The sequence below is a fragment of the Rhea pennata genome, chromosome Z (genome assembly GCF_028389875.1).
Source record: "Rhea pennata isolate bPtePen1 chromosome Z, bPtePen1.pri, whole genome shotgun sequence".
Taxonomy (NCBI): Eukaryota; Metazoa; Chordata; class Aves; order Rheiformes; family Rheidae; genus Rhea; species Rhea pennata.
Genome location: NC_084702.1, coordinates 11,285,234 through 11,571,103, shown reverse-complemented (window position 1 = coordinate 11,571,103; position 285,870 = coordinate 11,285,234). Strand labels below are relative to the sequence as shown.

Here is a 285,870-nt window from a genome sequence, read left to right as displayed (position 1 = left end):
TCTCTGTTCAACATAGTGCTGAAGAAAGCAGGTCATCACCGTTAGAGGTCTCATGTGTCTGCTGCAGGACTGCTTATTGTAAAAATGGAGGTCAGATGTTACTGAGGCATCTTGGTGGTTCTTACCCAAGAGTGGTAAAACATGTTCATGAATGCAACAGGTGGGAAACAGTACCCTAAACTCTTCCTGTAGAGCCCAGTGCTGTTACCAGCAGTGCCTATGAGGCTGTGATGCTTCATTTTCATTCTTTTGGATCCAGTTACCCTTGAAGGCTGACATCCAGCTGAGCTGTATCTGTAAGAATGCATCCTAGATGGTTTCCTCTGCTGGGTCCAGTGGCATATGTTTCAACATACCATTTTTTTACAGTATGTGATTATCCTGAGTCTTAGAATTTTCTGCTCCGTTTTTGTATGCAGGACCATCTGTTGAATGTCAAAAGCCTCACTTTAGTTGCTACTGCTGTAAGGTATGAAGACATATTAGTGTGTGTGGGGTTATATCCTCCAGGAGGGCACAGGTCCAATCCCACTGGCTTGGAGGAGTGACATAGGCATCTTACTAGGTGCAAGCAATATTGAGGTGTAAGCTTAACCTTAATAGCTCTGCTCTCATCATGCCAAGATGCTCCCACAGCAGTGAAATAAAAAATATAGCATAGCTGTGCACTGGCACAATTTTCATCTTTGACGTTAGTATAGAAGTTCAGTGGTTTAATACTAAGATGATGGGGTGCAAGCATTTCACAGCTAAGTGTAAAATGAGGCCAAAATCTACCAAATTACTGGAAGATATTTAGAAGGTGGGGGGGTTTTCTGTCCTTCAAACAACAGACTGACCCCCAAATAACCTCTCTCAAGTACATCCAGTTTAGTACTTTAAATTGCATGTATCAACAAGAAGTGCCCTGTAATTCTTAGCAGGGTATCCTGTGAACCTGTCTAGACTTCTTGGTCGTGGAGTGCATGGGCAAAGGGACATGAGACAATGCTCACAAAATCCCTCCTGGCTTACAAGTGGATTGTATTGGAATCTCTATTTTGTCCTGTGTTTTAACTATGACATCTTAATACTTTGTCATTGTTGTTTCCAGTTTCAGCTGCTGATCGAAGTCGCTTGGCCTCTTTTTATCTTCTTCATCCTGATCTCTGTAAGACTTTCATATCCGCCCTATGAACAGCATGAATGTAAGTATCGAACGTAGCAGCTGCACCCTGCATGGTTTATCATGGTTAAAGGGTTAATATTGCAACTGGCAAGAAACAAATAGCAGGACTAATGGTTCCATACCTCTGTTAGAAATCTTCAGGGAAGTTTTAGTGGTTCTTTTCCTTCCACCTTGGGGACTGCAGCATGTTCTGAGAGGTTCATATTGCTCCAGCACTGTACACTGCTGTTTCTGTTGCATTCAGTTTATATGTCTGTAATATATTTATAATGTGTATAAAGCATGTATTTTATATGCAGTGTATTATACATTATTATTATTACATTTATAATCACTTAGCCAAGAATTTGCTGTGGAAGTGTGGCAAGTCTGCAGAACCAGTCTGCAGAACCCACAACAGAACCTAAGCCTTGTTTCTCATTCTTTATCTGCATGTGACTTAGCAGAAAAAGAAAGTGGTATTCAGATCAGTAAGGAAGGAATCTCATTTCCAGACAGTAGTAATGTGGGTTAATGTACTGCACACACTAGAGAATACAAAAGCAATTCAATTCTTTTTAACTGTAGACTGTGTCAGCCCTTGCATTCAGTTGATTCAGCAGTCATACATTGGTGAGGAAAAACAGTTTACTTTTCTCTTTAGATCATAAATGGACACATTTCTGTTTTTCTTTCAAAGAGTTATTCCTTACACTGCAAAGGGCTATCTTTAGGCCTCTACATTGCTTGCCATTTGCTTTGGGAAGCATGGCTTGTTTATTAGCAATACCTAGTGTCTTACGGTGATTGGTGGCAACCTCGTACTGCAATTAGCTGACTCTGGAAGAGCTCTTTGTTTATCTTTCCTTTACCTGATTATTGCAAGGTAAGGGTTAAGGGTCAGCACAACATGATTCTGGAGGGCACTCTGAGGCATTTCATTCTTAAAATGGGTAAAGAATTAGCTCTACAGCACTGACCCTGCAATTCTTTGTAGTGTCTGGGGCACTCTACGTTGCTCTCTAGGCCTTCAAGCTGGCAGGAGTCTTTGCAGAGCTTGAGTGTTACACTTGCAGTTTCTCACTAAACTTTGCTACAGATACTGCTAGTCCCAGTTGGTGCTTAACTTTCTATAGTACTTGGCAGGCAATGGAAGTTTCCCTAAGTTAAATCTGATACTTTGCTGCAAGACATTTGAATTGTCTTTTCTGATTCAGCCTTACAGCGGTGTTAGGATAAAAACCTGCAATATGAACATGAAACTGGAGAGAAGCAAATGGAGCATTAAGCCATCTGCTCAGCTGGCATAAATATATGTAGAGCCTCAACAGTAATTTTCCCCAGCTGTGGGAGTGCTCCTATAAACTGAAACCCAGCAAGAGCTGCCTTGTCTTAGAGCTGTTTAGACAAGTCATGCTAGCCATCAGCTTCCTCATAAATCCTTTTCTCTGCTACTCTGGTGTCATAAGCAGGATTTTAGTTGGGTCTTCTTTCACCTGCAGCTCTTTATCCTTTTCATTTATGTTTGCTAGTGTTTTGTCCATCTTTTCCCTGTGTCAGCACCAAAAAATGTGGAGTAGCATATGGTAACGTTTTAATTTGTTTTTTATGGTCAGTTCTTTTCCCTTTATCTAATAGCTTCTGAGAGCAGGTAATTAAATTCTTTTGTTTAAATCTAGATTATTTTATCAAGTATTTACTCTTTGGCTACAGATATAGACCAATGACATTTTATATATGTGTGTGTGTATACACATACACATACATACACATATAATGTGTGTGTGTGTGTATATATATATATATATGTATATATAAAATCTGAATTTGTGAGTGGGGATGATGGAAAGAAACCTTGAATTTATGGTGAACTGTGTAGCAATCCTATGGATGCCTTTAGGGAAACAGGATTGTTACCTGTCATAGCAGTGCTGTATGCTGTTATGAAATGACTCACAGGTGGTGTCTGACTATAGGAATAAATGAGCAGCATGAAAGCATGTGAGTAGTTTATAACCTCCAGAAAGCTTCAATACTTTATTGGTATAATTTTTAAAATACTCTGATACAAGTTTGAGTTGCATCTTTCTGTTTGAGGAAAAGAACCACCTAAACAAGAATTGGGCTATTTCTTGGGCTCAGACTTTCCACTCAGGATTTTCATTTGTAACAGCCTGGCCTAGTTTGAACCTTTTTCTGAAAACACTGGGGGAAAATCTTGCTGACTCCTAAGTGATAGTTACTTGGCTTTTGCCATACTCAGCCAGAGAATATGTCTTGGAGCTGCTGAGCAAGATTGCGGCCTTGTATATTGTAGGGCTTGACTTTTTGCCATTGTGGTGACCTTTAAGGTATAAAAGTGCACTTTGTTTTCAAAAAAAGAACAATCCAGCAAAAAGTTACTTTAAATTCTACTGAAGAGCTAGATGTTTGCAGGAGTGTTGCTGAAAAGGGTGTGCCTTACTGTGTTTTCTATGTGACTCAGCTGTCTTAGATGGATGATTCCTGCTTTCTTCTATGAAAAACTACCACTAAGCATTTCACTGTATATAGAATGTTGCCATGAATTCTATTGTGTGCTCTTCCTCTTTTCATATTGTCTTTAATTGTTGTTTCTTTGATTTCTTATTCATATAAAATAGAAGGTACAGTGGAGGGAGAGAGAGAGAGAGATGATGCTTTCTCTCTGAGAAATTTCAGGAGAGGAATCTACATGTCATAGATAGGATTTACTCTCTTCCTCCACCCCACCTCCCCCCAAAAAAGTAAATGTGAAACAAAAACCCAGTGAGGTCCATTAAAAAAAAAAAAAAGAAAAAAAAAAAGGAAAAGAGGAAAAAGAAAACATACACACAAAGTCACCCTAGGAACAAGCAGTCCCCTGGGTACTAGAAAGAGTGAGTCCTCGTTTCCTGCATCTTTTTCCTGGATAGAGTTCTTGACTTTTGCCCAGGAGGACTAATAAGCTCTCTATCCTCTCCTCACCCACTTATTTTAACAAGCATTGTGGGAAATCAACCATTTGCAAACTCTCTTCCTATGCTGAATTTGGTGCCTGTTATTACCATGGAGGTAGCCTCATAAATCATTGAGTAGTTGCTTTATGTAAACTTTATTGAAGAGAAGTTGGTTTTTGGTTTTTTTGGTTTTTTTTTCCTCCTAAAGTAGAGGTGAAAAGCTAATTCATGCACAGAAAGCAGTCATAGCTTATCTTTAAGTTACAGGGTGATATGAAGGAAGTCATTCTGCCCTTCTCTTTGGAGGGCAGGGAATTCAAAAATATCTTAGAGGAGTGCTGGTACAAAGCTGTCATGAATAGTTGATGTTACTGTGTTAGCACTTCAGCAAATTTTGGAAGACAGAGTACAAACTCTGAGGTGAAACTTAAGTAGATCTTAAATAGCAAGGCTGGGATTTCAGTAAAAGGACTTGAAATTGGCAGATGGGAGCCTAAATGTTTTAGGAACTCCTGAAAGCTTTAGGATTGTTTGTAAATGAAATTGTTATGGGAGAGCAATGACATCCCTACTTCAAGTAGCCCCGGGTAGGCACCCCACGATCGTTGTCCCTTTTGCTGGTGGCTATATTGCATACAATGGAGTTGAGAGAACTTTGAAAACAGAAAGAATTGAATGGAAATACTATATGTCTTCAGAACCCAGACTGTGACTTATATCTTGTTCCTCTGTCTTCCATGTTTTGTTCTTATGTTTCTGTTTCAGGTCACTTCCCAAACAAAGCCATGCCTTCAGCGGGAACATTGCCTTGGATACAGGGGATCATCTGCAATGCCAACAACCCCTGCTTCCGCTACCCAACTCCTGGGGAGTCTCCTGGTGTTGTTGGAAACTTCAATGCCTCCATGTGAGTCTGCCTGCTGTTTCTTCATCACTGCTCTTAGAGAAACAGATGGGAAAGGGGTATTTAGAAGTCACTGCTTAGTAGTTAAACCCCACATTACTGAGGGTTTTGCAGTTTCTGTTTATGGCTTTCCAAAGTCCCAAGTTCTGCTACCAAATTCAGAGGGGCTCGCAAGGAGGAGGTGGTCAGCAACCAATCTTCTGTTGAGCAGATGTTTGAGCAAACCATGTGAGGCATTCTTGAGTTCAAGCAGGTGAAGCTCTTGGTGAGTGAAGAGCTTTGCCTGGTTGAGGGCCATCCATCCCTTACTGAGAGTTTAGCATTTGGCCCACAAAAAGGAGAAGCTTCAGCAGTGTTCCCCAGGGAAAAATTGAAGCCCTGTTTCCCTAATAAGGCTCTGAGATGTACAATACATAGTGAGAGACTGTCTAAGAGCTAGCTCTGGGGGATTTTCTGTGACATTCCTGTGATTTATCACTGGCTGATATGTTGCAGGAAGCTCCATTTATGACCATTTTCCATATACCCTGCTTTGCTCACTGCATTCATGCAGTCTGGCACTGTTAGGCTTAAAGCAAAATGAAATGTCTGCAACTTGGAAAGGCATTTTGAAGGGGCAAGGACATATTTAAATCACTGTACTTCTAAGAGGAAGCTGTTTACAAGCAGCAGGAGGCAGTCTCCACCCCAGTCTTAAGTAACTACTTTCAAATACTTGGAAATTCGCAGTGCAACTTTGACCTTGCATTAGAAGTCATCTTTTATTAGGCTCCTTAGATTGCCCCATGGTGGTGGTCACTGAACAAAAGACCAACTGTTCTGAAGAGGGCAGTGGCATCCCTGAAGGATGTTTGGAATTGGGATGTAAAACTATCAGTGGATGCTGGCTTACAGGGCTGATAACTGCTTTTTCTTTTTGTTGTTTTTTTTTTCCCCCTTCCCACAGTGTTTCCCGCCTGTTCTCAGATGCCAAGAGGTTACTGTTGTACAGCCAGCAGGACACAAGCATAAAAGATGTCCAGAAGATCCTGGGCAAACTGCGGAAGTTGGGGAAGTCTGGCTCAGGTAAAGGAATAGCAAAAAGTGCCTTGCACATTTGGCAAGTTTCCTGCTCTGGTTAATTGCACGTGTGCATGTAATTTTCCAAAGTGTATGACAATGGGAAAGTGCACGGCTATCGTCAGCTGCTTATCAACACTCTTCCAGTCCTGCAGAAATCATTTAAGCCTCTGCAAGGTTCGAGCTTTATGCTCTTTTTATATTTTGGGTGTAAGAGAAAGGGGAGGGTCTGTAATGCCAAGAATAGCAGCTATTTTGGACATGAAATTACAGTCCTCAGTCTGCTGCCATGAGTTACAATACTGACTTTCTCAAAGGAGTCTAAGTAGAGTGTGTAAGTGGAAAATACTAATTACTCTGCTAACATGTCAGAGAAATAAATGATCTACCCAGTGTGGCTAGAATTCACTTCCCGCTACGGCTCAAGCTCCAAGAGGATGTATGCTCAAAGACTGCGGATGCGGAAGAGCTGATGTTAGCCTGAAGTGTACAAATGCAAAGCTGATTATTATCTGACGATGAAGTCTTCATTTCCTTTCTTGGTTTTCAGTTTCCCCTCTAACTGTTTCATTTAGGATACTTTATTTCTCTCTTGTTGTCCAGCAGGAGTTTGAATGGCAGGTTTGAAAAGAAATGTTCTGTGTCTTTAGGGCTTGCACAGCCCTTTTTGCTGCAATAACTGACAATCCTTCCATTTTTCTGGCTCATGTGGGGAAGGTTAATGTGCCTTCCTGCCCTGCGCTGTTGATGTGATTTGTGTGATATCACACAGGAAACTTGCAGCAGAGTTGAGCCTTCAAACAGCTGTACTCAGTTATATGTTCTCTTGTTATTGCAAAGTCTGCCTCTAAGGTTTTTGGGGTACTCTTCTCTGAAAGATTATTGCTCTTGGCAGCTGTGCTGGTGCTGCCTTGTTTCTGTTGGAAGTGATAAGAAGCTAATGGTTTAAAAAGTAATACTTGCAGAGCAGAGAGCAGAGCCGTCAGATGTCTTCACCTACTGCCTTTATCCACTCTATGTGAGTGGAGCCCTGGAGAATGGGTGATATTCTAGCACTTTGTGGAAGTTCCATCTTTATCAGAAAACCCCTAATTTTACAGCTGTGGTGCTTCCAGCTCTCCATCTAATCATTACTCAGGTAGGCTCCAGTAAAGAAGATATTTGACCTGAAGTGATGTGAATTTCACATGTCTGATGTGGACTGTGCACCCTTAAAGGCAGAGACAGTATCTTTACTGCCTTCCCAATGCTGCCTAGTGCATCAGAGGTCATTCTGAAACAATATGTATTATTACTGACAGGTTGGCAGGTGTATGATGGATACACGTGTACAGAAGAACTGTGCAGAGGGTTTTTCTTGGATATATAACCCTGCTTTCTCCCCTTCAGGGCTATGCAGACTCGAGATGTGATTGGATCTGCAGGTATTAGTGCTGTCTCGTGCCTATTCTCAGCATTAGATGCCACTTTTTGTTATATAAAAGGACGTTCTTCCTTGCTGGTTGGGCTCAACATCGTTTTCACTGTGACTATATATAGACACACCCCTCTCTTTACTCTGAGAACTGCTAAGTGGTACTGTCATTGTTTTGCCTAAGTCTGCAGTAGTTTTAAGGGGGAGAGAAAATGTTGAGTCCTTTGCACAGAGACAGATGATGGAAATGCCCAAAATGAGCCAAGCCTTGACCTTACTGCTCAAGGAGAGTTTTAAGGCACTTTAAATGAGGCTCTTCAAACTCTTGTCCTAACGGGGTGGTTTTGTTGGGGGCAAATCCTCTGTGTGTGAACATTGGGTTCTCTTATTACCAAGTGCAACATTTCATGCCCTGCTGTCTGCAAAATGGCTGCTTTTGTAAGGTTGACTAATGTCATTTATGCAACTAATCGGTCCCCATCTCCATGTCCCTACTACCAAAGATGGGGCTGTTTTCTCATGGTTCTAATATATTTTTTTTCAAGTGACTGGTGACAACTCTCACAGGATTTCTCCAGCCTGTCTTGAGGCCTCTTGAAGGAGTTGGACTTGGAGGAGAAGGAAAGTGGTTAAATGCTTCTCTGCATTTTCCTTAAGACTATTCAAGTTATGTATTCTCAAATTGTGCACATCATCTGAAAAATCTTGATTTTTCAGTCCTTGTATTCTTCTATGGAGGCATAGAAGAAACTTTCTTCCTGTAGATGCAGAACTGGTCCTTGCCATAAATAGGAAAGTAGTACCTGCAAACTAACTGTAAGAGAGAGTGTTTCATATTGACATGTACAGTGAACATCAGACCCGGACATTTACAGGAGTTCATGTCAAAGTCGTAAACTGAAGCTCTCATTGCTGGGAAGGTTTGAGGGGGAGGGGTGATTCCAAGAAGATTTTTGCATAGGGAGTATTGTACTAACCAAAAGTCAGCTGGCTCATGTTTCTCTATAGCATAAAGACTAGCAGACTGATTGCAAAAATAAGCCTCAGACAAACACATCAAAGATCATATTTATATAATAAAGCGTTTTTAATGTGTAGTAGGAAGAAATCAAGTCTCTGTCTCCAGAATGACAGTCTGCCCATTGTTGGTGTGATTTGCAGGGAACAAAGCTTGCTTGTCCTTCTCATGTTATGCTCATTTACAGAGTATCTAACTTGGGTGTCCCTTCTGTCCACTTCTTGGCTGCCTGATTCATTCTCTGACAGCATGTGTGAAACTGCATCCTCTAATCTTACAACTATTGCTAGGATAAAGAGGAAGATGAGAGATCTAGTGAGCTGTCCTGTGTTACAAAAATCTGGGGTTTTTGTAGTGGTAAACCAGTCCTGCTTTGACTACATTGTATTATTGTCAGATAAGCTGTTCCTTTAAAAAAAGAAAATATTTGGGTAACATTGAGTGGAAGAGGAAACAGAAGCCTCAGGAAATTGGTGACTTGTCTCTAGTGCCCCCTCCACAGTACTCTGGGGGCACCTTGCCCAGGGAGGCAGGCTCTTGCACCCATGGCCTCATGACAGTAGCCTTTGCTTTCATTCCCTATCAGCCCTTCTCTGGCAGGGCTGCTTGCATGCTTTAGGCTTAGCCAGCCACCAGAGCAATGTGCAGTGCATCCCTGTGAAGCTATCAATTTCCAACAAGACTATCCATGCTAGCCAAAAAGATGGAGAATCCGAAGGTGGCACTCAGGATGACTTCACATCCAACTCCTGCAATGTGCTGGAGTTATCCAGAAGATCCCCTGTGTCTGCTGCCTTGGATGCTTTGCTTATTTAGAACAGCTGTAGTTGCATTTTCAGCAGCAGCTGTTGAACTTGCCTTAAGGAAGGGATGCACACACAGGGAAGCAAACTGAGGCTGGGATGTGATTGCTGTGTAAGATGAGCCACTAGGTTCTTGTTGGGAAAGCTTGTGTGGAGGGTGCAAATGGCACTCAACTTGTCTGCTAACTTGGTCAAAAGCTATGTTCTTTCTCAAGTAAATCTAGCTATCACAGCTGCAGGGAGTCTAGCCACTACCTTCTGGGAATCCCAGAGGGACCTTTGGAGATAAAAATTCTTCCTTACCAGGAGCTCTTAGCAGTCCTGGTGAATGCCTATGCTCTCGAGCACTAATTGGCACCCAGATTTTTTTCGTCAGAAACACAGCAGCTGTATTTATCTTTAGCAATACTTGCTTCCCTATGGAAGGAGGGGATCCATAAATCAGCCCTTCAGGTGTTGTAGACAGCGAGGTGGAGAAATGCCTGGATCTGCTCCTCATGGGACTGTTTCCCCCAGTGACTCTAGTATCCACGCAAGCAGTAGGGATAAATGTCAGATACAAGCACACATCCAAACCTGAAAGGATATCCGGAGCAAATGCATGCCCACTGGTCTACAGGAAAAAGGCTCCTTTGCCTGCCTTTGTACAAGGATTTCCCATGCTTAGCTGCAGGGCTGACTACCTGACAAAGTAATAACTGGGGAATTTTGTAAAGCCTTTGCTATTCCAGGTCTGGCCTGCACCTGAAGCTCTGTGGTGCAGGCAGACCCAGCTTTGAAGCTCATGCTTCCCCTGTGGCAGCTATAGTATAGATTGCCTGCCCCTCCTGCCCCCCTCCAAATGCTTATTTTACAGGACATGCATGTCTGTGCTTGACTCCAGGCATTTGTGTCAGTTTACAAAGCATTTGCCAAAGTCATTCAACTTCAGACTTTTTAACTAATGCCTGAGGTGGGACTTTTAGCATTATCTGCTCTGAAACTGTGTTTCTGTCTTCATTTCTCCCCTGGCAGAGGATACAGCCAACACAGGTGACTGTTATTTTTTCTTTCCTGTCCTGCCCACAGACCTTGTTGTCCATAATGTCTGATACCACTTCTGGTGCCAGAACACTGAAAACTAACTCTTCTTCTAACTTCCAAAAACTTCTTGCTCTGTGAGGACAGGAATACAGAGCTGATAGTCTTACGCAGTCCCAACCAAATTTTAGTGGTATTAAATATAGTGACATGCTTGTGTACTGGAAGAAAAACACATGCTGAAGTATGAGGAAGGGAGACTTGCTTAAAATGGCCAGGCACCTTACAGGTGCCTGCAAGTCAAGTGTCATTAAAGACTCCAGCTTGGACCCTGAGATTTTGTGCATGCTGTTGTGCACATTCATTACAATAAGCTTGTATGAGCTGCTTGACAAGGTAGGAAGTAATTGCTCATAACTGGGCTGGTACTCCAGGAGTCAGAGAAGTTGTTCTTCTTCCCTGCTGCTCCCAACTCCAAAGAGCTCCCCAGCTGGGAGAGGGAGGGCATGATCAGTAGGGGAGAGCCCACTTTTGTTTCATGTAGCACTTTTTTGCCTTATTTTCTTTTACCCAGGACAAAGCACTAATTGGTAGTGAGAGGGAGCTGAGCCCAGGCAGCTGTCGTGATGTGTGAGAGCTGTTGTTTACAGCCACATTCATCAAGCCCTGAGTGGGGAAACATACGTGCATGCACACACACACATATACCCTAACACAACCAATTTCGCAGGTAGATGCTTCTTTCTGTCACTTGTTACATCTCTGTCCACAGATGTCACCAATGTCTTCAACACTATCACGATAATGCTGAGAACAGCAAGTTAAAGACCTTGGTGATAGCACTTCCAAGAGCATGACATGGATGCTGGGATTGCCACCTACTCTGGGTTTGGCTGACTGCTTGCAGACACTGCTTTGCACCCAGCCTCAGCAACATTTTAGTAAAGGATAAAGTGTTAACAAGCAATGAGTTTTCATTCTGTTTTGGTGGGTGGAGATACAGCTTGCTGTTGATTCTGAGGCATGTTTTCTTTATACCTCCTCCTCCCAAATGTTTTGCTCTGCATTACCATGGGATAATAAAAATCGGTAGGTAAAATTAAAGCCACCTTTTGTGATTGTTGGTAACAGTTGTGCAGATAAGCTAGTCTGGCTGGTGTTTACTTCATATCTCTTTATTTTTCAGTGATCCCAAAGGGCATGTTTCTATTTTCCTTGAAACCAACCCAGCTAAACAAAAAAGGAGTAGTGAAATAGGCAAAGGGAAACAAACATCACCCCCAAAATTGCATCAGATCCCTGGCTATTATTCTACATACATGCCCTTCCTTTCCCATTTGTTTGCTAGATTAGTATTGCTGGTATAAGAGGAACATCAGCTGAGTTGCATCCTCTGTCGATGTTAGGCCTGGATATTCGTAGGTGCTGCAGAGACAGGAGTTTGCACTCTAACCAGCCAAAACAAGCACTGCTACCTTACTTCAACTGATTAAAAAAAAAAAAAAAGAAAAAAAAAAGGAAAAAAAGGAGGGCTGTACAACAGCCCTGGAAGAGGCTGTCTGGTGGTATGTGTTCTGCTTGTGATTACCAATGCAGTGCAGGAAGCAGGATGTTGTACATCATCTGCTGGGTGATACAAGGGTGACAGCTAACTCCCTCCTTGCGCCTCCTTTCCCCCTTGTACTAGTGACCCCACCCTGTCCAACTAAATACTTGAAGTAGCTCTTAAACCTGCTTGCATCACCCAGTTAGGCTGGAGACAGAGGAGTTGTGTTCCCAGGTGGCCTTCCCCTCCACCCCAAATATGGGCAGACACCAGCCGCTGCAAGGTGGCATTCCTGTCATTGCACAGCAGCCTGCAAATACCTGGCTGGCTTCCCTGGTATCAAGCTTCAGAGTGATACCCAAGTTCCTCATCTTTCCTTTAGTCCAGGGAAAACACCACTGAAAGCATTGCCATGTGGTATTGGTAGAGGGATCTTGGCTCTTAAGGACAAGTATAGGAGGCCAGCTGCTGAGAGTGCTTTACATTTAATGTGTCTTTGATATGCATTATCATTGCATTAGCCTTTAAGACAACAGCCCAGGAGGCCCCTGGCAATTATCAGCCTACTGCAGACTCCTGGATGTTTGAAGGACCCTTGAGGAAAGCCCAGGACCATGTGGGAGCGTGGGTAATCTGTACCTTGGATAGCCATCAGGATGAAGGAAATGGAAATTCCCAATCTGAGTACCAATGATGGGTACTCAGGCTGCAGAAGGCATTTTGCCCTGAGGCGTGCCACATTGCTCAAGCATTTTGGAGAACTCGGGTGCTCATGGCAGGCTTTCCCAAACTTTCCTCAGTAGATTTTTCTGGAAATCACTGGGGCTCTGAGCAGGGCCAGATCAGGATGTCCTAACATATTTCAGCTTTAAGCGAATGGGAGTTGTGCAGGCAACCGCAGATCTGCTAGGAAAACCCACAATATGCTTGGATGGGCAGTTTTTTTAAGCCCCTTATCACAGGCGGTGGACAAAGTCTCTGCGAATTCACTGGGAGTCCATTATGTTTTCTTTCCTAAATTGAAACAGGCAGGCTGGCAGTAGAGAAGTGCGAAGGCTGAGAAGACTTTCTGTGGCAATATTGGTCAAGTTTTGTGTGTTACGTAGTTAGCTATGCAGCTTTTTATCAGTGAGGTGGTATGGTATTTGTTGAATTATGCATTTGCACAATTATCACTTTCGCTGGAATTTGCTTGTGCTTTCCTTCTTCATATTTTGAATCAAAAGATGAGATTAATGAAACTGCGCAAATAGAAATTTAGACACAAAGGTCTGATCCAGTGTTAAATCTCTTAGGAGGACAGTCATGAACTTTCAGAGCTTTTCTTTTTCTGTAACAGCATCGCTGTTACATAACCCTGTCCAGAGGTCGGGGTGGGTAAGCAGACACGACGCAACGTGCATTGCTCTCTTGTGACCCTGGTGGAACTGGGCTCTGCTGCCAGTTCTCAGTCTGAACCTCCCTTCTGCTGAGATGCTTTTGGATGCAGGGATGTAGGAGGGAGAGGCTGAAATACCTTCAAAAGTGGAATTCAAAAACCTATTCAGTGTTGTATTAAATCTGGCATTGCTGTACTGTGTGCAGTGTCCTAAGTGACAGGAGTTTGAGCAAAGCATTCTGAGAATCCCATTACAGAAAATTAAAGTTAACTCTGCTAAAAAGATGTGAGGTGTATCACGAGTGTGCCAGCACTGATGGTAGCTGGATGCAGGGAAACCCAATACTGTCCATATTTACAGTCTGCAACACTGTTATTCTAGCAGGTACCAAATCTCTGCCTTAAAGGTACTGTTTTTATCTGGCCATTAATTTCTGTAGATACAGACATAATGATAAGAAAACGAGAATTTCTGCTCATTATGCTTGCTGCAGTGCGAGTAATATCAGCATGTACTTCAGGATCAGGACTCCACTGGAAAGTTCCGGGTGTTTTTCTTTAATCTCTTAAAATTCTTTAGCCTGTTCTGTCAATACTGACTTTTATCCTAAACTATCAAATAAAACTGTGATTGTTAAATAAACAGTTATGCCTTTCATGCTCTCCCATTATCTCCTTCTTCATATGCAGCTTGCTAATACTGGCATTGTGTTGCCAAAACCATATGCCTAATGTTAAATTCAATTTGCATTATTTTCTCCCTGATTTTCATCCTAACACAATTTCCAGATTTGTTCTCAGTGGCTTCTAATCTCGGAATCTCAATAAATTGCCTTATGCTTTGAAGATTGCATTTATTTTATTTAAAACAAGCAGGCTGAGATTGGATGAAATATGAGTTTAGACTTTTCATATTGGGCTTGGTGCTAATAATCTCCTGCAAAATCTATACTGTTGTGATCTGGTGAAAAGTGCATCTGTTCTCAGGGGATTTCCATTATCTGGGGCTGTGCTCTTGTGAAGGTGGTTCTTGTGAAATTGACAACAGTTGGGAAAAAAAACCTTGTCCACTTCTGTATTTTACTTGGAGCACCTAATTTAGATCTAAACTCCCATATCTCTAAAGTTAATACTCAGCTTTGGACCATTCTCTGTCAATAATACATTTCATTTTCAATCATATTTATTAGCTAATTTTTTCAGCATCCCTGGTAACTAAATCAATATCTACTAAGGAACTCAAGTCCTTTCCTGAAATACAGTAGGATGCAACATAGTTTTCAATGCAGTCAGGGTGCAGTAAAGCATGATGGCTTTGAAATATTGGTGGTGTTCAATCAAAGTTAATTTCTAGCTGGGCAAGAACACAGAGCACTGCTTAACCAATATCTTTTGGACGTCTGTGGAAGCTCATTTTTTGTAGCCTTTTTAGTAAGAGACACATGCTGCTCTGTTAAATATTTCTGATAATAAAATAAATGAACATTAATGTTGTAATCCTAGTTAGAATCAAATAACAGTAATTATATTCTGCTTCCTGTTGCTAAATTTTGTCTTCAACAAGCTGCAACATTTTTCATTTGCTGTCCTAATATGTTTCTTCTGCTGTGTGTTACCAAGTAGTGGTTGCATCTTGTTTCAGAGAGAGATATACATTTTTTGGTTCAGATTGCATGTTGGTATAGCTCTGAGAAGTCAGTGGAACATAGTCCATCTGTTAGCTGAAGGTCTTGCCTTGGCTTTTTTTTAATGGATTTTTTTATGCTCACCTGGCAGCTGTGAGGGACGCATGAAGGAGACAGGCTGATCTGTGACACAGACCCTCTGCAAAGCACCCAAGGTTCCAGAGTGATCCCTCCCCCCTTCTATTTAATTCTAATTTTGAGGATGGTGCAATAAAAGACCATTTCCTGCCTTGTTTCAGGACCGTAATATTCTTCTAAAGGCACCTGTTTAGAAACAAGTACTATTTGTAAAAAAGCTCTCAGAACCATTTCCTGTTGACACTGGAGGAAGGTTTCAGTGAGTCCAGTCAGCCAGAATTTATGAAGATGACCTTCTGCATCTCTGGAGGTCCTTTATTAACAGTTTTCCATCTACTTGAGCAAGCACAGCTGAAACGCAGTTCGGCCTCATCCGAGAGTGACTGGACCCCTGTTGGAAGAATGTTGTTGACCCAGTGTTGTAAGTCTGAATGCTTGTTCTGACTTGTGCCAATCAACTGCTTAGGAAAGCAACCAGCTATGTCCAACATGATCATACTTGAGAATGATAAAAAGGAAAGCATTTTGTCATATGAATCAAGATGAGGACAAGAAAACACAGTATCTCAGCAACCTTCCTCTTAGTAAAGCCATGGCTGTGACAGCACAGTCAAGAGCCATCAGTTACCCCTGCTCATCGGTGCTATTACCCTACTCGGTTTACATCCTCACCCACTGCCCAGAGGATGGAGAAAACTGTAACTGCCACAGAACAGGAATCAGGGCAATGAAGCAGTTTTTCATGGCCACAACTGTTTTTCACAGGTGGGTCCATTTCCTTCTTTTTCATGTTAGCTCCTAGAGCTGCATGAGGGGAGTCCAAAGAAGGATTTCACCAGGAGTCCATGTAAGACATGCAGCAGACTCTTCCAGCAGTGTACACATGTGATTTTCTTCATTTTAAGTGCACTACTTTGGGACTCCAAAGTACTGAGGACCATGCTCCTACAGCTAGAAAAGGCTTTACTCTTTCCTGTGTATAGCAGTAATGTTTCTGTCCTCTATGTAGAACAGACTGTAGAAGCAGAAAGAGACTGTAGATGTTGCTGCAAGTACTCCAAGGAGCATTTCAGCCAGAACATTGTGTCAAGACTAAAGAGAGGCAAAGGCTTGTATATCGCCAGACTCTAGGATGGGCTTCTCTGATTGCAAGGTAGAGTCTGTTGGGAGCATCCTGGCGTGAACATCAGCATTGTGTAGCACTTCGGACACAAGAGACATGATCTCTAGCCCAGCCATTGCTGCTGGTCTATTAGGTGAATGTAGTCAATACACAGCCGCTTATCATCTGGTCTCCCAAAACTTTAGCTATTTTTAAGTGTTGTTGCTCAACAGTCTGTTGATTTTGACATGCAAAGGGGCTGAATGGATGCAATGCTCTCCCTAAACTGTTCAGAGACATCTTCTCTTGGTTCAGGGCTGACCCTTGCATTTCCTTTGCACTTGAAGCTCAAAAACAAAACTGAAGAACATTAAGGGTAACTTTCCAATGTCCAACTAAATGGAAACATTGAGAAAAATCATGGAAGTTTGAAGATTCACTGTGGTCTTCTGCTGACTGTGGACTTGGTGTCATGTTAAGCTTCAGAAGCAATCAGATGTGAGTCGAGTTCCCCCAGTCCGTCAGAAGAGAGATGCATTATGTTGTAGATTTTCACTTGAACCAGCAGTCTCCTAGATGCTTGCTCACGTTTCCAGCTCATCAAAACCCTTCTCCTATTAGTAATGGTCATTTGACTAAAATGTCTGATACTACTTTTTCCCGTGACTTGAATTTCCACTGAATTTAAGGTCGCTTGCCCAATTTCAAGGAAGTCTGGATTAAGCCCTCCTTGGTCACAACTTTCAACTTCTGCTTAGCTCTGTGCTTCTTAATAGCATAGTGTCATCCCTTGTATTCCCATGCCAGTATTTGCTGTTGGAATAGAGATATGTTTCTGAATGTGACCACATCCTTTGTTTTCCAGTCTGTGTTATTTGTTTTTTAGTTATTTTACTACATCTCAGAGTTGATGTCTTGGAACATGTAAAATCTGTGATTATCTAGGGCATAATGATGTAAATCCTTATTTTCAGCAACCAACCTTTACCTCTAAAAGTAATTCTCCAGTACTACCAATGATGTATTTTTTAGGCTGGATTGAACTGTTGATTCAGCCTTCACAGCCTATAGTGGCCTGCTATAAACCTGTCCTACAAACCACCCAGATGCCTGGAAATCGTTTTGATTGTAGTATTGAAGTACCATATCTGGTCAGATCTGAGATTTGTCATCTTAGTGACTGACAAGATTAAGAGCTTTGCAGTTTGTCCTTATTTTTAAAAAATTAGGAGAATTTTCAATTAATTATAGCTATGATGTGATTTGGAGCTCTGCTTGTGCAGGGATTTGTTGTCTTAATACAGTGGAGATATTTATATAAAGAATTTTCTTTTAAGTGTGCTTCATCGGTTACAATGTTCTGGAAACCCAAATACATTATTTTTTAATTTTTGTATTGGCAAGCTGTGTTTCACAGCAGTCTGTGCTGATAGCAGAATTTGGCCTGCAGCAGAGGAAAAGGCAAGAATACCTTTTCTGCAGCACTGCAGAGGAGCTGGAGAGGTGGTTGCGTGGGTCCCTTTATAGACTGAAGCTCAGTGGGCTGCGCCTCTGTTTGCAGAACTACTAGTGGCTACTGTGTGGTTTTCACTTCCCTCTGTCTCGTGTCTTTGCCTGCCTTTTAGGGCAGAGGCTTTCAGTTTGTGTGTGTGAAGACACATACAGGAGAGCCCTGATAATATTTGGGACTTCAGGTACTGCGCACACGGAAGTGTGAGCCTTGTTTTTGCAGCTGACTTTCTGTTCAAGTTGGGTCTGGGATCTCAACTGATCAAAAATTGCTCTACTCCCTTGAAGTCAGCAGACCACCCCTTGTAAAGGCTGGCTGTGTGCAGGGCTCTCATGTGTGCGCTGCTCCAGAGGTCTGCCTTGCTTTTTTGCTAGCACAATTGTGCTGTCTGTTATTCTTGAAGCTCCTCTTGCAAAAAATGTTGATTTGGGGAGGAAAGAAGGTGATCCCAGGATCTGCAAGCCGTAGCTGCAGAACCACCTACTATTGCTTCTCTTAAGATGTGCCATAGTACTTCTGCCCAGTGCCAACCTTTGTTGGGCCATGGCAAGCAAAGTGGCCTTATGACTGTGCTTAAAGGAATGATGTTTCAGGAATTCCTGAAAAATCATTTCCATTCATGTTTTCCACCTCCTTAGAAGTTGTTCATTTGTTCACTGTTCCTCCTGCTTTTCCTTTTTACATGCTGCTGCTGTTCTACCATAGTATACAGCTGTTTAAAGTCCCTTTGAAGTGCCAGAGATAAAGATGCTTGTTTGGTGCTGGAGCATTTGGCCTTTTGACTCCCACTTGTCCTTTGAGAGCAAGTTGTTATGACAGCCAGAAGAGGATGGCTGACTGAGTGACCCCTGGCAAGGCTTGAACTGCAAAATCCTAGGCATCTCTCACCTATAAAGCATCCGAGAGGTTTGCTTCCCATGGTGCTCTGCCTTCTCACTGAGGTTTAGCTGACTCCTTTACAGGTGCCTTGTGGCAGAAGGGCTAAGAAGCATAATCCAAGCATTTCTTGTGCCAAGACGCATGTTGCAGCACAATATGTTATTGATGCCTTACAACAAATGTCCCTTTACCTCCCTTTCTTCTCTTCCATCCACAAGTAGTGATTTGCTTAGAAAAACTTCAGAATGCTGACAGGTACCTTCTCTTCATGTTCTGTGCCAGTCACAGTAGTTTTTGATAGTGTGAGGACAGGATAAATTTGTGTAGAATCTGAGAATCCCAGTGACTAAAATTGGTGTCACTGCTCAAAAAGCTGCCCCTACCATGAGGGAGGATTCTCCAAGGTGCCTGTCTGCTGCAGCTGTATTAGCACCTCCAAGAATCTTAGTTACCTCTTAAAATTCCCACCACAACCATCAAGAAGAACAAGAGAGGTGCACTTTGCACAGTGATGGGGGTCTCCCACACAATTTTCCCTCTTTCTCTCAGGAGATGTCCTAGCTACTGAATGTATGGAAGCAGAGAAGACAGGAGGCTGCCTTCTCCTTACCCACATTTCCAGGAAAATTTGAAATGGCAAATAAGTGAAGGTTATAGGGGATGCTTAGTAGGGTCTCATCTAAATATCTCCATGGACAACACAATTACGTGTCTGATTACCAGAGAGCAGACAGACCTACAACCTACCATAAAAACAGATCGAGCTACAGCTGCAGAAAGAGCAGCCCTTTGAGGGCAAATTAGCCGTATGTTTTCACATGAGCAGACCTTGCACAGCAGGCCTGCTGAGCTGCTTGATTTATTGTCAACAAATCAGAGTAAGGCTGTGTAACATGTTTGGAGGACAATTTTAGCTCCTGTCGGTATCAGCAGGCAAACAGTCAGCACTGAGAGCTATTCCCACCACACAGGAGGAAGAATGCTGTGTAGAAAAAAAGAATATTAAAGCAAAATGATTGTTTTAAAAAGAAAATCATATGTCACTGTCTCATGCTTTCTGGATGTGTTGCCAAGTTAGTTAGGGAAGTTAGTCAAGAGACTATAATGAAGGCAGATAAAAATTTGCCACTCTGGCAAGCCTAGCTCTGGCTGATTGGAAGGGTTTGCTTTTCACAACCTGGGTCATTGGTTACTAACAAACTCAAGATTAGGAGATTGCTGTTTCTTCTGGATGAGCAACAATTGCTTAGAGTCCTTCAGCCCTCAGTTCTACTGTTGTTATTTATTTGAAAGCTCATTTTTATGAGCACAGAAACCTTTTGACTGTAAATCACAAGGAAGGACAATGGCTATGAAAATCAACTGATGTTACAGCTGGCTTGTAAGTGTGCATCTGCCATGAATTTTTGAGAAATACTTCCCAGACACTTCTGTACTGAAAAATTAATAGGGAATTCCAGTGTAAGAGTTCATTCTGCAACAACATTTGAGTTGTCTGCTGTGGTCCTTTGTGTGAGCATTTGCTAAACTTTAGGAAGATCTCTAATCAGAGTTCTCTTCAGGGTCACAGGCACTACCTGTATATTGCGACTGCTGGAGCTGAAACCAGCTCTGCATCCTCCAATAGCCCCTTAGTGCACTTGTCTCTTGCAACAGGCCTTGCTTCTGGGAGTGCTGGCTCAACAAGCTTTTCCTTGGGTGAAGTTTCCTTGGATGAAAGCACCTTCCTCTGTAATGGGGAAGCCTTGCAACCTTGTCCACTGCCCATGCCCAGACATCGTGGATCCGTGTTGAATGGCCTTGGCAGCAGGGTGTACAACTGAGTTGCCATGGGGGGATGTGAAATATTGCTCTCACTTCAGAGCTCCTTGAAGGTGCCCCATGTCTACCTCGTTTTCTGTAGAAGTGGAGTTTTGCCTGAATACGCACCATGAGACTGAAACCTTTGTGCCTTGCAGCTGTTTCTCAGTCCCACTGTAGGAAGAGGAGCATGGATTAGCTGCTCACATGCCACTCTCTTCCTTATATTGCTCGTGCTGTGCTGGGAATGCACTTCCCTCTCTCAAGTATCTCCTTCAGACACTTATAGAAACCTGTTGACTTGAAGTAATGAACCTGAAGCTTCTTGTGTCCCATCCTGTCCCACTACTTCATCTCACAGTGATACTTAAATGCTGCTCATTGGGCAACCCCATCATTTTCATATTAAGGGTCTCTCTGTGACAAGAAATTAAAGGCCATAATTTAACTCCATAATTTAACTGTTGTCTTGGTTCTTGACTGTGTGGAATGCAGACTTAGCCAAAGACTAGTAAATCCACCAAACACAATGGACATCCAGAAAATCACGTAACTGGTTTCTGCTTTGAGTGTTCCATCAATAGGAGCTTGAAGTCCCTGAAGCATGCTTAGTCTATAGTCATGCTTATAGACTAGACGCATTGCCCCATTTTCCCATTAGCTTCTAAATTAACTTATGATGTGAATCCTTCTGCCTTCATTTTATTTCCTGTAGGGACTTAGGCCATATGAAGCTGGAAAGTAAATGGTAGAGAGGCCTGCTAGAATTTTTTCAGTCACCCTAAATTAGTTTTAAACTAGCTGAAAAATCTGGTTTGTTGTAGATTATGGGCACAAACTTTGCAAACTAAAGTCACACCTGGAAAGCTTGATAATCTCTAGTGGATTAAGATATGTTGAAATAAAACTTGCATGCCTTTTATTTTTAGAAGGCAGTGTTCAGAATATGCAAAGCATAGCTACACTTTTCATGAGGCTTATTGTTTTGTTTTTAATGACTCTGCATCATTAAATTCTGAAGGGAGGTATGAGCCCTTTGTGCTTCCAAGTGAACCAAAATAATAAAAAAAAAAAAAAAAAAAAAAAAAGAGAAATGTCTTCAGAGGAGAGCAGTCCTATTCTGTAACGTATCTGCCAGGGTTTTTTTATCCCATCTGTCTATGAAGCTTCTCGGTATTGCTGGAAATAATTTCTTACTGTGGGACCAGTGGTGGTCATACTACTAGCAAGAGCAACAAATTAAAACTGGTTCGGGGGGGGGGTGTTCTTCTGCTCTTTCATGCATTTAGCTACCTTTAGACCTTGTGAGAGGAGCTGGGGATGTGCTTCCAGAAAATGAGAGCATAAACTTCTGTGTGACTGTGGAGTCTGTATAGGCTGCAGAGACTTTATTCATCCTACAAGCAGTGCTTCACTTCTGTTCTGCATGGAAAGGAGGCTCAATTTTATTTACGTTGCTTTTCATTACCCCAGATAGCAGTATCTTGCTATTATTTATAGTAAATATTTATTATTCTGCACTGCAGTTCAACCAGCAAATGTATCAGTTGTAAAGGTTCTGTTTTTCATTGCTAATTCATATAGATCTCTTCATCCTCTTGAGTAGATCTTTCTGCTATTGTCACAACAGTGGATTCTCAGGCTAGAAATGATCAGCCTAGCTCTGTGCTCAGGGATGAAGGTGCAGGAAAAGGTTGGGCTGCCAGGAGACTGGAAATCTTAAGCAGATGACATATGTTGGTCATGAAGGAATTGCTCTGCAGTCTGAAAATCCTGCGTTTCTGTTCTCCGTGCCCAGAATTACGCCCCAAATACAGGTTTGAGCTGAGCGGAAGGAGAAGATGGGGATCTCTTTCGTGAAGTCAGTATCTGTGAAACGTTGCCACATGCGATTGTCTTGGCTTGTGATTTCAGAAAGGAAGGGTGGTTTTGTGGTTAAGGCATAAGACTGCCAGCTCCGGGAGCTCTTGGCTGTGCTATGGACTTCCCTGTGTGGTGGCAGGGAGGTCCTTGGCTTCTCTCTGCTCTAGTTCCCCATGCGCAAAATGGACTTCTCTGTTGTTTCATGTGGATAGGGATGGTCTCCTGCTTTGTCGCCACACAGGTCCCAGCATAGCTGTAGGCAGTGCTAACGTGGACCTAAGCATTATGGGGGCTATTTACATGGTATGTAAGCTAAGCACATGTTCGAATTCTCTGCTGTTCTGCTACTGCTACTTTTGGGACTTGGGACTCCTATTGTGACGAGTCACATCAGACTTGAGTGTTATGGCTCAGCCTGGCCTCAAATTCATACCTGCTTTGGTGCTTAGGGCTCATCTTAGCTTCTGGGACCTGAGGTTTCAACCAGGAGGCCTTAGGCTGTAGTGCTGGTGATGAGGGACCCTGTAAGCCTGTGGTTCTCCTGCTTTTCTCTTGGAAATGAAGGACAGAAGGGGCTGCCCTTCCACATCAGCAGAAGGGTGTGCTGAGGAGGAATTTCTCCCTTGGATGAGATGTGCAATCAAGATACTGCAGCAGCAGTTACCCTGTGTCAGCTAAATTGCTGTGACTGACTGTATGAATGCTGATGGTCAGCCTCAAGTGTGAGAGAAAATGGGCGAGTTAAATCCTCAAGTTTGAGCTGACACATTTTTACCTCACGTTTTTTAAGTAACTTGATAGTGTGTCTGAACTTTTATGGCAGCAAAATACTGCAGTAGTTAGCCTCTGGTTCTAAAATGTATTCTTCTACTCCAAATGTTTGCATTATTAGGTAAGTTTGGCATTAGCTTTCAAAAGGCTTGTCTGTTTCTTTTGTTTTCTATTTTTGTAGCAGTTCTTTCAACTAATTTCCTTAGGCCCTAGTGGGCAGTAATCTTAAAGAGAAGAATGGCTGTTTTCAAGAGGAAACCTCTGTTAACTCTCATCTTTCTCAAGTATTTAGGGCAGGAATTTAGACTGAATGCAGTTTGCGGTGCCTTTTCCGCAGTTTCACATGCAAGTCATTATGTATTCCTCCGTGATTTAGGAGTGTCGTATGAGGAATTTTGAGCTTGGAGACGCCGGGCCACAAATGCTAGAAACAGGGCCAGGTGAAGGGAGAAAACACACACACAGTAAGAAAGGCAAGCGTTCGGTCTAGGGTAGTGCGGCAGGACCATGACGCTCATCTTGCAGAGCTTTCGTGTGTGGTCTCAGGCAGACGAGGGTCAGGCTCAGCAAGCACAGGTCCACACCAAGTCACCTGGAAGCTAAGCATTGTCCCAGGATGAGTTTCGGTAACTTCACGTTTTGTTCCAAATCATAATGAAAACCCTTTCCGATGCTTGCAGAAGTTCTCTTGGAAGGCAGTTTTGATGTTCAGCAAACTCCAGTGCTGACCAAATATGAAAATACTAGGTGTGATGAAGAGGGAGGGGAGTAACCTTCAGTTAACACCTGACTTGTTAATTACAGTTTTGGAAGAAGGCAGGTTCTTTGTTACTCCCATTGTGATTACAGACGGGTCAGCAGGAATCCAGATGTACTTGAAGTTGTTTTCCTGTAATTACCTATAGAATATATTCCCGTCCAAGAAAATCCTGCTTTCACATGGCAGGGGAAAAAAAAAAAAAAAAAAAAAAAAAAAAAAAAAAAAAACACTCAAGAAACTCAAACAACAATGAGGAAACAAAGGAAAGTAGGAGACTTATTGCACAGTTAGATGGGTTTTTTTTGATAAGGTATGTGGCCCTTTAAGAGGAGTTTGAAAAAATGCTCTAAACAGACTCAGGCTACATGAAAAAGTTTGCAAACATCTGATCTTTGCATGCCAGTGTGCCTTCAGCCAGCTACCCCTTTGTCCATCTGAGTTTCCTAACCGTGGATGATCTCACTGAAAAATAAACAAGCTGCAGAAGTGTTTAGGGAGTTCAGCGCGGTTAGGAAACAGCCACGGAGCCAGGGTGGGGGGGAGTTTTGCTCCAGTTGCCACCAAGCTGGGTGCACTAGCCTGTGCTGGGGGTGAAAGGCTGATTTATGTCGTTGGAGGAGCTGGCTCTGTTCTTGCTATTTTTTTTTTAAACTGAGCTAGGAGAGGGGAGCCCCGGTTGATTTTTGTCGGCACGGCACGTTCGAGCCTTTCCACAGCCTGGTCCGTGTGTACGAGTGCACGGCTCAGCTGTCGCGCCGGGGAGAGCCGAGGGAGAGACTCCTCATCCTGAAGTAACCTCGGCGCTGCCTCAGCCCGGGGTGGTGATGACTTTCCAGGCAGAACAAAAACGCGAAGGGGAATTGGTAACTGGATATGTGGACTAGAGAGCAACGACCGTCAGTAACCCCGGCACGCTTCGCGCCGCGGCGCCCGGCCCTGCTCGCGGCTGCCGCCGATGGAGAGCCAGCGCCGTGCCCGGCCGGGGGACTCGGCGGCGCCGCGGAGCCTTCGCCCCGCTCCGTCCAGCGGCCCCAGCGTGGCTGCTCTGCCCGTCCTCGCTCGTTTGGGCATAATAAAGGTGGAACCGGTCTCGTAGAAACAGACCGGCGAAAACCCTTTAAAACGAAGGAACAGCGCGAGAGCCAGCTGCTTCACTTCTAGGCGTCTGACTTCAGTTCTATACGTGGATGATGATTTCCAGATGATTCCCCTCTGCGAGACAGAGACAACTCTTATTTTAAAGCCAACAGCTGAAATGCTAATGTCTGCAGAAGGTGAAGCTTTAAGGAAAGAAAATGGAATAACCAAGTATTTGCAAAACTGTATTTTTTGCCAGTGTAGGCAAAGTCGCTCTCTAGGTCTGGTAACTGTGTGTCTGCACATATCAGACTTCGAAATATTTCTTGGTGAAGTACTACTAGCAGCAATTATTTACATAATTAAACACACAATCTAGTAAATCTCTCTCAGCAGTCCATGCACCCGTTCAGTCCTGCTTTCACTAACAACACAGGGATTAAGTGAAGCCTGATTTTTGTGCAAGGCTGATGCTGGAGCAGGTTTCTCCCATCGAAGGGGAGCAGCTTGGTCTGCTTTGCCTTTTCTGTGTCTGGCAGCAGATGGTATGTGCAAGATGATCGTAAGTAAAGGTGTTCAAGGGAAGCTGTTCTTAAAGACTCTGTTTGGAGCTTAAGACATCATGGTTTGACCACATCTCTGAAAGCTGCTGTGTGTCAGAGCATTTTGCCTGCAGCTTCTCTTTCTCCTTTGTGCTATGGTTTGTGTAATTCCCTTTCCTCTATTTGTCAGCTCTTGCCTTTCCTGTTCAAAGCTCTCAGATTAGTTTCCTTTGGTTTTGCCCTGATCAAAATGCTACTTGTTTTGTCACCTTGCAGACTTCAAACTCCGGGATTTCCTGGTGGACAATGAGACGTTCTCAGACTTCCTCCATCATAATGTGTCCGTGCCACCGTTCACAGTAGATGAGCTGCTGAATGCTCAGGTCAACCTCCAGCAGGTAAAGATCACCTTTGGCTCTTAATGTAATAGTTAGTTTCTTGTTTGTTTTACCGTAGTGCCAAGATCTTCAGTATAGGACCCTTCTGTGCTGGGTGTTTTACAAACACAGAGTGAAATGTAATAGCTGCTTCTCACCCTTGCCCTCAGATTTACTGCCTGCCTTAGCTGTAAGCTAAAGAAGCACTCTGAGACCCATATGCGAATGTTTTGATTTGCATAAAAAATAGCCTAGTACTCTGCAAGCTAAAGAGAACTTCTTCTTTCCTATGTTTTTTTTCCCCTCAAGTAAAACATTAATTTGTCTGCCAGTGCTGTTTGAATTGTTCTACATCAATTACAAGAAAAATGTTTCTGTTGTTAGGTGACTCAGTGTGGGCTCAAGGACACGGTGTCTGTCCCGGGTGCATGGGACTGTGTGCATGGCTGCGGGCACGCTGCGTGTGACGCTGGGTGCTGTGGACGTCTGGGTGGGGGAAAGAGGCATGCTTTGGGGTTTACGGCTGGCTCTTCAAGACAGACGGTGAGCTTGAATATCATGTAGTACAGGGTCCTGATCTCAAACGAAACCCATAGGTGCTGGGCTGTGTGTCGTTGGCAGTATCTGGGCATCATTCCTGCTGGGCTAGGTGAATTTGTCCTCTTCTGCCAGCACTCTTTCTACTGCTGAGGTCAGGACTGGTGGCTTCAGGCTTCAGAGGAGGACCTATGCTCCTCTCAGTCCGGTGTGACTGTGCAAAAGGAGAAAGAAATCCCTTCCACTTCCAGCTCCAGATGAAGTCTTTTGCTTTGAAGCATAGTGATTAATGCTCTTTCAAACTTTGTCTCCATGCAGTTACAGATACTGGTCCCCTTCACACAAGTTTTCTCCTTCTTCAGTGAATTTTATGAACCGTATATCTCAATGTCATTTGGTAATTACTCTTACTAGTTAAGGATATGTTATTGCTTCAATAAAATAAGGAAAAAATCTTGCCTTTTTTAAGGCAAAAGTTTTATGTGTCTTGAAACAAATTCTCCTGAAATTCATGCTAGAATAACACAGCGCCCTGTTACAGATTGGTCTACAGGGATAACCAGAAGGCTATAACAACAACTTACTCATTTTCCCTAAGTGATGGAAAAGCAGAAAGATTTCTGTATAGGCAAAGGAGTTAGCCCAGATCTTTTGTGGTGTGACTACTGTGTTAAGTCAGCTGTGCTAGCAATAGGAGAGCGAGCAGAAAGTGAGGAAAGTCTAACTTTTATCTATGTGACATATCTCAGTAAAGAGGTAACCAGTCAGCTACATTTTGCTTGGAGGATTTCAACTTTGTCCTTGTTAGTAAAATAGCCTTGGGCAGATCCTGCCAGTACACTGCTGTAGACTGGGAGTGACGTTGTGTAGTCTTGTGGCAGTCTGTGCTATGGGATGGCAAAAATTAACCTATGCAACGTGGCAGCAGAGGAGAGCAGCAGGCCACCAGATCTTGCTTTAAGCTCTCTCCTAGTATAGCTCATATCTGAAAGGCAAAGCGATCTCTTCCTGCAGGGTGACCAAGTCAAGCCTGTTTGGTCAAGCCTTGGCTGCTGCCCTTGTGAAGGCACCACCGGACAGCTATAGTGTGGTTTGGACTGAGGGACAGGTCCTGTCCCAGCGACAAGCAGGAGGGAAGCGGTGCTTTCCTGGGTGAGGGCTGTGGTGCTAATCAGTAACCTGTTGTGGAGGACACCAAGGGGTAGATGATCACAGCCAGGGCATGTGCTGCTGCGAACAAGTCTCCTCGCTTGTGTGCAGCAGGGCTAGTCCCACGGTGAGAAAGATGTGGCCAGAGGTCAAAACAACTGTGTCTGCTTTCTCAGACACTTCCAGGAATGCCTCAGAAACGAGCCTGACATTTTAACAATCCTTACGGGAGTTAATATGTCATTTATAGTGCGTTCTCGTATTGAAAACACCATGGCTTCAGGTAACTTGGATTTGTTGCAGAGACCTGACTTGGTGTGACTGGGTGGTTTAATTTTGGTGAGGGTCTCAGGGCCTTTGTTTCAGGGTCATGTATAGAATTCCTGCATTTGGAAAAGTGATTTCTGTCTGAAAGAGTTTAAAATCTGAGTGGCCACAAGGGATGGTGGAAGCAGTGCTCATTCTCATTTTTTGAATGTGGACCTGAAGCACTTTGAGACATACTTTTTGTATATGTCCATGCAAAAAAGGTATTTCAGACTGGATCCAGGTCTCCTCAATGTTACTACAGTGCTGCCAGCCACAAGAATATCCCCTTTTCAGTATTTCTATGGTGGTAGTAATATCACTGCTGGCAGAACTTTTCTATAAGGCCAGCCTTTTTGATGCAAGAACTGTTACATTTATTCAGATGAGAGTGCAGCCCAGCATTGCCTTATTTTTGGCATATGGATGCAGACTAATGTTAAAGGTTTGTTGAAATGTTGCATTATAAATCTCTTCCCTCTCATATCATCTGCTTCTTTTCTGAGCACATCCCTCCATTTTTTTTTCTCTCTTCAGATTGTTGATGCTTTTTTGGTTTTGAAAGACAAGAAAATTTTCTCAGTCTGACTTACCAGCCTGATTCAGGAAATTTTAATTCTTTTGGGGTGCAAACTGATCTTCTTTTTGATGGAGGTTGAATAATATAAGTTGGGTATTGCAGGATGACGGAAAGTAGAAATGAAGCACTCTGTCTCTGTCTGGCATCAACAAACAATCCCCTGTCCCCAAATCCCAGATTTTCCCTCTGTGTATCACCAGTGTGAAGTGTTTGCCATGGTTTGTTTAGCAGACCCAAATCCACTACTGACCCTATTGAAGAAATTTTGCTATCAGGTAGGCAAGGAACTTGTGATGATTCAAAGCAATTTTATGCATTTTCTTCACAAGTAACGTGGTAAACTGTGGGTGAGTAAGCCTTATCCACAAGCAAACCATCACCTTCTGTAAAATATGGCTGTAGAAGAAGACTCTAAGATCTGGTCTCTTGTTTGTTGAAGTCGGTAAATTAATTCTTTCTTTTGCTGGTACATTATCTACCACAAAACACTGCAAAATGATTCTGTCGTCTTTTCCTGAAGAGCAACATCAGAGCTAAGGGAGACTATCATGATTTAAAATAGCGTCAAATATGTGCCTGGCAGATAATATTTCTCAGGAGTTTGGGACATAGGTCTTTTGCTCTTACATAAATTTGCTAGACTTGAATCTGATCGCAAGCCTTACTTTGTCTCCATGGCTCAATTCCCAGAAGATTGAAGATTGGGCAACACATGTACCCTTGGTTTGAGGAAATGGCTGCTGCGGAAGGCAGGGTTACTGCTTCTCAGGGCATGTGTATGGAGGAGTGGTGAGGGACCTGCCTCCCCAAGGACTCTTCCCCGCTGGTACTCAGCAGGGAAACATGCTTTTCTTGGAATTGAGAGTTGCACATGGGTTAGGAACATGCAATTTGTAGAGAAAAATGCCCTTTTACCTGTATCTTGAAAGGTTATGAACGGCTGGTTCTGTCTAGGTGATAACTGACTTTGTGCTGTGAATGTTTTATCAAGGGAGATTCATATGCTTTTCCAGGTCATTGTGTCAGGCTACCGAATGCGACTGCGAGATCTCTGCAATGCCTCAACATTGGCTGAATTTCTTACAATCCAAAACCAGACAGTGGCCACGGACTTTGAAACTTTAATTTGCACCTTACCAAAGGAAAAACTCCATGCAGCAGAACAAGCCTTCCATGCTAACTTGAACCCTTTGAAACCTCTTCAGGTGAGTGCACAAGTCACAGCTGTGGGATGCTAACATTGAGAACTTGGCATTTCTTTGGGGTTTCAGTCTAGGGATTCATCCCTCTGTTTTCAGAGTGAATTGTTTATTAGCAGTAAGAAAGAAGAAAGATGGCCTTGATCACTGAAGCCTGAACAACTTGGCTTCTTCCTGTCATCCTTTCTGCTGCAGTGTGTTGCATGCAGAGTAGCCTGTAAGTGCATGTGGTCTGCAATTTAATTTGTCAAGAGGTAAATATTTATGCTGCGTGGTAACAAATGGACTATTGATTGTCCCTGTGTTTTGGTCACATGTTGTATCTCAGCTGGAATGAGCCCAGAAGTTAGACAGACACATGCTGCATGCTAGAAGCATCACCATCTGCCCATTGAGTGTGAAAGCTTGTAGCCAGCAGCTGGCTGTAGTATTTGCATAGGTTTAATACATAAAGAGAAGAGTCAAACTTTCAGGCCCTGTTTGAAAGATTGCCCAACTGAACAGACTTTGGAGTAAGAGGTAAATAACTGATCTTCATGCAAATACACTGTTTAGGAGGTGCTTTGGAGACTGGCGCAGACTTAGCTGTTTATCTAGGAAACCCCAGCTGATGCTTTCAAAAGAGCCGGATCAATTACAAAACTTGTGAGGAAGTTAGTACTGGAAGTATCAGTAGATACTCAGTAGAGAGAAGATGGGACCACAGATTCCACTTTGTTATCCAGTAAAACAAATGCTCTATTGCTGTGGAAGAAATAAACGCTTCTGCTGTGTGAGTTTCCAAATTTGATGTGCTTTTCAGGACAGAAGGTCATGTACCACTTGTTTGGCATGTCCACAGTCAAAGAGGGTGATTATCAAATACTGGAATCTTGCTACTTTTCAGCTGAGTAGATAGTGGTCAGTTGCTTCTCTCTGTAGCTCATTTTCTGTTTTCTGCATGTCCTCCTTCTGGATGTTTTTTCTTTCCTGCTGGGAAAGCAAGCTAGTCATAAGCATGAAGAGATGAGGTAGCAGCACTAAAATCATCCTCAAAACAAAAGGAGCCATTCTGAAAATGAATAGCCCTAAGCTGCTCCTTGTGTTTGGTTAAACATATTTGCACGCATTTACTTTGAATGATTGGGAGATGCTGGAATTTTGTAGCGAGTGTGGCGGAAGTGGCCAGCTAGTACAACTGAGCACTGGTCTGCTGGGCCCTGCAGGAAGTCAATACTGTTTTTCTCATTTACGAAAGGCTCTACTGTTTAGCTGACAGAATGAGTGTATCTACATCTGTGTTCTTACATCTGTTTTGTTTACTGTTGAAAGAAGGCAGTCCTAAGCCATTCTGATTGTGTCACTTGGCAACAGCAAAGTAGATTAAGACATTATGTGCAATTTTAGAGACTTCTGAGAAGCTGGCTCATGATCTTGGCTTCAGAGAAAAAAGCTCTTGAGTCCTAAAGAGTGCACTTGTAAACCTGTTGGGTATCGTACATCATCTTGCCATAGTCCACAGTTTTCTTCAGAAAAATGTAAAAGGATACCCTCTCATTAAGGCTTCTGTAGTGCCTCAGTGAGTGAACTAAAACCCACTGGCTTTGATGTGGCTGTGCAAAATGAATAAATTAACCCTAGGCTCATGACCAACAATCTTGAAACTTAGTGGCTCTAAGGGCTAAAAAGTGCCTTGACCTGCAGTAACATCTTTGGACAAAGAGGGAACATTCTGTTCTTGAACAAAGAAGGCTTTTGACTAACAGCTTATCGTTAAAGGCACTGTGGGTCAAACCTTGGACATGCACAGTGAAGCTGGCATGCACTTTATCTACTACAGAGCTTGTAAACCAATGCCAACAAGTTGATAGGACCAGAGATTTATTTTTAAATTTTTACTTAATCCCCTTGGTGAACTCCACAGCATGGCATGTCAGTAAGTAAAAAATGTGGCGTAAATCAAATAGAGGTGAGCAACAAAAATTTGGAAGCAGATTTTGAAGTTGTGTAAGCAGATCTGGGCTCCACTGACAGTAGTAATTTTTGGAGAGGCAGAGAAAAAATATTGATATGATTCAATGAATGCAATTAGGATAATTGGCAGCATGCAAGAATTGTGTAAATTTAGCACTTATACTGGTGTATTCTGGCACTTTTCTGATGTAGTCAAATGGCTGTAGCTTGGTGAGCACTGCAGGATACATCCAGAAGCCTCAGCCCAGCATCCAGCCACTTAGTCCAGCCCCTGTGCACTCCTTTTTGTTGTTCGCTCTGCAAGGCCATGTGTGAATTGCATCAGGGAGCTGATCTGGATTAAAACTGACTGACCTGATTGTGTGGTTGCACAAACATTTCTGCTGAAAAAAAGCAGAGAATGGTGCAAGACTGAGAACACAGTGGTCAGGGTGTGTGAGTATGTGCGTGTGAGCTGAGACCCCTACCTTTCATGTCAACAGCTGCTTACACTATGCTTAAATTGTTTGTGCCTTTGCAGCCTGAGGAAAACAAGAAGTGTTTTAGGCAGCTAGCAACAAAATGGTGATTGTTAGCAAATTACGGACACAGCACAGCTTTATAAAGACAGTAATCAAGGGTGTGCAGTAAAGTGTATTGTCTGTGAACATCACAGTACTGTTAAGGGAGGTGAAAAACAGCAAAGAATAAACACTTGTTTTTGCACACCTACTCATTTGTTCTATCAAGAAGAGCTCAAGGATTGTCCAAACAGAAATAGTACAGTAAAGACAGAAGGCCTTCTAATTAAAATATTAGAATAGCATTTCTAGCTATGCCCCAATCTATTGTATGATTCTTTCATTTAACATATCAGTTCGTGCTCTGTAGAGTGAGAGAACAGATAGAGCCATGATCACAGAGGCATGGTGAGGAGATTTGAGTGTGCTTCCTTATTCTTTCTCATACAAGAGCCAATTTAGGGAGGGCCATTCGTGTGGAAACCCAGAGGAGTGTCTGGGAGTGATCACAGGGAGGCGAGGCAGAGGATCAGAGTTCGTTTTTAACAAGCATTCGCACCACTAGAAGCAGCTAACATTTTCAGAAGTCAGACTCTTCTTTCCAGGACACACGTCTTAATCTTCATCCATCTTCTAGAGCCTTTTTTGGCCAACAATAAGGACTGTCCTGTGTGGTGCAGGACACACAGTGCAAGTCACCTGAGGGCACAGTTGTCCCTCATGAGGTTTACCTTGCACCAGGGGCATTTGGTGAGATTAAGGTGGACCAAGAGGAGCTGGTTTGAGAGAAAGAGAGAAACAAAACCTTCTAACCCCAAATACACTAATTTCCTTTTCAGCTTTCTCTCAGTGCCAGGAGAGCTATTGTCCCATGGAAGAACCATGCAGTTTGGGGAAGGTTACAGGCACTCCTGGTTAGTGAGAACAATGACAGTAAGTCAGAGATGTCCCACTGGGCTGGTACTGTCATGGGTGGGGACTGTTATACATCATAAAATTACATGGCTGTGGGACCCCCTTTCTGCAGATCTCCCTAGCTTTGAAACCAAGTAGACAGGGGTGACTTACAGAGATAACTTAAACTGGTCATGTGGGATTGCATCTCTACAGTGCTGCATAACAATGCTTTCCATTGTCCCTTCCAGTGGTGTGGGTCTGTAATAAGCCATAAATGGATTGTGATTTGTGTACTGTAGTGGTCCTTGAAGGAGTGTGGGTGAACATGTGAAAATCTAATTGTTTTTTTCCTTTCATTATATGGGTGGCATTTTGTCATATGGTTATCATGAACTAAGTATTGACTAATAAATGCATTCCAGTTGACAAATGGCTTTAGAAGAGGTCTTTTAATGTAAGTACAAGCTGCAATTGAACTTGTGGCTTTCTTTGCTCTTTTGAGTGTTTCAGGTCAAGCACAATGGTATTTACAGCCATACTTTGGGATTTATGCTCTTAGGAAAGAAAAGGAAAAATTTAAAGCACATAATTTTTCTGCTAAGTGAAACAATAGTTCTGCTAAGTGTGAAGTTTCTACTAAGATCTGTTTAAAGTTTTAGCTATTACAAAAAAAACTTGAGAAGGGCTTTTTTGGCAGAAGCAATTAGCTGTTATATTGCAGATAGTAGCTGAATTTTGTCATGACCTCCCACCATCTCAAACACAGATGCATCTTACTGCATGTTAAAATTGTAAGTTAGTTGTCCTTTTGAGGGGAGCTCCTAGGTGGAGCTACTCAGGGTTTATCTTGACTGCGCAGTTGACTCTGGTTAGCTCAAGTATTGGTCTCTATTTTGAGCCTTGTAACATGCACACACAAGCACACAGAGTACACATGGTAGAACACATCACTCAAAAGAGTGTTACGAAGTTGGTTGCCCTGAAAGATGAGCATAAGTGAGGGCATGACTTAATTAGCCACTAAGACTATGATTGGACAGGGCAGCTCTGTTCAAATACTACTAGAAATTTAATGCCTTTCCACTATCTGCCTGGAAAGGACAGGCTATGTTTTCCAGTATTTCACTGGGAAAAAAATAATTGATCTCCTCACTCCAGTGCAGACACCTACCACATATGCTCTCACAATGGGATCAATCTTACTTGACGTAAACTGAATCTAGAGGGATCTTTTTAATGTAATAAATGCTGGTGTCTTTGCAAAGAGTTATTTTCCAGGGAAATCCATGACATACTTTTCCATATGGAGACTAGCCTCTTGTAACTTTCAATTTCTCCATGTATCAGGAGATGTGACTTGTAATCAGCTCTCTGAGTGGATTTTTAGGGTACAAAGGATGGTGTTAACTACAGAAAAAATCTCTCTGTAGCTGGTTTCTGTGTGCTCTGGTAAGAAATGAACATGGGAGGTCTGTGAATTTGTAAGGGAAGAAGGATCTAACAGAGGGAGATGCTGGGTTCTGCACCCACCTCTGGGCAGGTCTGCAGACTCCTTGAGACTTTTAAGATTTCCTTCTGGGTCAGACCAAAGACCCATTCAGCTCAGTGCCCCTTGGGTGCCACTCTAGCAGTGGCCTATAATGGACAAAGAATGCAGGAATGGGGCAAGTATATAGCATTACTTCCTCAAAACACTGTCCTAGTCTCCAGTAGCTTGCAGCTCACAAACTTCCCCAAATACTACTGGGATCTTGGTGTTTAATAGATCTTGACAGAATTTTTTTCCTTTCATGAATTTGTCTAATCCTTTTTTCAAACCTACGTTAACATTTGGTACCTACATGTTGTAGATGAATTCTACATTTTGACAACTGAGTTGTGTGTGAAGTAACTTCTTTAGTTTATTTTAAACCATTTTTTTTCATTGGAAGCTCTCTACTTCTTGTATTATGAAGCATAGCGAACCATCATCCCTTATTCACATTCTCCATACCCTTTGTAATTCTACAGACCTCTGTCGTATCCCCTCTCAATCATTACAGATCCCACTGGAATAACCATGGTCTATTGTTCTCCCTTCCAAAGTCATTTGTATCTTAAATTGTACTTGTAGCCTGTTTCTGTGCTTGTGTTCCTTCTAAGATGGAGAATCCAAAATTGTACATTGTACTTCAGAGAGGGGAGTGCACTGTGGATTTATAGTGATTTTGATTTGTCTTACCATTATAAAGCTAAGATCTCTTTTGAGTGGCAGTAGTTAGTTCAGAACCATCAGAGGGTATGTAAAGGTAGAAGAACTGTCTTCTCCCTATGTACATTACTTTGCAGCACTGAATTTTGTGTGGCACTTTACCATCCAATGTGTCAGCCTGAGGTCCTTCACTAATCCTTTGCAACTGGCTTTTGACTTTGACTACTCTCAGCCAAGTAGTATCATCAGAAAACTTTGTTTTCTCATCCTCACTCTGTCTCTGAATCATTTTGAGTATGTTGAGCTGCACAGATCCCTGTGGATCTTGAAGGAAATGGAGTTGAGAAAGCATGTCCATTTCATGAATATATCTAGGACATTTTACCCCATCTTGTTGCTAAAGTGTCTCAAGAAGGACTTAGCCTATGAGGAATTTGATTTGCAGTTTTTTAGCCCAAATGGTGAGTTTTGACTGAGACCCTCCATGACTTCACAGCTGGCTTTGGAGCAGGCACTAACTGAGCACACAGAAAAGTTAACTGAGTACAAACAGCCCAGCAGATCAGTTGAGCAGCGCCCACTTAGATCAGCTGACACTCTGACCAGCTGTAACCTCCCTCCAGCAAATCAGCTAGAGCATGTCAAAGCCTCCAGACATTCAAGCAGGTTCCAGAAAATGCCCTAGAAAAGATAGGAAAATGAGATGCTTCAATCCAAAAGATGTATGTTAAAAATAAGGAATTTGACCATTCCTCTGTGTGGCGCACTACTGTGACTTTAACGGCTTTCAAATGTTGTAACATGTAATTACTAATGTGAAATCTTAGAAAATGATTTTGATTCCTCTGAAAGAGGGATGGTGTCTAAATTATTAGGTTAAAGAGTCTAGTGCTTCTCTTTCATGAAGTGTTTCCAGTACAAGATAATGCTTTGTTACATCACAGAAATAAGAATAGGAGAAAAACAAACAAACAGAAAAACCCACAAAAACCATATGCAGCAGTTACATGGAGACTAACTGGAAACAAAAAATTGCCCTCAATGCAGCTGTCTGGGCAGGGAACTGCTAAAGCAAGTACAGCTCCTTGAGGGCTGTGCTTTCTGAAGGCTGTCACTCTTTCCTGCATGTGTGGTGTGTGCATCTGCTGTTTTGCAGAATCTGCCAATTTAAAAATATGTGCTTGGTTTGTTTGAAAACATCAAGGTCTCATGGAAGACTTAGGTGATGAGGAAGGAAATGAGATGTACTGTGGAGCAGGAGACGCAGTGTTTCTAGACTGACATCTATGGAGTCTTGCTGAAAGCTTGTGTCTACCATGCGGTCCTTTTCTCCCTTAAATTGTTTGGCTTCTGCTGCCTAGGGCTGGATTGCGGGATTTCAGGTCTGCCCACATGTTGCTCTATAGGCTGTCCTTGTTTTGGGACCTGGAATGAAAACTATTTTTTGCACTGAAAGTAGAAGTGCATGTGTTTTTGTGCTTTTATTAGGATAGTTCTGGTTACTACAGTATCAGTGTACCTAACCTGTGAGGAGGGAAAGAAGTATGTCTATGACACTGTGGGGCAATGAAGCCTGATGTCATTGAAGCTCAAGACTGCATAGAAAGCCAACTCTTGGGCTCCCTCATTGAGGACTCTGTCTTGTGGACAAGGTGGACAGCCATTCCTACAAGGACTTTACAAGAACATTTCCAAGAGTTTCATTTCCTGGTTTGTGCCTTGCAGTGACTCCCAATTTCCTTTTCTCTTCTTTTACAGAGACGGATCTCTTTCAATTCCTCCTTGTGGGATCTCTCAGAAACCATGGAGGCTCTGACACAGAGCTTTGGGAAGCTCGTTAAAGAGGTAAGCTGCTGCTTCTTCCCAGAAGAACACATTGCACTATTGCTGTCTGAGCCTTTTGTCGAGTACAAGGAGTACAAGTCTATCTGGTGCAACTCGAAGTCAAGTCCAGGGCTGTTCTTGAAACCTCCCCCTCTCCTACAACCATTCTCCCTGTATCAGTAGAGACAGCACCAACTTTGCAGGCTCTTGGTGCCTGGAGTGCTGAATTCCCTGAACTCCCTGGAGGAGTTTTTGAGATGGGTGGCTAGAGACTGGGTCCTTATGGGTGGAGCGAGAATTCAGAAGCTTTTTCTCTGTTGGGTTCCCTTCCTCAGCAGTGGCACAACAGTTGCCTTTGTGATGTATCTGCTGATGAGCAGTGCCCTGCAGACTGCACGTGGAGCTTTGCTTCTTTTGTAATTTTCACACTTAGTTCCTAGCTGTGGCAGTGGGGCTATGTGGTTGTAGCTATTGGTCTCTAAGTATGGTGAGGACTTGCATGTGGAAGAGGTGTTGTAAGTTAGTAGCTACAGGCTATTACTTGCTCTCTGTCTTTGTATTATCAGCTTTCTGGGGCAGAAATTGTTCTTGAGTCTTTGGGTGGTGCCCTGTGCAATGGCATCGTAACACTGTTGAGAAAGCCTCTGGCAGAACATAAATAGCAATTTATATGAGCAACGTGACATTATAAAGCCTGTCAATATCTGTTTCTGCAGGTGAAACGGTGAATTAAAAAAATAAGCTCCACATGACTAGCATGAGTCAGATCTACCTTTTTTTTTTTTTCATTTGAGCCAGAAACTTACCTTCCTTGTTTCTTGGCTGGCTCTGACTTTGAAGTGCTGCTACTAGGCAAAAACATTCTCTTCTTCTAGCAGGAATCGCAACCCTCTAAACTAAACAATACCTCCTCCTCCTCCTCCCCTGCGCTCGTCTTCCGTCTGCGTGCCAGAGCGAGCGCCGGGAGCCGTGAACGGCAGTAACCCCGGCGAGCAGGCAGCGCGGAGGGTCACTTCAGGTTAGCGCACGCTCCACTCCCACGGCCGGGCGGCTGCTGGGAGCCAGCGCCGTGCCAGCCAGCAATTCCTGGCACCCGTCCCTCGCCGCCCGTCCCGCAACCCGCCGCCGCGTCCCGCTCACGGGGACGTTGAGATGATTTTGAGATCGGCTTTGGCTGAGATGGTGGCAGAGCTCTTGCTGCTAGCAGCGATGCTGCCCTTCGGAGTTTGGTTACAGCTGTTTCCCCTTACGTCACTTAGGCTTGCTTTTTCTTCTTCTTCTTCTTTCTTTCTTTTTTTTTTTATCTGGGATAAAAATAATTGAAACCATGTGATGTTCAGTTTGCTGATGTGGCTGAAAACGTCCCTGAGTAACGTGCCTTTTGCTTGGCAACTGTTTTGAGTAGGAGTACCTTTTCTTCTGCCCTATTACTGTGCAAACAAAGGCAGCTTTTTCCTCTGCATACAGTGTGAGCCACTCCAGATGGCTTGACCGAAAGTTACTTCTTATTGTCTGGCAGGCTGGTTTGTGTGTGAAAAGGAGGGATTCGCTCCCTTGTTTCGCCGGGTAGCAGCTGGAAGGGGAGGAGAGAGCTATTGTTTGTGCCACGTCTAGAAGCCCTTCTAGCGAGGAATTTTAATTAGAGAAGGTCTGAACAAAATATTTGTCTCTTGAGTACGGAGATTGATCAGATCTGTGTCCTTGAGCTCTTCAAATCAGGCTTGGAGGGTAAATTAAACTCTGAGAATGAGAGCAGCTATTAAGAAACCCTCAGACTCAGGTCTGGCTGCTGAGAGAAGAAATAGTCTTGTAACCCTGCGAAGTGCGAGAGCCGTCCGGAGCAGCTCTGCACATATGTTGCTTGTAAATTTGCTGTTGTCAAAGGTGCTGCAAAGCTGATTGCTCAAACTGTGTTTTAAAATCATATGTAAACAATGGATTTATGCTAATACAAGCCTTCTGCAAGATAGTTAACACTTTTTACTTGCAAATTAGCTGCCCTTTCTATTGGTATAACTTTGCCATTTTAGGGAGTTTATGGTGCTTCAGGTAACACAGCTGATTGTGCTAAGGAGACTGCCTTTGATTTGGACACTGATAAACAGTTACTCTTCAAACACAACATTGGTATTTAGTTTCAATCATCAAGCCCAAAATTCGAATGAGCTGTGTTGTAAACAAGGAAAGCTATTGCCATACTTTTTTTCACTTCATGTCCCATGATGTCAGTGTCCCATTAGCCACACTGAACATGTGGAACCAGGTTGAGTGGCACCATGTCGCAGACAAAGGCAGCAGTGAGTAGTCAGGAAATGAAAATATGCTTAAAGCAGTAACTCTGGACACGTATGTCCTCAATCCCCAGGTTTTAGCTGTTCTAACAACTGTCTTTGATCATATCAATGTGTCATGTGTTTTTAGGCAGCTAAAAATAGAGCCTCTTTGTCTATGTGACACAGAGTAGCTCTCGTTTAGCATCGTTGGAATTTTTGTCCAGATGTTGGCACGTCTAAATCATGCACAGTCCTGCAAATAAACACAAAGGGTCAGGCTTGTCCCTAGTTTAAGGCCAGTGACTCCGGGTGCGCTTATCTTGGGTGAATTTGGATTGAAACGTTCGAGGACACTGTCACTTTCTAGGTTGTCACTGGCTGCCTTTGCCAACTATCCTAGACTTTGATTACTTGCATTTTATTTAAACAAGGTGACAAAACCAAGAGTAAAACTAGCATCTGGGCTTTGACTGACTCTGCGTCATTGTCTCTGAAAACAGGGCAGCTGAAGTTGCGTGGCAGCTGAAGCTGTTTCTGAGATACTTCCAAAGAGCAGTTACAATTGGGCATTTCACCAACTGGCTTACCCTTACTAGTGCATCTTGATGTACTGGGAAGCATGGCAAGATCATCCCAGTTCATGTTGCTTGACATTTCAGAGATCAGTAGCAGTCAAGAAATCAAACGCTAGAAAACATTAAGAAAGAAACAGAGAACTAAATGGAAGGTATTACTGTGACACTATACAAATCAATGGTTTTCCCTCCTGTTTGATACGGATTACAGATCTGGTCCCTTTGACTCCAAAGTAAAACTTGGATTAAGTTTGGAGAAGGACAGTGAGAACATCCAGAAGTCTGGAATAACTCCCACGTAGGGAGCAGCTGAGCAGACTGGGACTTGTCAGCTTGTAAAGCAGATGAGTTCGAGATATGAGAGAGGTTTATAGATACATGAGTGGGCCAGAGAAGAGAGATAGAGACTGACTGTTCACTTTCTCTTCCAAAGCAAAAACTATGACACCAGACGAAGCTAGCTGTAGTCAGGTTTAGGAGGAGTTAGAGGAGAGGTTCTTTACAGTGATGTGGTGGAATCTAAGTATTTACAGTTCTAAACGCTAGAAGTTTACTATGTAAGAAATTTCTTGAGGGTTAGTAAATAGACAAAAGTTCTCTGAGCTGAAAATGCTTGCAAGCTTGATGATTACTTGGCGGAAGTATCCTAATTTTTTTCTCTTGCCTTATTTTTCCTAGCATCCACTCACTGTCCCCATCAGAGAGAGATTACGGAGCTAAACAGACTTCTGTTCTCATCCAGTATAGGCACTCCGATGTTCTTATGTCTCCAACTAGGGAGTCCAAGAATAATGGTTGAAGGCAGCATAAACCAATGCCCACTGAAATTTATTGTTTTCCCCATGTAGGGAGCTGTGCCCTGTCTGAGTAGAGATATTGGTGAAATGTCTTAGGCTGGCCACCTGGTGCTTTTGTCCATGACGTACTGCAGGTCAATGGTTATGTCAGATGATGAGTGTGGAGGGAGGCACATGTCATCCCAATCAGGCTCCAATGTTGCATCTTTTTGCCTACTATGGAGTAAAAACGTTCAAGCTGTGATCAGACCCTGAGCTGCAGCTGGGCTTATTTTCAAGTTTTTTTTTTTTTTTTTTTTGAGAGTACTGTTGACACTGGGACAGGGACAGTGATACTGGTCTGGAAGGTCGATTTTTCTGCCTGGTGTACGTCAGTGGAGGTTTGCTGACCCCTGCAGAGTTGTGCTGGCTTGCAGCACCGATGCAATGAGACCTGCAGCTCTGCAAGGCTGCCCCTCTAAAAGCTGCAAAGCTGCATCTGATTAGCTTCACTCATTCTTTATTATTTCCTTACTCTCATCTGCCTGCTCCACCTCGGATGAAGGGGAGTCTGCAGGCTGGAATGTGAACTGTTGTGCAATGAGGACAGGAAGTGGCTTCCTTCCATGTGAGAGGGAATGGAGAGGAGGCAGGGAGAGCAAGAACCATCTAGGATGTTGAAAGTGAAAAGTCAGAATAAAGAGCTTGAGATGAGGTTGGTCTTTATGCATTCGCAACAGATGCATTCTTCTACAGTTCCCCCTGTTGTGGGGGAAACGTGCTCTACCTAGCCTCTTCAGTTAGTGTTGCATCGAGTGGGATCCTTAGCTATTCAACAATAGATGTGCAATGCAAAGGAGAATAGTAAAATGCTTTTCCTTCACCAACCTTGTTCCTCTCCCTGTCTTCATTGTGATCTGCCTCTCCAGTTGCAGAGCATGAGGAGCTGGAGAGACATGAGGCAAGAGGTGATGTTCCTGACCAATGTGAATGCCTCCAACTCCTCTACGCAGATTTACCAGGCTGTTTCACGCATTGTATGTGGCCATCCTGAAGGTGGAGGGCTCAAAATCAAATCCCTCAACTGGTATGAGGACAATAATTACAAAGCACTGTTTGGAGGGAACAGCACTGAAGATGACGTTACTAATTTCTATGATAACTCCACAAGTAAGTGTAACCTTGCCATGGCCTCAGGTCCTATCTACTTCATGGCTGTTTTCTCTAATGTTTCCCAAATCTTCCCTGATGAAAGCAAGTGGTCCTGAAAGGCAGCATGCCTTGTGCTGTTTCAGGAGGGTACATGCATGTTGTCTCAACAACCAAAGGCTGCCTCCTGCATGTGCCTTTGAGGCCAGCAGAGGCATTAACATGCAAGGAGCTCTCAAGCACCTTGTGTAGAGTCTGCTGCTATGCTTGTGCTGTGCACTGAGTTGTGTGAGTTGTGCAGAACTAGCAATGTGGCTCCTGACGGTAGAGACTGGGCAGCTGCTCCTGGTTTGCAGAGCAGACTGCTGACATAAGGTATATTTTGAAAAGGGTTTCTTGAGGAGCTTTGCAGTAGAGGATTTTTTTTTTAGTAATAAGTTCTGTGCTTTCAGCTGTGACTAGTCTTAAAGCACACACAAGTGGGGCATTTGCCTTCAGCAGTTGTTGCAGTGCTGTTCAGCTGTTCACCTCTGCCCTTCCCTCCTCAGCACCCTACTGCAATGAGCTGATGAAGAACCTGGAATCCAGCCCTCTCTCCAGAATTATTTGGAGAGCTCTGAAACCTTTGCTGATGGGGAAGGTCTTGTACACTCCAGACACACCAGCTATAAGGAAGGTCATGTCTGAGGTAACTCTAGTTGTCCCTGCTTTATGTAGAATGTGAGATGTACTACTCCATGGTATGTGCTCTGGCTGTAGTGCTCAGCTGCTGTGTATTGGGCCTAAATGCAAGCCTAGAAAGGACTGCATAGAAAGCATGGAACCTCCCTACTCTGCCACCTCCCATACACTCGTTGCTGAAGGAGGAAAGGCCAGGCTGAACTCCTTTTATAGACCTCACTGAAAGCTTTCCTGGTTAGTGGTTTTCAATTACCCGCACTCTTTGCACCTCTGATACGGAACTGGGAAGGACTTTAATAAGCCTTCAGGTGTCCTTCCTCTCCTCCACTGCAGGCTGGTCAGCTGATCCTCAGTCATTTCTGATTGTGGTTCTCTTAATGCACTCTCTCTCAGCTGGCCTAGGAGAGTCTTCTAGCGCATTGGAAAGCGCTGCTGCTGTGAGCCCTTCACTGCCAAGCCAGACTCATTTTCTACCCAGCTGTTAGGAAGTAGCCTTGAAACACCAGGCTCTGAGCAGACCTTGGTCAGCCACAGGCCCCTGCTCCCTACTGTATTTTTCCTTTTATGTGCATATTATTTTCCTGCTCCCTTCCTTGCAGAAGCTGAGGTGCTATTCAAATACAAGCAACACTCGCTACTTCACTGTACAGGTCAATGCACCCGCTTGACCAATGATGGATCTGTGCCAGCTTTTGGGAATAACCTTCCACTCCTCTCTACTAACAGGTGAACAGGACATTCCAGGAGCTGGGTGTGTTTCGTGACCTCGGGGGAATGTGGGAGGAGATAAGCCCCAAGATTTGGACGTTCATGGAAAGTAGCCAGGAAATGGATCTGATTCGGGTCAGTATGTTGTCCTTGCCATCACCATCCCCTTCTACAATGAGTGACAAAATATTTATTTTAGGGAGTACTTCAGTGGTGAGCTGAGTAGATAAAAAGTATGAATGTGAGCCATTTTTGAGACCAGTTCTGACCTTATGTTCTTGCATGATGCTGGGCATTCCCTCAGTCATGTAACATCCTGCCGCAAACCAGAGCAGAACATGTTTACCTGCTGTTTTTCATCTGCCTCAGCTGGAAAATGAGCTGTTTCTTCCACGCTGCTGCCCTGATATAGTATATATATCTGGCTTTTAGCATTTTTGTAAAACAGAGAGCAGGCTGGTGACATGTTCAACCGCCTGTACCGTGCCCTGCTCTCTTGAGCAGCTGCTGTTGTGAAGGCAGTGAAGTCAGCCATCAGATGTCGAAATCAGATCCTGGAAGGTGCCAAGTGCCCTCAGGTCAATTGAGTACACCAGGAATTGAATGGATGTCATGTTAGAGCTGAACCTAGACACCTGGCAGTAATTGGGCACAAGCTGTAAACTCATTTGGAATTGCACGGTACACTAATGTTAGTAATACTTAAGTACTCTCAGGAGGAAGAGCATATGTCACTCTGTGGCCAATCCCTTCATAACGTGCTGTGCACAGTAGACCGTGAAGAAGGGGCAGGTAGTCTGGTTCTGATCGGACGTGCTTCCTGCCAGCCTGTAGGTTCCCTGGAGCACTGAGCCAGATGTTAGACCTGTATTACTAGGGCATTATCTGTGGATTAAAAAGGCAAGTGGCTTAGCTTGCTGTTCCTTCCTGCAGGTGTAACTGTGATGGGTGGGTCTCTGCACCTCTGTACTGTGATTTTTTTGGAATGTGAAGTAAAACTGAATTAGTAAAACCAAGAGTCAGGGAGGCAGTTTGGAGTAGCTTTTACTGCCATCTCTGCAAGGCAGCTGAGTGACTGTTTTAACATGTCTGTTGTACAGAGGAGATCTCCTCAGATCTGTTCAGCCTTGAGGTTTGTTCCCTCTTTCCTCCACTGTAGTGACACACGGAATAGTTTGTGGCTTGTCATGGTGGACTTCCTCATGAACACAGCAGGTTAGAGAGGACAGACATCTTCATTACCGCTCCTGAGTCTGTGGCTTGGTGGAAATTACTTGTGTGGACACAGGCATTAGGGAGACAAGAATCAGGCCCAGCAATTGTAAATTGAACCATTAGTGGCAGAGAGCTCTGGCAGAAAGTTGAGATTTGGATACTGGTTTGCAATCATGTGTCCTGTTAAAAGTGAATTTTACTGCATTTTTAAACAAGCCCTAGGTTTTCCTGGGCTTGCATTTTATGCTTGTTGTTAACCCTACTGGCTCTGGTAGGCACTGCTGGATCTTCCCAGTGATCCAGGCTCTTCATCTGTGTTGGTGCAGTAGCACAAGTCCCTTTGTCACCCACTGCAGTCCACACAAGCAGTAATTCATTACAAATGCCTGGGCAGCTCCCAGGCTACATCCTGCTCCACATGGGGATGGAGCACAGGTCACCCATATACAAATAAGCTAAAACATACAGCTGCTGCTTGGCGCTGCTGTCATGGGGAAGGTCAGTCCTTTGCTCTTGGTAAGGCACTGAGGTTGCTATGCTATCATGTCCCAGATTACCATCTCTGAGCTTTCTGGGTTGTAGTATCTGTTTGACACATTGCTTCCCACTGAAGGAGATGAAAATGCTTTTCTCATTCATCTCAGACATTTCCACCTTGATGTTAGTGCACATACTAACTTTGAGGAGGATGAGAAATGTCCCTCCAGGCTAATAATGTCTCTGCTGAATGCGATGAGGCTGAGTCCCTTCCCTGCCCATGTGGTGCCTTTTCCACAAGGGAGGACAGGGTGAGCTGACCTTGGGGGACCAAAGGTGAAGATAGCACAGCGCAACTGATCCCCTTTCATCCTGATTTCCCTTTCGTGTGCTCTTCTTTGTCAGCTTGGCCTGTTTTGCTCTGTTTTCCCAGTTTGTGATATTATTTTTGTAACCTTGTGACCCTTTGCTTTCTGGTTCATTGGAAACAGCTGCACATGGGGAAGATCCTCACCTCTGTCCAGTGTTTCATTCTTCATTCTAGCAGAGATTCCACTTCCTGATTTTATTGGTTAGGATTTCTATTGTCTCCTCTCTCCTGCTGACTTTTTTCTCTCCCCTCTTTTGGTTTAGCAGTATCCCTTACAGTTAATGCTGCCTTCCTCCCCTTAACCCTTTTGTCATCTGCCATGCAGGCCTGGGGTCTGCTGTACTGCCAGGTGCTCCTATGTGGACCACAGCTGTGTTGCACATATATGTAGTGGGGAAACAACCCTTCATTGGAAAGTTAGCAGTTAAAGCAGGTGAAAAAGGCACTGTCCCAGATGATAAAACGGAGGCAAGACATCACAACTTGCCATGGTTGTATCTGAATGTTACAGTAGAAACAGGTAACAGAAAGCCGCCCCAGCCCTTAGTGTTGGTATTGGTATTTAGCACCATGGGAGTTCAGTCTCCAGCTGTGCCTGAGCCCCCCTCCGTCTCAGCTAGAACCAGAGATTTGTTTGGAGGAAGTCTGTCCCTGGATTGGGGAAGGGATAAGCTTGCTCAGTTCTGCAGCTGCCTGCCTGCTGAGGAGTTCTGCGCAGGGTCGGGAGTTGCTTACTGTGTTTTCTCAAGGCTGTGCGTAGCTCTCTGCTGCCCTCTCCTTGGGAGAGAGGCAGCAGGACACAAAGGCAGCAAGCCAGCCTGCAAAGCACCCGGAGAAGGGAGGAACATTGTTTGTAAGGCACCAGTAAATTGAGGCACCAGGAGCTGTCAAGACTCCAGCATGCTGTTCTCAGTATGAGAGGCCTGTCCTTTGGGAAAATTCAACCCAAGCAGATGGAGTAGGTTGATGGTGCAAGAGACAGCGGTATAGGGAGACAGAGTGATTCGCTCAGCCATCAGTAGTCGGTGGCAGAAATGAGATGTTCTGACTCCTAGGCCAAGATCTGGCTTTTGGAGGCTGACGGCTCTTGGTGCCAGTGTATGGCCTGTGCTGGAAGTTAGTGTTTACAGAGAACACCTGCTTGATCTCACTCAAAATGGGGCATCCTGCAGTTAACTTGCAGGCGGGTGGTTGTGACTTCTGAGGAGAGTCCTGATTTAATGTTCTTACACCTTTTTAAGAAGGCATTTTCCCCAAGTGTTACTGATTTTCATGATGATGGGGGAGATATAACATGAATTCTCAGTAGAACTATCTCCTTTTGGAAAAATACTTGCAGACGCTGTTGAAAGGCAAAGATCTCTTGGACTTGCGGTTGCCTGCTTCAAACTGGACTGTGGAAGACATTGCCCGCTTCCTGTCAAAGCACCCAGAAGAGTTTGAGACAGCAAATGGCTCAGTGTACACCTGGGTGGATGCCTTTAATGAGACAGACAGGGCTGTTCAGACCATCTCCCGTTTCATGGAGGTGAGGCCATGCTGGCATGGGCGAGGAGCTGGGGTGGGACAGCAGCTTGGGCTCCACACATGCAGTGGGGTGGCTCCAAGGAAGGAAAGGTTTATATTCTTCATTTTTTGCTCAGTAAATGGCCAGGCTTTAGTAGGGTTGAGTGCTGAGTGTTTTAGAAAATACGATTCATTTAGGTGTCTAAATATAGATGTGGGAACCTAACTTTAGGCCTTGCTCTTGAAGCTCTCACTTTGGCTAGTGCATGTGGTTTCCCACCCAATTGTTAACGGATCACTGAAAGCAGCTACTCACTTCAGCAGCTCACATTTCTGTGTCGCATTTTAGCTGGGGCTGCAGGTGAAGCTAGAAGCTGCTTTAAGTTGAGGAAGATGTAGCAAATAGTGAAATTTACTCTGTTACTCAGCCATCTCAGCAGATGAGTGCACAGGGACAGGCCTCAGCCTGTCAGGGGCTTGGTCCAAAGTCCTTGGGAGTCTCTCCACAGACTTTTAGATCTTTTGGATCAAACCTTTTGTAGTGATAACAGAGAAAATAAGCCTCCATCTATGGAAATTGATGCTCAGAGGGGATCCTGTAGGTACCACTGTGATGCCACCTAATCTCTTGTCTGGAAAATACGGTTGCTGGGGTCTTTCTCAGTGCTATCTCTTTGACCATCAAACAGGAAAGACTGACAGGTCTAGCAATTTGTTGGTCTACCATGAGCCCTTGCAAAATAATCCAGCATTGAAGCTTTTTCTTGAACACAGTATTAGCATTGCAGAGTTCTTTTTTCTCCCCCACCCCAAACTTAAACAAAGCACATTCTGGTTTGGTAACCTGAGCCCATAAACACACATCCTGTCTGTAGTGTAACCAGAACTCCCTGGGCCTCCAAATCTGTCCCTGTTTAGTGTGTCAACCTGGACAAACTAGAGCCTGTGGCAACAGAAGTTCGGCTTATAAATAAGTCCTTGGAGCTGCTGGATGAAAGGAGGTTCTGGGCTGGCATTGTCTTCACTGAAATAGCTCCTAACAGCATAGAGCTCCCTCATCATGTCAAATACAAGATACGCATGGACATTGACAATGTGGAAAGGACCAACAAGATCAAAGATGGGTAAGTGCTGATTGGCTGCTATAGGAGCAGTCTCTCATGGGTGCTGAGCTGGCTAAGGATTTCTAATTGAAGGGTCTCATTCTGTCGGCTCAGGTACTGGGATCCTGGTCCCCGGGCTGACCCCTTTGAGGACATGCGCTATGTTTGGGGTGGCTTTGCCTACCTGCAGGACGTGGTGGAACAGGCCATCATCAGAGTGCAGACAGGCACAGAGAAGACGATGGGAGTTTATGTGCAGCAGATGCCCTATCCGTGTTACGTGGATGACATGTACGTATGCAGGCTTTGTTGAAAGCTTGCAGGAGTGTGGTGGCTTTGGAGGCATGGGCTTTTCTTGCTACTCAGAGGTGGATGAGCATGTCCCTACAATCAGTGTGGGAGCAGATCTCTTTAGCCTCCCTAATCCCTCAAATTAGTGCTTCATTGCACTAATTGCACATCGCACTGAAGTTTTAGTGATACTTGTGGAACCATTCCCCAGAAAGTTCTGTGCAGCACTTAGGTACAGGGTGGAAGGATAACAACAGCAATGTGTTCCTGATGTGTTCCTCTATTTCCAGACCTGATACAGTCAAGGGTAGCACACTGGGGAAAAAACAGAGAAAGAGTGGAAAGAAGACAGTTGAGAGTGGTCGCCAGATAAGACAGCTCTTTGCACCTGCTCTTTTACTGAGCTGGAATTGCAGCTCCAACTCCTGCTCTGGGCCGATAGTGTGCTCTAGACCCACCAGTGTTGCCTCATGGTGAGGCACTGATCCTGTGTCATGCTCTGCACAAAGTTGCTTTCTGCAGTGAAGCCTTAGCCATCTCCTTCCTCTGCTAGAACTTGTGTTAAATCTGTAGGTGCATTGAAGTTTCTCACTTGCTGTTGTCCTGGCCCCTTTTCTTCCCACTGTTAGATTTCTGCGTGTCATGAGCCGCTCCATGCCCCTCTTCATGGTTCTGGCCTGGATCTACTCAGTGGCAGTGATAATCAAGGGTATCGTGTACGAGAAGGAAGCCCGACTGAAGGAGACAATGAGGATTATGGGCCTAGACAATGGCATCCTGTGGCTAAGCTGGTTCATTAGCAGCCTCATCCCTCTCCTGATGAGCGCAGGCCTCCTGGTTCTGATCCTCAAGGTGAGGTCACTGTAGTGGTCCCTCTCTTGCCCTCCAATCCTTGGCAGCAGCATCTAGAGCCTTACTAGCTTGCAGCCCACTAACCACAGATCTGTCTTGATGCTGTGGAGGAGGTGGTGGGTGTGGATTGGCCAGCAATCTTTTGGGAATAGGTTTTTGGGACTAGGGCTGAATTATTGAAAATGACAGGAGAGGCTGTAACAGATCCTCTTCAGAATATGCCTTTGTTCCTGCCCCACTCTGGGAAGGCTGCTGTACTGTGCCAGTTGTAGCAACCCCAGTCTCTGAGTTGCAGCTCTGCAAACTGCCTATATTGAAGAGTCCTTTCAAAGCCTGATACACATCTTGTTCTCCTGGCAGATGGGGAATCTGCTGCCTTACAGCGACCCCAGCGTGGTGTTTGTTTTCCTCTCCATCTTCGCTGTTGTGACCATACTCCAGTGCTTCCTCATCAGCACTGTATTCTCCAGGGCCAACCTGGCAGCTGCCTGTGGGGGCATTGTCTACTTCACGCTGTACCTACCCTACGTGCTGTGTGTTGCCTGGCAGGACTACATCAGTTTCTCACTCAAGATCTTTGCGGTAAGTCTTGAAGAGTCTGTCCTGGGCACTGGTACTCTGCCACTATGGCATTCAGCAGCTCTGTAGTCCAACAGTGGTATCTGAGGGGGAAGATAAGAGCCTGTATAAGAGCCTACCAAGGCAGGACTTAGTGAAGAAGCTGATAGGTTCTACCAGCTCAGTAGGTTCTATCTGGGAGGGTTTTGTTGGCTTCAGTAGGAGAAGTATTTCAGCCACATTAGGCTCCCTGAATCCCTGTATATCATGATGATGCTGAACTGCTAAACATGCAGGGCATTGTGAAGAAGGTGGTTTTGGTATGGTCAACAGAGATGAGCAGAGGCTGCAGTCAGTGATGGGATTTTAGAAGCAGAGTGCTGCAGTTGCATCTTGCCCTTCTGAAGTTTATAGTAGTTACGTTTCTTGGTTTCTGAGGTAGCACAGTTTGCTATCCTTTTCTTGGAAGGAACAGGCTGGGTTCTTTCCTTTCTATAATATTTCTTATCTGTCTGGAGAGGGTTGTTGTTGATGAGGTCTTCCTTCACATAAAAAATGCAAGGAGCAAGAGAAGGAATAGGGAAGCAAACTGAATTCTGAGTGTTAGTCCAGCAGATACTTCAGACTCTCCCTTGCTTGCAAAACATAGAAGTAAAACTCAGTTGATCACTCCCTCTCTGTAAACTTAGTCACACTTTTGAGACCTTTGACTTTTCCTGTGAGGCTCTGGGCCATTTCCCATAGCCCAGGGAAGTTGATAGTTCAATACCTGTGGAAAACTTAATGCATGTTTATGCTTCCCATTTGCAGAGCCTGCTGTCTCCAGTAGCCTTTGGCTTCGGTTGTGAGTACTTTGCACTGTTTGAGGAGCAGGGAGTAGGTGTTCAGTGGGACAACTTCTTTGAGAGTCCATTGGAAGAAGATGGCTTTAGCATCACCACATCAGCTATCATGATGTTGTTTGACACCTTCCTATATGGAGTCATGACCTGGTACATTGAGTCTGTTTTCCCAGGTGAGATTTGCTTCTGGGTGAGCACTATGACATCTTATTTTTACGTGGATTCTCTGTTTTTACTCATTTTCAGGATGTTATATTGGGCCCATTTTTAGACAGGATTGCAGAAAGGTCACGGAGGAAAATCCTAGACCAGCAACACTATAGGCTGTTGCTGCTAATTGCTGTGACTGTTTCCCAGCCCAAGGACTGTGCCCCATTGTAGTGATGGCTAGGCTAGCTCAGCTAGAAGCTTTACTCCGTTTCAGCTGGTCCCTTCTCTGAACTGCTATTTCTGCAGACAGGGCTGAAGAAGAGGACTTGAGAGCATCAGCAGCAGACAGGGGTGCTTAGCATACCTGCTAGCACATGTCCCATAACACTAAAGTGAAATTTGAGAAAAGATTGCACTTATGTGAAGCACTGACTGTGTCTTCATTGGGGCAGATCTCCTTAGTCTTGCTTAACATAGATGCCTGCTAGGGGTGGAATATTTCCCTACCTGTCCTAAAAGTTGACCTGAGAAAAGGGACCACAGTAACTGAGCTCATGCAGTGCTCTTCCCTATTTAGGCCAGTATGGGATTCCCAGACCCTGGTACTTTCCTTTCACAAAGTCCTATTGGTTTGGTGAGGAACCACAGGACATGCAACATCCTCATCCTGACCAGAAGGAGTCTTCAGAAGGTAAGTGCTGGACATACGGAGCCTTTTTGCAGTGAAGTGGTGGGGGTTTCTGTTTGAAAGCAGAGTCCAAGGGCCAGCAGGACCAGCATGAGTAAGGTCAAGTTGGTCGAACTGGTCATTCCTTTGTCATTATCACGTTTTTGACACATTGACCAGGTGGGTGTAAAAAGATAAACCCGGGAAGCACCTGGCCAGTGTGAGTGCAGGAAGGAAGGGTAGGTGGGTACTCCAGCCTTGTGGTGTTCAGGAGTCCTCCTGTTTTTGCTGGCCTTGGTGGCACCAATGCAATGCAAATGTCCAAACAAGGCCGATAAAGTGGAAAGAGCTAAAGGGCAATATGGGAGGTTCCTGTCCCAAAGGAAGAAATGTGGAAAGTTCTTCATGTAGCTCATTACTCCGTGAATCGTAATAGACTGGGGGAATGTGTATCACAACTGTGGTACAATTAAATGGCACTGGAAAACCTATCTTCTACTCCCTTTTTCTCTGTTTTACTTGCAGTGTACAAGGAGGAGGAGCCCATGCATCTGAGCCTTGGGGTTTCCATCCAGAAGCTGGTCAAGGTTTATCGTGATGGCAAGAAAGTTGCTGTAGATGGTCTCACACTGAACTTCTACGAAGGGCAAATCACTTCCTTTCTGGGACATAATGGAGCAGGGAAAACCACTACCATGTAAGAGCAGTGTAATGCTTTAAGGTGATGGGAGAAGTGGCTCCCAATCCTACTGTCCTCATCAGTATGGTACAGCTAGCTGTCCAGATGCAATGCGCAGAGCTAGGGTGCTCTGTTGATTTCAGTGGAGGTCTGCTGAGTTTATCCACCTGTGCAGCTGTCTCAGAAGGTACACAGATACAGGGGCATGAAATGCTCTGAACTGGAGGTACTGCAGGTTCATATTGAGGTTGTGCCAGAATACATCTGCTGGCAGCATTTTTCAGTAATCCCATCTGTGATTCTGCTTTATCAGCATAAGGAAATGAATAGGGTCTGAAAGCATGGGAAGCTTTTAAGGAAAGGAAAAGATACTTCCTTTGAGTAGGGTCATGTGGGTGTGCTTTGATCACGGTGTTAAAGCCATGGGAGCTGGATTTTATCCATTAGTGAGATGTTTCTCAGGCTGGTTTCTTGATGTGGGAGTTCTCAGGGCTTCCGCCCACTCATCATTCATTCCTGCTGATGTGTGCAACAACCAGTTTCTAGGAGTGGAACCTGCTTATCTGTTGTCTTTGTTGTTCAGGTCCATCTTGACTGGCTTGTTTCCTCCAACTTCGGGCACAGCCTTCATCCTGGGCAAAGATATCCGCTCTGAGCTCAGCACCATCAGGCAGAATCTGGGTGTCTGTCCACAGCACAATGTGCTATTCGACTTGTAAGTAGCATCCATGAGATGCAGGGCTGGTGATACACAGCAGACAGTTCAGTTAGGAGACACTAGTGTACTTTCAATTAAGACGGTGCTCTTTTTAGCTGTGTGTATGGTCTGAGGCAGCGGGATGGTGTCAGATGGTACAGGGACATTCGGTTTATAAATGGAGTCAAATGTACCTGTGAGTTATCAACAAGATCTTATACTTTCATCTTTCTCCTTTCTTTGAGGAAATATGTTCCACTCAGCTTAGCTAGGCCAAATGTTTTCACCTGCCTAGTGCTTTGGGACACTTTGTGTACCTTGTCAAGAACCTTTCAAGGAGCACCATTTATGTTGGTGCTGGACACCCACACTGAATCAGGCCCAACCTGAACATACATAATCCCTAGTTACCTCCTGAAACCTCAGTCTTGAAAGATGTTTTCCCAGACAAACAAACATGCCTGCCTTAATTCAAGGGATGAATCCCAGCATGGTTATCTCAGCCATACTCTGAGTCTGCCTTGTTCCATAGGCTGACTGTGGAGGAGCACATCTGGTTCTATGCTCGTCTCAAAGGACTGCCAGAAAAGAAGGTGAAAGAGGAAATGGAGCAGATGGCAATGGATGTTGGTTTGCCTCACAAACTCAAAGCTAGGACAAGCAAACTCTCTGGTAGGTTCAGCAGCTTTTATGTTTCATTTTATGTTTCTTTTATCTCTTCTTGGCAGAGTTTGGCGTCAGTATTGAAAACTCTGAAATAGCTCATCACTGCTGCCTCTAACTTGCTTTCAGTAGAGAGGAATCTCTTCAGTACCTATTCCTGCAGCTCTGGCTGTAGATACCTGTGCTCTAGATCCTCAGAAATGGTTAGATCCCTGAGCTGGGGACTTGTTGCTGCTGGTTTTAAGATGCAATGTGATCCACCTTTGGAAGAGTTTGCGTGACAGGGTTTACTACAGTACAAGAAGAAGTGGACTCCACTGGGGGAAAACTTCCAGCTGATTTATCCCCTACTCTGCAGGTTATGAGACCCTGTGGGGCCTGAAACACCAGCAGCACTTGATCTTATCAGTGTGCAATTCTGCTTTCTTTGGGAGCGATCGGTTTTTACCTTGCTGCATCAAGTGCTGCTCCCCTGCTCACTGTGTAGGTCTGAACACCTCTGTCTTGTTGTGTCTCTCAGGTGGCATGCAGAGGAAGCTCTCAGTTGCCTTAGCCTTTGTTGGTGGCTCCAAGGTTGTCATTCTGGATGAACCCACGGCTGGGGTGGACCCTTACTCTCGCAGAGGGATATGGGAATTGCTGCTGAAGTATCGACAAGGTAGGCATTCTTTTTCCTTGCTTCCAGTGAGTGTGGTACTGAAAACAAAAGGAAATCAGTCTGTGATTTATGACTGCTTGGGGAGCTAGCACGTTCTCAAGATAGCCATGTGTCTTTGCAAATCTGTTGTTGCCTAGGTTGAGGATAGCAGCAAAGATCATGAGGGACACGTGCTCTGATCACTCACTGACTCGCCCTCTCTTACTGTGTTCATGTCAGAGTGCTCGTGAACAAGCCAGGTTCCTCACTGGGCTGTGAGAGTATCTAAGATCAGAAATCCCTCCTCAGTGTGTTGCAGAGTCCCTCTTGCTCTGTGCAGCCGTGTTTGCTGATGTGAGACCAACTTGCTTTAGCTAAGCATGAGAAGAGCATGTGGAGAGTGGGGAGAATCCCGACTGTGACATCCCTGTGAACCTTTTCCATCCCCAGTACAAGAGAAACGTAGAGCTACTGCAGAGAGTCCAGCGTAGGGCTACAAAGATGATCAGAGGGCTGGAGCACCTGCCCTATGAGGAACGGCTGTGAGAGCTGGGCCTGTTCAGCCTGGGGAAGAGAAGACTGAGGGGGGATCTTACCAGTGTGTACAAGCACCTGAAGGGAGGGTGTCAAGGGGACGGGGACAAACTCTTTTCAGTTGTCCCATGTGACAGGACAGGAGGCAATGGGCACAAACTGAAGCACAGGAAGTTCCGCCTGAACATGAGGGGGAATTTCTTCCCTGTGAGAGTGACAGGGCACTGGCACAGGTTGCCCAGAGAGGTTGTGGAGTCTCCTTCTCTGGAGATCTTCAAGGCCCGCCTGGATGCAACCCTGTCTAACATGCTCTAGGTGACCCTGCTTGAGCAGGGGGGTTGGACTAGATGATCTCCAGAGGTCCCTTCCAACCTCACTGATTCTATGATTCTATGATACTGTCAACCTCATTCAAAAGAGCCTAGACTTGTGGGATAAATCTCCCACCCACCTTTATGGCAAGAGCTAGAAGACTGTGGCCTTTCCAAGCTTAGAGGCATGGGTACAGTTAACTTACTGGCAGTGTCTTCCTTTGCCTGTTTCCAGGACGGACAATCATTCTCTCCACACACCACATGGATGAAGCAGACATTTTGGGGGACCGGATTGCTATCATTTCTCATGGCAAGCTGTGCTGTGTTGGCTCTTCTCTGTTCTTGAAGAACCAGCTGGGAACAGGCTATTATTTGACCCTGGTGAAGAAGGACGTGGATTCCTCCCTGAGCTCCTGTCGAAACAGCAGCAGCACAGTATCTTATCTGAAAAAGGTACTATCCACTTCCACTCATATTTGTCCTTCTCATTTGAAATCTTAGGCTTATAGGAAGCAGCAGGGTATAATGTGTTGAAAAGAAATCACTTATTCTGTAACTACATGTGATCTGAGGTAGTGCATATAAAAGCAAATCACTGTTTTTAAACTATTGCATGCGAAGAACACTTCCATTGTAGTTTCTCTTAATGTCATTGCTTCCAAGGTTGATTGGAAAGATAGGGAATAGAGTAAATACACCTTTTGTGAAATTTATTTCTATTACCATGACCTCTTACTTGTATTTAAACTCTTTGCAGTGGTATGTCATCTTTACATTTTAAGTCCTCTATGGAGTATCCAGCATACTGCACCATTTGATGAGTTCCAAAGAGAGTATAGCATCAGTTCCCTTTTTAATCAAACAGCAGAAACAATGATTGTCTTCTTTTTTGTGACCAGGATGATAGTGTCTCCCAGAGCAGCTCTGATGCTGGCCTTGGCAGTGACCACGAAAGTGACACCTTAACAATAGGTGAGGCCTGGAAAAAGAATCTGTGAGATTCAGTCTCAGTGCTAACATTTCTCTTTCTTTGATCTTGGACTATTGCCTTAAACTTGTTGTGCCCGTTTAGTTACAATCTTGGATAGACTGTGAAATTCATAGAGCTGATATTTTTAAATCCACAGATAGTAATACATTTTTCTTAGGAGCCATTTTGGGCTCATATTGACCTGAAATTTGATAGCTATCAAAGATAATGTGCTTGCTAAGCCTGTTGACAATATGTAAAGTTTTCTGTGAGCTTTAAATCCATGATGTGCAGGCCTCCTAATTTAGGAGAATTTGGTTCTCCTAAATTCTGCAAACAAAAAGAATAGCTAAATTCAGGTCCAAGCTTCTCCTAGATATGGAAGAGAAACCAGTTTTTCCATGGAGATGTGCTAATTTCCAGAGATTCCTATTTTCCATTCTTTCCTTCCATCAAAATTTTTCAGACCCTGAGCTCTCTATGTGATTCACAGAGTAAGAAGGTGAGTATCATCTCTTCCTTTGATTCTTCTAGATGTCTCTGCAATCTCAAATCTAATTACAAAGCATGTTCCTGAGGCTAAGCTGGTGGAGGACATTGGCCATGAGTTAACCTATGTCTTGCCATACAAAGCTGCTAAAGAGGGAGCTTTTGTGGAGCTGTTCCATGAAATTGATGACCGTCTCTCAGATCTTGGCATTTCCAGCTATGGCATTTCTGAAACCACTCTGGAGGAGGTGAGTGAGCTGAAGCTTCTATTTTAACTTAGACTAGGTAAAATAAATGATTGCAAAAACAAGAGCAAGACAGTCTTACTTTTTATTCTTGTTAGCATCTGCCTATTTATCTTGGGATAGGCAGCTCAGTGTTGTTCTCCAAATGATTCTCATTGGCTCTCTGTCTGCGTGCTCAAAGAGAAACATTAAAACTTGAGAGGTAGTGTAGGAAGGCACAGTATCTCTCTAGTCAACTGGACTTCAGTGAGGTGCCATATGATGAAAGGCTGCAAAGTGGCTCCTGATGACTGTGTGCAAGTCTGATGACTGTGTAACTTTGAGGTATTTGTTAGGGATGCTTCATACTGCATTTTACTGAAAAGGTCCAGTTCAATACTGAAGACCTGCTTTTTGTAGGAACCCTTAAGCCACATCAACTCATCAGGGACACTTTTAGGATTGTTTTGTGTAACTTTATTACACCTTGTAAGTGCCCTTTCATTTATCACCCAAGTGTCAAGCACTTCATCCCAGATTATCTGAAATGACATTGCATTTCTTGACAGTATGAAGAAAGTTCAGCTAATTACTGCTGTCCCTTGTTTAGAAGGCCCTGTGTATAGCCTTCCAGTGGCTGCATAGCCCTTGCTGCTGTTATCTGCAGTTTGAAAATCTGATCTTTCTGATTTAGGAGACACAGGGGACAAGCTTCACAAAGATTCATACTCCAACATGGGTGGGCACATCAGTGCTGGCTAGAAGGACTGTAGACTTTCCTTCCTGTAGAAGGACTTGCCTTTGACTAGAAGGAAAGTAGAGATCCATGAATTTAGTAGCAAGGCTCTCCAAAGCATGGGAAGTAGCTTTTGTTTGAGATTTACTGAGAATTGACATTGGAAAGAGGGAAAGACCTGATATGTACTTACCAACTGTACTATTAAAGGTAGCAGAGAAGCCACAAAATCCACACCTCCATCACCCAGGGACAAATCCCATGTTCTCTGTTCTCATGCTGCATCTGTTGGTCTTGGGCTCTGTCATGGCATTGCCCGAAGCAGTCCCTATAGTACTGGTCCACCTCTGATTTTCACTGACACTTACTGCCTTTCAGATCTTCCTCAAAGTGGCTGATGATAGTGGGGTGGATGCAGAAACCTCAGGTGAGTATAGTTGTCCTCTACAGCATTGAAGGGGACTTCAGGGGGGCAGTTGTCTCCTACATGGCATTTGTGTTGTTAAAGCACGTAGCTGACAAGGCTTAGTTATTTAGGATTAAAATCTCAGTCCAGAACATAACTCCTTGGAGAAGAAAGAAGTATATCCAATGAGGAGTGTTCCTGTTTTCTGTCAGTAGCTTTGAGCAGGTTGGTGACCTCTGTGTATAGTAGTATGACTAGCTGTACAGTGACGCATGCCCAAATGTGGTAAATCCTGTTCAAGGTTGAACTGGAGCACTCCTGTGGTAGCATTTTTAAGGACTCAAAATATTTGTTATTAGTGTACCTAAAACTATGCTGGTATTACTGTTATCTTCCACTGACTCAGTGGTAACATGTTTACTTTATAAGAGGGGAGAGTTTCTAGTTTCTGAGTGTATCATGACACTACTGTGCGCTCTGACAAAAGGAAGAGCTCTTTGACAGGGTTAGTCCAGAGTCCGGACCCACCAGCTTTTTCTCTTTGCTCTGAGAGTGGCTCATTGCCCTGAGTGCGCAGGCCAACATTTCCGGATAAACTAATACTAGCAATTTGTGCTTGGTTTCACATGTATCGTAAGCAAGCATTTTCTTACTGAGAGCAGCCTGCCTGCATGGCTAAATAGAAAAAATAGAGTATGTCTAGTGTTGTCCAGGAAGAAGCTTCTAGGAGAACAGCAAAAAAATGGTGCACAAGACGCATGATCTGTTGCTAAATGGCAGTGATGGTTTTAATTTTTCTTGCACTGGAATCACTCCAGCCTAGCTCCTCAGTTTGCAAATGGGGTCATACAGAACGGAAATTATATTGCTTTGCTCTGGGACTAAGTGGAGCCTGAAAAGGTTCATTATCATGATTAACTGAAACAGTTGATCTAACCATAACTGCATTATCGTCTTCAGATGGCACCCTGCCAGCCAGAAGGAACAGGCGTGTGTTTGGAGACAGACAGAGCTGCCTTCGTCCATTTACAGAGGATGATGCATTTGACCCTAATGATTCGGATGTAGATCCAGGTATTGCTGTGACTCAAACCTACTTTTCTCTTATGGACACTCTTTCACATTATAAATAGTGCTGATCATGAGGCTGAGACTGCCGAAGGAGTGGCAGCGTTTTTGCATTTAGAAATCGTGGGCAGTGTGGTATCTGCAGCCTACACATCCCAAGGCTTGGAGAGAGAATGGTAAAATACATGTGAGAGAGTCTCTGTTGCCCTCTCCCTTCGCTGTCGTCTTCTCAGACAAGTGAGAGTAGCTGCTCCCACCATTGCCCCATGTCTCCAGCAAACAAGTGGCCAGGAAACATCTTGCGAGTGTGTGAGGGTCATTTTTTCCTCATTGCCAGCAGAGTCCAGAGAGACTGACCTTCTTAGCGGGATGGATGGGAAGGGCTCCTACCAGATGAAGGGTTGGAAGCTCACCCAACAGCAGTTCGTGGCTCTCCTGTGGAAGAGGTTGCTCATCGCCAAGCGAAGCCGGAAGGGCTTCTTTGCTCAGGTGAGAGCATCGGGCATGTGCAGGGTCCCGTGGCCAGAATGTCTTTGGGCCTTGTGTTAAGTTGAGGGTTGAAGGTGGCCAGGAAACCTCAAGACAACCCAAGGCCTTAAAACTGATCTTCATCACCCATGTCAGCAAAAGGAGGCCTGTGCAAGTTTTTTATCTTTGTTTTTGTTGTTGAGACAGTGAGAGAGAGCGAGAAAGGAATTAGAAAGGAAAAAGAGAGAGAAAGGAATTAGATGATAGCCATATTGTTAGAACACTCGTGGGAAGGATGTAATTAAAGTTTGAATCCAAACTCTGCCTTTGAGAGCAGCAATTGGACCTGAATCCTCTATATCCCCCCAAAGTGCCCTGATTGCATGCCAGGATAAGTCTGTCTCGGTGTCTAGAGATGCCTTGATAAATAGTAAAAGCCTTTCCTGGGAAACTGTGATAAAAGTCTTGACCCATTAAATGGCTCACCTGAAACTGCTGATACTCCTGGAAATACTCACTGTAAAGAAAGTTTGCTCTCCCTTTGCAATTTCAGATTGTGCTGCCAGCTGTGTTCGTGTGTATTGCTCTCATGTTCAGCCTGATTGTTCCTCCCTTTGGGAAGTATCCCAGCTTGGAATTACAGCCCTGGATGTATGATGAGCAATATACTTTTATCAGGTACATTTCTTGTAGCCAAGATATGGTGCTAAATGCTACAATTCTTTTCTTTTCTACTAACCTTTAGTATGATCTTTACCAGATCATTTAAATTTGTTTTTGTGCCTAGGTCCAAAGCACAATTGAACAGAATCCTTTTGTTGCCTTTTTAGACCTTTAAACGCCAGCTATAACCACTAGCAATACCCATTTCTGAATGGTGGTAGGACTCTGGTAATACTTTGCACAAAGATAAATGACGTCTAGGAGTGTGTTTGTGTGCACAGCCCAACTGTTTGGCAGAGGAAAATCTCCAGTTATTTCCCTTTCTGGAACTTTTTCTCCACGCTCTGAGCCTTGCTCTCCTGCTGTTTTTGCTGTGTGTCCATTACCCAATGACCTGATGGTATTTCTCTGCTGCACCTGTAGCAATGATGCTCCAGATGATGCAGGCACTCAGAAGCTTTTGAATGCACTTCTCAATAAGCCTGGCTTTGGGACACGCTGTATGCAAGGACATACCATCCCGTAAGTAGAACTGCAGCCTGGGAAGGACCAATCCTGGCTTCTGATGACCCTGTAGACTTAGCTTCAGGGGATGCTACTCATGCATGATCAGGGCAGGCTTTAAGCCAAAAGGATTGCAAATTAATTTATTTTTTTCTGCTTGGGAGCTTCTAGAAAGCCAGCATGCCAGTACCCAGCATGTTGAGAGAGCAGGGTCTGAGAACAAGCCTTGAATAAGAGAGGTGGAGAGGAGGCAGAAGTCTCTTGCTCGAGTTACTGGTGTAGTCCAGAACATGGAAAAAGTCGTGTTAGTCAGTGGTGTTCTCTGTAGCTGTTTGTGCTCCACAATCCTCTGTTTCTACCTGTGCTAGAAACCCTGGTCACCAGCCGCCACAAACCCCAGCAGACAGGGTAGAGAACCCATGGGAGTGGGTATTGTTTCTTCACTCTGCCACTGGCTTGCTGCACGATTTTAGGCAAAGATAGGGAAGGGGGTGAGGGTGGGAGCCCCCAGCTCTGTCACTGGCCTGTGGAGGGGAAGTAAGCTGTGTCCTGCTGAGTGAGCACAGGAGCTAGGTCCCTCCACCCATGGGCACTGGTAGGAAGCTGCAGATTATCGACTTGTTAATGCTGCCTGAGGGAAATGCAGTATCATGGTACTGCAGAGGTGTCATCCAAGAAATGGCTGCCTGCTGTGGGTTTCTCCCAGGTCTGGACACTGTGTTTTCTGGGCCTGGCTGAAATGAAGCACTTGACATGCCCTGGGAGCAATGAGAGAAAGGGGGCATTCAGCATTACCTGGTGTTGTCCAAACTCGCTCTCTCTTACCCCAGTAGGAGCTTCTGTTAGAAGCTGTAGGACCCAGTTTGTTTTTCTTGAGCTGTTTGTTTCCATTGGCTCAGGTTCCTTTGAAAGTCAACTGCATATCACAGCTTCCACTCCTCTCAGGGAACATGGTTTCTGTTATTAAATGGCATATAAGCAAAGGCTGTCATAGTTGTTTTAAAAATACACATTTGCCTTTGGTCTTGACTCTGTCCTGACACAGAGACACTCCTTGCACTGCTGGGCAGAAGGAATGGACCATGGCTTCGGTCCCAGACTCCGTCCTGGACATCTTCCTGAAGGGCAACTGGAGCATGGAGAACCCCTCCCCATCATGCGAGTGCAGCAATGAGAAGATCAAGAAGATGTTGCCTGTTTGTCCCCTTGGTGCAGGCGGGCTGCCTCCCCCACAGGTAGGAGAGAGTTCAGATGGTCCTGCAGGGAGGAACATTCCTGCAGAGCAAAGAGGCTGGCCATGATTGTGTGTGTAGCACTGAGCACAGTTCATCTGACTCAGCGTCCACATTTTCTGACTGATGTTTTTCTCTGTTTCTCTGGTGACATCAGCGAGAGCAAGACACTGCTGACATCCTCCAGAATCTGACAGGCCGCAATATATCGGACTATCTAGTGAAGACCTATGCACAGATCATTGGGAAAAGGTACCTGTTGAACATACCCTTCCCTCGCCACGATAAGCAGCTTGCCATCAATGGGATGTTGCACTGCTCAGGCAAAAAAAACCCTTGGGCAACCCAAACTTTTCAGCAATGGTTCGAACTCCCTTGGCTCCTAGGACTATGCTGATCCACAGCTCAGGTGTGTTTCTGCCTAAAGCAGTGGCAGCTCTCAGGGGATGTCTTGGAGCTTGTAGGCAGAGTGAGGGGAAAGTTTGGAAGGAAAGTCCAGGGATTATGTCAGAGAAGAGTGGTGGGATATATGCCTGGTGTGAGGTGCTATTGCATTTTTTTTTCCCTGGGAATGTTTCTGCAGTGTTGGTGGGTCTGCCTGTCCACTTGCTTGATGTATAATATATCTTCTTTCTTTTCTGTCTCCACAGCTTAAAAAATAAGATCTGGGTGAATGAGTTCAGGTGAGTTACTACTTTTTCTTCAGCCTGTCTGTATCTGCTAGCTTTTGAGCATATAGCAGTTCTGCATTCAGGTCAAGCACCACCCAGCCCCACACACCAGCACAGTTGGTTGTAAATAATTTCTTTTGATGAGAACTGAAGCCTGTACAGAAATCTCAAAATCATGATGAATTTCTCACAAAGTCTGGAGAAAATAAGCACTAGAATAATTGATGGCTCCCAGTTGTTGAGTGTTTGGTAGCAGTTCTGAGAATAAACTGGGACAAATCCAGAGCCCGTGACTGCAAAGTCTGCCTGCCTTGCAGAGTGAGTAGAGCAGGCTTGCAGGACCAGCTTGCAAATACTCTGTGATGGGAGGTGCTTTTCACTAAGCAAGGGCAAAAAACGGGGGGATTTCCTGCTGTTCCCACACAGGGAACACTAGACAGCCACATTCGTCAAATGCAATCTGTGCTGTTGCAGGCACCACACTAAGTAATCTCTTGCCTAAACTGGGTGTTTAACACCAGAAATAACGAGTAGAAGAAGCAGAGCTAAGAGGCAGTGTGGGAAAGCCAAAACTAGCCATTTTTGTAAGAGTGGGGCCACTTGCCTTGGATATAGTGCAGGAAGATGAGAGATTTGAGAAGGGAGGAGAAGTGGCCTTTTCTGGAGGCCAGAGTGTATTCATATCTGTGCTTCAACCTCTACATCTACTGTCAGGTATGGTGGCTTTTCGCTGGGAGCCAGCAGTTCCCTCATGCTTCCTCCAAGCCATGAAGTCACTGATGCCATTAAACAAGTGAAGAAAATCTTGGAGCTAGCACAGGTAAGCAGCTGTCCCTCATAAACCCAGATTACACTATGGTGACAAAGTCCTATTACTTGAGAAATGACTGGAAACTCTAAAATGAGAGGAGTGTGTATGTTACCAGTCCAGTGGCTTCTCTTCAGCCTCTTTGAGCTGGGGTTCCCAAGCTGGTGTTTGGGATTAGCAGAAGCGTTGGGGACCTGCTCAGCTGAGATTTGCACAGCCTACATTGGTGATGTGGATCTTGCCTGACGCCAGTTGCAAGTGAATGGAGATTATGACAGGGAAGCATGCTATCTCAGGAAACTCAGGAAAAGTCTGGAAATCTCAGGAAACGATCTGTTGCCAGCTGCACTGAAACCTCAGTTCAGCCTTTCTGTGCTGAATTTATCTAGGCTCAGAAGAGAATTTGGGCCACTTTCTCCTGAATGTGCCTCCAGGCTGTAATGTCTCTGGAGGTTGCCCTCCTTGACAATAGCTACTGGGGAAAAAAAAGAGCAAACCTCTCTTACCATTGGGACTGCAGAGTGAATGGGGACAGAGAGAAGCTGCAGCTTCTTAGCCATGTTGTCCCCTCTGGCTTGGAGAATCTAGACTGCAGAATGGAAAGAAACCTTTGTCAGAGCCAAGTAAAACATTATGTTATCCCAGACTCCAGGACCTGCAGCAAAAGTTCTCTCAGAGAGGAAGTAACCATCTCTTTCGGTGCTGTTTGCAGGGAAGTTCTGGAGATCGGTTTCTCAGCAATTTGGCAAGTTTCATGAAAGGCCTGGATGCAAAGAACAACGTAAAGGTAAATCACTTTACCCCCACTGCTGTACCTGCTATTTGATGCTGTGGTAGCCTGGAGTTATTTTTTGTTAGCAGTGTTCAAGCAGTTTGCCTTGGCCAACTGTGCAGGTCAGAGCTGTTTGCATTTAAGTTATTTGCTTGCTAGAAGAGCAAATGCAACTTGTTTTCTTACGTGAAGTCCCCCAGATCCATTTCTCCTCTGGAGTCCAGCTGTAAGTCCCAGCAGCCAAAAGGATTTCTGTGCTGGATTAGTGCATCAGAGGCAGGGAGCATCGTCTTTCTTCTAGCAATGACTTCGGTCATTGGTCAGACTGTATGTCCTGACCCTGAGCAAACTGTAGCTAAAAGGAAGTGGAATAAAATGATATATCTTCATTTGAGGAAGCGATGCTCTGAAGGGCTTAAGAACCTGTTGGGTAGCAGTTGTGTCTAGTGCCTTCCTGATGCTGATATGATGGTTTGCAGGTGTGGTTCAACAACAAGGGCTGGCATGCCATTGCCTCCTTCCTGAATGTGATAAACAATGCCATCCTCCGGGCGAACCTGCAGCAGGGCAAGAACCCCAGTGCTTATGGGATCACTGCCTTCAACCACCCCCTCAACCTCACCAAGCAGCAGCTCTCTGAAGTGGCCCTGTAAGTCCTGTTGCGAGCATGAGTGGGTTGGGATTCAACAGGTGACACAGGGAAAGTCATAGTCCCATTACAGATGCATTGGTGGACAATCAGCAGCGCGTGTTATTTAGGCTCTACCATACTGACTTATTTGTTGTGGTTTGAGCAGGCTGTAGCACATATTGTTGAGCTTTTGCTGTTGAACAGCGCTACTGTTAAACTCTAATACTTAGGCATTCCCATCATTGTGAACTGTAGTTTATCCCTGATTTCTCAAGGGGGCTGACAGACCCAAGCACAGAGACAACACTGGTTTAGCCAGGGCTTAGAAGTCACTGTTCCTGGTAGTTTGTGCAAACACGATCGGCTTTGTCAAACAGCATACTGCATTGCTTTACCACCTCTGTGTTCTCTGGGCTTCAGTAATTTTCCTCCAGGGAGCTAGAGATGCTTGTAGCGAGGCTCTTCCTCATGATCACAGAGCTAAAAGGAACCTGTGTTTGCTGTATGAATGTGGCTTCCTATTTCTTACTATTGTGCAAGCTTTCTGCTATCTCTGAGCCCCTCTAAGCTCTCTGTGATTTTTAAGAACCAGCATAAACCCCTGATGTTCTCCTTGAGGAATTTCAACTGTGTAACCCCTCCTTTCTCTCTCAGCCATAGGTTCTCAAAGGCTGCAGGAACCTGGACTCATCAGGGTTCCTGCTCTCTTGTTCCAGGATGTTAACACTTGACTAAAAGCTGTTGATGGGTCCTGTTCAGTTTTGTCCACTGTCCTACCCTAGGAGGCATGCAGTAATGCACAGGGCTTACTCTCTACCAGTGAGGCATTGACTAATCCACTACTGTCACAACCTAGCCAAGGGCTCATAAACAACAGGTACATCTTTCAGATCTAGCAGAGAATTGGAAGATGAGTGGCAGAGATATCTTTAAACTTAAAAAGTACATACATTAAGTGGTAAATAAAGTAACAGAAGGTGGTAAAAGGAAAGGCAGAAAGTGGAGTGTCATGCTTAAGTCATCAGCTGAAGATCTCCACGTTGTGGTGAAGTCTTTGAAATGCCGAAAGGCTGTGCAAGTTCCTGTTGTTATGCTGCTAGAGAACAATTCTGCGATTAACATGCCCTGGTGCTGTCATCCTTTACCCTGAAAAATAAGGGTAGCAGAAGGAGAGCCAATTTCTGCACTTCCCTGTATGAGCTGTCCTGCCTTATCTCAAGGGAGACAGCAGCAGCATACAAGCACTTGCTTCTGTTCTCTTTTGTGCAGGATGACCACGTCTGTGGATGTCCTTGTCTCCATCTGTGTGATCTTTGCCATGTCCTTTGTTCCTGCCAGCTTTGTGGTCTTCCTCATCCAGGAACGTGTCAGCAAGGCCAAACACCTGCAGTTCATCAGCGGTGTGAGACCAGTGATCTACTGGCTGGCCAACTTTGTCTGGGATATGGTAAGGGCTGGACTGCACCATATGATTAGGAGATATGATTACTGAGCTGAGGGCTAGATGAGAGGCTGTTTCATGAAAGGCATGGTATCTTCCTCTGAGAACAGTTATGTCTGAGAAGGAATGTGGTTCCCTTTGGGATGGTCCATCTCCTGATGGAGCATTTCTTTCTTTATGAAACTAGTCAGCTTTGGCATAAACCAGGGCAGCTACTACAGCTGTATCCAATGTTCTGTGGGCTTTTAGGCATGCATGCTATTTATAGGGTACTGGAAAGCAAACATTTTCTCCTTCAGTGTAAATATCATAGTGAGGAATGCATGATGTGACAGTACAGTTGGTGGAGGCTAGTGAAGGAACTGGTATGTGAATCTGAGAACTAGTTATGCTGCTGAACTGCTAGGAGACCTTGAGCAAGGCTTTTCGCCTCTGCGTCTGTCAGTTTTGCCTGAAAACACTTGTCTTTTCATTTCCAGTAAGGCTGTCAGGACAGGGACTATCCTCTGCTCCATTTGCAGATGTCCATTGCACTAAGGTGCAAAGTGCAGTTGGAGCTAATGGACACTACATAAATGTGGAGAATAACAACTGTGCTTAACGCCTTCTGCATGTACTTTTTTAAGTCAGTGGTTCACTTGAATGGGATAATAAACATAGGTCAGAGGATGTGGGGTGGCTGTAAGCTCCATCCCCAGCATTTATTATGTAACTTTAAATACCAGCCTTCTCAAATATTTTTCTGTAGTCACTTGTTCTGCTGTATACAAAGCAGGGTTGTGCAATTTGTGGTGACCAAAACCTCTGTGAATCTACTGACTACCTCTAGAGGAACGAAAAAATGCATGTATAGTAGTACACTGTATGACACTGCTAAGATAGTCTCCCATTGAAAGCAGTTCTGAAAACACTGAAGAATGTTGAAAACCACTGGTTCAGGGAAGAAAGATACTTTTGATTTCATCTTCTGGAAACAAATGTGAAGCCATTGTCTTTCACCTTACAGTGCAACTACATTGTTCCAGCAACGCTAGTTATCATCATATTCATCTGCTTCCAGCAGAAGTCCTATGTGTCTTCTTCCAACCTACCTGTGCTGGCCCTTCTTTTGCTTCTGTATGGGTAAGGGACTTCTCACAAGCCTAACTGGGGAGGCACTTAGACTTGGAAAATACTTGTCTGATGTTGCAGTTTTTCCTTTTGGCAGGTGGTCCATCACCCCTCTCATGTACCCAGCCTCCTTCGTGTTCAAAATCCCCAGCACAGCATATGTTGTACTGACCAGCGTGAATCTCTTCATTGGCATCAACGGTAGCGTGGCTACCTTTGTCCTGGAGCTCTTCACTAATAATGTATGTTTCACCATAAGCTTTTCACTGCCTGTGTCATCAATACCTGATTCCATGTTGGTGACACGTTGCCCTTAGCAGCCAGTTCCCCAGCAAAGCTAGTCTCCAGCTTGTATGCACAAATTAATGTAGGGGATTAAACTAAGTTCTGGTGGAAATGGGTTAAAGTCCATTTCAGCAATATTCACTGAATGGTTGAGGTTGGAGGCTCCTCTGGAGATTTTCTAGTCCACCCTTACTGCTCAAAATGGAGTCAACTAAAGATGTTTGGCCAGAATCTTGTTCAGTCATGTTTTGAATATCTCTGAAGACAGAGACTCCACAGCCTACTCTCTGGGCAGCCTGTTTCAGTGTTCAATCACCCCTGGAGTAAAAAAGGTTTTTTTTCCTCCATGTTCTCTTTCATTCGTATATTTAAATGGGTTTTCCTGTATATTCTTCATGAGAGACAGTCTCTGTCTACTACAGGCCATTTCAAGAATTAGATTTAGCTGCCATCAGTCATGCCTTCAGAGGTAGATACCTCTCCATTGACTGTGCTGAGAACTTACGCACCTCACATTTTTTCCAAGACCAGATGTCTAATGAGGATGGTGCAAATTCCTCTCATCTCTGTATGCAACATGCTTATCACACCTCATTTGATACATATTGCTGGGGAGTGCTCTATATGGAGAAGAGGTGAAGGACCCTGTGGGACTAACCTATCTGTTGAACCACAGTGTGGAGGGTGAGGAGGCAGTACCTGGCAATGATCCCTTCTGTGCCAAGGCTTGTCTTAGCTCAGTAAAAACATGAGCATGCTTGAAGATGAGTGACATACAAAAATAGAAACCCTTCTTCAGGCTGCTCTTGATCAAACCTGTGGGCTGGGTAGTTAACAAAGCCAACATGTGTTTGCTTGGAAATGAGAGACAAAAACTGGAAGAAAACAAAGGAGGAGGGCAGGGCATCACATATTGACTTGACATTAGCTAGGGAAGGGACTACCCACAGCCACTGAGATGGCCAGTCTGTGCAAGCACAGCCTTCTTCCTTCTCCTTAACCTGTGGCTCTTCTGCACATGTTCTTCATTTGCAGAGTGTGCCTTTTAGACTGTGAACATTTGGAGGGATCTCTCTTTCGGTACAGTTTGTTTGTATTAACAGTATCTTGAGCAGAGCAAGAACAGCACTGACTGTTCACAGGAGCCCTTGTACTGGCTCTTGGGGCAGCATTTGTAATCCTTGAGTTTTTGCTGGGTTCAGTGTTGCTGTGGTCATTCACAGCCCAGGTCACACTCAACAAATGCTGGCTGCTCCCAGCTGAGATGGCTCATTGGTGCTTGGTTTTGTCTTAACAGAAGCTGAACAACATCAATGACATCCTGAAGTCTGTCTTCCTCATCTTCCCCCACTTCTGCCTGGGGCGGGGACTTATTGACATGGTGAAAAACCAGGCTATGGCTGATGCTCTGGAGAGATTTGGTAAGTGAACTTGTGTAGGACAGACACAACGGCCTGAACAGAACACAGAAAGGTCGAGTCTGCCCCATATGAGCACCACTTGCTCCTCTGAATTACCAGTAATTGAAGGTGCTCAGTTTGCAGCACAGAGATTTGATCAAAGCTAGCATGTCTTCACAGCTGTCCTATTCAAGTTGTTATGAGGCTTGGAAAGGTTCTGGCTGTTAGACCCCCAAAATTTTGAGTAATTAGGGGTATTAATTAAAAATATATAAGGTAGATTGCACGGATGAGATTATTAGGCTGAGCAGAAGTATGTGAGATTCTGGAGAGCTGGATTTTTTTCTGGGCTTTATGGCCAGTGCCAGGCATGAGTTTGGCAGACTGCAAACTCTCTTCGCCTGTGTCACTTATTCCTAAGAGCATGTGTCCAGTCTTGGCTTTGCTATAGTAAGAAGATACACACCTACCCATAACCGGGCCCATGTGTGGCCCACTATATTCCTCCCATGCACCACTCTGCAGTTGCCTGAGTGCTCAGTATGGTGATCTCTGCAGGAAGGAGTGCAAGCCTATTGTTCTGGGAAAGTGACTGTGCTCTGTGTCTCATCTTGACAGGAGAAAATCGTTTTGTGTCCCCTCTGTCATGGGACCTCGTGGGGAGAAACCTCTTTGCTATGGCGGTGGAGGGCGTAGTCTTCTTTGTCATCACTGTGCTCATCCAGTACAGGTTCTTCATCAAACCCAGGTGGGTTGTTCTGCTCCAGTTTACTATGGTAGACATGTTTTCCTTGGCGTCCGCCATGAACTATGAAGGCTCCATCTTCTTCTGTTAATGCTTCATCATGTTGCCCTCTGCAGGCCTGTCTATGCCAAGCTGCCTCCTGTGAATGATGAAGATGAGGATGTAACCAGAGAGAGACAGAGGATAATTAGTGGAGGAGGACAGAGTGACATCTTGGAAATCAAGGAGCTGACCAAGGTTACAGCAATTTGTCTCCAAGCCTTTCTGGCACAGACCCATGCAGTCTGGCCTGGGCACCATTCACAGGAGTTTAGTGGGATCAAAACTGGAGCATGTTTGGATTGTTTAATAGGTATGGTTCTGCAGTTTTCTTTTCCACTGATGTTCTCATTTTTTTTGTTTTGTTTTCTGGTTTCAGATTTACAGAATGAAGCGAAAGCCAGCTGTTGATAGGATCTGTGTTGGAATCCCCCCTGGAGAGGTAAGATTATTTGTCAGACTCCTTGCCTTGCTATTACAGTAGTATTGAAGAGCAACAAAAAGGATGGAGTAGAATGAGATCAGAGACAAATGATCAGCTTACAGTGAAGAGAATGGACTGGTAGTTTAAGCAGTTTCTCTGTCAGTCCCTCTCTTAATTTAAAGATGATAATGAATTTCTCAGTGTCTAGGACCAGAGGCTAAATAATAGCACCCTCCAGCATTTGGCACAGATGCACTGTGGTGGCACTACAACAGTACCTGGGCTCACAACAGTGGCAGTGTGTTCCATTTAGCTCAGTTGGGAGAGCGCAGTTCATTCCATCTCCCAGTCTAAAGATTTGTGCTTGAAATGAGAGACTGGAAGTTTGTTCTGAAAATGAAGAAGAACCTTTGAAAGCCGTGGGAATTCAGTCTTCTCTTGATTCCCTCCAACTGTCCTGGGGGTTGAGCTTGTTCCCTCCTCTTACACATCCGTCAGTGATGAAAACTCTGCAGACAAATCCTTTTCTCAGACACACTGTGTTCTTCTATATCCCCAGTGCTTTGGGCTCCTGGGAGTAAATGGTGCTGGCAAGTCATCCACTTTCAAGATGCTAACTGGTGATACAGATGTGACAGGAGGAGAAGCTTTCCTCAAAGGAAACAGGTGAAAAACTATGCATCTTTCCTGTGCTGTATGTCAGGTAAAATCCTTGGCTGTTTTCTCCTCCAGGTTTCACAGCCTTTGTTCCACTTTTAGCAGGAATAAACTGCCACACATTTGCCTTTTTGAACTCTAGGCATTTGCTTCAGCCCCTTACAGAGCTTGGTAAAATACAGTTGCTTTTGAAAATAGATTTAATCCGACAGTCACTTTTGAATACCTGCACCCATCATGTTTAAAAGTCATATTTTAAGACAATTAATTTGGCCCATACAGACTTTTAGAATCCCAAATTTTTTTAGTCCAAGGATTCTAAAACTACCAATTCAGCTTCTTCCTTTCATTACCTAAAATGGCAGGGTGCACTTTATAAAATCCTAACAAAGGTAGTTTTTCTCTTGCAGTATCTTGTCCAACATCCAAGAAGTCCACCAGAACATGGGCTACTGTCCACAGTTTGATGCTGTTAATGAATTGCTAACAGGGCGAGAACACCTGGAGTTCTTTGCGCTCTTGAGAGGAGTTCCAGAGAAAGAAGTCTGCAAGGTAAAGGAGATGGAGAGCATAGACTGCCCCCATGACCCTTAATTCCCACTAACAGGCACCCTCCCTGGGCATACACACAGTGCAGTGATAGTCTAGGCAGCTGATGAAGGTATCAGCTGGTGAAATACGACCCCCTTTTCTTCCAGGGCAAACTAAAGTTGTGTCCTTGATTTTTTTTTTTTTTTTTTCCAGTGATGCCTAGCAAAGTGTAGCAGATGGAAGGGCAGATATTTTAAGCCATGCATTCCCGCACCGGATGCACTTTCTCATCAAACAGTTTTTTTCCTGTGGAAGTTTAAGGGTTGGGGAGCTGCAGTTAATACTAAGCCTCATTTACTGCCAAGAGCTAATTCCCTGAAGTAACCGGGAAAAACATAAACCTCACAGTGGCTGTCGTATCTTTCCGAGTGATCCCACTGTATCATTAAAGTACTGCTATTTCAACATCCAGCATGGGGTTACACTGAAGAGTCTTTAGGCCGTTAGTAATGATCACTGCTGGTGTCATATAGTTCGTGCATGGTGCTTCACTGAGCTAACAGCAGTTTTCACCATCTCTATCCTGGGCACAGCAGAACATGAACTGCTGTAGAAAGGAAAGTGACATCTGCAGCCCCTGCTGTAGAAGGTGCCTATGGGATGCCCAGGTAGTGAGAACCCCTCTACAAGATTAGTGATGAGTGTAAGGTACAAGCTCCATGATGGTCATGGGCACCTTGCTCTGCACTATGTTCACCTTGCTCTGCACTATGTTCCTGCAAGCTCTGTGTGAAAAGGACCCCGGTGCCAAGTGTGATTCAGGTAGTAATTGAATCACCTCTCTTAGGTGTGTTTTAGGGTCTACGGTAACAGTGCCTGCCAGTTGGCAGGCTTACTAATACTGCCCAGTGATGACAGGTCCTCCTCGCCTACATGCAGGGCTCAGGAGCATGGTGCAGTTGCTAGGTGTTGGCAGGGACTGTGTGCCCTCTGCTAGACCACTGCAACTGGAAAGCTAGCTGAAGCCAGCTGTAGTTACGCAGGTGCTGCAAAGAGCACTACACTAGTAGTTACTGTGGTCAACTGATGTGCAGCAACTCATCAAGCTGCAGCCATCAGGGCACCCAGAGGCAGGATTTTGTGTATCCTGGTCTAAAGGTGAACAAGGTATTTCAAAACCCAGATCCATGCCAAATTAGCACCTTGGATGAGTGGTCATTCCCCAAAATCTGGTAAGGCCAAAGCACGTAAGGAAAACTGCACTACAGAGATGCTGCAGTGCTCGGTTGCAGGAGGGTGGTATGCTATCTCTTGCAGGTTGGTGAATGGGCAATTCGGAAACTGGGCCTTGTGAAATACGGAGAAAAATATGCAGGGAACTACAGCGGGGGGAACAGACGCAAGCTCTCCACAGCAATTGCCCTCATTGGGGGACCACCTGTGGTATTCCTGGTGAGTTTGCAAGACCTGCATATTATCATTTTCCAGTGAAAAGCAGAAATCAGGTTTGAGTGAAGACTGGATACTTGATCGCCAGCTAACATTTAAATACTTGATTAGTCACTTAAATATGAGCAATGAATATATGCAGTGAAAGACTTTCTGTTGGGAAATGTAGGGTCAAACTATAGCATGCCTCCAGGCTTCTATTCCTGCAGATTTGCTGGGGAAGTGAGGGGGCTCAAACATATTGACAAACTACCAAACATTATAGCATCTTCAGCATGTGAGTTCCACTGTTAGGATTTCCGTGTACTTACAAAAAGGTACAGCTTTCCAGAATTTTCAGGTTTTATGATACAAGCAAATCTTACTGCCCATGAGAACCAGCCTACTGTTTCTAATAATTCTGTGAAAGTGGAAGTAGAGGTTTTATGATTCTTTGGAAAAACATAAGGATTACTAAAGTTCATAGTATAGGAAAAGTAGTCTAATGATCTATTTAAACTTGAGCTAATTGAATTTAACTTGTTTTAGAACTGGATATTTCAACATGATATAATTGCAGAATAAACAGTTCTTCTCAGTTCTGGAAAATCAAGAAGAGAAGTACTCAAACTTGTTTCTTATGTTCAAGTTCTCCAGTATGCATAATGAGAATGGCCAGGTCATTTCAGAGATGAGGGTATTTATCAGTAGAGTGTAACAGTGTAATCTGATTCTTTTCATGCCCATTTTGCAGGATGAGCCAACAACAGGGATGGATCCCAAAGCACGCCGTTTCCTATGGAACTGTGCTCTGAGCATCATCAAGGAGGGGAGATCAGTGGTGCTCACATCTCACAGGCATGTAGCAACCCGGTTGTGTCATACCCCTGCTGTTCCATCTGCTGGGGCTGCATGCTGAATTTAGTTCAGCTGCTCTGCTGCTTCGTGCTACCTGTGGTGCTAATGAGGTTACTTCTGCTTACAGCATGGAAGAATGCGAAGCTCTGTGCACACGGATGGCGATAATGGTCAATGGGCGTTTCAGGTGCTTGGGCAGTGTGCAGCACCTAAAGAACAGGTATCAGTTTTCTTTCCACTTATACCACAGAGTTGTCTGCGTTTTGGGGGAGACACAAACAAATCACCCTTATTTTAACATACAGCATTCCTACTGCTTTGGGGGTACAGAGAAAACTGCAAAATTTTAAGTTGCACATCTTTTTCAAAGCCATTTACCTAAACTGTGCTGGCCCTCTTGTTTGTAGATTTGGAGATGGTTATACCATAGTGGTGCGAATTGCAGGGGCAAACCCAGACCTGAAGCCAGTTGAGGAATTCTTTGGGCTTGCCTTCCCTGGAAGTGTCCTGAAGGAAAAGCATCGGAATATGCTTCAGTACCAGCTTCCTTCTTCACCATCTTCCTTGGCCAGAATATTTAGCATCCTCTCCCAGAACAAAAAGAGACTCCACATAGAAGACTACTCCGTTTCTCAGACGACACTTGACCAAGTAAGTTTCCAGTAGTCTGTGTGCTTGCTTCCATTAGAATAGGAATAAATCCACTAACTTACTGGCCCTATCTTGTAAAAGTATTTCAGCAAACCACATTACAGTTAAACAAAGTGATGGATTTAGGTATGAGGAGGTAAGCCAAAATCTTTGAAGACTTGTACGCTGCAACATCTTTGGGAATTCTTTGTGTAATCTGGGCTATATTTTAAAAAAATGTCTTTATTCACCCAGAATGGCTATTTTATATAGAACTGCATAGCTGTTCAAGCCTACCCTTTATCCCTGTGTTGATCATTTTGTCTGCCAGTGAAGACAATACAAATTTGTCAGAATATGAACACGGATAAGTTACCATAAAGAACTAATCCACAGTAACTGCTGGCTCTTTTCCCACAGAAAACTCAAGGTAACTTGGGAAACTTTCTTTATGATGAAAAGAGAAATTTCTCCTCCTTTATTACATGATTAGAAGACTTGTAGGCAGTTGCTTTGGAGAATTAGATAATACTGCAACTTGTTTATGAGCCAAAAATCCTGTTAATTTCAGAGGCAGTACTGAACCTCAGGACTAGTCTAGAAAGGCCTAGTGTATAAAATGTATAAAATTAATCAAAATCTAGAGTGATTTGTGATGTGGCCTTTTGTCTCTGTAGGTATTTGTAAATTTTGCTAAGGACCAAAGCGATGACGACCACACTAAGGACCTGTCATTACACAAAAACCAGACCGTGGTAGATATTGCAATCCTTAATTCCTTTCTGCAAGATGAGAAGGTTAAAGAAAGTTGTGTGTGAGCCAATTTCAGGAAAGAAATGATAAGCAGAAGGCAGAGTTCGTTTGCCTGGGTAGGATACTTCCAAGAAAGAAGCTAGCAGAAAAAAACTGGACACTCTACTGATAACCATTCAATGCAACGCAATTCAATGCAAAGAAAACAAAATTCCATTACAGAGGCCGTGCCTCATGGAGTCATTGTCTTGTACTGTTCTCAAGTGAAGACTTGAAATTAGTTCATTACAGTATAACTCTGTGAAGCTGTGGTAAAGCACCCACCAGATGCTGTGGGCTTTCAACCATACTGTATCTTGTCCTATACAGTATATTTTTCCTAGGGTTGCAAAAATACTTCATTGTGGATTCATGGCCAGTGGTTATTTATTGATATTTTAAAGACATGCATGTTTTACTCTTGAAAACATTCATGTCAGGAATGGGGATTACCTGGTGCTATATCCATTGCTGGCAATGAATGCACCAAAACAGTGGCAAGAAAAGTCACCAAACAACACAGCAGTGTGGCCTTATTTTGTGAAAAGTGACCTGACCAGCTGCTTTTCCTGGACTGGTTTAGGTCATATGGGGATAAATCTGAGGCCACAAAGCTGTACTGTGCAGATGGGTTGTATGGACATGATGGCCTGTCTCTTACCATCTACTTCAGTGAATGGGGATATGCAGAACTGTGAACCCTGCAAATGCACAGGATTGTCCCACCAGCATCAAAACCAATAACCTACTCTGACTAGGTTTTCTATGTAGCTAAGTACTCTCCTGCTCCTTTTGAGGTACTGCAGCAGCTGCATGAACACCTAGTGGAAGGAAGTGGGTGACAAGCAGATCTAGGGTTTGGACCACAGCAGCAAACTCACTGGTTGTACAAGCTGCTAATGCCAAGAGCAAATGCTAAATCATGAGACATCACTCAGATATGTAATGTCTGCTCTTTAACCCCTGCTTTGCACCAGAAAGGTACCCATCATTTGAAGTTACTGCTTAGCACAAGTATGTTGCCATTTCTGGCTTTGCCAGATAAAACTAGAAACAAGATAGAGTTGTTGTTTTTTTTTTTTTTAACAGTATTATTTATATGACTTTAGGTAGGTAGGTAGCATAATTAGGGATTGAAAGTGCTTTCAGTTGATCTTTTTAGTCACAGTATTTCTTTACATTATGCCTGCAATGCTATGCTCTCATTCTCCATTCAGTGATAGCTACATTCATGATCTGTGCAAGTTCCAAACTCCAGCAATCAACTATTATCTGGAATTACTGTAAGTTGCTCACCTAAAATTTTCCTACTTGGAAACTGGTATAACATTAGATTATTGTGCAAGTTTCCACTTCTGTAGTGCAGTGTAGTTTCAGTCATCAAGTGATCCCTAACTGGAGAAGATTACATTGTTCATGTGAGAAACTGTTGCAGTAAAGTTTCCTTTGAAGAACAAGTTCAAAGTAGTAGTGCAATTACAAGAAATAATAGTATAATTATATTGATCAATTCTCTCTCCTTTTTTTAAAAAAAAAAAACAAAGCCAGAAGAATATTAGAGGGGGGACTTTAGTGAGGACAGACAATTCTTGTTTATCTTGTACAAGTTCCATACTAGTTCTTTATGCTACTCCACCATGAGTATGATTCACTGACCATTTTCTTCTCCAAAAGCCTGCAGCAGCCCAACAAACAATGAAGGGGCTGGAATGAGCTTGAAGAAGAGTAATTACTTCTGGATGTACTTGGTAATACTGACCAATTCAGCATTTTTAATACATAAATAGTATTTTTGCACAACTCCCCAGTCCCCACTGCATCCTGCCTTGGGATAATAAAGTATGAGCTTATTACAGCTCTACTAAAGTGCCTTTTTTCATATATATATATATATTTTTTAATCTGTAGAATATATTGTTAAGGAAGAAAGGAGAGAAACAGGGATTGGTATACCTCATTTAAAGCATACTCTCACTACCTGCATGGCATCCTCACCCCATGATGATAAGTATAGGGGTCATGAATACATCAGACTCTCAGTTGCTGAACTCTTACTAAAAGGTTGTAACAAGTTACAATCTAAGCCTTTTTCTGCCAAAAAAGAGATTCTTAATTCCTGTTGCCCTGTGATTGTCAAACTCTTGAACTACTTCATGGCCTTCTGGTCCCCGTTGTTTTTAGCCATACTGAACACAGACAGCATAATCCAGTTCTCACATGTTGATTAGTTACTGAAATAATTTCTGACACCCATCTCCTACTCTTACAGTTGTGCATCAGGCAAAAAAATAAGTCACATACAGTATGATTATGAACCACTCTTGATAATGAAACTGCACTGACGTGTTAAATTATTTTAAACATTGTTCCGGTTGAAATATTGCATCCCTCTTTGTAGTACATTTGTATTTCAATAAGGAGCTGTATTTTTCCTCATGGTTAAACTATCACTTTGTGCTTATCCTCCCCCTTTGAGTTATAGTTGGTCCTTCATTCCAAGCACTTTATGCTATCTTTAATGGGATCTATTTTTGCACTGGAATATCTATTAACTTTGCAAAATCTAGAGAGATTTCACAACTGAAATTTCTGAGTTAAATCCTTAAATGGACATTTTCATTAAAAGCAAAAAAAAAATATTTGTATTTGCTAATAACTGTTTATGTGAAGTATTAAAAGGCACTCTAATCGCCTTGTATTAAGTCAAAAAATAAAGCTGTTATGGCACCATTGGTCTCTAAAGCTTCACTTATATACTCTACTGAAGAGTGCTGTTAGAAGCCTTTCGTCTTTGCTCTGTTTTGATACAAACTTTCATGCATAATGGACAAGCAAGTTCCAGTATCTTCATAAATTAACATGGGCTACATGCTATTTCCATAGTAAGTGAGTACAAGCACATAGTAAGTGAGATGGTGCAAGATTTGGAACAGAAGTTTGTGGTTTATCTTCTGAAGTTATTAAATAAAAAGGCCTTCAACAAACCCTGAAAAAATAAGTGATCAGTGTTACTGTCAAATCCAGGTCCAGAGTTTATCTAAACACTACACACCTGATTGGATATTTAAGTCCAGAGTAAGTCAACTGCCTCTGAATATTTCCATCACAAAGATACAGCAATCTGCAAATGTACTAAAAGTACTCTATACCTGTTTTCAATGACAGAGGAAAACATGTTTGAGTAAAAAACCTGAAATATCCACAGCCTTAGCTAGTATCAAATTTAAGAAAAATCCCTCAAATTATATCTACATTGACTTTGAATAGCAGGTTACAAGTGAAAGAACAATGCTCTGATCCCAAAAGGAGAACTGATTCTAATATTCTGAGCATTCCTGCCTATAATCCTACTATTAACCAGTCATGTTTCCAGGATCAGCCAGTTCTTAAAGTTACGTTTCAGCTAAATTCATCTTGAATAGCTAATTAAAACTGACTGATTTTTCAGCTTTAATGTAGTAGCGTCCAGCTACACTACGATTCAGCTATGATTCAGGCTGAAAAATCAAGCACAACCTCCTGTGCTAAAAAACACTCTGAGTATTCCTCATCTTGAACAGCAGTGACAAGGAAAATAGTAATTTTAAAATTACTAAACCTTAATAATGTCTGTGCTTTTAGTAAACTTTGTTTCAGTAGAAAATTTATTTCTATTTTTGCATTAGTGTGCAAGAAAAAAAAAAAAGAAAATCTTACTAGTATCCTGTGGCATTTTGTTTATGCTTGTTTTTTTAAAAAAAAAATCTGTTGACCGCTGTAAGGTCATATGCTGAACCAACTGGTACACAACTGGTTATAGTACTGTACACAAAATGCCAGTTTGATTTCTCAGCCCAAATGCCTCTGCCCTGCTGCTATTCTCTCTAGCATATCAAGGGGCAGCTTATTGTCTCTAACGGAGCTAGTGTCAAGATTGCTGGTGACTAAAATACAAAACCTGTAGGATGCCATACCTTAAGGTTTATCATTATGCAGTTTAAAGAACAGTAAGAGCCTTAGCTGTAAACACTGTGCTTTGTGCTTCACACAAATTTATTTGGCTTTTAATAGTCTGGCAAAAAGCATTTCAAAAAATGCTTGTGTATATCAGTTTAGTTTGTGATACATATTTGAACATGAAGGACCAATCATTTTTAGCACACTGAACAAGTATTAAAATAGCTAAGTATTATGTTTGTAATCGATAGTTGTGAAAAAGTGTTTACTGAATACAAAGAGTTGAAATGACATAAAATTAGCTAGATCAATGTTCATCAGAACACCGCCTGATCACTTTTACTGCATGATCTCTTGGATATAATTCCAATTGCATCAAAATTTTACACTATTAAGAATTAATACAAAACATCCCATTGAGATGGTCAAAATATAATACTTTGGACAAAACAGCAAGCGGGAGCATTGCTTCTTAAGCCAGTACATAACAAAGATGTAAAAATTAAAAAGGTAACCAAATACACTAAGGAAATAGTATTGCACATTTGTAAGAGCATGTTACCTTATAGCTCTAATGGGTGATCTTGCTGTACAGAAAAGTATTAATAAATCAGAGGCTAAAATGAAGGATTTGTAGAGCGAGTTTCATGCCGTAACTGATATAACTTAAATTCCTATTTGGGGATCTAGGGTCAGCACAATGAACTCTTCTCTTTAGAATTTTACTAATTTACATTGGCAGACATATGTGTTTTGCATCCACATACTGTAATCTGAAGAACATTTGGCTCAGTTCATAAGGGTATGAAGATCCATGTGATGGTACTGGCTGATGGCACTTCTGTCTTTCATCTTTTCTGCCACCGGTTACATCATTTAGTAGAAGGCTACTTCAGTGGTGAAAATGGCAGAGGAACCAGCAGCATATTTTGCTGGGACTCCAAGAATCTGACACTCTCCCGCACTGAAATTAAACACATATTTAAGACAGAATTCGTGACAGGAATAATATTTTTCTTAGCATACATGCAAAACTTGTTTCTCTAGAGTCTCCTCCTCTTACCAGCTGCTACCACTCTGGCATCTTCATGGGCCTTGTGCCTTCCTGCTGCCCGGTTGTCTGGACTCTCATTCCACCAGATCACATGAACTGAGAAAACAGAAATAGTAGTTGGCTGAATGCTGTTACTATTACGTTACAACACAGTATGTATTGTAGGTCTAACTGTCTACCTTCAAGTGTTAGCTGCTTTGCATCTAACAAAAACACTTCATCAGGTAAGTATTTTGTGTGCCAATCCTTTGTTGATATTTTAAAAATTTGACTCCAGTATCATCTGGAAATCTTTTAAAACAGCACCACTCCACTTAAGCCTGTAACCTTATGCACAAAGCTGAATTCAAGGACTGTTTACAGGACTTCTGGGATCCATATCAACTTTATCAAGCCAGCTAGTCCTCAGCCAAGGTGACTGTTTGCCCCTCTGTGCCAAAGTCTGTGTTAGAAATTGCTCAGTACTTGTACCTGTATTAAGTAATCCATATTCTGTGTGGAAAACACCTATCAGCTTAGTGTAGCCTGTGTTGATGTGAGTGTTGATTGCAGCTCGAAATGCTTCACCCCACAAAGCTGGCCCTCCAGGTTTCATCTGAAAAGTAACCCATTCGTATACTCCTGGACAAAAAGGCAAAGACAACTTCTAGTAAGGAAATGCAAATTAACAGGCCAAATCTTAAACAGTGTTTCACAGTCATGAAATTTACTGTGAAATTGGTACAGTAATTCCCTGCCACTTGAGGCTCAAAAGACCAAGAAACGGCTGCTTTATCCCAGAGTCTACTGCATCTCACTGGTCCTGGGGTCACAAGAAAACAGAGAAGCTGCTGTTTAATTTGAACTACTTCATTGTTAAATGAAATCACATCTACCAAGAGGAATAAAACAATTCACATGAAGCCCAACTTAAAGGGAAACAGTTGCTGAAAATTTGGGGCGAACCGGACTTCTTTGCAGAAATTACAAATACTTACACATCTTTGTGGGTTTTGTACAGCTAATAGCTGACGGCCTTTTCTAAGATTTGTGATGGCTTCTGGAATTGAAGTTCTTTATGCCATTATAAATCCCTCTATACAGTGGCAGAATCAGTCACACCTGAAGCAACAACCAATATGCCAGAACTAGGCTCTGCCAATCTGATTTGTAAAGAAATGGCATGATTTGCCAAATAATTTTGCTAGTCTCAACACAAGATGTTATCATCTGCCTTATTTCCATGCAGGTAATTACTACAGACCACAACCACTGACACTTTAACAGTCAAGGTAACAGACACAGGGCAATATTTATTCTGGTTTCATTCTTCAATGATGGACTAGAGAAAAAATTGGGGAATTAGATGTTTGAGTTGTCAGTCATACAGTTTTAACAGAAAATTTGATTGCTAGTGAATTCAAGTTGCAAGACAGGATAAAAATCAGAATTTCAGGGAAACAACAAAGATTCTGCATGTATTCACACGCCAAGTGCTAAAGCAGGACAATTCTGACATGATTCCATTTAACAGCAACCACAGAGTCTGCCTGTTTTCATAAATGGGTTAATAGTCAAAAGTTGCTACAGAGAAATTAAAACACACAAGAGCAGGAAAATACACACCTAAACCTAATCTATGATTTACAAAGTATGTCTCACTTGTACATATCTTTCAATAGTAGCATTACTGGGGTTTTTCTGTTTTTCTTAAAGCTATCACATGGGAGAAAAAAATAACAACAAATTCAGTTAAGGAAAGAGAAAAACCTCTGTGAAATAGAACAGTCATTTTTATGTCTCCCAGAAATGCCTTCTCGCTGATGGATGGAAGTTAGGAATGACTAGTCAAAACACTACTGCAGAACACTCATTTTTAACTGTTCACTTAAGCAAGTCACACATCATCTTTACAACCTGAACAAACAGGACACTGGCCAGTTACTGACAAAAGCTTCTGTATAAAATCTTAGAAACTTTGTCCCTCATCTCCATTATGTCATCTTTTTCACATGGAAGAACACATGTGCTCTTGTAACATAAAGGGTTATAAAAAGATGTAATGTTTGGTTTAAACATTAAGCCATTTTATTTTATTCAGTCAGCATCGTAACTTAAATCAACAAAACAGAAGATAAGCTCACCCCCTTCCTTTGGAGGCTTCCCAAGTTGACACCAGGGTACCAGATAAGCAACTTCATTATGCTGTTTCTCTACAAAGGTGAGAAGTGGAGTGATTAACTTTTCCTGCCAATCTTTGTCATTGGCAACTGCAGTCCGGACTGCTGCTCTGTGGGCAAAATTATCTATAAGAAAGGAAAAAAAATTATGTTCATATACTGTACTGAGTTCTGAAAAATGCAATTTATGTCACATCAGACTCAAGCTAAATGTTTAATCCAAAGAGGCAACCTGCACATGAGCAAGCTTGAAGTTGATGTTCTTAAACATGTTATTAGCTTGAAGTAAACATTTAAGTAACATTGAAATAAATACTCTATTTGCTTTAAACACCAAAAAGTCTTAGCTCTCGAATTTGAGTGGATTCAAGCCTAATCAAATTTAAAGGATAAGCTTATAGAGCATTAAAATATAGTAAGTGATACTATGTTTAAGAAAAATTTATATGTGGTATCTGCAGGGACTACTGGATATGTGACAAAAGTTACCATGGATAAGGGGGTCTGAAGGAAGTGCAGTGGGCAAGAGTGAAGTGAAAATTAAAATGAAGAAAGTATGGCAGTCTACTCAGATAATTTTTTTAAAATGCTTAGTTTCTGCTTATGTAAATGACATTAAAATGACAAATGCAGAAGTAATACTTTTTCTCTATAAAATGTTACTAAATGGCAGGATACTACATCTTTACAGTTTTTTAGTTTAAAAACAACAAATGTATAGATTCTTTCAATGAATCTACTGAATTTGAATTGCTTAGGTTATAACAACATCTTGTACAATATGTTTATGAACATAGCTTTCAATAACAGGATTAGGAAAAAAAATCCAGCATCCAAAAATGGGAAAAAGGTTAAGAAGTATCAGTATCTTAGGACTGACAAAAAAATACCAGATATTTTAAACTATTAAAGAGATATAAGCAGGACTCTGACAAAATAAGGAGAAAGGATGTTGTACTTTAAATATAGTATCATTATCAGGAAATCAGCAAATAAATTCATAAGATTTTTCTCAGGTTTCCCGCTTAAAAGCATCTAAAAGACTAACCAAAATGACTTTAAGAATTAACCAAATAAAGAAACAGTAGAATGAAGACAAATAAATTTCTGAGAAACAGGAGAAAATGTTACTTAGAGGTGCATTGAAACTTATAACATTCTGGTCTACAGATGGCTGATTCCTTCACTCCTTCAGGGAAAAAAAAAGAGGTAATGGTGAAAATGCTGAATTTCAAATCATAGGAAATCAGAAACGAAACTCTTCCTGTCTTGGTACATAAACAGGCCCTAAGTTATACTAGGTATAAAAATATATGATCTAGGCATGGCTTCCCATCTTGCCATAACCCAACGTTGAGTGCCCCAGTGCTCTATAAAGAGCAAAGCCAGCACATCCAGTTTCTCATGAAACTGGAACTTTTCTTGGTTAGCAGCACCGGGATGGCACTGACTCCAACAACATGAAAAGTTGATTATACCTTAAAAGAAGCCTGTTGCTACCACAGATGAAGCAGCAAAACATCTGGTGCACTTTGACTATCAGAGTGAGTGGAGCAGTTTGCTGATCGTGCACAGCACATCTTTGGGAGCAATTTATGCACAAGTTTTTCTCAAAGCAGGCCTGGGGTAAGCACTCTCCTCCCGTCTGCAAGTACAAGGGGCACAGGAGGCCAGACTAGTGCAAAAGGACATAGAGCATACCATACTTCCAGATATGGATGGCCTTATTCATTGCCCCCAGCTCTGCAGTCCAGAATCCCACCAGCTCAGAATGGGCTCTGCGAAGGTGAATTTGTTGATTGATCAGTTCCACAAACTCCTTCATCTTTGACGGCTTAACGTCATAGGTGCGAATTTCATAGAAAATGCCATTATCTTGTCTGGGCCCTGTAGCAAGGGATGCATATACCTAAGAGAAAATATTAAGAAAAATGACTAATTGTCAAGCCAGAAAACCATCTTCTATTATTTATAAATATTTTTTATTATTTTATAATAATATTTTATTTTTATAATAATATTTTATTATTTATTGTTTATATATTATATACATAATTCTTTATAGATTACAGTATTTTTTTAAGAGAGAAGCTCTTAGTGGATTTTTTATGGGGCAGGAAGAGTGAGCACCAAGAGATCTCCACTGCAAGAATATCTTGTCACTTTTCACTTTGGAAAGAATCCTCATGTACACTGGGCACTGCATGTCTTTTTGGCAGTGCAACAGCAATTCTCCTAATGGGCCTGTTATTTGTCATATTAAACTGTTTAGTTGTTAACCTGTTGCAAATCAGGATTTTCCGTTTTCATGCCCCTTCCTCTGGAAGCCAGTACCATGATGCAAAAACGTCATAGTAATAAAAGAGTCAATAAATATATTATTCAAAGGTTGGGCTGCTAGTGCCACCAAAACATCTGCTCTGCTGGGAATATCCTGCACAGAGCCACACAAACTGCCCTCAAACTGCCCACCTCAGTCAAAGAGTAACCATTCACATCACTGAATGCCTCTGAGATCTGTTCCCAGGATGAAAAGGTGCAACAGCACTATATTCCAAGATTCAATCCAACCCCCTAAAAAATGGGAGTAGGAGAAGTGGCTGCCAAGAGTATTTATTTATTTTCATTGCTTTCCACAGAACAAGCTTTTGCACTGGTGCTTTTGGATGTAAAAGCAAACAAAACTTGCTAGTGTTTACACCACACAATATACATAATTCTTTAAATTCTATGATTTAAAAGCATACAAAGAAGCTATTTCTTTGTATCTTTTAATAATTTGATATCAATTAGCACTGTGTCAAACAGAAATCATTATTATTTCTGCTCAAGAGATAGTGTGCCACTGTAGAAAATAATCAATTTGATACGTCTGATTTACAATTCTTCATTAAAAATATGTTTCCTTTGGCAATTAATACTTCAGCAGATCAAAATAGTTTTTTACTAATGCTACAACACATGACCTATAACCAGTTATTGCAATGTTTGCTAATTATGATCTTAAATCAGTATTAGCAATTTACATACTTTAGCATTAGAAGTTTCAACTGCTTGATAAAAGGTTGATTCCTTCTAGCAAAAGGCTGCTGAATTCTGCATCTTTACCCTTACTGACAGCTTCCTAAAGGCTGCTCCATTCACGAGGTAAGAAGCCTTCAGAAGTCCCAGAACATGCTTATTTTTACAATTCCCTTAACAAACTGGGAAGCATTATTTGCTTCTCAAGGAAAACTAGAAAAAAATGCATCCAAGCCAAATCTTTGGCCTTAGCCTGTATTTACCCACATGGGTTTTGGACCTGCCTTATTTCACAAGAATCAGCACTGTGCCTACCAGGCAGTGCGTCCCATAAAATATCAGCGACCAGCACTGAAGGTTTTTTCCTCTAAGTGGTACTTCGAGCATTTCGCACGTCTGCGGAACAGCCAGCGGCACGTACCCCCACGCGGACTGCCCGCCCGAGCCCCGCCCCCAGCAGGCCCCGCCCCGTAGGCCACGCCCCTCCACCGCCTACTCCCCCCCAACCACTTCCCCCCAGCCGCGCTCCCTGCCGCTGCCGCCCTCACTCTTCCCCTGCACCCTCGGCTGTTACCAGCGGGCGGGCCCGGGCCCGCTCGCGGGCCAGGCGGGCAGCGGACGCGGCCAGCGGGCGGCGGAGCGCCCCCAAGAGTAGCATGGCTGGCGGGGCGAGGCTGTGGCGAACCCGGCGGCGCCTGCGCGGAAGGGCGGGCCGGCGGCCGCTCGGCGGGCCGGCGGTGTAAGGCGCCAGCAGCGGCCGTTGGGGCGGGCTCGGGCTCCGCCCCCACCCCCACCCCCACCCCCGCCCCCGCCCTCGTCCTCTGAGGGGCGGCCGTTGGGGCGGGCTCCCCACCCCCAGCACCACCCTCCGACCCCGCCCCCTGAGGGGCGGCCGTTGGGCGGCCGTTGGGGCGGGCTCCCCACCCCCAGCACCACCCCCCGACCCCGCCCCCTGAGGGGCGGCCGTTGGGCGGCCGTTGGGGCGGGCTCCCCACCCCCAGCACCACCCTCCGACCCCGCCCCCTGAGGGGCGGCCGTTGGGCGGCCGTTGGGGCGGGCTCCCCACCCCCAGCACCACCCCCCGACCCCGCCCCCTGAGGGGCGGCCGTGGAGCGGCCGTTGGGGCGGGCTCCCCACCCCTACCCCGCCCCCACCCCGCCCCCCGAGGAGCGGCCGTTGGGCGGCCGTTGGGGCGGGCTCCCCACCCCCAGCCCGCCCCCCGAGGGGCGGCCGGTTGGTCCCACTGCCGCCGTGTGCTGGCGGCCGTGGGGCAGGCGCTCTGGCTACAACCACCCACCCCGCGTGGGGAGCGGCCCCCAGCCCGCCTCTGCCTTGCTGCGCGGTTCAGCGGCGTGTTGCTCGGTTCGCCCCTCGGAGCTGCCCTGCTGCCGGCCGCGGCCCGGGGCAGCTCCGCCGTGGAAGAGGTGTGGCAGCCGGGCCGCTGCCACCCGGCAGGACTGAATTAGTTGGAATAAGCAGCAGTGGCACTGCCCTGTCGGTGTGGTTGTCTTTTGGGAAAGCGTTGCTTCTAGTAGATGCTTAAAAGCAGCATCGGAGCAGTGGCTATGATGTGCTGACACTGGCCGCAGTCACGATGAAATTTCAAAGTTCAGGTAACCATGATCGGCTATGTAACTCTCTTCCCATTGGTAAGCTCAAGTGTACTTTTAATTTCTCTGCTTTATCCTGTTGGAGTAGGATGGATCAATAGGTGAAACCTGGTGCCTACATCCCTGAGTACCTAAATACAATAAATATATCCCGATTGTTCCAGGGTACCTGGGACTGTCGTCTCCCACAGAACTGCTGCGAGGCTAATCACATAATAGGTTCCACATGCTCTAGAATTTGCAGGATCGAACTTCAAATTCTATAGTTAAAAAATCATTTATCCTCAGTCCTCGTTTGGAATAAAGTACTATGCTTTTTGTCTGAAGTCATCTTCTAGGTAAGTCCCAAGTTTTTTGCAACAGGTATACAGTTCTAAGCACTCTCATGTTGCTATAGGGTTATGCCTGATTTTTTTTTCCTTTTTTCCTTTTTTTTTTTTTCTGCATTGTTACTTAGGGATGGGATTTTGTGATGACACTGTATAACTTTGCAGAATTAAATATTGGCCCAACAAAGCTAAAAGTAAAGTAGCTCAGAGCGAAGAGTGGTTTACAGATGACTCATTAAATTAAGGTAACAATGATTCCTCTTAAGGAGGGCAGCACATTCCTTCCTCCCCTCTGTGTAGTCAAGTTAATGGCCTCTGCTTGGAGTTAAGGTGAAGAGAGAAGTGATGGATTTATTTCTAGTTTCTGCTGCTATTTCTGGAGTATTCATACTTTTTCCCATCATTCTGGACAGTTCTGAGCTTTGTTAAAGCTGACTCCAGCAACATGATTGTCTAAATTAAAACAAGATAAAGAAGTTGTTCTAACCAACACATTAAAAGCTGATATAGAAAGAATTAAGAGTATGCAACTATATGCATTAACTGTATGTACCTTTGCAAGTGGAGTTGTCTATAATGTTTTTATACAAAAAGAAGTGAGCATAATACATACTAAAAATCTTTTTACAATTGCATAAGGAATTTCTCATAGTTTCTATACAAGAAACACATATGAAGTGATACTGGTGCAGCTGTTAGCAGTTCAACATTCATTTTTTTATTTCACTTCAAACAAAACTACATTTCAGCAAATTGAACATTCTCCAAAATACTTAAGGTCTTACTTTGTTTCTCTTTATATGGATGAAGTAATACTATTCATGGCTATGAACAATATAGCCCTCTTGTGCTGGGAAATTGCTTTTCCTTTTAAAAAGTTTTTATTTTTACTGTTTGCACTTTTCCTGGCCCTTGCAGATCTGTTTGCCATTTATGCAGGTGCATACATGTAAATTTCACAACTCGGAGATGCGATTTGACATCTAGGAATGACAATGTTGTTCTTGTAAAAGAAACAGTAATGGATAATACCTATTACATACACTTTTCAATGGAAATTTTTAATTTTGGTCCTGAAGTAACGAATCAAATGAGATTTTGTATTTTTGTGGCTGTGACCACCTGTGCTCCCCAAGGGGAAGTGACTTATTTAAAATGTTTGTTACTGATGGAAGTCAAAACTCCCTGAAAGCAAAGTGCAAGAAGGTAATTTGTGTGCTTTAGTGCATTTACATGTTGTACTTCCTCCATTAGGGAGCATTTTCCTCCATAAAGGAAAGAACAAGGAGATGCTTTTGGTCTGATACATACCTATATGACTTGTAAATGTAGAAAAGCACTGGATATAAAAGGAAGGCAGCACTCTGTATGTTGTGTAGTGCCGTTGTTAGTGCTTAAGAAGGGTATGCAATGTGCCTATTTAAGTAAGTGTAATACATGTTTTCCATTGTTTATGTTTTTGAAAATGTTTCACACTAGGTGCTGCCCTTCCTCTCAGTAATTCTAAGTAGGAGTGAGCAGGCCTTGAGTGATTTCCTAGTTTCACACCAGACTGCATTGCTGAATGTAATACATCCTGGTGTGTTCCTATTTCCATTCTCTGTGACATTCTATGTGAAAATCTGAATAACATACTGAACTCTATTTCTTCCATGTTTTTCCCAGTCACTTTGTATTCCTCACCTCACTAAAACAATCTGCACTTAATATAAATATTTGCTATGTGGCAATGATGGGAGTGCCTACAAGAACCAGTGCCATCTGTGGGTTTACCATAAGCAAGAGTCACATGAACGTCCTTTATACCCAGGGCCTAAGGACAAACTTGAACTAGAGTCAGATTCTGGTTTCTGATCAGTGACCTACCAGGTAGTGAATAGGCATTAAGAAAACTCATTTCATGGTTTCCTTTGGCTGGAGAAGACAGTGTGACAACAATAGAGTGCTTTGTCTCTGTGAAAAACAGGTCTGTGCTGTTCCCTCTAGATTTATCTATTTCACACCTTGAATATGCATTGAGATTTGACAACTCCCTGACCACACCCCAGTGAGTTCATCAGCTGGCATGGCCCAGCTGAGAAACTGCAGTTTTTCAGAGCCTCAGGGCAAGAAGATAAAGGAGAGAGCAGAGGCTAGTGTTTTTTTCTGCCCTGGGGAGGAGTTAGAGAGCTACTTAACAATGTTTTGACTTTCTTTTTTTAAACATCTGGGCCTGATCTTTGATGTCATGGTGCTTTGTCATTGATTATATGAACACTAGGAAGAAATAAACTTTGTTTAGTCAAATGTGATCTACTCATCTTGGAAGTAAATGTTGTAGAGACTGAGTAATAGGCCACTGCATCTGTCTGAATTAAGTTTTAAAAGAGAACATTTAGATGTATTTCCTCTTCTTTTTTAGAAGATACGTTTCACAGAAACTTTATGAGTCAATTTGTCCTTTTTTCCCCCCTTGGTAATCTGCAAGAATATAATGATTGTAGAAGAAGGGACAGATAAAAGATAACATACAATAAAATCCTCCAATCACTGTAATTTTTGACAGAGTAAAATAGTTTTATTCCAGACATCTGATTTTTTTAAAAAGGTATTTTAGATCAATAGTCAATAAATACTATATTAAGTGTAATCAAAACCTTCATTCATTCCTTGTGTTTCTTACTTGACTACTCTAATTGCAGTCATCCCTCTCAGAGTGTCACCTTGGATTTTGTGAATGATATGAGAATGAAATATTCCTTTTAGTTAATCTCAGGCAAAACCCTAATGTTCTGCTTGTTCATTTTCACGGGTAGGAAGACATGAAGTGGCTTCTTCTACTGTGGGTACTTCAAGCAAAATGCAGCTGTGAACAGTAAGGTCGGTGTTACAGAGAACACGGATGGGAGTTAATGTGAGGATGCAGATGCAGATTTACCTGCTAATGACCCAGCTGGGTTGATTTCTCACTTTACAAGTAGCTCAGTTAATGTTTTTCCCAGTACAGTTAATGCCTAATAGGATATACAGAGATATAACACCAAGATTTCTCTTACGTTATAGAGGACACTTTGCTGTAGTGTTCCATTATTTACTTTCCTGTCTGTTTTCAAGAAGCTGTCTTCTGGAGATAGTTTTTATCTAGGATTTAGCAAAATGCAAGTGTTGCCTACGAAAAATCCCTTTAAACCAGGTTGTATTTGTGGCTTGAACCCAAACTTGCTTGCCCAGAACTGAGTATAGGATGGGAGCTACATATTGTTTTAAGGCAGGCTCTAAGTTTTCTAGTCTTTAAATGTCTTTAAATGTGCTTTAACTATGCAAGAAAATCCTCTGAAATAGCACTGAAAGCAAGTAAAGCCAGGTGGTGAAGATCAGATTTTCAGGGCCATTCTAGTGTTCCCTGGAAACTTATTTTCTGGGTTGTCCACTTATCTATTTCCCACACACTTTCTGTACAGCACTTTTTTATAGCCATATAAAATATGCACACACCTCTGAACATGTTTAATCTCCTGTCTCAGACATCCTAGTCTATTTCCAAATGGAGCCAAACGGCAGGAGGGGGAACAGGATGCTTCAGCATGCTTCTGTGTGGCTAGAGGATTGCATGAACTATTGGCTATCTTCCTGTGCAAAGCCTGCAAAGGACATGGTGAGGGCAGGGGCACCCTGGGTGATGGATTAGATATGGGCAGAGGAGGTGCTGTGATGTTCACAGTTAAGAATATATGAACATATTCTAGGGTGTAATGGGGGAATCTGCTGTACTGCTTTTTAGCCAACTGTGCTACAAGGAGTTTGACTTATTCTTTGCTCATGTCTGAGAACTCAGACTGGTGCAGGAAGAGGCAAGATAGTGCCTGAGTGTCAATGTCAGTAGCAGAGTAGCAGGAGCAGAACCCATGTACAGGTCTATAGACTAAAGCCCAGCTGAGTACTAGCTCAGAGGCAAACCAGGACAGCACTGGATAAGCAGTTATGCATCTCCTTTGAAAGGGTGGGGAAACTGCATTCCAAGCATGTGCATTTCCTTACAGACTATGCAATGATTGGTAGAGAAGTCTAGGATGGTTTCAACTGAGGGTGGAACTACACTGTGCCTTCTAACCTCCTAACCTGAGGTTAGAAACTGAGGCTTGATGTGAGACCTTGTGTGATGCAGGAGACAAGCGGAAGTACCTATTGCATCAGACTTTTATAAAGGAAGACTGATTCTCACACAAATATGCTGTGGAAAGCACATATTACTTGTTCTTATTCTGCCTAACCTAGAGGTGGAAAAAAGAAAAGGCCTTGGTCAAGTGTAAGACAGAAGAGAGACAGACATTGGTGGCTAATATGGCCTGTTTTCCTCACCTGAGTGACTTCTTTCCCCTTCTCCAATCTTGAATCCAACATGAATGGCAAGCATGTCACTCCAGACAAGTGCATCTCCCCATATTGTCTGTTTGCTGTGCTTACACCAGTGGGGAGCCCTGACTAATCAGCTAGTCAGTTTTCTGAGTGCTGCTCAGTTGAGCCGACCCCTGTAATGACCAACGCAGAATGACAGCGTTGCTCATTTACTGTAGGCCTGGTTATTTGGGTGGAGAAGCATCAATCCTGGTATGTAGTAAGCATGTCATTTATAGGAATCTTGTTCTTTATCTCTGTCCCACTGTAATACCAGCTATACTGTTTATAGTATTGTCCCATACAGCCTGCAGCACAAGTCCCAGTGGCTAAGTTAATGAAAGGAACTAAGTGATGGCTGTGCTTGGCCTTTTTGGCATTAGAGGCAACAAGTTATTTTACTGTGAAGAAACTCTCTGCCCTATTTTAACTCCTTGGTTTGAGAGCAGTCCTAGAGAATTTTCCATCAACGAAAAGCCCAAAATTGTGTGTGACATTTCTGAGCAAGGCTGAATTAAACACTCCCATAACCCACGTCTCCCTTCTATTTGCTGATACATTGCATAGAGAAATAGCTCTTTCCTCCAGAAAGACAGTCTTGTCCAACAGGCCTGGAAAAGTTGTTCCCTCTTCCAGTCTTCAGTGAGTAACCCCTTTCAGGGCTTCCTTTGCCTGAAGTTGCATTAAAATTGGTACTGGTCATAGGCCTCTGTTTCTGCCTTAGTTCTTCTGTCATGCTGTAGAAAACTTGTTTTTCTTGGTACTGCAAGATGAGTTCCTCAGTTGTACAATGTCTCTTGTCAAAACTGAGGAGGCAGTGCTGCTCTTGAGGATGAGTGGTAGGTTGTTGTTAAGGGAGTGTGTGTGTGTGTGTGTGCGCGCGCACGCGCGTGTGTGTGAGGGGAATTCACAGCTGTTGCAGTATGCATCAGCTACTTCCACATCAGGCCAGTGTGCTCTCCTCACCATTGTTTCTATTCCAAGCTGCATTCTGGTGCAAGAAGAGCACAACTGAAGTTTGAACTATTTCACCTACCTGTGAAAGAGTCATAGTTAACACAGGTTGAACATGTTGAGCAGGATATAGCTAAGTTAAATCAACTGATAGGGTAAGAAGATGGAGACAGACCAGAACAGACAAGTTCAGCCACAGTGTTCCTCAAAGCAACCCTTAGAGTGGTACTAGGCAGTACAACCTGTGAGATTCACCTCAGCACTATTCATACCATATAGGTAGTGCTTTTATGACTGCAAGTACACAGGTATGAGCTGAGTGGATGCATGATGTGAAGAACGTCACAGTTGGGTTGCAAGTGCACCTGCAGACTGTAACTTAAGGCAGCACCCGCTCCTTTTTACGCAAGACTTCTTTTTGCCTGCTTACATCTACCTATACGGAACTCATTCTTTCAATAAAGGGGAAAATCAACTTATATTGCTGTCTTTAAATGTGCTTTCGCTATGCAAGAAAATCCTCTGAAATAGCATTGAAATAGCTCTGAAATCACTCTTGGTGATGATTACAGCAGATCACTCCTCTCTAGTAATTTAGTATATAAAAAACAGAACAAAACATATACTTTTCTTTAAAATTAGGAAGCCTGTAAAACTGTATAAGAAGCTTTGATACACAGTCTTTTGGCCAATACATGTACAGGAAAGTGATTGTACAGAAAGTTCCATTTTATAGGAAAAATTTTAAATGGCATGAAACATTGAGTGTTTCTTTGTGGATTTTCATTACATCAATAAGAAAATCAGAAGAGCAACCCGAACTAGAAAACGTTCTGATTATTCATAGTCAAATGTCTATGGTATAGGAATACACCCATTTTGGATAAAATCCTTCCAACAGATTTGGATAGCTTGCTAGTAGGAATCCCATGAGTCACAGTAATGTTAGGCAAAACAGTTTAATCATTTACATGAAGGGCTTCCGATATCAATACTTACCAATAGGATTCTAGGTATTCTGAGGTCCTGCATTTCCCCACATTTACTTGGAAGCTGCTGAGATCCTGGCAGTTTGATGTAGTCACTATGGTGAAGAACTGTTTTGTTTTGTTTTAAGAGATAGCTGTAGTATTTCAAAACAAAATTGTAAAAATAACTTCTGAAAGAGAACACTTATCTACTTGAAATTCTGTCATATCAACCAGCTCTTCCACCAGACTCTACAGCATGCACACAATCCCCAACTTTTTATTACTTTAGTCCATGCTATGCTAATTGCTATTAAGCAAGTAGATATTTCTAGACCTAGACAGCGAAGAAGCTGTAAACTGGGATGCAATTTCTCTTGGACCAGACAGACGGGCAAAAGCAGAAGCTGGATTTGAATCTAGGTATTTCTAGCTCCAGATCCTAAAGTGTTTGGTCAATAGCCTTGAAAATTTTCTTCCTACTTGGTGATAGGTAGACTCAGTAATCAATGCTCAGCTCTCCTGAGAACATAAACTTTGCATTTTTGTTTTATCAAGCAAGTAGGCATATCTGAATACAAGTTACAAAGGCGAGACGTATTAGAAAAGCTGAAAAAAGTTGGGGTTATTTAATTTAGAGAAGATTGAGAGGTCATACAATCCCTCTTCAGATGATTACAAGAGTGCTTCAGGAGAACAAGACATAATCTGTTCTCTCTGTCCATGGTGGATAAGATAAAAGCAGCAGACTGAGATTACAGGAAGGGAGATTTAGATTAGATGTTTTCCATTCATCAAGATAATGAATGTTTGAAAGGACTACATGGGAGAAAGTAAGATATCAGGCTTAGAGATTATTAGGGATGCTTAAAATGATGTTCATACATTCATATAGCTAGAATGGGCTAGCTCAGTGTTGTTTAACCTGTTAACTACAGACCAGTAATAATCTGAGACATACAAAATTCATGAAGCATGAAATGACATTGGGAGGGCAATCCAGAGAAACCCCTCACTCTCAGACAGCTCGGAGGGGTGTGGCAGATTGCTGCTGTCTGTTCTCAGTGATTACCTGAAATACTTGGGGCACTAATAGTAAAGTTACTGTAAAATGGTAACACTTTGACCAAGTGCTGAGTAGTTTTATTTGCTCATCCCTGCCCCTCTTAAGCATCAAGTTAGAAATGCTTACTGGCTTGTAGCCTTTTCTTCTCTGATTGAAGAAGATTGAAATATTTTTGAGTACTTGACTTTGAGTTCCCTCTAGACATCTTTCGAAGATAAAATCAATTGCTGAAAGTAACTCTTAATTATACATGTAGTTTTTTTACAGATAACAATCAGCTGCTGCAATGAGCCAGTCCTTACTGTCACTGACAATCCACAGAGGCCCTCTAAATCTTGAGTGACTACCAAAGCAGTCAGGAGTGCATCAGGATTAAACATTACAATGCAGTTTTGCCATTTATCTGTCTCAAATAAGTTTTTGTTGCCATCAGCACAGACTCAGGAAGGGCTGATAAAGCTGAATGTTGTACTGTAACTTGGTCCAATTGCTTTCTTCAGGATTCCTTCTCTCTAACCTTGAGGCAACAGTTTTGATATTTAACCCTTCCTTTTGTTAGTGAGGAAAATGGGAGCACTCTAGTTAAAGCTGATAGTATTTCAGAGGGGCGAGCTCTGTTGGAGTTGAATTACCAAGAAAGCAACTCTTCTTGTTTGCCTGCGGTCAAGGCACATGAATTACAATGAAGTTTTACCAGCGGTAACAGAAAATACAGTGTTTTATCAAGTCTTACTTCCTATTTGCACTTGAACCCTGAATCACCTACTACTCCTATCAGTATTGTCCACTTGCCAGTTATGTCCTGGTGGATACCTCTATCAGGCAAGAAAAAGTGGCTATACTTATATATGGGCTACTGGCCGTGCTGAACATCAACCATGGGAACATGCTTCTCACTGTCTCTTGCTCAAAGAATCATAAATCAAGTGATGATTTCTATTAACCTAATTTTCCCTGAGACCTCTGTCCTACTTTTATCTGAAATTAGCTAACCTGTTCAAAAGATACTTAGGGAGACAGACTGATGAACAAACAGATAACAGGTAGCGTAACTTCATAAGCTATTTTCTTAAAAGAACTGGCTACGAAGACCACTGTTTTAATCTATCAGCTGCCTGTGAGTTAGTTGAGCCTGTGCACTCAGGAGAAAGTCTGTGCCTCAAAAACTGGGGGGTTAAATCCAGCAAAATCCACAAGAGCACACACTGAATATAAAATTCCTGTCCAGGCTGGTCTGATTGAAAACTCTTTGATCCACTATTCAGCACTTCTCCCAGGACTGTTTCAGCAGACTATAGGCACAGGAGATGAAAATAACTTTATGGGTAAAGGACTGGATTGAGTGCAGAACTGGGTTTGGTTTGCAGCGGTGCTAGAGCCTTCTTTGCTACCAGAGGGAGAAGCTAGGGCAAGGGGTTGAATCTCAGTACAGATGAGAACGTCAGTACAGAGCACTGTGCTACAAAGCTGGACACCCCATTAAGCCTGTTTATCGCATGATCCACAGCGAAACAGCAGCTCTTGCAAACATCACTCAGATTGAACTGTAGACTTCTGGGCCAAGGAGCCATACCTGGAATGTATCCTTTGCGTTTTGATCTCTACCACAGGTAAACCATAGCTGTATTAGTAGTTTCAGATGGTCTGTACTGTACCTTATATGCTGTGATCTTTGAAAGCATTCTGTCATGTTTATTCTCAGGATGGTTGTCATTCTCTAATCCACTCCAAGGATATGATTTTTCCTCGCATTTGTCCGGTCTGTCACTGCAATATGATTTGAAGTCAGTAGTATCATCCAGTAGGAATGATTCCAATCCATAATAGGGTGTTTTCAGCTGGATAATTGTCTTGATGTCTTTAGATAAGATCTTGATGGCTTCAGATCCATTAGTCACAACCAACAGGTTGTCCTGCAGGCATATTACTTCTCCCAAATCTTTTATGGGCTCTGATTCATAGAAAAACCCATGCTTGTAGAGACCATCAAGACAGAAGACCTTAATCTGTTCACTTTTCCCCTGTTTCTCACTACTTGCTCTCCAGCCACACACAATGGTCATAGTAACTTGCTGGAGTTTATGCCAAGTCTTCCTGGTTCTTTCACAAGCCTGTGTAGAAAATCCCTTGAATTCCAGAAAGCTTTAGTTTTTATGAAATTCAGACATTGCTTTCTAAAGCAAAGAAGGAAATGACCTTTGTCAATCCTTCTACAGGGTGAGCTCTGTGCATATAGCATGGCTTTTTTTTCATGTGTTTGAAAGTTTATATGCAGAGTAGTTCCTTGGTGAAGTACCTGCCAAAATTTGACAGCCTGCATCAAGTGCAACTGTATGGCTTGAGGCCTATAGTCTGAAGGCAAAGGTGGCCTGTTGCAGTCTTCACATTGCATTCTGAAAATGCATTCTCTGTGTTTTCTGCAGGGAAGAAGGCTGCTTGGTGTCCTGTATGAGATGATGGTTTTGTATCATCATAAATCTGCAGATTTTTCCTCTGGAGAACAAAGCCAGAGTTTAGGCAAGTTCTTTTGTCAGTAACCACATTCCTTTTATGGAGAGTAGAAGACTTCCATTACTCTCTTGGCTGTTGCTAATCCCTGGTGTAAATCTGGCTACTTCTTATGTGTGTCTAAAGAACTGCTGCATAAGAAGTTCTTTGGAAAAGCCAGATTTATATATTTTACTTAGACAAAACAGTGATCTTCTGTTGGTGTTGCACAAGCTACTAGCTACTAACACATTGATAAATAATGACTTACAAAAAGAGGTTAAAAGCTTCAATCTCACTCAGATAATTCCTTCATGAGGAACTGAGTTGTGAGTCAGGTTTATTATTTTTGATGTTACCTGACTGAGATTGTTCCCCATTCAAGCAGAGAGGAAGGAGGGACAAATCACTACCTCAGAACCTTCTTTTGTTTTTCCACCCAGCTCAAACAGCTCAAGCTTAAGCAACCCATGGAAAAGCTTAAGCAACCATGGAGATACAGGTCCTCCCTGAGGGCTTGATTTGAGCTTACTCTGAGCCTGTCAATTTCATAGGGACTACAGGTGTGGTTAAAGCACTAGAACTCATATTTCAGAACTTTGCTGGAGCAGTGTCCAAATACCTGAATGTGAATCTAGGGTATTTGGGTCCCAATTCTGTTAAGAGTTTGCCTGTCTGGCTATTTTTAAGAATGTGACAAGCTTCAGTAGGACTGAAGCATGTGTTTACTAAGGACTGAGAAACACCAAGTTGAAAGACTAGATATTTATTGCTATGCAATAAACAGCCTTTTCATATTAAGTCTAACATGCACTTACATCTGTGGTTTGATCATGTCATTTAACTTCTCTATCTCAGTTGTTTCATCTGTGAAGTGAAAATGCTAGGGTTGGCTGTTTTGACAGCTGATGTAGGAGGATTAATTCATGAGTATGTGCTCTGGACTTCTGAGAAGTCTCAGTATGTAAATCTGTAATTAACAATTGTTTGTCCTGCAAATGAAAACACTTGCACAATAGCCTGATCCTGAGCAAAACTGAATGCTTACCATTAATCATAGAATCATAGAATTTGTAAGGTTGGAAGGGAACTCTGGAGATCATCTAGTCCAAACCCCCTGCTCAAGCTGGGTCACCTAGAACATGTTAGACAGGGTTGCATCCAGGCAGGCCTTGAATATCTCCAGAGAAGGTGACTCCACAACTTCTCTGGGCAACCTGGTCCAGTGCTCCGTCACTCTCACAGGGAAGAAATTCCCCCTCACGCTCAGGCGGAACTTCCTGTGCTTCAGTTTCTGCCCATTGCCTCCTGTCCTGTCACATGGGACAACTGAAAAGAGTTTGTCCCCATCCCCTTGACACCCTCCCTTCTGGTACTTGTACACATTGATCAGATCCCCCCTCTGTCTTCTCTTCCCCAGGCTGAACAGGCCCAGCTCTCACAGCCGTTCCTAACAGGGCAGGTGCTCCAGCCCTCTGATCATCTTCGTAGCCCTACGCTGGACTCTCTCCAGTAGCTCCATGTCTCTCTCGCACTGGGGAGCCCAGAACTGGACACAGTACTCGAGATGAGGCCTCCCCAGGGCTGAGTAGAGGGGCAGGATCGCCTCCCTCGACCTGCTGGCGACACTCTTCCTAATGCACCAAAGGATACCATTGGCCAATGCTTAAAGCAGTAGACTTTGAATGTGATTCAAACACAACTCTCTAGAGTTTGAATCCTCAGCAGGATCAGAACTAGATGAATATATGTATACACACAGGTGTATATAATTTTATATATATGTATATATGTGTGTGTGTATGTATATCTGTGTGTGTGTGTGTATACATATAAATATTTAGGGCAGTTTGTGGAAATCCAAAGTTTTGGAAGAACATAGAACTTCTAGAACCTAAGGAGGCACCAAAGGCCAAAACAATCAGAGCTTTCTATTGACTACAGCTGTTTTTGAACCTAAGCTTGTATCTCTCACATATGTGTCAGATAGTTTCACTTCATCATGCTACTTATCTCTTCATCCTCTAATTCTCTGAGAAAATAGGACTACTACTCTTCAAGCCAGGACACAAGTCTTTCTGAAATTGAGGGAAAGGATGAAAATACCATGTTGCTTTCACAGAAGCTGTCAAAGATTTAGCCCCTTCATTTAAAATACAAATGGGAAATTATTCTGAAGGATTGGCACACATGCTTGTGGGAGTGAATGTTTTTTTGCCTTGAGCTAAACTCAAACTTGGATCTGATCTTGAGATAGCCATGGGACTGTAAATCTGGTTTGATTCTTCTGTATACATCTGTATGATGCTAAGGGAGAAAAATTAAACTCTTTGAAAAGGAATAAAGAAGCTTTCTTGCATTTCAGGGATTCAGGAGCAGAATAGCAGATTGATGGGTTGACACTGGATCCACAAAGAAGTGGTGAGTGATATGGAATGGGAAATGACAGACAATGTCCACATATACCTTCAGTTGTTCAGATAAAATCTGCTTTGCAGGAGATTTGGTCTCCATGCTAGAGTATTGAATTGTCCATTTCATGCCATCTGCATTTCAGGTGAGGATTTCCTGGAAGTAAGAGGAGGAAAACAGATAGGTTCCATATAGCCTGCTAAGTCTAACTTTTAGTACAGCTGTCTAGGGCTTGGGGGAAGGTGTAAGAAATTATGAAAGTAATTTCTGAGAGATAGTACAGGAACAGGCAGGAGCTATTTTATACAGTTAAAGATGGAAAAGTAAGGCTGAGGTAAAGAGGTTTAGAAATGAAGATGATAGCAGAAATTCATTTAGGGAGAAAATGTAGAAAAAAAGCTCAAACGAAAACTAATACTTCTTGGCTTGAACTGAGTTTTCAGAGAATTGTCCTGACTAAATTTGGCATTTGGCATAATTTCTAAATGTCAGGAATGAATAAGAGAGAGGTAGGTGGGGACATGGATCTTTTGCTCATGTGGGAAGTAACACTGAACATCAAGTCTGTGAGCTCATCTCTCACTGATAGAAGGGTGATCTCTGGCCAAGAGCAGAGTGAGAATGAGCAGTTAAAGGAGGGAAAAAGCAATATAAATTATTGTTTGGGATGTAGGGAGCATGAGATAGGGAATGTATGGCAGTGAGGCTGGGACCTTTTGCTGCAGTAGCACTGGTGTATAGCAGGAGGACAGGTATATTGAGACCTCCTATGCTGGTGACTAGGTTTGGGGAGGATAGTGATGTTGGTGGCTATGAGGCTGAGCTGTGGAGGCTAAGGAGTGAGAGGCTGGGTCCTGCTGTGACGAAATGGGCATGTAAATGAGAGGATGGAGATTTACAGGATACCTGCTTAGGTTGTAGTTGGGGAAGGAATGCAATAGAGTTGAAGAGTCTGGAAGAAGGTCTGGGGTTCTGCTTTGGGGAGAAGTAGGAGTAAAGCTTACTCTAGGAGATTTACATAAGAAAAGAAGATTGGAAGCTCTGATAGTCCCTTTTGTACACACAGTTTTGGTGGTCAGCTCTAGGCCTATACTCTTAGTCATAGCATGAGAAGTAATGCTGCCTTTTTCTCTACAACAGCTTTGCCAGCTCTTGTTCCTGTAGAGCTTTTTATCTCTTTAAATGACACTTTAAAGTCTATGAGGGTGTGGAGCTCCTTTGTTTGATAGACTATCTCAAGGAAAGCAGCTCTAAAGGTGAGAAAATGCTATACTCTCCAGTACTGACGGTAAAGCCCCCTCAGCTGCAAACCAGTGGCTGTTACCATGGTGCTGTACCTGGGAGAGTGATCTGTCCCTAGTGTTACTCTAGCACGATACAGAATACCTTCAGCTCAAGACTGTTCGGGCTTTGGCTCCTGTTCTGTGCTGTGGAATTTGCCATAAAATCTGTCAAGAAAATGATCTGTAGAAACCTTTCACTTCCACCAAAGTCAATATCAATTTATTTACATTGGATAGGCTTGCTCTGTCCACATGAATGTGCTTAATTATTTCCAATTAACTCAGCACTCATCCTTTGTATGTTCACCCTGCAGAGAGACCTAAGGAGGGATCGAGGTGCACAGGGTTATTTCTAGCTGTTTGTTACCTCTGTCTGAGGAGAGAAAGCAGATCTTACTGGTGTGACTACATGAAAATGTAATAATGAAAATGTATTGTAGTATCTGATGTGAGGAGAGAGATTTGGGAAGGGACGAGTGCATGAAAAGTGAACTTGGACTTGAAATAGCATAAACTTCATCATTTTCATACATGTTGTTAAGACCTAAGTGAACAGGGAGACCTTGCTCTTAAGTATGCAAGCTAGGACAGTGATATGAAACACAGTCAGTCTTTCACTTGCTGAAAAGCTAAGCCATTGCTGTTCAACATCTGACTTGCGTAAAGGGCTGTTACCTACTTGTTGGACTGAAGAAGCAGAATAGTCATCTGCCTACATCTGCCTGAGGAGGAATTTTCTTTTATCCAATTAGAAGCAGTGTTCTGCTGCTTGCAGTAAGAATGGAGGGTGAAATGCAGTGTAGATGGCTAATCCATCTATTCTAGTCCCCTCTGTAATGTGATAAGATTGCTTTATTTCTCTTTAGTAGCTTAATGGTACTGATTCTCTCTTCACATATAGCATGCCCTAGAAGACCTTTGTGCAATAGGTGCTGTATGAAGGTCCCACAGTGATAAGCCATAAACATCTCTGTTTTGAGGGGGACAGTGGTATGATGTGCCTTACTTCTGCCTGTGTTAGAAGACTGCTTTAGTTTCAATCCAGTCATACCTGTAGCTGCAGCAGTTCTTCTCTGTTGTTGGCTTTCCAGACACAGACAGTGCTCTAAAAAACTAACATTTATCCTACTAAAGAGAGGCCATCAAGCAGATGTCCCCCTCTTCTCCTGTCCCACTGGCTTCATATGTAGAGTAAGTCTCAGTCCAGCCTGAATCATCCATGGCAGGAGAAAGAAGACACACGATGAAATGTCAGAAAACATGCACAGGCATTTTGCAAGAGGATGCCAGTGTCTCAGGAAGCCAGAACACAAAACCACAGTATCTTGGCTTGAAATGTAAGTTTCCCTCAATCTTAGCATGCCACACAGTTGCAGTAGTTGGCATCTCCTCTTGGAGGTCAAGACTAGAATGATTTATGTAAGATTGGCTAAGGTTTTCTTAGAAAGAATATAATTTTGTAGAATCTCATGCGTTAGTCTGGAGGGGGAAAGGCTATCTAGAGAACTTCTGTTCTGGTTGAGTACAGGGTGGCTCACCTCCCCCTGGGTGTTTTGTCAAGAGGACTTTTGAACACCTCTGTGCTTTTCTTAGTGCCAGAGATCTAAGACGCTGCTGGCATTCATGTAAAACACTCATGCTTTTCACTATACTTAGTCTAGATGGGCTACTTTGCTAGTGAATCTATCTAGTTACCATACCCAGGCATAAGGGAGGGAAACCACAAGAGTCACTGAGTCTAGGTAGACAAGCTCTGAGGGTAAAAACTTTAAGAGTAACCACACTTACGGAAAGGTTTCATGGAATTGTTTTGAGATGGCTTTTGATTACTAAATTTGATCCTATAAAGCACTTTACAAATATATGCCTGGTTGCTTCAGTTTCAAAGGAGGGTTCTCTTTCCTTTTATCCTTCCTTTATGGTAAGTACTGTTTCCTATGGGACAGTAGTGAGGAGGTATGTGTGTCAGATTGATTTTTGAAGCTAATGGTGCCAGTGTGATGCTTGTTCTGCATTAGAAGGCAGGAAAAGCTGCCTCCCTCATTCACTCCCAAAGGTGAAGGCCCCCTTGCCCTGTGGATGTCTGTGATTCTATCCTTTACATAGGAAGTCAGGATAAGGCAAGGAGCTGTGGTGCCTTCATCTCTGAAAAATCTCCCTCTTTAATACATATTCAGCCAGAAAAAAAAAGATAGTAGTGAGCTCTTGGGGACTGTCTCAGATTTGCCTTTCCCTAGCTTTGACTTTCCACTGCTGGTGTTCATGTTACTGAATATCCTGGACTGCTAGATCTGGCCCTTGCTTCCTTCTCAGAAGCAAGATGGATGGCCTTCCCTGACACAGGTGGATGGCTCGGTTGCACCCTTACTGCTGTGGAGCAACAGAGGCAGAATTGGAGAGGGTCTGGGAGCCCAGGACTGACAGCCTCTCCTTCACTTTTGGAGGTGCATGGAAGAACCTGCCCATGCTGGACTGGACTTGAACTCTTCCCTGGGTTCTTCACAGGGGAGAGCTTTGAGTAGAGCTGTCAAATGACACTATTAATGTTGCATGTTACTGCTACTTTTAATAATAATGGGGGGGGGGGAGAGAAGAAAGAAGACACTCAAAAAAAATTGTGATCTGTTTTTCCTGCAGGCTCATCTTTCTCCATGAACTGTCATTAGCTGTCACCCCGAAGGACTCTGGCTCTTTGCTAGGGAAGGGACAGCGCTCTCAGAAGCCACTGATTGCCTGGGCTCCTGCTAGGGCTGTGCTGCTGGGAGGCAAAGAACCACTGCTATAGCACAGTTAGGCTAATTTCTGGATTTTGCAGTTACCAGTTCCTGAAACAGACACCTGGCACTTGGAGTGAAAAACAACCAGGATAGTGGCTGTGTGCACCAAAGGCTGCTTGTGGCATTGCATCCCATAGCCCTGTGCTCCAAGGGAGAACTGTACGTGCAAGAGGCAATGAGTTGAATCAGGGCCCACCCCAAATAGGCTCAACCATATATCCTGTGATATCACAGAGTGACAGAATGGCTTAGGTTGGAAGGCACCTCTGAAGATCATCTAGTCCAACCCCATGCTCAAGCAGGGTCACCCAGAGCACATTGCCCAGGACCCTGTCCAGACAACTTTTGAGTATTTCCAAGGATGGAGACTCTGCAACCTCTCTGGGCAACGTGTTTCAGTGCTCACTCACCTTCACAGTAAAGTTTTTCCATAGAATCAGACAGAACCTCTGTTTTCATTTTTTGCCCATTACTTCTCATCCTGTGACTGGGCACCACTGAAAACAGTCTGGCCCTGTCCTTTTTACAGACTCCTTTTGGATATTTATATGCATTGCTAAGATCTCCTTGGAGCCTTCTTTTCTCCAACCTAACGATCCTTCAGCCTTTTCTAATATGAAATATGTTCCAGTCCCTTAATCATCTTAGTGGCCCATTGCAAAGACAGCATAAGAACTGGTACAGGAACTGGACACAGCATGCCAGATGTGGCCTTACCAGTGCTGAATAGATGGGAGGGATCACCTCCTTCAACCTACTGGCAGTGTATCCCAGGTTACCGTTGGCTTTCTTTGCCCCAAGGGTACATGGCTGGCTAATGGCCAGCTTGGTGTCCCCCAGTACTCCCAGGTCGTTCTCTGCAGTGCTGCTCTACAGCATCCTGCATGTATTGGTGCATGGGGTTATTCACCCCCAGGTGCAGGACTTTGCACTTCTCTTTGCTGAACTTCATAAGGCTCCTGTTGGACCATTTCCCCAGACTGTAAAGGTCCCTCTGAATGGCAGCACAGCCCCCTGGAGTATCAGCCACTCCCCCCTGTTTTTTATCATCAGCAAACTTGCTGAGGGTGCCTTCTGTCCCATTATCCCAGTCACTGATGAATAAATTGAACAGTTTTGAACCCAGTATGACCCCTCAGATACTCTGCTGGTTACTGGCTCCCAAGCAGACTTTTGACCATGGATCACAACCCTCTCAGCTCTGCCATTCAGCTAGCTTTCAATTCACCTCATTGTCTGCTCATCTAGCTCATACTTGCTCAGCCCATGAGGATGTTATGGGAGATAACATCAAAAGCCTTAGTGAAGTCAAGATGGACAACATCCACTGCTCTCCTTTCATCTACCCAGACAATCACTCCATTGTAGGAGGCTTGGTTAAGGTTGGTTGGTTAAGTAGGATTTCCCCTTGATGAATCCATGCTGACTACTCCTGATCACCTTCTTGTCATTCATGTGCTTGGAAATGGTATCTAGGATTAGCTGCTCTATCACATTTCCAGGGATCAAAGTGAGGCTGACTGGCCTGTAGTTCCCCAGGTCCTCTGTCTTGCCATTTTTGAAGACTGGAGTGTCATTTGCTTTCTTCCAGTCCTTAGGCATCTCTCCTGATTGCCATGATCTTTCAAAGATGATTGAGAGTGGCCTTGTAATGCTATAAGCCAGCTCCTTTTGCCCCCTCAGGGCCCCTGGACTTGTGTATGTCCCGTTTGCTTAAGTGATCGCTAACCTGATCTGCCTCCATTAAGGGAAAGTCTTCCTGTTTCTAGGCTTTCTTCCTGGTCTCCAGGGCCTGGTCTTACCAACAAAGACTGAGGTGAAGAAGGCATTCTGGATCTTTGCCTTTTCTGTATCCTTTGTCACCAGGGCCCTGGCCACATTCAGTAGGGGGCCCACATTTTGCCTGGTCTTCCTTTCATTACTGATGTATTTATAGGCGCCCTTCTTGCTGTTCTTGACATTCCTCATCAGTCAGTTCTAAGTTAGGTCTTCCTAGTCCTATTTCTGCAGTGTCCCTGTATTCCTCCCAGGTTACTTATCCCTGCTTCCATCTTCAGAACACTTCCTTTTTCTGAATGAGTTTTGCCAGCATCTCCTTGTTCATCCAGGCAGGTCTCCTGCCCAATTTGTTCAACTTCCTGCTTACTGGGATGGACTATACTTGAGCTCAGAGGAGGTCATCTTGAATATAAACCAGCTTTCTTGAATTCCTCTTCCCTTGGAATTTCTCCAAGCAGGTCCCTGAAGACTTCAAAATCTGCTCTTCTGATGTCTAGGGTTGTTATCCTTCTTTTGCTCTACTCCTTCCTTACAGGATCTTGAACTCCACAGTTTGTGCCCCAGGAAATACTGCAGGGAAGGAAGGGCAGATGCACAGTGGGAAAGGATAGGCAAGAAAGGAAGAACAGCTGGAGAGGAAAGAGGAACGCAAGCAATGCACAGCTGTACCTCCACAGTTAGGGAATTTAAGGAGCCACAGAGGCAGGAAAAACAGTGGGGTACCTCTACATTCATTTCCAGTCTATCCAGTAAGTTAGATAAGAAGAATGTACTCATTCTTTAAAGGATTTCATGTCTATAAAAAGCTCATACAACTGCTCATACAACATACAACTAGCTACTTTTCCCCAGGTAATGCAAATCCTTCTCTGCAGTGACTGCACAACTCTAAGCACTTAAGCTAGGGTGAAGGTTTTGAGGACTGCGACTTCCATTTGCTTCATCCAGTTTATGTTAGAAGTCTTTTGAGCCTCTTCTGAAGATGGCAAAAAAAGGAGGGAGGTTGGTTGAAATGAGCATATTAAGGGAGGCTTTTGCTTTGACAATATCTCCTATGCTCTTTTGTGCAAAAATATTTTTAATATGGAATTCTCCCAGTGCATCCGTGCTGCATTTTGACAGTTTTTCAGCTATTGTTCAACTTGGCTTCAACTGTTCTTTTTTGCAGGAAAAGAAAAATGCCCATTTGGACAGTCTAAAACATCTTTTGCCCTTCATATTGGAGGACAATCCTCTTTCCTTGAAGATAAACAAACCAAAGACTCCCAAAAGGAGGGAGAGCAGTTGAGATGGAAAAAAGCAAGCTCAGTTTCTGATGCTGGCACTTATTTGCTGTCTTATGGTTGAAAGAAGGAATGCCTAATGATCATCAGCCACTCAGAAACACAGCAAATTTACACAGAGACCATCAGCTTGCTTAGTACGTTACTCTCTGTCTTTTGTGGTCATCAGCTTAGAGCAACACTGCAAATCTTACTGAGTCAGCTAGTCCTTTACTGAAGAGAAGGCCAAAAATTAAGATTAAAAATAGAGATGGGGAAGGAAACAGATTAAGAAGAGAGTAGATGACAACAGAGATCTCAGAGGTACTCATGAACTTGCCAAAGCAGAAAGATTTAGCAGCGTTTTCTGTGTCCTTCGGTTCGAATCTGGCTAATAGGGAGAGTTCTAAAGGCCAGAGACAGGCCTTTCAGGGGAGATATATGTGCCTCCTGTTTCTCTGAGTCAAATGTCAAACAAGCCTCTGTTCTTCTGAGTTAAATCTCAAATCAGAGATCCACAAAAAGGAATGATAGGTGGAAAACCCAGCATTTGAGCTTTTCCATCAAGTGCTCTAGTTTTGGCCAACTAAAGGACAAGCACTATTCAACTCCTCATGCAGGAAATGTTTATCATTTCCTTTCCTCGTGGGGAATATGTCAGATGGAGGAAGGAGTAGAGTGTAGTCTCTGGGGACAAGAGATGCAGAGTCTGGAAAGGCCATGTTTCCCATAGTCATGGCATGGTGAGGCCCTAGAGAACTGTCACCAGAGTAAAAAAGCAAGGCAAGAATCAGTTAACCCTTGAAAGAGAAGCTTTGGGTATAAAGCTGACCCAGCCTGTGAATCTACAAGGAAAAAGCCAAATGAAACACAGTGATACTGACAGGGCTTGCAGCATGCCACTCCTCACAGAAACACCAGCAAACTAGCCGGTGTGTGCACTAACCCAGCCCCAGGTTTTATTATAATTACCTGTTAGTACTGACTAACTCCTTTTAAGAAATAATGGAAAGGTAGCTCTTATTTACACATACTCAAGCGTAGACCTTACCTCCAGATTTGCTCCTCTCGTTGTGCTGTTACAGTTACTTCTCCATCCATAATTCCGAAAGTAAAGGGTTCTGATGGTGACTCTGTTTTTCTGAGTAAAACAAGAGAAAAAATGTTTTCCCAGCTGTGGCCAGAAAAATCCAGACACATAGAAGAAAATCCAATAAATGATTAATTCAGTCTTTCCATCTGTGGGTAATGGCTTTTCTATGATTTTTTTTCCAGCCTTCTCTTTCCCTTATGCAAAGAAAGAATCTCTATTTGACTTGCAAAGCAATGTCCTGAGCTTTTTTCTGGCAAGCACCTGGATGATGGCTTACATGTGGCTTCCCCCTCTTTGAATGAGGAGGAATAAAATGGAGGTGAGTTTCTTGTACTACACACTTTGCTGAGAGAGGATTTCACAAGGAACAGGAAGATCAGGAAAGAAACTGCAGAATTTACTGACCGTTTATTATTCACAGACCACTGATCATGATAGACTTTTTTTTTTTTTTTCCTTTTTGGCTAGTGGTTGGGTAGAAGGCATTTTCACTGCTGAAAATACCATTGAATCTATTGAATCAATGACCCAGAAAATAACTGTTTGGGTTAGGAAATGGTGTGTAGATGCTAGTGCCATCGGGACTGGAACAGGCACAGACACAGTGATACCATGTTACTCAATCTGTGCACCCACTCAGGTCTTATTTGCTGCTGAGGAAAAATACCCTGTGCCCCCTAGTCCTCCTAACCACAGAAGCAAGTTTGACTTATGTGATACAGTCAGAACAATGGGTTTGGCTTATTGTCCTGCTCCCGCTCTGGTGAGCATATGCAGGGCTGACAGGCAACCCTGGGAAGTACTGATTGTACTATGTAGTTTTATCCATTTTCCTGTTTCCCCATCCTCCTTTCCACTGCCTTCAACTCTCCACTCCAATCTCTTCCCAAGTATACAAATCATCCTAAGTACTTTTTTTTGGTCCCAATTTTGCTGTCTGTGTACCCACATTCGGTATTTTCAGTATCATTATCTAGGCAGTCTCATCTGATAGAGTTACATGGTGACCTCTGGTCTTGCAAGGCTCCAGTTCTGAAAATATCCCTAGCAAGTATGTGTGCAGTTTAGCCATTTCTCCCCCCCCCCCATCCTACCTGTGGAATCCATCTACTTCTCATGGGATTGTGCATAACTTTTGTCAGCTTCTCATGCAGTTATTAGTCACATACAGCAACTTCTGGTGCCACATCCAGTTTTCTGTATCCTGTTCACCTAGCCGAACATCTGGCCAGGATACAGTGACAGCCTTGTCATTTGCCTCCTGCCTTCACATTTTTCAGGCACAGTTAACCTCATTCTCCAGCTCTTCCACACAACTGCTGGTACCTAGGTCAGCAACTGATATTTGGCAGTGTGGGAACTGTCAAACCCCTTCATTAGTAAAAGTACAGGCATAATTTCCTTGTCACTTTTAACGTTCCTTTCCTCTTTCCAGACCCTGAGAGGGACAGTCTGAACAACAAGCATCCAAATCACTTTTCCAGCAGTGACTTTACTACAGGAATGCTCCTTTCTCTGTTTCTTGTCTAGTGTGAAGCCACATAAAAACTGATTTCAGTAAATTGGTGTCTAGAGCCATTGTTTGAAAAATCAGAATCATCCTTCCACTTGGATGATTAGAGCCAGGGGACCTCTTCCCACAATTCCCATATTAAGTGAAGGAATTGCAGAATCTCTCCTAGAAGGGAATCTAGCCCCAAGTATTCTCTCATTTTTCAACAGCCATTCTGAAATGTAGGTGACAGAAGTAGACAGAATAAACCAGAAGTTTGGCTGCTGTATACTGAGGTGTTGTTACCTCCCTGCTCCTAATCAGTGCCCTTTGTCATGAGATTTTCAGTGGCTTAGCCATTACATGAAACTGCAAATTCTTGCTGAGCTAAGTATTTGCCATCTTCAGGGTGGCTGACTGTTGGGATCCTGCCTCTGTCTTTTTTTCTAGGTTGGACTTTGTTAAAATACATGCCATTTGGTTGAGCTTAAGTCTCTAAGCAATTCAGAGCATTCTACAGATGCATCAAGCACTTGACTACTTATCAAGCTATCATTTTTTGTGTTGTTTTTTGCTGCAATATTTTTTGATATAACTGACTTAAAACCTTTTTGACAAAATATGCAATTCCTCATGAACAAACCAAAAATATCTCTTTTTCTGATGATTGCCTCTTCACTGTATTGTTTTGGGATTTAATATGGCTCTCATGTTGCGGAAAGTGATGACCAGTGGTGTAAGAAATATCCTCTTCCCTCATGCAAATCTCAGGGCAGGTAGTGCCAAAACCCCTCAGCCTCATTTGCAGTGAAGCAAACTATCAGCTAAATGCCAGCATGGCAGAAGAGGCTTGCTGGATCATCCTTCCACAGACTAGCAAATGCTCTTCTCTTCCAGTTGAGTGACTCAGGCTAGATGCCTAGATTGGAGAGAAAAGGTCAAATTCTTCTCACAGAACATAAATAGGGGGAAAAAAATATAATGCTGTGGCCACAGCTGTCTCCTAGGTACCCTGGGCTGGGCAACATACAGTTATGTTGCAAAGGGCAGCACCACTCCTCTTGTCAAAAGCAGCTTTTGCTTCCAGCTGTCTCCTGGCCTGCATCACCATTACCTCAGCCTTGTCTGGGAGGAGGGAGACAAAGCAAATCACCTCCTCCGAGACCCAGACATTGGATGTTTTTTTCCGCTGCATTAGCCAGTTCAGATGTGGCACAGATGGGTAATCTCTGCAGCCTGTGCCCCTTAGTCGGCTCCCGGAGCCTCAGCTACACATTAAACAGATGTGAGAAAACAGTTGCAGCAGAAAAGCACTTGGCACCTGAGGCCTCCTTGGAAAGAGGGGTGGAGGCCCTCTGGCATGCCTTCAGGGCTGCTGTTATTAATGGCGTGCATCAGCTACAGATGGACAGGCAAGAAGCAGCTCCTCCCCGCTGCTCAAATGACACACTGCTTCTTTGGGTATCCAGTGTCTCACTCCTCCACTCAGCCTGTGGCACACACAGCAAAAGAAGATGAGGTGGCGCCTTGTGGCCAGTGCAATGAACCCCTAAGGACAGGTGCCACCCATTCAAAGGACTGAAAAGCCAGGTTTTATGCTAACCATTTCCAGACAAAGCAGATTGCTGGAATCAAGGGCTGCTGAGCTGGGGAGCAGGACAGGAGGCAGGTCTTGCACTTCTCTGGGAAGCTTGGTTAAGCAAGGTGCATGGTCCTGGGGAGCCAGGGACGAGGCTTGGGATGGAGTGAGGGGAAAATTGCAGGATCCCTGCAGACAGATTGGGTACTTCAGGCCTGGCCCAGAAGACACAGGCATTAGCAGGGCCTCAGTCTTTTGCAGGGTTGCATGGGCAGAGAGCAAGAGTGGCAGTGCTCAAGTTGGTATGGAGCTGAAGGTAGTGAGAAAGAAGGGTTTGGGATAGGGACAGTAGTATGAGCTTTGCATGACACAGCCCTCAGCAAGATCCTGTTGGGAGGAGCATGCGGCTGGAAGGAGCTTCTGGACTGATTGCTCATCTGGAAAGCAAAGTGATGGTGTTTCTACACCTCTTTTAACCACACCAGCTCCAGGTCAGGATGCATCATGCTTTGCACATGGACTCCCTTTATCCTGGAAGAGAACAACCTTTTTTGTGTTGTTGCTGGAGAAGTGAAAGGCTGAAATCACCTTGCTGTTGGCAGGGAGTGCGGCTCTAGTGGTGAGGGAGAGGCCGAGGGGGAAGTGCTATACTTCCCCCTTGGCCTCTGGGATGCTGCTGTGTCAGAGCTGTAGGGGCTCATTGTGATCATTTGTAACTTCAGGGTGACACACTTCTGCTGCTAGGGACTGTCCAAAGCCTTTTGGACAAACCAAAACCAGCTGGAACAACACTGCTCTCCACCAGCAACTCTGTTCTCTAGTGTAAGGGAAGGAGCAAAAGTGAAGTGATTATTGAGTCCTAGTCACTTCGGTCATCATTTCTTCCTGCTCCAGATTGCAATGTATGTAAATCAATTTGATGGCCAAAGAAGCCTTTTGGAATGAAACTGCTTTTTGCCCCAACTAGCATATGTTTCAAAGGATCTTCTGAAGACAGAAATAGCCTAAGGCCACATATGGACCTGTGACAAGCTCTGTAAGAGCTAATTCCTACCATGCCAATGGTGTCAGGGCAGGCTGGGTTGGGGGCCTTTGAGGTTATGTGGGCACACTGCCTCGTGGGTGACTACAGTTTGCTGACCTTCGCTGCGCTGATTAGGACCTATGTGGCTTCAAGCCCGTGCACAGAGAGAGCTGGCTGTGGTCAGTCTGGCTTTTGAACAGCAAAGTGCAGAGTGCCTTGTGTGCAAACATCTCCTTGTTGCACTTCCTCAAAGGCAGATTGCTCTCCACAACACACAAGTACTAACTCAGTTCTGAGGTCCTGTCCTGGGGCTGTGCCCGTGCCCTGAATAGACTGCATCTGCTGAAACATTGTCAACTGGGACATGAAGGAGCCCTGAGAAATCTGCAGGTGCAGGTTGAATGCAGTGGAAATGATTTCCCAGCCATACAGCCAGTGCAAGAGAGCCTCAAGCAAACCAGAACGTCCAGCAGCCTTTTCTCAATTTTTTTCTGGGGTTAAAATACAATGCTTTGGACTGTTGTGAAACAAAATGCAAATACACTGCAACTAACATTCTTCTTTCTCCAGACTGTCAGCTACTAACTGATACATGAGTATAGTTAATGCATGTAACTAGGCCAATGAAAAAAACAACAGCTTGTGGAGTTCATAGTTAAAGAAATCCTAACATGATGGGGTGCCCCTTCTTGGCTCAGAAACCCAAAGAGTCAATGGAACTTCCGATGAACTCTGAAAAAAAAAAATGTTTTGAATGTTTAGATTACGCCATGCTGAAGACATCTGCCTTCTTTGGTTTTTGAATGAGGTTGCAAAGAAAAGCCCATGTGCTGAGTAAGTTTTCAAGGACTTTTTTTTTTTTTTTTTTTTTTTTTTTTCCCCAGCATCTTTAAAAAGCACTTAAGAGATTTAGGAGCACAATACAGTACAGCTTGTTCTAAACCCCTGCGGATTTTTGAAAGTGTCTCTCATAGACACTGTTATGTGTACACACACTCTGTTTTGTGTTTTTTCGCCATGTCGCTTTTGGTAATCCTAAAATTCCTCCCCCCCCCCTTAATCTTTTTGAGAAGCACATGCAGCATTTCGTTCCTGTTCTTCATCACTGCCGCTGCTCTGCCTCCCGCTTCTCCTTTACCCGCTCCTGGGAGCAGCCGTCTCCCGCTGCCCGGGCAGCGGCCCGCCCAGCCCGCCTGGCGCGGCCCGGCCCGCCCCCGGTCCGCCCCACCGGCCCGGCCCCGCCGCCGGCCCCCCCGCGCCCACCGTGCTCGGGCCGGCCGCGGCCGCGCTGCCCGGCCCCGCCGCCGGCGCTGGGGCCCGCCGCGGCTCGGCTCGGCTCGGCTCGGCTCGGCTCGGCTCGGCTCGGCTCGGCTCGGCCAGCGGGACGGCGGGCGGCTGCGATCTGCCGCGGCCGGCGATGGAAGATGGAGGGAGGCGGCGGTGCGGTAAGAGGCGGCGTGTGTGCGGAGCCGAGGGCTCGTTTCTACGAGTACTTTCGCCCCCCCGCCCTTTGCCTTCCTTTCTTCCTTTCCCTTTCTTTTCTCTTCTCTTTCCTTCCCCCCCTTTTTAATTTCCCCCGTTTTTTCCCAGTTTTTCCTTTTTCTTCCTTCGTTTTTTATTTTCTTTTTTTTCGTTTTTCATTTGTTTTCCTTTTACGTTTTATTTTTTTCTCTGTTCTTCTATCCCTTTTTTATTTTCCTTTTCCTCTTTTTTCATTTTTTTTCTTTTTCCTTTTCCTGTTTTCTTTTCCTATTTTTCCGTTTTTCTGAATTCTTTCTTCTTTTCCTTTTTCTATTCCCCTTCTTTTTCTTATTTCTTTTCCCTTCTCCTCTCTCCTTCCCTCCCTTCCCTTTTCCCTGAGAGAGCTGGGAGCCCACTTTGCAGGCCCCATGGACCCTAGTGGAGGGACTTCTGCCCAGGACGACTCCTGGCAGGCAGCCAGGCCCGCCTGCATCTCTTGCAGTTGGTTTTGCTCCTGTCTCCATCTACCTCCTCTGTGTAACAAGTAAGCAGTGTTGTTTTACTGACAGGCGCTCCTAACCGTTCCAAATTCTTGATTTCAGTGAGATACTTTGAAAAAGCAGCAGCTTTGGCTGAGTTAATAGCACTCTGCTTTCTGGGGAGGAGTGGGTTGAGATGAATTCAGTAAAGGTATAAAGTTTTAGCACATTAAATTTGCACATTAACACTCTTACGCTATGGCGGCCTTATCGCAAGCCTTGCTGCAGTGAACTGAAGCTACGCTTCGCAATGGGAACATGCACATGATTGTCACATGCTTGAACTTCAGTCAAACTCACCAAGATGCTAACTTCACATATAGACACAGTATTTCCATGCCATAAACAACAATTACCTGATTCCCACAGGGTGCCAGTTAGCATATTGTTAGGCAGAGCACACCTATGTGTTATTTAAATGGTTTGGGTGTAATAGGTAACTCCAATTACTACTACTTTTGCAGTTTCACTCATAGTTTAATACTCTCTGTGGGTCAGCCTGTTAAAACAGAGAGAGAAAGCCAAATGCAGTGTTTCTAATGAAACTGTCATGTTTGTAGGCTGCCAGGAATCACCCAAGCTGTTCTGGTTTAGCTGGAGGAACAAAACTTCTTCCTACCTCAGATTCCATTTCGTCAGTCATAGCCTTAGTCAGTGAATTTCAGCAGATGTTACCAGTTTAACACAAGCTGAAAATCTGACCTCTTTGATTTAGGCAGACAGAGAATTTGGCTATTGAGATGTTGTTTTGCGAGTATGTCTTGGATGGGAGTAAAGATGAAGCTAACCGTGCAGGTTAGCAAGTGCTTTGGTTCAACTGTAACCTTAGTTCAGCATAGAGAAGATTGTAAGAAATTCCTCTGTGGTGGTGGTGGTGTTAAAAAAAATTGCAACTTCTGCACAACTTATTTCTAAACTTAATATGACAAAAACATTCGGATTTTTGACATACAAAGAAAATTACTGCACAACTTACCTGTATGGAAGAGATCCTCTTGTAATACTGGTGCTTGAGCAGATTATCTAGGTTAGCTTTGCTGTTTCCATACCAGCACACTGAAAAGGAAAAGAGGATCCTAATGAACTGACCAGATATTTTTCTTTGTCCTCTTCTTGGGAAGGCTGCTGAAATTGGCGGAGCATGATTTTTTTTGCTGTTGTCAAGCTATGTAGCTAGAAGACCTGGACATAGTTCAGAGTATTTCCCTCTCATTCTGGAATAGGACTTGCTATTCTTGCTCTTGTTGCTAGGAAAGTTTGGTCTTTGGTTTTGCAGCTGTAATTTAAGAGATGGTTTGGAGTTTGCTTTCTGTGGCATGAAGACGCAGCCTTGCTGCTGGAGTATCAGGTACTACCTGATACTGCAGAAACATCTATTGGCAAGTACTCTTCTCAATAAACTGCCCTGAGAAGCATGGTGACCTCCTGAAAGCCAGGGCTGCTGAGGGTCTTAGGAGCAGGACTGTTGACAGGCTCTTAGCAAAGTGCTGGGAGCTTCAGCATTGGGCCTGTTGTTCATGATGGCATGAATCACACACCGCAAAAAGGGTACGACGCATAAGAAGGATGCTTTTGCCATGGCTGGTAAACTGTCTTTACATGTGCAGCACAGATGACTACTTGAAACAACCTCTGCTCTGTGGAAATACATGGTGGCAGGCCGTGAACCATCTGTGATTTTTTTGAAAGAGCTGAAAGTGTTTCCTTTCTAAGTTGCTCTGTTTAATTGTGAGGGCTCTGAGAGAAAAGGTGAACTGGGATGTTCTGGAAGCTTTATCTTGTTTTAGTGATCTGAGGATCTGAAGAGGTAGCTCAGTGTTGTGGCAATAGGAAGGAGCAAAAATGAAGGGAGGGAGGGGTTAGCATCTGGAGAATATGATTAAATGAGTCTTGAGGGTATTTGATAGTAATATTCCATGCTGTTGTGCTTTAACTAGATAGCCTGAGGTTGGGCAAACCTGTGAACTGATGCCAAAACTCAAAAGTCAGGGTAGTCAGCCACAAGCCAGAATATCCCACTCCATGTCAGCTCTGCTTCTGGTGAAGCATGTGGCCCAAGTGGTTGGGTGCTCTCTGATATACAGCACTGGTAGAGTTGATTGGTGTGAGCTTCCTGGGCTTAGCCAGAAGAGGTGGAACAGAATCTCTGTGCTCAGTGCTGTATGTCTCCCTTTTCCCCTTTTCTGTGGACAGCTGGTTGGAGACCTCTTTTGTCAAAGCCAGTTTCTGATGGAAAAGACGCATACTGGCTTCTAGCACAGCTCAGATTTCTCATTCTGGCTGATTGCCACCCAAAACTCTTCAGCAATCTGGTTAAGTCTGCCATACCCCAGCAGAGATGTCAAATCAGGAGTTCTTCATGTTAGAAGTTTTGCTGAGAGGGAAGCTCTGTGAGCAGAAAGCTCCTCCAGACCATCACTGTTCTGAACTGCAGGGCCACAGACAGATCAAGTTAGATCTTGAGCAATTTATGACTTAAATGTAGATATCTAAATCGCCATGTGAAGGGCTTTCTGTCCTCTGGCACCCATGGTAGCAGAGGGCTGGGCTTTTTGCCTGAGGTTATTTCCAGCTCTTTTTTCCTGCTGGCACTGGGATGAGGCTGTGGAGGAGAACTTGCACACTTCTGTGTGAGGGAAGTTTCAGACCAGCTGTAGGTGTCCGCTCAACACTTTCAGTCCAGCCCTAAGTGTCCTGTTCCTCTGGGAATGACACTGTTTGAAGTAAGTTTCTGCAGTCTGTTACCAGATGCTTTTTCTGAACACAGCCACTCCTTACTCAGAGATTCCTTTTGCTGTCATGCCAGCTCCAGAGACCACAGCCTGCTGGGACGCAAGTGCATCCAAGGCTTAATTCTCTATATTACAGAGGTGAGAAAGATGGGTCATGGATGGGACTTAAATGCAGGGTGGAGTGGAATTTATTCTGGGTGAGGGTTAGGTTGCTATGAGGTTGAATGAGGAGTCAGAATAACTCAGCTATTATCTAACCCTTGAGGCTTGAATTGCTCCTGAATTGACTGTACTTCCTGGATGCTGTAAGCAAACAAACCTGCTGGGGCACAGGACCAAGCTGTCAGTCAGAGCAAGAGCTCTGCATTTCAACCTCCACCAACTGCCTCAGCTCCTTGCTGGAAATGGTGATGTTTGCTGTGGCTTTCCTTGTATCTGTGCAGTGTGGAAAAAGGTTTTTCGGTGCTGCCACTGGTGGGCTAAGCAGAAGACGACCAGGCTGAAGTTAGCCCTGAAGAACAGGCTGCTGAAGCAGATGCCATGGCTGAGGTGTCCTTCCTGCTGTGCAGTTGCTTTGTGCTATAGCCACAACAGCTGTTTTTTTGACAGATGGTAAAAGGACTGGACAAGAGGGCAGTGATCTGATAATGTGATACAGTAGTTTTGGAGCAGTAGGAAAACAGCCCAAATGGCACAGATTAAACAGTGAAAATGTCAGTTTTTGCAGAAGTGATGAACATGGCTGTTACTGTGGAACAGCACAGCAGAACATGTGGCTTATCTCCAAATTATACTCATTATTTTTTTATGGTAGAGTTTTGCATCTCCTCGGCTGAGTGTATGCCAAATGTGATGGCAGGATACACTCCAGCCTTGGATATGGCTGCATTTCAGTGTTGACAGAGGAGCCCAGACCAGGAGAGAACTTTTCTTAAAAAAAAAAAAAACAATTTGTACCCTCGTAAGTACCAGTGAGTTCTGATTCTCATGAGTTTTCCTCATGTATGGATAAGCTGAGGCCAAACAGAAAAAGGAGGTGAGTGTTAGCTTCTGTACCAATGAGACACTAGTGTCTGCCTGCCTAACTTTGTCACACTTGTTGGGGATGCAGCACCTATCTTCTGCCTTTCAGTTGTGGCTGAAACTGGTGGCTCTCAAACATTAATGGTGCCTTGGTTGGCAGTTGGTGCTCATGGTGGCACTTCTTAACTCACACTTTCTTAGCAAGTAAGCAGTCTGCTCTTGCAACATCTTCTCGGTCCTACAGTGCTCACACAGTAAGATGCTTAAGTAGTTTCTATTGATATGACTGCTAGTTTCTGCTTCAGTTATGCCAGGGAAAACATGGCTCAACTCAAATTTTAGTTAGATTTTTGATTTGAATAACTTCCTTTAAATCTAGTTAAAACACAAAAAGCATGATTTATATGAAAGCTGTAAAATTAATTTTACAATAATCATGCACAATCAATGAGCTATTTGTGGGTTAGATGCAGATTTATACAAACTTTTGCATGCTCTATTATGATGCTGTATCTCTATGGTTTCTCTCTGCTTCAGAAGAAATGCAGGTTTTTATATCTTCCAATTGTTAATTCTTCCAGTTTCTCTTATGTAGGGTGTTTTTTTTCTTTTGTAATTGTTGAGTTCACTGAAACTTGATATGCAAAGAATTTATTAATTACTATCTTAACCATATTTGCATATGGTTTTCTGTTTCTGAGCTCTCTTCAGCCTTCTATTTTTTTTTTTTTTTACTCTCATCTATTTTTAGCCCACTATAAGGAATACACAGCATGTGGGAAAGGATGAATTTGATATGTTTTCCAGTTTCAGAAGGTATTTTGGAAAGGTTTGGGTTTTGGAAAGGGTTTAGTTGCTTAAAGATGTAGATGTAACTTCTGAAGCCTCATCAGGCACTTAGGCACATCCCCATGACAATCCCGTGGAGCTGAAATCCGTGTGGGGCAGATCTATAACTCCTCTAAATATTGTTCCCTGCACTGTGATCTAAATATCATGGCAATGCCCTATCTGCTGACAAGAAGTAGTCTATCAGTTTGCAGAAGATACTGGGAACAGATTAGCAAACAAGTTAAATGCAAAATACCCTGTAAATATACCAGAGAATTCTCTGAATAAAAAAGCCGCTTTTGTGAAACTTTTCTTAAATCAGACCCCTATCCCAATGCAGTTTGACGTAAGTAATGTAAAGTTCTTGCACTGCAGCTTTTAATATTTTGATATTAAAAAGATATGTCTCTACATTTTATATCGAGGAACGTGGTTAGTAGTGCAGTGAATTGCAGCCTGCGTGACACTGGGCTTGTTTTGCACATGTCTTAGGAGCAATGTGTGGATCTCCAGAGGTTCGTACAATACACGTGAAAAATCACTGACTTAGCAAGTAGAAAATGTTGAGTGACCTTTAAAGGTAGAGTGTAATAGTAAAGACTTTACATTAATATGCTGCACACATTCAAGCAGTTACAGCACAGACAGTGTCACCCTTTGCATAATAAAAAGTATTTAATTCAGTATAACAGTTGACTGCTTCCTAATAGCTTTAACCAAGCTGCAAAGCAAACATTTCTTTAAGGGGAGCAAAACTGAAGTACAGGTGTAAAACAAGATTAATGCATTGAAAACAATGTCACAAACAAGATTAATGCATTGAAAACAAAGTCACCTGTAGCTATTTGATTCAGTGCCTAAGAAATGCGTTTTTAGTCACTCTTCTCATGCTTTTTCTAAGTGGAGACTCTTTTGCTTGGTTTCTGAATTGAGCCTCTCATAAGACACTGAACTTCTGTGAAGTCTTCCTTTGAACGGGGAGAGAGCTCTGATAGTATCTGCACTCTTTTAGTTTTACTCTCTGTAGTCTGAACGCTTTCCAGGAGGTTGTTCCTGGTAAACAAATTCTACAGTGTTCTGAGCAAAATGAAAAGCCTGCAGTGTCCTCATCCTCTTTTGGGGAAGTCCTGGGGTGAAAGTACAGGGCATGTGGAGGGCAAAGCATTGCAATAAGCCTGGGGAACGGAGCTGGCTACTTGGGGAGTGCTGGGTGGTACCAAACCGGACGACATGCCGTAGCCTGGGAAGCCGGTAAAAGTAGCTGGCTGTAGGTAGTGGTTTAGACCCAAGGTCAGTTTAGCTCAGGTGTCTGTATTTGGTAGTGGGTATAAGGAGGTGCCTGGGAAAAGTGAAAGAGCAAGACGTGCATACTAGGTTTTGTTCTCAAAAGCTCACTATTGTTTTCAGCTTGAGGTCTCCTGAAATGCATGTGGTTTCTATATATTTTGTAGATTTTTATTCCATGAGCTTGTTCACAATCTTTTTTAGCTTTTGGTTTCTACGACATTGTTTTGCAGGAACCTCTGTGTTTTGACCAGAAAACGTGTGAGGAACCATCTCCTGACTCCTAATATGTTCAATTGATGACCTCTGACTGTTGTTTTAAAAGAGGTGGTGAATTGCTCATTGATCTCTGCCTTTTCTAGGCCCATCGTGATTGGATGCATCCTGCCACTTACCTCTTGCTATCTTTTTTCTGTAGTTGAAAAATCCTAGCTTACTCAGTGGTCCCTTCCTATAATCCAAGAAAGTTATATAGAAAAGGCCTTCAGACCCTTTCCTTCCTCTGTTAACTTCTGTCTCTCTACAGGTCTCCCTGCAAGTCCTGACAGCTAGAAATTATTTAAAATTCAAGCTGAAATTTCTTCTCTTCCAAACTTTTGCTAACATTAACTTATGCAGCTCTAGTTAAGATTTATTGAGATAAAACTCCTATTCCTTTGAGTCTCAATTTATTTTCCTAACAATTTAATTTAAAAATCTGTATTAGCATGTTGGAGGGGTGATGAGAAAAAAACACCAACATGATGCACAAAATAAACAGGTTGCACAAAAATAAATTAAAAACTCTAAACCTTTTTTAGCAGTCTTGTTGTGAAGACCAGCAATCTCTGTGCTATCTCTGTGTTGTCAGTGAATTGGCTTTTGCTAGGTAGCAAATTGGTTTTAACTTCAGCTTTTTGTCTGCTACTTAGGAAAGTTACTGAAAAAAAGCTAAACAGAAATAATTTTGCCAGATTAATTAGTATAACCTGTAAAAAGCACTGAGGATTGCTAAGTCCATGCCCACCTAGGAACTGCAGCAGTGCTTAAAAACAAGTGCTGACCATTAATTGCACCAGGCTGTTGGGCTGTTTGGCAATCTGTGACAGCAAGGCAGCTCACTGGGTAGAGTCAGGCTGCTAACTACATGAAAACTTGACTGTAGCATTGCAGCTTGACTCAGGCACCTCTTCTGCTCAGCTTGGAACCTGTTGGAGAAAGTTGCAAATCTCCAGACAATTGCTATCCATTCATTATTGCCTCTCTTCCTCTCTCTCTCTTTTATTCCTTTCTGTTTTTGAAACTTGCTCCTTTACTAGTTAATAAGTTTCTTAAAGTCTCTGGGGAAACAGCTGGGACTGCTGGGGCGCAGAATAGAACATTTTTGGCAGGCTATCGTGGTCAAAATGGATTCTGGTCAAAATGAGAGAACAGCCTGAGGCAGGACTCCTTTAGTAAAGAAGCGCAACAAAAATAGTGATAGTCCACACAGTTTTTTGAAAGTTGATGTTTAAACGTCTAAGAGTATGAACACTACAGATTAGGGTATATGATGAACTGCTGAAAGGCATTTGGCTTTTTGTTTCATGAGATTTAGATGAAGAAATGAGAGTGAAGCAAGCCTTATCGGGTACATTTTAAAGATATTAGAAATGATCTTAGTCTTGGTATAAAATCCTTCATGACTGGGTGTGCTTTACAGGCATCCTGCAGAGGTTCGTACTTCATTCAGTGTAGCTCAATATGCTTTCTTCCATAAAATGTCGTAACAGTTCTTAGGGTGTTTTGTGGTAGACCTCCTCCTTGCTGAGCCCAGTCAGCACAGCTGCAGGTGCTCAGCTGGGCACAGAGGAGGACTGTAAGTTTTATGTGGCAGCCAGCAAAGGCTCATGCTGCAACATGCCTGATGTCCCTCTTGGAAGAGAGAAACCGCAAGACTGGGAAGTACTCATCATCTTGACCATGCAGCCTTCTGCATTATCAGCTCTGCAAAAGTGTGCTCTGTACAAAGAGGAGTACAAAACTGGGACTCCTCTGAGCTCACAGGTGCCCCCAAGCAGCCCTCATACAGCCTAGTTCCTTCCATTTGTTTCCAGTAAGTGTAGAAGAACTAGAATAGCGTTTCTTTCTGCAGTGAGAGTGGCTGGGTTTGACTGACAGAGCTTGCAGGGATCCCCACATGTAAGCTCTGATTTCTCTGTCCTGGCTCGCAGCCCGTTGTGAAAGGTCCCCAGATCCATTCCTGCTGATGTTTAACTTCTCTGTAAACTGGCCATTTTGGCTGACTCTTGCTCCCTGAAGGCTCAAGCTTGGGCATCCATCCCGTTTTTCCAAAGCTCCATGTTTCCAAGTCCCCTGTGTGAAGTCACTGTGATCTGTTGCATGGCATCTGTCCTTTCGGAGTTCCCAGTAACACCAAATGACCTTTGGCCAGTAAATTATCTGCTTTTATCATTTTTTCCTTGTTAGACCTTTTCAAAAAAAAAAAAAAAAAGGCACATGACCCTAAGTGTGAATGCTACAAGTGGTGTGGATTCACGTAGCTCTTTTGACTTGGACTGATCTCTTCCTTGGCTCAGCATCCTAGTACTCTTTCTCTCTGCTGAGACTCCACAGAGGTAAAGCCCAGCTCTTCCTAGTGAGAGCCAGGCTTTGCTATGCCTCAAGTCATGCTCTCTGGGAGGTAGACATCTTAAAAAAAAAAAAAAAAAAAAAAAGAAAAAAAAAAAGTTCTCCATATGATAACAATCAGTCTGCTAAAAGGCCCCAGGCAGTAACTCAGTTAAATTCAAAAGAAGATGCTTTTGTGCTTTCCTTTCATGGAGAAAAGAGAAGTATATTCTTCAGACTTGAGTGACTGAGTGCCTCTCTAAAAATCACTGTGATTGTCTGGGAACAGTTTTAAGTGGGCTCATAACTGGACTGGACATCAAATGCACCCACACTGCACTTCGGGTATGTTGGCAAACAACTTTCAGCAGGAGTTAGGTTAAAGCATCCTTTCAGGGGTATATTGTGGCAATATTTTTTCCTTGCAACTACTGGCCCTCTGTTCTTATTAGGACATTCAAATAGCAGCGCTGATTGCAGGTATTTTGCATGTTTCAGATCTGGCTGATGTACTTGGCAGCTTATGCTGAAGTCAACAGGATCCCTGAGGTCTAAGTGTCCTGCTGCTGTTTAGTTCAGTGCTGGAACAGAAATTCAGCAGCTTGCTTCCTGTGCTACTTTAAAAGACTTAAACCACTGCAAGTGCCATGGGCACTTTGAAAACAATCTCCTCTCTCTCAGGAACAGGTAAAACCCCAATGAGATGACCTGCATTGACCAGTGTCAATGCCTTGTGCGAGATCAGCCCAAAGGGCCAAGATGTTGTTAGGAGGCTTGAGTGGGGAGGGCTTGGATATCTGAGCAGCCTCACAATTACTATGTGAAGCTCACTCAAAAGACAAAGGTGGCCTCTCTGGCTCCTCACCAAGAACTGTGGCCCGGAGAAGCAGGCTTGGACCACATGCATGATCCAACAGGCAGAGCAGTGGCACTGCAAGATCCACTCTGGTCAGAGCTTAATTGGACTTAAAGCAATGTGTATGTGGCTTGTAAGAAACATTTGTACAGCTGGATTGGTTTAAGAGGATTGATGGTCTGATCAAGCATCAGCCTCTCCTGGTGGTGACAAACATGAGATCATCAGAGGTGGTGGCTAAAACCCTCTGAGGGAAGCAATTATGAAATTAGTTGACCTGGATGCAAGTTTCTTCTCTGTTCAGCTGAGGGAGGAGACTTAAGCAGGACTTTTATATCCTCTCCAATCTCGCTAATGCAGTTTGTAAAGCTCCGTGAACATTTGTCCAGTCCTTTTCTGAGCTCTTAGTTCTGGGGACATTATGTCTTCAGCAAGCTTTGAGTGAGTGGTAAATTGTCAGAAGAAAAGGGGAAAATTTTTCTTCCTCTACTTTCTCATTTAACTTTTCATCTCTTTTTCTCTGAGGAAGGACTACAATAAAGCAGTAGTTTTAAAAGCCGGCTGTTATAACATTATCATTCTCTTTCTCTTTTTAGTATCTCTTGTTTGGGAGAAATACTATAAACTTAGCCTTAAGCTGTGATCTGGAGGCTCTGAGCTGTTTTAATTTTACACATCCTTGTCTTACTCTGACAGCAGAGTAAGACTCTGCTGACTCTGACTCTGATTTTAGGTTCAGTTGTTTCCATACATGAATCTGTATCTTGAAACTTCATCAGCAGTGTTGAGCATTTGTGTGTTTCAGTGTTTCAGCACTTCTGAAAATCAAGTTTTCCCTTTCAGATGCCAAGGCAAAGGTCTTGCACTCTTAGTTCAGGCACCTAACTGATAAATGTTGCCCTGTATACTTATAATTTCTGCCTATTTTTGGATGATGCAACGGGTGTTCCGAACTAGAATCTTCATTGTGTTATGATAAAGCACAGGCAAATAAATAACCTGGGAAAATCTGTTTTCAGGGAAGCTCACTGCAGCAGATGGTTGCTAAGCTGTGAAGAGTAGGGCTGATGAGTGGAGGTGCAGTATCCCAGAAATATGTGGATCAGAAATTCCTGTCTGTTCAGCTGTCCATTTCATTCTCCATTTCATTCATCTGTGAATAGGATTTGGCTGTAACTAGATGTTTCACTGTCCCACTTCTTAACCTTATTTTGAGTAAGTTGAATTTTTGTCTAGCTCTGTGAGTTGCTGCTGACCAGACTGTCTCAGACTGAAAGACTACTCCTCTGTGCTGTAGATGCAGCTGTTCTTTTTCTAGCCGTTGTCACCTCCACTGCCTGTAAATGAATGTGGTCCTCTAAAAGCAGGAGAGAGAGTCTGTTTCCAATCTTGTTTCATCATGCTTTTGATGTTCGTATTTGTGCTAAAAACTCCTTGCTCTGTTTCATCACATTTTCCCCCAAATATTTGTGGGCAAGGTCCATCAGAATAACTATTGGAGCCACAGTGATGAATAGTTAGGCTAGTGAATGATAAATATATCATGTAAGCTCTACTGCGGAGTTATTGCAAACATGTGCTGGACTAAATTCTGCAGAACTCTCTCAGAGCAGCAAGATGGGAGACATAATGGGGGAAAAACGCCAGGAAGGCCTTGAGCAAAACAGTTCTAGGGCATGGGGCAAGATAGTTATTTATCAATATGCTCTTGGAAGAAAACTTAATGGATGGAGAACTGACCCTGGGGAAATGTGTAGCTCCACCTCTGATTAAAGAGTCTTGACTCTGTGTTCTTGTGAATTATGTGTCTGCTGCACTTTGAATTTGTGTCTGTAGTTGACGTTTATCCTAAGGTATTCGATGGAAGTGTATAGAAGTTATTATTGTCCTAAGGGGCAGAATGTTCCATCTGAATTTTTCTTTAAAGCATGTTTTTGTAGGCTAAAGCCTTTGCGAATATGAGCCATGAAATGACTTGACATACTGTAATAATTGGCTGCCTCAAACATTAGCTAAGAATATAAAGTCACTGAAGAATTCATAGTTGATGATTTATTTCATCTGTCACTTTACACTGAAGAATTACAGGCATCATCTTGCCTAGGAAGAAACTTAATGCCTGATACCTGTTGCATGCAGTGTCTGCATTACTGTTCATTGGTGGTGTATACTTTATCTTGGAGAACTGGTTTGTCATCACCTGTTTAGACAGCTAATTTTAATGTTAGTCATGCAGCCTTTCTCTCTTCCAAGAAAGCGAACATTTTGTTTCAAGCTGCTTTCTACTGTCTCAATTGGAAGTGGTGGGTAAGTGCTGATGCCACCAGGGCTAGCATTGGCACCAAAATGGTGATATGGGGATGCTTGATCCGTCCACCTGTGCAGGTGGTCAGAGAAACAGAGTGGGTTTATTGCTCTGATTTAGCAGCAGTGATCAGGCAGGAGGCTGCCCCACAGGCTGTGCCCTCACACAGTGCTGTTTACATATTTACATACCTTATTATCTCTTCCCATTTTTTTGGCTCTCCTTGTTGCAGCCCTTGCCCCTTCCTCTCCCTGTGCCAGTCTCCTCCCAAAGAAACAACCTGCCTCTTATTTACGCCCAATTTTGCAATATCCATACTCAAGTTTGGTATTTCAGATACTATCACAGAGGCATTTTCAGCCTTAAGTGATATTACTGATTTGGTAAACTAGGGCCAGCTGGCCTTGCCATGGGTAAACCTGCTAGAGACATGAGGGGGTTGAGTACTCTAACGTCGCTGCTTGACCCTGACACACTTAACATTTGAAGACACAACAACAAGCTCTTTGAAGGTGCTCAGTGTTGGCCCATATTTTCTGTGTTCAGTCTTGGTGCAAATGGAGCTAAACGAACAGACAGCACTCTGAAAATCCTACCTGGCAGCACACTTGAATGGATTTCATGTCCATGCTACTGTTACTTAATTGAAAGATAGATAAGCTTTGTTTATTTTGACTCTACAGGCAGAAGCACTTGTCTGGGATAATGATGTGTTGACCCACTCCCATGCTGTTGGCAAGGCCAAATATGAATTTTTATTTGGCTTAGAAGAGGAAAAGCCTTCCGAAATGGGTAAGTACTATTTACTATTTTTGTGTATTAAAAATCTCTCCAGCCACTCAAGAGAAGAGTTGTAGAAGCTGCTTCTTCATGACCCCAGGAGTGCTTGGTCCTGCTGCTACACTATCCTTTGTGGGCACACAGAGGAGGTGGTAAAACAAAGGAGCTCTGGTCTAGAGGAGAGCCTGGCGTCCTGCTTTGAGCATAGAAAATGACAGCTGTTCCCTCTCTTATGTCTTCACCTTGCATGCAGGTGAGGGTTTGGTGCTGGGACTCTGAACAGTTCTCTGCATCTGAGTCATTTCTGCAATTGCACATGCCAAAACACAGCCAGTTCTGCCTGGTAGTCCTTCCAGGAATGCCCTAGGTCTTCAGCAAGCTGCTATACCTACAGCTAGAGAGATACAAGATTTTAATTTAGATATTCCAGGTGGCTGAACTTGAACTGTTCCCTCATCTGTATTTAGTAACAAGGAATCCAGATGCAGCTTGATCCTTTCTAATTGCAAACTTTCTAGGATGTCACTTCTAATTAAAGAAGATCTCCTTCTTACAACAGAAGGGCAGCACTTTGTACAGAAATCAGCTGTATAGGCTCTTCTACTTCAGTCATGGCAAAAAGGAAAAAAAAAAAAAAAAAAAAAAGAGCAGAACTTAAGTCTGGAAGGTAAGTAGACAGTTTCTCCCAGGATTTTCTAGAGTTAGGCCTTCCACTTGGGAAATCCTAATTGTGGTGTGGGAGAAACAACAAAACCTCACAAATCTCCGTGCTTAGGAATTCTAAAAGAATTTTACAAATCGCCACTAAGTGTGTCAGATTATTCATGAATCATGATGACCTCATTTCTTGTTTGGAGAAACACAATGTGAGAGCACTGTCAGCAGGCATTAGTACATTTCCGGAGATTTGCATTAAATGAAGTATGCTGTGTCCAATAAATCCAAGTGGATCCATTGTTACTGCTAACCAAAACAGTTATCAAATGTGATGGGTACTCTGAGCTGCATGAGTACTGAGTGTTGGCATAAAGGGCAGCAAAGTGTAAGCCATTATATCTTGACTTACATACTCTTTCATACTTTTTCTGTATTGCTTCTTGCCTTGTTTCCAAGTCTCCTGTCCCTTTATTAATTAGAAGCTACCATTAGGGGCTAGCAGGAGTGAAATGGGAGTGGTTTCAAGGGAGAGTTTCCCATATACAACAGTGGTTAAAATACAAGGTTTGCCAATTGTACGTGAAAACTGCACCTTCATTAAATAAATCTACTGCAAAGGAGCTTTTTCTATACTGCTGTGTCCACAGGACCTAATGATTGCAGTTAAGTACCGAAAAGTGCCTCAGAAATGATCCCTTGCCTTGCAACAGGTCAGCCCTTCTCTTCATCCTGAATCACAGACATTTAGATGCAGGAGGGATTGAAGCAGTTACCTCATCCTGTGACCATGCTGGGACGTGGCAATGACCTGCCAAAATCGTATTGCTCCTGCTGATTGTTTTGCAAAGCCTACGGTGGATAAGAGTACCAAGGCATGTTTTTCTCCCCTTCCAAAACTCAGATTCCCTGTTCATGACATTGCACCTACCCAAACTGGTTTCTCTTTAACACAAACAAACGCATCCTCCTCCTCCAGGAAGATGTTTGACTAAAATGGATAAACCAAGGTGTTACTGTGCCTTCTACTTGTTTTCTTCAAATAAGCAATCTTATCTGCTTACCAACTTCAGATGAGTGAAGATGGGACAGAGAAGCACAAACCCAGGTCCCTGTGCAACTCCTGGTTTACTTTGATCTAACATATGTTGAATATGTCATAACATGTATCTGGGGGAACAGAGACTGTTTTGGGGGAAGCAGCTATGTCTGAAGGGTTGTCTATCCTTTTCAGTATTAGAAAAATCCAAATAAACCTGTTAATTTCAAAGGTAAAAGGTGTGCTTTTCACAGATCAAAGTATGAATGATTTCAAGCAAATGAGTGACAAGGGCAGGGCAAGGGATGCACTGGTGTTTAAACTTTCTAAAGGTAATAGCTTGTCACTGTGGGCAGTAGAGCCTGAATTGTAATTTATCTAACCGAAAGCAGGTTTCACCTGGGCGTTGGCTGGACTCAGAAAGTTGGAACATAATACTTAAGCTGCAAAACGGCTTAATCACTTCTGCCTCCAAATTCATCCTTTCTCTTTTTGATGCAACCATAATACTGAAGCCTTCTTGGATGCTGTTAAGAGTATACATCTTTTAACTAGGCAGTGAAAGACTTGCATCTTACAACTTAATTCACAAAGAAGGATGTGTAATTGGGGATGATCATGGCAAACAGCTCTGTTTGCTTAGGTCTTCCTCTAGAACACAGCAAATTTGCTTAATAGGCTGTGGTGCTTATTTTTACCTTCCAAATTTAAACTGGTGGTCATTTTCATGGGTGAGAGGAGAAGAAAAATCAAGTTAGATGCTTGTAGAAGAGATGTTTCACTGATAAGATTCAGATGTACATGATAATGTTTGTTGTATTAAAAATAAGTAATTTGTCCTCATTCTTCCTCTATGTTGCACTCAGTTTATTGTAATATTTTGTTTTTATTTGGTATATTTTTTGATCCCTGATGGCTTTGGTACACATGTGCCCTTGTTCTTTAGTGTGCAGTTCCTGCCTGGCTTCCTTCCTTTCTCTCCTTCAGCAGAAAAAGATATTGCTATCACTCATCCCCTGCTCTGGGGAGGTAGATAGGTGTATTTCTTTGTGAATACAGAAGTAGGACCAGGCCCAGGGACTCCAAAAGCAGCCAGGTCCTGCAGAAGGGACCAACAGTCACGTCTCCCTGCAGCCCTTTCCTCGGACTGCTCTGTGCCCTGGGCTTTGCTGCACCATGCTGCTGCTTGACCATGCGTCAATGCACAGCCTGCATGCGTTCATGAGTGAAGACTCAGCCTTCTGCCTTCCAGCAAAAGAAAATATTTTTTAAAAAAATGAACTAAGCTGGATTGTACAAGTTGTCTTCTCAGCCTCATAACATAAAGGGCGCTTGTTTATATAGGTCTGGAAACATACCCTGCTCTGGAAATGGCCATGGAAACAGTGATCCTGTTGAATAGCCTCATTTCTTAGACTTGGGCATACCACAGGCTAGCACTGTTTTATGACTTTATAGTTAATACATTTAAATATTGAATAAAAGTCTTGACAAAATCAGTCAATCTGAAAAATTCTTCCTAGGGATTTGAGAGACCAGGAGGAAACCCTACGATTCTATGAAAATGATTACTTAAACAAACATAGAGGTCAAGTCCTCTTAGATTAGAAAAGAAATCCAAGTTAGTTGTTAAGAAACTATTGTTTTGAGATTCTTGGACAGTGTTTTGCCTGATGCCTCTAGGATGAGAAAGTTTTCATCTTTTCTGTTTAACACAAGGATTAATCTCATATCATACACACAGACACACAGACACAGAGTACAAATAGTCTGTGTTGCCATGTAAATCTGGTCTTTCCCAACAGCTGCTGAAAGAAAATTGTTTTTGAATTCCTGGAGAAACAAATAGCTTTGGAAAGCCTGTCACTTGTTGTTTTGTGTATAGTGAGGTGTCATGAGGCAACTGAGCTCATTTAACAGCTTGATTCTGCCAAAAGGGATGGTGATGGTCCCAGCTGCGTACGTCTCTGACTGTCTCATGCTAGTTCTTGTGCTCATTTGTTTTCCTAGCAAGCTCAAGCCAGCAAAAAAACGAGTTAAAAAAAAAAGTCTATTTTTTTCTGGCAGTCTGTGATGCATCACCTCTGTGAGGGGTCAAACACTGCCACAGCTGACATGTGGAAGAGAGTGTAGTACATACTTTAATCCATGCAACGTACATATTCCTGGACCTGAGTCATGGAAAGGATTGTGTTTGCTGTAGAATTTCTTTAATTCGTGTCAAGAGCTAGGGAAGCAAACAATACCTGGGTTTTGTGCCAAAAAGCACAGCCTTTTTGTGATTCTATACTGCTGATCTAAATATCTGTAAGCAAATTACTCCAGTCATTTTATATAAAAAGTGAGTATTACTAACTCTCTAAGTTGTCCTTGCTCTCCTGCCTTGCTTCTGTTCTCTGCATCACTTTGTGAATCTGCTCTTGCGTATTCACTTCTGCTGCATTGTGTCTGCATTGCATGAAGGTTGCACTTTCCTGATCTTCACTTGGAAAATTTCCTATAGACCAGATTACCTCAAAAGTTGCAGTTTTCAGATTAGCCTAGACTGCTAACTGAAGTGTTTTCCAGCATTTTAACGATGTTGCTTTCCATTTTGATACACCGCTCTGTGTCATATTTTCATCTCTTGGTCTTTCCATCTCCAGGTAGTCAAGGAAATCTGGGCTCCCTGGTCTTTCAATTTCCTCTGCAGCTTTCCTTTCCTGAAAAGATGCAAAGCTTCATTTCCTAACGGTTAAAGGAGTGCCTGATTTTTGGTTCATTTTGCTTAATTAGAGAAGATGGAGCCTGTATGTAGAATGTGTACGTGAATATATAAGAATGTATAAGATTATGTCCTGCCACAGTTAAACAGGAAGGGATATATGATTCAAATCTGGAAAGCTAAAATTTGTGAGGCCCATGCACGCAATTAATATTCCATTATTTTATTGTGTGTATTTTAATTAATCAGTTTTTTTACTGTTGCTGATATCCCATTGCAATTTCTGACATACTGAAGAGCAGCAAAGGTTTTAGATGTTAGTGTGGAATTATTACATTTTCTCATAATAATGCCTGATGTTTGCTGCTTCTGGTTAGTAATGATGGAAAGAGAATGAGAAAGGCTGAAGAACATACTGAGAGCAGTAGGAGGTAACTTTTTAAGTGTATGTCTCAAGTAAGAGAAATGAACATACATACTGTCACATGGAACAGAAGAGAGCTGCTGTAGTTAAATGTACTTTTTCAGCTGAGTTTGAGTAGTTTAAAAAGCAATCTTCTCTCAGGCTGTCATGTTAACTGACTGAACTGAGTGCTCCTCTCTCATTTCCATGCAGCATAAAAGAAATGATTTTAAACTACTGCTGGGATGCTCTGAGGAGCAGCTAATGCTTAAATAACTTAATACTCGAACTTTAGTCAGAAGAGCACATCTGATGTGTCTACTATTTGATGTGTGAAGGTTATGAAGGACAGGTTGCACTGAGCATTGAATCCTGACTGCAGGAGGCAGAGCCGTGTTGCTGCTTCTGCCTTTGAATTTTTGTCCCGTTACTGGGGGCTGAGTGGTGGTGGGGTGTGCTCTGGAGCTGCCAAATGTGGTTTGATGGACATGTGGGTTTCTAGGCCCTGAGAAAGAAAAACTAAAAGGGCAGGAGGCATTATACAAAGTCCATTGCTCTGTAGAAGGAAACTGGATGTCTCACAACCAGCACTTGAAGACAGGATAGTTCAAGATATTGTAACCTATAGCTGCAGGGAGAGATTACCACACCCTCATCTCTGTAAACAAGAGCTGTTTGAAGGCCAAGGGCTTAGCAGAAATAATAGTTTTAAAATGGTCTGCTTGTTATTGTTTCTTAAAGGTGCAGAATTAAGCACACACAAGTTAGGAAGTGCTGGATTGAGGACAGCAAATATCTCCCCATGCATGGGTGGTCAGCGGAAGCTGAGGGCCACACTCACAAGAGAGTGCACAATTATTTGGGTACCTGGTGATGCAGGTAGGTGAGTCATGGTGTCTGGCCTTGCTCAGACGCTCTGAGCAAATGTAGTGCAGACTGAACTCAGCTGAAGTTGGCAGCGCTCAGAAGTGCTTTCCAGGAGGCCCTCAGGCCATCAGGCCCTTCCTCTTGGGCAGACAGAAAACAAAGAATCCAGGTCAGTGGACACAGAAGGAGAGGGCTCAGGCAACTGACTTGACTGGCCATATCTGGGTACAGGAACTTTCTTCACCATAGGCTCCTCTCTTCTCCTTTCCTTCAGCCCCTTCAGCTTCTGCGACAAGATAGGCAGCACATGCTGAAGGCTTGATCTGTCTCTAAAGCTTTCTGAAGGAAAAGCAGCATACTCTCCTGCTGCTAGTGATAGCCTGACAATGAATGTGTAAAAGGAGCCTTAATTAGAATTTTATGGGCAGATGCAGTTATGGTCTGGTACCACACTGAAAAAAATTAACACAAGGTACAACAAAGATTTTTCCTATTCACTGTTCACTGTTTTAACAAGTGCCTTTTACTCTTTTACCCCTGCGTTGTTTGTTTATCACTCCTTGGCTTCTGAGGAAGAGACTCTTATTCATTGTGGTAAGCTGCCAAAATGTTCCTGTGCGATATCTTGCTGCACCTTTAGTAGCAAATACTTAGGTCCTGGGATACGCTTCTATGTCCTATTTTTACTTAAGCTGGGTAAGTAAGAGTAACTCAATATCCAGCTCCTGGGGAGCTTTGAGAACTATTTAGCAAGCATTCTCTTAACCTGGCTAGTTGGACCAAGGTCTTGAAATGTAGTAGAGAACATCCTTCTCTGCTGTTGTGTCTACTTTACTCAGTGGCTGCTGCCAGATCGAGAGTGTCTCAGATCTCTTGGCAGGACTGTGGGTTTTTTTATGCTGTTGTTGCTAGCTAAGAGTCTGGAGAGATTTTTTTTTAACTGGGGAGATCTTTCATTTAAAAGGACTTTTTAAGAGGTTTTTGAAAGATTCTTTAAAAACGCCAGGTTTAAAATAAATATTAGTGTATTCAGATAGGTTAGAAAAGCCTTACTTCATAGAAGCTGCAAGTGTCACAGCAGTTGTGATTTGTCAGTGCTCCAAAAGTCTGCTCTTTCAGCTAAAGGCTCTTAGGATGTTGTTTTAATTATTACTGGTATCACTATGTCTATATACACATACAAAATCACCAGCTTTCTTTCCAAATCAGAAGAATGGAAAAAGAGTAAATTTCAGATTCTTTTTGGATCTGCCTTTTGAATTTTGGGTTTAAGTCTTATGTTTTCTGACTTTTTAAAACCAAACACACAGATAATTGACTGCAGGAATTTTGGCTTGAAAGAAAGAAAGTACATTACATATAGTAAGAATTACTCATGCTTTTTACATCAGACTAATGAGTCCCGTTCTTTTTTCTTTCTATTCCCTCTTATTCCACTCATGTTAGCAGTTATTCCACTCTACTCTTTTGCTTTCCAGGGTAATGACTCTTGGGATTGAGCTATCTCATTGACCATCTGTGGCCAATATAGCAATTTGTAGTGGATAATCTCTCACACTAAATTCTCCCAGCATGTGTTGTGTGCTGGTTTTGGACTCTGTCCTGTTTTGAGCTCACTCGGGGACTGACCAGTTGCGGCAAGGTGCCATCTTTCCTACAGCTTGGAGAAAGAAGGAGATGCTCAGTGGAGATTTTTAGTTTGATTTGTTTTGAGTTATACCAGAGGCTTCCAATTCCATTTCTCAATGAGAAATACTTAAAATATGTGAAAGAAATTTGTAGTCGAGTCACAGCATTATTCATTTAAAGTGTTCATGGAGAGCCAGTTATCATGAAATAGAGAAGATTTACAGTTGTAGAAAAAGATACATGCACATGTATGTGCACACACACACAGACACACAAACACACACACAGAGGGATCTGACATGCTGGTTTTGTTGCTGTTTGAATTGATAGGATTCACAATCTAGGAGCTTTTCTCTGTCTATTTCTAGCAGTGACAACTGAATGTATCATATAATCACTTGACTTAACTAGTGGAGAGATTCACAATAAATTTACCTAATATGAGAATGGCTGTCATGTGGTAGACTAAAGGTCTGGCTAACATGGCATCTTGTTGCCAAAAGCAACTTTTAGGAAACAATGTAAGAACAGTGTAAAGCAATACTCCTCTGAAAACCTTTTCCAGTTCATAATAACCCACAGGCTATGGATTTCCTGAACAACCAGGTATAACTTGGCACTTAATAGCATTTAAGGGATTTTTTTTTCTCTGAATTAGTCTATGTAATTTTTGAGTGAATCCAAATTTTCAGCTGTAACATGCTTAGCTGCTGTTTGTGGTGCAGCATGGGTGCATCAAGCATGCAGGGCACCTCTTTGCTTGCTTTGAACTCCCTGTTGCCAGCACAGTGACTGTTTCTGGTTCACCTCCGCAACACTGCCAGCTTCCACAGTGGCTCCTTCTGCTGCCGCTTCCCCTGGATGAGGTGTCCCAGTCTGTGCCATCATTTCTGCTGTGCCGGCTGTTTGTATTTCTGGCTCTCCATCACCTTCCCTGTGTGCTTTCTGTCCCTGTGGCAAGAGTTGACATGAGCAGAGGCATCTCACCAGTGTGTGTTTCCTAGAGAAAATCCCTTTTACCTCTTATCCCTGCTCCATGCCCACACCTTGGACCAGTTTCCCGTTCTGCCAAGTTTGTGTATAATGCCTGTGCAACTTTGTCGGCTGCTGCTGCTGAGCAGGTGAGACCCAGACAGCAACTTCTGTGGTGAGCAAACAGCCTGAAAGCCTCAAGCAGCTGCAAGCTGTGGAGACTCATGTGCCCAATCAGTGCAGTGGTGTGCGGACATTTGTAGGCTGGCTGCAAAGGAATGGTACTATAATTATGCTAATAATGCAGCTTTGGCTAACGAAGGGCCTCTGCCAGCCAGGACTTATCACAGTATGGGGAATTACATCATTTGGAAAACGGGCTGCAGCACAAGGCTGCCAGCGACTGTGCAGCATCCCTGGTCACTTGTAGGCGGAGGCCGCTCCATTTCAGCCTGAGCAAGCACAGTTTTATAAATCTGAATAGTTTGCATTACCATGGAAGTTGATAATCAAGGGACTTTAAGATGAAGAGCTATGTGTGCTTCCGTCTCTTTGGAAGAGTGCATTAATGATTAAATTCCATAAATCCTGTGATTTGTTCATTAATCTTTGTCACCTAGAGACAAACTCCTTTTATGTATACGCTATTTTATTGCTTACATTTGCCTTAAAAAAAAAATGAGAATGATAAAAAAATATAGTTGATACGATTCTGCATGCAGCTTCATCTATGTGCTGTTTATGATCAGTACAAGCAGTTGTGGAGAAATAAACTGCAAGATGACTGTGCCCTTTTGTTAAATCTTCCAGTTCAGAAATGCTAATATGCTGTCAGGCACCTTTTGCTCTGAAACAAGTGTACCAGGCTTAGGATCGCCACTGTGCTCTCTTATTCCTTTAGGAACCCAGTTACAGTAAACGGCTGTGAAGCATAAGCATCTCTCTGGCATATCATCAGGCAGTCTTGCTGGAGGAATTTTTTTTCCCTCCTGTAAGCTGCCAAGGTGGACTCCTTAGCTTCGGCGATAGACCAAATGAGACTGCAGTTTCCCCCATCAGTTTCATAATAGTCAGAAAGCTTCCATTTACATCATTGTGTGCAGTGCAGGGCAGCAGCAGCCAGGAAATTTGAAACTATTTTGGTTCCAGTTGACTAGAACAGCAGCAATTGAATTAGCTGATATCGTTATTGATAAACTGATGATCTGTGCATTTTATTTCTTTGACCAATGGGTAACTGCTGGAGCTACAGTAATCTCTGTGAGTAAGGAGACTGTTCAAGCAAATATCTCTCATTTCTCTAGCTAGTTAATATATATATATATATACTATATAGACTAGAGACACTCACACCATTTTTTTATGAAGTGTAACTGTTAAATAAATGTCTGTCTATGCTTGTAACTTCTGTTTTGCTTCCTAGAATTTCCTTTTATTATGCTGTAGGCAAGCTTGATTGAAATGCAATGGTTATTTACCTATGAAATAACATATCTATGCCAGTGCTGATTTAAGTCATGAATTCTTTCATCCTCTATCATCAGAAAAACTGCCAGCTGCTCTTACATTATATTTGCCCGGTATCAGTTTTCTAGTCATTTGCCCCCTTGCTATTTTAGCTTTTTTCTCTCCTTTTAATTTTTGCTTTGTTGAAAGAAGCCACCTTCAATGCAAATAGAAATTGATGTTACCTGATATTGTGTGTCCTTTCATTGTTTGTTTGGTGGTGGGTATTTTTTTTTCCCTGCTCATCTTCAGTAGAGTCCTTAAATTTTGTTGTTGCTTTTCTAGCCTTGTTTGTAATGCAGTCATATTGGGGGATGGGGGACAGGATATGCCAGTAGCTGCAAGACATGATACTGTGGTGGTGGATGGGAATAAGGGAGGAGTTTCCCTTAAAGAGCTCCAGCTCCTCTAAACTCTGCACCTCGAAAGAGGCACTGAGCTCCATTCGGGTTGGCTTTGCACCTTTCAGGGGCAGGTGACAACTGGTGGTATTTTACTGCAAGAAATGAAGACCTTGGCATGTTGTGTGTGGTATTATATAGTATAAACAGGATGGACTTGCTTTGATGCCACATCAGAATCTTTTTTTATTGGGCACTGAATTAGGCAATTTTTATCCAGGATTCTGGTAAAGGTGAGAATTCTATTCACTTGTATTTGCAAACTGCAACAGTGGAGATCTTTCCAGAGCAATGTTACTGTGATCTCATTGTTAAAAAGGCCTTAAATTTCTATGTGAAAGTATTTTTCTCTTGCGCAGCTGGAGCTCTTACAGCTCTGCAAGTGTTCACAGAGATCATAGAATCACGGAATGGTTGAGGTTGGAAGGAACCTCTGGAGATCATCTAACTTAACCCCCCCAGCTCAGACAGGGTCACCTAGAGTACATTGCCCAGGACTGTGTGTGTGCTCTCACCTTCTATACGTCTCTATGAGCCTATGTATGCATGCTTTATAAAACTCTTCTTGAGTGTACCAGACCAGAGGGCAAAGTTTGCATGGGAGTTGGATGTTAATAAAGAGAAGTAAATCAGATATTTGCACTGAATGGTTTGCTGCTCTAAGCAGCAGCCTTCTGTGATATATAGAGATGCTCAGTGGTGTGTTTGGCACTCATTGAAAGAAGGAAGGCCACTTCTGTCTCCCAGATGTCAGTGCAGAAGCTAAGATAGCATTTAGCAGGGAAGTACCTTGCCACTTGGCCAGGTCTGTGCATGGCACATTGTCGGGGCTTGGCTGCCAGCATGTGTTGGCTGTGGGGAGCCTCATGGGGAGGCTGTGCCTAGGGGAATGCACTGGGAACCCCCCAAATGTGCCAGGCGCATGGATCAGCAGGAGGTATAGGGTCTCTGGATGGTCTGCTGGCGGGTGCTGAGCCATCCTCAGGGTGCAGCTGATCAGGAAGCTGCTGGGGTTGCCATGTCCCAGCCAGAGCACCCTCATTGCATGTTTACAAGAGAAGAGAGTTGCTATAGGAGGAGCTGCATCCATGGAGAAATGTTTATGACAACACTTCTAGCAAGGGAGTGCATCCTGGCATTTATTCTGTGTTAAAAATCTCACTACAGACATGTGCTGTAGAAGCAGAAAGCCACAAATGGGCCCGCACTGTGGGCTGAGCTGGTTGCTTCTCTGCAGATGTAGGGCCATTGCGAGCACACAGCCTCATCTGCCTGCACAGGATGCTTGCATGGATGCTGCAAGGTGCATGTGCACCTGCAGCATGGATGCTGCAAATTCAGCCTGGTGGAAATGTGTCCTGTAGCTGTAAGAAATGATCTGGTGTCTGCTCCGCAAAGCATGTGGGTTTGAGGTGCATGAAGTGCTGCCTGGCTGGGTGGATGAAATTGTATGCCAAGATGTGTGTTATCTGGGACTCCTAGACACGAAGGAAAAGGAATAGCCATGTTCTTGTGGAGAGGTAGACCTGGATCTTCTTTGGACTCCTCCAGAGCATCTACCTTTGTGTATTTGAAACCCTGCTGTGAAAGGGTGCTGTGATAAAGAAGTGGACAGGGCATAATTGCTCCCGACCGCCTCGTGAGACCTTCATCTTTAATCCAAGGCTGCAAGACTGGCAGTAGAGAACAGATCACTGTTTTGTCCAGGTGCTATCTTCAGCAGAATCTGACCCATGCAGGGAAAACTGACCCAGGGAAGTTTATTCTGGAGAAGTTAAATCAACAGAACTGAAATTCTGGGAAACCTACTAGGGAAGAGACTGCAATCTGGCTTATTCCTAGGCTGTCAGTTTAGTCCGGCACATGTGCAACCTGCTGTACCTACCCTCTGTGGATAGAGCTACTGAGTTGCTAATAGGCAGGTGTCAGCTGCTTCTCTTGTGTCTTTCCAAATCACTGGCAGATACATAGCTACATCAGTGCTGAACTGGCATTAAATTACCCTCCCTTTTACCTTGAACTCCACAGTTAACCACAGCTACGCTGCTGTCTTCTCAGAAATGGCTTATGGCGAGATAGTGCAGAGGGAAGATAGGAATATATTTTGCAAAATAGCATCTAGAGATGTACCCCAAGCAGGGCAGTGCTTCCAAAATGCAAGCTGGACGCTAGCTCTGGAGCTGTCTCCCAGAGACTTCTCAGAGTAGGTGTTTGGATCCAGCTCTGTTTGTTGTGTTTAAAGCAATCTATACTCAAGGCTAGACTTTTCCAGAAGTGTGCAGCAAACACAGCTGTTGCTCCTTTTTCCAAAAGCTCAGTTCCTCTTTGGGTCATTACATAAGATGGCCAAATACTCATCAGTGAGGTCCCTCTGAGAACAATTGATTCTGTGTTACCCAGGAATAATGGTAGCCACTGAGTACTCGGCTCTTTTGAAAATATGACCATCAGCTTTCTCCCCTGCTTTATTTATAACAATTTGAAAAACAGCACTCAGTGGAAGGAAGCTTCATAGGCATTAGTGATTTAATTTTTTGATTAGGAAATGTGAACTACTGAGTGTACATGCATCACTGCGACATGGCCATCAATTACCTGAGTTGTTAAAGGAAGATGGCAGTACTGCCAGGAAGCTAAATTGTCCATTAATTGCCTTGTAATTTAGGTAATTGGTTTTGTTGCGGCAGTATGGGATGTAACTATTTATATTCCCTATGTTTCATCTTGATAAATGAAAATGACTTAAAAATCCTGTGAAAATAAAACCAGCATGTGTGGCACATTCTGTGGATGGATGTTAACTTCTGAATATCTACTTTCTTCAGCTTTTTCATCTGGCATGTGACCCAAGAGTATTCATGAGCTATTGGGACACTTTCTGAAGTGTAGCAGACATTTTTGGTATTTATTTTCACGGCAAACTTCCAAAGTAGGCTGCCCAAATGCTCCTGTGTGAAAAGATCAGTTCAGGATAACAGCAGTGTGAGAGCAGGCAGAAGTGAGTTAAACAGACCAGTATTTTCTCTGCAGGGTAGAATGTGCTTACACTGTTACTTGAATGTGGAGAGGGGAGGTCAGACTGTTTACTTACGTATGCAGAGGATAAATGTGTGCTTTCTTTTTTTTTGCAGGTAGTGGCCATGGAAGTAGTACTTTGCTCCCTCATACCATCATCAACGAATTTCCAGAGTATGGCACAATAGAGCCAAGTGGAGACACAATGAGGAATTCATCTGAGTATCAAGCAGAGCCTTTAGTGCATGGCCCTGAGCGATGGGACAGTGACCAGGTACCTTGCCGACCGCTTCCTGAGAGCACTGCTTCTGCAGGTGGTTCAGGAACTCACATTAAAGCATTGCAGCTGCATGCTGCAGAAGAAAGTTTACAACCTGAGGGTAACCTGCCAGAGACTGTGAAAATCTCTGGATGGCTGGAAGCAACAAAGGTGCAAGAGAAAGCAAATACTTCTCTTGATTCAGAGACGCAAATGGAAAAAGAGAGGGTTACTGGCAGCCAAAATGTGCAGACAGCCAGAGAACCAGTTCCAACAGGCCAAGAAAAACCCTCAGACATGCCTCTTCCATCTGAAGGAACAGCTGAGGAAAAAATGTATTTAATCATAGAAAAAGATCTGGCTGCAGTATTGACTGGAGAAAAGCAGTCAGAGTCCTTGCAAGCCATCAGTAATAAAACTGAGGAGGTCCACACAGCACAAGAGACAAGCTGTCATAGACCATCTGTGACAAATCTGGAAGCAGCCAGCAAAGTGGAGGGGTGGGTGCATTTTGAGGAGTTTTCAGCATACAGTCAAGGCAGAATGCAAATGGGTCCTGAGAGAAGGCACTCAAAAGAGGCAGCTGTGAGCAAACATGTAGAATTTCAAGGGGTGGAGATTTTATGGTTGAAAAAAGCAGAGGAGCAGAAAAGAAACAAGCATTTGCTGTTGGAGACTGTGTCTGTTGAGAGGAAACCATTTCCCAAAATACTCAGCCACTCTGTACCACCTATGGTCTCCCCAGCATTGGTCAACTCACCAGAGACAGCTTGGAGGGAGGTCGGGGAAGACCTGAGGCCAGGAACTGTCTGTGGAGCCACTCCTTTGGCTTTGTTTGATGAAAGTGGGGAGGATGAAGTCTTTGTGAAGGAGGATAAGAAACACAGTGAAGACGCTGGGGTAACAAGAGACAAGGACAGGTAAAATGGCTCTTTGGGGATGCTGAGGGGGGCAGGGTTCCTCTCTTCCCAAGTGTGTGTGGGTTGTGCTTAGCCGCTGATTTGCTGTTAACAGGTACTAATATTTGCCACCTGCATGCAGTATGATGGAGCTGACAGCACTACTGAGCACTTAATGTGTGATGGCGGTGGCCAGTGTGTGAAGCTGGACTGAACTCCAGCTACACCATGCTGCCAAAGTTTGATATCAGTCACAGGTTTGGAAAAGAAGCAGCGTGTCTTGCTGTTTGCATAGTAAAGTTCATATGAAAAAGCAACAGCATAATTAGCATCCAGCCATGGTATATAATTAAATACATACAACATGCAGGCCTGGCTTTCTGCATGCTACTAGAATGGTTTCAGGCAGGTTTCAGGCAGGGTTTGTGCAAGAGGTCAGATAGTAATCAAAGACATTTTAGCTGAAGTTCCATATGTTATAATAAGATAAAAGTAGTGATGTATTGTATGTGTATAGTCTCTGCTAAAATAACTGAGAAGTGTCTTGATTTACTTGGTTTTCTTTTCTAATCATATCTGTAATATGGGTTCTGTCCATGAACTCTGAGCAAGCGTGCCTGTTCTGGTCTGGTGGATATTGCTAAAAACAACTGGAATTCAACACAAGGGCAACTTGTCTCTTTGTCCTTTGGGATCTGTTGAGTACTGCTGTGATTAGTGTGTGGGATTGCTCAGATTTATGGCCCTAATGACTCTCCTGGCAGTGTGAAGAGCCTCACCACGTTTGATGCGTTCATTAAGGTGTCAGGTCCTATGGTTGTGTGCAGGCACACAGATCTCAGATTTCACTTAATTGCACACAAAAAGCTTCTGGCTTCCATGAATTAGAAGGAAAGTTTAAAAACACAACCAAAGTGTATTCTTTATAATGGAGAAACTAGATAGTAAGTAAAGAGTCTCCAGTGCATCATGTTTTCAGGATGCTATGACTAAGTCCATGATTTTGGGAGGAGTCTGACTCATTATTTCTGACCCTCAAGGCCTGGATCTGACTTGTATTTCCACTTTATCAGGCTACTTCCTTGATACAAGGAGGAAGAGGAGGCAGGAGGCCCACTGAAAATTGCTTTTCTCTGTGTCTGATTCCAGCATTTCTGGGACAGCTCAGGGTGGCTTGAGTAGGGGCGTGGGTGAGGCACTAGATGTAAGAGGTAGAGGGGCTGTCAGGTCTATTGGGGCTCTTAAGAAGAGTGTTGTGGATCAAGAGTTGGTTAAGAGATGGAGTGGTCTGAAATGAGGAGAAGAGGAAAAAGCAAAGATGTGCAGAATAGCCCCATGAGGCTGGCTGCAAGGAGGAGCTGTGGGTGAGTGTTCAGAAGCTATGAGGGGTCCAGCCACTATGGACTGCCCAGAGAACGGTGTTACTTGAATAATGGTAGCTATCGGGACTGAGCCACATGTCTTAAAACACCTGGAAGACTTCCCAGGATGAGGCTAGGCTGTAGAGATTCATTTCGCTAGTCATGCCACCTAGGGCGAGCATAAAAACCAAGGAAGTAAGTCCTTGCATTGCTCAGCACCCCATCTGCACTTCACATGCTGTCAGCTTCCTGCAGGAACCGCAGACACCCCCTCCTCTGAAACAGCAGACACGCAGCAGGGCAGGCTGCGCGTGGCTTTCTGCTGTGCAATTCCTGCATAAACTGCTGCCACATGGAGAGCCTGGCGACCACTGGACGTGGCAGCAGGTTGCATCTCATGCTGCAGCCGTTCTTGTGCCAGCCACTCTGTGGCTGCCCACACAAGAATGGAGAGCTGCTCTCCCCAAAGCTGTGCTGAAGCAGATCCAGGCTCAGCATGAGTTACATACATGGGCCTGATTATGAAGTTTTAGGTGAGAGACTGGAGCACAGTTGCCGTGAAGCATCTCTGGAGCTGTAGAGAGAGAGAGAGGTGAAGTGGAAGAAGCAGAAAAATCTCGGTTTATTTCTTGAAAAAAGCAAGGACATTTGTGTTAGCACCACATCACTTCCTAAAAAGTGATGACTGGAATCCTCTGTGTTGCTGTGGGGGCCTGTGTCCTAGAGTTATGGAAGAAGTTTTGAAAATATTACTGCCAAACTGCTTGGGATTGTATCCCAGAGAAAGGTGGAAAAGAACTGAAGGGAGTGTTGCCTGTTTCAAGCCTCTGCTTAAGCAGCCTGGCCTGGCAGCCTCATATTTCTGGAGTGTCTCCTCTGATTTCAGTAACAGAGAGGTGATCTTAAACTTTTATCTGTACATCTGTGAGAAGGCCAAACATTCCTCTTCAATTCTGGCACTCCCATCTCTGAGTTTTTAACTGTGTTTGCTCTCTCTTACGTTAATGCATTTTGGAGATTTTTACATCAGAGTTTTGTCTAAGACCTTGCTGGATTGCAGAGCCAGCAGACTGTACTCCAGTAGGGTGGAGATTTCGTTTTAATGCAAAACTTCTGATCTGAGCAGTCCCTTGCATTACAGACAGGAGTGCTGGGGAGATCTTTTGAAATTGTGCGTGCTTTTCTTCTTTGTGCACAAGCAGCTCTTGTTATCTGTCAGACAGTACTGGGCTTTTTTTGTTTTCCCCAGAATATTGTTTCCTTTTGTGTCCCCAGAACTGTAACAAAGCAGGGAGAGATGTGGTGCCAGTCATGAACTGAGGCAGTACAAGGGAAAAGCAGCATCTCACCCCACTACTTTTACACTGCTACTGAGGTTTGCTCAATGGTGTAAAACTGACCCCACAAATTAAAATGAGCTTTTTCTAATTGATTTCTAGGATCATGGAGGAGGAAGAAACAGCCATGGGAGGGTATGAAGATGTCCTTGGACAAAGGCACTCTGATGTCTCCACGGATCTGTACAGCTCGCAGTTTGAAAACATTCTAGACAATGCGTCTTTATATTATAGCGCAGAGTCACTGGAGACCTTATACTCAGAGCCTGATAGCTACTTCAGCTTCGAAATGCCACTCACTCCAATGATCCAGCAACGTATGAAGGAAGGCAGCCAGTTTTTAGAAAGGACTTCAGCCTTGGGACAGCAAGATGTCTTTAAGCTTCCCACTGATGGGGAAATGAAGATGAGTTGCCACGAAGGGCTCTCCAATGACTTAAGGGATGTAAGTGAAACACTCTTTAGAGGAGATGTCACAGAAGTTCCTCATTTGGGCAGGTAAAGATAACAGATGAACTGTGTATGTGTGTGTGTGTGTGTGTGTGTGTGTGTGTTTTTCCAATGTTCATTTACTTCAGTGAACTGTCTCATAATGTAGGTTTGACTGCTTTAACACTGCATGTTTTCTAAACAGAATAATTTCCAGTGTAACTGAATGAGCTGCAGAAGAAAAGACAGCTGTGGAAACCTGATTTTTGTTAGAAAAGTTTGTATTTACTTTACTAAAGTAGTGTAGATTTTTCCCTAACGCTTATACCAATAAAAGGCTGGGCTGTATTACAACATCTCTAGGAGCTATCTGTTGAATGATTAATCATCTGTTACAGATGAACATTAATTCATCTCTAGTTATACCTGAATCTATTAGCACCAACATTAGGAAAAATAAAAGTCCTGTCTCCAAACGCAGCTCATGATCTGGATGTTAAAGCTGTGTCTCTGAACACACAAAACTCAGTGGGAGTTTTGCCAGTTACTTAATTGGGACAACATTTTACTCCCACCATGTCCGTGGGTTTAGAGATTGTTAGATATTTGTTTCCCTTATGTGCAAGTAACTGATGGAAAGAGAAAGGAGTACTGGAAAAATAGTATCTCCTGTTTGGTAAAAGGAGAAACAGGGAAATGTAATGAGAGAAGAGGTATATGAGAAGCAAAAACTTGCTAAGTGATCAGGAAATATATTCATAGAAACTCACTTTTTGAGAAAAATTCCCTGATTATGTGTTGACCAGGAGACGCAAGGAGATTGAAAGACACGAACACACAAAGTAGGGGGATGGAGGCAAAAGTGGTCAGGTGTTGATGGATGAGAGAACTTTTGTGTGATGGGAATGCCTTGAGTTTCCATCCTCCATGGGCAAGGACATTACCTGGGACAGAACTAGTCTAGTCTGAGCTTTCCTGGGCATTAGTGGCAGGAAGCCTTTTATCTGTTTTGTTCCTTTTGTGTCAATGTGAAATGAATCCTATGAGACAAAGCAGGAAAAGTAGTTTTGCTTACTTCATGGGCTAAGGTACAGCTTACTCCTGAAAAAGCAGTCAAAACAGTTTAGTAGCTCAGAGAATCACAAAATCACAGAAATGGTTGCAGTGGGAAGAGACCTCTGGAGATCATCTAGTCCACCCCCTCCCTCAAGCAGGGTTAGGTAGAGCATGTTAGACAGGGTTGCATCCAGGCAGGTTTTGAATATTTCCAGAGAAGGAGACTCCACAACCTCCCTGGGCAACCTGGTCCAGTGCTCCGTCACTCTCTCAGTGAAGAAATTCCCCTTCATGTTCAGGCGGAACTGCCTGTGGGTCAGTTTGTGCCTGTTGCCTTTTGTCCTGTCGCATGACACCACTGAAAAGAGTCTGAGTCTGAAAAGACCCCATCCCCTTGACACCCCCCTCAAGGTCTTTGTATACATTGATAAGATCCCCCTTTAGAACAGTTCTTTCTGTCATTCCTGCTGAAAAGAGGTGTTTAAATCTTGCACAGCACTTAACTGTTCAGTGCCTATAGACACTGGTGTGCTACAGCCAATGTGTAGGCAGAGACTGAGGTTAGTTTAATCCTGAAGCTTGTAGCTCTTACTTTCACTGAATGCCAAGGTTTCTATGAGACTGAGCAGTCGGAAGATATATAGCACCTGTAGACCCAATTCTCTCATTCCATAGTTGTGACCTCTTGTGTCCGCCATGTGGAAAAGTACTGCAGATAAGACCTGCACCGGCTTGTCAAGATAAAAATTATCATGAGGAAAAGGTGAGCTTAGACAATTCTTGGAAATATGTTAGGTACCTTCCTAATGCAGATTAGGAGTTCAGTTCATTTCTGTTTAGATTTGCAAACATAGTGAAAAAAAACAATTTTTTTCTTTCTTTTTTTTTCCTTTCTTTTTCTTTCTTTTTTTTTCTTTTTTTTTTTTTTGCGTTCTCTCCTTTTTCCTCATAATAAAAAGGAACGAAGAAATGTTCCCAACAGTGGTTTTACTATGAATTTCTGCTGTTGGTATTTGCAGTGCTCTATTAGGGACAAGTCCTGAGAGCTTGCTCTGTTAAGGCAGGTGCTGATAAAGGATGTCACTGCAGCAGTCCTGGCTTCCATAGACGTGCCCACCAGGATATTCTTGCAGACTATAACCTAATTAACACCTCCCCATGAGATTCTAATGCTCTGTTGTGTTATAGCAGGGCACAGATGCCTGCTGGATCATGTATGCTGTGGTATTGGAGCCAAAGACAAATCATAGTGTTACAGTGTGCTGAGGAGGAGCGCAGTGTGTGTGCTGGGGGTTGTATGGAATTTATATATGGAAGGATTGAGATAGTGCGTTGCTGTGGTACCCAACTGTACCAGAAATAGCTGCCTGAACCACAGACGTTATTCCTATGGGTTTGAGTGTGTGATTGTGTTGCCTGAAGCAACCTCAGACTGTTTTTTCAGCCAAATGTATATATATTTGCTGCATTATAGCCACCACAGCTCCTTTTTTGTGCCTTCTGTTACATGACCTTGTTTTCCAGTGTTTACAGCTTTGCCAAATGTGAGTTGCGTTGGGGCTGTGATTTGCTAGCCAGTGCCTGCCTGGTGTTGAGCTATCAGAAGGTTTCAGTTAAACCGGGTCAACTCGTCCTGAGAATGAAGTTAGGGAAATATATACGCTGCTCTGTCAGCTGCCTGTTTTCCCAGGTAGCCTTCCCCATCCGTGCATCCCACACACCCAGCTTTAAGCCACAGGTAGGACTTTGTCGGCAGCTGCTTGCTTGCAGTGCACCGTGAAGCCACCGGAGGTCTCTGTGCTCTTTACAGAGCTGCAGGCTCTTCCTGAAGCCTGAGACTCCTGCAGCTCTTTGCAGCTGCCCCAAGTTGTAAAGTAATAGGAGAGTGGACACACACCAGAGAGCAATTTCAGGACCCAGTTCTATAGAGACTGGGGCAGGTGCAAGCTTTCAGCGTGTGAGTATAGTGATGAGCATAAAGGGAATTTGCAAGGCAGGGGACATACGAGTAAAACTTCAATGCAACAAAATGAAAAGCCAATCCTTTTCTCAGAAACTGTACTTCCAACTACACTAAACAAAAACTAAACCCAAAACTTCAGCATCCCTGCATATTGGTATGTCAGTGGCATAAAGGGGGTGTGGGAAAGCATGTGTGGGAGAAGTAGCAGTGATAATTTATGGGGGAACAGATTGAAAAGACTGACAGCTCTTTTTAATGAAGGACAGAAGCAGAGGGTGGGTGTGAAAGCAAAGAGTTTCACCTGGAAGTGAAAACAGACATTTGTTAGGAAAGAAGGATTAGGCTTCCCCAGGAACAGGTTGACAGACACCTGCTCCTAGATGCACTGCAGTGTTTCCTGCACTCTCTAGCAGGAACCCTAGCATAAATGGCACATGGACCCTAGATGGCGTGAGGTTTTAATGCGTAACATCGAAACCTAATCTTCTGATGAATAAGCAGGAGGATAACATCCTTCTCTGCTCTTAGGAAATCACTGGCTCTGGGAGGGGTCAGCTGTGGTATGTGAAGGCCAGTCACATGTCTTTGCAACTGAAAAAAGGAAAAAAAAAGTGATTAGAGGCTTGTAGGCTGCAAGTTCCTTGGGGCTCCTTCGTGTCTGGATATTCGTTCCTGCTGTCCTATCAGCTGCTGGCCTTGGTTAAATGCAGTAAGTCCTAATGCAAACTGTGTGACACTGGATGTGATGGCTGTGGTAGGGACCTGTGGTTTTTTCTTAGAGCCAGAGAGAATAACAGCTAGATTGTGGGTTTTTGTGCTGGTCCTCTGCAGATCTTTGGTGCAGGACAGGTTGGCTTGTTTTTAAGAGTAATTCTTTCTCAGTAAAGCTTCTTTACCCTTCATGCCTGGCAAATAGTGTTCAGAGGAGGGGAGGCGGGGAAGCCCAAGTGAAATGTGTGTGCAGTTTACAGTCCTTCAGGAAGGATTTCAGGTCCTTCAGGAGGGATGTATTTTGGACTTTATAGCCATTTCTCTCTAAAAGTCAGACTTCTGCAGCAGAGGTGTGCTTAATTTCACCATCAAGGGGTATGAGAATTGAAGGAAGAAGGAAAGCATATACAATGTTTCAGCAGTGGCTGCAGTTCCTGGAAGTATGCCTGGTAGCCTCTCTGTGTGGAGTGGCATGAGGTCTCTGTGAAACACCCAGAGCCCAAAGATGCCAAAATCCTGGAGCTGTGGGACCTGAGAGAGGTTTGCTCAGGGTAACAAGATCAAATACAACGGCTGCACTTTGTCACCAGGCCTGTCAACATGCTGCCCTGTAGAGGCAGGCGAGGGTACACCTCTCTGGTGACTCCTGAATGGTGGGCTCTCTACTTTGGCACCAAGGCGTACTGTGGGAGGTGTACCTTTCTCTAGGGGTCTATCCTACCTACGGAGCGTTTAAAGACTTCTTGCAAGGTGCTGTCCAGGTACCAGGAGTTTGCGGGGCTTGAGCTAGCTGTAATTGTTCCTGCTAATCAAAGTAGGATGAACTGGTTCCAGTCTGGTATGTTAAACTCGCTTTTCCCATGGATGCCTTTGCTGTACAATGAGCAATAGAGAATCAGTATAAATGTCTAAGTAAAGCATGAACTTCTCTCCCTGCTGATTTCTTTCTTTCTTTTTTGCCTTCAGATAGTTTGTTTTAATCTTTTTTTTTTCTGCATTCTTTACAGCAAACTTCCCTTCCCTCTTCCCCTGAGCACTATGGTCAGAACTAGAAAGCAAAAAACACCAAACCAAACCAAACCAAAACAAAAAGAAAAAACAAAACAAAACAAAAAAAAAACCCAAAAAACAAACTTGTGGCATTTCCTCTCCAGAGTCATCTTGAAAGGTGTGGTCCATGTCAGTAGAACACAGCCGAAGATTATTAAAATCTGGAGGGAAAAGAAAAAAATTGTATTGCAGCTCTTAATCCTCAAATATGTGAACTATTTGCCACCTACCATCATCTTCAAAGCACTGCTGAAGCTTTGCAAATTCTGCTAGTCATATCACTTAATAGTTAGGGCCTCTTAAAGTCTTACGGTAGTAGACTGTTGGCTGTTCTCTTTCTTCTGCATATGGGTGCAGTTCCAGTGCTTTTTTTGTTGGCACTCTGTTTATTCCTTCTTCCAGACGTTAACTATGTTGATAGATAAAACCAATATAAACCTACTCCGAGTGTCCTCCTATTTTATCAGTGCTCTGCATGTCAGTCATAATTCTGGTTTTTCATTTGGCATTTTGGTATTTTTAGCCAAGCTAGTTTGCATTTGATTTTCAGTGTGGGTGTATGATGCAGTACTTGCATTATGTAGCCTTTACTTGCTAGTTTTATTACTTTGTCCAACAGCAGTCCCATGTGTCTGGTAGGACTTTTTTCCTCTTTTGAAAACTCACTATGTGACCTGGCTGACTTTTTTGCGTAGCATGAAGTCTGCCCAAGATCCCTCTGTTCCCAAGTGGCTATTTTTTGGCCTTCAGACATGGCTTACCTCACAGTGGACTCAGGGACCGAGGGCTCTCAGAAGATGACACATGAAGTCTTTCATCTGGAATGAAATTCGTGTGGTGGAAAGCATCCAAATTGCTCTTTAACACTTAAAGCAGACCAGCACTAGATCTGATTTCTTTCATCTCTTCATCTGGATATACCTGCAGCAGGGTAGTCAGGAGTAATTGCAGCTTTCTTTCAAGCTCGTGTCTTTTTGAGTGCATGGTTTTTACTTGCAAGCTAGTTCTGCTCTGGGAAATGAGCCTGTCACACCTCTTGCTGCTCCTGCCAGCCGACAGTGCCCTACAGAAGAGCTCTCTTGTAATTGCATTTCTATGCCAATTTTCATTTGAAAATATTTGTTTGGAGAACTGAAGCAACTTCTCAAATCAATGCTGTGACAGCTACAGCAGTTGCAGTTTCAGCTATAATGAAATAAGCTCATGGATGTTACAAGGAACAAGTGATGCAACAGGATGGTAAAGAGGACTATTCACATTAAGGCTCAGAGTGAATAAAGGGAGCAAAAATAACCCTGGATCTGTTGGACAGTGGGTAGTGGCGACTGTATTTCTTGAACATTTTCAAAACTACAGAATCCATTTCTCAACCCTCTGTTTTCCCTTGAAGGGAAGAAAATTGCCTAGCACAAGGAATGGTAGAGACTGTTGGCTGTTCTTTTTCTTCTGCATATGGGTGTGGTTCCAGTGCTTTTTTTTTTTTTTTTTTTTTTTGTTGGCACTCTGCTTATTCCTTCTTCCAGACGTTAACTATGTTGATAGATAAAACCAATTTAAACCTACTCTGAGTCTCCTCCCATCTCCTCCCAGAATAACAAGGAAGGTTATTCTGAGGAATATAGTGGGTAATTGTCACAGACAAATGAACATATCAAATGCATCTGCTGGCAAAGAGGCCCTGGAGTGTACTTGCCTGCATGTAGGCTATCACATCTGTCAGATGTTGAACCATGGTGAGTGGCACTGGTGTGTTAAATCCAAGTGAAGATGAAGTGGTTGAGTCTGAGGAGGAGGACACTTCTGTAGCTTCTCTGAAGTTAGCAGCTCTGGCAGTGGAGAATCTGCCCCTATGCCTTACAGCTTCATAGCTTAAGAAATGGAAGGCCACTTTGATCCCTGGTATTACTTGTGTGAGGGTATTCTCATTTTACCTATGCTCTCTGAACACACAGTCATGAGCTTGCTTTTGGTCTAGTTGGTAGAGTGTTTGCCATGAAAGTTTGGTAAGGGTTTGTAAAACTGCTTCTAGTTCCTAGATAAACTGTTTGTTTGTTTGTTTATTTATTTTTTAGGGAAAAGGGTTGCTGGCTCTTGGCCTCTTCAATTCCCAGCATCCTCAAAAATATAAGATAAACAAAATGAAAATCCAGGCGCTGACAGAAAAAAAAAATGTGGAGCAACTGATCAGACCGTTGCGCAAAGTGCTTCAGTATAAAGCTGTCGGCAGCTCAACTTCTAAGCTGGCATGAGTTTTGGCACATCTCCATTAAAGTCAAAGCCATTTAGGTCAAGAAGCCTTCATTCACTGAAACTGGAGTGTGTATGCCAGCTAGGAATTCGTCCTGGTTACAGCTCACTGTCTCCTCTGTTAGCTGCATCTGGCTGTAAGTTGAGGCCCCTCTGCATCTGTGCTGGTTACATCTCTTCCTCCTCCTGGACAGAGAGAAGCAGAGTGTGAAGGCTGGGGGGAGTACAGCTCCAGATATAATGTGAAAGTGCTGGCAAAGAGGGTCAGTGCACATAGCGTTCAGACTACTTGCTAGCACAGCTGGGTGAGCTGTGGGAGTTTTTTGTTTTTCCATTTATTGCTGAGCTCTGTTTTTTATTATTATTAACAGTCCTTTCTGAAAAGAGCAGTTCACATCACTCTAGAGTTTTGACATAAAACTCCTGTGGAAAACTACTGGCACTGAAACCCTTCATCTACATGTCTGCATGAGAGCCTTAACTGAAAGACGTAAGCCCTGTATTTTCACACATCTGTTTACCTCTGTGCCAGGGGGAGAATTAAGCTGGACCAGCTGCCCCATTAACATGCACTCACTGGGCTGGTCTCCAAACAGTTAAACTGAGCCCTAGCAAGGGGTCATGTATGACCTTGCTGTGAGCTTTCGAAGCGGGTCTAATGGAGGGATGTTGCTGCAGGGCACCAGGAGGAGCAAGGGGAAGGGCTTTGCTGCTTTGCAAGTTTTGCTCAGGCCCAGAGGAAGCTGCAGGAGCAGTGTGGGAAAATGTCATGCTGGTACAGGCGCCAGGGGTGCAGGGGGCTCTTGGCACCCGCTGTGCATGATGGGCATTCTCAGGGAAAGTGACAGCCTGGCAGGTGGGCTGGAGGGAGAGCCTTTGCCTGCTTGAAACGCCTTGGGTCTGAGCACTTCTGACTGAGGTAATGGTATTTAATGCAATCTTTGGGACGGTTTTTCGCTCGTGTGGGGACACATGGGCCAGGTCTTGTGGGTGAGCACAGGGCTGTCTTGATGTGTACTGCAGCATGGTTTAGTCTGGTCTGTGCATGAACGCATTTGACAAAAGTACTTGTAAAGGGAGACCTGAGAGCACAGACTACTATCCTTGGAAATGGCCTGATTTTCATTTTCTCTTCTTAGGGATGTTAACGTGGTGGCAGTCCATTTAGGATCTCTCACCTCTGCCACAGCAATGTGAGTAAGGATCCTAAGGCTGAAAGGAAATTAAACCTGAAGTATTTTTAGCAATACACTTGTATTTCAGGTGGCAGTGGGCCAGCATGTCTGTGCGATAAAAGACATGCTGTCTCTCAGAGGGATTGTAATCCAGTCCTTGCGTGCAGTGGGACTTGATGTCCTAATGCTGAAATCATATAAAGCAGAATTTGGACTTGCTGGATTCAGGCCTACTAGAAATGGCGTTTTCTGAACATTTTAGCTGTTAGCTCCCTACTTATGACCTGTAGGATTTCTTTTAATCAAAGAAATAGGAACATGATTGCAGGGAACAAGAGGTTATTTTAGTTAGCAGCAGCATGCATTTCAGTCCCTGAAGATGACTTTACACATGTATTTTATTGATAACAAATGAGAGATTATAGTGTTGGATTTTTTTTTTCTTTGCTTCTCTCTTTGTGATGTGACAAGGTTGAACAGAAAGTCCTTTTTAGTGGATGCTTAGTGGGTGCTCAGAGTTATACAAGCGTTCCTCCCTTCATGCACACTCATGGATGCTGTGCTTGTGAGATGCCCACTGAACCGAGTTTCAGAGAAGTGCAGCTGTGTCAGCCCTCAAAGAGGATCTACTTCAAAGCATGTCTTTGAAGAGAACCCATAGGAAAGACTTCAAAGCTGATTAAACCATTTGGAATAAAAATGTAGAGTTCATCTGCCAGGAAAGGGGATTATTGTTGTTATTCTTCCCCCCCCCCCAGCCTCTTACAATTATATGTGGAAGAGCCCTGCAAACTGGAGTTAACTGGGAAGGTAATACATTGCCTGACATGGTTTTGTACTTGCTCCTGGCCCTGCAGAACCCAGCACAGAGCTGCAGGAATGCAGCTCCAAGCTCATCTGTGCGGTTGGTCATTTGTAGCAGGAACTGACTCATCATGTTTGAACACTGCTGGGATTTCTTCTTTTCCGCTGGCCTGGGTACTCAAGCTCAGCTTTTCTGCTGCTTTAACACAAAACTCTGCCCATGCCACTGGCTATGAATAATCAGTTCTGAAATGCGGGAGTGTATTGCTGGCTAAGCATGAACTTCCCTCTGCAGCTTTGCAGGGAAGGGATTCATTTTCCTTGGGTGGGATTGTGCCCAGAGCTCTACTCCCCTGCAATCCAGGCTAGTTTCATGCCAGCCACATTTTTCTGCGTTTCTGATACTGCAAGGGGAGAACAACTGCTGAGGTGCTGTTGAGTTAAAAACAGCAAGTGCTGTTCACAGCCAGAGTTGGTGGTTATAGGTGAGGAAAGAGGTTTGCTTTGTTTTAAAACCAAGAAGGAAAATACATGCTTGGAATATTGAAAACAACAGGAACAGTTTAACATTGCAAAAAACTATATTGACCCTAGTTTGGTCCCTTGGCAGGCGCCATTCCTCTGCTGAAAAGAACATTTGTTCTGGCCCTAGTTCCCATGAGCCGGAACTCTCTGCCCTTCCTTATTTTTAATCGTTACATGTTTTGCTGTGATAGACTTTGCTGGTAAATGCCTGACTTTGCTTGCCTAAAGCTCATTTAAGAGGCATGCAGATCCGTCTGAGGAAAAATAGGAGTTATTAAACCCCTCTCCCTGTTCTTCCTCCTGCCTCCAAAAAGGACCTGAGGAGACCCCAGTGCTGTCTCACACAAGCCCTACTTGAAGCTGCCTGCTCCCAGGTGCACATGCTGCATACATGAGTCTTACTTGGGAAGGACCTGTGTGCATCCTGAGGGGCACAAGTCAGAGGTGCTCTACTGTGGTGCGTCGGTCAGGTAGCTGCTCCAACAATGGTGTGCTGGGGTCTGCACTGTGTCTGAGCAGGCGCTGTTTTCCCATTGTACAAAATGTTTCTGTGCTTCTCTCCCTTGGTACACAACTGAAGGGGCTCCCCTCTTCCTTCCCCCTAAAAATTTTGTTTTAAAAAATAATTTGTGTCCCAAGGTTTAAGGCATGAGATACGCATGCTGAAGTTTCCAGTTGCAATGCAGTCAAGTGGGGAATTGAATTTGTGTGAGAAGAGATGCACCGTTATCCTTGTCACTTGATTATTGGTTCACTCTGATTTTGATTGGAACTTACATCTGTTACCCAAATGTACATTGTTCTGGAGGATTTCAATTTTGACAACACTAGAAAAGAAGTTAATTTAGAAATTTCTTAATCAGAGCAGGTGTTTTGTGTGCTGAGCATAGTATGGTCAAGATTCCTTGGCACAGGGACTTCCAAGATCAGTGTTGATCTGGTAAATAATAAGATAAATGAAAATACAGTATAAAATATTTCAGACCCTTTCTAACTGTTACAGTATGTTTTGGGAAAACAGCAGCACAGATGTTACAACCTGTTTGTGTTTCATCCGTGAGTGTGGGAAGGGTGGTTGCTACAGTTAGAGATACTGAATTTGCCACAGCAACTGTTTGTTGAATTGCTGTGATTTGTGCTGGATATGGTGTTCTGGGGCTGCTGCATGTTCAGCTGTGAATCTGGGAATGCTTAGGCAGAAGAGGTAGGGAGGATGTATTTGAAGTCCATTGCTGAGGACAGAAATAAGGAGGTATAAAGAGCTGATTTCTAGTAGGAACTCATACACTGTGTGACTGAAGGGTTGGAGGGTAGGTCTGTCCTTCCATAGCTTCTATTTTTGTCTCTTTCTCTGATGTTGGACATTAATGTAAGAATCTCTGGGTGAAAACCAGCAGCTGTTGCTATACAGGCAATTACTCAAAGTATTGTTATAGTCCCTTTTGGGCTTGAATTCAGGATTAGGTGCAATAAAATCTCTTACATTTTCAGCCTACTTCTGTCAGTGATGGTTTCTCATTTTTATGTGGTAAGTGGGATAAGTAAAACTGGATGAGAAATCCATGTCCAGCCTATGTATTCTTGCTCTGCTTCTTGAAGCTGTTTCTTAGCTCTTTTTAGCTAGTAATGCTGCTGTAGGCTAGCCGTGTGTAGAAATTCTTGCATGCAGAAGATAAATCTATTTTCAGCCTTCGTAATTCCTAGCCCTTGAAGTGCTTCAAGCTGACTCAGATTAATGGAGAGGCAAATGTTAATATTCTGTTAAGCAGCTGGGGAAGCTGAGGCACAGAAGCAAAGTGATGCACTCCCTGAGGCTGGGAGGCAAGAATAGAGCCAGCCTTTCCTTGGCGCTCTCCTGTGTAACACCCATGGGACCCTGCCAAAATGAGCTGTCCAGAAGAGGCATTAATATGGCAGCTTGTACTAGCTAATCTGCATGTCTGAGAGTGTCTCTGTTTTCAATGAGATGGGCAACTCAGTCTCCCCAGTGAGGAAGAAGGATGGGAAGAGAACTAGACATATTTTCCAAATTAACAACTGGCTCCACCACTGGCATTGATAATAGGGTTTTATTTTCTACAATCGCAGGACCCTGTTTGAAGATCAACAACTGATGGAGAGAGATGGCATCTACCTCACTAAGCAGAGCACACATGTCTTTGCCAACAGGTTGGCCAGCCTGATAAGGGGGCTTTAAAGCAGGAAAGATGGAGGAAGGAAAGAATTATAGAGACAGGGTAGTCAGCAAAATGCAGCTCAAGTTGAGATGCCTCCAGCAGGTTCATGCAGCCGGGGAAGTGAGCATGGAGGATTCTCTTGCACGCTGCCTGGGAAACCTGCATGCTCTGAAATGCCTGTACACCAATACATGCTGCATTGAGAATAAACAGGAAGAATTAGAGATCTGTGTGTGATCATAGGGCCACGATCTCATTGCAATTATAGAGGCATGGTAGGATAGCTCACATAACTGGAATGCTGTCATGGATGGCTTTTTAGTCTTTAGTGCTTTTTAGGAAAGACCGGCCAGGAAGGCGAGGTGGAGGAGTTGCTTTTTATGTGAATGAGCAGCTGGAATGCGTCTAGCTCTGCTTAGTGGTGGATGAAGAGGGAGTTGAGAGCTTACAAGTAAGGATTAAAGGACAGGCTAAAATGGGTGACACTTGTGGAAGTTTACTACAGGCCACTTGATCAGAAAGAGGAAATCGATGAGGCCTTCTACAGACAGCTGGAAGTAGCCTCACAATCACTGGCCCTGGTTCTCATAGGGTACTTCAACCACCCTGATATCTGCTGGAAGGACAACATAGCTAGGCACAAACAGTCCAGGAAGCTCCTGCAGAACATTGATGATAACTTTTTGACACAGATGGTGGAGGAGCCAACGAGGAGAGGTGTGCTGCTGCACCTTGTACTAAGCAACAAAAAAGGACTTGTTGGAGATGTGAAGGTTGGGGGCAGCCTTTTCAGCAGTGACTGTGAGATGGTGGAGTTCAGGATGCTGTGTTGGGGAAGCAAGGCAATAAGTAGGATAGTGACCCTGGACTTCAGAAGAGTGGACTGTGGCCTCTTCAGAGAACTACTTGGAGGAATCCCTCGAGTTAGGGCCCTAGGAGGAAGCAGGATCCAAGACACCTGATAAATATTCAAGCATCACTTCCTAGAAGCTCAAGAGTGGTGCATCTGTGTGAGTAAGAAGTCCAGCAAGGGGGCAGAAGATCTGCATGGATGAGTAAGGAGCTCTTGGTAAAACTCAGAAGAAGAAAGTACACAGAATGTGGAAGAAAGGACAGGCCACTTGGGGGCAATGTAAGAATGTTATCAGAGTATGCAGGGATGCGATGAGGAATGCTAAGGCCCATTTGGAATTAAATCTGGCAGGGGGTGTCAAGGACAACAAGAAGGGATTCTTCAAATACATCAGTAGCAAGAAGAAGACTAGGGAAAAAGTGGGCCCACTGCTGAATGGGGTGTGGGGCGTGGGCCCTGGTGACGAAGGATACAGGGAAGGCAGAGTTACTGAATGTTGCCTTTGCTGCAGTCTTTACTGCTAAGGCAGCCCTCAGGGATCCCAGATGCTGGAGACAAGGGAGAAAGTCTGGAGAAAGGAAGACTTTCCCTTGGTCAGGGAGGATCAGATTAGAGATCATTTACGCATATGACACCCACAAATCTGTGGAGCGCAATGGGATGTACTTGTGAGTGCAGAGGGAGCTGATAGTTATTATTGCTAGGCCACTGTCCAACGTCTTTGAAAAGTCACACAGAACAGGAGTGGTACCTGAGGCCTGAAAGAAAGTCCATGTCACTCCAGCTTTCACAGAGGCCAAGAAGGAGGACCAGGAAACTACAAGCCAGTCAGCCTCACCTCTGTCCCTGGAAAGGTGGTGGAACAGCTCATCCTGGATGTCATCTCTAAGCATGTGGAGGAAAAGAAGGTGATCAGGAGTAGTCAATGTATATTCAGCAAGGGGACATGATGCTTCACCAATCTGATAGCCTTCTATGGTGGATGACTGGCTGAGTAGTTGAGAGGAGAGCAATGGATGTTGTCTAGCTTGACTTCTGCAAGGCTTTCAACACTGTCTCCCATAACACCCTTATAGGTAAGCTCAGAAAGTGTGGGATAGACAAGTGGACAGTGAGGTGGCTTGAGAACTGGCTGAAAGGCAGAGCTCAGAGGGTTGCCCTCAGAGTTGCAGAGTCTAGTTGGAGGCCTGCAGCTAGCAGTACGCCCCAAAGGTCAATGCTGCGTCTAGTCTTGTTCAACTTACTCATCAGTGAAGGAACAGAGTGCCTCCTCAGCAAGTTTGCTGATGATACCAAACTGGGAGGAGTGGCTGATACCGCTGAGGACTGTGCTGCCATTCAGAGAGACCTGGTCAGGCTGGATAGTTGGGCAGGAAGAAACCTCATGAGGTTCAATAAAGGCAAGTACAGGGTCCTGCACCTAGGGAGGAATAACTCCATATACCAGTGCAGGCTGGGGGCTGACCTGCTGGAGAGCAGCTCTGCAGAGAAGGACCTGGGAGTGCTGGTGGATGACAAGCTGACTGTGAGCCAGCAATGTGCCCTTGTGGCTAAGAAGGCCAATGGTCTCTTCAGGTGCATTAGGAAGAGTGTTGCCAGCAGGTCGAGGGAGGTGATCCTGCCCCTCTTCTCAGCCCTGGGGAGGCCTCATCTCGAGTACTGCACCAGTTCTGGGTTCCCCAGGACAAGAGAGACATGGAGCTACTGGAGAAAGTCCAGCGTAGGGCTACAAGGATGATCAGAGGGCTGGAGAATCTGCGCTATGAGGAACGGCTGCGCGAGCTGGGCCTGTTCAGCCTGGGGAAGAGAAGACAGAGGGGGGATCTGATCAATGTGTACAAGTACCTGAAGGGAGGGTGTCAAGGGGATGGGGACAAACTCTTTTCAGTTGTCCCGTGTGACAGGACAAGAGGCAACGGGCGGAAACTGAAGCACAGGAAGTTCCGCCTGAGCGTGAGGGGGAATTTCTTCCCTGTGAGAGTGATGGAGCACTGGACCAGGTTGCCCAGAGAGGTTGTGGAGTCTCCTTCTGTGGAGATACTCAAAACCTGCCTAGATGCAACTCTGTCTAACATGCTCTAGGTGACCCAGCTTGAGCAGGGGGTTTGGACTAGATGATCTCCAAAGTTCCCTTCCAACCTCAACCATTTTCTGATTCTGTGATTCTTATGTGTGACCTTTTCCCTAAACAAGAAGCTTCAATTATAAACAGCCTGTTACTGATTTGGCCCCTTCCTGCACTAGTAGTAAATTACCTAACTGTCATAATAGCAACAGAAGCATTGTTTGAGTCCTGGGACTCTGCATCAGGATGAAGCTTTAAATCAAGAAAGCTGAAGATAGGAGTTGTTTCTTAGGCAGCCTTGTCAGCTACTTTTTGAGGGAAGGAAAGGGTGCTCTCTTCCTCTTACTGGGTGTTCCCTTTTCAGGTCTGAACTGCTGCCCTGAGTGGCAAAATGTAAGTCAGGAGCTGCCATGCTGTTTATTTCCCTAAGTAGCAGATGCTGGCACTTCCTCTCCTAAACTGGTGATGGTTTGTGGTGATGCCAGCTCCTGTAGTTCACTGATTCCTAGCAAAATGCAGATGTTCGTTGTCAGCTTTGGCCATCTTTCAAGGTTATAAATACTGCTATAATAAAGAGCAGTGATGAAATAAGGCTGTGATTTATGAGTGAGGCTCTACAAGCTGGTATAGCTTTTGAAGCTGTGTTGTTGCCTGGAAGGCTCTGTAGCTGTGTTAGCTTACCTGCTCTCCTTTGAGCCCGTAAAATGTTATGGCTGAGAGTTTGAAACCTCTCGTGCCTGATCTAAAAATATACTGGCATTGCTTGGGGCATGTATCAGAGCTACAGGACTCTAGAATTTGTTTACTTTTTGAGTTCGATATAGTCTGAATATAGTGACCTGCTTAAGAGGATTTCGAACATCTGCCAGTGCTTTTGCAATGGATGAACGAGGCATTTCCCATACCAGTGGAGTCAGGAGGAGCTCTTTTTGTGGTTTTTTAGGGTGTCTGGTAGGCAGTGTTCTTAATGCTGTTGGGATTATATTTACAGAACTAATCCTATGGTAGAGCACTTTTATTATAGCACCTTACTATTTATACCGAAATAAATGCAAAATAAGATTCTCTACTACTTGTGAGAAGTGTGTGTCTGATTTACAAAGATACTTCATAAAATAACCCTTACCCCCGTTTTGTATGATTAAGTTGATACTTTTCTTCAATGATATTGTTAACAGGGCAAGGAGGATGCAAACTGAACACAAGCCTTCTTCCCACTAGAGAACAGCACCTCCTTTTTTGTAAACCATGCATGGGCAGAGAGGTCATGGTAATGCATTCAGTCATGGTAATGCATTGCAGTGATTTGCATTGAAGGAGGCATGCAGAATAGTAAAAGTTTTTAATTTGAGCTCACATTATGTGAAAGTCCCATCTTTAAAGAGTTAATAAATGACTAGCAGACAATGCAGTAAATCACTAGAAAATTGTTACTAGAGTCTAGTGATTGGTTGTTCTAACCATGGCTTGTCAAGCTCAAAGTTTACAATGGCTTATGAAACTGATATGTCGCGGGGTGGTGTTTAAAATTATCTTTAACTCATTCCACTCATATCTACTCCTGTCCTGACTTCTGCTGATCATTCATTAGCCCTATGTAAACTATGCTTTAATGGAAAGAGTTTCTCTGTTTCATTTTCTTAAATATAAATGCTGTTGCGCACACACAGAACTATTTTTTTCAAGAATTTTCTTGACGATGTCAGATAAAAGCTTTACCAAAGGAAAAAAAAATTAGCTGTGTGCAGGGGAGTATTTGCAGAGGTACACTTTTTTAAGTGGCAAGATTTTGCTTCTTTGAGGGGAGAAGTAAAACAAGTACCCATCAAGAAATTTCCTGCTGTAGTAGTAGGAGTCTATATATTCATGATTTATATAAAGTGTCCTGGGATTGCAATACTGCGCATCTCGGCTTCAAGCAGCTGCGAGGCCAATCGTGGCAGCCAGAAGGGACCAGGAGAAAAGCTGGCCCCATGGTTTGCCTCTCCATCCAGCTCTCTAAGACAGGTTCCTTTCTTGGAGCCCTGCTTTCCTTGTAGTGCTTCCCAGCAGGATGCCCACAGCATGTAGGCCACGTAGGTGCTGCTGAGACTTCTATGAAAGTTATTTTAGATTTGAGGAGTAGCAGTGTTTCCAGGACAACTGTGGAGGAGTGAGTAAGGGACTTTTGCTTGGTCAGCTTGGAGCTGCTGCACATCCTGGTTTGCTTGCTGCATTTTCCTGTGAAAAGTGGTTTGTGGCTTCCCTCTTCCAGGCATCCCTTCAAGCTGTTCTCAAGGACTTTGGGTAGCTACCACTGACAAGTAGCTGGGCTAAAAACAAATAGTGCAGAAGTGAACAAGGAGTCCTTATTGTTAAGTGTAAATTATAGGCTGATAGTAGCAAACGGTTTTCTGTGACGTGAGACAAGTTTGGGGCTTTCTCACTCTCGCCACTCTCAAAAGGTGAGTGTGGAGTGATGGAGTGGAACCCAAATATGGGCCTCTGTATTCAACCCTTTGAGCTCAGAATGCTAAGTAAATATCTGTGTTCTACACAGTTCCTTCAGTTAGATAGAATTTGCTTCCTCATGTAATCTTGACTCTGTGTCATTAATTGCTTCCCAGTTTGAGAGTAATTAAGTCTTTCTCAAAACTATATCTTTTTTTCCCTACTCCTTTCCCTATTCCTACTATCCCATAGCAATGTTAGATTGCAGAATATGGTGTTAGAGTCTACTGCTGCTATGGGGAGCAATGAGCTTCAGGAGAAGGATGGTGCAGGAGCCCTTGGCTGTGATCTCAGCAATGGTGGCAGCAGCAATTTGGAAGCAGCCCGACGCCTGGCCAAACGCCTCTACCATCTGGACAGATTCAAACGCTCGGACGTGGCGAAGCATTTGGGTAAAAAGTATGTGTTGAAATGAGGCCTTACCATCTCATTCATAGCAGTTGTTCTGGAGAGTTCATTCGTGATCAACTAACTTTTTTATTATTATTATTATTACTATTTTTTAAAGCAATGAATTCAGCAAACTTGTGGCTGAAGAATACCTTAAGTTTTTTGATTTTACGGGCATGACGCTGGACTACTCACTGAGGTATGTGCCTTTTTGCAAACCTTACATTCTTGTTTTAGCAGCCGTGCTATTTCTTATGTTGTCTCTGTTGAAGCAGTTGCACAATGGGGTCTTATGAAGGAGAAAAGGAACATGTGAAGCACTCTGAGATGGACCTTTTCTCTCCTATTTGTCTTGGCATGTTGGCATACCCCATAACATCATTGGAGGGGATGGCGTTTCCTGGATGGGGAAGTTTTGGGGTTGACCTGCTTAGAGATTGGTTGTGTGCTTGACACAGTGGAGGAGGGGGGGAAAATGACTAGTCACTTGGTGAACAGGGGAATAGTAATCTGGCAGGTGCAGCTGAAGAACTAAGCGTTGTTCGTGGCTAGACTGCAGAGGACTTGCAGCCTTTACGGCTTTGTAGAGTTTACTCCGCTTGGCGACCCCTTGTATAGAAGTGGCCAGGATTTCAAGCAGCTTAGCAGCCCCCCTCACCATGTCCCTCAGAGGTATCCAAATATATGCAGTACAGCAAAAACTTCCAGGTATGAAATGTTCTGAGTGTTTGGTAGATGCTTATGTGGATGTTGGAAGACCCATCCCTTCAACATTCATACCCTTTTAACCCTGGAACTAGACCTAAACAGTGTTTGCTTTCAATACTTTTTTTTGTCTTAGGGGTCAAAATACCAAACCTGTCCAGCAGTGGCCTGCTAATATAGTTGCTAGTCTTCTGACAGTTAAATGGTGAAATTAAAAGACAGGATTTTAAAGTAGTTTTTAATTTTCTTACTCAGGTTGCTCTAGTGTGAGGGTTTTTTTATTATTATTTTTTATTTTATTTTTTTTTTATTCTGCCTCTAATGATGTGAAACCAGGAAGAATGGCCCTTGCTAGTCCCTTTGCAAAGGTAGTTGTAGAGGGGTTGCTTCAGGAAGCTAAGGTGAACATCAGGCCCCATCAGCAAAGCAAAGCAGGGTTCTACTTGCTGAAGACAGTGGAAACACCTTCTAAAGAGTAAATTCAGCATTTAAATGTTTTGGTGGAGCAAAGCCAGAGACCTGTATCCTGGTGTGGTGGCAGCCTCCACGGTGGGAAGTTTGCTCTTGTTTTGGGTGCTAGAAGCCATGAAGCATGATTCTAAATATACTTCATCTTTTATGTTGTGAAATCCAATACCTAATTACTTCATGGCACATATTTAGGATATCTCTTTTCCCTGTAGATCTCCTATTATTATTAATAGTCATGACCTTCTGTAAGATATACTCTAGCGGGGCACACAAGGGACTTGCTGAATTTTAATACGTTACCTCTTGTCAGCCAAGCTGCAATAGCAGCCGAATGTGCATCTTCAGCACAGGCTGAGGACAAAACACTGGCCTCAACCTCAGCTGCCCAAAATGTTTTGCCCAACATCTGCAGTGAGTAGCCTCCCTGCTACTGCTGATGTGCTGACGGGCCACAGTTTGTTAAACCACGGAAACATGTTTGCATGTCAGAGTCCTTGGCAGCCGTTCAGACTCACGTTGCCCCCAGACTGTGGGAAGCTGTTGTGTAGGATATATTACAGACAGTAATGAATCCTGAGCATGGATGGAGTCATTTCCAAATCTCCCTCGGTCTGGATCACCCTCTGCTTTCACGCATATGGTCTCACTCTGCTCATGCATCTCAAGTCCTCTGCATGGCTGTTAGAGGACATACTGTACCCAAATGGCCCCTTTCAGAGCTTGTCCCAGTCCTGCCTGTGGGACAAGGAGCTCATCTGTGTGGCCCCAGCCAGAGACTGCTACGGAGGGAGGACAGCCTGTCCTGTCTGCCCTACAGGCTTTCTTGCCACCTCCTGTGTAACTGTAAGATGAGAAGCCCTGAGAAGGCTCAGTTGTATCTGCTTCTGAATTTGGTTATTTGCAATGCATTATATGTCATATTAAGTTATTACCCATCAGATCACACTGTGTGTGTGATATCATTGCAAGTGCAGTCTGTCTCTGACTTTGCATCAAAGAAATAAAATTAACGCTTATTCGTGCAGGTTAGATAACCTTGAATGTTCCTGTAATGTTTCCCAGGCTTCTTGAATCTACTGTCAGTTTAAATCTCTTGGGATACTCAAAAATTGTCTTTCAGGCATTCATTTTATATGGCTTCTTGCTTCAGACCTATAATGTTTGTGTTTTGGGGCTTTTTTATTAACATCCTGAGAAATAAATGTAGACTGGGACTTCTGAGGTCATCTCTTGGCTCCAGGATTTGGGGATTTCGAGAAGTACAGAAGTTCTTCATTAGGGCTGGCAATGAGGCTGGTTTTACTAGCAGAAAGAATAAGGGGATGGTTAAGAGACTATGTCTAAGTTGTCTAGGTGTGCACCAACCCCATACCCTAGAGATTGTGAGTGGAGATCCAAGAAGGCCAGGTTGCTTTGCTGTTACTGAAGTACAGTGGGAGAAGTTGCAATTCTTCTGCTTCCTTCCCCAGATGCTTCCCGCAGATCAGGTAGTGATCCTACCCCTCTGCAAGGCCATTAAGTCCAGAACATCTGCAAAGCAACTGGTGTGCTGATGATGCACCTCCCTAAAGATATTGCACATACAGGCCAGAGTCAGAGTCTGCCCTGCACCTACCTGACTTCAGTTCCTGGAATAGTTCCTTTGCTTTCAGTGGGAATATTAATAGGTATAAAGTTAAACCATACAGGCCTCATGGACTATTAGAAGAGGACAGAGAACACCCTGAATGAGCATCATCAATAAACACCACCTGTTCCAATTCCTTCCTCTCCCCTCCCCCAAAAAGACAATCACTAAAAATAAGAACAGCTATTTCAAATAGTAAAATTGTTTATTAGCTTATATATTTCATGCCTGAGACCAATGATAATCTAACTCCTCCTGGTTGATTTACTGTAATGTTCAGATTAAAGACACATGGGATAATAATCCCTTTCCCTAGAAAGGCTTCTCAGAACTGAATTTCTGATGTGTACTTGCATATTTCTTGCTATGAAATGTGCTATGCTGTATGTGCTGTGTGAGGCCACAAGAGATTTATGATTTTAATTTCACTGTTTTCTGCCCTTCTTGTAGGAGTTTCTTTAAAGCCTTTTCACTTATCGGAGAAACTCAGGAACGAGAGAGAGTTTTAATCCACTTCTCCAGCAGATACTATCAATGTAACCCAAATACCATTTCGACTCAAGGTAATTTTACTTCTGATGACAAAGTTTGAGTACTGATGATATGTAAATGCTGTGCCAAAGTGTAGAGGTAGCCTGTGGAGAGCATTGAAATTCTCTTCATTTTGTACACAGAATTGTAGTAATGCAGAGAAAATCTGTATTGGTGCCTACAGAAGACATTTAGGCCTCTACAGTGTAAATCCTTAATTTACACATTTCCAGATTTAAATATCCTTTGTTATGGCATTGGTCTTAATAACTGAGTGTGTGTAGGCACCTGTGCTGCAGCTACATGTGTGTGAATACAAATAGTTCCCACTTTATGTGGAAGAGCAAACGTTCACTCTTTGTACCCAGTTCAGTGTGTGTCTCCCTGCATGCACTGGCAATAGACATGCCAGCTCTTGCCAGTTGTGGGGGTGAATTTTGGGTGCAGTATCCAGACCCTGGCATGATTCCATCTAGACTAGCTAACATCAATCTGAGTTACCTCCTTGCCAATGTTTTCAGTCATTTTAGAAATTGACTGGGGAAACAAACAAGCATGTGGATCAAACCCAGGAAATTTGGCATTGAATAAGAGGACAAGCAGTCCACTGGCGTGCCTCTGCTGTTTCTGGCCCACCAGCCAGCATGGAAATCTGACCTTGTAATTCCAGTGCCGGCTGATCACAAGGCACTGAAAGCTGAGAAAGGGAGGAGGACAAGAAAGGAAAAATGCATAGACTCATTTGTGCCTTTGATCTCATGTGTAAGTCAGAAGGAGTAGCACATAACTGCTGCACTTTGAGGTACCATCATGCTTCCTGTCTGCTTATGTCGTGATTTGCCCAGTAACAGAGGGTGAATTTTGCCTACTCCCTGCCTGGCTAGTGTAACTACTTGGGGTGTCAAGGAAGGGAATAGGCAGTAGTAAGGCAAGATCTGCTTCCATATCATTTCTGTGCTTTTCCTGATGCCTTTCTCATTTCAAGATACCCCAAGCAATCAATTAGAATAGCTGTGTCATTTCTGGATAGCAATAATGATTTGCATGTTATGTGGACATTTTACTCTTCCAGATTGCTGTAGGGACATTTCCACTTCAAAGCATGAGCAAGAACTGGAATTAAAGTGACCACAATAGACTTTGCCTAAGCATTTGCCTGCTTGATGTTGTATTTCCACTGTTAGTAGTCAAGAGCTCCACTGCAGAAGTGGCTACTCATTCATTTCAGTGGAGATCAAAGATGGCATTTGAAATAGTCATTTCACTGCACTGCTGCTTACTTGTCTCTCTTTTTCCTATTCTTGTTTCCATCCTTGGATATGCTTGTGATTTGGGAATGAGAGGACAGGCTACCCTACAGAAATGCATACACATGAACTGGAGCACCACATCCCCAGATTCAAACTGCTCTGAATTTACCACTGTTGGTTATAGTAGTGCTTCTCCTATTTAACATTTCACTGGAGTGCCAGAATGTTGCTTGGGTACTAGTGCCTGTGCAAAAACTAATAAAACATGGTCCTGAGCTTGAGGAAATCCTTTTGCAAGGGCTTGATCTTGCACAGATTCAAGCCTGTGATAGTCCTCCTGACTTCAGAACATGTCATATCTGTCTCTATCCTGCCCCTACACACCTTATACCTCTGTTGTTTTACAGCTCAGAGGGACATTGTGAGTGGTCATTATCCAGACTTGATGATGAAGCTTTTAATTTAATGCAATGTGTGTGAGTCTCATAAATGACTATTTTCATGAGGCCCCTGCAAGCAAAGGGAAGGTGGCACCATGCATTTGCAGACAAACAAATGAATAAATTTTTTTTTTCTAGCATGTTCCTCTTGTTTTGAAACTGGCTAGAGGCATGTGGATCCTGAATTTTCAGTGGTGGTAAATGGCATGGAAGATGATGAAGTCAGTGTCCACTTTTGCAAATAGAAATCTGTACTGACTTTTCAGGGCTACCATGGTAGCTCTAGCTAATGTGCCAGCCTTTACTTGGTTGCTTATTGAGGGTTTTGCTGCAAGGTCTGGTTCTTGGACATCTCTTAATTATGGACTACCCAATACAGAGCATAGGCAACATCAGCTGATGAAGTTCTGCTGAATTCGATCTAACTGAGCTCTGGATGAGAAGGGGCCTAGAGATGGAGAAACCCAGGATGCTGTCATATTGTACCTACTGTGCTGACTGCACAGGCAGATGTTTTGACAGAGGCAGGCCATCAGATGTGTGTGTCCCTACAGACTGAAGCAGGAATGGATGTAGCTTATTTTCTTGTGTTCTATCCTGAAAACAAATGGAAAAAAGGGAACCAATTCAGGCTGTAGTATTGATATTATCAAAAAAAAGGGAGATAGCATGATTTCCTCTCTGGTTTGCCTGCTTCATGGCTGCTGCATGATAGTTTTGTCAGTCATTAAAAGATGAAAGAAAAGCTGTTCTGGCTTGGCAGCTGTGGGATGACCTCACTGTTGATTTACTTAATTATGTGTATTTCTTGATAAACAGATTCTCGTTAAGGGAATAGACTCAATTAGGCTATGAGGTTTGGTTTGCAGTCTTCTTAAATGTCCAGTTGTGGACATACCTGTGACTTGGGTTACGGCTCTTTCTGCAGATGGGGTTCACTGTCTCACGTGTGCCATGATGCTGCTGAACACTGACCTGCACGGCCATGTGAGTATACACATCTTTGTGTAGATTGCTTCTGTCAACTTTGTGCTAGTAGGGAGTGGTCTTTTGACAGCAGGGCAGCCCTTCGCTGCCTATGTACTACTAAAGAACCCTGAACATCTCCAGTGCAGACAGCAAATGGAGAAAGAGTTGCACTCCCTGGAAGAACTGTAATCGTGGGCAAGGGGCTTTCCAGCATGCCCAGCAGCAGTTGTGTTCAGGGCTGGCACTGCACCCTGGTTTTGTTCTTATGTATGAGGATGCTCCTTGTCCTTCGGCCTCTTTCTTTTTGGTGTGCATCCCATCCTTTGCTGGCGAAGGCAGCTAGCCCTGGCCAAGAAGCTATCATTGAGATTGGCTTCCCCTTTCCAGAATGTGAAAACATCTAGGAAGCAGGAAGGCAGGCAGAAGAAGGCTGGAAAAGTCACAGGAGGAAGTGATGTTGACAGGCAGTCATTTGGAGGAGTGAAAACCTGGGAGAACTAGTTTGCTGCCCAGCTGGCATTATGTCTGGTGTGCTCAGAGCCATCAGAATGGAAGATGAGGTGGTGTGGGCATTCAGTGCAGGAGCCCTGAGTTTCCCCTCTGCACACATTTCCCCATTGACTGCCCAGGGGAAATCAGCTTCCAGGTTATGGCTGTTGTTCATGGTAACCCTGAGCTGATGGACGAGCTTCTCCATTGTGGTGAAGGGGAGAGCCCAAGGAAGTGTACTGCATCAGTGCACAGGAGTGGTGGCTTCAGCCCAGCAGTTTTGGGGTTTCTCTCCAGGGAGAGCACAAGGAGAGCAGGTGGGCAGTGGGTCAGGCCACAGCAGAAAGGGCACTGTGCCCTCCTGGGGCACTGTGGGTCTCCAAGGGTGGCCTGACCCTGTGTGGGTGCAGCCCTCCAGCAACTGTGGGCAATGAAGCTAAGACCCCTCTGTTGTTCCCTGGGAGGTTTGACCCCCACCTCCAACTTTCTTTCTGAAATCTGTACAGGCAGAAGTTGCTAAGAATTTTATTTTTATTTTTTCCTCTGGATACCGTGCCTTCCACAACTGAGGAATGCCTCAGTCCCATGGGAGTGAGTGGAGGTATGAGAATGTGCCCTGGCGTGACTGTTAATATATCCCACGTCTTTTGAGTACGCTGGGAACTGGGCCATCTCGGTTCAGCTGTGGTGGACGAGGTGCCTTGCTGGCACTCCATTCTGTAGAGCAATGAACAAGCCTGGGCCCCTGCTGTCCAGCCTCCCTGGGTTGCTGTCCAGGAAGGAAGGCTGAACGTGCCCGAGCCTGGCAACACGGCCAGTTGCTCTTGTGATCACAGGTGCTCTAGTGGGCCCTACTGTCTTTTTGAGGTACTGGAGTAAGAGATCTAGCTCTGGCCATTTATTGCTGCTGCTGAGTTGCAGCTAAACCTAGGATGACTATGGTTGCTGTAGGACTCTATAAGCTTTCCAGTCTGTCCTAGTGGTAGTCATTAGTGTGTTGTTATATGTATGCAGCAACAGCGCTTACCAGACATGTCTCTCCTTTCTCTCTTCCTGGGATTTCCTGTAATTTTCATTTTTCTTCTTGTTGCTTTGCACTTTTCTACACAGGTGGTAAGTCGGGCATTTCTGACTTGGAATGCAGCCCTTTGTAAATATATCCTAATTGCCTGTTTTCTAATAAGCATACAGTGCTTCAGCTCGTCCTTAGCTCATGCTAGACTCTGCTAGAGCAGGAAACAAATGAGTCACTGGGCTTGTCTACACTGAGCTGTTCTTGTTCCTGACATACTGATAGTAAGTGTGGACAGTTTTATTTCAGAGTCAGCTGAGCTAATGGTGAGACTGTAGAACAGCTGCTGTGCCTTTAGTTCACACTTTCCCTTAACTCTTCTAGACAAACTCTTACTTACCTCTTTATTTGTTCCCATCTTGCTGCATTTCATTCTCTTTATAACTAGATTTCTATAACTATTTTCCATAGTTTCTGTTTCTGTCTTTCTGTTTTTACAATTAATTTTCACTAACTGTGTATTAAAGATGCATGCTTGCTTCTCTGCTGGCAAATTATCACCCAGGCTGCAATGCCATATTTAAAATTCTCTAGATTTTTAACACAGCTGTAACCTGCCAGGTACATCTGCCTGAGTCTGTGTAGTACTGTGTGGAGATGTTAGCTTTGATCCTGAAGCAACACAGCCACTTCACTGCTGTGCTAATTTTCTCAGCAGGACTCGGTAGTTGAAATGAGCCATATTGCTACTGGTTCTGGTCAACATGAGGAAACATCAAACTGATGTATGGAGGAAATGGACCGGAATGGGCTGAAGTCTGTTGCGGGGAGGAGGAAAGCATTTTGCAACATTATGAGAACAGCTTCAGCCTGCATATGAGTGCTGGGATTATGCTGAGGAAGAGCTATGTTCTGGATAGCAACCAGAGGAGTCAGGATTACAGCTCGACTGCTTTTTTAGGAGCCTTCTTGATATAGAAAGTGGTGAATTGTGTGTCCCCTCCAGAACTATCTCCCTTTGTTTGGAAAGCAGTGTTCCTGTCTGTTTCCTCTTAGCTGATCTATGCTGGTCACTGGTCATAGATTGAGGAGTCTTCCTTAAATGCTGACAGTAGAAATTGGGTGGTTTTCTGATTCTTTTTGGTCATGCATTCTGGAGGGGAAATAAAGATGTACTGTCCAAGGCATCATATAACTGAAGTGTTGATTGACCTATATTATAGTCTAATCCCCTTTTCAAGGCCTCACTGCTGCATTAACTTGGGCTCTCGTTCCTAACTTGGGTCGGATCATATGCATACACAGAGCTCTTCCACTCCAGGCTACAGATACTTTGCATTTGGCAAGGCAAGGAGAAAGGCTCCAAGCTCAAAGCCTACTTCCTCACAGGGACTGCAAGCAGACCACTTTGCAGACAGAAACCAGGCAGATACCTTGTGACATACTTTTCTAGGCAGAGAGAGCAAGTGTAGTGCAACCCATGAGGACCCTGTGCTGCAGGAGGAGGCTTGCAGTGCAGTAGCTCACCACTGGCTAACTCTAATCAAACCTAGAAGCTCCTTTTTCCTCAGATCTCCCTTGATCCCTCTTTTCACTGATTCAGTGTTGTCATTACTGCCCTCTCCCCATGCAGATGTGGGGTTTTAGCACTGGAGGTGCAGAGGGACCTAGGACAGACACCTTCTCCAAGTAGTGATGGTGCTCTGGAGCTGAAGAGGAGCTGAGAGCACTCTCCAAATGGAGACATTTGGGTCCTATGTGAACACAGCAATTCCCTTTCTGACACAATCTGGTAAATTTCAATCTGAGATTGGACAGAAAGTAAGAAGAAAGGAATCCTTTGGAGATGTCAAGGCAGCCTCAACCCTGGGAACCATAAAATGCAATGGCTGCTCTTAGGTGTCTTGCTTTTGTGTGACAGTTGCCACTGGAAGTGAGGACTGGAAATCATAATAGAAAGGTCTGGAAAGGGCCTCAATTGATTATTTTCTTATGCTCCACAGCAGGATCAAGTAGAGTTTTTTTGCCAGAGGTTGATAGAGATCTTGGAGACATGGGGGTGAGCGGTACCATGGACAAATGAAAGAGCTTCATCACCATCCTCTTCACTAATCTCCAGTATTTAGCTGTTTTTTTCTTTTCAGATGGGTGTGGGACCTGGGGTCCAAGGCACCTTCCCTTTTTGAGATATATTCACATGAGGAACTTACATTTGAATAATTGTGGGAATGCCTTTCTCAGTATTGCACTCAGACTTGAGCAAAAGTGAGGAGATGCAATTCATGTGGTGTTGCTTACTAATGTCATTTTGGAATACAATATGAATATGATGCTGTGTTTCTCTGTTGTCCCTTCCAGAACATTGGGAAAAAAATGACCTGTCAGGAGTTCATTGCTAATCTTCAGGGGATGAATGATGGTAAAGACTTCCCGAAAGGGCTGTTGAAGGTAAGAAATGAATTGCAGAGTATGGATTTCAGTTATGATTTCATGGCTAAGTTAATGAGACATAGTTCAGAACAGAATACCTTGCTTCTGAATCTTAATTGTCAAGCATGATAGGGAATGGATATGTTTCTTCACTCATAATGTACACAACATTTATCCTATGCTCTTCCCACTGCCCTAACTTGAAAGTGTTTGAGACTGTATGCAGCATGGAGAGGCCAGCCTGAACACCGGTGGGGCCTGCTCCAGAGCTGGATGTTGTGGGAGCTCAGATGGTCATGCCAGCCCAGAGCGCTGTCTCTTGATTAAATCAGGCAAAAGAGGACGGAGGACAGTCAGTTCTCGCTGTTGAATACATAGGAACTAATGCTAAACTGTGTATCTGGGAGATGTATGTGTTTTTTCATCAAAGGTGCTTTGGAGTTTTCACATTAAGACAAGAGATGTAATTTCAGATTAGAATGTGCTGTCTGGTAGAAGCAGCTTTGCTTCAGGTTTTGTTCATTAAGTTTATGCCAGGAGTTAAATCTGAAAAACTGTTAAAGAGACTGAGCAGGATGAATTGTGTTTTATTGTCAATAATAATGAGAATGTTTCATTTCTCTTTTGTGTGATTGTTGGCATGAAACATCAGTCTGTTTGAATGAAAAGAACAGCATTACACTAGAGTTTATAAATGTTTTGGTAATGGAAATAAAAGTGAGAGATTGCTGCCTGTGAGATGTGACCCAAAGCCTATTGAAGTAAATGAAAAGAATCATCATCTCTTCAGTGGGTTTTGTGTCAGGCCCATTCTGAAATGCAGATGGCACCTTCATTGTTACGAGTGACAGACTTTGTTTTCTAACATTTGGTATTTCTCTCTGTTTTCCCTAGCTTCTCCAGGGAACTTTATTTTAGTCCCTTCTGCCTCAGTTCATAGTAGAGATCAGGGAATATAAATCCAGACCCTTTCTTTTTAAATTTAATTATTTTTAAAAAAATTGGATAAAGAGTATTCATCTATCAGCAGTATCAGTTTAAAAAAAAAATCCAAAGAACCTTATTTCTCACTCTGCTGTTGAAAGATGTGTTGAGATTAATTTGCAAGCTAATTACTCCTTATTGAATAAATAGGTCTCCAGGCTGTATTTAAATAACCTTCTGAGTGTACTAAGAAGAGATTTCCATTGGTGCTCACCTGCTGTTTATTTTCATGCTGACAGAATTACACAGTTGAGACTGAATATTAGCTTTTAATGCTGACCTTCAATCTTATGCAAAGGCTAACTGGCTCTCTGCCATCTCTCCTAAGGCAGGCACTGAGTCTGAGGATCTTTCAGAGACGACAGGCTGGAATATGCTCCATATCAGTGTCCTGCTCTGTTTGGGGCATTTTGCCCTGTTCTGTGTGCTACCCTGATTTTTCAGGGAGGGGGGATTGTGCTTTCATCTTGCTTTTCTGGAGATGTGTTTGAGTCAGACTGATGATCTACTACTCGCAGCTTTCATTTTTCACTGGGAGGAAACAGTGAGTGGCAGTAACTGTGCATTTCGGCAGCTACATTTCTGCATCTGCAGCTGCCACCCTGACACTAGATATGCGATTACAAAGATTTATCAGAAATTAAACCTGCATTAGTCTCAGTAAGTTAAAATCAGAGAGCTGTTGATATAAGCAGTGCTGAGGCTGCAGGTGGCTTCTCCACAGTCTGCGAGTTGTCTGTGATCCCTGAGAGAGAAAGAAGTGTTTCCACATGGTGGCACTGTGCCCCCGTGGGAGTGTGATACTGAACAAGGGGGTTTGGCTCAGTAGTCACTCACTTGTGATTAATGCAGGCAAGGTCAGAAAAGAATTAGGCTTTTCAAAGTCTTTTCGTGTTCTCCTCATGGCTCCAAGATGAGTGTTTTGACTTCGTGTGAAGCTCTGCACCTACACACAGCCAAGCTCCAAATCAAAGATTAGCAGTGTTGGAAGTGCAGGGAGACTTAACAAGTATGTACATCTCTGCAGTTGAGTGGTCTTTCAAAGTGTCCATCCAGGACTTAGGGGTGCTCTCTGTAGCATTTGCCATAGACCAAATATACATAATCAGGGGTATGGAGCCTGCTTGAGCTATCCAGGACAATAACATGCAAGCAGAAATAAAATGTTGCCTTCAGTCACTTTAATTAACCTTAGTGATGCTGAGAGTAGAGGTTTTTTTTATTATTATTCTTTTTGTCTGAACAGGAAAATAGCAGAGTCTCCACCAGCAGACATCAGCATGTGAGGAGGGTCAGTTCTGCAGTAGGGAGCAGCCTTGGAAGATTTCTGATTTGAAATCTGATCTTTTTTCTCCCTACTCTGTGAGAGAGCTATTCCTTTATTATTTTTATTTTCCTCAACAATGAGGACACTTTGATAAACACCACAAAGCTTTGTAGTTCAGGATGTGATTCTCTGTGCCTTGTTGATGGTGCTTTTCGAACTAAGGCTTCATTCTGGCTAGAAGTGGAAATGAGAAATGCTAATATGCTCACACTCACCTTGTGTCTTTCTGTCTGTATACCCTCATGTATACAAAGATCCATCTCCTTTTCTTCCTGCTCCCTCCTTTTATTGGATCTGAAGTTGCTTTTAATGTTGAGATCCATACAGGCAAATATGCCAAACTGTGATTAAAAGCGTGGTTCTCCCCATGGGATCTGCTTGCAGTACTTATATAGTTAGTACTTCTCCAGGCATGCAGATGTATGTACCTTCCCTTTTATTTCATCTTAGCTTTGCTTTGACCGTCTGTCGCATGTCCCATTAATCTGCCATCAGCTGCTAGTAAAGACTAGACATGGAGGTAGTCGCTTGAGATCCAGTTATGTACTGTCAGCACATGCAGCCCTGAGAGTGGACACGGAAGTAATTTATACTTACTGTTGGATTCCCTTATGCCCTCAAACTAGGGCAAACTGCTTGTTGTGAGGAAGAACTAGGATCCCAGGCTGTGATTCTCTTCTCTTCTCAAGCTGTCAGCTTTCCATAGAGCTGACTGGTGTAAATAAGGTGAATCAGGCCTGTTAAATCCAGGCAGATTAAAGTTACTGAAATAGAAATTTTTTAGCAGCAAGGAAACTTTCTGAAACTCCTCTTCTTTGACTCTGAGCTGTCACACTCTAAGCATACAAATTATTTTGTATTGTATCAAGCTGTAATTGGACAACGTGATCCTGAATTCCTTGCAATATTTTCCTTCTAACTTTGATATTCAAGAGAGCGCAGCATCAGCATCTCCCACCTAATTTGGTCACTTCATTATAGTGCTTCTCCAGGAGATAAAGCCTAGTCGAAAAATAGCCTTTGAGGGGAAAAAAAAAAAAGAAAGCAGATCATCTACACAAGTCTGGAATCTTTTCTCCATCAGCAACCTCTACCTGCAGTGCTCTCGCCAAGGTCCTCCTGTTGCAAAGGTCCCAGAAGGTCCCAGGGTGAGTCTAAACACTGGAAGGAGTATTAAAAACCACGCGTGGCAGTGCTGCAACTGTCTCATTATGTAGCAGTGCTGTGCTGTCAGTGGACTCATTGCACATTCCTGAGCATGATCATGAATCACACAGCTACAGACATTTACAGCTGGGGACAGGTGACAGATTTACCAGAAGTGCATGGCACAAAGAGATCCCCAGCTGCAGCACCAGTCTCTTCACAGCAAAGGTGCCTGACATCCTGGGATTAGTTGCTACAGGTACTATTGAGGATGGTGAGGGAAGCTAGAAGAGAGAGTCAGCACCGCAGTGGTGAATCAGTGATAGATAACATGCCAGGAACAGTTAAAACAACTAAGTTTAACCTGTGAGTTGTTAGTTTAAGGGAGTCACAGCCAGATGGTTGTTTGTTTATTCCTGTGGAAAGAGAGGTGGTGGCTAGTGTCTGCCTACCTGGAGGAAAGTGAAAATCACTATGGGGCAATTTCGGGAACCTTTTTGCTATGGTGTAGGAGCAGTTTATCTGCTCACTGGCTTGTTTCTTTGGCTCACACCAACTTTAATCTGATGTGGTGATATAATTCTCACTGCTAATTATCTGTCTTCAAGGCTGGGTGTCATGAGGCTGCTTAAAGTGAGAAGAAGAGGAAGTTGGCTTGGAATATGCATAATTTTGGCTGTGCACTCTTGCTTTTTTTCCTTGGAGGCAACATGGTTCCCCACAAACGTTATTCTAGCAGAACTAGCCATAGTGTCTTCCTCTAGTCACCTTGTGGCAAGATGCGTGCAGCTTGACTCCAGGGAGGAGGCAGTGACAATGATTTTCTTATGCAAAGAAAGAGAGTCTGCAAGGATTCACTGCTGAAGAAAGATACCTGCATTTGTTACAGTAACATACAGAAGTTAGGAAGGCAGTTTATAGACTGTGGAAATGAAGCACTGTATCTTGGGAAGGGTTCTCCATCGTTAGGCTGTATATGATGGTACCACCTGCCCATGTTTCCCACAGTAAATATAAATCACTGAATCTGCAGCATCCAAAGTTCCTTATTTCTGGAGAATCATGGGCATTTGTTTTGACACAAGTGCATTGGTTGTGATAGAAGAAGCCATGTGAAGCCTCACTTAATCTGTCCCACCATCCAGCCTGCAAGGTTGGCTGGCTCTGGCAGCTGTGCTACCCCATGACTTCAACAGTGGAAAGGAGGGAGATGTTGTCTGAACGGATGATTTCTAGTGAGAGGTGGTGACTCTTTGCTGATTCAGTGTCATGTTTGCGGGCAGTGTCAATGCCCCTCTATCAAGTTAAGGGAGGTGGGATGCAGTGCTGGGCCTTAGCAAGAGCACTGTAGGCAGGGGTTGACGACAGAGAAGATTCCAGTCTTGTGTAGATGATCTGCTCTTTTTCTCAAAGAGTGTTTTTGACTAGGCTTTATCTCCTCGAGAAGCACTGGAATGAAGTGATTGAATTAGGTGGGAGATGCTGGTGCTGAGCTCTCTTGAAGAACGTGTCCTTCTTAATTTATTAAATTATCTGAATTTTTGATGAGGATATCTGAGATACGCAATTTCCTATAGAAGCTGCAAGGTAGTGTTTATCTCATTTTGTTGTCAGTTCCCTGCACTTTAATTAAGGATCTGTTTTTGTCACTGTCTTTCTGTCTCATGTCTCTTCTTTTTCCTTTAAACTCTCCAAACACTCATTTAAAAGCAAATTACTGACATCCTACTTCCAATCATTTCGGGAGTCTAGTGGAGAGAAGAATGTGACCATCAAGGAGCTAACTTTTTTCTCTCTCATTTACCCAGAGGAAACCATGCTAATCAGACTGCTGTGTACGGTCTAATTGCTTTCATTTTTAGTCTCTGAACTTCTTCAGTTTTGTGGCTGACACTCTTCTGCTAGGAATTTCCAACTTCCTGCTATTGGTGAATGGAAAAGGGAGCCTGATAAATTCACAGCTAAAAGAGAATGGAGTTCCTACAGCATGCTAGGAGGGGAAGGGTAAAGGGCCTCTGAAGGACAGCATTTATTGCTGCAGCACTGTCCAGCTTTGGGCATAGGATGGCGGAGAGAGAGAACAAAATGCATGTGCTTTGTTAGAAGAGCTAGCATTCTCCTTAGCAAGGATTAGAACTTACCTCCCTGTTTCCCCCTGAAAAAATGAAAATTTTCCTTTTAAAAGTGTTTCCATTTCAGTAATATTTCTGAGGTCATTTCTTATCTGCTTGAAACGACATAAGTCTTACTGAAGGCCTCTTTCAGCTGCTAGGAGATAACCAAGTCTAATCCAGTAGTATAAAAGTCAGGAAGCGCAGAATAAATCCATTAATCCTTGTCTTAAACAGTTGTTTATAAAAACGTACTCTGTTTTCACTAACTACTAAGCCAGAGAGTCATAGTGGGCTGAAGAGAAACTCAGGTTGTCTTAATGCTGTTCCCCATCCTCAGCAAGGACCTGCCTGTAGGTCCTCCCTTCCTTTGTTTCCTTTGGTTTGCAGTTGTGGGTCTTGTGTTTTATCCTGTGTAAGAGTAATGACCAGCTAAAGCAAGTCTGTGCAGAGCTATGAATTAAACTGGATTATAATGATCTTTCTATGTGTGTGTATTGCTTTAGTTTCTATCAGTAACTGAGATCCTGACACTTCTATGTCCTATTGAAGTGCAAATGACTGACTTTCCATGATCCAGGAACTTGATTCAATTTGTATAAAAAATAAAATAAAAATCTGAGATCTATGCATTTCTCTCAAGGCAAATAAGTCTAAGTATTATGGCTAGGAAAGTGACCTGAACTAACAGCAAAAACCTAATACTCTCCACCAGCTTTATATCTCTGATCAGGGAAAATAAAACTTTTGATACGGCTAAGAAGACGGTATCTTGTAAAGGTGATCCGGGAAAAAGAATTTCTCTCTGTGGCCAAGGGGTGGTATGAGCGATTACTTCTCTTGATATAAAAGTAGGCTTTTCAGGAGAGGCCTATTTCTGTTTTAATGATCTGCATTCCTCTGTGTTATCTTTTCCCCTCCAAACCTTCATCCCTTTGCTTTCAGACTCTTAGTCAAAAGACCTCACCTAGCCCACCAGGCCTTTGTGTCAGCAAACAGTGAAACCCAAGCAGTCAGCTAAGAATTTCCATTACTACTGGCAGCAGTTTTGTGGTTCAATACCAGGCTCCTAATAAATGTTCAGGGAGGGGTTCATTTTTCTCAATGGAGGCAAAGTCTCATTAGTGTGTTGTCCAAGGAAAGATCAGGCAAGTGAATCATTTGATGTTTAGCTTCTCCATCCTGTCAGATAGCCAAAGCTGTCATTTATACTGTGGTAAATTGAAATGCTTAACTGTTCCAGAAGACAAATATCTCCATTCTGAGCTTCCCAGTTCTTGTGTTGTCAGTTAGGTAAACACAGAATAGTGTTCTTAGGAACAGTGCACTCTATCTCTTTAAAGAAGGAATTCTGGGCTCCTTTAGAGTTAGGAAATCTCTAATACAGTGTCACACGTACATTTTGGTCCCTATGACATATTACTCCTACTTCCATGTAGGTAGAAAACAAATTCTGAAAAACATTCTTTGATCTTCCACCCACTGATCTGCTTGAAATTTAACTTCTGTACTGCAACTTCAGGGAAGGAGGAGTAGGAATATAATTTATACCTATTAAAAAAAAAAGAGAGAAGAAAATAAAATATGACTTCCACTAGTTTTGGAATTATTGCTGTATAATTCTTCGGTATCCCTGCCTTCTATTAGTCATCACTGTTTTCAGATGACATTGGACTACTCTTTCTCTGACCTACTTGCACTGTTCTTTCAAGCAAAAGTGCTAGATTACTACTTGAATTTTGATCCCCCCTGCCCTTTTCCTTTGATGTTAAATGGAACATGTAATTTCCTTCCAAGATCATGCTTCCTTGAATGATCAAATCTTTATATAAAGATCCTGGTAAAAGACTTGGGGCAAATTCAAGCTACCTGTTTTGTGCCCTGCTGGCACGTGGGCTCTTAACAGGAGCTTCTATTGCTGGGGCAAGACAAGTAAACACATCTCCATAGGAACATGCATTTCTGGAGGACAGGGTTATCAAAGGCCTTTCTTCCCCATGTTGGGCTGCTCCTTCCACACTGCTATACCTATGGCGCAGACAACACCTATGTGAAGCCTGCATCTGCATGGTTTTTTGAATGGCTTGGTCTTTTTTGTTTTATTGGCTGTCTGAATCAGAGCGGAGCACTGAAGGGTGGTGGTTTTCTCTTTTTGTAGACATCTCTGGTGTTGCTGAGGCTCAACATGCTTGCTACAGGTACAGAGGCAGGGTTGTCCGTGGGCCGATCCAAGAGTATGTTGGCTTCGATTTGGCTCATTGCGGGTTTGTCTCAAGTTACAGACGTGAGGCTCCGATATTTTGATGTTTTTATGGATTTGTTCAGGGGTGCTGCTCTTCTCTGTAGCTGTATTTGGCGGCTTTAACTTAAGGAATTTGGTGGTGGTAGTTAGGTGCCTCTTTCTTGGTGCCACTCGTTTCTGTGAGCCTGCTGTGCGGTAGACCAGAATTTACTCAAGGAGGAACGCATGAAGATGAACTTATTCTCGTATAGATTATATTGCTTAGAGAGGAAACACAACAGAGCCTAGTCTGTGATACTGAGTTGTTTTGGGATATGCTGTGAGAAAGATCAAGATGGTTGCTGGCATCTTTTCACTTTTAATGTACTAATTAGGATAAAAGGGAAATAATCTCTTTGTGTTCTAGCTTTTAACAAAGAGTTTGTTTTTATTAAATTTGTAGTAGTCTGTCATACTCTATGGGGCACTTTGTCTTAGGAGTAATCTCTTTTGGATCAAGATACCACATGTCTCCCAGAGAGATACAGAGATTAAAAAAAATAATTTGATCTTTCACCAGCGTTATGATTTTGTTACTCTACTCACCTTTGAGGGACTTACTTATAAAAAATGTAGTAAAGACTTGGGTCTGGGACCACAAATCAGCTGATCATGGATATGCTTTTGGCCTGCTTCCCATTCAAAGTAAAACATGCAAACTTGGTTACCCTCAAGAATATGTTGGATCAATGTACTTGTGTTTTCTGGTACTATGAGTTGATGTGTTTTGCTTTGTGATTGAGATGGTCTAAAAAGCACATGCTTATGCAGTTACAATAGTTTCGTTTACATGGAATAACTATCTGGGCTGCAGTAATTGGATTTTTTTTCCATTGTAAGGATCATTTTCCATATTGTCAGGGAAATCAGAGTAATCTCCAGGGAATCTTCAGCACAGGTGTTTGTGCTGCCTTTTAAATAGTAGAAAAGCAAAAGATTCTCTCTCAAAGACGTCAGCAAGCACTTTTTTTGTTGATGGACTCATTGAGACTGTGATAAGACCCAGAATCTCTGCAAATGTCTAGTAATAGGATACTATGGTCAGTGGATAATAAGGAGTATCTCATGGGGAGTATTTGGTGGATAATTTCACATTTTTCTGTCAATCTCCATGATTCTACTACCATGCCTGAAACATACTGTTAGCCTGTTATAATTTCTTGTTGATATGATTGCTTGTGTATGTAGAAGAGAAGTAGTTGCTCTTATATTAAAGTATTTGCTGTTTATATGGATGGCAGACATTAAGATTTAATTTTGGTTGTCAGCTGCCACTGGTCAACAGACCTCAGAAATGATTATTTTAATGTTCCAGTAATGTCAGTTTTCAAAGCAATTGACTTGATCAGTTGTTGATATCTATTTCAATAGTGATCACATATATACAATTTATCCAGCAGATTTAACTTTTCCTATTGTATTTGTTCTGGGGGGGAACAAATAGGGGTGAAAGAGGAAGGAAATCGATCTGCTTATGAAAGATTTAATGTTATTTATTTAACAAACAATAGTATTTAATAGCAGTATTAAAATATATTCTCAAGAGCCAGTGACATGTTTGGGCAGCACAGAAAAGCAGCAATATTTATGTAATTGATTTTTGTGTGTATTTATGTATTCTGTTGGCTTTAGTTGTTGGCATCTTTGTCACTGAGATCAGGTTTAAATGATACTAATGGATTCTTGTGGTTTTGTTTGAAGACACTGAAGCTCTTTTTCAGACATAATAGCTCGTTTTACTTGGATTTTTGTCCTGAGAAACCAATATAGAATTTCACTTCACATTCCACAGGTTTTCTTCCTGTGTTGTTTATTTGCTGAATGACATTAGGAGGACAAAACAAGGGCTGGGTATGCTTACTAGCCAGAAAACCTGACTGCTGAGAAGATGGGAAGGAGATTACTGCATCATAAGCTTGTTCCCTGCGTGGGAAATGTACTGTGCCATTGGGCTTGTGGCAGATAAAAACTTTGGTATGGTTTTAAAAGATTGAAGAAACAGTACAGACCTTCTGGATTTTTTTGGTTTGTTTTTTGTTTTTTTTTTCCCCACCCTCATAAGCTTTGGCCAAAAATTTCAAAATTTCCTGCCATCTTACGGTCTGCTCCTTAAATATGCTTGTAGGGAAATAGGGTTTTGATCCTTTAGACCACTCGACTGTTGTCATGGGTTTGTCTAAGTAATGACTGAATACCTGCCTTCTGTCGCTTTCCTACCACCTCTTCTCTGGCTTCTGACCAAGGGGAAGACTGTGGCTTCTCACCATGGCTGGGTCTCCTGGGGTGCAAAGACCTCTGCTTTTTCTGGTATTTCACTGCCATCTCAGCCCCTCTTTTTAAAAAAATCCTTCTAGTCCTCTATTTAGGTTAACAACCCACTTCCTTTCTTCCTTAGAAATCCCTGTTGCTCAGTTACAGACACAAATCAATCTTGTGTGCGTGTTAATTTCTAAAATACTAGGACCTCTCTGATGTTCAGGGGTGATGATCTTGTGCTAGAAGAAGAGTAATCACTGTGTATATGGGTCTAATTGCTCAGTTAGGACTACAAGATCGTAGTATCGCTTACAGACGAAAATCAGGGCATTGATGAAATAGTTGAATCCCTGAGCTGAAGGCATTTAAGGCTTCAAAAGCGTGATCTCAAGAGGCTCTCTCTTTTAGAGAGCATAAGCTGACAAGCGTCTTTCATATTCTGTTGGGGGAAAAAATGAGAGATTTGAACAAGATGCAGCCTATTATGCTTGGTATTTTGCACTGCTTCTTGGTGATAGTGGCAGCAGGTCTGGTCCAAAGAAATTAAGGTTCCTGTCCTGTCTGAGAACCTGCTAACCTCCCTTGGAGGAAGCAGATGGAGAACTGCTGCACTTAAGCAGTGGTGGTGGTGCTGTGCTGTGGGCAAGAGCAAGGAAGTGTTTCTGTGCTTCAGTCTAGCTTATGTTTAATAATGAAATTACCCTGCATAGTGCACATTGGCCTAGGTCTGCTTGTGATATTTAGTGAATATAATTACTTCAGATACACTTGGAGAGGTGGCCTTATAAATCCAAGAACAAGATAATCTATTAAGCAGGGGGCTGGCAGGTTAGAGAATGATTTGCGGTCATTTACATAGCACCTGTCAAGACCCACTGCTTAGCTCATCTGGAACAGTTTGATTGCATTGAAAATTTGCTCTAAGAAGAGAATTTCTTTGAAAAGCTTTTCCACTATCAGTGGATAATATCAAAATATTAAGTAATGTAAAATGCTTTCAGGGAAGTGGTACAAGTAATGTAGAGTATGCAGCTGTTTTTTGCCAGGTCTGTGTTTGCCAGACAACCCCTGGCAATAATGGGTTTGTATAAAAGGCTGGAGCACATACGTGATTTGTGCTTTATATGTGAGGAGTGGACATGCTGGACTCGACATTAGTAGAAATGGGAACACATGTTGCTTGTTTGCCAAGTGGGAAGAGGTCTGTGCTTCATATAGAGCAGAGGCAGGAAATCAGAGCTGTCTCATCCTGTGAACAGTTTTTATACTGATATTTAAGTTCCTCGTTCCCTGTTTCATCAAGCTGGCAAGAGCTTGCCTAAGACAAGCAGCTTAAGAAGTGCTGCCTGGGAAAGGAGCAGTGAAAAACTGGGAAATGGGAAGCCAGAAATGACCATAGGAACACAGAGAATTTGGGTTCCCTTTCTTGCTTCTCCACTGCCTATCTGCCTGGTCTTCTCTTTGGGTGAGATTTGTGGCAGTGACTTCCTATGAGGAAAAAGAGTGAAGGGTGGGTGCTGGCTGAAGGAGGATATATATTGGGGAGGTAGCAGCCTTTTAGTAGCAAAAATGCATCTAAGAACATAATGTGACTGTTTAGTCATGTGTCCACTAAGGGCATAAATCAGTGATTGCAGGAGGCTGGGAAGGTATAACCAGGCGAAACACCCACTCAATTCATCTGCTTCTTATGTACTTTAAGTACTGTAACACACATGATAAAGGCTAAATAAACCCTTGCTCTGCCTTAATGCAGCTCTTATTGTACTAAAAATGGGACTTGGGCAAGAATCAGGGCTGGAGCTTCTTAATCTAACCTTCAGATAACTGATGTGTTTCAGCAAGGAGTGTTCATGTCTGTATGCTAGGGAAATAACTCATGTTTCATTGCTGTAATTGTGATGACTTGATAGAAAGCAGTAACTCTTTCCCCTCACGTGTATCTTGGCAGAAATACCACTGTGCAGGAAACAGGATGGGAGTGCCCAGCATACACCAGCACAAGATGCTTCTTGAGCTGGGCTGCACTGCTCTTTACCATTGCTCTATACAGCATCTAGGATGGCAACTGAATGACATTTTAGTGCAAACAGTGAGGCAGGAGGCTCAGTAATGACTGGCACCACACGTAGTCTCTGGGGTCCAGTTCTCACCCTCAGTCAATGGCAAGACAGCACCTGAAGCATGCAACCTGACAGCTTTCACAAGGCATTGTCCAGGCACAGTGCTAATATGCTCTGGAAGGAAGATGGGGGAGGAACAGATGGCCATCCATCAGCCATGGCCCTCTTCTAGAGGGAGAATGGGGTGAGGGTTGATGCTAATAGGCTCTAGAGGGGTATTTCACCTTCCCCAAGGAGACTGGACACTGTGGTAGTGGGTGTTACATGGGAGTCAGACAAGAGGTTCCTGTGCCTGCACAGCCTGTAGCCCTGCTGCTGGGTGGCTATACCCTGCCTTGCAGGTAGGCAATGTCTTTGTGACTTGCTGCTCCACTAGCTTAGCTGTTCGGCTTTTTACATTCCCTCTGTTTAAGTTGTTTTTCCCAACTGAGCTCAGGATGATGTCCCCATTATCTTCTTCTCTCTTCACACTTGTGCTAGCTGCTCTACCTGCCTCGGTGCATACTGTCAGCTGCTGCTGACCCTATGCCAAGCATAGTAGAGATCTCTCTCATTGGAGCAGGTTGCTATGGCGATGTTCAGTCTGCTGCGTTTTGGGTCTTCAGGAACCAGAAATGATGGTGCTTTTGCAACATTGAGGTAAACATCACTGCTTTCCTTTATATAGCACATCCAGCCTTGGTGAAGCCACAGGCTGTATTTGGCATGGTCTCCCCTTGCTCCCCCTGTGCCACAGAAAGCAGCTCTGGGCTCTGGCATGCAGAACATTCCTCACCTGTGGAGTGGGGCTCCAGCAGGTTTAAGTGGTGCCTTATGTGGCTCTGAAGATTGCCCCCATGCCAGTTTGACAGTGTGGGTTTCCTCGTGGGGAGGAAAAGGGGGCAGCCAGCCCATGGCATTACTGCCCGCTGGGCTCCTGGAGCATGCGGTTTGTTTGCAGAGTGGCGGTTTTACAGCTGTTTTTAATGCCAATGGGAGACCTGGTCTCCTGGCTGCTTGCACACAACTCTGCCACTGATTTGCTGTGTGACCTTGGGAAAGTCATTTTCTTTCCATGCATCTCTTTCCAAAGTTTTCTTTCCTTCCATCTCTTTCCAAAGGTGAAAGTAGCTTTTCTCTCCCTTGGCCCTGTGATGGCACGCTGAAGATTCTAGGTTAGAAGTGCTAACACCTTGAGTTATTGATACTGGTAAGGATGGACAGTGCTCAGAGCACTTCTTTGGGGCGTGTGTGCTTTTCAGGATTCTTTTACAATGTTGTCTTTTACCTTTGGTTTAGTGATTTATTCAGTGCTTTGGGAATACATCAGTATTTCTCATTTCCAGAAGCCTGTAGCTGGCAGGCAATTGAGGAGTCTATTTATGGTGCCCCTTTTTTATTAGGGGCAGTAATGAGCACGGCAGGCCGTTGCAGGCAGGGAAGTGCAGCTCTGTGAACAGAAAATGAGTCTCTTGCTTAATCGACTGGCGTTTCTTCTAGCATCCTTCTCTCCTCCTCTCTGCCTCTCTCCTCTGGTGCGCGTGTACGAAGGGGAAGTCTGTGCTAGAGAGGGGAGTGGAGCAGGGGTGGGGTTTCTGTCGTCCTCTTCTTTTTCTTTTCTTTTTCCCCCCCCCATCCAGTGACGTGAGCAATGCCTGGAACAATCAGGCTGGCTCCAAATAGTGTGCCTGAAGATGCTAGAGAAAACAGCCTAGTGCATTTTAAGCAAACACTGATTGCTTGAGCCTGGGCTCTCCAGACTGCTTTCCAATTCCTCTGCAGGGGGTTGAGAAGTGCCATTAGCTTTCTTCTCCCCCATCACATACCATCAGTTTTGGAAATGATCGGAGTTAACAGTGTTCAGAGTACCAGCAAAGTCCGGGTGAGAGCCACAGGTTCAGTGAAATACTCCCGTGAAGAATCTCTCTGGCGGCAGTCCCATCGGTCCAAATCTATGAAAATCTCCAACTCTTCTGAGTTTTCTACTAAAGAAAGCAAGGTAAATAAATAAATAAATATCCACTGCATTTCTCTTTGGTAAGAATAGAGATAATGATGTAGAAAAGGTTATACTCTTTAGGAATGAAAGGCTGTGGGTAATCTGCAGTGATCACAGAATTGCTGTGAAGTCAGAGAAGGTCTATCGGATTGAGGAGAGGCTGAAGGTTAAAAGGGTCTGGTGTGTGGTAATGATCAGGTTTCAGAGCAATGCCCTGTCACTGAGCTTGGTACAATAGTAAGCAGTGAAAACTTGCTAGAGAGATTGTGAAAGTAGCTCTGCTCCCAGGAAAGCTGCCTGAGGTGGCAAATTATGTGGTTGGAATTCTTCATTTAATGTTTTTTTTTTAATAGAAAAATTGTTTTTTGCTTGTTTTGTGCAGCTCTGTCTTTTAGCACATGTGGGTGTTAGATAAAAATATCATCTCATTCACACGCATGATTAAATATTGCCATCAAATATTTATTATGAAAACATCACTTGTGCATTTATTGGAATATGTTATTGTTTGTCTAACTGTAGGTAGCACAGCCTATACCTAGCAGCTACAGTGGCTACATTTAGCTTCTCCAAGCCTAGCCTGGCACAGTTGTTGAGTTCCTAGACAAACAAACCTCTGCTTCATGCAGAACAGCTACTTTCCTCATTCCATCACTCTCAGTCCTTGACTGAGAGATTCTAGGAACCTCCAACAAGAGATTTCATACCTATTTCCCTCCCAAAGGTGCTCTGTGTCTCATAGGATCAAATGAAGTTTATACAGTGACCATACATTCCTCTAATTTCATTCCTGCTGCAAATTGATTCTGCCTTCGAATTAGGAGATTCAGCTGTTTGTTGAAGTGTTTTGATGAGACTGAAGTATTTTGGAACAACATCCAAAAGCATTTAAACGTGTCTCTGTGTGTGCCGACAAAAACAGCAGGCACACAAAATCTCTGGATCTACCTGTTCAGTCTCTGCTCTAAATACTGTATCTATCGTGAAAGAAACCTCTTATCCTATGGTGAAAATCTGTCTGTGATGCACAGTAGTTCTCAGCAGATCCCTCTCTGCCAGTTTACAGGTTGCATAGTGTTTCAGAGACTCAGCTGCAGACCTCTAGGCATGGAGTAATGCAAATAGACATGAGTGAAATATTTTATTCAGTGCAGTTCAAGAACATCTGCTTTGAGGGCCTTATTCACCATAACTAAGAAACAATATATTGCCAGGATTGTGTCAGAGAATGGCATGGCCATCATTCTGGAGCTATTGCTGATGCAGTATCTTTGCTCTGGCAAATACCAAAGTAAGGGCTGGAGCTTCCAAGTATTCTAGGACCCTGTTCTTGCAAACACTTCCACCTTAGGCACAGGAATAGTTTCATAGCATTCAGTAGGAGGATTTATGTATGTAAAACAAGTCTCCACATATTGGTGGGGACTCAGATTTTTTGCCTTGAGCAAGTCAGTTAGTATCTGTGCCTCTGTTCTCCCTCTCAGGCATATCCACAGGGTATGCATGTAATGTCTTTGGGGCCAGGACTTATCTCACTAATGATAAACAGCGTCTTATACAGGGCCTTTTTACTACTCTAATAGTATGTCCCTGTATAAGACTTGCATTTCAACTGGACAGAGTTCTGCCTCTTAAGTGCTCAGTGGTGTAGGTTGTGATGGGGGATTTATTTATTTATTTATTGTTATTTTCTCCTCCAGCCTAGTTCAATAAGTTAGAAAGCATATTGCAGCTTCATTATTGTTTGCAATGTTGTTTCTTATTTCACACCAAGGTGTTTGTATCTGTGGAGTACCTAAGACCTGTAAAAGCTGCCTTTCGGAGGGCTGAGAAGATTGCTGCATCCCCTACCAGTGATCCTTGCCCAGCTGATAAGATGACAAGCCCACATGGATTATTCTTCTTGCGCAGTTACCCCTTTGGTCCCCAGTCCAGGCTGCTGTGTTTCTTGTAGATGAGACTGAGAGGAAGGCTTTTGTTTCTGACTTTGCCACTGATCAACCATGTGATTTGGGGCAACTCTTTCGTCTTCTCTGTATATCTGTTCTCCTCCATGTTCTTTGTCTGCCTGTCTATATTGCAAGCATCTCACTGATTAAGTGACCTGATTTATGTTTGAGCTGTAGCTCTTCTATACTGCTGTGCTAGTGGAAGAGATCTGGAAGTTATTGCCAATATATAGCATTGCAATGGGTTCTTTTAATCAGTAGAGTCAGAGTGTGTGTGTTTTTACATCACCTCTCGCAAGATGTCTTCAGTTCTAGGCTGGGCTTTCTAGACAAGCTGCTGTGGAGATCTGGTCTCTCTCAAACAGGGCTAGATTGGCTGATTTGTCCTTTTTCATATTGCCATAGCTGTGTTTTCCTCTTTGTAGCTGACTTCCCTTATATTTTATCTGCAGCTCATATAAAGGAAATTATAGTGCTCAAGACCTAGTTTGTGTCTGCTGCAGTTGACATGGGGCAGGAAATGAATCTAACCCATTTATGCCACTGAAGCAAACTCTTCTGATTTTTTGTCCTTACATGTGACTCAGCCTGTTTTACTCAGGTGGAAAATGTTATACATCCTCATTCACCAGCCAATATGAACAAGACACTGAAGGCTGATGGGGTCTGCCTGCTGTCAGTGGTGAAGGAGTTAGCTAGACCAAGTACCTGTCATCTACTTTAAAAACATCAGGCAATGCTGTGCACACATGTATGCATGCCTGTACCTGTATGTATACAGATGCCATTAGATAATGCATTCTAGGTGTGTATTATAGGCCAGCAATCTCAGACCAGCAGGAGAATCTGTGAAGAGGATATTGAGGGTTAGTGTACTATTATTTTCCATTAGTGAAGAGGGAGCTCAAACCTAGGTTACATACAAAATGAGTTGGAGGACCCTAGGGTCTCCTGTTGATCCAGCTTGCTCAGCTGTCTCTTCTCCTGACAGACATTACTTTCCTGCAGCCAGGGGCTGAACTGCAAAGTGCCCTTGCTTGTCTTGTCTGCAAATGCACAGGGCCAATAAAACAATTTCTGCAGTAGACTGTGCAGGTACTCCACTATCAAGAAACACTTCTCTAGCCTTTCCTCTGTTCACCTGTAGTCAGTATGCTCCCTTTACCAATAACATTGATTAAACGCTCCAGCAAACACTGGACGAATCTTTATAGCAACCCCTATGTATCAAGATTACAAAGGAAGGATTTCTTGTGTGGTATTAATTTCTTGGCTCTCAGGAGCCCCAGCTAACCTTCCTTTTCTGTTTTATGATGATGATGCATTTGGCACAATCTTCCTTGGCTTTTTTTTTCTTTTTTTTCTTTTTTTTTCTCTGTCCTCTCCATACAAAAAAAAACTCCAAAAAACTGTGATTTTTAACAGAGGAGTTTCTCTTAGAAACGTTCTCCTCCTGTTGGTGACGCACTTGAAATTCCCTGAGTGAAATGATCTCCCTTCCTTCTCCCTAAAACATTTCTATCAACTCTATCTCCACCCACACCAAAACAACATTCATCAGTTCCATATGCTGCTGAACAGCTCTGTGCTGTTTTATGAATAATGTATGCTGGCTTGTTAGAAGACGTTTGTTGTACACACCGGTGGAATTTGAAATTGAGAGCCCAACCAGCAGAGATGCCACACCATGGACAAACCCATGGGCTTCTGGGATACCACTCTGGTATCCTTGCTGTACCCTCTTCAGAAGGGGAAAATGTGATAAAAGACAGACATTTGGGCTGGCTTTGAGATTAGCAAGATGTACAGGCACTCAGTGTTCAAAGCCTCTGTACGGGGCTCAGCAAGTGTTACAGATCCATGCTTGAGGATAAGAAAAAAACTCAAGAGCTGAATATTTGGATGGATGGTGGTGGATGGGAGATGGTGAGGTAATGTAGATCTGTGTGCAAGTAACAAGTTTTGGGGGAGAGCCAACCTGCTGAAAGTAATAGCTTAAACGGCAAGCAGGGAGCAGGATATAGCAATGTATCTCGCTCCATCCAAAGACTGACAGGAGGTAGTGACACAGAGAGACACTGGTCCGAAACACTGATGTGTTAAGTTCAATAACTGTCAGGACCACATGAAGGCATCTGTTATGTCTGTTATCTGTTGCCTCTGTAGCCTGCTTTTTTGGAGTTTTTTTTTTCTTCTTCTGTTCCCCACCTAGTAAACCACATCTTGTAAGAGCTGGGCTGGTGGCTGGCTGATAGCCATTGTCCTGGGGACAGAGCAGATGGACTGCTGCTGCATGAGTGGGAGATATGCTGAACTGCAACAGGGAGCAGTCCCTGTGTGCCCAGTCTGGAAAGGAAAGAAGCATGTGGCTTCCATCTGTGGACCACGAGGGGGGCAGGTGGTAGAGGTAATCCTGAAGTAGTGTTGATCATGTGTTTACACACACTATGCCTTCAGGTGCCAGGTCATGTGCTTGCTTACTGTAAGCTACCCTGGCCTGGGCTGGGAGGAGCACTTCTGTGCCTTGTGGTATGGTTGGGAGCTTCCCTGGCTACCTGCACCTGCTGCAAGGTGAGAAGAAATGTCCTTGGGCATTTTTTCTTTTGTCTGTGGCTGCACGAGGCTGACAGGCAATGCAGCTCAGGAGCATGGCTACATCCCCATCTTCATTCTTGTGCCTTGCTGGAGCTTCTGTTGGGGACTTCTGTAGCCACCTGGTACATCTCTTTTAGGGATGAGACTGACAATCTACCGGCAATAACTTCTGAAATCAGAGTGAAACTGGGAATGGGCAGAGAGACAGGGAGATAAAAACAGAGAAGACAGTCTAGTGATCCTTGCTTTTGATTTTGACTCTTTATCTGCTCATGGCAGATGTTTCTGGTTTCTTCCCTCCTGTGCACAAACATAAAAGAAACACATAGCTGTATATTTCCTTTTCTCCTGGCAAACTTTTGGGTTGGCCACTATGTGCAAGTATGACCATAAGCCACCAATTCTAGACAGTCAGTAGTCTCCTTGAAGAGCCTCTTGCATCACCTTTTGAAGGAAGATCTCACACAGTGCCCCCTGTAGCTCTTCAGCTTGTTGAGGCCCTGTATGCCACCCAGCCTTATTATTGCCTAAATGATATACCCCTTGATACTGAGGTAATTAGTTACATCTCCATCTCTATGTTCACATCTGGTTCTGCATTTCCTTTTTTTTTGCTGCTTTTGCATTCAGAAGCTGACTCACAGCATAGTCAGCAGTCTGCAGGTGCTGAGAGCAACCTGTTTAAATAGGTCCAGTTGTTCTTACATGAAAGGAAGTTCTGAGGGAAGTTAGAATGATGAGGGACATTTTTTTTCTTTTTTTCTCTTTTTTTAAAATACATTCAGGAGTTTCATTGTATGAGGGCATGAATGCATTCAAACACAACTTTAACAGCTTTGCAAATACACAGGAGTTTTCAGAAGCATTCTCTATAGTTTTGCTTCTCTTTCTAGTTGGAATAAAATGCCAACTGGTGAAGGCTTGTGGAAATCTTAATTTTTAAAAGTTGACCTACCTGCTTACTAAAGGGAAAAATGATTTGGAATTCAGCAGCATGCAAATTCTTACAGAGCTGAGGCTTCCCATTAAGAAAAAAGAAAGCTACTCAATTAATAACTAAATACAAAAGAATCTCACTTTGTTTTCTATACTGCAGGTTCCTAAGGATCAAATCAAAGCTTGAGAAAGCAGCAATAGAATTAAATTAAGAAAATATTTTAGGGAGATGCTTGATCTCCAGCTTTATAAAGCCATTTATTTCTTTTATTCCATCTTCAAAATTGCTGTTGCTTCTCAGGGAAGCTCAGATCAGTGCTGGGTCTCAGAGTAGGGGGGCAAGAGATGAGCAGTCCTCAGGAGACGAAAAACAGCAAGGAGTAAGCATGTGTGGTCTGGGTAATACAGGTTTGTGGTTAAAGGGGTGAACCTTGACAGTGTGGAAAAGCCAGTAGCCATGGGCTTGGATTCCCTCTCCAGCAGCATGGGTGCCTTGAAGGACGGAAGAGATACAAAGATGGAAGTGATATAACTTTCCTTTCAAAGTGGTATTGGTCCTGTGTGGGAGATGAGACAGTGAAAGATCAGTTCTGTCATTTCCTGCTGTGGTCCAGCCCTTAATTTTCTGGTTTATGTGGCTGTAAATTTGCCAAACACTTTATCAGGCAAGCAGATAAGAAGCTGTAATTATTTTTTGTTGTTTTGGTTTGAGTTGATTTGGTTTGTTCTTTTGCTTGGTCAAACTGCAAGCATGCTTTAAATCAGAGCCACTGGGCTTTTGTTTTTGTTTTTCTCTAGAGAGAAAATACAAGTAAATAAAACCCATCCTTGCAACTAGCAATGTACTGGTCAAAGTCATGTTTTCACTATAATCTCTAATCAGCTTTATTCCAGTTTAGTGAAGCAATGAAGGCACTTGAAGAAGTGCCTTTCTTCAAGTTTGTTTGATTTAATCATGCTCTGGAGAGATGTCTACTAAAAAGAGATACTATCTGAATCAGGGCCTTGAGAAGTAGCCATGAAATGATAGAGCAGGAGTTGGGCTGTACTCATCTGCCACCGGTTTCAAAACAAAAGAGAATTTTTTCTTTCTGCAGATAATGAGAGAGTCCACTGGATGTGTGGAAAATGTTAGAGCATGAAGTGGGCTCGTTGCTCTGTTGGAAAAACTGTGAAGCGGTGCATAGTGACATACGTGAGGTATCTACGCCTTTTGCTTCTGTCACTTGCAAGGAGATTGCTTTCCCTTTTGACCTCACTAGCCTTTGCTGGCACTAATGCTTTGCTGGTATTTTGCAGCTGCCCTCTGTATGAGGGACAACAAATGCTGTCTGTACTGAAGTTGCTTGCAAGCGTTGTTTGAGAGGTATTCCATTTTGTAAATTATAAGAATTTTTTGAGACAGTTCTACCTGGCGTTCTGTGGGGGACACAGTGTCCTTTGTCAGATGTATGCCATATGACTGAATTGGTGTCTCTTTACTCTTTAAAGAAAGAAGATGGAGTCTGGCTCATTAATGAAAATGTGAAGGGGACTAACACATGTCACTTTCTAGAAGGCAAAAGCTTGGGCCGTTTGTTGTTTCCTCGACAATCTGGAGTTCTACTTCTGTGTCTCCTGTTCTAGGAACAGGCATTCTTCCATGGCAGTGATCCTTAGAGATTTCTTTAGTACCAGAACCCATAAAAAGCAGCATTGCACAGGACTGGTGTTAATTTTTAGAGATCTCTACCCAATTTTGTGGGCATATGGCTAGATAACAGCAAAAGGCATTTCTCTACCGTAGGCCAGGCTTTTGTGAAGTTTTGAAAGCTCATTCAGCCAACAACCAGGAAAAATATTACCACACACAGGGCTCTTTGCCTTATTTTTGAAAAGTCTTCTAACTCAATATGTAAGAGAATATTTGGATAACAATATGAAAAAATGACCAAGTCAAAGAATAAGTGCAGGTTTTTGACCAAATCATTAGTAACAATGCCTTCTAATGGAAAAAATTGCACAACTCCAGGGAATCAGTGTCAGCATGAGTTTCTGTAGAAGAGTGGAGGTGGGCCTAATTCTGTAACATTATTTGGTGCACGGCAGGAGGAGTGTTATCCCTTTGTTTTGCTTTCCTCCTGCAGGGTTTTCTTAAACTCTCTTGCGAGCTCTCATCTTTAAAATTAGGAAAATTGTCTACAGATTGCCAGCAGTGCCCTTTCTTTCACCTTTGTCTGACTGTTTGCCTTTGGATCTGACCTCCTTGTACAAATTCAGAGAACACAGAGTAAACAGAAATAGACTGTGAACACTCCAGAGTTGGAAATATTTCATCATATTGCTGTGTGCAGCACAGCAAAGCTCTGTTATGAGTGGGGACCTCTCTGCGGTAGGTCCATATAAATAGGATATGGGATGATTGCTCCTGGTGGTTGTATCTGTTCTGTTACTTTGAGGAAGCTAGATTTATAGTGAGCAGTGGCTAAAAGTTCATCAGTGTGAGTTGAGTTGTACCAGAGTATTTGACAAGAGCCAAATTTTCACAGAGCTGAATACTAAGAACCTTCAAATGGACTGTGTAAGGTTGGAAAAGAAGCTGGTGGAGCACAGGATAAACAGTGGCATATGCTTATGGAATCTCATTGCACGCTTAGTTGTGATGAACAAGCCCAACTTAGACTCTTCAGTCTTCCAAACTATTTTTATTGTGGGTCAGAGTTAAGGCTATTTAAATACTGATGTTTCTGTTGAGCGTGTCATAGCTATTATAGTATGTGATTTGCAGACTTGCTCATACTTGATATGCTACTTTTTGGTAATCATGTGCATCAACAGTTCTACACATTAACATATTTTGAGGCCGTGTAGGAGTTATGTGCTGGAGGGAGTAAATCAAGCTATGTGTATAAAGTGAATTACAAATGTGGATTATAAGTACTAGAATCAGGGACATTTCATACCAAAATACATCACTTGACTCAAGTGGCCTATTTGAAGACCTCCATTAGCTTGTAGTAATAGCAGGCTTTTATCCATTTTATGTATCAGCTACAGGAGGGATGAGATCAGATGTAGTTATCCAAATGGTTTACCTGCACCCACTCAAAAAAAATCCATCTCAAGTGTGGAGAGAAACTTAAGTCACTTTCTGAATGCTTTTGTTGCAGGCTGGTATCAACAACGGATTTGAGACCTTTGATACCAAATGAACTAGCTTCTATCTTTTGATTTAAAAGAGTACCTCTTTTAGCAGATAGCAGTCCAAGACTTCAATCATCAAAACTGCAAGCTTCTTATAGTGCATTTTCTGTTTTACATTTAGAAATGGAATGTTTCTCTGCCTTGGTATGTAACTGGGAGATGCATTCAGATGCTTGGAGGCTCAGAGGCTTTAGTTAGCCATTCTGATACAGTTTTGCAGGTGAAATCTTGGCCCTGTTGTTGTCAGTGGCAAAATATCACCGACTTAAGCAGAGATGGAATTTGACCTTAAATTGCATAGTCATTTGTGTATTCCTGCATTTTGCAAACTTGTTGGCTTCCCTTAAAGAATCCTGCTCCAGAAAATGACTGTTCTCTGAAACCCTACATTCTAATATTTTTTCCATTAGATGATATTTCTGCCTTCAGCTTGAGACTTTCAATGTTAACATGAGCAGATATGATACTTTCTTGATCAGAGAAAGCTTGCTTGTTAGTGTTAGGTCATTTTCATTAACATGTTAATGTATGTGTAGCAGAGATAAAACAATAATCCCATCTCCCTTCTTTCTTTTTATAGGCCCTCTACAATTCAATCAAGAATGAGAAACTGGAATGGGCAGTGTAAGTATACTGCATAGAATTTAGGAGTTTAAAAATAGTACCTGTGTAGTAACTTGTCTGTACTTTCTATGTCATTGTCTGTATGGATTCCAAAGACTACAGAAAGTAGCCAGTGGATATAATGAATTTGCTTTTCTGCTAATGAATGGCCTGGCAATACTGCCTTATCTGTTTTACTAACCAGGGGAGTTGCTAATGATAGCAGCCAACTGTGTTTGTAAGGAAGGAGTACATTTCGTTTAGTAGGAAACTTCAGCCTGAAAATAGAGAAATTAAATCCTCTTTTGTTCTATGACTGCATAAATAAAACAGATGTTGACTTCTCCCTTTATCATTCAGTACATTGTGACAGAACCACTGAATAGAAACACAAGTCTTGGATTGAGTTTCCTGCTGTTGGATTATTGTCCTGGATTGTCTCCTGATTAACTATGGATAACCTGACAACAGCCTAATATGAAAGATGATAAATTGGACAAAATCTGATCTCCCCTCATCATTACTGCTTTTGACAGGCTGATACATGTCAAGTATTAAAACATTGCAAAGGAAGAGCTTTAGTTTCTGATCATGTTAAATCAACATTCGCCTGTGCTTAGGTTTTATGTGATCTAGATATGCCAGCAGAGAGGACAAGGGTCTGCTCTAGATTTTGGCTGTTGCAGAACAATGGATTTTGATGTAAGGGAGACGAATGATGTCTTATAACTATTTTGGCTGAATAAGATGTTTACTTGTGTGTATTCACACACCTAAGACCTCATCTTCTGGAGAGCAGCGTATGTCTGGTATGCATCTTTTGGGCTAGCAGTCCTATCTACTGCCGTAGGTCTTCCTACTCCAATGACACCTAAGTGTCCTTGTTATAAGTTCTATATCTTCAACTGAATTTCTTAACAGAGCAGGCAGTCTTGCCTGTAAGGGCTGCTGGTCCCAGTGGGGGTTGTAGCCTCTATTCAGATGTATAAGGAGTACGTTAAATAATGTCAACAGTAGTGAGGAAAGTGGGCTGGTAATGGGAATCATCACGAAGTGCCATTTTTGATGAGCCTCATGTGAAAAAGGGTGGGAGACATATTTTCCTAAAATGTGTCTTGGACCTAGAATATGTTATGTGAATCTTATTTGTCCCAACACCAGAGCTGTCTGCAGGACCTAGGTCTTAGCTACTTCATACCCAGCAAAGTCTGTTATGTGACCTTCCTGACGTTACAGATTTCCTGCAGCTCTTGGCAAGAGAGTGTACTGTGTCTAATCTACTTGGGCAGTCTCCAGGTGGGAACTGGCTCATTCCTGGCTTTGCTCCTATGAGTTTCAGTCAAGGTGATTTATGAGATAGCTTACTGCTGTACAGATAACACCACCTTTGGCATGTACACAAACCATCTCATATCCCTTGCTAATGATTTGTTTGGGGAAAAAATGTAAGGCTGGAAGAGGTAGAAATCAGAGTCCTCTCTAAATAGGGCTGTAGGGTATAGGTGTAAAGCCACCTTGTCCCTGTAGAATTCTCCAAGTGGCCAGTTGTCCATTCAAATCTGAAACTCAGAAAGACAGCTGCAACCTGTATGAAAATCACTCTCCATGATGAGAAACAAGGCTTATTCCAGATGTAGCTGAAATGGTGGTGCTTTAGGCAGGAATGCTAGCCAGAAGAGGGAGGATGCATATCTATCTCTTTCCTTACCTTTATAGAGCAGTGTGGTTAGCAAACAGCCTTGAGACTGCTTGGGCTGGAAGGAGAAAGTAAATTGCTGTCTCTTGCTCTGCTGTCATGATCTGCAGAGAAAGGTGGATGAGGAAGGTATGTGGTCAGTTCTGTTGTCATGGGACTGGAGGTGATGCTCTCTCTCCCTTCCAAGGAGTGTGCTTTTGCGTTCCCTGATGGAGATGGCAGGGGGAGAAATGGGAGGTAAAGAAAGGTCAGAAAGGGTGTTCTAGAGTCCAGCATAAATTCGCTTGTGATGCTGATGTGATAATGGGATGCAAGTCCTCCAGCCTGAATCCTATTGAGGATCTAAAGCTCTTTCTTGTGAGCTAAGCAACAGTTGAAGAGCTTCTCATGCAGTGCATTATTTGTTGGATTAATGGCTGTCAATAAATCCTTAGGCAGAGGAGGCTGACAGTGATGAATAAGATGGGAAAGACTACTGTATGATGCTTCTCTCACTTGTTACAAACAACGTGTCATCCTCCTAAAAGGTCTACTGTCCATTTCCAGTAGAATCACAGTCTAGTCCTAGGCCCATCAAAAAGAGAGGCTACCAATGGTTCCAAATTTGGATCTGTATTCAAGAAAAGTGTCACTTTACTCAGCACATGTACTTCCAATGTATTTCCAGAGACATGCAGTAGGAGGAATATTAATTTATCCTTTATGAACATGGAAATGTGAGTACAGCTCTGGAAGAGAAAATTGCATTACAGTTCTTTTTCTACAGTAGTTCTAAGTCTAAGCTCTACCAAAGGTTAAAGTGGATCATATACTATGATCTGTGAAATGTGAAACACATCTGTCCTGGAAGTCATGGACAGCTGGTAGATGTCGGACTGGGTATGCTCCCTGCCCACTTCCCCACAATGCTATATTGGTCACTTTCCATAATAAAATCGCCAGGGAATGTTCTCCCATTTATTTTAGTTGCCTTTAGTTCTTCAGTTTCCTGGAAGATGAGAGAACACACCTTTTTGGAAAAATTAACCATCAGAAATATGATTATTCTAAGTCTTATACTATTCTATGTTTCTTCATTACTGTATATGTACAGCCATAGATTCCTCCTACCCACTGGACTATACTTCAGTTCTTTGAATTACAGATGGGGGACTAAGCACAGTGAGTAGTCATCAGGCCTCGCTGAAGTCAGTGGCAGAAATTATAACTGACTGCAGTGAAGTCAGGTAATATTTTATCCAATTAGTTCAATACATCCAGTTTTCAGTGTGCTGAGGTCACTGGAACCACCCTAGGAGTGCAGTTAGCCTGAACAATTGTTACGTAATTCTTCATGGTTCTTAAACTTCCCTAAAGGACTTGGTATGTTTTCAAGAGTGTTTTTTTCAACTATAATATTGTCAGACGGTTGCCTCTTGCTCCTCTATCCCAAAATCACCCATAAGATTAAATGAATTCAAAATCTTTGTGAACATGAACTGTGGGAAGATATTAAAAGAATTGGGTTTATTTAGTCACAAAAGAGAACACTGATTAGAGGCACCTGAGTGTATTTCTTTAATATATAAAAGGCTGTTGCAGGGAAGAGAGGAATGAAGTGTTCTTCACACACATGGTAGATAGGCTAATTTGAAACAAGAGAGGTGAAGGCTAAACATAGAAAGCTTTCTGACAGTAAAACTTTTAAATCAGGGAATATATTTGTCTGGACTAGCTATGGAATTGCTTTCAGTGTACATTTTTATGAACTGCTTAAACAAATTTCTGTCCAGAATGGGCTAGAAATAGTTGTTTTAGCCTCAGAGGTAAAGAAATAGATTAGATGTCCTCTTAAGTTCCTTTCAGTCCCATTGTCTATAATACTGTGGTCGAGGTTTTGCATGAGTTTCTCATCCTTCTGCTTTTGCACTGGTCGTTGTCAGTCTTTAAGGTGAAGAAGAAAATTGAGTTTGATTTCAAAGGCACCAGGGCTTTTTATTTTGTTTCTATAATAGCTACATGGAAATGCTGTGGTAAATATTATTGTTCTCCATTGTCTATAATGTTATGTCTTCTTCCCTTTGCAGGTAATAGGAATAAAAAATAGCATAATCTTAGAAAAGGACGAATGATAATCTAATATTAACATTTGAAACCATGAACTACTGCTTACAAGACTGAAGAAAACAAATGGGTGCTTTTGAGCCATTATTATTATTAAAGCCTTCTCCAAGCAGGATGATGTAATTTTCAGGAAAACTTTATGGTTTTTGGCCAGTACATTACAAAGCTTTATTTCTACAAAAGCTTAGATATGGTCACGTTATCTCATTTTTTGTTGTTCTGAACTCCACTGAGAAATCAACTCTTTCTAGCTGGAACAAAATAGGCAACTGAGGCAGTGGTATTGGAGGAAAGCAAGGTCATAGAAAAAGGAACCTGCCAAACTGGATCTTCTTTATTTCCTGTGGCAAACTGTTTTGCTGAGACTTGAGTGGTTATAATGACCTCTGTGCTGAAATCCTCCTTTTCTAGGTCAAATTCAAAGATCTCTCCCCATGATAATTATCTCTTATAATCTCAAGTTCCAGGAAATTAAATTTTCAATTTAACAATTGGTTTTAGAGCAGTCATCTGGTAATCGTCTAGCTCTCTATCTTCTCTCCTGCTTTTGAGAAAGACGTCATGGAGGACTTCTCGCCACTGGTTCCTCAGGTTGATTTCCTGATACAAATATTACTAGTTCCACAGATTTGTGTAACTGTGTGTCACAAATCAGACTTCATTTTAAAATGTCATTTTTTTAATTGATAAACTCAAACTTTTACCATGTGATGTGTGATTCTGTTTGAAGTAATGCAGAGAAGAAGTAGACTTTAAAAAATGAAGGGCTTGCCCCTGTCTTTCCCGCTTAGTGAGTTTGAAATCTTCCAAGATGAAACCTAAAGTCAAGTCTTAAAGCATAACAAACGCATTTTTGTTATGGAGTGACCTGAATGGTGTTTTTCTTGGATAAGATAATAAAGGAAATTTTCTTGTAGGAGGTCTTTTGAGGAGAGAGGCAAAAATGTATTTCTTCACCAAAACAGCAACATCAGTATTTTTGCACATGTTTCAGATCTGTGTGTTCAAGGAGGCAAGTATTTTCTGATTTTCAATGATCACACATGTGGCTCACAACACTGGTGCTTTTCTTTCAGTGGCAGAGTAGGCAGGTTTTCATTTTGGAGAGCTGGTTGTCATGGTCAGCCTGTGTCCTGGTGCACAGCCTGTGTCCTGGTGCACTGCTCCATCTGCAGGTCTTTTTCCAAAGGGACAGCCTAAAGGAGATAGCAGTGAAGCTTTTCCTTTTGGAGAACTGTGCAAATAGCTTGTGAGTCAGACTGTGTCTTGGAAGGATTTACAGACCTGTTCTTCCAGCAGTATGCCTAGAGAGCAGAGACACTGGTCCCCTTTCTGCCCCTGGAGACGGGTTACAAGAGCAATCACTTTCAGAGGCAGCGAAAGGAATGATCTCCCTGTGCTGCCAAGGACAGAAAAACCTCCTAAAACTTTTGAAAACCTGGTTGCACCAAGATGCTGATATTTTGTTACAGAAATCAGTGTTGGCAGCGACATCTTTTCTCTCTTTTTTTTTTTTTTTTTTTTTTTCCTTCTCAAAAGGCACAAGGATCTTGCTGTGCCAAATGGAAAGCCAAGGCCTCAAAACCAAAACACAAGAACCTGAGCATTGGCTGTGTGGCACTAAATCCACAGCACTGACTATGCCTGCATAGAGGTACGAGCCACTGTCACCCCAGCATCACTGATGCCCTTCGCTCTAGGAACATTGCAGACCATGAATAATCTGTTAGAGCCATCTGAAGAAGAGGAAGTAGTTTCAATTCTAACAGCCAGTGATTTCAAAGAAAGATCAGTCTTCAAGTGTATATATTGAGAGGTCAAGTGAATTTTCTCTAGTTCACTCTTCTTGCAACAGTGTCCAGAAGGCTGGTGAGGAGTAAGTGCAGCTGGATGAATCTTTGAGACCATTTAAAAGAAAGTTTGTCCAGTTCTGAGCTATTCTTCTAAAGCCTAAGGTTCTGGACAGTCTGGCAAGAGTGTGTCTGTTTTAACTAGTCTTTCATCACCTTTCTTGCAGACCGTGTAAGGATCTGTGCTTTGATCTTTGATCAGTCCCCAGTTGACTCCATTCCTGGCCAGTCCTATTTAGCCATCTGTGGAGGGTACACAAGTAAAGACTATTACTGGAGCTGTTCTGCTGTTTTGAATCTCCTGCTTGCTTCTTATTCCTGACCACTGGAGCAAAATGGAGCATTAGAAGTGGGTCACAGAGCCCTTGGCTTTATTTCCATTATAGGTTAAGATTGAAGATCAAAAGGGGATAGAGGCTCTTTTTACTTTTATTTCCTCAGCTACTCATCCATTTATTCATGTCTCTATAGTGAGTGCCCCTTGGCTCTTTGGTCCCCTTTTTGGATCTTATGGACTGGACTGGCTCCTGCCTCTTGACCTCCAAACCATTTATTTCCTATGTCAAAGCATCCAGCTCTCAAAAGCACCTGAATCTTCTGCGTCTCAAAGGTGTCCCATTTTCAATACCCATTAAAAGTTTGTTTCTATCTGGTAGTCAGGAGAGCAGGTGCCATTTTGCTGGTTTTTGCCCTATCTACAGTTGTCTTTTGAAGAAATCCTTTCTATCAGCTCCAACAGAGATGCTGATTTTGAAAGTACTACCCCTGATAACAGTGCTGTCCAGGATTCCCATGTCTGCTTATCACAACACCTGTGGCTGCCTGATTGGAAGTATTTGGTGTATTCCCCCAGACTTCTGGTCAATACAGGATAATGTGCTCACAAGGAAACAGCTTGTTCGAAAAGATACAAAGCCTTTTGCTGCATTAGGTCTCTGCTGACAAGGAGAAATCCGCTGTGTCCTTGGCTGAGATCCCAGAATTCACAGGGCACTTCTAAATTACAAATCAGTCTGAGACCTTAATGTCTTGCAAGAGATTTTAGTCTGGATTAAGCACCATAAGTTACAGAATTATGTAGGCAGAGTTTGCTTCTGAAATTGACACATACTTAAACAACACATGTTGTGGGGTGGTTCAGATTTCACTTGTGGTTGTCACCAGCCAGTTGGAGAAATAGACACAGGGGCAGCAAAATTTGTCGGGAATTCCGGCACTTTTTAGCTAGTGGAGGGCTTCAACCAATGTATGCATGAAGCAATCTTCTTTGACCCAACAAAAAAATTATTGCAGATATCTCCGTTCAGGGGTGGGAAAACGCACACTAATAGGCTGAAGGATGTAAAGACAGGTCTTCTTTGCAGGAATCAGACTTTCGGATGAAAGATTCATTTCTCTTCATCATCAGACATTGCCAGACATCACCATGATGGTATGGTACACTGCCAGGCCAAAAGGAGCTATCACTACATCTCTACAGCTAAATAAAATGTCTGTCATCTTTCTCTAACTCTGAGACTGAATGTCAATTTATAGCAGTCCATATTTGTACTGTTGAAGAATCTTACCGTCCAAAACCGGGTCATGCTTCTGACCTCGATTTGGATTCATTTTCTTTGCTGTTATAGCAGTCTGTTATCATTGTATCTTTTTGTACTAAGTGATGCTATAGAAGGCTTTTTCAGCAAAGACTGTCCTTCTGCCCTAGCATTTCTCTGAAGGTGTTTTTTTGGGTGGACATTCCAATAAGTGAACATTTTGCTCATTCTCCCTGATGCACTCTCATAAGTCACCTTGGGAGGAACATGTTGGGTCTCAAAGGAGATGGGACAGCTCTGTGCTCAACAGCAGCCATGACTTTGAGATGCACCATCCACCAAGATATTCTCTGATAACTGTCATCCTGCTCTTATGATGGACACCCTTCACAAGGGTGTTTATTTTCCTGGCCACCTTCTCCTTTTTGCCTTTGGCTGTGTCAAGCAGGAAGGTGCTCATTAGACAGGCAATGCATGTGAATTGCTGAAACGGGTTGCATTGTTGTCCCTGAAAGCTGTGTTGAATACATTGAACTAATAAATAACATTTTGAGCAACATTTTGTTTCTAAAACACAGATAGCATAATTCACTAGCTGTAATTTTTATTTTTAAATTACTACTTTTATGCCACTCTCTGGAGGAGAATAAAGAAGAGGAGGCAGAGGCTGTGTTTCATATACTAAGTTAAGGGGTAGGCCACAGTGATCTGTAGTAATCTAATTCTTTTCATCTACATGCAAACTCATAAAGAAATTGGAGATTTTTCAGAAAAGCCCAGCAGGCAAGTAGTTCCTATTTTAGTACTTATTTAACTGGATGTAAAAATATTTGAAACTGGAGGACACAGAGCTTTCTTAAAAGCTTACCTTTCAGGAATGTAAAAAACAAACTTGGGCTTTTTTGAAAATTCATCTCCCCTGACCTGTGCTGGTGAGGTAGGTGAAAAGAAGTGTTACTGTAACATGTCTGTGTTTTAGTACATGTCTTGATTCCTTTTTAAATAGGGTCAACTTTAAAGAGAGACATGCAGTGTGCAAGAATTCCAAAAATGTAACCTTACTGTACATTTGCTCATTTGTTTTACCTTACTTGTTATCACCTTTTTAGAGATGAAGAAGAGAAAAAAAAGTCTCACTCAGATGGTACTGATGAAAAAGATAACGGGAGCCAGACAAAGGCTGTTGGTCGCATTGGCAACTCTAATAACCCATTCTTAGACATCCCTCATGACCCCAATGCTGCTGTGTATAAAACAGGATTCCTGGCTCGGAAAATCCATGCAGATATGGATGGAAAGAAAAGTGAGTATCTTTCACTTTGAAAACCTCATTTGCTTGTCATCTCTGCACAGTGCTTCACATGACGAGACTGTGTGCTTCTTAAGGCATATAGTGCTGTTTCATTAGGGGAGATTGCAGTAATTACAAATGATACAGCAATTGGATTATCACACTATTGCTGTCATGGCTTACTTCAGTCCCACTTGCAGCAGCTGTTATGTGTGTTTATGAGGAATAACAGGCTATAGGAAATAACGTGAATCTTTTGTGCTAAAAAAAAGTGAAGTTCATTGTTTATAGAAGTGAAAACATTTTCAGGCAACTTACAGTAGCTGTTCTGTAGTAGTTCGGTAATTTGCCTTTTCCTTATGTAACACTGGATCAAAACCAAAACTGTTTCTAATCTCCCTTCCCCTCCACTTTTATTTTCAAAGAAAGTATTCCTTATGTTGGTTTGGAAAATCCTGTAACTCTTCCTTTCCCTCCTTTCTCAGCCTTGGAATCTCATATACTGGGGAATTTCAGCAGCTTTTTGTGACAGGCAGAATTACACTGCGCAGTTCCTTCCTGCCATTTCTTTGTAATAACCTTAACTCATTTGCTTTAATTACCCTCTTTCTTCCTTGTCCTACTTCAGTTGTGGTACACTAATTATCAAAGGCCTTTGATTTACTCAGGAGTGTTTTTTTCTTTTGGTGTATTTTCATTTGTTTGTTTTCTATTACGTTTTTGGAAACAGCAAAGGCTACATAGAGCATCTGTTTTTCCCTGATCATTGTTGATCATTTGTAATCAGTAATCATTCATATTACAGTTGCTGGGCTGAATCCAAAAGGCAAAATCTGACTTTGTAATGGATTTTGAGTAACTGCAACTCCCTTTAGCTGGACTAAGCTTTTCAGAGTTTGCATGTTCTACGAGTATATTTTAGGAGGTTAATGTTTTCAAGCTGGAGGCTAAAACAACTGGACAACTAAAACCATGTGGAGATGTTGAAATCAGTGACCTCATTCTTTCTGATGACTGGGTGTTCTGAATAGGTTCCTCTTTATTTAATTTTGTTTGTTTAACCATAAAAAGTAAAGGTATATGGTTGCCTTTGTTGACTTATTTCTTTAACTACAAATGAGTAGAATCACTCACTATGCAGCCCCCTGGATGTTGCCATTTCTGGGATAATCATTTTATGTGCAAGGTAATTAGGGTTATACTTTCAAAAGCTCCTGTGTATTGTAATGGCCTGATCTCACTGTCATGCAAATACATCAAAAATGTACATACTGACTTTTGAGTTTCAAATAAAATGAAACTTGGTTTTAAAGATAGTGCTTTTCATGTTTCATTTTCTAACGGTGGTGTTGCAGTATAGAGTTTAACTCCTGTAGCATAGCAAATGAGGTGATATTCTCATGAAAGGAGTACTGAGGGCTAAATCACTGGCCAGTCTAGAGGAGAAAAACATAATAATGGCCAATGGCTGAAAACTGAACCAGACAAATGCTAGTTGGAAATAAGGCCCACAGTGTGAGGTGAGAATGATTAACCTTTGGAGCTAGGAACTAACCTGGTTCTTCCTCAGTGTCACTTGATGTTCGCAGATGAGGATGGGATGCATTTCTGAGAGTGATACTTTAGCAATGCTAAATCCATTCCTAATTGGAGCCTTCAACTTGAATTCCCTTCTATTATTTGTTTCTTATAGATAGTTTTGAGCTGGAGGTGTTATCTCTGGTATGCTCTTCCAGCACCACCTTTAACCTACTCGTATTTTTACTTTAGGATTTTATTTGCCCCCGCTCCCTTCCTTCCCTTCTCCAATGTACTCCACAGGCTGTGGGAAAAGAGTCTAGGGGCCAGGAGCTCTCTGCCAGTGCTTCCGTGTGCACAGTGGTTGCAGGAGCAACAGATGCTTTTGTGCGGTGTTGCAGCCTGGGCAGAGACATGTTACTTCTGCACAGTGTGTTCCACACGCAGATAAAGGGAGAAAGATTTTGTCGTACTCAAATCTCTGCCCCTACACTGAGCTCAGACCCTGCTGTGCAGGGGCAGGGCTGGTGCCTGCAGGAGCACAGACCAGATAGCTCTGGCCTGTTTTCTGCATTGCATCCAGGGCTGTCACCCAGCTGCTTTCATACTCTTTCTCGCAGCAGGTATATGCTGGCACTGTATTGAGTTGCATTGTCCTTTGAAATGGAGAGTACAAAGGAGGTTTAACATAGGACTAATGTAGCTCTCCTGTTGCCTAGACAAAGTGTAAAAAATGGATCGGAGTTAAATGGGTTTTCATTTGTTTTCTTTGCAGCTCCCAGGGGGAAGCGAGGCTGGAAAACCTTTTATGCTGTGCTGAAGGGAACAGTCTTGTACTTGCAGAAGGTAAAAGAAATCACTCTTTTGGAAACTCATTAAAGAGGGATAAAGCAGCAGGTATCCTCTACTCTCACAGCTCATCTCCAGGTTTCTTTCCCTCCAAAATGCAATATAGCTGTTTACTGTGTCCTCACCACTGTTTACAAACTCCTTCAGGCATGAAACCTGGCACTGATTCCCTCCCCCATTTCATGCTGTCAATTTCAATCCTGTTGTCCCCATCACATATGCACCCCATCAATTCCTGTTTATAACTTTGCTGTCACTCATGACTGATAAAATAACTGATGTCACCAGCAAAGATAGCATCATCTCTCTATGTCTTATACACATTTCTCTAAGCTGCTTTTAACACCTCAGTTCGTAAGTATGACTGCCCCTGCTGTGAGGCCATCCTTCCTCTCCCCTCTTTTTTGCAGCGTGCTTTTCCACAATGACTGCAAGAGCAGCTGTAAAGCAGTTTACCAACAGCTTGGTCCTGGTAGGAATCTGCACCTTCTGCTCCCTAGCAAATTTGTAAGATACTTTTATTCCCAAAGCAAGATGAAATATTATCATTAAAAAAAAAAAAAAAAAAAAGAAAAAAAAAATCCTTGCCAGCAAGAAGTCTAAGAAAACAGCAGCTGTAATCCCTTTAGTTTTTCAGTGCAAGCTTGTATCTATTATATGACAGTTTTAACTAGTCTCTTGAAAATAAAATACAACATATGATCAAGAACTGAGAAAATCAAATAAGTGGTAGCAGCAAAATAGATTGATAAGGCTTTTTGCTTCCCCCCTTATTCCCTAGCAAACATAAATGAAATTAAACATAAATGAAATGTTCATGAAATAGATAGTGTTTGTCCAGACTACACTGTTTTGTAGAAGTCTATTCCACTGAAAGCCTTTTTACACTGTGCGTTTTGCAGCTATCAGGCAAGAAAGTTCATACTGCTGATTCCTCTTCCTCTGCTCTGGTTTTCTGAAGCTGTTTATTTCCCTGGAGCCAATCTAGGTGCTGCTGAAAGGTCTCTGAGAAGTGAGAGAGTGGTCTGGATCAAATTCTTTGCAGTGATACAAGGTGGAGGCTGTGGGAGCAGTCCCTGTTAAAGAGTGCTGAAATACTGGAATAGACAAAAGAACCTGCAGGGAGGAGGGGAAATTTGAGTCAAAAGGTGAATGTGATATCAGAGAAACCAGAAGCAGGTCTGAGTCTCCCTTGGCTGAATCTTTTTTTCCTGGTCTTCTTGTCAGTAGCAGTTACAAATAAGGTGGCCTTCCTGGCAGGTTTGGATGTGCTCTTTCCTAGGTGAATCGGAGTCAGATACTTTGATTTCTGAAACAAGTCATATTTAGTGTTAGTCTGAAAAAGGTTTCCTTAACGTAAAGTAAGAAGGTTCCTTGTCCATAATGACTGAATTAATTTTTAATGGATACCTGAGGGGTGGTTAGCAAGCTTTCAAGAAGAAGAAATAGAGAAGCTGTCTGTTTTAGAATCTTAATTAAGTACTGTTATGATTATCACGGGAATATTATGTATTTTCTGTTTGACACAACATACAGATGCTGATGTAGCGCCCAATTTTCCTAGAGAAGTTTGTTCTTCCCACTCTCCCCCTTCATCCTTTGGAAAGCAAGAGAGTAATTTCACATCTCACTGAATCTTTGTAGAACAAAATATGTTGCTGGATTTCTTTTTCTTACTTGTTTGTTACTTGTATGCTTGGCAGTTGTCATAGTACTTGAATTCTGTCGTTACTCTGCAGAAGTTGTACTCTGCTACTTCGTCGTGAAGCCACTTGCACTTGAGCCACTGTACACAGTGAAAAAGAGGGCTTTTAATTCAAGGTTGGAGGAAGTTGATGGAGGGTCCTGATGGGAACTGATTCTTTCACAGACCAAGGGGGTAGTTGCAAGCCTGCATGTCTCTGTTCTCTGCTCTGCTACTAGACATCCAGTTGTAGCAGTGAAATGTTCTTGAATTTGCCTTCAGCTCCAAAAGGTCCAGCAGGGCTCCACTTCAACCCTGCCGTAAGCTTTCTTCTATTAGGGAAATGGTATTGAAGAAACTGAGGTTGCCAGAGTTTTAAAATGTGTGGCTAGACCAAGCTTAGTTATAGCATAAACTGCTGAAATGTGATTTTCTTCTGCAGTATAGCAGGAGACTGAAATTATCCTAATTTCAAAACATTCAGGAGCATTTTAGAACAGCTTGACTTCTTTGCAGAGATGCAGAGCTCTGGCATTGGTCATGGGCAAGGGATTTCCTTGCCCTTCTTTGTCTCCTTTCCTGTTTATGCAGTGCTTAGGGCAGGGTGCAAATGCATATACACACACGCATTTTTCTTCTTTCTTTCATTATTTATTCCTGTGGAGGAAGGAGCTGTGATGAAGGTTTCAGTGCACTAAGCACTATTTAAGCAGACAAGAGGTAAATTTCACTGTTAGGTGCTGTATACTACCCTTAGTCATCACAGGGTCACAGAACAGCTGATGTTAGAAAGAACCTCTGGAGATCATCTAGTCCAACCCCCATACTCAAGCACATTGCCCAGGATTGTGTCCAGAGGGCTTCTGAGTATCTCCACGGAGGGAGGCTCTGCAGCCTTTCTCAGCATCATGTCCCAGCGCTCTGTCAGCCTCACAGTGAGAAAATGGGTTTTCTATGTTCAGACAGACCTCCCTCTGTGCCTATTTGTGCCCATTGCCTCTTGTCCTGCCACTGGGCACCACTGAGAAGTTTGGCTTCATCTTCTTTGCATCCGCCTTTCAGATATTTAAATGCATTGGTAAGATCCTCCTTCAGTCTTCTCTTCTCCAGGCTGAACAGCCCCACCTCTCTCAGCCTCTCCTTGTATGACTGATGCTCCAGTCCTTTGTCGTCTTGGTGGCCCTTGGCGGGACATGGTCCAGTACGTGCGTGTCTCTCTTGTCCTGGCAAGCCCAGGCACTCCAGATGGGCCTCACCAGTGCTGAGCAGAAGGGAAGATCACCTCTCTTGACTTGCTGGCCACGCACTACCTAATGCAGCGCAGGAGGCTGTTTGCCTTCTTGGCCACAAGAGTGCTTTGCTGGCTCATAGTCATCTTGTTGTCCACCCACCCCCCAGATCCTCCTCTGCAAAACTGTTCTCCAGCAGGTCAGTCCCCAGCCTGTACTGGTTCATGGGGTTATTGTTCCGCAGGTGCAGGACTCTGCACTCCTCATTACTGAGCTTCATGAGGTTTTCCCCTGCCCATCTCGCTGGCCTGTTGAAGACCCTCTGAATGGCAGCACAGCCCTCTGGTGTATCAGCCACTCCCCGCACTGGCAAACTTGCTGAGGGTGCACTCTGTCCCATCATCAAGACCGATAATGAAGAAGTTGAACAGTATTGGCTCTAACATTGACCTCTTGGGGATACCACCATCTACAGACCTCCAATTATACTTTGCACCACTGACAGCAACTCTCAAAGCTCTGCCGTTCCACCTCAATATCTACTTATCTAGCATATGTGCTAAAGTATGCTTTATCAGCTGGTGTATGAAGATGTTATGATAGACAGTGTCAAAAACCTTACTGAAGTCAACATAGAGAACATCTGCTGCTCTCCTCTCATCTACTGGCCAGTCATTAACCACATGCACAAACCTCTACATCATTGCTTCTCTTGTTTGTATGTACCGTTACTGTTCCTTCAGGATAGTATTCTAATAGTAATAGTTTGTCACAACTGTGATTCCCCAGTGGGTAGTCTGGTCTTGAGTCTGCTCTGATTTAGTTTTTTTACCAGTCTTGTTATCGCTGTTTTACTGTCGAAGTCCATATATGACAGTGGTTCCTAAATGATGGTGATTTGAGATTTACTGGGGAGCTCTCTGGACAGTCCTGCTTCTGCTCCCAGGCTTTTTTTTCTTCTATTGGAACTCTTCCAGGGCTAACTGTTGTGCTACATATTTTTTTTATTATTTTTAAATGAGTTATTTGAGAGAGATGTTTTCTTAATCAGTAAACACAGAAACCACCAGAGGGGCTCAGTGGAAGCATTCACAATTAGCCAAGTAGACTTACCTGCACAGTATTATGTAAAATGAGAGATTTGACATTTGGGATGTTTGACCTGTCTCTGGACATCTTCAGGCCAAGGTTAGTTTCATACCCTCTGTGTTTACAACAAGAGAAAATAACAAGGTATGAACATAATAGAATGTCTATTACTAGATTGTTGTGGGATGTACAGAAGTTTGTAAGGAGGACAGGAAAAGAGGTTTGTAAGCATGACCATACTTCCTTGCTAGAAATTGTTTCTTGGCAAAGGGTGCAGGACACAAGCCTTCCTGTTGCATTTGTGCTCTCCTGAGTGGTCTGCAACATTGTATCTCTTAGATATGGCTTCTTATAATCCTGTGGGCTTTCAGGGATTGTTTTTGTAACTTTTCTCAAATAAGTTTCCTCTATTTAATAACAAAGACACACACCAAAAAAGAAAAAAAAAGGGAAGAAGAAAGAGAATAGAATGGTGTAAAATCTTCAGAGACGAAGCAAAAAAAGGATTTTGCAACCATCACACATAGCTGAGCAAAGATGCCCACACATGGTACACTGGCTGATAAAAAGCCAAATGCCATTCTTTGGTCTGTCAGAAATGGTTTTAGAAAAATGCTGACTCTGTGTCAGTGAAAGATGGAAAAGTCATTTTGGGGGAATTTTAGAAAGACAAATTCATTGTGTAACTGCATTGCGTACAGCTCTCACATTAGCCTTCAGCTGATATGGAGGTTGCAGTTCCTTCCATGCTTCTCATATATTTCTCTTACCAGTGTCTTGATCTAAATAGAGTGAGCTACCTTTCGTTTCAACTCCTCCTCCATACTGATACCAGTACATCAGAGCATGTGCTGTTCTTGGCTGTATATGAGATATGGATGTTATTGTGCCCTTACCATTCCCTGCCAGCTTAAAAGAGTTGAAGGCCTTACAGGAGGAATTTTGGCAGCACACTAACATCCCTTCAGCTTTTTCTGAGATTGGCCAACTGCTTTGAAGACATTTCTGGTATGCTGATCAGTGCTTGTGGAGGAGCTAGCAGAGCCCCAACTGTCAAGGTAAATTATAGACAGCTGATCCAATGGGATTAGTAAGGATTACCATAAACTCTGTCCACTGATAAGGATTGGTCCTTAACAAGGACTGTTTCTGTGACTGCCCAAATGTGGAGTTCTTCTGGAATAGGTTTAGATACCAGAACATGTTGTGAATGTTCAACTTCTGTTCCACAGAAAGCTTGGAAGCATCAGGCAAGGCGATAGCTGATACTGCCTCAGGGTAGCACCTTGAGGAAAGCCAGACTGTCCTTCTTCTGAGGTCTATCTAAGTTCGTTTCCTGGCCTTCCTGGAGAGTGATCTCAGTCATTTCTCTCAAAGCTACTACCAAATAAATCAGCTTCTGTAGCCAAGAGGAGAGGGCTTTGACCTGGGAGCTTGCTTGCCCCATCCTCAAGACGTCCTTCAGTGCTTGTCCTTGGGATACGGACTTCTCTCGGTCTTCCTCAGAAAAGGTTTAGAGAGTGCCTTGAACAGGGGTGGGTAGAGTCCATCGGGATATGGAGCTCCCTCCAGGCTTTCTGGATCTCAACAGGAGCTGTAGCAATGAGAGAAAGGGAAGATTTGACTTCTCTCACTACCAGAATACCAGGCCTGGGAAACCCCTTATGTCATGGGTAATTAGGTTGAAAGCTTCCTCAACTCCATTCTCTGTGTAGCAGTCTTCAGCCTTTCTGCTTTGTCTGACACTGATTTGCAGTGGCTTGTGCCGTTGTCAGGCCCAAAATTGAGCTGGTGCTCTGATTGTGCAACCAGTTAGCTAACTCTTCCTTAACACGTTGGTCAAAGGCCTGAGCAGGAGGTCCTGAGCCAGCATTAACTGAACCTCCATGAACAATAAAGAGGAGGAGTGGGAAGATTTGCACTCTCATCTGGGAGAAGGTAGTGATTCCATATCCCGTGAAACTGATCTCAAAGAAACGTGATGAAATCCAGCCTGGTGAGGACACGAATGCCACATAGTTGCCTCTGGTTGCAGCTGTGGTCTGTTAGCCACCAGATAAGCCCTTTAAGTTGGTTCATGTGCTTTAACCTGTTCTCTTTAGGGGTGGATACCTGTGGGTGTTCAAGCAAGGGCTATCCTGGCAAAGGGCCCAGTGTACTGTGCTCTTTTGTTTCCTAATATTCAGCTTGTACTCCTGTGTTCAAGAAGAGTGATCAGTAACTATCATACTTGATAAGACTTAATTTTCTATTTTACTGCCATTGCACTCCTGTCCTTGGTGTATCAGACAAGACCGATTTCTCTGATGCCGGTGAAGGAGAGACGTGGACTCAGTTATAGCCTGCTTCCAACTGTGTTTAAGAAACTTAAATACACTTTCACAATTGCAGTGGTGCTAGTGAGTGACTTTTCCTTGAAAACGCTCCTGGCTTGCCCTATGCTCAGCAGGCCATTTACAGGCAGATGAGTTTTAACTTCAGCTTGTGGCGACACCATGGTTGTGCATTCCGCTGGCTCCTATCGCTCCAGATATCGAAGACTATTCACAGGCTGATGCTTATGACACATTTTGTTATTTTGTTATATGCTGTTGTGAGTGGTACTGTTGTTGTGTCTCAAATCAGGACTGTTTTGTGCTTACCACTAACAGACCCTCAGCAGAGGGGGTGCAGCTCTGGCTTCCAGAGATATCATATAAAGTCATGTAACTGGGAACAGGGCTGAGAAGTGTTTTTTCCTTATTTCTGTAATAAAGACAACAGATGGGTGCAGGTGTAAGGAGATGCACAAAGAAACTGTGAGATGATGTTGCATCCATCATGCTGTCAGCAAGGTGACTGACTAGCTACTGCTAGGTTTTTCCCTTAGCACTGCAGCAACGGAGAGATGTAAAGGAGGTTCCCATAATTGCTTTATGGAGAGTGATAAGTTGGCTCCTCTATTGTGTGAGACCTATCTAGGAGGTAGTGCAAAGGTAATTGAGGGAAAAAAAAAAGGGGGGGGGGCAGTGGAAGTTGAGAAGTCAAGCAGGAACCAGCAGCTGGAAAGTGAAGGGGTGGGAGCTGGTCATGTATGATTCCTAAAGTGAAGGCAAGCAGTGTATAGGTTTTGTGGTAGTCAAGTACTCCTTGTTTACCCCTGTTTCTGGCAAGCAGGTAGCGGAACTACTCCTCTCCCTTGAAAAGACATTGGGGAAAAAAAAAAAAAAGGTAGTGGGAACTGCAAGTGCTCAAATCATATTGCATTCATTTCCTATACTTTAATAACATTCACAGGTCTATATGGAAGAGGGTTTCTCCTTAGGTTAAGGAAAGAGGAGTGTCACATGGAGAAATACATACTATTTTTCCCTGTTAATTCCTGCAGGATGAATATAAACCAGAAAAGGCTTTATCAGAGGAGGATCTGAAGAATGCAGTTAGTGTGCATCATGCGCTGGCATCCAAGGCAACAGACTATGAGAAGAAACCCAATGTCCTTAAGCTTAAAACAGCAGATTGGAGGGTCCTGCTTTTCCAAGCCCAGTAAGTTCTCACTTTGGAGTTATACCAAGTTATACCAATGGCCAAAGAAAGCAAACACTGCTGAAGGACTTGCCTGGGCAAATGAAGGTAGAGGCTTAAGAGGTTCAATCTGTTTATTTGATCAGAAATAAGATTAAGAAGTGATTTAGTTAGGCTTCACAAGTTGTTCATGAGAAAGAAACATCACGTTTTAAGAGGCTTTTTAATCTAGCTGAGAAAGGCATAACAAGATGCAGCAACTGGAAGCTGAAGCTACAGGAAATTTAATTTGGAAACAAGACACAAACTTTTAATATCCAAGGTGATTAATCATTGAAACAAATAACCAAAGGCAATCTCGGATTGTCTATCCCCTGATGTCATCGAGTCTTAAGTGGATGCCTTTTTAGAAGATACACTTTGGTCAGAAACAAAGTTACTATTCAATGTAGGAATAATTTAATTAAATTATTCAGTTGTGTTATCCAGATAGAACAGATGACCTGCCTTTTGCTGCTGCCAGTGAAAACTTGTGCGTCAGTTTTCTACACAAGCCTATCTTTTCCACTGAGATTCACATGAAACCTCCCAGAAATTTGTGGGGTGCAGTACTGTTGAAGCTTTAGGACATATGGTGGAATCAAGGCATCGTTTGGCTCTGTAACATCTGTCCCTGGGGTTGGATTAGGAAAAGTTGTAGCTGTACAGGGAGGATGTGGATAAGAGATATCACAGTAAGAGATTATGGCTTTGTGTAGCATGCCATTCCTAACACTACTGCTTGCAGCAGCCAGCCCTGAAAACAAAAGTTACACTGCATAAGAACGTTGGCAGGTTTCAGTAGCTTGATGAATAAAGATACAGTGTCAATCTTGAACACATTTATAAGCCCCTGACATGGTCAGAGTGAGAACAGTGGAGATGACCCTCAAGTCTGGGAGGTTCTGTAAGGCTTCAGTTTCTTACAAAATCGGCAAGGCAGGTCAGAGTTTACTTGCCTATTAGAATGAATTATGGACCTATTCATGAGCCAACCTATGACTGAAGTACCTGATGCTAACTATTCTCAAAGATAGGCTGCAAAGCAGCTCTCTGTACAAACTTATTCAGTTCTTCATTTTCTTTGTTTAAAAATGTTATTTAAGAGGAGAGAATAATGGAGAAGAGGCTTCATCAACAGGTGTTCAATATACGTTTCTTCCTCAGGAGCCAAGAAGAAATGCAGGCCTGGATTAACACGATTAATTGTGTGGCTGCTGTCTTCTCTGCACCACCATTTCCAGCTGCAATTGGGTCTCAGAAGAAATTTAGTCGCCCACTCCTGCCAGCCACCACAACAAAGCTATCTCAGGTGAGCTGTTTTTATCTTGAGCATAGGTCATGGAGATTTTTATGACTGGCTGGAGTGCAGCAAGTGGTTCTTACCATTGGTATTCCTATGAGAAATAGGTCTGCAGAGATCTGTGTTAACAGGCAAATTCTCTGCTTGTTTTCTGATGCAAGATTTTAAGTGGAGGAGCAGGCTAATATAACTGTTTTCTTTTTTTTCTTTTTTTTTTCTGAAGAAAAGAAACTCGCCAACACTCTTAATATCAGGTGTAGAATTTTCATTCCATAGCTACAGCTCTATAAAGGACATCTTGTATACTGTCTGCCTAGTTGTTTTTTTTTTGAATTTGAGTGTTTGTTGCCACTGACTACAAAAAATGTGTATACACCTGAGTCTTTCAGGCTATTGGTGTGATAAAAGGTCGAAGCTGATTCATCATCGATTTTAGAGCAGCTACAAAGCTGCTCTAAAATCACACCAGTAAGCCTATAGTATTGAGCCAGTCAGACTAAGGATCCCTCTCATTCTCTGTTCTGAGGAAATGTATAGACAGGTGAGACCAGGGTACGTATTGGTTATACTTCTCCCTATGAAGGAAATTCCCTATGAATTTCCAGATTGCAATGCTTATCCACTCAGGGATTTTCTATTTTATGTATATTCATGAGCTGTCTCTTTTATGAACATGTTTGGTCTCAACTTACATGACCATATAAGCTTTTAGCGTATGCAGCATCGTATGGTAGGGAGTTTCACAGTTCTATTGCCTCTTGCATGAAAAAACACTTAGTTCTGCTTGCTTCAAATTGGCTCTGTCTGATGATTATTCTCATAGTTCTATGTGCTTTAAGTGCTGTGATGCATGCCTGTGATTCCTTCTGCGCCCTTGGGAACCCACCACCAGCTGTGTAAATGAGGTTAGACATGTGGCAGGAGGTGACAGAACCTGGTCCTAGATGTACTCTTCGCTAATAAACTCCTGTAGCTTTTAAAACCATCTCCCTTGAGAGCATTGCTTCTTAAATGTGTTTTTGCCATCATCAGAGCTTAGCAACACTCCTTAGAAACCATTATCTCAGAATCTGCATTTCTCTGAGGTGATATTTTTATGTTGTCCCTTTTTTTTTCCCCTGTCCATGGCAGTAGCAGTTCTTAAGACATGGTGACCAACTTTACGTTTTCTTTTCTGATTTGAAGTTTAAAGCATGTCTCATAGCAAATAGTACTTACTTGTCTTGTCCTTGTGGTTTTGCACTTTGTTCATATAGACTATAGTTTTGTTAACTTTTTTTTTTTTTTTTTTTTTTTTTTACATATATATACTGTAGCTCAACTTATGGTTTCAATAATTTACCTATAATCACCAAAGAAAGCCTTTTTACTCATCATTTTTCTGTATGATTGTTCCATCTTAGCACGTTATTTCCTAGTCTCATTGTTTTCATTTAATCTGGAAAGGGAAAAAAGTAGAACTCAGCCCTGTGGTTTGTGCCTTGAAGAAGGGAAGACGTAAGAAGTGGAATGAGATAAGCTGTTCTAGCTAAAGGCAGAAGAATGTTAAGTGTTCAAAGTAGATAAATTCAAAGACAAGCAGAAGCATGTTTGCTTTTATCTGTCAGTGTGAAATAGCTGCCAGCAAGCTTCTTCTCGTTTGGCAGACAACAAAATATAAATTGTCAAATCTCTGATTGTTTAGGATTTTGTGGGCTGAATCATGATGTGCAGTACTTCCTTCAAAGGGCCTGGTCAGGCAAAAGTCAGGATGCAATGGGAACCTAATGTCGGCTGATAAGGCAGGGTGGACATGACAAGTTACACAAAATCACTGTGCCAAATTTGCTTTCAGTATATGATCTTGATTACTGTGAAGCATTATGCTAAGTATATAAAGGAATGAGTAGTCTAAAAAATATCTACTAGATTTGTTTTCCTTCTTTATGAGAGTGTGCCTGCACATGTAAAGCGTTTGTGCCCTGGAACGTGAAAGTGCGGAATTAATAGTTGCTCAAAGACTTGCTGTCATCAGGAGGTGGAGAACTCATTATAATAGAAAGTCACTGAGACCGTGGATTTAGCACAATGTGCTAAAGGCGGATTGGACACTAATAAAAGGAGCAAGCAGATACAGAGTAGTTTCTAACAGCAACAGGAATTTTTGTCAACCAATAGAGATCAGTTTGAGCCCTACCATGTAGAGGCAGAGGCAAATTATCCCATATATGTCCCTCTGCAGTTCTCTGTGGAAGAGAGAGAACATAAGATTAAGGTGATCACGCTCAGCTCTGATTTGCTCTAGAAATTTTTCCTTTTTTTTGTCTTTTCTGCAGATCCAATTAAGAGGGGTGGAAAGGCTCAGTCCCTGGTGTAATTAATAGTGCAATGCAGACATGTCCAAGTTATACTTGAACCTGCACACTGCATAGCCACACCACTTGGGGACAACCACTGGCAGCAATGCCCTCTTCAGATGCTAAGCAAATACTTGGTAGCTAGCTGGGCACTACAAAAGCTGTCTGCTGTTATGACTCTGGCTAAGTTAGTGAGGTCTGCTTGACCACATCTGTATTTTAGACTTACCTAAGCAAGGGAAATTTCAGGTCGAAGTTGAGAACCAGAAGTGGCCGGAAGGTCACTTTTGCACGACCAGAAATTCCACTTGCTTCCTCCAGCTGCAGGAGTTGGAAGCCTCTTGGAAGAGTAGCTGTTCCCTGTACGTATGGGCTGGAGGAAGTGAATGAGCTTGGGATGACAATAAAGGAGATTGCCTAGAAAGACAGAGTAGTAGTTCCTCGCTCTCTCTAACTGCACAGTGAGGTCGAAGCTGGTAGCAGCTTAGCTAAACAAGATGTTTTTGGGGGAGAGGACAGACTTTCTCTTCTGGATGCAATACATTGTTCCGAATTAATGGAAACCACAGACCAAAGAGCATTTGGTAGTGGAGTAATGGAAAGAAGGGCTTTGTCTGCATGTCATCCTGTCTTGAAAAGAGCTACTTTTTATAGTATAGACCTGAAACAGGGAGCTAAATTGTGCCCTTGAACTGACTACATACAACAGCCTTAATTAATTTGCCACAAAATGTATTAGAGCAGAAGTGTCATGTTGTCAGTATTGCTCTGCAGCAAGCTGCTTCCATTGCCCTCAGCCAGCTGAGGGATGACAGGGTTGCTATCCTTCCCAGCTGCATCTGCTAGCTGCTGAGTTTTTTCTGCAAATCTGACTACTTTGTGTGGACCCCTTTGAGACCGCTGTGGGGGACAGAGCTCAGAACAAACTTTAGCAGTTTAATTAAAAGTAATTTAAAGAAAGAGAAAAAGGAAAAGGAACTACCTGGTACTGTTGTACAGGGATCTCTATGTTCTTTTGCTTATTGAATATTTTAGATTCTGTCACTTAAGTGCCTAATGTATTTCTGAAGGATGAACAGCTGAAATCCCATGAAGCTAAGCTGAAGCAGATCTCCACTGAGCTTGCTGAGCATCGATCCTATCCTCCTGACAAGAAACTCAAAGGAAAGGAAGTGGATGATTACAAGCTGAAGGACCACTATCTAGAGTTTGAGGTATGTATGGGAAACATCATTACATTTACATTTTGGGCATGGTGGGGGACAGCTGGTCACATTTGGGAAACAATCCTAGAATTTTGACTTTGTACCTTACTTCACTGAGGAGGGTTTCTTTTTGGATAGATATGTGGCAGCAATTACAGAAGCTGGAATGTGGTCTCACCTGTAAAATGGGAGGTACAACAAAGACAGAAGGTGTCATTTTTATTTCTATAGAAGAGATTACAAGTTCTTCAAGCAGAAGAACAAGGCTGTGTGTTTCCTAGCATAACATGACTCCAATCTTTACCTGGAATGACAGCATTCCAGGTGATGCAACACTGGAACAGGTTGCCCAGAGAGGTTGTGGAGTCTCCTTCTCTGGAGATATTCAAGGCCTACCTGGATGCAACCCTGTCTAACATGCTCTAGGTGACCCTGCTGAGCAGGGAGGTTGGACTAGATGATCTCCAGAGGTTCCTTCCAACCTTACTGATTCTATGATTCTGCTGTAATCATGATAATTATCTTTATAGGTATGTTTTGAAGGAACAGGTATTCTAAAACTTAATTCACATGCATGCCTCATCAGAGTTGTTTGTACTGTGTACCGGTGACCTGGACATCAGGAGGAACAGGAAAGGGGTAGACTGAAGTACCACAGGAGAGGGCAATGTAATTTAGCAAGCTGCATTAAGAACTTGCTCTGGGGCTTTGACAGCAGTTTTTATCAATCCATGTCTGCCACATTGTAGGGCTATGAGGAAGGGGGTGGACAACCCAGCAGATGCTGGTGTTTTTCAAGGCTGCATCTTTGAATATTTTCCTGTAGAACTGCCATACAAAGTTGTCTTGGATCTGAAAGGGTCCTACTGCAGATGAGTACTACTCAGCAAGGAAAATCCATACTCTGAAGGAGAGGAAGAATATATGTATTTTCCCTGTAATGGTTTCTGAGAGGTTCTGTAGATAATGAGATTTGTAGGCTGTTTTTGTAGAGAGAAAGGTCACTTACTCCATTGTTGGTAAACACATCCCTCTTCTAGGAAGGAGAGACTCCCTCACTGGATTTAGCAGACCAAGTGGCACCGGAGTAGGGGAGCGTTGGGGGCAGGATTTTCTTTGACTTCAGGTTCTAATTCAGGCTCTATCAGTGACATTCTCTTCCTTTGCCTTCTTGGGCAGCAAATGCGTATCTTAGTGGGCAGAAATGCTGAAAGCTGTCTCCTGTATTCCCCATCTCCTAAAATCAGCTCTCACTAAGGGTGTGGCTTGGTGAGTAATGAGCAGGGAGAAATTCCGTCAAGACAGAAGTCGAGATGATCAGCTGGAATGAATTTCTTGCTGTGTGTTACACCAGACTGTGCTGGAGGACCTCTACTTGCCCCTGGGCTGACTGGCTTTGTCCTTCTGCTTTTGCTTAGGAAGAGTATAATCCTTGTGGTTGGATAGGGCTTTACTATAGCTCTGAGCTGATGTCGTTGCAGAAGGTGAACTTGGGATTTGTTCCTATAGTTTTGCATGGGGAACACAAGTGGCTGATTTGTTGTTCCGTATCTTACATATCTGAGACAAACTGATGAACAATCAGGTGAGGGGGTCATGAACAGGGTTGGCAAGCAAACGGTGTGAAATTGAATGGAGTAGATCTTCTAATCAAGTAAAGGTGAATCAAAAACAGGATAATTGGCTGGGTCCAGAGGGCTGCGATCAGTGGTGCAAAGTCCAGGTAGAGGCCAGTAACTAGAGATGTACCCAAGAGGTCAGTGCTAGAGCCAATACTGTTCAACTTCTTCATTATCGGTCTTGATGATGGGACAGAGTGCACCCTCAGCAAGTTTGCCAGTGCGGGGAGTGGCTGATACACCAGAGGGCTGTGCTGCCATTCAGAGGGTCTTCAACAGGCCAGCGAGATGGGCAGGGGAAAACCTCATGAAGCTCAGTAATGAGGAGTGCAGAGTCCTGCACCTGCGGAACAATAACCCCATGAACCAGTACAGGCTGGGGACTGACCTGCTGGAGAACAGTTTTGCAGAGGAGGATCTGGGGGGTGGGTGGACAACAAGATGACTATGAGCCAGCAAAGCACTCTTGTGGCCAAGAAGGCAAACAGCCTCCTGCGCTGCATTAGGTAGTGCGTGGCCAGCAAGTCAAGAGAGGTGATCTTCCCTTCTGCTCAGCACTGGTGAGGCCCATCTGGAGTGCCTGGGCTTGCCAGGACAAGAGAGACACGCACGTACTGGACCATGTCCCGCCAAGGGCCACCAAGACGACAAAGGACTGGAGCATCAGTCATACAAGGAGAGGCTGAGAGAGGTGGGGCTGTTCAGCCTGGAGAAGAGAAGACTGAAGGAGGATCTTACCAATGCATTTAAATATCTGAAAGGCGGATGCAAAGAAGATGAAGCCAAACTTCTCAGTGGTGCCCAGTGGCAGGACAAGAGGCAATGGGCACAAATAGGCACAGAGGGAGGTCTGTCTGAACATAGAAAACCCATTTTCTCACTGTGAGGCTGACAGAGCGCTGGGACATGATGCTGAGAAAGGCTGCAGAGCCTCCCTCCGTGGAGATACTCAGAAGCCCTCTGGACACAGTCCTGGACAATGTGTTCTAGGTGACCCTTTTTGGAGTGGAAGGGGTTAGATCAGAGGATTGCAAAAGGTCCTTCCAACTACTGCTGTTCTGTGACCCTGTGTCTTTTTGCCATCGTCCTTTGCTCAGCAGGGAGGATTGTGTGGGTTTCTAGAACTAATCAAGCTCTGATCAGTTTTAGAAGAGGAGGCTGTGTCTCTGTAAAATTGATATCAGTGTTGAACACAGTGCTTTGGTGTGCAGAGCAAGCCTCATGTTTTCCCTCTGTAGAGTTTTTTGGAGGTGGCTTGTGGTGCTTGGGAAAGCAAACAGTTTGGTTTGGGCCAGCTGACACTAAGTTTATTTTCTATTGCTTCTGGATGCATGTTAAATTAAGGATGAAATGCAGGCTGGAGTGGCTGTTGATTTAGGAAGAAGACTGGTGACAAAAGTTGTTAATGTGCTTTTTTGTTTTTTTGTTTTGTTTTGTTTTCTGTCGATTTATCATGGTGAGCTTTGGAGCAGTATGCCTCAGGTATCTTAGTACAAAGAAGAGCTGCAGCACAGGAAACAACCTTCTTCCCTAGGGATAGTCTTGAATAGTCATTGAAACCTTCAGTCCAAAAATATGATCAACACTGCCAGGAGTACTGTCTGGGCAGGCAAATGATGGACCAACTTCTGTCAGGTGTGAGAGAAGGTGGTTCAAGCTGTCATTGTGCAAAGCTATGTTGCCTTCATGCTTGGCACACATTTCGCAGGACATGTACAACGGTTGGTAGGCAGTGAAAAATCTGAGAGCTATTTGAAGATCCTCTTCCAGCAGTTTTTGGGCTTCTACCCTGTCCCTTCAGAATGAAAGGCAGCCAGGAACTGGTACAGAGGTGTAGGAGCTGGTGACAAACTTAGCTGCATGAGGTCAAAGCAAAAAAGCAAGAAGCAGGTGAGGTAGCATTTTGCACTTGATTCTGTCAGACTGGGGCAGCAGACCAGAGTTTGCATTGGCATGCAGAAGACCATGCTGATACATCCACAGAAGCACAGTAAAGAGGTCTGATAGTCCCAAAGGAAACAGCATGGTCCTGTTAGGAAGGAAGAAGCCAGATCATTTTTTGTCTATGCCCTTGTAATTTCTTTTCCTTAACCATCTGAGTTTCCTTCATTCTTATTCCCAACAGAATACAAGTGAAATGGCATCTCCTTTTGAGGGGAGGTGAACCAGAGTTGCCTAGAGTTTTTCAGGGATGCAGCCTTGAGCATTTCTCCATGCTAGTTTCTTCTTTGCTTGATGTCTGAGAATATACTGCTCCAGATGATGATTGCTCTTTGTGAAAATCTCGGGTATGAGAGAGAGTTTTTGAGTGTTGTCAGGTGAGAGGTGAAACCAGAAATTTGGTGGGTGGCCACCTCATCTCCTCTTTATTGTGTGCATTCAGTCTTCAGAGATAACATTGCAAAAGCCTTTGAATGTTTCTCTTTTAACTTCTATGTCTTTTCTCTCTTGACAGAATTTTCCAGATTATCTTTTTTTCCCTTTGAAAAGAAAAAAAAATCTACCAGCTTGAATAGCTAGCTCCAAATGTTCAGATCACTAAAAGAACAAGTTTGCAGTTGAACTTGAAAGATAAACTTCTTGTTACGTTGTTTAATTGAGACAGAAATCCTGGACCCACAAACTCAAAGGCAAAATGCTCATTGACTGAAGTGTAGGGCAAAAACCGGTCCCAGGTTTCTATTCTGATTGCCAAGTTTTGTGACCCTAATGGTGTTTACTAGTCTAATGAAAAGCAGAAATCCATATGGCAGTGATGTTCCCCTTTCCTTTGATGAATATTATGCTGATCCCAGGCTTAGAGCACTGGCTTGGTATCTTTTTTGCAGAGGTGTCCTGTTCATTGTGTGATGAATCATTCATCAGCCCACTGCATCATCCGACTTCTGCTTGCTGTTTCTCACTTTCTTTTTTTTTATTGAGTGACACATCCTACCTGCTTAATACATTTGTCTCTTGCACTGTGGAGCTGGAGCTGCAGATATGGAATTGATAAGAATGCTTTCCTGTATTTAATTTTTACGTAGATTCTCTTTTGATCCTCCTTTATGAGATTTTATTTATTCAAAGGACTCTTTGGAAACCCAGTCACATTCTCTCCTTTCTTTCCTTTTCATTTCACTCTTCAAAGCAGCTCCCAAGCTTTTCTATTTTCTACCCTCAAATAAGGTACTCATATACATAGTATTATTACCTGATCTTTATTATTTTATTATAAATTGGAAGAATTTTCATTAAACACTTTCTTTACTCAGTCAGGAACCTAATAATTTGGTGGCTGTTTTATCACTTGGGAAAACAGATTAACAATCAGTAGAAATGTTTAATACCCAAGCCTACTGAGATCACCTTAGTACAATGCCTGCACGGTGTCATCAGTGGGTTTGTTAGGGATGGGCTATTAAACAAATGCTGCAAGGTAGATTGCTGTTTTCAACACCTTCCACACTTGCTACCGTTTTGGAGGTCCTGCAGGGATTTTCTGTTAATCTACCTTCATTTTGTTCGTTGCTGAAATATTTTGTGCAAAAGGATATTACTGTGACACATAGAGCACAGGTTTTCCTGGTGGAAAGGGAAAACATCAGTACAAGAGTCCATGGTAAAGTGAACTTCTCCCAGATAAACATGCCTATTTTGGACACTTAATTCCCCTCAGGCCCTGTGTGAGTGTGAGCTGTGAGTCAGCATGGCGAAGGTCAGCAAAATCTCCGTAGTGACTCAGAAATCACCGGGCCCCCTGACTAGCTGAGAGCTGCTGCTTAGCAGAGCATCAGGATTTGTATGCTGCAGAAATAAATGTCTCTAATTGTGCAGCATCTTTGTACTCAGCCTGACTAAAATCCTTTTTCTGTGGTGTAGTATACATTAGCCACTATTGTTCTTGTCCACATTAGCCATCATTGTTCCTATCTGTATGAAATGCCTGGCATTCAAGGCTAGCAGAAACCATTATGTTACCCAGACAGTCTCTCAAGTACTCCTGTAGATTTTTTTCCCAGACTGATTCAAGCATTTTTTTCTTTTCTTTTCTTTTCTTTTCTTTTCTTTTCTTTTCTTTTCTTTTCTTTTCTTTTCTTTTCTTTTCTTTTCTTTTCTTTTCTTTTCTTTTCTTTTCTTTTCTCTTTTCTTTTCTTTTCTTTTCTTTTCTTTTCTTTTCTTTTCTTTTCTTTTCTTTTCTTTTCTTTTCTTTTCTTTTCTTTTCTTTTCTTTTCTTTTCTTTTCTTTTCTTTTCTTTTCTTTTCTTTTTTCTTTTTTTTCTCTGCACAGAAAACTCGCTATGAGATTTATGTTGGCCTCCTGAGAGAAGGGGTGAAGGAGCTGCTGAGTGGAGAGAATGATGGACCAGGACTGAAGAAATCCCACTCGAGTCCCTCATTAAATCAGGAGTCTCCAGTTGGTGCCAAGGTGAAACGCAATGTCTCGGAGAGGAAGGACTACAGACCAGAAACACCTAGCATTAAGCAGAAGGTCACTTAGAGTAGAAATGACAACTAGGGGAACATCCATGCAGCAGAATACCAGTGGTCAAACATTTTTCCTTTGATAAGCTGTCATTCACAAAAATAAGTGCATCTGCCTGAATGGGGTGTTAGTGACATTTTCTATTGTATATTTTGTTGTTTCTGTACAGATTGTGGGAGATGTCTTTGCTCCTGATTTGCTTTGCTTTGTTAATTTATCATTTAGCAACTGAAGCACATCTTTGGGGATGTTTTTGTTTTGTTCTGTTTTTAAAGGAGCTTTGGGGAGGGGAGGACCTCTGTGACTTACTTTCTGTCTCTTCCCCTTTTATCTCCTCCCATTGGCACGTGGCTTTCATCTCTCAAGTCACTTGTCACTTTATTTACGTGTTTGGTGGGAAAAGTAACTGAACAAATGCTGCAGTGTTGTGAATTCACACTGTTGCTGTGAGAAATGTGTGTAAATAGGCAGCTGCGGAAGGCTGGTTAGTCTAGGATGCTGGGAATAGTGTTTTCTTGACAATGCAGAGCACATGATACTGATACTCAGCAATGAGTGTTTCAGTAAATAGGCACTGTTGCTTATGCTTATAGCATTGACTCTGGACCCACAAATGCGAAGGAATGAAACCTGAAAGTCTCTGGGAATGTTGGGATGGCAGCATTGGAATCATTCGTTTTTCTTTCTTCACAAAAAGTCTTCTCTCGAGGTTGTAGACTGGGAGATATTCAAACCCGTGCTATCTCTGTGGCCAAGGATTACCTAGCCAAAATGAGCCTGGACTTTAAACTTACTTGCAAAGAAGCTACTGTAGATGCTAGCCATTGTAAGCATTGTATTTTAAAGACAGAGGGTGTCTGTGTAGTTTTTAACTATACACTCTCACTTAGCTGCTATATAGAGAGCCTTACAATATATCATTCATCCATGTTCTCCCTTCCAGGAGTTTCCTTGTTGGTATGCACAGGTATTTGAAATTTCTCTGCTAGTGACAGAGTATTTTGCCTTTTCTCTTCAGGAAGGGATTCTCCTCAGCTATCCATTTTCCCACTTCAGCTCATGTTTGAGTGGAACAGGCTCGTGCAAACTGGAGGATGGGATAGACTTGTGCTCCTCAGAGGGCAGTACCATCCTGGCTGCTCTGTGTCTGGCGGTCAGCACAGAACAGCCTCAGATTTGGCAGATCCTATCCTCTAATCATGTGAAACAGCCTGTGTTGCAGCTCCAGCATGTTCCACCTTGGGCTATTAGGGGCAAGCTCAGGATGGAGAGAGAGGAACACAGCTAGAGATTTCCTTACCTCAGAACCCCCTGTTTGCTCCACAGTTCTTTGGGTAGTCCACAGTCTGGGCACTCGCGTCAGATTAGAAAGATGATGCAGAAATCCCTTTTTTACTTTCAGCCCCTTCAGCTTTGAACGCAATATGCCATTGTGGAGAGAATACACTCACCCAGTACTTAACATACTTAACACCCTGGGTTTTAATCTCAGGTTTGATACTGGCCTGCTGAGTGAGCTCAGACAGGTCTCTCCCTTTATGCCTCACATCCCATATGCAGAATAGTATAACCACGCTGGCCTTTTCCACAGAGCATCCTGAAATGGAATGTTAAGTATCAAAAGAAAATTATTGCTATTATATTTTGTTGTGGCTGGCTCAGGTCAGCCTTCCTGATGGATATAATTCTCAGTGTGTAAAGAAAAAACCAAGATCAAGACTGTTTAGAAATGTACTGGTACTTCCAGCTACAATAGTTGTAGGCCCACAGAGATAGCTCCATCAGAAAGATTGCCACTGGAGTGGATTTATGGTCTGCCAGATCTTCCGAATGGTCCAAGTCAGTTAGTCTAGCTTACTGAGCTGCTAGTTTAGTGGGCAGCAAAGGGAACAATCAAAGAGAGGAGGACTTTTGCAGGAGCTGAATGACGTACCACCCCACTGAGGACCACTGTGCAACAGCTTTCCCTGTGCTGTGCTGGCCATCGACTGTAATGAAGATGGTGTACTACCAGGCTCCAGGAGGTATCAAAGCTAATCAGTCCTCAAAGCTGCATCCTATTAGCAGAACTGGAGGGAACTGGCTTTTCAGCTTGGTGATAGGACAGCAAGCAACATGGCAAACAAACATACCGCACCTGCTGCCACATCTGGCCTCTCTTTGCCAGTAGTCTGGAGGTCAGCACTTACCCCAGCAACATCACTGAGGACTGCCAAGACCCAAATGGAAACTGTCAGCTCTTCCCAAGTTTCGGGGTATTGGCAATTTGCATGCCTAGACTGGAGCAAGTGTCCAGGCATTTTTCTGAAGAAGAGATACCTCCTGGAACTGAAGCCAAAGTTGCAGAGTGCTGAGAGAAGAATTTCAGTGTAGACAGGTGCATGGTAGCACTCACTGGAAGGAATTGTTTGGATTACTCACTAAAAGTGTGGTAGATCAACAGCTCCTGGAGGGGAAACAAAGCCAGGAGATCCCTGCAGCTGTTCATCATACTGTGGCAGCTGAAAACAAACAGAAGAGAGGTTACACTGAGAAATAAAATCTCATGGGGAATGCTGAATGCACTTACTCAAGGAGTAAACATTTGCTGTCTTTGATACTGTGCTTCTTAGAAAGCATGAAGTGGAAACAAAAACAAAAGTAGTATAGATTTGTAAATAGACCTGCTGTGGACCCTCTCCTTCCCCCCCCCCCCCCCCCCCCCCCCCCGCCCCAATCAGGGTTTTTTAGATGGGCCTTTTGAAGGCAGCCTAGAACAATGCCTATTGTAATGGAAGTGCAGTGCTTTTATGGGCAGATAAGTGACATTTAACTTTTTTCCCAGTTTTTAAAATATTTCAGCTGCTGTAGACTGCAGCTGAATTGCTGAGCTCAAAAAGGAAACGAATCCTGTAAAATGTGTTTTGCAGCTTTGGCACAGAAACTGGTTAATTTGTCTTCAAAGTCATTGCAGAGGGGATGATCTGAAGCAATACGAAAAGTTAAATAGTGAACTATGAAAGTGATTTTTTAATTTATTTTTTCATTTTTCATTATTTATTCTCTATATCCGTGTATACTTTTAAATGGATTGTGGTCTATTTTTTATGTCTTATCTGGGCTTAGCAAGTACAGATTTTCACTGCTCTTTTTAGCTATTAAATATTTGCTGAGTTTAGAGCACTTAGATGAGACTGTTGAGGTGTGCAGATTAGTTAACTGAGAATTTATCCAATTCTACTCAAGCTGTAATTAATGCCATTTTGCTCAGTTGCTTTATGAACTCCAAGCACCCCAGGTAAAAATGCGTATGTCAGCAGGTAGAGAGAAAAGGATGAAAGGAGATCCTGGTGCGAATAGCAAAACCTCCTGAAGTCCCATAAGAACAAGATCATCTACTAAGCAGTATTATCATTTGTTTTCTTTCTGATGGTGCTGCAAAAAGTAGGGAGATCCGCAGGAGGTATTGATGGTGGATTTTGCGATTAGCACCACGGAGAATTAGTCCAGATAACTTTGATGATATTTGCGAGATATCTGATTTTCTTTCTAGGCTGTGACTGTCAGGCCACCACAGAGCATACCTATGTCCAGCCCCCACTCCAGCCTTTGCTTCAGTACTGTGGGAAGGTTTGGTCCTCTTTTGTGGTCTTTCCCAAGACTTGGAATCCACATTGTTGCCCATGCCTCTAGAAAGTTGTACTAAGGAGGGGACAGGATAGGGCCCAGAGGTACCAGTCTTGCCTTGAAGATTGCTTATTGCTTAATCTCCACAGGCTGAGCAGCCCTTATGTCCTGCTGAGGGAGGAGAGGCCTCCGTTGGGCCTCTATAAATAAACAAAAGTCATCTGGCAGCAGAGAGAAGAGGGAAAAGCACAAAATTGCCTTCTTGTGTCTCCGCTCAGCAACTGACGTGAGTGAGAAATTCTCCCAAAGCCAAAACGGCGCTCTCCTTTGTGAGTCAGCAGGACTCTGGGATTTGGTTCAGATGATTTTTTTGTTCATCAGGGGCTGCGCAAGAGAATTTCTGGGTTGGCTGTGTGTTGGTGTGCATCTGGCAGATAAATCACGCATGGACCAGTGAACATGACTACAGCTTTTTAATCCAGTGTTTATGTTGTGTCTTTAATTGATGTAAAAAGATAAGTCAGCCAGCTGGGTGATTAATGTAGCGGAGCTGTGGGGAAATGCTATTTAGCCACGATGCCAATTCAGATGGTATTTCATCTATAGCTAGCCATTTTTGAAAGGTTATCAGAAACTTTCAGGAGGCCATAACTGCTCTTTTCTGAAGTGCCCTCTCTTGATTCCCACCTACTCCCAGGGTGCTGCCTGTCCAAGTTCAGGGAATCTTCTTGAGAGCTGCACCATGTCCTGCTTTGAGCAGCAGTTTGGACTAGGTGGCATCTAGATGTCCCTTACAACCTGCATAGTTTTGTGGTTTTCCAGAGAACCCATACCCTCCTGTAACAAAGCTTCTGACTGAAAGCAGTCAAGCTTTCCACCTCACTCTGGTGATACGGCTTCCTGCTTCGTAACAGATCTCTCTCCCTTTGGGAGATGGTTTGGAGAAAGTCTAATGTGGCAAGGTTATTGTGGAGTTTCTGGAGGGATTGCATTGGAATGTTCTTCTTGAAAATAGGGAAGGTTTTTCCTCTGTAGTTGGCACTTGGCAATACCATGTCTGTATTCTCCATCCCAAGATCAATTTTGGTCTTATAGCAGTTAGTCTTACAGCTCCTCCTCCTTTTCCGTCAAGCTGTTCCTGTCTGTCATCTTAGCACCTCAGCTGTTTTTGTGTAACAGGTCTCTTTCCTTCCATGCGTGCAGAAATGCTGACAATCTGACTGTCCTGTTCTTGCCTTGAGAAAACCTACTCTGTGGTGGTTCTGTGTGGAATGGATAATCCTTCAAATAGCTTTTTAATTCTGCTTATTTGTAGCCTGTGTTTCCAGCTGCATTTAAAGCTGGGCAGTGCCAGACAGAGTCACAGACCATTGTGATCCTTTTGTGGTATGCTGCGGGGACACAAGGTGTCCCCCTACGCTTAGACCAGACACTTGTGTTCCACTAGTACCAGCTCTGGTCTTCTTTCTTAAAAAATAGCAGAGGCAAACCCTGCTGTGGGGAAACTTTGACAGGTTGTTTTGCAAGGAGCCAGATACCTTGCAAGTCAGGTTTCACAGTCTTCTGAGGAGCTCTTAAAGTGGGTGCCATTTTCGGTCGGTACCCCCAAGCTCAGAGACAAGTAGCCAGGCAGTCAGAAACACTGGCTGCTTTTGCAGAGGCAAAGGCAGGGTGAACAGCTCATCTCAAACAATCTTCCAGCCTGCTATTTGTTTAAAAATTACCCAGCATCGCTCTCCCTGCGCCCCTGGGCGTCATGTCTCCCTCAAGGGCAGTTTTGAAGTCTTGAGCATGACCAAAACTCCTCAGCACCTGATCTTGGTGCCTACTGTCTAGGCTGCCTTGAGGGGCAAGCCAAAGAGGCTGCCTCAGAAATTTCTTTGAAAGAGCTGGTCTCCAGCCTATACTTTATAGGGGATATTTTTTAATGCATATTTGTGCACTATGCCTGGCCTCTCCTTTCTCTCAGAGGTCTCCCACTATGTCCTGACATCCTCTGTGAATATCTGCTCTCCTGTTGGCAACATCTAGTTGAACAGTGAAAGGAGGCAGGTGCAGCCCAGAGGGAAGGTACCTTGCTCATTCATTTTGTCAGCTGCTTTGAGGCTTTGTGTTAAGGGAAGTGTTCTCATAAATAATTAACAAATGTAAGCAACAGGTTCTCCAAAGGCCACACCAGTGACCTTTGTTGTCTCCCATGGTCAAAAGGAGCAAATTTTTGCCAGCCTGAAGTGGTTCTCTCCTCCCCTTTGAGCAGTAAAGTACTCCATAAAAATTAGAAATTTTTAAATAGTGAGGGACCTCCCATGGCATCTGTTGTTAAATCTGTGCTAAGAATCATCTGGGGTACAGGCCAGAGATTTATTTGGACCAAGTGTAAAGTGTACTACTTAGCAATGAAGGGATTTGAAGTGCTACAGATTAAAAGGGCAGGATTTTTCTCTGACACAGATCGTACCATTGTAATTACTGGTCACTCTACGGCCCTAGCCCTGCTTTTATCTGGTATTACTGATACCAGTACAAGAAGATGCTTTTTGTATGAGGAGGCAAGGTTTTCAGCTTTGCCTTGGGCCAAATAAATACCCTGGTCTAACTGCATAGCAAGTAGCCAAGCTACTGTAGAGATTTATTGACATGAAATCTTCTCCTGACTCCCCCAGCCTCCTACTGGGAAGTGATATCCAATCTGTGTCCCTTCAAACATTGGGAGCACCTTGTAGAAAGAACTAGCTGGCTTCAGAGGATAAATTCTGTCATTAATTGAAGCCTTCAGTCACTTAAGTATCATGAAAGCCTCATGCTCAGTGCTGTCAAATTCTTAAAACCTGTAGGATGAGAACTGGCATTTTTTTTTTGTTTGTACATAGTCATGACAACTATGTCCTCTCACTTGAAGATAGGATTATAACTTGACTAAAAGAACAGAATGTTTTGGCAATTGGAGAACTTTGAAATTACTGCTCTTCTCATGAGATACAACCTGAAGCTTATATTACTTGGTAATTGTGTTCAAGTGACGCCTATAGATGTGTGTACATGTTTCATAGGTACAGTATGGCTTCTATTGTTCCTTTCTGAGGCTTGTTTTCAAGCCAAGCACTTCAGCAACTGTAAACATTGGTAAGATGCTTGTTGTTGTAATTCTCAAATTAAGTTAAACAGTCATCAGAGCTTTGGCAGATTTTGCATATGCCTCAAGCTCCCTTGCTGTCTGTGTTGTTGAACAGGGGTTGCCTGTTATTTCACATGTTAAAACAAAGGCATATAGTTTCATATCTAAGCAAGGGTTACTGGGTGGGGATGCTGCTTGTTCAGCTTTGGGCTAGCTCTCTCTTCATTGATGTCAGCTGTTGCTTGCACTGTGACCATCCATGCAGATTTCTTCTGAAAATCACACTGTAGGAATCTGATACATACTTTTATTTCTGAAAATATTTGCTTCACTCTGTGAATATTCGGCAAGCGGACATCATGTCTGAAACTGTCCAAGCAGCACAGATGCCTGTGATATCTCCTGTAGATATAACCAGGCAGTGGTAGCAAGGATGTTTTCTCTGAAATTTTACAGATTTCCAGAAGAATCTGTTCAGCTCATCAGCAGGGAAAAGAAAAACAGGAGAACTGAAATGTCTCCCTTGGGCATCTCACATGCCTCCCAGAGGTTTCTCCTGGGAGGTTTAAACAACCATAACAAGTTGCTGGTCTGAATAATGATATAATGAAACCCAGTAGGTTTTCCTATTAAGCTTCGGTCAGTGCAACACTAGATCTGCGTTAACCCAGGAAAGAGACAGCAAAGCCTCTGGGTAAGATTCTTACCTGCAGTCATAAACTCTTTAAGTGTACAGTTAACTTCTAAGTACTTGAGCAACCTCAGTGAAGTCATGCCTATGTGCTTCACTGGACCATGGCCAGAGTGATTACGTCTTTAGGACTGGGACTTGAGTAGGCTGTAGCTCAGGTTGAAATGAAAGGGGGCATCCCCTTCACTTTGCTTTGGGCCAGTCATAACCCTGAAGTTATGTTTTTGGGTAAGCTCCTATGCTTACCTGCTTCATACAGTGATGTGGTGGGAAGAAGAGGATTGGCCCTGTTGTATATCGAGTCCTGGTTAGGAACTGTCATTTACCCTCTACCTGAGCTGTTACAGCATTGTTTTTCCTCAGGCTAAAAAAAGAATATTGAATATTTGGCTCATGTGGTGTAGTCCATGTAGAAATAATAACTCTTGGTAGCAGGACTGCAAAGAACAGCATGCACATGTGTATGCACATGTCCTGTGCATCATCTTTTTGCAGATTGAACCTTACTGTAGTATTCTGCAGCATTCGCTGATGAATGTGACCAGGGCCACACATGGGGCCCAGCAGCAGTCCTTGCGAGACCTTTCCTCTGACTGGCCTCTTACCTCTTTTGCTAAGTGTAGGAACTTTCTGTCTAATAACCTTGAACTTAGCTTACTCTTATGACTGAATTGCTGGAGTGTTTTTCATGCAGTGCACTAGAGATGCAGTCCCAGTCTCGCTGCTTTGCAGTAGCTTTTCAGTTTGCTACAAAGCAGCGTGGAGATAATCACCAAATCTTTTCCAGCAGCATAAAACTTGTTGCTCTGACTGTTGTGGTGGTTGTTGTCTCAGGTATGTACCTGTCCTGCCCCAGGGCACCTTATTCTGTCCCTGGGAACATGCATGGCCAGAAAAGTGCACTCCTCAGTGGTCAGAGCCAGAGCTGTGCAGGCTTAAAGTAGCCCTTGTTCATAGGAGATGTTTCCATGTGCTGTTGATGTCCGTAGGAACATAATACATGCTTACACAGAGATGCTTTCCTGAAGCAGAGCTGTCACTCTTTTCTACAGGTACCACAGGATGCCCTTGGATCCCCTTATTCTACTTCATGTAACTGGTACTAGAATGATCTTTTCCTGACAAATGAAGGCACTTAATAGGTCCTTTTTTCCCTTGGGAAAAGGACTCATGGGGATATTGTTATATCATTTAAAATAATATTTTGGAACTTAAGTTTACATTGCTTTATTTTTCACTTGAGGTGACTGTATATAAATATTTCCTTCTATTTTATCATTGCTGATAAAGTAAGCCTATGGTATACAAACAAATAACTTGCCTCTGATGTATTGAAACTGTGAGATATAAAGTAGACTTCTCTCTTGTGTCCATGTTCCTGACTATTATTCTGTTTCTCTGTGTTTTTATAAGTTGGAATAAATGTTACTTACAGGCAATAGAGCCTGCAAGCTTCCTAATTTTTATGTAATTGAAATTAAGTGACCCCAGTGAAGAATCTCACATATGTATATGATATATGTATATGTACACACTTTAGAAAGAAATAAACCAAATGTATTTCATCTCCTGTAGCTGAATGGATTTTATTTGTTACTTACTGTTGCTTAATATGAATAAGAACATAAAGATGGCTTTACTGGCTTGTACAGCAGCTCCTGACTGAGGTCTGCAGCCCTGCATAGGGAGATATGGAGCAATTAGTTGGCACAGTCCTTTCCTCAGTGCCCTCCTCTGGGAGTCAGCAGTTTAAAGGTTTCCTGAATTAGAGGGTGCATGTATTGATTACCTTACAGAAACACAGTCTGGACTTGAGTACCTCAGCAAGGGTAGAGCCCTGTGCAAGGCTCTACACAAATACACAGCAAACAGACCTTACCGATCAAAGAAGAACATGAGAAAGCATGTGGACCCCAGGGGTAGAGCAGGCATACTAGTCCCGCAGGAGGGCAGCTGGAACACATCTCTCCTTTGCATGTCTGCAAGAGGTGGCTTTCTCTCTGACAAATATATATAGTGGATATATTCTGCTGAGTTGTCATCACTTAGCTGTGAAAAAATGGATATGCTGTGCATGGGTTGGAAGAGGGAGGCTGAAGTGATCAGCTGGTCAAAAGCTATGTGGGAATTCCCCTACCCAAAATTATTTTGAGACAGCTTGTTTGAGAGCACTGCCTAGGTTGGAGATGGCAGTTGGTGATGGTTGGAGATCCCCCCCCTCCCCCCCCCCCCCCCCGATGGATGGGATACAAGGACCTCTGACAGATAGAAAAGTGGGAAAGTACGGAGAAAAAAGGAAGTTCAGAAAGACAGAGGTAGGCAGTAAGAAGCCATGGCACTCCCAAGTAAGAGAAAACAGACTGTACAGTGCAAAGCAAACAGCCATGTACTCCCTGTTCTTGGGTTGGACATGCCTCAACGTGGGAGGATAAGAAGCTGAGTGGAAAGAGGCAAATGATGAGAAGCTACCAAGGACATGCAGAAGGGGAGTGGAAAAGCTGCAAATCAGCTGTAGGTGTCCAAAAGATTACCGGGTGGGGTATGGGGAGGCTTTACAACAGGACTGGGAATTTGTAATTGGAGGCAGTGGTAGGGAAGACATGCTTTTTTCTTACTAAGACCTCTCTGAATGTCTGACTGTCTTGAGATTTTTTTTTTTTTTTTTTTTTTTTTTTTTTTGGAGGCATGTTGCCTTTAAGTGAGTGGCAAGACCTCCAGCTCTTGAGATAGTCACACTTCTTTATCAGCTTCTGCCATGGAGCATCAGGGTGTTTTAGCACCATTCCCAAATTGCCATCCAAGACATGCCAGATTTTTTGGAAGCATTGGGCTTGCTGATTCCAGTACAGCTCCTGGATTAGTATTCGTTTTATAAAAGGACCAAACAAAGTGGTAGGGAATGGAGGGTTGTACCTATACAGAAGATGTTTTAAGTGCCTTCTCTAAATCCAGATGAATGTTTTAACTGTGTCTAAATGTCACTGCCAGCACTGCTCACCACACCTTTTCCTATTTTATCTTCCTAGCTGACAAAGTTAACACTGATTTTCTGCTGATCAGTTTCTGCTGGGAATCTTTAGTCACATCACGTTGATCAAGATGCGTTAAACCAGAACAAAATGACAAAACAGCCACAAAGTGAAAGACAGATGCATTTATATTCTCTTCGTTGTCCATTTTCAGTTCAAGTTTCCAAGTAAGGAATGTAATTATCAAGAGAGCTTGAAAGGGCTATATTGTGTATGCAGGTGAAATCCCCACAGTCCACAGAAGCTACACATCTTTTTGGCTCTTTATAAAGCTCATCTAGCTTGAGCAAATAACTTAAGCCAAAAGTAAAGCAGATTAGACTAAAATTGTCATGGATATCTCCAAGTCAGAAAGCTAGTTAGAAGCTGTTAGCAGAAAGTTCCTAACCAACAGAGCAGTGTCTTTTTGCAGCGGCCTCCTAAATAGCACGGGAAGGACAAAAGTATCCTGTGGCTTTTAAAACAGAGCATGGTGCACTATACAGAAGAACTATTATGAAGATGACACAGGTTGTCACATGTCAGGTCATCACATTTTCCAGCTCTGTCTTTCTATATTTGTTGCTAAATAGATGTTTCTCAAAAGAAATAAGGCCACCCATTGTGTTAGCTGGTTTCAGGAAGAAATGACAGTCCTAAAAATACTACACAGCACCTAGCCACCACTACAGGGTGATTGTCACAGTTGTTTCATTGCGGGATGTCTCTTTCAGTCACCATGCAACAGCTAGTTTTGGGGTGGATCAAGTATGTAGATGATTTTGGGTCTCTGTTTTGCTGGTCTGCTCTTGACAGCAAGGTCAAGACAGAAAGACAGGGCACTTGTCTGGAATAAGGTGGAGGAATCAAGGATAAAGTAAACTGATTCAGTTTAGAGAAGGTATAGGGTAAACAATGTGTTGCTGCTATGAACTGGAGTATTAAAGAGAAGTTTTGGCCCCCCTGTAACCAGGCAAGTGCATTGGCAATACTGCATAAACTGAGATTGCCTCTGTAGCAGCTTTGCAAGCACTAGTCTCAGGTAAAGATGCAGCAAAACTGAGAGCAATGAGGAAAAATAGCTAGCGACAGGTAGTTTCTCTGGAAGGAGTTTGGGCAGAGAAAAGGAGATACAAGGGTAGAAAAAGGTCAATCCAGAAATAGAAACAATAAAGAATAAGGCATAAAACTCAGCAAAGAACAAAGGAGTGGAGAGTCTTCTGACAGAAATAAGGATGCATTTGGACAGTAGCACTGACCTGTGAACCAAAGCTGGAGGGACTCCGCACTGGACAACCCACTGGACTGTCCATCAGGTCTGTGTCTGAAAGATGTGGTGTGGGAGGGTGGTCTAAAGAGGCACCCTGCCTCTGAGAGGTGAGGGGAGGGAAGAGTAGTGGAAATGTGAGGGAATATGGCTGCGTGTGATTCATAAGAGAGCTGATTAGTGGCTTTATAATTGTGTTTAATAGCATGGAAAATGATATAATTGGAGATGAGTAATAGTGGTGGGTTTGTTAGATAAGCATTTTATTGATTATTTAATTGATTGACTAATTTCTTAGTAATCTATTGCTTAATCAATAAACAGTATAGTTTCCTAAATCAGCTACATCTTCAGTCTGAATGAGGAGAGTCAGATAATGACAGTTACACGGGGAGAAATGCTCCAGAATGGTTCCTACTGTTAACTTACTGCAGCCACAGCAAGTTTATGACTTGGAAAACTGACAAGGAGATATACATATATATATATATGTATGTATATATTTTAAGTTTGAACTGTGTTGGAGCCTTGCCAGTGACCACAAGCCATAAACTAAACACGATGAGTTTTGAGAAGGCAAAAATAACAGCATAAAGGCCAGTTTGGGAAAGAAAGGTCTATAAGCTAAAGTCTCAGGGACAAACTTTTATATTGGAGAGGCGTCATGTGTTCTTTGAGAGCAAACACTGCCTATGCATGCAAGTAAAGCGCTGGTGGGACTTTGTCCGTGCAGTCCTGAAATGCAGATGAAATGCATCATACAGACCGCTGGAAAAAAGCAGAATATAGCACTGGGGATTGAAAACTGTGGAAAAGAAAGTGGCAAAGAGGACATATTCAAGGCCAGAGCAACAAGGAACTGAAAGCTTGAGACAAGGACAAAACTGAACAGGACTGTTAAGAGAAAGCTTATGAGGCAACTGAACAGAATGCAGATTTACTTAAGACTCCAAAAAAGCAGTCAGTTAATGAGGAAATAAGGAGGGATCGGCCCCTGTGAAGGTTGTCTAGCACCTCCGGTTGTCTGAGCGCTCTTCAGGTGAACAGTTTGCAGAGGAGCTTTGAGCACTGCTACAGGCAGTCAGGGGGTCAGGAGTGGGTGCTGTGGACTGGCCTTCAGAGAAAGTTGCTCAGAGCTAGCCAGGGTGAATATTCCTTTCTGTACTTTGTAGCTTGGAGGACTGAAGCATCCCTGAGTCTGTGTGCTGCCTCTTGGGCAGGGAGCAGCTTTGCTGGAAAGTGTGAAAATGAAATTAAAAACTAGTGGAAGACACTAGTGGAAGACCCTCTTCCCTCTCTGCCACTATACAGAGACTGTGCAAAATAGAAATACCTTTTTTCCCCTCCGGGAGGAAATGTCTGTGTTCAGCCAGAAATGATCTTTTCGTTCTACCTTGCCTTGCGACCCTGAGCTCAGAAGTGCATTGTTGAGGTGCTCAAACATCTCTTTGGGTCAGTGCATATTTTTAGACACCTTGAGCAAGCTCCTCTTCTGTGCTTAGGTGTTCGGTGAGAAAAGGCACATTTTCTCTTTTCAGAGCAATTCCAACCCAGGCTGGTTATCCAAGACATATATATCTGTTTGGAAATATGGTATGAACATAGCCTCCTGTATAGACACATATCCTGTCCTGCCGTTTGCAAAGAAGTGGTTTTAATTAAGGTGACATCTGGAATATTGCTGCTAGGGTAAGCATGGGGAACATTTCGAACACTTTATGGAGCAGAGCAGCATGCATGGCACCTCTCTCTTGGTGCATGCTGCTCTCCATCGTCTCCAGCACCCAGTATATACGGAGACTGGGATGGTGGAGCCAGGGCCATTACCACAATACCAGACCCATTACTGCACCTCTGGCTTCTTTCAAGGAGAGGGTTGCTGTGGAAGGAGTTTGTGGTGGGCTGTGCCTGAGGTGGGGATGTTCTTGATGTCTAGGCAAAGAGATCCTGCTGGGACAGTTTTGTGGGGGCCTTGCAGCTAGCCAATGAGAGCAAGCAGGGTGTAAAACTTCATTCCTGTTACCACAGCCATACCCACGCTGTGTTTCTCAGGCAACTGAGGTGTGGGTGGCAGTTAGAGGTCGTAATTGTTTCTGGGGGAAAAAAATAACAAAAAATAAAAAGTAGTTCTCTTTCTGTTTAGCTGTTTCTCTGACTCCATTTCAGACAAATTGTCAGAATACGCATCCTTACTGTCTGGGAGTGAGGCACGCTGATTAAACTGTGTGTGGGCAACAGGTAGGCAGATGATGGGGACCGGGTACACTGACACTCCAGAGAGTCTTGTTTTTCTTCTTGATTTCTTTTTCTCCTCCAAAGTTTTTCCAGGCTAGTTTTCTGACCATCCCTTGTCGGCTCACTGATGAGGGCTTGAACCTGCAGCTTTGGGAGCTGAAAAGAGCATTAAACCAATGGCTGCAGCTGCTCATGGTCAACAGCCCTCTTGCAGTCACTTGTGGGTGAGCTGTGAAGCCACACACCTCCAAGTGCACCTCCACCCTGCTGCAGAGATCCTGGATGTTGGACTATAGTGATATAACAGGAATCTTAATAGTTGGAAGGTAAAGTTTCTTCTGCAAAGGGTCCTGCTGTCTACCAAGAAACTTGTTTTTGGTCCATCTGCCTCAACCCCTCTCCATCAGTAGAGGCTCAATCCAAACTGACACCAGGAGGAGCTGCCTGGGAAGCATTGGAGATGGGGAATTTGAGACTTTCTATTTAACCTGATGCTTAAATCTTGCAGCAATAGCATTTCATCTTCCTTGTCTGTGAAGAGTTGCATGGTTCCCAGGGCACCTGTCAGTCAATGGCAGGGGGTACCTCCTTTTCAGTCATTTGCTTGTTCACTTATCTTTTGTTCGTTTCCTCATCATTTCTCTTAGGGCTTGTCTGCATGCTGTCAGAGAGGTAAAGTGAATTGGCTGAGCGTTTGGAGCCGCAGCATGAATTTGGTGGATACTCTTTACAGAAACATAATGGCTGTGCTTCACTGTAGCTCAAGGTCACTTTTTGCTTCTGAATGTGAGCCGATGCCTCCCCAGACAAAGCCCTTGGATGGACAACTATATCTGAAGTGAGGTAACGCCACTTCAAAATGCATAAGGTGCACTGTATTAAATACCTGTGTGTGCTTCCTGATTCAGAGACAGGGTGACCTTAATTCAGTCTCACTTCTGGAGTGAGGCAAGCTGAATCCAATGAGGGCCTTTTTTAATTCTGAACACGTTCCCCACAGCAATTTGATTCACATCTTTATTTAATTCCTCTTGAACTTGCTAAGAGATCTGGCACAAACAAGTCCCTGGAGGTATTTTGCAGCCCTCTGGGTTCTTGCTCTGCTTGTGATTCATCAGATGTCTCTTGAAGCTCAATGTGTATTCTGACTGACAAAGCCTCTTTCCCAAGTGTTAGGAGTTGCAGATGTTCTTCAGGGGGTTGCATATGCCAGCTGTGCTGTCTAGGACTCAGCCTCTCATGATTACCAAGACTGAGTCCAGTCTTCCAGGCAACAGCGATGTGGAAGCTCGTGTGGGAATTGCCTTAATCTATCTCCATGCTCGTGAGCCATGGAGATTTCACCCTCAGCTTCCCTGGGAACAGATTAAGGCCAGAGCTGAGTGTCTGTGCCAGCAATACTATTTAAATTGCAAACTCACCAGAGCGGAGGCCTTGACCATGCGCATTAAGTAGGAATAAATATTAATCTTTATGATTTGCAAACCGTGAGGCTTTCAGAGACAGGTATGACTTCAAGGCAAAACACAAAAGGCCTGGCACAGTATTTTATGAGCCCTGGGGATGGTTTAACTTGTTTGAATGTGTTCTTGGCTTTGAGCCACAAATGTGATCAATCAAAAAAGGAGCAGTCCTTTCCTTGTGACTCACCAAGGCTGATTCCTTGAATCTGAGGGTTTTAAACATCCACCTGCCTTGACTAAAGCATTAAGGAGTTTTTGACTTGAAAAATGTCAGATGCCAAAGCTACAGCTGAAGTAACTGGCTCTAGCTCCAGTGAGGTTAAGGAAAGGTCACGTGGGTGCTAAAGGCAGAGGAGAGCTGCTGGCTTTCATCAGCTGGGGACTTAATTCTGATGGCAATGGAGTACGGGCTTGGTAGGGTGCCAAATTCTAGAAAACTTTCCTTGTAAAATTATTCTGATGCTGCTCTCAGCTCAGTGGCTTTGGAAGGGACAAACAAAATAAATCCCAAACCCAAATCGATCCTTCTGGATTTTTTCCCTTCCCCTTCCCCTTCCCCTTCCCCTTCCCTTTCCCTTTCCCTTTCCCTTTCCCTTTCCCTTTCCCTTTCCCTTTCCCTTTCCCTTTCCCTTTCCCTTCCCTTCCCTTCCCTTCCCTTCCCTTCCCTTCCCTTCCTTTCCCCTTCCCCCTTTCCTTTCCCCTTTCCTTTCCTTTCCTTTCTTTTTTTTGGGGGGGCGGGGAGGGGTTGTGTCATGGTGCTCCTGAGAGATCTGATTTTACCAAAGGTCTTTACAACAGCAAGACAGGAAAAAAAGTTTTTCCCCTTGTCCATTCAGTTCCTCTGTGTTGAAGCACAATTTTTATTCCACATTTCCTCAGCAGACATGTCTCACGGCAGTCCCATCTTGGATGATGAATGGCTGCTACTGTTATTACGGCTGCTTATGTTTTGGATGAGGCCTGTGATGGGTGTGAGGAAACTTTAAAGTTCGTTGGTTGCTGATATTAATTGTAGCATCTTCTCATTGGAGTTGACTTCCCTTGCTTATCTGTGTTCCTGTCATTACTGTGGTAATACTGTGGCCGTATCATAGTGTGTCTTCTCTGTATGATACTGTCCTCTAGATGGAAAAGGAAGCACAAAAATCCTAGGTAATCCCATCACCCAAGAGTTCGTGAGCAAGCGTGGAAGGTGAATTCCTATAGCCAAATCCCAGACCCCTGGGTCACTCTTCTTTTTAGCTGCCTCTAGTACTCTGATACCCTATCCTCCTTCAGGAAAATCATCCCTTTTTGGTCTTATCTTTCATTTTTACTCTCAGTTTATTTAATTCTGCATTCTGATTAGAGAAAACTTTTCAACTGACAGAATCTCTGCAGTTAAAACTGACACCTCTGGCATATTTGCACCTCTGTTAAGTCAGTGCAAAACCACCATTAAAAACGAAGCAGTAGAACTGCACAGGTTTATTTGTGGTTGCTTGCACTGCTGTCATCGTTGTACTGCTGAGTTCGGAGTACTGCTATGCTAAGCAACGTATAATTCCCCCAAAGCACCAGACAAAGTCATTGATCCCTTTGCTCTTGGAAGATTTATACCTGAGCTGAAATTCAGAGGTAACAAGTTTATTGGACTTCTTTTTGCTATTAATGTTAACAAGGTCATATGCTCTTACTGGTTGCAGAGCATAAGGGTTAACAGACAAGTCAGACGAGAGAGACCAAGAAGGAGAAAGAAATAGGCAGACTGAGAAATAAGAAATGAGATCATTTGCCCAAGGTCACAACAGTGTTATTGTTATTATTTTCTTAAGCACTGGTTATATGTGATAGATTCTCCCTTTTAGAGGAGCAGCTGGGATTGAGAGTGAAGGCTGGCTCTGTCATGCCAGTGGCTTTCATCCTACCAGCTGAGAAAGGGAGCGCATAGCTCCAAACAAATCTAAGCAATAGCCGCAGTTTTCAAGCTTAAGTATAGCATAAATTATAAAGCATTGGCCAAGACTCCTTATTAATTTCACTTTACAAGCAAACATAGAACATCTAGTTTTAATATGAAATATTGAAGTTCTTTGATTGTTTTTGAAACCTTTATGCATAATTTAAAGTTATCACTAACAAAATTTATTAAATATGGATATGTCAGGTTACGCCAAAACTAAAGAGGAGGGAGAAGAATACTGGAAACTCACAAAGTTACCAAGCTTATAGCAAAATATGGTGAGTGCCAGATTTTTCCTTGGGAAAAAAAAAAAAAAAAAAAACAAGAACTAGTCTCAAATTTTAAGGCCAGAAAGGATTTCATTGATAATACGTAAGATTCAGTGTTGCTCAGTCCACAAAGCATTGGACTGGATTGTTATTACTGGTGCTAACCTGCTGCTTTACCTCCGTGTCCTTCGAGGAAGCAGAAGGGCACACTAGGAAACATCGCCTTGTGGTTCTTGCATGTTTGCATTAGGAAAGCCTTGATGAAAAGATTTCACAGGAAATCTTTGTAACTATTAAACTGCTTTTCCTGACAAAAAATGTGCTATATATGCAGTGATCTTTTACCCTCCATACACAGAGGTGTACCATGTGGTCATAAGGTATTTGTGCCATCGTCAAAAACAGTGGTATAACTCAAACAGGATGAAAATATGTTTTTCTAATCTGTCCTTGTACAACATACTTACTGACTTTCTGCATGTGTTTCTCCTGAAACACTGGGAAAGACGATGGTGGGGTGATGGTGCAGAGGGAGAAGGAAAGCTTTCTAGCTCCAAACCCCTCTTGCTCTCTGTTGGAAATGAGCTGTCTGTAACTCACTAGCCTTTCCAAGGCAAGTTTCCTTTCTGACTCTCCACAAATTGCCACTGTCCCAGGTCTGCGTACTTATATCCAGAAGAACAATAAAGTTTTGCTTGTTCTTGCTTTCACAGGGCCTACAGCATACCAGTGTTGTAACTCCCTACATTGAAACCCTGTGTTGCAACAAGGCACAACTTCTTCCTGTTCTTCTCCTGACCATTCGCCTTCTGGTTTTTCTGGCTACCCTCTCCCCCTGTCCATGTACAGCTATAAAACTGTCTTGTCAAAATGTTCTGGCCCCATCTGAACCCAGATTTGCTGGGGTTTATCCTACTTCTTGATTCTCCAGCCATCAGCCCCCGAAATACTCCCTATCAGCTCTCCCGGTAGCAACAACCTCCCAGCCACTCTAGAGGCACCCTCAGCCTGAGGGGGGGCTGTTGGGAATTTTGCTCCAATGCTCAGCCCAAGGGCAGGGAGGGAGGGAGCCTGCAGAGAGCATTACGGTGCACACAGCGCTGCCTGTCCCCAGGTGGGTGCCCATCCACACCACTCCACCTCTGCTTTCTGAGCAGGGACACAGCAGCAGTGGGTGACACTCCCTGGGGTTGGGGCACCAGCTGCTCATGTCTTGTCCGGGAGGAGGGCAGCCATAAAGACCTGTCTGATATGACAGTGATGAGGGAGCAGTGGCTGTTGCCTTGGATGCTCTTGGGGAAGGAGTGGAAGAGGTGGGAGCTCCACAAAGAAGTCAAAGCGACTCCAAACAGTGTTGCAAGGGTGCAATACTCCTCAGTCTAAAGGGCAGTGGTGATGCTCTGGGAGAAAGGCAAAGGGAATGAGCCTAGACATCATGGAAGGGTTTGAAAAGAAGAACTGAAGAATTAAGAAATGAGGAGGCCACATAGTGAGAGCTCAGTGTCCAGAGAGCAAGGTAAAAAACCCTCCCTGGTGCAGGATTGCACAGCAAGTGCAACTGAAGTTTCTCAGCTGTTGCTTTGGTGGGGTATGGTTCAACGCGGCAGACTGCATTTCCCACTCTGCACAAGGGGAGCTATTGGCCATCAAGGGTGGCAGCTTGTGTGAGCACATGGCTGGAAAATGCCACAGCAAGGAGGTGGGCTGGAAAGGCAAAGTGGACAGGGAAGATGAGACTGATAATCTGCTCACCCTGTTGTTGGTGGTGATCTTTCCCTCAGCTTCCTCGAGAGAAAGGGGAACCTCCAGATCCCAGATTTGGTGCTCTGAAGAGAAAGGTGGGCTTGGAGGAAGCTGGCGACTGCTCCCAGTGGCAGATCACAAAGGAGAGAGCAGTGGGGACTGTCACAGCAGAGAGAGCAGGCAAGGAGACCCACAAGGTCAGTGTGCCTGGCAAGAAATGAGGGCATCTCTGTCTCTTGCCCCACCCAAGGCCTTTTCTTGACATCAGTGTCAGCAAAACAGGGAGCATTTTTCAGTGCCTGGAGATGGATCCCACCCCATTTCAAGAGTCCTGTCTGATTGTTCAAATTTTGCTGCAGGGTGATTGTGAGGTTTGCAAGGCAAGAGGGGAGATACAACTTGCTAGATGAAATGCGATGTTGCTCTCTGGCCTGAAAAGCTGATGCTGTGGTTATTCGCCCCTTCCCAGGCTATTGGTGGGTTACAAGTATAAAAGGGTTTGGGAAAAGTGTTACCCATTTTAAAGCCAGGTAAGGAAATCAGCACTCAGTTAGGCATCTGAATAGGAAACTAAATTTCTGGAGAGTCAAATACTTGTTTACTATTACTAGGAGGCTAAGTACTTCTGAAAATGTGTCTCTTTTGCTTCTTGTGGATTTGAATTTGATGCAGTTGCAAGCAGGGACAGTTCGGTGTTGGGAGCTATGTACTCCAGGTAGGCAATGGCTTTCACATGGGGAGCAATCAGCTCAGGAACATTTTGGCAAATGTTGTGCATTGCATCACAGCATTTAAGAAAGACACATACATGTGTGAAACTTCACCCTCCCATCAAAGCAGTGAGGAATGAACCCCTGTGTTAGGAATGCAGTCTCTGATTGCAGATGAAATGACAGTCTTCGGTGAGGTAGTTATCATTCAAGCCTTGTGCCTGCTCCACCAAAAAAGCTAGGACTTAGCAGTCTTCCTGAGCAAGGAAAAGAAGGATGGAGTAGAGCAAACCACTGTGCATTTTAAACAGCTCTGATCTGGAGCTGGAGTTCTATGCTAAATACCATGATTCATCTCTATTTATTTTGTTAAGCAGTGAGCAAGCAGAAAGTCTAGCAGCCGAAATGATGTGCCTGAAAGACTCTTGGCAGGCAATCCATCAAACAAGTATTGATTAGTGCTAGCATAGGAGCCGTTTTGCACAGTAAGACCTTTATTCTTCTTTCTGACAAATGCTCACTTAGATGTAAAATAGCTGAAGGTGTCCTTTGCAAGGCTGAACTGGGAATGAAGATTTGCTCTCCCAAGAGTAGGAGTGTGGAAAGCATAATAGTAGCCACGGGGAAAAAAATTGCTAAGATGCCTATGCTCCGGGAGGCTTTTAAAAAAATGGAGGTGCGAAGAGAAGAAAGAAATGCAAATTCCCTTTAGGGGGAAATAGTATAGTATAGCTGAAGGGTCCTGTACTGAGTTGAAATGGTCCAACCAAGAGTTGGTGGCAGTGGTGGTACTCAACAGCCTATCCTCATCTACCTTCCATGAAACACAATATCAGGAGATACTGTTATATTATTCAGCTTTACATTACAGCTGAAAACTTCTCTACATCTCCCTGATAGTATGTATATCAATATGCTGGATAGAGCCAAACCTTGTCCTCCCAGAAGAAATCTGAAGATCAACATCTTGATTCTTGCAGCCAAATGGTTAATTCCTCCTTATTTTTACAAATCTTTCTAATCCCAATGTGAATGTCTAGCCTCAGTTTCTAACCATCAGTTCCCATTATACCTTTCCATGGCTGAAAGGATGCAGAATTTTCTCCCTCAGGGAGATACTTGCTGCAGTCATAGCCTCACTAGCTGCTCGTGGAAGAGCTAAGCAGATTGAGATCTCCAGTCCAGGTGCCTGCTCTGATCCTTCCACCAAATGCCCATTGTAGTTTCCTCAGTGTCCCTATTCACAGGCATATTCATATCATTATAGCAGTACTGCATGCTCATAAGCAGTGTTATGCCACTGCTCTCCTTCATGCCAAATGCAGAAACACAGTCACACCTCTTGTCTTGCTCCTTACCACTCCGCAGAAACCCTGCAGAGGCACAGCTGGTGCTGATGGCCAGAACAGGCCATTGCATTTTTCTGGACTTCATTGCACTCTTTGAAGGAGTTTCCTAAGGATGGATGCTTGGAGTGGCTTAAAGTTCCCTGATCTTCTTTTTGCCATATGGGCTATGAGAATAGGTGGTGATGTTATTTCTGCTGGAACCATATTGAACTACTTTTTCAGTTTTCCCCGAAGAACTAAGGTGTGTAGCTATGATTCTTGCATCATAACTGAAACTTACTCCCATTTCCAACACCTAAGTCAGCAAAAATGCATGGTGGTGAGACAAGCAGTTGGAGCCAATATTTGGCTATTTGTAATGACTGGGCGGGTGGCTGTGTGTTGTCATTTATTACCCATGTAACAGCAGTCTAAAGACCCCCACCAAAATCAGAAATGCTACCCTCTTGTAATGTCCTGTACAGCGACAGACATGGTCTGTCATGGAGGAAGGTGATCAGAACAAATAGCAAATGTCCAGAGAGCTCAGCAATTTGCTGACAAAATGATGGAAAGGCCTTGACTGCCCTTAGCCCTGCTACAGGCATACAGCCACACAAGTGACAAGTTGGAGCTCACCTTCCCAACCGCGGCTGGAGAGATCTCTATACAGGAAGCAGACAAGAACATGATTTTCTTCTCACTGTGGGCAATGTATCCTTGACAGCTACCAAATAATCCCATCTCCCTCCTGGAATTAAGTAGGTGTTGCCAGATCAATAGCAAGCTCTTAAACTATGAAGACTACTGTAGATGTTGTACTGTGTCAACACACCTATAAGTATCTGCCCAACAAAGTGATATATTGGAAAGTCTCACTGATGGACAGAAATCAATAGGCTGTTGAGTATGATGACTGTGAAGAGGTAATATGTGGAACATCTGGGGAATATTCTAGGTTTTCCAGGACTCTAGTGAGAGTAAAAGAGAGTAAAAGTTTTTTGAAAGACTTTATACTCAAACTAGACCACAGTACGGCTTTGTTGACCACACGGTGTTTTAACACAGCAAGTGGTGTATAAACATCTACTGCCTGTGGCTAAATGCCGATAGGATTTGTTCCCTCTCCTGGGCAGAATCCAGAGCATATAAATGGCCTAGTGAGTGACCTGAGTCACAGGGTCTGTTGTAGCTCAGGTGACAGCCTCAGGTGAGCCTGTAGCTCAGAGTGACAGCCCTATTAGGTTGTAATGTGGGCAGTGAAAAGATGAGACTTTCTGCTCCTCTTCCCCCTGCGTCACTGGAGAGCCTTTGGCTTTTTGTCAGGCATGATGCTGTCACTGTTGCCCACGGAGGTCATGGCTGGAAGCTCTTCCTACTGTACTAGCTTAGCCCTCATGATGGAAATATGCGATCACAATGCTATCCCGTGATCTCTGTACGGCACGGATTTAGTCTGACTGATTTAAGATACTGCTGTAGCCAGATGACTGGCTTGTCTCTTGGAAAAGATTTAGCAGACCTGAAATGAAGCACTGCATCCGTGTTTCTCTGAACATTCACAGTTCAGCTTATGCCACTGATGCAGCCGAGGCTGCAGGAAAACAGTGGGGCTATGAGATATACATCCTACTATATTATGCCCTGGGTTGTTAGATCATACAGAAAATACATGTAAAGAGGGGAAATGAACCAGTCTTTTCCAAACCACTGCATAAATCCTCTTTCTATCTTGCAGAAAGCATTTAACTATAACGCATCAGCTGCACTGATTTCGGACGGTTTTGGCTTCCTTGGCTTCCGGGCAGTTTTAGCCCTGGCCAAAGCCAGAACTATAAAAACTCTTGTTTAAACATTTTCTGAACTTAGGCCAGTATGAAATATAATACTGTTAGTGAATCTGTAATTTGTACTCTTTCAGATTTTATGGTCTTGCTCATCTGTTTGTTATTTCTTTTTCCTTTGCAGCTAATTACTCCTGGAACAGGTGGCAAGTGAGAGAGGGTGAATGCATCTACAAGATGTGTTTAATCTCAGCAATTTAAACAACAATTAGTTACAATCACTCCTAATTTATTACTTTGTGCAGAGTCTGGTATCACAAAATATTAGTAAGAGTTGGACAGGGAATTAATTCATCATCAGCAAGCTATCTGCGTGCATCTAATTCAGTGTTCAGCCTATTAAGTTGCAGTGATAGTACTGTTTGAAGACTCTGCTGTGTAAACTGGTGTGACCTCACTTATTTTAGTCTGGTTTACAATTATTTTGGACTGTATGTACTTTTTTGTTCCTCTGAAGGATTCTAGCATTGGGATCATTTTTACTTCACAGTTCAAAAGACTCCTGAGTGCACTCAGGTATTGATTTCTCTTATTAGGAGCAGGCGGGAAAAATGCTCATGGTGAAGCACAGAGCAGAATCCATTCATGGCCGTGGAGGTAACTAGGGGCCAGTAGGGTCTAATTCTGTCATTAAGTTTGCGGGAAAGAGGTCAGAAGGGACAGCTGCAATCAGTCTCACGCGCTCACTGCTAGGACTGACAACAGCTGTGGGAATCACGTGCATTTTCTCCACTCAAAACACCTGATGGATGGTGCCATATGCTGCTCTGCTTTACCTCCACAGTACTATCTCTTCACTCAGAAAGGCTCAGTGCCTTTCTTTGCCTTACAGATTTCATGCTCTGGGCTCTCTCCTTGCAGCACCTCATTTTTTTCCTGCTGTATGTGGACACCCGTAACTATTAGCAAGATGCCGTAGGGCTGGAACTGCTGACGGCACAGGCTTTGCACTCTTCTCCCAGCTAATTGCTGCCAATAAATGCTGATTGAAAGCACATGGGAGCAAGGCATTGCCTATGGCTATCTGGGAGTCTAAAAACTGCCCCAGAATTGTTGTTCTACTGCCCTGAAGAAAGCCTGTGGCAAGGGTTTGCTCAGCAGCCTGAGAGTATTGGATCCCTGAGCAGAAAAAATCTCTAAGGTGCTAGATCTGGGATTTCTGAACAAAGACTGACAAGGAATTAAGTGATGGCATCACTGATGCTGTGTCACTGCAAAGCCTTTTGACAGCTGCCTCAGGAATATCCTGTGTTGGGGACTTCCTTAGTTTAGTTACATGGCTTTGTTATTTCTTTTTATATGTTTTAAGTCTATTATTTGCAAATGTTTCTGCATCTGTGTGTTGTTGTGAGACTGGAATTACCCAGCTCCCTGTCCACCAACCATTCAGCATCTGAGGCACAGCCTTATGTTTCCATTTCTGACTTTTCTTTCTGACATGAAGATCTGCTCCTTCAGTTCCTGCAGCAGCCTGAGGTTCTTGCCTTGCTCAGAGGCTTTTCCCACACCCAGTTTGCACTCAGCCACAAATACTGCTTGGCTAGGGTGTAATTTCTTCTAATCACTGCATGTTCCACTTCTGGGGAAGTTCATGTGCCACCCTGACATAGAAGGTGCACATCAGCATCAGCTTTGGTTACTGTTTTCCTCACTATTCAGTCTTGCGTGGTGAAAGCTAATGAGTCAGCTGTTAAATGTTTCCTGCAGAGCTTAACCTGATAATACTTGTGAGCAGAGAAGCTTCTCTTTGCCGCTATCTCATTCTCAGCTGAACTTGAAGCTGCAAAAGAGTGTCTAAAGAACCGTGAGTCTCCTCCTTTGTGATCTTTCCATTGCACCAACCCTCTGAAGTAAATCTTTCAATTTGGTGCCAGTAGGTGGCATTGCTTGCTCTCTTAAATGCTTAAAAGCTTAGAAAAACTTTTGGCCTTGCCTTCACAAGGACTCTGTTGGAGAGCCTTACAACCTTTCCCAACACTGCAGCAACATCCAAATCCAGTGTCTAAATTTAGGCTAGAGATTGGAAGATTTCTAACCACCAGAGGAACTGAGTTCTTTAAGCACTTCCCCTTAGAAAACTAGGTAGTTTTATGCTGTAACTTGATAAATTTATCAACAGGGCTGTATAATGTGATTGCCTGTGATACCAGAGAACCAGATTCCATTGCCTTGTTGCCTATATAGTGGCTTAACACAAACTAATACAATCTGCTCAATGGGCCAGGGCCAGTAGCGATTGCAGCTCTGTCTTGTTCTGGATAATAATAATGATAAAAAAAAAAAAGTAGAAAGTATTTCAAGTGGATGTCGAAAGTTTCTGGTTTTGGCACTAGAAATGCATCTTTGCTTAGCTTCAGCACTCCAGGAAAGGGAACTTGGCAAGCTGGGGATGGCTATGGTGCTATCAGAAAAGACAAGTATCTACAGGCTATTGGGAGAGGAGGGGCATATGAGGACAAAGGCGAGCAGCACAAAGGCTGCTTTCAGCTGAAAGTCTGAGTGGTGAAACCCCCAAATCCTGTCCTGCAGCTGGACAAGAAAACTCAGAGACATTCATGACCCCAGAGAAAAACCCGGCCTCTCTTGACTGTTTGCTGCTGTGAGGGTCTGCTGCATGACTTCTCCAGTGTTGTGCATCATTGGATTAGAGGTATGAGGAGATGTATCCTCCTCTCACTCACGAGGGGACTGAAGGAGACAGGATACATTAAGTGACTTGCCCAATATCACCCTTCACACCTCTGTCTGAAATAGGGGTTAATGATCATGTCACTCACCCTGACTCAGGAAAAGTGGAAGCACAACCTCTTAGCCAATTATTGCTGTATGACCACATCTGAGATCAACAGAGCAAGGTGACCCATTGCAACATCTTAACCTTACCAAAAGTGGCATGTCTTGAGCAAGGTGAAGAGAGAGATTTTTTCGGCTTCCTCCAAGGGGACACTCTGCAGAGAGCAGAAGGATGAAGAGCTGTCTGGAGGAGAACTAGGTCCAAGTCAGCTCTTGAGAACTGCACAGTATGATCATGGAAAATGAGCAAATTTTAAGAGCTGGCCCAAGCCCACTATTTTGTCCTATTATTTTGGTCTGCTTCAAGCTGGCCGTGGCAAGGCCACACAGTCTGTTCTTGCCTCTATAGTGATCTCCCTCTTGTATCTTGTTCTGCCCCCATCTTCTGATTAGAAAAGCTTTGTCAGAGTGCGTGTCTCCCGTTTCAGGAACCAAAATAGCCCCAATGGGCCAGGCCCCTCATACTGTTTCCTGTGTATCTGGGACCCTTGATCTATGGCAAAGAAAGGCCACTTTATGCTTCGAAGGATTGGGAGTGGAATTCTTCTGGCACAGGACTGGAGCAACAGGGAAAGCACCCTAGCAGTGAGACCTCAGGAAGGAGATAATGATTCTACACCACTTTTCACTGTACCTGCAAAGTCCAATGTCCTCCCTTGCCCCTCACCCAGCTGACCAGAGAAGAAGAACCAGCCCCTGAAGCAAGAGCAAGGGCTGGAGAATACATTTCCTTATCAGATGACCATTGTTAAATACCTTTCAGTTTGTATCATAATATTGTTTTGTCCCAGACTGAATATAACTAAATGAAGAATATAATTAGCATCAGACAATGCTCAGTATGAATTAAAAGACTTTCGATTCCATTGTATAATAATTCTGGAGTACTCTTTCATGACTTATTTTTAAATTCCTGCAAAGCAGTGGGATGTTCTCATGCGTGTGGTCATATCATACTCTCACACAGTGGCTTTACCATTTTTGGTTGCAGTCTCTTATTATGGAAAATTTGGGCATGATTCAGGTTCCTAAATACACGTATGCAATACCATTTTAGACATCCTAGGGTGTCTAAGCCCTCTACCCAAACTGTGCAGATGTAATACAGGACCTTGAGAAGAGAAGACTGAGGGGAGATCTTATCAATGTGTACAAGTACCTGAAGGGAGGGTGTCAAGGGGATGAGGACAAACTCTTTTCAGTTGTCCCATGTGACAGAACAAAAGGCAATGGGCAGAAACTGAAGCACAGGAAGTTCCACCTGAACGTGAGGGGGGATTTCTTCACTGTGAGAGTGACGGAGCCCTGGACCAGGTTGCCCAGAGAAGTTGTGGAGTCTCCTTCTCTGGAGATATTCAAGGCCCGCCTGTTTGCAACCTTGTCTAACATGCTCTAGGCGACCCTGCTTGAGCAGGGGGTTTGGACTACATGATCTCTGTAGGTCCCTTCCAACCTTACCTGTTCTATGAGTCTGTGGGACCATGGGGTTCTCAGATGACTGGCTGCAAGTTGTTGCTTCAGTAGCTGGCCTCTATGTAACACAGGAGAGATTATTTATGGCATATTCAGGCATCAATGGAAGAATAGCATTGTACCCTACCACTGGAGGAATTTATGGGGAAATGCAGCTTGGGCTACTAGTCAGCTCATCACCTGCTTACTCTGTGTCATGCACAGAGTGTCTAAGCCAGAGTAGACTTGCAAGGGTCAGAGAATGGAAAACAAAAAAGGCTGCTGTAGTTAGGACACCCACTGGTTAAAGTAAATCAGTGAATATACATGTTCTTCGTCTTGAGAAAAGAAAATAATGTAAGTCTCCATTTTCCTTGTGCAATCAAGGAGCTGACGTCCAAGCAAAAGGAGGTCTGTACTTCGGCAAAACAATTACTTTGTAAAAGATGGCTCTACTTTTTTTCTGCAGTTAAGAAATCCCATTCATCCACCTGTGGCCAAAATGGCCTGGGCTGAAAATGCTGCAGGTCAGACCGACCCAAGTTAGGCTGTTCTTTCAGTTGAAAGAAGCCCCAGGGAGCACAGTCTTGGCAAGGGAGGCACAAAACGCAGCACCTCCTCCTCAGGCTCTGCTGTGGCCCTGCTCCACCACTGATGGCCCTCTCTCAACACATCTTTTAGTCTCACAGGGTATGTCATTGCTGCTGTGACATCGCTCATTAGGATAGGATAAGCCCTAAAGTAGCTTGCTTGGGTATGAGTAGCAGCATTATCAGGGTAACCAGGCACTGGGAATGGTTTAGGTGCCCGAGTGCTGAGCTGTTGGTGACTATGGAGGTCCTAATCCTTGGTGCTGCTCCTCCAAATGTGCAGCTCTGAGGGGTGTTTCTGGCTCTGCTACAAAACCCCAAGTGTTGTGTTGATGGCAGTGTAGGAAGGAGGAGAACAACAAAGGCAATATGACTCATTACTTGGTCAAATTGTAAGCACCAGTGTGTCTTCACTTCAAAGAAGGATCCTTTCTGAATAGCATAAAAATAACTTCATAAAAGTAGTTGGTGTTATTTTGTCTTTCCTCCTACCCAGGGCAAATGAAACCTAGGAGCTAGTACCAAAACTGACAACCTGTCTAGAAGCTTTGGGGAGATGATTCTGTTACTAACATTATGGCAGCTTGTTACTTGCTGAGGAATGATGGTTGTGCAGAAGGAAGTGGCAATGCAAAGCCTTGATGGATGACAGTGCTAAAGAGGCATACTGGCACTTTCTTCTGAATTGGGCATCCTTCCTGCCATGAAGGAAAAAAAGGTGTGTGAAGGTGTGTAAGCAAGCTTCAGGCTCGTTATTTCTTTTTAAATGTCTGCAGGGCCTGCAAAGCCCTGTCAGGAGCAGAGAGGAAGTGCCCAGGATATACAGTTCCTTAGGAGTGTGCTTGGAACTAGAAAGCTAAACAAAAAACAGCCCAGAAGGACAAGAGGGCGGAAAATGACAAATTGTTCTAACAGTGCACGCGTCCCTGAAATGCTCTGCGACAATTGGATTAGCACCAGCGGATATCTGTTCATTAATGGGGAGACAGAATAATAAAATGGTCTGGACATGCCACAGACTAAGTGGCAACATGTTCCCTTACAGGGCTAGTCAATGAATCCCAGAGCTCGCTCTTTCTATTTATACCCCATTAGCAAGCACAGGCGTTGACCTGAGGTGTGCCGGATACTCCTAGTTGTACTAGGCTGGAACTTGGAGGCGCCGTCTGAGACCAAGGTCTAGCTTTCTAGGCACGTCCCAAATACGTACTGAAAAACTTTTACAATTCATGTGAAGGCCTGTGTTGATCAGAGAGAGAAACAGCTGCCAAATACCCAGATTTTCACCAAAATGCACCTAGAGTAGATTTGAGTTGGGTCTCAGGCTTTTCTTCTTCAGCTCAGGAGTAAGTCCTTCAAAGACACATCAGTGTCTTTGAACACTGATGTGGGAAGGACTTGCCATTGCTGGGGTTTGGCAAGGAGATGAAGGCTCTGGAAATGGTGCACTCCATTGAATACGTCTGTGGTTGCTCTTCATTTAGAGAAATCAATCGTCTGAGATGCTCAGCTTTATTGTGCTGTGGATCTCAATGTGCCTCCTGCAGGATTTGGCAGATGAGAATCCCATGGGAAGAAACTGAGGCAGAGCTAAGTGCCTAGGCTGCTTTGAGGATGTCTGCAAGCCCAGAATGGGAAAAACCATGACAAGGTCTTTTCTGCATGACAGATACCAGCTTACTCCAGGGCTCTAAGGTTTTGTGCGATGAATGTCTTTCTGGGTGAAGCTTTGAAATTGGGATTTCCCCCATGCCTTCCTTTCTCTCTCTCTGAGAGTCACATTGTATAATCTTTAAGCACCTCTTTAGGCTTATACAATGATGCTTCAGATCTTGGTGGCGGATTCACAAATTTTTAAATGAGTTTGCCTCAGAAAAGCAATGACTCACACACCACCTCTGCTTCTGCTTGCAGACCTGAAATGCATGTGCCTGAGGCCTGCTGAGGATGCATCCGAGAAAAGGTATGAGACAGAATTGCACCAGAGAGTTTTACAGTCTCAAAATTGGACAGATGTCTGAATAGAATGTACGAATGTGGATTACTTGCTTTAACACTTAGACAATATTTTATCTCCAATGTAATAAGCTGTCTGTGATCACTTTGCTAATGGCAAGAACCTGGCAGATATAAGACAGAGCTACAGGGTAAAAGATATTAGTCCTTCTCATTGGAATAAAGCCTCCTACAACAGTGACCTTTCTTGAGGCAAAAACACATTAAGAAATGATTTCTGAACTTCTTAGCTTGCATTTAATTTCAGTAAATAATGAACAAAATTTAAAATAGCTCAGGACTAGCAATATGTTTCATAATTTGCGTAATGCTATCTTTTTCCTAACTGTACACTAGGGATGAATGGTTGAAGTTTATGTCCTATTGCATAATTAACCAATTCATGCTGTTCTTTCTTGATTTTTCACAAGAGTTTAAATACTTCAGTAGCACTATGGTGGTCTTCTGTGTGGAGATTTTTATTCCTTCTCTTGCACTCCAGCGTGTGTGACATGGTTTTACGGCAACAATCCCAGCTTCCTTATCTTTAATTTTTTTGTCTTGTCATTAGCCCCAAAGAGACTTTCTCCTTATCTTTTCTATCTAATGATGTGTGTGCTTGAGCTGCAAATTCTTTTTCCCTTTTTTAGTATTTCCCCCAGCCTCACCTGATGTACCAGAAATGTCCTTGGGGCTTCTTGCCAAGGGCATGGAAAACCAGTAATGAATCTTCCAGAGCTATGTGTATTTTTAACTCTTGTGTCTGAGGACCCTATTTGGAACATAAAGGAATTCCAGTATTTCTCCTGCAGACAGTTCACTTTGTAATGGCTTGTTGCCTGCATTTGATATTGTCCCCTAACACTGAGTTCTTCCAAAATGTTTGGTGGATTTAAGTGCCCAGTTTAGAAACAGATGGGTGTCAAGCATGCGGATCCTCCAAGAAACATCGAAATCTCTTGGCCCCTGGCTGTGATCTCTAACTCAACATCTTTATTCAGGCAGCATGCTGGGTGAGCACAGTCTGAGCTGGACCAGGCCCTAAAGCTGTTTTGTTTTCTTGTACATCGAATCCTCTGTGTCATCCAAGAGAAACAACTGGAACCTTCTTCTGGCAGCGTTAGCTGAGCAGCTCTATAAGCCTGTGTTTGACTTTCTGGGGACTGAATCGTATTCCTGAGGGATGTGGAGCAAGGGGAAAATGTATGAAGTGACTGCCAAAAGTTGGTGGCAGGGCCTTGAGTAGGTGGAGGGATACAAAAAGTATTATCTTTGTCCCAGAGAGCTGTTCCAGTGGACTCCTCAGGGGTTTGCAGAACTGAACATGTGAGGTGGAAGGACTGCAGTCCCAGCTGCCTGCCATGGCACTCTCTGGGGCTTGGAGGGCTCCTCTTTCAGTGGGGAGAGGGGGCAAATCATGCAAAAGATGCTGCTTGGCCTCTCTTTTCCTGCTTTTTTCTCAGCAGACCTCACTACATGCTGAGTCTTCAGTCAGCCAAAGTCTTACTTACGAGTGTGTTGTGATCCCTGTCAACAGGCACTGAAATGCTTCACTGTGCTGACTGTGTGCTGGATCAGGGCCTTCGTGTACAAGAGTCTAAAACACCTTGGAGCCCTATTTGAAATCCATGATGAATTTTCACCGGAAAGGGACCAGCTAATCAAAATTAACCTCCAGCATTACACTCTTTTTTTAATATTTTCATATGAGGAGGTAGATATGTGCACCAGATACTACCAAAATACAAAAATCCAAGTAGTGGATGAGAAGGGCATGCCACAGCTGTGTAGGATGCTTTCACATCTCAGCGTGCACAGCAACGTTGTATCAAAGACCTGTCTGCAAAGCTGCCACCTCTCTAACCCCCAGCTTCACCACAAAAAGACAGAGTTTGCAGGTTGCAGGAAAGCATCTGCTGTGGATGTTGTGTTGCATTTAGCAATCACTTAGCTGGGGTGGTTGCACAGCAAGCTTAGTTCATGTAATTTCAGCTGTGTACTCTCTCCAGGGGATTGTGTCAGACAGGAAAGGTCTTTAACTTTTAAAAAGGTTATGGCTGGGCTCCCAAGGGACTTAGATTGCCCTTCTCTTTCCTTGGGGAAGAAGTGAATTTTCCAGTGGGTTTGTGTGGGTGTAGGGAGAGGGAAAGGATGGTGTAAGGTCCTGGAAAAAAAATTCAGACTTGAGTTTAAGCAAGTTTGAGGCTAGAGGGGAATAGGTCTGCTTCTCCTCTTGAATTGCTAGGCATTAGTTTATTGGAATGGATGTTAATGGATGATTTACCAAGTACACGGACCCTGAAGTTTATCTTTGATTTCAGTGGGGTGAGAGAGACAGCCAGGCATACAAGTGAGAAAAGGATGGTCAGATAATCAACACAAGGAATAGATACAGAAAAGTAATGGTATTCATGCGACACAGAGCTATATCAGGAGCGCTGAAAGGATGGACTTGTCACATGAGACCTTATCAGTGGAACAGCACTTGCAGCATCTACTTCAACTCTACAGTTCGCTGATGTAGGTTGGGTAGCAGAGTAAGAGTGACTATGAGCATAAAATGACAGCTGCTCAGAAAGAGAGATTAATAACTGGAATTTACAATTTCCACACTTTTTTCTCAATAGGATTTTGAACTTCATAAAGAAAGGTTGTATTTTCTTGAAAGCATGATCTCCTGGTTTGACCATGCATCATAAATGTTTGGAAATGCCAGAAGCCTTTCCAGCTTGTGCAGTCAAAACATGAGAAGCTAGTGAAATGATTCTGCTTAAATTTAGGTCAGGTGGACGGGAGGCCTCCTTCACACAATCAGGAGCTTGCAAGAATTATTTGGCACAGGACAGGGCAGTATTCTGCATGAATTCATACTATTTTGGCAGGCAATGGGGCTGTGGAGTTACTGGAGCTTCAAAGTTTTTTTCTCTCTACGGCACTTCTCATAAAGATTGGTATGTTAGCCTTGGTAGGTTGAATGAATTCTGGATCAGATGTTACAAGCGGGACGTATGACTGGCTGAACCAGGCCAGACCATAGTCCATCTGGCCCCAGACTTTGCCTTGATGACAAGTGCTTAAGGGAAGGCTGGCAGATACACCAGTCTGTATGAGTAACAATTGGAGCAGAGGAATACCTGCCTCCAACCATCATCTGCTAAAGCCACCAGTAGTTACACACTGTAGATGGTTTCCTGAGACTGCTGCTTCCTGGGGTTTTCTTCATGAAAATTCTACCTCGTGTTTGAGGATACAAGAATCCTTTTCCTCTAAACTGCTGGCTTGTTACCTTTCCCCAGCACCTAAGGTGACTTAGCCTACAGGGGTTTGGAAAATTAGCTTTTGCAAGGCGTGCTTTGATCACTGAATGACAGGTGCTAAGGTAATATATCCTTGCTGCAAGACTTGCTGCCTGTGCCAGTGCCCAACCATGGTAAAAACTTTGGGGAAGGGGATTTCTCACCGAGCGTCAGGGAGCACAGCGGAAGGAGTAACTAAGCACAGATACACTTTCTGACGTATTTCAGCTGGCCTCTGGGAGGAAACTAATACTGTCCCCTGCTCAAGTCAATCACTATTCCCAGTCCTGTGTTTTAACAAGACCAAAAATCTACCAAAAGGTTGCTCTGGGAGGAATGAGCCAGTTCCTTTGCAAACCATGTCAGGGTATACACTGATTTTCCTTTTCGGGCAGGTTACCATGTTTTGCTACTGCACATGTAAACCCTTCATTACAGAACAAGGGTCATTTGGCCAGGAGAGGGGCTGTCTACTAAAGGGTCTTTTTTCTTTGTAAGGAAACCTAAGATTTCACTGCCTGCTATTGCAAAAGTATTAGTAGCAGGTTAGAGTTGATTAGAGTAGCTAGTCTATTATTCCAGAGGAAAATACGTTTCTAGATGGAGCAAACCCCAAATAACGATAAAGGTATATACTTTTCATGGATTCATATTTTCAGATTCAATTTCAAGATTTTTGGATGCGTGCTTCTGCAACAAAGCTTTGGAAACTATTTTTTTTGGAGAAGAAAGATTCATTTTGGAAAAAATATAATTTTTGAAATGCCATGTTTTTACTCTTCAGAAGAAAAAGAAATTGGAAAAGAGAAAGGAAAAAGGAACTTTTTGTTTGAATATGTTGCAAGGTAAACTGAGGAGAGCAACAGAAGGGCTGGCACCGCAGCATTTATCCAAACTGTGAATCACATATCTGTATGCACAAACCTGTCAGCATGGGTGAGTCCAAAAGCGATAGTCCCAACATGTCTTTCCTGCAGCAAGTCCCAGATATCTGGGAGCATATCTGATTAATCATGTTTGCAATACTGAGTTTTTCTGCACAAGCGCAAATGCTCTCCCTTAGAGACCCCAGAACCAGAAACCAAGAAATATAAAAGAGGATTGCCATCAAGATTGGTATTTTACTGCCAGTGTCAGTGAAGCTGTAGTGTTTGTAGTGCACTCCTCTGGCTAGCACTGTTCCAGCAAAGGCAAAGGACTTGTTTTATGTCTTACCCCACCAGCTGAACCAAGTTTATAGCTGCTTAGCACCTCTGAGATTGGCACTTGCACAAGGTGCAGAGTAGCTGAATCTGTCTTCATGGATGTACATGGGATATTTGAATGTAAAGTTGTCATACGCAGGGGAGATTCAGGGAAACAAAAAATTACAGCTGAAATACCTGTCTGAGGCCAAACAAGACATCACATTAAAACCAGGATCAATATCCAGATTTGATTTCAAAAGCTGGATGGTGGTTTCCTTTTCTACATTTTTAAAATAAAGCTGAAAGGAGGTTCCAAAAGCTTTGTGCTTTGTTTTGAAAAATGTCAAAACAAAGGGCCTGGGGGCCATTATTACTTTTTAATCTTGAGCAAGTTGACCAGTTCAGCACAAAACTGCAAAATATTCATAACAATGATAAGTTTTCAAAGCTAAGAATTATCTGTGTTGAAGATATTTTGCTGAGCTCTATTTCTGCCTCGAAAGAGAAGCCTGCAGCTGTTTCATTGTGAATTATCCATGGAGCTTTGAGTCCTTCCTTGACCATGTCTAATCAGCCCCAAATTTGCCTTATCCCATTAGCTTTGTTTGCTCTGTTGTCTGTCTCTGCTTTATCTTGGGAAGGAGTAAAGGTGACAGCCCAGCACCACACAGAGCAGTGACTGTCTTCTTCAATTGCCCGCAAGGCACCTACGAGGGTGTTTCAGCCCTCTGATTAGGACGATGTAATGTCCCTAAAACACACGGAAAGAATTTGTTTAGGTCTCCCCGCCATGAGAGGAAAATTCTTTCGTGGGAGCTTGTTTTCCATGTCACAGGTACATGGGTGGAAGCTCATTTGAGGCTAATTCTCCCACTTCAAAAGCTTTCTTCTGTTCAGGCAGTCATGGAAAAGAAATGCACAGGCCAAAACAACGCAGTGAGAAAGAGCCCTGCTTGGCTGAGACGGCAGACCTCAACATCCAGATATGGGTTGTCGCAAGAGTCGTAAAGTGGCTTTTCACCAGTATACTGGCAAAAACGAACAGCTAACTATAAAAAATTATTCAGAAAATCTGATCAGAGATTAAGATGCGAAAGAAAACTGAGGCAGCTTATGTTCCCTAATCCTAAAGGGGGTGAAAGCTCTCAGGAATTATGGCAAGTCTTGTGGGAGCAGGTAATTTATGCAAGAGTCCAGCTCCCGCAGTCCTGCAATTTCGTATGACTCACAGCTTGTCTTGCTGAAGAGTAAATGTTTAGCCTTTGTGGCCACAGAGAAGAGCTTGACAGCAAGAATGCTAAACCTCAAAAACAAAAGGCAAAAAAAAAAAAAAAAAAAAAAACACACAAAGAAAAAGCATTTGTCTTTTAAAACAAAACAAAGTGAGCCCAGCAATTTAGCAGTTTTTAAGCCAGGCTGCATCATGTCCATTTTTCTGCCGCGTGTATTTTCTACAGCTTCCCCTCAGGTCTGCCTGTTCAGTCCTGTACCTCAACCACATCACCTGTGGAAACCCACAAGGTTTAAAAGAAAAAATAAAGTGTTTGCAATAGGATATCTCCCCTTCTCCGGAAGGTGGAACAAGTAGTCTAGGTCCTTGCAGAGCCACGAACCAGGTAGGGCTGTGCCGAGAGCAGGTTCCTCCTCCCTGCTCTGCCGTGAGAGAGGCAGTATCACCCACTTCCCGCAGAGACCCTGCCCCGCAGCCATGGCATCCCCTCACATTTTCTGCAGTGGCCCTTACGCCCAGTTTAGGCAGCATTTCCAAGGCCTGAATTCCCAGGAGCGATTCAGACCTGGTCAAGGTGAGGACCTCCTGCATCGCCCTGCTTTGCAACCTCCAGGACGCCTGGGCACATCCCGAAACAGCCCAGGACTGGAGAATGCAGATGTCCTTGGAAAAAGCCTTCTCCGTTAGGTGTGATCCGTGCACACAAAAGAGAGAGGAGCTGCCTTCAACACAACAGCCCATGTTACAGCTGCTGCATGCAGATGCACTGCTTGGTGCTAGGACTGATGGCGAGCGGAGGCGGCGAGGACGAGCTGAGGGGCAAAGCTGAGCTTGGGGACAGCAGAGGACCTTGGTGGACTGTGGGAAATTTTGTCCTAAGCAACTTCTGCCAGGTTCACATCAAAACAGGCTACAGAAAGTCTCAGTGCTTAGAGGAAAATGTAAAACAGCAGCAGAGTGTTTAATAATTTCTTTTCCCTGGAGAGAAAAAGCCTTCCCTCACCCCCAAAATGGGTTTAGTTAAAATAGCTCTGTTCTTTTGAAGTTGTGGTGCACACTATACTCTGCTTTTCCTTTCTCAGCCCACAGGGGCTGCATCGGTGCCCAGTGTCAGAGAGCAGAGGGTGCAGCCAGAGGCAAGACCAAACACGTGGTGTGATGGCCCCTCTGCTGAAAACTCAGCCCATCCTGCTGGTGGGAGCCTGGGGAGGCTCCTGATGGCTCTTTGCTCTCAGCAGACACCTCCGTCACGTTTGCCTTCTCGCTAATTTTCACTGCGCCTATATCCCCACCTTGGCCGTGTGAGTCCAAAATAGTTTATGCACTGGAGGCTTCTCCTCAGGGTTGGACAATCTGATTTTCCTCTTGGAAAAACTTTGAAAAGGCTTCTGATTCAGAAACTTTCTTTTTGGTTATATTCCTACTTCTTTGAGCTCTTTCTTCTTAGTCTAGTAGACAATAATGTATAAGGATGTAAATGACTTTAAACATTATGACCCTGGAATATTTGAGGAAAAAGTTGAACTGCAAAAGGACCAATATACTCTAAAAAAGCTGCTTTCCCAGAGTTCTTGTGGCATCAGAACAATTAGATATCAAATTCATCTGTCCCTAATTATTTAACAAGCATTCCTGAAATTCCCTCAAGATAAGTAATTTCAAACAACTCACAGTTATTCTGCCTATTTCCGGGGCAAATTTATGTCACAATTTGGTTAGTTACAGTGTTACCAGCCACTCAAAAAAGAGGCTGTGCTAGTGTGACTGACTGTTACCTAACTTCGTGCCTGGAGTTTGATCCTCAGAGCTTTCTAAGCCCTTTCATAGCTCTTTGAATGGCCTCTTTACAACTCTAAACAGAGAGACCTTTACTGAGGTAGCTACCATAATAAGTAAACAGGAAGATCTGTAAGAATAGCCATTTTTTATTTGTCATTGTTCCATCTACACCACTGCAAATCTGTGTATGAGCACATGGGACAACTTTTTCACTGCTAGGTATGAAAATAGAAATTCCCTGATGGACTTCAAGGACACATTGGGAGATGAGAGTGTGGAGGAGGTGAAAGCACTGATGGAGAAGCAAATACTTTACCTGCTTTTCGTTATATAACCAGTGTCTTGGTTTTATCCTCCTGGGGAAGACCACAGTGCAGGGACGGATGGAGCTCTGGGTCTGTGACTGCTAGTGACCTTGCACACAGCCTCAGTGCAGGTTGTTTGAACTTTTCGTGCCTTTGCTTCCTTCTCCTGGGATGAAGCTCTTACAGGTCACCCAAGGAGCTGCTGCAGACCAGCAGCTGAAGCCCTGGGTCACTGCTGGTGGTTTTGGCTGGAGCTGCAAGATAAACTTGCTGACATCTCGTGCGGCTCCAGGGAAGCATGCAGTGGGAGCAAGTCAGGAAGAGGGGGACATTGGAGACGGAGCGCCCCAAGGTGGACTGGCTGGGCGGGCTACCCTTTGTGTCCAGGGCAGGACAACACCAAGAGCTGGCATGTATCTCCTCTTTAACACGCTGTGTGGCAATACTGTCAGCAACAGCTAGGTGCTTTTAACATTGAAAGTGCTTGGCCAACCACTTTGGGACTTCAAAAATGAACGGCAAAAGGTTTGTGGCTGCTATGAGCAGATGACACCGTTTTATCTGCAAATTTACTTCCCTTATAGTCTGCCTCTTAACGCAGGGTCCCCAGGAAAACATTATTTTCCAGCCAGGAGAACCTAAGCCCTCTGTGACACAGGGATCGGGCTGCTGTTTTTCAAGTTTGTCCCCTAGTTCACACGGTGATTGGGATGGCTTGAGAAGCAGTGGGATCTTGTTACTGCAGCCCTTCCTCTCCCCTTCCCCTCTACCTTGTTTATATCTCTGGTTCGTTGCTATGTCCCACGGTGGCAGGAATATCCCTGGACAGGGGACCACAGCTGTGCATGTTCCTATGAAGTGTCAGCAGGCCCATGACTAACATGAAGTAATGTGAATGAGGCAAGAAGTGGAGGGAAATAAATACTACTTGTTGGTTATTTATACGTGGTGAATAGAATAAACCAGACAGGGAAATTTTACTGTACCTATGCAAGCTTGGCCTGCTTCCTGTTCATAGTTTGAAGACAGCTCACTGACTGAGTTCAAGCTTTACTTGAAGTCTTTTAAATCTCCATGACAGCTAAAAAATTGGCTCTGTTTTAGCTCCAAGCTTCAATAAGCTAAATCCTGACACCACTGAATGAAGAGGAGCTGCAGAACAACTAGGTGCTCAGCAACTTGTCTTCTCTGCTATGAACTTTAATCTTCGGGACAGTCTCCAAAGCTTCTCTCTCTCCCTTTTTTTTTTTTTTTTTTAACTCTCCCCCTTTCTTCAGTGTGTGCTTGCTGCCTACCTGGTGCTGAACAGAGGAATTGGTAACAACATCTGCATCTAAATCCTACATCATGTTACAGTTGGTTATATGTAAGCTCTGGAAGAGCAGAAAAGGGAGCGAGGAGGACGTGCATATGTGTGTGCATGCGTGTGTGCCTGTGTGTGCGCATTAAGAGGGATAAATCCCTGTGACTTTGGACATTTAGGTGAGGCACCCAAGAGTGAGGAGTACAAAATCACTTTATAATCCCTGGAAGTACTGCCAGAGGGTGCTTTGATGGCAGGGAGGCTGAGCCCTGCTTTGGGAGTGCACTCCTCGCTTCATGAGCGCTTGGGTGGGATGTCCACAGCAGGAACAAGGGTGTTGGGCCGTGGGGCTGGTGGTGGGGGGGGGGAGTTTTTCTTTGCGCCCGGTTGCAAAACCCTAGAACAGCAATGCTAGCTCAGTCTAAACTCTAAATGAAAAAGAAAATTAAAGCAAATCCCCTTTGAGACAAGGCGGAAATGTCAGCCTGAGGAGGAACCCGTTCTGAGGGAGTCACGGGCGGTGGAGGGAGGTCCGCGCGGGAAGGCAGCCTGGGCTGCGCCGCGCGGCGGCTGTCAGCCTCGCGGAGCAGAGCGAGGGAAACGCAGAGCAGCGCGGTTACCCGCTCCCTCGCTAGGCAGCCAGGGGCCGGCGGACGCCACTGCTCTTCCCTGGGATATTTCGTGAAGCGGAAATGGCACAAACGTTTTCCCACGCTGGCCGTGCCGTGCGTTTCTCCCTCGTCCCGCTCGCTCTTCCCGTGGCGAGCGGGGCCCTGCCTGCCCGGCTGGGACCTGAGCAGCCCCATTCCTGTGCTTAGAGAGAAGGCTTTAACGCATGCCAGGAGAACATCAAGCGACAGCGGGGGGATGATGGAGGGTCTCCACCGGGCAGGCACCTGGCAAAGCTGGGGGGCTTGCTCCAGCCCCGTGGGGCGCCCCTGGCGAACGTCCTCGTCTCTCCTTCTCCCCCCTGCCCTTGCACATTTTCGTAACCTTGCAAGAAGTTTCAGCCAGTGTCATCTTTAACCTACTGCAGGCCAGGCTGGGGGGCCACATGAGGGGCAGCGAGGGGACCATGCATGGTCAGCACACCAGCCCCATGGCCAATGGGTGGGGAGCTGGCCTCCCCTCCCCTGCTGGCCACCCCAAAAGGGGTGCAGGAATGTCGCTCCCCTGGCATTGCATTTTGAAAGACATGGCTGGCAAGACAGCCAGCTGACTTTGGCAGGCAGTACCGGCAACATGATAATTAATTAAAGCACACTTGAGAAAATTGCAATGCAAGCTTACTCCGCAGCCAGATCTGCAACTCGCTAGCAGAGCAGGGCACCCCGCTAGAGCTTGTGCCTCTCTGTTCGGGAGAGTGGGCAGCGTGCATTTGACACTGAAAATGAGCACAAGATGAAATGAAATGAATCCTGGTGCTAATCAGCAAGAAGCAGAGCTCGTCTGCAAGATGAGGGAGCCTGGAAACAGGACAGCAAGTCCTACCACAGTAGCAGCAAGAGTAGAAAACTAAGACTGCTAGCAGTCTTTTTCCATAGGAGGTTTTATCCTTCTGTTGCAATGGTGGCTCTGGTGACCCAAGGCAGGCAAGCGTGCATGAGGAGCAGGTGCAAGCAGTGCCACAGCTGCAGCACAGCTCGCTGCGTTTCATTGCCTCCTGCCGACCTCTTCTAGGCTCAAACAACAGTGAAGCTGCATGGAACTGTGTCCAGAAATAGACACCCGGGCAGCCCCTGCTGAAACCCTTCCTGCAGCTCCCCGCTGCACACTGAGCCTCTGCCCCACACTTCCTACCCTGCTGTGATTCAGCCAGCGTGGGTGGAAAGGGAGGCAATACTGTGCCTGAAAAAACACCTACAGTTCTGCTTTGATGCGACTGGTTTGCCATGGGCCACCCAGTCCCTGTTTGTGCCTGGGTGGCTTGAGGACATGTTGCTCCTCCCTTAGAGCAGATCAAGGATCCTCAGCCCAGGACTAGGGGGTCTCCACTGCTGGTGGAAATGTTTCTGCAATCCAAATGTGGTTATGGGCAAGGGTTGGAAAGGGCCACTTTTCATGTACAAACTGAGGTTTTGCTAGAAATGTCTGGTTTTCACAAAAAAAAAGGGATTTTCAAAAATATTTCTTTGGTCTCTTTGAACAAAAAATATGAGAAACCTTTTATTAGAAAAGGGTTAAAGTAAGAATTTTTCACAGTTACAGTTAGTTTCTCTGTTCTGTTTTTTACACTTTTGCCTGGTGTTTCAAGCTCTATCTGGAACATCGCTGTGTAAACGAAATTTTGGTGTTGAGTCTCCTCTTGCTCGCAGTCATGTCTGTCTGGTAAATTTGCTCAGGGTTTCACACAGCTGGACTGCACAAACCAACACTGCTGATGCTGTCTTGCAGACTCTTGCTGGCCTGTTTTGACATTAACCTTCTACATGGTCTGTGGGTGCAAGTACCAGCCTAGTTACACAACTCCTGTCTCCATTCCTCCAGACATTTTTTTTCCTTCTGGTTAGAAATAATGTATTTTAGTTCTCACTGTTGCCTTCCACCCACTTTGGAGTCCCCCAGTACCATAAACCAGGCTCTCTTTTACAGATGGAGCTTTGCTTTCCCTTATAGGATTATTTATTTTGCAGAGGAACCAGAACTCACATTCACTATTAGCTGTGCTGAAGCATGTTCAAGTTGAGGCCTCAAAGGTTCTGATCATGATTATCTGCAAGGGAAAGAACATTTTTAAATGTTGGAGAGTGTGCTGTGTCAGAATAGTGCCACTGCAGACTGTTTGGTGTTTCAGCATACTTTCTGCCTTCATGAAGTCCCATGTACTTCAGATTATTTTGCAGCCAGGTTTACAACAGACTTGGAAAAGTTGTTGAAGATCTGGGAAACCAGAAATATTCCACCTGGCTTATTCCTCACCACATGAAAGTTTCGTGTTTGTATTTTTAGTTTTCCTTCTTTTTTTTTAAAGTGGCGACTTTGCACATCACTTTCAGACTATGCCTTAAAATGAAGCCTGGGCATGACAAGGAACATAAAATTATGCAAGCAAGCATTTTCAGTGTAACAAATCAGATTTTACTCTGAGCAGTTTTCAAATCTACTGCCTACTCTTGCTATTGATAGGTTACAAAATTTGGTTTGGGAACCAACTGAAATTCTGATCCCTGCCTGTGGATCTCTAGAGGTTCGTAGGGGCCTGTAGTCCAATAGTCCACCCAGGGCTGGCCTGCCAGCCATTGCTACTACTCTTTTCCACCTGCTGGATCTGATCCTGCTAGCAGTTAAAAGTAAACTGCTTGTCTTCCTACAGTTATTGTCTGAACCCAGATAGAGTGAGGCTGATTTCTGAGGGGAAATTACAGAGTTTCTACTGAACGAGCTCAAGAAAAAGTGCGTTGCTTAGTCAATATTAAAAAAACCTACACACAAAAGAAAACTATTGCTACTGTTTTAATCAAATGGTCTCCAACACAGGCCAGAGGATGTGATTCATCAAGAGCAAGCTGCAACTAGCAGAAACCATATTTTTTTCCCTACTCATTCCACCACCCTAGTAAGACAGACTCATCTCTTCTCTTACCCTCAGCCTCTCACCTCCTATCTACCCACCTTCCCACTCATACAGCAGTTTAGCACTTCTGCCAAGCTGTCTCAGTTGAAAGTAAGTCACAGCATGGTCAGTCATACTCTCATTAAATTCTTCCTCTTGCTTTTGGATATAAATAGGAGTTAGCCTTGGAGGAACCTCATGCTGTGACCTGAGGAAGACATATTCTCTCTTAATACCCTTCCTGTGAAATCTGAAGTTGCAAGGGTGACTCTGTCCTGCTATACTAAAGCAACCTCATATTGGATAGCCTCACTAATACAAAACAGATATATTTTAGTCTCCTAAGGTACATAGTCCTAAAAGAAGCAGTCATGCCCAAAGTGAACCCCATTTGTTTCACCTTGCACAAACCAAGGAGTTCTGATTCCCTGTGTTCCCTGTGTCAAAGGCTTATTTATGAAATTGGGGCTTTGAAAAAGCATGAAATAAAAGTTAGTCTTGTCATTAACTTAATATTTCTTCATTGCAAGTTCTTACATAACTGATCTTTTACCCTGTGGCCAACAATGAGAAGTTGCTTGCAAACCATATTGCTGAAAAGGTCAGTGAGAGCTGAACAGCTCAGAGATGCAACTTCATATTTCTCCAGAGTCCTGATGTAATCTCTAGGGTATTTATTTACACATCAGATTTGTATTCCCTTAAGCATACACAAAACAGAGTTTTGGCAAAGGCTTTTCAAGTGAACACCAAAGGGCTCATTGCAGGTGCTGGACTACGAGTGCAATTAGCAGTTGGCTCTTGGTGCAAAAATGTGGATGATAAGGAAGATCTGGTTGCATGCAAAGAGGAGCTAGGATAGGGAAGAGATGCAGAGCAAAAGGGAGAGTAGCACGGGGAAACATCTCGGCTGATGCCTGCAGGGCAGAGAAATGGCTGGGCAGAGGGGATCCTTCAGGGGACACATGCCATGGGACAAGGAGATAGTGGGGCAGATGTGGGCACTGCTATGCGGTGCCTGAACTCCTGGGTCTCAGTCATCTCTCCCACAGCAGGAACTTGCAGAGAGCCCCGGCCATGTGCATGAGGGCTCCCAGTATCGCCTTGCCATGGGAGACCTCTTTGTTCCCACAGAAACTGTGCAGAACTCCTGCGGCACCACACCAAAAAAAAGCATCTCGAAAGTGAGCCATGGGTGGAAAAAAAAACGCTGTGCTGGACCTTGCTGGGCTGGTCCGTGTCCTGTTGGGCTGGACCATGAGGTGCCAGGCTGGACCATGCAGTGCCAGGCTGTACCATGCCGTGCTGGCCTGGTCCGTGTCCTGCTGGGCTGCACCATGCAGTGCCAGGCTGGACCATGCCATACTGGGCTGGTCGTGTCCTGCTGGGCTGGACCATGTCATGCTAGGCTGGACCATGCTGAGCCGGGCTGCACCATGTGGTGCTGGTCCGGTCCGTGCTCTGCTGTGCCGTGCTGTGCCGTGCCGTGCCCCGGGCCAGCGGGGGCGGCGCCCCCCCCCACCTCCCCAGCCCCTCCAGCCCCGGCAGCCCCGGCAGCCCCGGCAACCCCGGCCCCGCCCCCGGCGGTGCGGCCAATGAGTGCGGGCCTTATTTGCATATTTGCATATCGGCGGGGACATAAGTGCCCGGCCGGGAGTCGCGGTGGCAGAGGCGGGGCAGTGTGCCGCAGCTGGGGTGCTTTAGGGGCCGCTAGCTTTTCCTTGAGTGAGCTTAATTTTTATTACTATTATTATTGTTATTATTTCCCCCCCCTTTTTGCTTTGCAACTCTTTGCAAACTTTATATTTAGTTATTTATTTTGATTTATTTTATTATTTATTTATTTATTTATTTAATTTCCTGCACGGAAACTTTTCCGGTACGCCAGAGCGCGAGGAGAGCGAGCCGAGGAGGCGACATGGGGCGGGCGGCGCTGCTGGCAGCCTTGTGCCTCTGCCTGCGCTGGGTGCCCGCGCCGTGCGCGGCCCCCGACGACGGTGAGTGAGGGCGCCGGCACCGGCTGCAGCCCCGACGGGGCGGCGCGGCGGCTCCGCGGCGGTGCGCGCCCGCCGCTGTGCGGGGCGGCTGCGGGGGCAAGTGTCGCGCCGCGGTGGGGAGCGGGGAGTTGTTTCCAGCTCGGAGGGGTGCGGGGGGGGGGGGCTGCGTGCCCCCCGACGCGGGGGAGGAGGGGGTGCAGCCGCCGGGTGTGTTGCACGGTGGGTGCTTTGCGAAGGGGGCTCTCGCATTCCCTGGGGGAGATGCGGTGTCGGGGACCGCGGGGGCAGCCCGGCTCTTGCCCCGAGGGCGAGGTGGCTGCTGGAAGCAAGGTGGCACCTGGGGCGGTGGGGCCCCTCCACCCTCGAGGGTCCCACGAGGGCCTCGTCGGCCATGCGTGGAAGCCCCGTGTCCCACTGGTGTCCTACTTCCCGGCTTCCCACCGTCCTTGCTGCCTAGGAAATGCAGGGTGGGAAATCAGCGCTTGTCCAAGGCATGGCTGAGTTTCATCAAGGTCATGATGATACCTCCAGGTTGCAGTTAACGTCTTTAATGCAACAGAATCAATTAGGAGAAGATGCTAACAGAGGGATATTCCCTAGCAGCATCTACATATGTGTACTTTATTATGTGCATACATGTACATTACTATGCCTATACTGCTTTACCTGTATTTGTGTGTGTAGGCCCCCCCCCATGATATAGATGTTAGAACATCTGCGCATAGTGACTAGTAGATGCTCATTAATGCTCTCCTCTTTAATCTGCAAGATGTTTGCAGATTAAGCAAAGAGGTTGGTTGGTAATAGTCTACTACTCCTTAAATTTATGATAGCAGGGCCCTGTCAAGGTCTCGCTTTCTTAGACATTGTGTGTGAGAGATTAGTGTATCTTTAAAAGTCCACGCTGTTAGAAGAAAATGTGTATGTATCTGCTGTAGCCACAAAGTGACACTGAAGTGGGCAATAGAGACTGCTCTTTTTCAGTGTGGATGCCTCTGTTATTTCCTTTCTGTATAAAGAAGCTGGAGAGAAGTACTCAGAAGTAAGGATGGGATGCTAGGACACAGCCAAAGGAATGTATTCTTGTATTAAATTTTGTCTTGTGCCATCAGAGGCAATCAAAAGTGATTTTCCTCAGAGTATCTTAATCTTATCAAGTGAGATAACTTTCTTTTTGAGCAAGCTTTCATCCCTCTAGAAATAGCTTTGTATAAAACTAATGAATGTATTAGTTCTCCATAGAAATAGGTTATAAGAGAAGAGGTTGTGTGACTATCCTAAAACTATCTAAGCCTTGACTCTCACACTATTTCTTGCTCACCATAGTAAAAAGATGTTTTGAAACCGTGGAAAATACATGATCCAGCCCTCCAGGAATCCAGAGTCTTTAATAAACAACATCAAAAAAATCAAGGTGAAGGTAACATTGATGTTCCAGGAGAAGATAACATTTCTGGGAATACATGCTGTTCTCTATTTTTACCAGTGTAAATCCATAGTCAGGGGTTATACCAGATTTACACTGTTGTGTGATGTGCTCTGCCAGCTTGTGCTATGGCTGTTTGGGACAGACCTGCCAGAGCAGCTGTGGCACAGTCTTTCCAGCAGCAATGCATTTCTGAGGCAGAGCAGAGGTGAGGCATGCGGGCTGTCAGAAGTGCACTGGAGAGTTGCATCAGGGTAAGTGTTCACAGGAAAGCCTCCTGGAATTCCCTAGGTGCAGGAATTTCTTAGGTACTTGCATGGCGTGGCTTTTTCATGCCTCATTTGGTCCTTACTACTGTAAAGTTGACACTGATCGTATTTTGTTGTTTTGGCCTAATTCCAGATACCCCAGAGGGTCTGATGGAAGGCAAGAGATCTGCTGTTAGGTTCACTGAGTTACAAGCCTCCTAGCTGCAGCTGAGTAAGCATCTGGTGGACAGGGAGTGCCTCAGATGTGGGGCAAGCACTGATGTGCACAGTGCGAGAGCTGGGGTTTGCCTCCTACCACCAGCTGCAGGGCTTGAGCAGGCAGATCTCCACTCAGCATCTCAGCTTCAGCTTTTCAGAGGTGTTGGTCTTGCCACCAGCATTGCGGGGAAGTGTGGGAGAACTTGGGCTCTGGGCTCTACCCCTAAGGAAGACATAAATAAACTGGAAGTGGAATTTCTTTCACAGCAAAGTTAAACAATAACCTGACTTATGGGGTGGATTTTATGAGGTTGCAACACAGTAGTCTGGTTTCAGTTTATTCTATAGATCAAATTAAGCGATAATACTTTCTGTGATAGAGTCCCTTTATTATGTGAGTTTGCTAGAGAAGCTGTGCAGGAATTCACTGCAACTGATGCATTACCATCACACCAGTTATCAGCTGGAGAACAAGCTGTTTCAGTTATCTCTAGCTGGTTCTGTAAATGTTTGATTTTATGTGCAGATGTGTGCCTCTGTGCTTGTGTGTGTTACCTTCAGTTTACATGGGCAAGAAGTATGTTCATTGCACGTAGCTAATAGTATTTTCATTTCTATGTAAATAATGTGAGGAAACTCTTGTTTGTCAAAGCTTCCCTATTTAATCCGCAGGTTAGTCAAGTGCACTGATTTTGGCAACTGCATTATTATGATCTTTGATTGCCTGTGTCTGAGGCTGGCAGTTTAATTTTGCTTAATATTCCAGATGCTGTTATTCCTCAGAGTTCAAGTTCTCCACCCAGCTGACTAGTGATAAAGTTTCCTCCATCAAAATCAACTGCAAGCTTGGCTTAGGCTTCCCATGAAGGAAATTTGAGGCTGAATTCTCTTCTTGATTCTTGTGTAAACTTACATTTGTACTGTGTCTGAATGCTTAAAGTCAGTGGTGTTCTTTCAGAATTGGTAGGAATCTCGGATTTAATTAAATTTCACAAACTGCAGGTCCAAAGTAGAGTGCATTTGGTTAAAATAAAATATGGGAAAATTCAATAGTTGAATTTTCCTATTTTCCTAAGTATTTGTCTAGCACTTTCTTCAGAGTTCCAAGATTTTACAGTATACCTGGAATTACAGGACAGATTTTTTAGAAGATTAAAGTTGAGAGTGTGTAAATAGAGGTTTAAGAAAAGCAATATAAAGTTTGCAGAGAGTGATAAAATTACAGAATTTGGCAATAGAGCCTGTATGCTGTCAGAAAAGCCTGCTCCAATCTGAAATTGGTAGCTTAATTCTTAGTTCTACATTTTCCAGTTCCCTAGATATCTGGATATCCCTTTATGGGCCACCTTGCCAGCCCTAAACACACAGCAGTGGCCAGAAAACTTTATAACAGGGCCTGTATTTGCAACTGTGTGCCTGTAAGTTTTTGCAACACAGGGCACGTGTTTTAATACCTCTGCTGCACTAGGTTCTAGAAAGTGTGCAAAAGCAAAGTTTTGCTATTATATATATTTAAACCTCCAGATCTGTTTCTCTTTAAGGTCTTGTTTAGAAATAGAGTTGCATTCTTTTTGCTAAAACTACTTCAACATTTCAATATAGGCACACATCATTTTCTTTATACCTGATTTCTATCCATCTCCATTATATCAAGCCTGAAGCAAATTCTGCTAAATTAGTACCCACCATTCAGAAACGTGCTGAAGACTCTCTCTGTGTGGATTTGTACTGGTTTAACTAACTTGTGTTAAAACACATCTTTAGTTAACCAGAGGTGAGTGAGTGTTTGCATAGAGAGTTTCTGCATTTCTTTGGCTTTGTGTAAGACTGTAGGAATGAAACCTGCTGACATAATGTTTGACTGGAAAATTAGAACATGATTCAAGGAGACTTCTCATTTTAAATCAATGAGGAAAAGGTTTGTGACAAAAGTCTATTCATGACACAGTCTGTCTCAATTATTTTGTTAATGAGACCAAGACAGTGCTTATAAGATGCCAATGTGGAACTGGCAAATGCTAGCCTCCTGAAGGGATATCCTGCTGCAGTTTTAAAGCATGGTGTATGTAGGTATCAGTCAATATGTATGGTGAATGCATATACATTATTACCTACTTCATTATGGTATTTCTAAAGTTAAATCTGCAAATGGTAGGAGACTAGATGGTATTGCTTGAAGTACATCCTAATTTTACCGTGTGAGGTACAGATGAATTGGCTTGTGCTGTGACCCAGCCAGAATTTGCAAAGCTGAACACAGGAATTTTTTGAGGACTGCTTCTTAATTAATACATCGTTAAGGGGTAGTGTTAGTACCCTCCAGATGACTGAAATTTGCTGGGGTTGGTTATCTTTGCTGTTGGGAATTGAGCATGGGTGGCCATCAGACGCTATGAAACTTTTTGTGAGCTTAAAAGATGCTAATCATAATTTCTTCTGACTTTCTGATTCCTTCTGCAGTGTAGCCAGCTGAGCAGGTGGCCTTCTGCCATTTCCCTAACTTATGGGCTGTTGCTTTGCAGCTGCTGCTTTGACAGAGGTGCCTGCATTTCAGTGCTGGCTGAATTCCTACTATACCCTAAATCCCACCCAAAGTTTTTATGAGACTGGAGCATATTAATGTTTGTGGAGCACTTTGCACCTCTACAGGGGAAGATGCTGTTATACTGCAGACTCTCCTCGTTAGTGACATAAAATTCAAAGTATAGATTGAGGGAAATAAGCTTATGACAAACCTAAGAGAGACATTTTGAGCTATTTGCACATTATGGCATGTATTTCACGCAATGAGACAGATGTCAGTTTGTGTTTGAGAACACACAATGAGACAGATTATCAGACAGGTTTAATTGAGGAAGGGAAATGATTCCTAAATATGAAAGGAAGTAGTATGACTAGTGAGCAGGTGGACTATTTTTGTCCTCCTTCCTATGTGGACAGAACTATATATAATTGAATGACCTTGTGCTGTACACTTTATGATTGAAAGCTGTTCTTGGTATTTTTAATGTTTTACAGTTTCATTGCTGAGTGAAAGTTAAGTAATTGTATTTAATGAACAACTAATCAGTCTGCAGGTCTTACCTTTTTCTGGCTAAAAAAGAAAGTTTCTGAAAGCAGGTTTGCACTCTGAGTAGTGAAGTTTTGAACACGAAAGGTACAAAAAAGGGGCAGTTTCTTCTGTAAAAGACCTAGAACTAGGATCAGTTGCAGGGCAAGCAAATTCGGCTAGCATAGCCGGTTTGTGTGTTTTCAGTAGGTAAGTTGTTATTTTCACCCTGTTTGGATGAAAAAAAATATTTTGGGGATGTTGTAAACTGCATCTGTTCCTGGGGGAGAGGAGGCAAGGAGGGGGCCCACTGTGTAGTTACCCTGGATTAGCTGGCCACCTCGATGCAGTCAAGGTCCAGTGGGGTGCTGAGCACTGCCTCTGCACAGCAAGCAGTTCACGTCGTGCCTCTGCTCAGGCTTTACTTCTGTGGGTGGGGAGCCCCATGGGCTTCGGCAACCTTAAGTGGCTGATGTCAGACCACTGTCTCAGAGAGCCTCTGCCGTGAGCTGAAGGTCACAGGAATAGATGTTTTTTTGTGTGTAGTTTGACTGAGCCCCAAAGACAAAGTTTTAGGAAACAATGAATAATTCACTGTGGAAGTAGCCTCTGAGTGATGCAGCACAACTTCACAGAGAAATAAAAATATGCTAAAAAAAAAAAAAAAAAAAAAAAAAAAAAAAAAAAAAAACTCGTCTACAAAGGGAATAGAAGGAGAGCAGAGATGTTCTGCATGTCTCACAGGAGGACTTCACCTTGTACCTTTGCATTGCCTGTGGTGGCTCTTAGCCATTCATCAATGTGTCCTTAGATACTTGCGAAACCTCGGAGGGTGGGATGCCAGGAAACGACACTGAGTAGGACAGAGTTGGCCTAGCTTCAGCTGCACTTGGAAAACGAGCGATCAATATTTGCTAAGTGAAAGTTGCCAAAGTAGGGCCTAGTTTCAGAAAAGCATTGGAGTGTATGCTTAAGTCTATAATTAATTTCAGGGTCTGCTGAAGAGAGGTGCTTAGGTGTTGAATTAGACCTAAAAAGAGGAGACATTTAAGTTCCCTTCTAGACAAAGGGGTCAGCAAGCAGAAAATCTAAAGTCACTCATCTGCCTTGTCAAGAACAAAGAGAGCAATTAATATTTTGAATATGGAAACTGGAGAGTGTGCTCTGAGAAAGAAGTGGTCCTTTCAGGCATGGCCCATCATATGCTGTGTTACTACTAGCGCATAGTCTTCACCCCTTCTGGATTCAAAATATCTTCAGGTAAAAGATTTTTCTCAAAACCCAATTATCAGATGATCTGAAATAATATTGTCTTCAAAATAGACTTCTGCTTTGCTAGCTCAGTTAAGTTCCCTTAAAATGTTTTTGATAATCTCAGCTACTGGTTTTCTCTGTTGGTGCAAAGACTAACACCTGTGTTTTATTGTAAGTCCATGATGAGTTTATGGCTGTTACCTCTGATGGACTCAACTACTGGATGCTAAAAGGAGCCTTGTTAAAGAGTGATTAGTGATGAAGTGATGTGGGAAATGTGCCATCAAAATATATCACAGTGTAGCAGGAATTTGTTGCTTTACCACATACAGTATGACACTCCCTGTACAGTTTTCTCTGCCACTGTGATAATTCACAGATTTCTTATTAATAGTACAATGGAGAAAATACTGGCTTGTATGTACTATATGTATGTATCTGGCAGCTGGGCAAACTCTCCCTATTTTAGCAGAGTTAGGACCTTCAGATGGGAGCAGTTCTCACCCTGTTTTTCCTTTTACATAGCCCTTGTGGTGCAAAAGGAGCACTGAGGTAAATGAAAATCGAGTGCCATTTCTTGTCTGTTTTTTGATATCTTTCCAAGATCATGCCTGTGACTGTCTATCACTTACTATTAGCCTTCCTACAGCAGATCTGTTTGCCTTACTACTTCTGAAACACCATTCTGTTTCCTATGGTCTTGCACTGCAGGAGCTGAGAAGAATTTTGAGGGAATTGAGAGCAAATTTTCCTTACGGACAGCTGCTGAGCCCGACGAGGATGTCTGCTACCTGGTTCCTGGGCAAGTGGAAACCCTGGCACATTGCAACTTCAACTACACCAGTAAAACCTTCGTCGTGATCCATGGATGGACGGTAAGAAGCAAGGGGAGGAATCTCCTTCTGGGATTTACGTTTGACAACACTCCTGATGGACAGTGTTAGATGTCTCAGCAGATGTGCTTGTTTGACACCAATATTAAGTGTTTTGTTTTTGTTTTTTTTTTCTTTTTAAAACCAGGTGACAGGGATGTATGAAAGTTGGGTCCCGAAGCTGGTGGATGCTCTGTACAAGAGGGAACCTGACTCAAATGTCATTGTAGTTGACTGGCTGATTCGGGCTCAGCAGCACTACCCAGTGTCTGCTGCCTACACGAAGCTGGTGGGCAAGGATGTCGCTATGTTTATTGACTGGATGGAGGTAAGACGTGCAGTCACGCATGCCACACGTTATGTATAAAGTCTTAGGAGACAAAGCAGCAACGACACAGCTATGTTAATAGTCTCCTGTAGGATAAATGGGGTTGAGCTGTCACAGACAGTGTTTTGCTGGACTGAAAAAATTCTGGGTTTATTTCTGTGGCTATCTTGACACAAGGAGGCCTTTTATATTACAGTCTGGAGACTTTCACCTTGTAGTCCATGGAGCCCTGTGGTCCACAGACTATATCTAAAGGCTCGGTGAGAGGTAGCTGTGGAAGGCACGTTCCTATAGCTTATACAGAAACCAGCATGAGGGAGACACTTAGTCTGCCCTGCCTTTGGAAAACATTTAGGGGATCCAGAAAGCATTACTACTTCTATATTGGTAGAAAAATATATGTATTCAAGGAGATGTGTCCTGTGTTGTGTCCCAAGTTCTGCATTCATTTCTGCTTAGATTTTTGTCTTAAACTGGTTAACTCAAATTAACTAAAACAGAGTAAAGTGATGTTAATTATATTTAGTGGCTTTTTCCTCTATTATTGCTTATGATTCAAAGGAAAATTCCAGTTTTTCAGATAAGTTTCCTCTCCCAACCCCACATCTTCTGATGATATCAGATTTGACTTCAAACTTTAAACAAAACTTCCTCCTCCAGGAGGAAATCAACTACCCTCTCAACAACGTCCACTTGCTGGGATACAGTCTGGGTGCTCATGCTGCTGGCATAGCTGGGAGTCTGACCAAGAAGAAGGTCAACAGAATTACTGGTAAGAAAACCTGAATTTGTGGAAAGTGGAGGGTCCTATCTCTTCCTTCTGGACGTATCACTTCCCCGTGGGAGATCACCAGAATAATTGTTGCTTATTGCTTAGGCTATGTGTTCATACTTCCTTAAATTGATGGGGCTGATATTATTTATTTAGCAGAATGGGAGAAGCTTGAGAGCAGAGCAACAAAGGTGGCAAGTGTGAAACCTCAATGCGCTTGTGTGCAAAAGTAAGTAGGCAGGGATTCATCAGCCTTGAGGAGAGACCAGCTTGGGGGTGTGACAGAGGCTAACCAAATCCCTGGCTTGGAGAAGGTTGCTATCTCTTGCAGCACAAGAACTTCAACTACCTCTTCCTGAGCCAGAAGCCATCTCTTGACACTGGTGGGGGTTGGCCCAAGCAGGGGATACTCCTGCAGTGGGTGTAGTATCTGCAGAGCTCATGGTGAATGGATGCTGTGGAAGCAAGAAGTTTATACTAGCTCAAGGGGAAACTGAACAAATAATCAGAAGAGACCCGCTATGGCTTACTACTTGAGTCTGTTATGATTTACTTATTTAATCTAGGCTGAAATAATACTGGGAGAGCATTGGGAAGGGTTTGGAAGGCTGCATGTGACTGCCTTGTTTCTGTGCATGCTTAAATGTCTGCTTATGGAGACAGAGTAGTATGCTGGATGTAGTGCTGTGTGAGGTAGCTCACACCACACTGCAAGCTAGTATGAACACATGCACACTACTGTGCTAGTCTGGAAACAGCAGTAGTTCAAGAGCTAATGCACAAGCTCTTGGGTTGCCCTTGCCCGGGAGCAGCAACACCTAACGGGGTCGCGTAACACCAGCTGCAAGTGCCTCATTTTGATCTGTTGCCATCTGAGAGCTGAGTGATTCAAATCACTCAAATACCAGTGCTCTGTTTTACCCCTCAGTGCCCAGGATGACATCTGCCTGGGGAGGCAGCACAGCCCTTGGGCGCAGGGATGAGTCCCTGAAGTCCTTTCAGCAGAAGCCAGGGTGGTGGAGGGGTGGACAGGTGTCCTGTGGTGGGCTCACCTGGGTACTTGTCCCCGGTGGAGTGCTAGATGGAGGAGGCATCCCATGGGGACAGCTTTGCATGCAGCCATGTCCCAGGTGTGTTGTCATGATGTGAAAGATTATACAGTAACAGAAGCTGCTTGTGCTTGTTTTATAAATGGAAGTTTTTATTTCCTGGCAGAATAGCAGTGAATGTTTTTGATGCTACAGTGTTGCTGCAAGTTGGAAATGTACCATAATATTCCCCCTCCCCTTAGGCATGCAAACAGTGAAACTCTCATTTATGTTCCCTACTTGTCCCCGTGACAGGGAGCTAGCAGCAAGACATTTTCCATGCTTCAGACACTTCAAATAGAAGTTTTTAACTTCCTCAGTCTTTTGACAAGAGAGGAAAACACTGAGAAAATATTTATTAGCTAGTTTCTTCCATCCACTGTAAACGTTACAGCTATGGAGAAGTTATTTGTGCTTTTTTACATATGTTTACATACACATTTTTAAAGAAAAGATGACAGCATTTCAAGCTAGGGCGTTTGATCCTCCTGCAAGCATGGGTGTTACTTAAATGGGCCCCCTGTAGCATCGGTAGTGACATCGTTAAGAAAAGCTCCAGCCCAGTTGCTGAGTTTGGTGTTTGCTACCACTGGCAGTGTTTCGACAGACTGTCATCTCAGTCCTTTTCTTGTGGCTTTCCTGTGAAGGGCTGGATCCTGCTGGTCCCACCTTTGAGTATGCCGATGCACCCACCCGCCTCTCCCCGGACGATGCAGACTTTGTGGATGTCCTACACACGTACACTCGGGGCTCTCCGGATCGCAGCATTGGGATTCAGAAACCAGTTGGACATGTCGACATTTATCCTAACGGTGGAGGCTTCCAGCCAGGCTGCAACTTAGGAGAGGCTCTTCGTCTGATTGCAGAAAAAGGCTTTGCTGGTAAGACTACTCTGTAGCAAGCAGTGTGACATCTAAAGGAAGATCTTATGTAGCCTGTGGGCTTCCTACAAGCAGAGATCCTCTGAGAGGCACAGGAATTTGTTCTTCTTCTAGGTGCTTTTAAAACTCTCCAACTCAAAGCCCAACTTTGAAATAGGGTTTTTGCCCATTGCTGGCATTACCTACCTATATGTACACATATGTGCGCACGCGTACACACACACACACACACATACACATATATATATGAATAAAATATTATATATAATATATATCTTTTTTTCTCTCCTTGAAGATGTGGATCAGCTAGTGAAATGCTCTCATGAACGATCCATTCACCTCTTCATTGACTCCCTCCTCTATGAAGAAAAGCCAAGCATGGCCTACCGCTGCAACACAAAGGAGGCCTTTGAGAAGGGCCTCTGCCTGAGCTGCCGGAAGAACCGTTGCAACAATTTGGGTTATAAGGTCAACAGAGTCAGAACGAAGAGAAACAGCAAAATGTACTTGAAGACTCGTGCGCAGATGCCCTATAAAGGTAGGTCCAGTCTGCTTGCTGGTGGGCAGGAGTGGTAGTTTTGCTCAGCTCTGGGTAGGAGTGGGTCCATGTCCCAGATGGTAATATTTCTTCTTCGGTACCTGCGGTGAGCAAGGTCCAGCATTTGAAGGGAGAATTTATTTCTAGTGAGGAATTTCTTCTGTAGAAGATAAAAAGGGAAATGTTTTGTAACAAACTTTTAAGTGACAAAATGTGAAGATGATTTACCATGCAGCTGGGGCAGTGACTCCACTTGGAACAATTGAGTCTTCTGAATTTTTCCAGTACTTTTTTCCTCCAAATGAGTTTTTCCTGCTACTGGGAAAATAATCAGTGAAGCTCAGCCTGATGGGTAACTTAAAGATGTGCAGCCATCAGACTTATGGCTGCATACCACCTTTGGCCAGAGAAGCACCACACCTTACGTTAAAATCTTCTGAATTTTCACTGTCATACTGGTAGGTCTGAGAAACTGGAAGGCTTTCAGATAGAGAAATAACTGCTAAGCTGGATTTTTTTCTCTAGCTTTGACTGTGCCACATGGCTTTGCATGTGTTGTGAGCAGAGAGGAACAGTGTGATGGATCAGTAATTAGAGGGAAAATGCTTGCAGGGTTGGAAGAGATGTAAGAGTAGTGTTTGGTTGGCATTTGGAACTTAATACGCAGTGTCACAAGGCTGAATATACTTCAACAAGCCCCTTTATGAGGAGCAGAGCATAGCTTCTTTGATTCAAGCCGAAGTGTGCAAGTCGTGCACATTTATAACAGGTTTCAAGGCCATGCTGCAGAACCCATGATTACTAATGTGCCACTCAGCTAAACATCCAGTTTAGTTGCAAGGGTTGTAAAGGTTTTTAAATGTGATGCCTCTGCATTCTATATTTTACCTCCTCAGAAAAATATTTTCCTGAATACCCACAAGCTTCCTCCATTTAGTGATACTGGCATATTCCAGACTGGGACTTGCACTTTTTATTTTATTTTTTTTTAAGTGTTTGGTCATCAGTAGTATCTCTTTGGAACCCTAGGCTTTTTCATAATAAGCTTTTCTTTCATCTTCTTCTTCCAGTCTTTCATTACCAGGTCAAAATCCATTTCTTTGGGAAGACCAATACAACCAAGACAAACCAGCCTTTCCTGATCTCTTTGTATGGTACACTAGACGAGAGTGAGAACATTGCTTTCACACTGTAAGTAGGAACAAAAAACACTGCAATGCAACTGATTCCCCTATGTTTTGCTACCCCACTGCAGTCTAGCCCAAATCTGTTAAAGCCCCAGTTGCAAAGTCTGTATTTCTAGCTCCAGCTATGGAAATCTGTGGTTACAGCTTGCCAAGGCTCGATCTTGTCATGGATCAATGTCATTGTCATTTTTTCCCTTTCTAAGTTGTTGTGTCACACTCCAGCTCTGTTAAAGCAACTTAAAATCAGAATGTAACCTGAAATTAGTTGTCAAATGGGTTTGAAGGCCTTGGCACAGAAGCTGAGCAAAGAGATGGCAGTTGCTTTCACAACTCTGCAAATCAGGTGAAGTCTGTGCTTACATGTGCCCTTACATGTGGAGTGGGCTGGCAGGGCTCAGGGTTGGAAGGCACCAAAATCCATTTCCAAGGAGACAAATTCTGAATTGTTCCTGGATGGTGTTTGTCTAACAGCCTCCAGAGAGCCACCAGCAATGGAGATGGGCACCCTTTGCCTGACAGCCTATCCCAGGGTTTTACTGTCCTTGCTGCCAGAAGGCTTTTCCTTCCTTTGGTCCTTTCCTGGAAGGACCAAAGTCCTTCTTCCTACAAAACCTTCATTTTTTTTTCTTCCTCTGTCAACCAGGAATATGGAGAAGAGTTTGTTTCCGTCCTCTTAGAAGTACAGAAAGTTCTGTTTTTCACAACTTCCCCTTCATTTTCTTTTGTTTTCTCCCTGTATAACCCCAATCCCGCCAATCTCTCCATAGCTTACTTTTAGGACTACTGATCAGTCTTGTGGGCTTTTGTGGTCTTTGCAATAGTTCCCACTTCTTGTTTCTTTCTTTTTTCTTTTTCTTTTTTTCCTCCTCACAGGCCTGAAGTTTCCTCAAACAAAACATTCTCTTTCCTGATTTACACAGAAGTGGATATTGGTGACCTACTTATGATAAAGCTGCAGTGGGAGAAGGACACTTTCTTCAGCTGGTCTGACTGGTGGACTCCTTTTACATTTGACATCCAGAGAGTCAGAGTAAAGTCAGGAGAAACTCAGAAAAAGTAACTCGTTTTCATTGTCATAAAGTGTATTAGTTTTAATTGTGGGTTTTTCCTGACAGGGCGGGGAAAAAAACATGGAAAGCAATTACAAATGGGTGCAGCACTGATAGTTAGGGCTTCAGTGGCACCAAACCCATATTTATCTCAAATGACTTTACAGTTGCTTTGTTCCCCTGGAATCTACAGTCTGTAATTTTTCTCCCACAGGATTCATTTGCATCTCACTGTCTCACGTGTTCCAGATTAATTATAGTACACAGGAGAGGACCTTGGCAAACTAGAAGTTTTGATTGTATTTGCAGTTGCTCTCTCCTTTCTCTTGTTGGACATTTGTACAAGTTTTCTTGCAGAGAACATACTTAGAAGAAGACTTTTAAAAACCTTTCCAAAACTGTATTTGCACAGGAAATGATTGCTTCATTAACTTGGAATTCCTTGGAGCTGGGAATCCCTGAATAGTCAGTGGAAAGAGAAATATGAGACTCTGTTGAAGGCATATAAGACATTGCCAATATGTGAATACTGAAACGGTACTCAAAGTCTGAACTGGACTGTTTTTCCCATGAATCCTTTGAAACATTCAAATTCCTTAGGCATGAAAACTGTTGACAGAAAACAGGTCCAGAACAGAATATTCACGTCCTATGTACAGTGTTGTGGGTAATATGTTCCTACTTTGAGTAAACAAGGCCACTGCTTTATCAAGAAAGCAGTTATCAGAGTGGACAAATACAGGAGCGGGGGAAGTACTGATAAGTATAAAAGCTGCCGCTGAGGTTTGCTGGCATCGGCAGCCTACTCTATTGCAAACATTCAGGGGAGCAAGGCTGTCTTCCAGGATCATTCACCTGAAGCAAAAGTCACACGAGGGTCGATGTAAGCAAAGATCCAAGAGAGTTTGTGCCAGAGGCTCTGCTGTCTCAGCCACTGGGAGGTTTGAGGCAAAGCACCAAAGTTATGCCTGCAATTCTAGCTCTGTGCTTAACACGTTTACCAGTTTTTCTGGTACGGTGATTCTTCCCTCACAAGATCCATGCTTTCTACTTTTTAGCAAAGTAATTTTCTCCTTGTGATTTGACATTAAGGCACTAAAGGTAGTAGTGCCCCACATGACAGAAGCATACAAGCTGCCTCCGGGCATCAGTTCTGATGTTGTAGCTGAAAAGATGCGTCTGGCTGAGCCGTGTCATTGTGCAGAATTTATTCCACAGGGTGGTGTTCTGCTCCCGAGACGGCACCTCGCACCTCGGAAAAGGGGAAGAAGCAGCAATATTTGTGAAATGCATGGAGCAGCCGGTCAACAGGAAGCGAGGAGGGTATGTATAAGCAGCATCGTTTTAGGCTTGTGGAGGAGTGAGTGGTGGAAGGAGTCTTTGGGGACTTTTAACCCCCCTCCCCAATACTGGTTGACTTGTACAGTAGCCTGCTAAAGACCTGCGGAACGTCACAATTAAGACTAACCTGAAGTTTGCTTTTGGCAGCTTGAAAACACTGAATTTGGGGGTCTCCTTGGGTGGTTGTTGGCACCTCTGTGAAAGCGAGTACACTTCGCCTCTCACGTTCACCCAGTGGCCAGGCATAAACTATTGTTGTAGAGGGTTTACAAGCGAGGTGCTCACAACTCAGCCTCTATCTAAAGATGCCCTACATTTACCCCTCATTCAAGGACATCCAAGCATCCATGCTCAGTCAATCCAGAGCCCCTTTTTCCTGCTGGCCAGTGACAGATTTGGAGGGCAATGTAGAAACTAAATAGACAAACACAAGTATTCTCCCCAGTACACTGTGTTTGCTGCTGGCAACCACCAGGTGAGATCTGCATCTCCGATATGCATCAGAGATTGCATCTTTGTGTTTAACAGCTGTTGATGGTTTTTTCTTATCTGTTTAATTTTTTTTCCTGACTCAGAGTAAACTTTCAAAAATGGGCCAACTTTGTTTGGACTTTATCCACGAAGGTTTGAGCTGGAGAAGTGGTTGTATTTATTTTAGTGCAGTTGCTATGGGCAAAAGGTCTCGTGGGGACACTTACAAACTGAGGTCTAGTTCTACATAAAAAGGCATGTGTGCTGACCTTCACTCCAGGGCAATGACCTGGTGAGGCCTTCTGACCTCTCTGTGTATGTACAGTATACCTGTAAAATCAAGTCCAAGTTACATTAAGCAGCAGCCACTGAAACTGCAATCACTTAATTTATTTTCGCAGATTTTTGAACTTCAAGTCTCAAAATAAGACAGAAAGGAACAAGTGTCTTTTCTTCTTCATCTTACTTTTTTTTCTTTCTTTCTTTTTTTTTCTTTTTACCCCTGCAGTGCCAAGAAAGCCTCTAAAGAAAATTCTGCTCATGAATCTGCTTAGAAGTGACAAGAATGGAGATTTTTTTCCATACTGGGCAGGAGGAGAGTCCATTCATCCCCATGAACTGGGTGTTCAGAACCAAATATATAGAAGTATTTTATCTGCTGCTGGCTTTTTTGCCTGCTATTCCTAGCTATTCTAGGAGACTTGTTGTAGGAAGTCTCAGCACACAGAAAATTGTTACTAACCATAAAGATGCATTATCCGAATAGTTAAAAACAAACAAAAAAATGCCAAAACAACTTGCCAAAAGCTTGAGTACTGGGAAGGAATAAGTAATTTTGCTTAATCATAGTGCCTCGTGACAAGGTGTCTTGATATCAAATCCTCTATAGCAAGTTTTTAGTATTTATTGAAAAAAATCAAAGCCTTGTACGTGACTTTTCTTTCTAACCGATATAGTATTTCAGGAGTCTTCTGAAACTGAACAGAACCGAACTGAACATTTGTGTAGATTTTTTTGTTTGTTTTGTTTTTTTTTCCTGGCTTGGCTAACTGAATTTTCTGACAGTTCAATGGCCAGATCTCATTGTCTTCAAGTGTGTGTTTAGCAAACGAGTAGATTTCTTATGTGAAAAAAACACCTTTCCTGTCTGTAAAACTATTACTCAAAGATGTCAGGGACTTAATGAATATGGGGATAAATTTCCTAGTTTGTGGTTATGAATGTGTTATACTGGGGGTAGATGCCAGTGCTGCTTAGCAATAGGTATGATCTGTTAAGATATGTGTTATTTGCAGCTTATCCTGCAATAAATATCCAGTTGTAGGACAAGACAGCAGTACCAGTGTCCTATGCAGATATTGTACTTTTCATACTTGCTTTCATCTCTTAAAAATCGAGCCATCGAACCTCCAACACTGTGCTGATTTAGGAAGTGCAAAGGAATCAAGCTACCAGAAGCTGCAGGAAATGGACTTTTCACCTTGCTGGCATCCATGATGCTAAAATCGTGACAATTACTCTGCTCTTTGACACTGAACGTCAGTCATGTAGCTGAGTGGCAGCTGTATCGGGTCTGGACCTGAATGAACCTGACAGCTGACAAGCTGCAGTCACGCTCTCTGTACTGGAAATCTGATTTCCAGTAACAAACCTCTGTTTGTGGCTGGGCTGTGGTGCAGTGCTGGTGCTAGATATGTGGTTTTCTGAAGAGAGGTGGGATTCAGCAAGGAGCAGAGATGGGGATAGTCAAAAGGAGCCTGACTGTGCGATCCACAAAAATAAATGCTCTGAGAAACACTTGAATTAGTTATGCTGTGAGTAGCCAAAAATAGGTGAATTGAAGGCTTTCTGCATTTTTTTTTTTTTTAGTGTGTAATTTTTCTAGTGCCCTGAAAGGTTCATAGCCTTCATTTAGTTTTACAGAGGATAAACAAAGTACTGGGGAGGCGGGAAGGCTGGAAGGTGGCTGTTCAGAGAAGTGGTAATGTGAGCTATTGACACTGGCTTTCATCATCTTTTCCCACATATGCAAGATGGTGCAAAGGTGGTGATTCTCAAGCATCATTCCAACTTTAAAACAATGCATACACAAATATATATACTTTTTTTTTTTCTAGCCATGGCTATTGTTACACGTAGAAACAAAAGTTCTAAATAGTGCAATAGGTTGGAATATTAACAACTCCAAAACTGCTCACATTTGATTTCCTAACCCAACAACTACAGCAGAGATAGGATGAGTCACTGAGGGAAGGGTTGAGCATTGAGCCACTGCATTCGAGACTTCTAAAAATAAATACAGTGATTTGTTCCAAACAGACTTCATTTTGTTGCAATTTTGTCCTAAGATGTAAGATTCTTTGGAAACAAGACTTGTGTAAACAGGTCTGCTTTTAATACAGGATCTAATACAAACACATACAGTACTTGGTCGTCAGATAGTGAAGGTTCTTGCACATGAGGACACATGATTTAGCTTTGAATGTTATTTATTAGCTGTAAATACCATATTTATGTGTGTAAAGGTAGTTTGTATATATTGCTAAAGTTACTGAGAGTCTCTACATTTATATAGTTGTGTGGTATTAATCCTGTATATAGCTTTCAGAAAGATTTTTATCAATGAACCACTTAACCACATTGGAAATAATGCAGTGTAATACATTTTTTAAAAAACAGAAAGCTCCTCAGTTTTGTATGGAATGGAAACCTATGGTTTTAATAAAATTTTCAAAATGATGCCAAGTCACTAGTTTCCTTTTGATGAAATAATCTTAGAGATATTTGTCTTGTTTTATGTGAAATCCACAGTCTCTTAACTGAATTCTGGGATGAAAAGACAGGGTATGATTTTTCTTTTATGTTTAAAGCAGCTTTTGATCTTTGCATTTTGTGATACCTTTCAGGAAACAGAAAAAATCACAAATCAAGGTGGCAAAGAACCATCATGTGCCAATGAGCATCCCAGCCATGTGTTAAGTAGCCAGTCAGCTACACTTTGTGGTTTCCAAGCTTCCTGTCCTTTTAGGGACAGCCCTTACTTTGAAAGGCGTTTCCTCTTTTGGGGGAAATGGCAGAACTACACTTCCCTTTTCTCTATACCAAAAATATTCTCTGCAAATTACACTTCTGACCCCTTCGTTACAGAAGGCAAGCACTTATCCCTA

General features: G+C 43.4%; 4 protein-coding genes and 1 long non-coding RNA gene across 14 annotated transcripts in view; 3 read left to right on the top strand and 2 right to left on the bottom strand.

The window, feature by feature from the left end:
- ABCA1 (ATP binding cassette subfamily A member 1) overlaps window positions 1–77,255 on the top strand; it is a 97,576-nt gene extending 20,321 nt beyond the window's left edge. Inside the window, exons 3-50 of one of the 2 annotated variants that reach the window (XM_062598928.1) lie at window positions 1,094–1,187; window positions 4,870–5,011; window positions 5,955–6,073; window positions 25,590–25,711; window positions 29,276–29,467; window positions 36,761–36,847; window positions 41,380–41,620; window positions 42,148–42,287; window positions 43,007–43,123; window positions 46,390–46,578; window positions 47,475–47,680; window positions 47,774–47,950; window positions 48,580–48,802; window positions 49,163–49,384; window positions 50,171–50,375; window positions 50,930–51,043; window positions 51,545–51,716; window positions 52,282–52,413; window positions 52,928–53,067; window positions 53,579–53,716; window positions 54,776–54,996; window positions 55,443–55,515; window positions 56,048–56,250; window positions 57,341–57,389; window positions 58,329–58,442; window positions 58,777–58,925; window positions 59,458–59,582; window positions 59,991–60,089; window positions 61,117–61,306; window positions 61,461–61,555; window positions 61,954–61,986; window positions 62,689–62,794; window positions 63,495–63,569; window positions 64,034–64,203; window positions 65,455–65,632; window positions 66,633–66,748; window positions 66,834–66,978; window positions 68,319–68,442; window positions 69,040–69,169; window positions 69,283–69,403; window positions 69,585–69,647; window positions 70,189–70,295; window positions 70,697–70,838; window positions 72,135–72,269; window positions 73,000–73,103; window positions 73,231–73,323; window positions 73,511–73,754; window positions 74,411–77,255. In XM_062598928.1, the coding sequence (XP_062454912.1) occupies window positions 1,094–1,187; window positions 4,870–5,011; window positions 5,955–6,073; window positions 25,590–25,711; window positions 29,276–29,467; window positions 36,761–36,847; window positions 41,380–41,620; window positions 42,148–42,287; window positions 43,007–43,123; window positions 46,390–46,578; window positions 47,475–47,680; window positions 47,774–47,950; window positions 48,580–48,802; window positions 49,163–49,384; window positions 50,171–50,375; window positions 50,930–51,043; window positions 51,545–51,716; window positions 52,282–52,413; window positions 52,928–53,067; window positions 53,579–53,716; window positions 54,776–54,996; window positions 55,443–55,515; window positions 56,048–56,250; window positions 57,341–57,389; window positions 58,329–58,442; window positions 58,777–58,925; window positions 59,458–59,582; window positions 59,991–60,089; window positions 61,117–61,306; window positions 61,461–61,555; window positions 61,954–61,986; window positions 62,689–62,794; window positions 63,495–63,569; window positions 64,034–64,203; window positions 65,455–65,632; window positions 66,633–66,748; window positions 66,834–66,978; window positions 68,319–68,442; window positions 69,040–69,169; window positions 69,283–69,403; window positions 69,585–69,647; window positions 70,189–70,295; window positions 70,697–70,838; window positions 72,135–72,269; window positions 73,000–73,103; window positions 73,231–73,323; window positions 73,511–73,754; window positions 74,411–74,551 (6,717 nt within the window). In that variant the 3' untranslated portion in view covers window positions 74,552–77,255. Of the gene's footprint in view, window positions 1–1,093; window positions 1,188–4,869; window positions 5,012–5,954; window positions 6,074–25,589; window positions 25,712–29,275; window positions 29,468–36,760; window positions 36,848–41,379; window positions 41,621–42,147; window positions 42,288–43,006; window positions 43,124–46,389; window positions 46,579–47,474; window positions 47,681–47,773; window positions 47,951–48,579; window positions 48,803–49,162; window positions 49,385–50,170; window positions 50,376–50,929; window positions 51,044–51,544; window positions 51,717–52,281; window positions 52,414–52,927; window positions 53,068–53,578; window positions 53,717–54,775; window positions 54,997–55,442; window positions 55,516–56,047; window positions 56,251–57,340; window positions 57,390–58,328; window positions 58,443–58,773; window positions 58,926–59,457; window positions 59,583–59,990; window positions 60,090–61,116; window positions 61,307–61,460; window positions 61,556–61,953; window positions 61,987–62,688; window positions 62,795–63,494; window positions 63,570–64,033; window positions 64,204–65,454; window positions 65,633–66,632; window positions 66,749–66,833; window positions 66,979–68,318; window positions 68,443–69,039; window positions 69,170–69,282; window positions 69,404–69,584; window positions 69,648–70,188; window positions 70,296–70,696; window positions 70,839–72,134; window positions 72,270–72,999; window positions 73,104–73,230; window positions 73,324–73,510; window positions 73,755–74,410 lie in introns of both variants that reach the window. The other variant, XM_062598927.1, reaches the window with a different exon arrangement.
- Window positions 77,256–78,525: 1,270 nt separating this feature from the next.
- NIPSNAP3A (nipsnap homolog 3A) lies at window positions 78,526–85,410 on the bottom strand. Its single transcript, XM_062598938.1, has 6 exons — window positions 85,270–85,410; window positions 83,376–83,583; window positions 81,639–81,800; window positions 79,987–80,136; window positions 79,525–79,611; window positions 78,526–79,425 (listed from the first exon to the last, which is right to left on the bottom strand). The coding sequence occupies exons 1-6, from the start codon at window positions 85,351–85,353 to the stop codon at window positions 79,349–79,351; spliced, it is 768 nt and encodes a 255-aa protein (XP_062454922.1). The 5' UTR covers window positions 85,354–85,410; the 3' UTR covers window positions 78,526–79,348.
- A 27,092-nt stretch (window positions 85,411–112,502) lies between these two features.
- On the top strand, window positions 112,503–232,264 carry PSD3 (pleckstrin and Sec7 domain containing 3). 8 transcript variants are annotated; one of them, XM_062598931.1, is made up of 17 exons: window positions 112,503–112,629; window positions 125,488–125,596; window positions 138,891–139,953; window positions 142,733–143,128; window positions 160,368–160,574; window positions 160,684–160,764; window positions 163,819–163,931; window positions 166,518–166,580; window positions 170,419–170,507; window positions 193,939–193,982; window positions 202,258–202,451; window positions 204,733–204,803; window positions 212,176–212,333; window positions 213,519–213,663; window positions 217,061–217,204; window positions 223,084–223,221; window positions 231,743–232,264. In XM_062598931.1, exons 1-17 carry the CDS (start codon window positions 112,609–112,611, stop codon window positions 231,794–231,796), a joined length of 3,090 nt encoding a protein of 1,029 aa, XP_062454915.1. In that variant the 5' UTR covers window positions 112,503–112,608; the 3' UTR covers window positions 231,797–232,264. The 8 variants fall into 8 exon arrangements, with proteins under 8 accessions (XP_062454915.1, XP_062454917.1, XP_062454918.1 ...); XM_062598933.1 differs by lacking the exon at window positions 231,743–232,264 and adding an exon at window positions 113,048–113,189 and having other exon boundaries at window positions 223,084–225,917; XM_062598934.1 differs by lacking the exon at window positions 223,084–223,221.
- LOC134153117 (uncharacterized) lies at window positions 132,941–135,664 on the bottom strand. Its single transcript, XR_009961115.1, has 2 exons — window positions 135,544–135,664; window positions 132,941–133,831 (listed from the first exon to the last, which is right to left on the bottom strand). It is a non-coding gene; the product is annotated as an uncharacterized LOC134153117 (long non-coding RNA).
- A 35,385-nt stretch (window positions 232,265–267,649) lies between the features above and the next one.
- On the top strand, window positions 267,650–285,442 carry LPL (lipoprotein lipase). Of its 2 annotated transcripts, XM_062600583.1 has the most exons (11): window positions 267,650–267,708; window positions 267,872–267,980; window positions 274,888–275,051; window positions 275,197–275,376; window positions 276,037–276,148; window positions 277,884–278,117; window positions 278,413–278,655; window positions 279,726–279,846; window positions 280,716–280,898; window positions 282,110–282,214; window positions 283,212–285,442. In XM_062600583.1, exons 2-11 carry the CDS (start codon window positions 267,902–267,904, stop codon window positions 283,255–283,257), a joined length of 1,467 nt encoding a protein of 488 aa, XP_062456567.1. In that variant the 5' UTR covers window positions 267,650–267,708; window positions 267,872–267,901; the 3' UTR covers window positions 283,258–285,442. The 2 variants fall into 2 exon arrangements, with proteins under 2 accessions (XP_062456567.1, XP_062456568.1); XM_062600584.1 differs by lacking the exon at window positions 280,716–280,898.
- The last annotated feature ends 428 nt before the right edge of the window (window positions 285,443–285,870 follow it).

What these genes read in the sequence shown, in the direction of transcription:
- NIPSNAP3A (XM_062598938.1), bottom strand. Translation starts at nt 85,353, where the DNA reads ATGCTACTCTTGGGGGCGCTCCGCCGCCCGCTGGCCGCGTCCGCTGCC. An exon ending in GAAGCCTCCAAAGGAAGGGG is followed by an intron (nt 80,137 to 81,638) that starts GTGAGCTTATCT and finishes CTTTTTGTCCAG; the next exon opens with GAGTATACGAATGGGTTACT. An exon ending in ATATGGATTACTTAATACAG is followed by an intron (nt 79,612 to 79,986) that starts GTACAAGTACTG and finishes CTGTTTTCTCAG; the next exon opens with TTCATGTGATCTGGTGGAAT.
- PSD3 (XM_062598929.1), top strand. Translation starts at nt 112,609, where the DNA reads ATGGAGGGAGGCGGCGGTGCG. An exon ending in ACGCTGGACTACTCACTGAG is followed by an intron (nt 160,765 to 163,818) that starts GTATGTGCCTTT and finishes CCCTTCTTGTAG; the next exon opens with GAGTTTCTTTAAAGCCTTTT. An exon ending in GAGAAACTGGAATGGGCAGT is followed by an intron (nt 193,983 to 202,257) that starts GTAAGTATACTG and finishes TCACCTTTTTAG; the next exon opens with AGATGAAGAAGAGAAAAAAA.
- LPL (XM_062600583.1), top strand. Translation starts at nt 267,902, where the DNA reads ATGGGGCGGGCGGCGCTGCTGGCAGCCTTGTGCCTCTGCCTGCGCTGG. An exon ending in GAAGGTCAACAGAATTACTG is followed by an intron (nt 276,149 to 277,883) that starts GTAAGAAAACCT and finishes TTTCCTGTGAAG; the next exon opens with GGCTGGATCCTGCTGGTCCC. An exon ending in GAGAACATTGCTTTCACACT is followed by an intron (nt 279,847 to 280,715) that starts GTAAGTAGGAAC and finishes TCCTCCTCACAG; the next exon opens with GCCTGAAGTTTCCTCAAACA.